The following is a 288,358-nucleotide window of genomic DNA, read 5'->3' as shown; positions in this document are numbered from 1 at the left end:
TTTCCAAATACCTCCCTATCATATTACTTATGTGGTTTCACCCCACATCCCTCCAACTCATTCCAGTTTATCAAGACATCTCACCTTTTAAGTTTCCACTCTCCCCAGAGTACCATTGTATTGTTTCTTGGATTTGACCAGAGTGCCTTAGTTTGTCCCATCAACCCTTTTTTTCTGGGAGGCAGTCAGCACGTTTTAGTGGACTTTACAGCATTAAAGAAAAAAAGGGGGGAAGAAAGCTCTTCCTGATATCTGCTCTGAATTTGTTTCTGTTTTATTCTGTATGTATCCCTCCTTTGTTCTGTCCTCTGCATCAGACGGAAAGCAATCATCCTGCCTGAAATGTATCTATAGCCAAGGCTCCATGTAAATTACAGAGAGAGATGACAGATTTCATGGCCTGGTTATGGTAAAAATGTGAAATTTCACAGTTTGTCATGGATTAATAGAAAGGGAAAACAAACACAAATGAAGTCATCCCAATTGTTAGAAATAATTCCAGAGTGACTATTTGATGAATTTAAACAATGGAATGGAATGCAGGCCGTTCAACACGTAATCTATGATTTTAAATTTAATAAAGGACCTTATAGTTTTATACTCAAACATCCTCATGCTGAAGGTTGAATTCAAACAGCCTGAACCCATAATGAGCAATCCCTAAATTCCAAAAACCTGAGTTTACCCTTCTTCACAAAAAATAATAAAGCATCCATGAAATGTTTTCACGATGAACCACAGATTGTAGATTTTCAGGGTCATTGGTGACATCATGATAGATGAGGAGAATTATCTACAAGTTTGGAAATGTTACACAGCTCAGTCGATCCACCTGGAAAATATCTTTAAAAGATTAAGGGACTGAGCCCATCTTCATAGTTCATTCTCTTTCATTCTAGTTTCATCTTTATTCCCTCTTTTTGCTCATTCTCTGTAACTACCACAGCCTTGTGAAAAACGTGTTGACCAGGGCTTCAGTCACCATGGGATTCTGAAAAGGGTCTTAGAGAAGAATTGGGTAATCCATCATCATCTCTTTAAACTCAGATTCTGTAGCCTGGGCTTAAGGCTTGGCATTCCTGCGGCTTTGGTAACTGTTTCTCCACATTGTCCAAAATCCCTCAAAAGAATTCCTCATTGTTTCAGAACCTGAGCGGTGTTTTTGCACTGTACCTCATTTCTATGTTTGTATTTCACTTCTGATCCATAGATTCCTTGTGCTTCTCTATAGCATTCATGTCAGGTTTGAAAAGCAAATTCCAAGATTATAGAAGAATTATGTACAGGCAAAATTATTCAGCCAAAATTACATTCATTGGGCTAATATTTTCAGGTTGCCTGATATTTGTCAATCCAGTCAAATTGGCCATAAAAATTTAGTCTTAATAAACCTCTTGAGCACTTTGGATTCTTCCACAAAAATGAAGGCCTCTACTGAGAATGTATTAATAAATGCTAGCATATATGAAGGTGAATAAAGGTAGGAAGATAAAATAAGTCATGACAATTGATGCCTCAAGCACTCAAGGTTTAGGGACTGTCCAAAACTCATAAATGGAATAAGCACAAAATGGAATTTATATTATAAAAAGTACTAATACAGAAGGCAGAGTTCATTTTTCACCTCTGCATATGCAATCATAGTTTATTGTTAGCTTTGAAAATCATACCTAAGTCATCTGGAAATTGAAAATAAACAAACAGTAGTCAGATACTGATGCCTCTTTTCTTACTTTATCACAAGATTTTTAATTTCTATGGAAGAAAAAACAAGCAGAATGATCCTGGCTTCACTTCAGTGCCTTCATTGCTTACATAAACATTTTGTCCCATATTATCACCATGTTCACATATGTCACCTTGTAATGTTTCTGTGTGTATGTCTTCCCTACACAACTAGACTGTAAGTTCATTTTGGAGATGGTCTTTATCTCCTTTTAGTGCACTCTGGCAGCATAGAGAATAATTCAAGACCATAAGTTTTTGCTGACTTGAGAGACACTCCTCAGGACCACATCAAGGCCATCAGCTGCACAGCTTGCCAATTTCACTATAGTCATTTGCAACAGGTCTTCCTAAATCACTGCTAAGGAGTCAAGTCTCCAGAGCTCCATGGAATATCACCACTTAATATTCCCAGCACTGACACAGAAAACAGTTTCATATGCAAATATAGCCACTCAGCTTTCTGATCAGAGAAGCTTCACATTAAGAAAAGGCTGCTGGAACATCTGGTGTCCCATCAAGTTCCAAATATCACCATCAGTACAGAGTGAGCTTCACTTGGAGAGTGAGGATAAAGGCACTAGCCTCTGGCTGAGCCTCCATTCCACATTGCTGATGGAATAGGAGTCATTTGCTCCAAGTCTGTGACAAATAATATGGGGTTCTGGCAGATAAGGAAGAACTTAAATTTTAACCTTTTTAAGGCCACTGGGTCTTATGTTTAGTAGTGTTTTACTGTCTTAACTCTCAGTCCATGACAAAAGAAGACTGTGATTTTCTGGGGAGTGAAGAAGGGATTGGTGGGCAATACTACTGAGCCACTAGAGAGGAAGGAATTTCCTTCCAAAAATCAGAGGTTGAGCAAACATTTGGGTGTAAATCTGAAAATCTAAATAATTCAAAGCGGTCCTTGAAGCAGAGGATAAAACCAAGGGCCCAGAAGCAGGAATGGAAAGTAGAAATCCAGAGTGAGAAGCTGAAACTCTGGTCAAAAGTGACCAATCTAATACCAAAGAACTACAATCTGAAAAATAACCATTTTGTTTGCTTGCTCTCATATATCAATTTAAACCAGTATATAGAAAAAGCCATAAAGAAAAAAGGGAAAAAAAAGTATATTGCCTCCTCTTGATATTTCTCTCAACTCATAGGAAAAATGAGAGAGCTTTCTAAACTTATCCAATGGAAAACTCAGACCCAATTCGAGTATTCTTGAAGTAGGAGGCTGGATTGACCTCTTGACCTCTCTTCTCAACCTTATCCAGTGCATCAAGTTTAGGAACTAGCCATGACCTTCTTCAACTACATCCTTGAGTTCCCCATTTTGGGTTTTGTGGCTGCATGAAAGGTAGGGCTTGGTCTTATCAGGTTGGGTGCAGGTAGAAGTGGTCAGATGTAGTATGTGGTCTATACTCTTCAGTAGAGATTATTAAAGATGCAGGATGCTGCACTCCAGGCTAAATGAACAGCCAGAGGTCCCACACAGCTTCCTCTTTTTCTGTCTGATGCCTGTTAAGTATATACTGTCTCTTATTGCTCTTCAATCTACCAGAAGACAACTGGTAGACCTTTCTAGCTGACCTAAAACACCTTCAGGTATCCTGCTGCCAGAGCTATAGCAGCCATCAGGTTACAGGTTAACAATTAGCTGTGAGGTTAAGTTAACTTAAATCTGTTAATGCACATGGATCTCCCACTTATTTAAGTCCTTGAGCAAACTACTTAATTTCTTTAAGATTAAGGTTTAAATTTGTCAAATGGTTATTCTTCAAGATACATGTATTCATTAGACAGGCATATAAGACTGTTGATGATGATGGTGATAATGGTGATTATGATGGTGGTGGTGGTGGTGATGATAATGATGATGACATCTGTCAGCTAGTTAATCCAACAATAATTAATATTCTCCAGGTATAGATCAGCCAGCTCTGTTCCAAGCAAGACGCAGGGATTCAGTTTATAACTTGTAAGTGGTTCTGACTGGAACTCCATTAAATCCTCTGCATCTGTCCAAGAAAAGAGGAAAGCAAGAAAGCCGAGAATCTCATGGAGTTTTGAGGGCCACAGAATATTGGCCAAAATCAGTCCCACAGCTTTACCTACATTCAGTGGAATGTCCCAGGAAGAAGAGAGGAAACACAGACATTGGTGAGGACTGTTAGGATCTCCCTAACCAATGTGGAGGCAGTTCATCTAGCTATTGGCAGTGGTTTGTGTAACTAGGTATGGAGCATCTTGAACACTCAAAACCGGGTTATGAACCTAAAAACCAAATGCTGTAGTAGGAATTAGGAGGAAACCTCTTTGTAGATGGGGAGCTGACAGGAGATAAATATAGTCATTTTAATGGGCCTGCTCATCATCACCCAGTGCTTTCCTGGATAAATGAGAGTGGTAACCCCTCCTTAGTCCAACACTAACTAATATGATGTGAAGTCGGATGTCTTTGTAAGCCTACGTTGCCCAACCTGCAGAGATCACTATAAATTGATGGTCAGAAAAGCCTTCAAAGAAAGTTAAGAACTTGATCTATGTTTTCAAATAGGCAAGGAACTAGATAATTGATACAACAGTAAAAAGTTCATATGCTGTTAACTCTCTTGTCCCCAAATTACCAAGGAAGATAATGAAAATTAAAGAAGGGAGGATCACTAAAATTTTTGTCATAGAGTGAAAATGATCACAGGATGAAAATACATCCTTCTATTTAAAAAAATTTTTAATTTTATAGGCAAGTTATTTTTTAAAAGATATCTTATTCAGCAATAAGTTCTGAACTGATGGTACAGGCTTCATGTTTACATATAACGGGAGAGCTGGGATGCAGAAAATTGCCAAAGAGCATCCGTAATCTGCTTATGAAACTAAGAGTCTCACGATACAGGTGCTTTCTGCTTTAACTGAACGAAAAAAGGGAGGAGGAAAGTAAGTAGCGTGAAAAGGAATGAACCTAAGGGAAAAGAAATACTCAGAAAGTGATTAATAATTCTTCCATATTTTCTCCTAGGGTATAAGGGAAAAGTCAATGGTTTTACCACAAAGTTTGGGTAAAGTCTAGTAGTTTGAGAACTTTTCATGCCAAAGCATCAATGTTCCAATCCCTAGGGATACTATATGTGTGTTATAAAAAGAAAATGAAACAAAATTACAATTCAAGCACTTATAGATCTTCCGTATTTGAGCGACTTTTCAATTATTAGAGACCTGTAGATGAATGAAAATGTAATTCCGTTATGTAGCACTGATAACAGAGGCAATATGGGGAAGCTTATATATACTTATTATCCAGTTATTGTATTTATTGTATTTTACTTCAATTAGCTTTCCTTTTCTAATGCTAAAACATGATCACAGGTAGTGGAATTTAATTAACTTTTCCATCTGTTCCAACAAATAATATAACCTATTTTTAATACATTCCTAAGAGCAGAAGCATTTACCATTATCTGTGATAAAAGTTATCTATAACAAAACAACTTATTTTCGCTCTAACCATTTCTTCCTCATGAAGCTCCTAATTCTTGTAATTTTTTTTTTCGCATCTGATTATCTTTCGTTTCTCAGTCCCACAGCTTTCCCTTCTAAGCTCTGCTCTGTAATGCTGGGGCTGGAAGCCTACAAACTACATTTCCCAGACAGCCTAGCCAATTGGCTTCTTCCTGTTCTGCCAGGGAGAGGAAATGTTTGAAAATTAGAAAGTTGGAGAAAAACAGAAGCAGTGTTTTTCACTTTTTGTTTTCTTCTGTGTCTGATTTTAAGAGCACAGCCTTTGATAAGAGTTTCTGGTGGTATGGGGCAGTGGGTACAGAGGAACTATACATCTTCTAGAGCTCCAGATTGAGCAGCCTTTCATGCATGGTTCTGGTTACACTGAGGCAGCACCCACTGGCACTTTCAGCAACAGTAGGTCTGGGTTCTTGAACCCAGTCCAAGAGCACCAGAAGTTTCCTCCTTTTCCATTAGTTCTGGTGTAAAAACCTTGAGATCACACATGACCATTCTCCCTCTGTTACATCTATCAGTTGAGTTCAGTTGCTCAGCCATGTCCTACTCTGCAACCCCATGGACTGTAGCATGCCAGGCCTCCCTGTCCATCACCAACTCCCGGAGATTGCTCAGACTCATGTCCATTGAATTGGTGATCCCATCCAACCATCTCATCCTCTGTTGTCCCCTTTTCCTCCTGCCTCCTATCTTTCCCAGCATCAGGCTCTCTTCCAAGGAGTCAGTTCTTCCCAGCAGGTGGCCAAAGTAGTGGAGCTTCAGCTTCAGCATGAGTCCTTCCAATGAATATTCAGGATTGATTTCCTTTAGGATGGACTGGTTGGATCTCCTTGCAGTCCAAGGGTCTCTCAAGAGTCTCCTCCAACACCACAGTTCAAAAGCATCAATTCTTCGGTGTATCTTATATAGTATTCTTATAGTATATCTTCTATAGTATTCTTTCTATCTTATTAAATGTGTACATCGATAGCCTCTTTGGTCATCTTAACCCAAATGATTGGATGTTTATCCCCCATAGAAACTTGTATAAAAGCTAACAGGAAAACAGGTTTTATCTTACAGTTAGTTCTGCTGGAACATATAAATTTTTTTATAGACAAGCTCTCACTGGCATTAAAGAACCCTTACATTTCCTCATGTATTAATTTGTTCATACTTGAATATATCCTTTGCTTTTTGTGTAGGCATAGTCTTAGCTGACACTTAATAAAACTTACTTAAACTTGAATCTTTAATATTTTTGACATTAGAAGAACAATAAAGATAGGTGGGAAAGCCAATTTTCAGGAAGGAGGAGATGCCCCGGGATGTCAGGAGCAGCCCAATTAGAGAGTTATGGGGGATAATCCTAAAGACAGATCCCATGCAAGCCTAGAGTTAGAACACAGATCCAGTGAATTTTGTTTCAAAATGCAGTATAATTTTTCAGATAGTTTAGCTATGTTCTCTACTGAACTACTGGATTTATTCATTTCAATAAGAATGCTTTATACCCAGAAGTCAAAAATTAGCAACTAGCAATTCAAGTGAAACTTCTTGGTATCTTCTGTTATCAGTTCTTAAAATTTCTGGAGCATCACCTCGTATTCAAAAGATTCTATTTGTTTTTAAAGCAACCTGTCTCTCTTTTTCTATCATCAAAGGATAATTAGAATTAGCTACTCAGAAGTCTCATGGTATAACAAAAAGAGGAGTGAATGGGGGTCAGGAAGCCTGGGGTCAAGTAGGTGACTCTGATGCTAAACATCTTTGTGAACTTTCTGAGCCTTCATTCTCTCCTTTGTACAATGAGACCCGCAGTTCTATCCTGTGCATAAATTGTATGATTCTAATTAAGAATGATTTTCCATTCTGATTCATAGCAATGAACTGAAGCACACCCAAAATGTGAATTTGGCTGCATTCCAAAACTCTGCCTCTGGGAACTCTAATCTTAACAATTTCACAGAACATTCAGTTGACCAAATACTCTGAGCAGCCACTCTGTGTGCAATTGCTTAATGTTCTGGAGGATGTAGGACCCAGTACCAATCCCCAGGGAGCTTATTGTCAAATTGGTGAAGCAACATCAAAAAGAAGATGCAATTACAAGGTGAAATGGAAGTGAATCATTTTTTTTTAAGTGCCAAGCAGACATTGTCAGGGACAATCACTGACAAAGAAGAAGGCATGGACCATTTGAGGGAGAGTTTAAAGGCAAGTCTGACTAAATTGGAATGTGTGCAGAGAGTAAGAAGATGAGCATAAAATAGTTCGGACAGATAGTGAAAACTCTTAAATGCCCATACAAGGAAATGTGACTTCATTCCCACACAGTAGGGAATCATAATTAGGTTTTAAACAAGAAAACGATAACTTCTAAAGAAACATGAAGGCTGTCAAAATTATGTTATTTGTCAGGACATTCAGATATTTCATACATCTGGATGAACTGCTAAGCCTTCAGAATTTGGTCTTTATCTCATTGAAATTGGATGAGTTAGATGGGTTCTCATAAGTCATAAGAGGTTATCTCAAACATACACTTACAGATATTCCTTTAAGTGTCTTTTGCTTCAATTTAGATACCTTCAACTTAAAGTGAATAAAGATCAAAACTGGTAGCTAGTGATAAAGTAAAAGCATCAAAGAATTATCAAAGAATTCCAGCCTCTAGAACTTTATCTTTCTTATTTATTTTTTCAACTAGATATTATTTCACAAGGCCCTTTTAAACCTTTACACTATTCTCACACCTTATACACATGTTGTTTAGTCATTTCTGCAGTTTTATAGTGAAGTTAAAACTCTGTCTTCATCCCAAGAATGCAATTGATTACATTTTAGGGGATGACCATGCCAATCACTTGTGCAGCTGGTGGGTATTTCCTTGTTTTGTCATTTTTAAAATAACCAAACCGAAAACTTCCAGGATTCACCACCAAAGGCTGGAGAGAGAAGAAATTTCTATCTATTAGCATGAAACTTTGCTGTTTTCTCTACTGAATTAACTCCAATCATTTTCAAGAAAGAACATTTCAATACATTTTTCTGACAGGTAGGAAATTAACTACATACCAGAAGCTATTGAATTCAACTTTAACTGTATCAATAAACATTTCTGATTAAATTATGAAATTGATTTTATAATTTTGACCATTATGTTTTTACATCAATATCATCATATGACAGTAAATGTAGTTACCGCTTCCTTATTGATCTCAGACATGGCACTCTAAAGTACTCATTTGACTATATTACAAAATCAAACTTGATTTCCTGTAGTACTGCAGTAACTTCAGGTCATAATCTAGTCTGAAGAATCAAAATAGATGAATTATTCAGTTATTAAAAGACATATTTTTCCTTGGAGGAAGAGGAACACTTTGGCCAGATCATCGCTAATGGTTGTGTTATAGGATATTTCTCCATGTGGGATTACTCTGTGTGGGTCTCACATAAATATACCATCACCTCCCACTTGTGTTATCAATCATGTTTCTGGTGAATAACATAAACACTACTTGAAGAGAAAGAAATGTTTATTCTTCCTACACAGAAATTCAACAAAAATGCAGTGTTTTCATGACTTTAAAACCCAATGTCTTGGTCTCCCCCACTCATCTCATCAAAATAATACTAATAACATTGAGACAATGCATTTCCCAAGAGAACTACATATCTTATGTGTCTTTCGCTGGATACATTTTTTGAGACAACCAAAAATGATGCACTGAGCATCAGACAGAATTAATACAAAACTATGCATGATCATGCTAGAAGTCCATCCCTGGGTAAGCCCACATAAAGACATTTCATGCTTGTCAAAGCTTTTCCCCAAAAGAATTTATTTTCAAATTGTAGAATGTAGGGATCTGAGAGACCAATTTTCCCCGTCAGCTCCTCCATTAGGTAGATGAGGAGAGAAAGGTGTAGAGTTATGAAGGAAGTCATTTAGGGAGAATAGCTGTTTCATGATCGACTAGGACTAGAGCTTAAGTATCTTGTCTCCCAGCTTAGATCCCTTTTTTTGTATCAGGTGCACCTGACTATAACTTTTGAAGTAGCCCATGAGGTAAGTCAAAATATCAAACCAAAGTAAATTAGATCTACCCTGGAACCAAACAAATCAGTCCATACTAGAGAAGTTCTATGAACTCTTGGAGTGATATTTATTTAATCTACTTCCTACTTCTATGGAAATAGGAATCCTGTGAAAGGTCTACTAGAAATAAAGAAGAATATCTTTCATGCATTTCACAAAGAACCAAAGTATAAATTCATAGTGGCTCAATCTACCAAAAAAGATATATGAGCTTTTCTATAAGAATCTGCCAGTTTTGCATTTGGAAGACCAGATCACAACCACTCCCGCTTTGCTTCTCTTCATCCTTGAATTAGCATTTATAAATACATTCTCCTTGAAAGGGTTTCTGTTATATGGCCAACATTTAAAATCAATGGGCATTTGTATTTATCAAATGAATAAATATAATAATTTATACATCAAATAATAGATTTTCAATAAATAGAACTCCAAAATATTCAAGTCGGAAGTAATTGTAAAGTTCAGTTCATCCAGTCTTCACTAAACCCAACTGATTTTTCTCAACAGCACTGAAGTCAGAGGACCTGCTGTTTTTCAGATAGGTCATTCCATTCATGAATAGCAGTGACCATTAGACGTTTTTTTCTTATAAAACACTAAAATTTATTTACTGACTGATTGATTTAATGCTTGGCAGAAGGAGGCATTATTAAAGCTGTCACTTTAATAAAAGTGAGTCTAGCCCTAGATATTAGTCTCCTCTGTTAAGAATATTTTCCTGGTTTAATTTGTGGAGGATAAGCAAATCTCTGAAAAGAAAGATATTTCCAGAAAGCTTGGAGGAGATAAAACAACAGAAATCTAATTATTTTATTTTACTGACCCAGATGTTGGATTTCTACAGAGCAGGAGACTTGAAAAGCACATGACCTGTTGCTCTAAACTCGTTAAAATGAGCACCGCTCTCACTTGAATGATACCTATTCATTTTTTTTTAATTGGAGTATAATTGCTTTACAGTGTTGTGTTAGTGTCTACTGTACAATAAGGTTAATCAGCCATATGCATACATATATACCCTCCCTCTTGGACATCCCTCCCATCCCACCCTCTCAGCCTCTCTCTAGGTCATCAGAGAGCATCTTGCTGAACTTTCTGTGCTTCACAGAAGCTTCCCACTAGCTATCTATTGTACATATGATAGTGTATATATGTCGATCCCAATCTCCCAGTTCGTCCCACCCTCCCCTCCTCCTTGTGCCCACATGTCCATTCTCTATGCCTGTGCATCTCTATGTATCAATGCATATATGTGGAAATTAGGAAAATGGTACAGATAAACCTATTCATTGTTTTAACAATGAATGGGTAGGATCTGAGACAGAATGACTGATTCAATAATTTGTTAGGCAACTTCAAGGAGTGTCTTCTCTGTGTCCAACTCTCTACAAGACTGTTAAGAATAAACTGAGTATAATCTCTCTTTTCACAAGTCAGTGAGAGAAACAAACAGCAACTAAGAATGCAGAGAGAAGATAAGAGCAAAAAGAAGTTCCTGTGATCAGAAGGAGAAAGCCTAGTTCCACCAGGAGTTCCATCCAGGTTTGTTTCTCTTGCTTGAATTACACAACTGGCTGCCTAACAACCAATTCAATTCTGTTCCACTCAAATTCATCGTTTATACTTGTTCATGATGATTTTTCTGAAATACTAACATGACAATGATATTCCTTTGCCTTCAAGTAAAAGTGCATATTCCGTGGCATAATATACGGTCATTTATAAGAAGTCCCTACTGTCCCCTACCCACTTCCTTAGTACCAGCCCCACCTCAAACCTTGTCCTCCAGCTACACTGATCTCTTTGTGGATGTCCAGAGACTCAGGGCTCGCTCACCTCCAAGTCTTCATCCACATGGTTCTCTTCACTGACAGTTCTTCCTTATTTTCTTTGTAAAACAAATTTTGATTGAAGCTTCAGGACTCAACCCAAATGTCTTTTAAGGCAGTCATTCTGAGTCTTCCAATCTGGGTCTGGTATTTTTCTTCTTGGTACAAGAATACCTTGTGTTTACCTTAACTCTGAATTGTAAGTTATTGAAGGCCTGTAGTGGCTATGAACCATACCACGGGGGTTTGTGATCACCATGTCCAAAGAGAGAGAGAAAGAAAGAGGGGGATGAGGGAGAGACGGAGAAAGGGAAGAAATGAGGAAGGAAGGACAGGAATATACTTGTTTCTAGGTCATTATGAAGCTATAAATAACAATTTTGTGTAAATAAAATGATTTTATAACACATCTTCCACAGATTTCTACTATGCTTGAGAATCAATAATTATTTAATTCATAAATATGTAATAAATGGAGCTTCCCTGGTAGCTCAGCTGGTAAAGAATCCTCCTGTAATGCAGGAAACCCTAGTTCAATTCCTGGGTCAGGAAGTTCCCCTGGAGAAGGGATAGACTACCCACTCCAGTACTCTTGGGCTTCCCTCATGGCTCAGATGGTAAAGAATCCACCTGCAATGCAGGTGACCTGGGTTTGATCTCTGGATTGGAAGACCCCTTGGAGGAGAGCATGGCAACCCACTTCAGTCTTCTTGTCTTGAGAATCCACAAGGACAGATGAGCCTGATGGGCTACAGTCTATAGGGTCACAAAGAGTAAAACATGACTGAGTGATTAAGCACAGCACATGTAATAGATGAATGAGGTGGCAAGATGCCGTTAGTGGCATTGAGTGGCTCAAAGGAGTATTTACAATGTTCACAGATTATATTCCAAGTCCTGTCTACTTAGTCACTCTTTAAGTAACTTAGACCATGAAAACTCCAGTTTGACTACAGGTAAAGGACATTCAGCACAGGTTTCTTTGGAACAAAAGTAGCTGTAGTGCTGATAGAGGGAAGATCCGACTCTTCAGATTTGGGTGGCACAAACTCTTTCTTTACTGGCTTCTAAACCAAAATTCATCCAAGGGTACCCAACAGTAGACAGACTTGCATGGAGCCAGATTCTAAATCAGCAACATGGACAGGCAACCTGAAGATGTTTGTCCTTAACGTTGTTCAAAAGAGAAGGTCAGTTCATTCCTATAAAAAAAAATCATCAGTACTATCCCTAAGCCACAAAGCTTGAGTTCAACTGAGAAAGCAACAGGGCTTTTTCTTTTCCTTCTTTCTTTGTTGTTTTTAAACTTTTGATGCTTTTTAATTTTTAAATATATTTCTCAATTGAACTTCACAGCAATTTTTCTCTAATAGTGGAACTTTGGTCTAACTTTGCAGATTAAAATAACATTATTTATTACCCATGGAAAGAGGCTAATGATACATGTAATGTATCACATGACTTTGGTGACATTGGAAAGTTGTTCTGGAAAATAAGCAAACATTACTCAACATAAAACTTCCTTCAGTTCAGTTCATTTCAGTTGCTCATTCGTGTCTGACTCTTTGCAACCCCATGAATCACAGCACGCCAGGCCTCCCTGTCCATCACCAACTCCCGGAGTTCACTCAGACTCACGTCCATCAAGTCAGTGATGCCATCCAGCCATCTCGTCCTCTGTCATCCCCTTCTCCTCCTGCCCCCAATCCCTCCCAGCATCAGAGTCTGCAAACTTATAATATCTAAAATGGAAAATTAGGTACTCATACTGTATAGATTCATCATGACTCTTGGAAGGCGAAATATGTAGAGTATGACCTAAACCAGACATTGGCAAACTTTTCTGTAAAGAGTCAGATAGTCAATATTTTAGGCTTTTCAGGCCGAGTGATCCCCAATTCAGCTACTCAGCTCTGCCACTGTAGGCAGAGAGCAGCTACAGGCAAAGTGTAAACAAATGAATACACTGTGCTTTGATGAAACTCCATTTTTGGGCACTGAAATTTCAATATCATGTAAATTTTCCATATCACAAAATATTCTTCGTTTAATTTTTTTTTCCTCAATCAGTAAAAAACATTCTAAGTTCCCAAGCCATACAAAAACAAGCAACCGGCTGGACTGTTGGGCTTTGTTTTTCCATCCCTATTCTAGAATATGTAACAAAGCACCTCTGGGCTATTAGGTAGAAGCCAAGCTATGCTGCTTCCCTCATGGCTCAACAGGTAAAGAATCTGCCTGCAATGCAGAAGACACAAGAGATACAAGTTCGATCCCTGGGTCAGGAAGATCCCCTGGAGGAGGAAAATGGCAACCCACTCCAGTATTCTTGCCTGGTTATGAATAGAGTTGGATATATTGACACTGGCATTCAAGGCCTTTCATCCTATCCTTCCATGATACTCATGATGTGTATCATTACTGTTCAGCTGCTCTCCAACTCTTCTCTTCCATAAACTCTTTTGACTCCTGAAGATGCCCTGCCTCTGTGATTTTGCTGAGGCCAGAAATGTCTGGCAGCCCAAGCCCAGTTCAAATGCCACAGTACCAAGAACTTTGCCTGGATATGAACCTGAAAGCTACCCTCTTATCATGTGGCTGTCTTGTACCTCCCAGCTCCACTCAATATCATTAATGTTTAGATCTTATCCATTTGTTGATTATCAGCTCCTTGAGGGCACAGTACAACATGACTTTTCAAATCTTTATATGTATTGCATAGGTGGAGAGCTCATACATTTGTTAAACGAGTTAACAAAAATTTTTATCACGCCACCCCCAAAATAAAGCTACTATCATCCTCAGTAAAATAAAACATAGATCCTTTAAGATGGACAATGGATGGATGCCCTCCAACAGGGTTAAGTGATTTGGACACTCGATTTGTCCCTTATATTGGAAATTCAGCTTTCCCTTGGCTATGAGCTCAATGAATCAACTCTGCGGGGAGAGAAGGAGCATCTGCCTCTTTCACATTCTGTCCCGAATATGGACACGTCACCTTTTCCTGAATTCCCCATAGCACAGCCAAAATGAGGCAGAAACATTTAAACAAGAATTTATTAGAGGCTTTAGGATAACAAAAGGGAAATATACTTTAAAAGGAACTCGAAAATGGGATATTTGAGTTACTTCTAGTCCACAGCTCTGCAGCTGAATTCAGCCACAAGAATGCCTTTGTGTGGCTGATGCCATCTCACTTCTTCACTCCTGGGAGAGCTTGCAAGTGTCCCTGGATTCTCTGAAATTGAGACTCAGGAAGCATGACCCCAAAGAGACAAGAGTTTGCTTTGACTCTGGATACACCCTGCCATCAAATACTTTCATGTCTTTTGTTAGAGAAGCTACTCTATCAGAAAAATAAATTCCAGTGTGTCCACCTCCCTTGGTTCATAAATCATCTTGATCTGATACATAACCTCAAATTTGGGGAGAGGCTACATCAAGAAATCAGAATCTGATACTGGATACAGAAAAAGAAGAACTGTGTGCTGACTCTGTCGAGAGCAGGATAAGGTGAAAGTGGTTCAGACTGCAGAGGAAAGGACTTGGATAGTTGTAACAGAGACTTCTTACTCAAAAGATAGTTGGACCAGAGAAAGGCTGTACAAAGTCTGGATATAGAAAATGTTCCAAAGGAACTTAGGGCAATCACTCTCAGAGCGTCTCAGTTTATGACAGTTTGGAAGTGAGGACCAAGAGGTCAGGGTGCGGACTAGGGAACATTTAAATTTCTTTTCAGCATTGGGTGTCTGTAAACCATGGATTGTGGAATATGGTACCCGAAATGAAAATTCAACATTTAATATAAAATCATGGGCAACTGATATGATTACATTTTCTTTTTTAAATATTAAAAATTTCTATTGAGGTATAGTTGATTTGCAATGTGTTAGCTTCAGGTGTACAGCACAGTGATTCATACACACACACACACACACACACACACGTTCTTTTTCAGATTCTTTTCCTTTGTAAGTTATTACAAGATACTGAGTGTATTTTCCTGTGCTATACAGTAGGTCCTTGTTGGTTATCCATGTTCCATATAGTAGTGTGTTAGTCACTCAGTCGTGTCTGACTCTTTGTGACTGCATGGAGTACCAGACCAGGCTCTTCTGTCCATGGAATTCTCTAGGCAAGAATAGAGGAGTGGGTAGCCATTTCCTTCTCCAAGGGATCCTCCCAACCCAGGGATTGCACCCAGGTATCCTGCATTGCAGGCAGATTCTTTACCATCTGTTAATCCCAATCATAACAACTATAAGAAAATACACTGAGTGGTGTTAAGTAGAAACACTAAAAAGATGCTTAAATTTTAGTAACGTGTTTATAATAGTTGAGAGAAAGATAAAGAGGGAAGGAGAAAGAAAAAGAACAAGAAAAACTGGTTGACTGGCCATGAGCAAGTCAATTTCTTCTGGGTTTCCTCATCCACAAAATGGGAAATGTTTCCAGGGCTAAGTAAGGATCAAATGAGAGAATAGATGTGAAAGAGCTTTGAAAAGTAGAAGGCACTCTCCCAAATGGAAGGGATTATGATTGCCTAAATGCATTACAGACCCAGCAGCATCAGGAAGGCTCAACCTCTGGCAAACAGCAGTCCAACAGGTGATTTGAGTAAGGCTGAGGTTACATTTTGATTAACCCGCATGAAGCCCTGACATCATCTAATGCAATGTGATACACCTACACGGGGCACCTCCAAGCCAAACGGGGCCTCTAGCTTCATGTTGTTGTGATTGTGTTTCTCATTAATTTCAGTGACCCCTGCAGCTCCTCATCTAAAGAGGAGGGAGTGGGGGTGGTCTGTAAGGAAGCCTGGGACCGAAGATAGAAATTTGGATGTTAAAGCAAAGAGACATTAACTTTCGCAAAAGAGTAAATTTCAAAAACATAAAAATCATTAGGTCAGTTAAACAAGCAGGTCATTGAGACTTGCCAAAGCATTTAATGAAATAGATAAGAACGAGTATGGGGGTGGTTTTGTTGTTTGCTTTGTCCCCCAAGGGAATACCTGGCAGGCTCCTGCTTCCTTATTCATTAATCCCATGGTTGATATCTTTACTTGGTTTTATATATAAATAAAATAAGGGACCAAATCGAATTCACTTCTCCATATAAAATAAAACCCTTACTAGAAAAGCAAGAGCGGTAGGAAAGTATTCTATGAATGCTGTTCCTATAAGTCTATCATTACAGATTTTTAAAAAGGGGGAGGGAGAATTTGCAGAGAAAACACTCACCCAAGACCAAAGCAAGGGAAGATCCCTGGTTTGGCCTGTTTGGTTTGAAAAGTGGCATTCAGTTCAGCATGACTAGCAAGATAACCAGACAAATGATTCATCAGGCTCGTAACTCAGCAGGTGTATTGCTGCATGCCCGCCAAAGAACCATTCACGGCTTGTTTCAAGCTGTGACTTTCTCTGTGTGGCAAGAACAAAAGGAAGATCAAGCACTCAGGTTTCCTCCTATGGGTGCATCGCACATCATTCTAGTCCATTATACTCAGAAAATATTTATCAAACACTCCTTCTGTACTCTGAAATGACACTGGTGGTGATGGGAATGGGAATGGAGGTGAGGAAGCTGAAAAATTGCTTTTATGAAGGGAAACCAGACTATGCACTGCAAGGAAAGCACAAAACTGTATAAATAAGAAAACAAGTCGCCTATCATCCATAAACAGAGATAACCAGTATCAACATTTGGGGATGTGATTTTATAATTATTCTGAGATGGTTGGATGGCATCACTGACTCAATGGACATGAGTTTGAGTAAGCTCCAGGAGTTGGTGATGGACAGGGAGGCTTGGCGTGCTGCAGTCCATGATGTTGCAGAGTTGGACACGACTGAGCGACTGAACTGAACTAACTAGTGTGTATGTGACCCTTAAACACACACACACACACACACACACACACACACACACATATGTATAATCGTTAAATCAAATTTTTGTTCTGACTGTATACTTGGTTTTATGTCTCTTTTCATTTAATAATATATCCCATGTCCTGGTTTTGGGGTTTGTACTATTATAGCTTGCCTTGTAGTTGAATAATTGCTTTCATGAGGGGAAACTAGACTTTTCTAATCTGTTCATACATTTCTGAGTACAGGGGTAGTTCCTGTTTTTCTTCTTCTCCTTTCCTCAACCTCATTTCTATTCCCACCACTACCAGTGTCACTTAGGAGTACAGAAAAAGTACTATTGAAAACTATTTTCTGAGTAGAATGAACTAGAACTACAAGGCAGGGAAAACTAAGAATACACTCAAAACAAAAATTTGAGTTAACAATTATAGATATGTGTATGTATGTAAGAGTCACATATGCATTAACAGATAAAATAACATACCCAAATGTTAATACTGGTTATCTCTGCTTATAGGATTATAGGTGATCTTATTTATACAGTTTTGTACTTTAACTTTCCTAGCAGTGAATAGAGTGCACTTTCAAACTCAGGGAAAGAAATTACTAAAAAACACACACATACGCAAACTTCACAGTGGTTAGAGCTACAGAACAGAAACAAGACTATCAGAACACTGTATGATTTTGTTTGTTATTTTTGTATGTGATTCCCTACAATAATCAGAAAGGAAAACCTTATGAGGAGAGAGGGCTTATTTTCAAGGGCTGTCTTATAGCAGGCTGTATTACACCTGCTATAACTGAATACCATAGATCGAGTGGCTTATAAACAACAGAAATGTATTTCTTCTGGAGTCTGGGAAGTGCAAGGTCAAGACACCAGCAGATTGTGTGTTCAGAGAGGGCAGCTTCTTAGACAGTCATCTGTTTTCTGTGTCCACACATGGCAGACAGGACACGGGAGCTCTCTGGGGTGTCTCTTTTCTGCAATGTTTCAGGTGTACAGAACAGTGATTCAGCTATATATATACACATATATACATATAATTCTTGTTCAGATTCTTCTCAATTATAGGTTATTACAAGATATTAAATATAGTTCCCTTTGCTATATGGTAAGTCCTTATTGTTGCTCTATTTTATGTATAGTAGTGTGTATATTGGAGAAGGCGATGGCACCCCACTCCAGTACTCTTGCCTGGAAAATCCCATGAATGGAGGAGCCCTGTAGGCTGCAGTCCATGGGGTCGCTCAGAGTCGGACATGACTGAACGACTTCACTTTCACTTTTCACCTTCATGCATTGGAGAAGGAAATGGCAACCCACTCCAGTGTTCTTGCCTGGAGAATCCCAGGGACGGGGGAGCCTGGTGGGCTGTCGTCTATGGGGTCGCACAGAGTCAGACATGACTGAAGCGACTTAGCAGCAGCAGTAGCAGCAGTGTGTATATATTAATCCAAAACCTAGTTAAGCCCTCCCCCTATTCCCATTTGGTAAACGTAAATCTGTTTTCTGGGTCTGCGAGTCTATTTCTGTTTTGTAAACAAATTCATCTGCATCATTTTTCAGATCCTGCATGTAAGTGATCTGATATTTGTCTTTGTCTGACTTACTTCTCTTAGTATAATAATCTCTAGGCCCATCCATGTTGCTGCAAATGGCATCATTTCATTTTTTTTAATGGCTGAGCAATAGTCATATATATATATATACATGCTAAGTCACTTTAGTTGTGCCTGACTCTTTGTGAACCTATGGACTGTAGCCCACCAGGCTCCTCTGGCCATGGATTCTCCATGTAAGAACACTAGAGTGGGTTACCATGACCTCCTCCAGGGGATCTTCCTGACCCAGGGATTGAACCCAGATCTACTGTGGCTCTTGCATTGCAGGTGGACTCTTTACCACTGAGCCACTGGGAAAGCCCCATATATATGTGTGTGTGTGCGTGTGCGTGTGTGTGTGTGTGTGTGTGAGTGTGTATTTTAAAGGGGAATAACCTCGTTCATGAGGGCTCTGCTCTCATGAACTAATCACCTCCCCAGATCTGCACCTCCAAACACCATGACATTAGGGATTAGGTTTCAACATATGAATTCTAAGGGGATTCAAACATTCAGTCTATAGCAAGAGTGAAATGAAAGAGAGGAGGAGCTGGAGCAGTGTATCTTAATCCAATGTGCATGGAGAAGAACCTCAAGGGGCAGAAAAGGTGGTAACAGATAAAAAGAGGAAACTAAATTTATCTAAAGAAGAAAAGCAAAGGGCCTGGACAGGCTGTTCTGGCTTAAGGAGAAGTCTATGTGGTTTCTTAAAAGAACATCATTCACTCAGTCAATATAAAACACCTCCCATGTGCACAGTACCCAGACAGGCTCAGGATAACAAAGCAACAGGATATGAATTCTGTCCTGGAGGAGATAGTCTGAGAAGAAGCAAGAAGAAGAGACTGTTGTGAGAGAAAGGGAAGAAAAAGTATTTGTAGCTGGTGAGGAGTAAAGCTCTACAGAGAAGAAAATCAATGTCATCCTGCTCCTTGACCAGGAAAAGGAGATCTGAACTCCCTGGAATTGCCCACTTTTGCATCAACATATATTTGTTGAGCCACTGAACATGTGAGAGGCAGGAAGGAAAAGTCAGTTTTTGCTTAAGGATAGCTTTTTAGTTCCAGAGTAGGACAAGACCTTCTAGCCATCTCATATGAGATGAGTTTGGATGGGTTGTTTCTACCCATGTACTCACAGGGACTCAAACATCTATGGTGGCAAGACACCATTATTTTCTCCAAGAAAGATATGCTAACTGGCGAAATAGATGTTTGTTATGCATGTTGTTAAGGATCCAGATAGTTAGAAATGTCCAGTTGACTAGTTTTTCACTTTTCAGCTTACTTTTGGCATGCCTTAGAAACAGCTAAGATGAGATGATTTCTATACAAGTCAAAACAAATGTATTATCAGCCAAGGGACTCCCTAAGAAATTGCTGTTCCCTATTTAAATAACAGAATCACCCTTAAGAACACTTCAAAGATAGACATGGCCTTGTCTGAGCCATTTTGGTTCAGTGCAGTTGGCCAGACTCATGGAAAAACCTTTCTGTTTGTGATGACTGACTATGGCAAGAGAGGGGTTCTTCTTAGTTTGTGTTCCTTCTATTAGGCCACTTTTCCTAAACTGTGTGGTCAAATTTTGTGCTGCCCTTTGTAGACGCTGCTGCTGTGGAAAATTCTGAAGCATCAAAGAATCCTAGAGTTTCTACAACCAAGGAATAAGTCTCAGGAGCCTTTTAACGTGTTCCCACTTAATATTTGTTTCATTTCAATGTTGCAGAGTTTAGTGCGATTAGAGAGGAGCAGAATGAACAACTCTGCATTGGACTGACCTGCTGGGTCATGGCTGAGGTCCCTTGCCTCCTGACACAAGCAGAGATGCCCAGGCAGGATCTAACGCAACACTGTAATGTTGCTGTAAATTTCATGTCTTATTTCCTTCTCAAATCCAGTCACCACAAAGACCTAAGGTAACCTTGTGTTGCCTTACTTTCTATGCCCAATCAGCACAGGGTTGACGACCATCTATGGAACAGAGAAGTTAAGCCGTCGCGATTTCCAGGAGGCTCAGCACTTCGGATTTTAGGGATGTGGGCTTTAACCATGTCCACCTGATAGTATTGACCTTCACATTCAGTTTTTCTTTTCCTCTGCTTCCCAGTGAGTCCAAATCTCTCAGAGAGAAGAAATGACTTTCAGATCACCCAGGGTGTCAGTGGTGGATAGATGGCAAATTCACATCCATCATCACACTCCAAGACTCAAGGGCTCTTGGGCCAGAGTCACTTTTGCTCTCAGACTGTGAACTCTTAAATTTTTATTGAAACGTAGCTGATTTACAATATTGTGTTAGTTTCAGGTGTATAGCACACTGATTCAGTAGTAGATAGATAGATACTCCTTTTCAGATTCTTTTCCCTTATAGGTTATCACAAAATATTGAGTATAGTTCTCTGTGCTATAAAGTAGGTTCTTATTGGTTACCTGTTTTATACATAGTAATGTATATATGTTAATTCCAAACTCCTAATTTATCCCTATACCCCCTCCCCCTTAGTAACCATAAATTTGTTTCCTATGTCTGTGAGTCTCTCTCTATTTTTAAATAAGTTCACTTGTATCTATTTTTTTAGATTCCACATATAAGCCATGTTATATGGTATTTGCTTTGGTCCGACTTACTTGACTTAATACGGTAATCTTTAGGTCCATTCACACTGTTGCAAGTGGCATTATTTCATTCCTTTTTATGGCTGAATAATATTCCATTGTAAATATATATCCCATCTTGTTTATCCATTTATCTATCAGACTATGAAATCTTATTCCAGTATTTCTCATGCCCCTCTTTGAAAGAAACACTGTGGAATTCAATTTTTATATATTTTGGGTCTCGAGTGGAGATGCATATAATATCAGCCCCCTTCTGTGTCATGGATGTCCAGATGTGTTCACAGGAAGCCACATTCATTCAGGTATTTTTATGTTTCTTCCATCCTCCATCCAGTGTCTCTCCCTCTCCATTTGTAAGAGCTCCCTCCACACTTGATTCACCTATTATTCTCCATTTCCTTGACTCTTCAGCAAAACCCTGATACTGAGCCTCCTCAACTCTCTAATGGTTTTTGTCTTCCTTCTCAGTAATTCTTCTGATTAACCTCTATTCTTTCTTTTTTTCCTCTAAAGCCTGCTGTCTGACTGGCAAGGTAATCTCTGTTTTCCCTTCAAGACTAGGTATCTAGTGATTCTTTGATTTTCAACTTGGAATCCTGGGGTCATTTGACTTTAATAATGGGAGTAACATGGCATGCCCTTTCTCTGCTACTGTCGGCAAGGCAAACTCTGTCTGATCTCACTTGTCCTCTCAAATTTCCCCTCCGGAAATGCTAACCTAGCACCTCAAGGAGAAGGCAATGGCACCCCCACTCCAGTACTCTTGCCTGAAGAGTCCCATGGACAGAGGAGCCTGGTGGGCTGCAGTCTATGGGATCGCTAAGAGTCGGACACGACTGAGCGACTTCACTTTCACTTTTCCCTTTCATGCATTGGAGAAGGAAATGGCAACCCACTCCAGTGTTCTTGCCTGGAGAATCCCAGGGACAGGGGGAGCCTGGTGGGCTGCCGTCTATGGGGTCGCACAGAGTCGGACATGACTGAAGTGACTTAGCAGCAGCAGCACCTCACAGAAATAAAAATTCCTCAAGAAACTAACTCCCCAATCCATCTCCACCTTAAACAGTCACTATCTCCCTTTTTAATGTATAACTTTTGTTTATAAAGTTACTAAACCTTGAGAAGAAACCACTTAGTCTATTCTGCTCATTTTATAGTTGAGGGAATTCTGGTCCAGATGGCATAGTGACGACCAAAGTCACACAGCCAAGACTACTTACTGGCATTCGCATCAAAAACCTGCTCTCCATTCTCTTTCTGTGTGGTCATCTCACTCTATTGTCCCCTCCATCAGTCTTGTCAGTTTCTCTTCAATAAAATCTTGCATCTGTAATATTGACATCCCAGTTTTATGCCTTCTAGGACCTTAACACAAAATCAACCAAATTGAGTGATCGAATTTTTGATTCAGTAATTAGCAGAATAAACCTGACTTCTAGATCTTTTCCTGACCTCTGAACAATTCCCACCCTTCCCCTCTTTGCCTGACTCACCTTCATTTTAGGTAGTAAATGATGGTGAGCCCCCAAGTCTGTTCTCATGAGATGCTTTAGGCAAGAAGGGCCTTGTGTCAAACATGTTTGCAAATGCTCATAGCGCATCTGATCTGCCTTGGCAATTCAGGATGCGTGTCAAAGGCTCTGGGAGTGCTATAATCAGAAAATTTTCAGGACGCTGTTTAATTTAATATTTATCAAGTCTCTTTGGTTATGGAGTTCTTTTCCTGACAATAACATCTATTGAAATCTTGCAGCATACATTTTAGGGAAAAGTAGTTCTAGACTCTGCATCTCTATTTTTGTCTGGATCCCTGACTTTCTCAAATTCTTGGCATACTTACACTGCCCTACAAAAACATTCCCATTCTATGGACAATCTTTTAAAGTTCCTACCATGTTAAAGTATTAATAGGGGCTCACTATGCCTAGGAAATCACTGAGCTTGGAATCTAAAATGGGTTGAATCTCAGTTGAACTGGCTGCATGACTTTGAATGAATACCTTTACTTTCTGTGAGCATTGTTTCTTTACCTGTAACCCCAGCATCATAATTTCTGCCTTGCTTATATCAATATTGCTTTAAGGGTTGGCAGAAATAATGGACAGGAAAGCAAGTCATTCATGCTAAAAAGTGGTATAAATGTTAAAAATTGCTATGATGGTAATGACAATTATGCTGAACTTCTTTCCTTAAATTACAGATTTATGTTAGTGTCAAAAGTTCCCAAAGAAGTTTAAAAACTAGTCATATTGGGTTTAATCTATCAACTGGGTTTAGAGAAATACAGCTGAAGAATCAAAAGCAGAAATTTGCAGACTTCCCTGGTGGTCCAGTGGTTAAGAATCCTCCTGCCGATGTAGGGGACATGGGTTTGATCCCTGGTCTGGGAAGATTCCACATGCACAGGGTGACTAAGCCCATGTGATCCAGAACTTATGCTTTGCAATAAGAGAAGCCACCACAATGAGAAGCCCGGCAACCACAGCTAGAGAGTAGCTACCTCTTGCTTCAACTAGAGAATGCCCAGTTCAGGGTACCAATTCAGGGCAGCAACAATGACCCAGTGCAGTCAAAAATAAAATGATAAATAAATAAGAATTTTTTTAAAAAAGCAGAAATCTGCCAGCCACAAAAGAGAAGAAGGAAGGTGTAAAGCTAGTGGGGAGAAAAGTTAAGGAGGATTTAAAATCATTTTCCAAGGAGGAGGGGGGCTCTTATATAATTTCAATAAGAGATTTCTCCTGACCTAGGGGCAGGGGTAGTCAGCCAGGAGCTAGGTTCCTGGTGGAAACATAGATGAAAACCTGTTGAAGAAATGAAAGGCTTTGGCTTAAGCAATCAGATCAGATCAGTTGCTCAGTCATGTCCGACTCTGCAACCCCATGAATCGCAGCACACCGGGCCTCCCTGTCCATCACCAACTCCCAGAGTTCACCCAGACTCACGTCCATCGAGTCAGTGATGCCATCCAGCCATCTCATCCTCTGTCGTCCCCTTCTCCTCTTGCCCCCAATCCCTCCCAGCATCAGAGTCCTTTCTAATGAGTCAACTCTTCCCATGAGGTGGCCAAAGTACTGGAGTTTCAGCTTTAGCATCATTCCTTCCAAAGAAATCCCAGGGCTGATCTCCTTCAGATCAATAGAGGCTTAAGCAATAGAGACCCCCTTCTCAGTGACCCGAAGTAAGCCAGAAACCCTTGGAGAACATGCAAGAAGGTCTTTTCTCAGACATCCCAGAGATTTTATCCTTTCTGCCCTAAAGGAAAAAGGGCAAAGAGGGCCAGACATCAGTAACTGGAGTTCAACAATTCAGAGCTGAACCAGAAAAATACTAGTTTCTCATAGATGGGTTTATTTGAGTGCATCCTTCATGTCTGCCAGGCCGGTGGCCAGAAAAACATCTGTTACACATTTTAATAGGGTCTTCGGAACACATCACATGACACTATAATCCAAAGGAATGATGTAAATGATAGGGAAATTTAGAGATCACAGCTGGGCACAAAAGAAATGTGACATTGGCCCTTTAAGGCTTTGTCCTTCTGACCACTCCAGGTTTCTAATCTTCCTGCCAAGTGGGCTGGAGACCAAAATATTTCTTAACTTTGCATTTATTTCAGGGTGTTAATCTCATAGGCAACCAACTCCTATTTAATAAACTTAAACTCCCCAGGCCCTCCCCCTCAGGGATGCCTATGTCTGCTCTCCCGAAGGCTCAGCATACATGTGCCTGCCCCTGTCTTTTCCTGCTTGCCTAGGGTGTTGACACAGCAGTGTCAGGGCATCGTGCAGCTGTCATCAGCCCCATGCCACAGATGGTACCTCAATTATGCATCCCCTTCCCAGGGCGCCTGCCTCAGCCACATGAGCAGTCTACCTGCCTCTGAGTCTCACTTCAGCTCCAGATGCTAGGAGGTGAGGCAGAGTAGCTGAACTTGAGACCAACTTCGGAGTTTTGAGCTCTAATACCGATCACAGAAGGAGTGGGCTTCCCTTGGCCTGTCCTCAGCCCTATTTTTAATCACTAACCAAGAAAGGTAATGAGAAAGTACTTGAATTTCAAAGATTCCCATTTATTACTCTGGCTGACCCTCCACAAAGCATCTCTTTTCCCCTTTGGCAAGAACAGATCACTATTGACACTTTTAGAAGGCCCTGGGCCCCTCTCAATTATTGGCCTAATCTCTGCCTGCTCTGAAAGCAGAATTCTTTCCTAACTAGATTTTTTTTTTAGAAAGTTAAGAGGCTCTTTGCTTTATTCATCGGAATGACTTGGTGAGCTAATATGTTCTCCTGTCAGTACATTTCATGGGTTCAGCAACATCTGCAGGATGTGGAAAGAGCAGGAACAAACCAGATGTTTCCAAAAGGTAGCTCCACTAAGCCTCCTTAACATAATTATTGCAATAGCACGTCTGCATTTTATGGTATCTCTTCTATCTTTATACGCTGTGAAGTTTTCCTGTAGAAATCTAAACTCGTGGACCCAAGTTCCTTCTAAACAGATTTGCAATCTTTAAAAAAAAAAAAAATATTGACATATATCCTCCATTAAATCCAAATTTCCTTTATCAAATTTTAGAGGGGAAAAATAGATTAAGGAAATGTAGATATTTATCTCAGCCTTCAACATTTACACTTATTTGGTTAATTACCACTTAATTACACTGTCAAAGGGGAAAATTTTACCCTGGACTGATCAGTGCCCACCCTTCAGGGCCTCACTTCTTCGGAGAGGTAGACCTCTGCTCAGAGCCAATTCCTTCCTCCAAGAAACATTTGTAATGATTACTTGACAAGAAGTGCAGATACAAAATTGCGCAATGGAAAGCCATCACTCACCAGAGTCCTGCTCTCAGCTCTCAAGCTAGAGCAACAGTGCCCCCCAAAGCAAGCAGCAGAAATATCCTGTAAGCCGACACTGGTCTGCCCAAACTTCTATTTTCTGCTTCATAAGCTGAGGAGCTATTTTAAGAGTTGCTGGCCGAAAAGCAGGCTCTATTACAACCAGACGAGCATTCCAACCAAGCTGGGGAGCCTCGGCTGGAAACAGAAAATGTTTCCACCTATTTTAACTCAGACGCCAGGAATTCTCTACGGAGGAGATGGGGGTGGGGAGCAGGAGAGACACAGTAGAAAATCGGAAAACTTCTGAAGTTTGCCAAACTCGAGGGAACAAAGTATAACTAGATTAATGCATAAATCTTATTAACCAAAAGACAGCTGAATAGAGTCATTTGTCATCAGAGTTTCTCCATCTTTTAACAAATGGCAATATTTTTGAGTCTCACAGTTCTCTGCCAAGTGGAAGACCTCATTAAAGCCGTTGGAAAATAATAGTATTCGAATTAGTTTAATTATGATATGATGAATTATCAACCCAATTTTTAAAAACAATACTCAATTAGTCTTTTTTTTTTTTAAGCCAGATACTGCTTTCCAAAACAGGAAATGAAGCATAACACCCTTAATTTCATCATTAGGGTAAAATCCTAGACACTCTGATGCAGTGGTTACAATGACATGTAATGAAACCAACAGTCCCCACCCCAGCAATTCCCTTTGTGCATAGACTAGAAGGCCTTTTGGCTCCAAGAATGGAAACTGCATTAAGCCAGAGCCTGACCCAAATTTTCTCTTTCAAGTTCTAAGCCCTGTTTTCTATTTTCCCTTCTAGCTTGGAATAAGGTCACTCTATAAAAAATGAAATTTCACATTCCTAAAAGACAATGAACTGATGATGTCATATCAGCCTGTTTGGTTTTTATACTACTCTTGGGGGTATTGCAAGGGGAAAAAAAAGAAAACAGTAATAATGTAGTGTTGGGAAAAGAGAATGAAAGCCAGGAAGCCTGAAAACCAAACTTTGAAACCAAACTGTATAATTAACAACATAATCATAAGAACCTATAAGGAACAACCCCTTCCACTCCTTTGCAAAAAGCTACAATGAGACCCCTCACCCATAATATTCCAACCCAAACAGCTAAAATTAAAAGGACTGATTATACCAAGTGTTTGTAAGAATGGGAAAAATTAGAATTCTCATGCATTTTAAGTAGGAGCATAAATTGGTACAACCACTTTGGAAAACTCTTTGATAGTACATACTAAATATATAAATCCTAAGACCCAGCAATTCTACTCTTGGGTATATATCCAACCTAAACGAGGATGTATGTTTACCATGAGGCTTGTACAAGGGTCTTCATAGCAGTTTTATTCAGAATAACACCATCCCAAAGGTCCATCATTTGTAAGATAAACTGTGGGATATTCAGTCCATAAACTTTTACATAGTGATACTTTGCAGACACAAAAGAGTCCATACTATGTGATTTCATTGATGTTTTGTTCAAAAACAGATAGAACTAATCTGTGATGAGAGAAGTTCTCATTTTAGTGATGGAGGTAATGACTGGACAGGGCATGAGCAAGCCCTTGGGATGTGTTGGGATTGCCTATATCTTACCATGAGTGTATTTCCATGGTTATATAGGTATGCTAAAATTCATGCAGCTGAACAGTTATGATGTATGTTCATAACTGTATGTATGTATACCACTTATATATGGTATAACACTCAAAAAGGTAAAGCAAGAGAAAAAGAAAGACAAAGGGGAAAAAAAGAAAGAATTAAACCTCCCCCTGAGTCATCAGTTTCAAGCACATCTCACATAATGTCACTTCCTACATCAAGCTCTCCTGCACTTTCTCCTTCCAATGACAATGATTGCAAGCTCTTCACTTGGTTTACCAGGGTCATGCATGTTTGGGGCCCAACCTACCTCGACATCTCTCACCACTTCTGTTCCACTTCCTCCTTCTGACTCCCCTCCAGCCACACTGATGTTTTTCTCCTCGAAAATATCAAGTGCATTCTGACCTAGGTCCTTGTCATTTGCTCTTCACTCTGAGTGGAATACTGTTCTGCCAGAACCCTTCCCCAAGAAGGCCCCCAACCCATCATTCCAATCTCAGGGCAAATACCAACTCTTCTGCTTGACCACGCTAGCTAAAGTAACATCCTCCTCTCACCATCCCTCTGTAGCCTACCACCCCACTTAGCTTCTTCAATTTTATATATAAAGAACTTTTTCTCTAAAAACTGTTCTGTTTATTTACTTTATCCTTCACAAAAATACATGTTCTTTGAAAGAGTGGTCAAGGTCACTCTCTTAAGGTGGCCACTATGTCTCCAGTGTCTAGGATGGAGCCTTACACCCAATAGACGCTAAATGACTGTTTACTTAATGATGCATAAATGGTTCAGTAAGTTTAAATCATTGCCCTCAGAAGTTAATATGTTCATGCTCAGTTGCTTCAGTCATATCCAACTTTTTGCAACCCCATGGACTGTAGCTTGCCATGGGATTTTTCAGGCAAGAATACTGGAGTGGGTTGCCATTTCCTACTCCAGAAGATATTGAGGAATTGAAACTGCATCTCCTGAATTTACCACTGAGCCACCAGGGAAGCCCCAGAAGTTAATGGGAATGGTCATGTTAATCAGGGATAATATGACAGTCAAAAGAGCACTGGATCAGAAGTTTGCAAATTAAGAAATCTGCAATAAGTGATCACCTTCTCTGACATCTTTCATATTCTTCTATCTATGGTTAGTTGGGAGGTTGAACCGATAGACATGAGAAGGGCATAAACAATTCAAACCAACAAAGAGCCCAAAATAGAGACTTCAAAGAGAAAGACATCAGGTCAGGTTGGTGTGGTCAGGGGTCCTTGCAAAGGCTGTGGGGTTTTCACTGGTCCTGGAAGGCTGGGTAGAAGCAGTGGAAATAGACTGGGGGGAATAGAAGGTCCTCAGTATTGAACTTGGGTCAGCAAATATGCAGAGGTTAAAAAAGCCAAGGCATCATCAAGGACCAGAACAGATGAATATCACTCAGGATTAGTATTGAAGATTGGGCCCCCACCAGTGTCCAAACTTCTTCTTCGTTTTTGAACACACCCAGCTCTTAGAAGGGGGATTAGCAATTACCAGTGAACCAACCTTCTCCCAAAGAGAAGCAGCTTGTATTACATATATATATACATAATATACATAAATATATACATAATGTAAACATATATACAGTATGTTCATAAGTACATATATATATATATATATACACATAATTTATTAGATGAACATTGGCCTTCCTTGAAACTGTGGCTTGAAAGCTGATATGAATCAAATGTTAGAAATGTATCTTATTATCTTTGGCAAGATAGAAATTTAAATGTATTCCCTGTGTGGAGGTGAGAGGTTTGTAAACAGAACACCGATCTGTAGAAATGCATTCTTTTATTCCTTTGCCCTAGTATTTTGGCTGTATAGAGCTAATATTATTGCTTGTATTTGAGTGTTAAAATGCTATCTCATTACTTTCCACTACTATCATCAAGCCAGTCATAAATTCTTTAAAACTATAATTAATTTTCAAGCTATAAACTTTCCAAATAAATTATTTGATGGTGTAGGAATCATTTGATTAAATTGAGCATGTGGTCTAGCAATTATAAAGTGTGTGTGTGTGTGTATACAAAGCCAGAGTGTGATGAGTAACACACTTGCCCAGTAACTTATAGGTTAAAAAAAGTTTTTAGAACCTAAATAAGTTCAAACTACTGGAAGTGGGATGCAAGAAGAGATGAAGAGAAAGTTCACTGAAACCAACTATTCCTTGTTTGAAACAGTTTGGAGTTTGATCTGAAAAAAAGAAAGAAAGAAGATGATTCTGTTATTTTTTCTTATTGCACAGCTGGAAACACCTGGAAAGAGGAAAGGTTTTCACTACAGAAGACTCAAGTGGAAGTAACTTGAGCTAGTAAATTGTGAATTTCAGACCTCCAGTGCTCGAGTTGGGGCTCAAGTTTAGCAACGGCCACCTTTTGGTTACAGAACCAAACCAAAGAATTCTAGTGTCAGTTGAGGATTCTCTCCTTGACTCTGTAAGATTGGCAAAGTTGAGGCTGCTTTCCACTGGCCCAATCAATTGGGCTAATCTTGTTGTTTTAGAGTCTGGTGCAGATTTCAGAAAACTCTCAATGGGTAGGCCTACTGCCATTTACAACATCTGTGCATCCTGATATTGCTCACAGATCACAGGTGACTACCACAGTCAAAGAAACCACCAGTACATTCTTATTTCAAGAAGAAGGTCAAGGGAAGAGAAGGGGAAAAGAAGGTGCCTTTCATTTATATGCTGCTGCTGCTGCTAAGTCACTTCAGTCGTGTCCGACTCTGTGCGACCCCATAGACGGCAGCCCACCAGGCTCCCCCGTCCCTGGGATCCTCCAGGCGAGAACACTGGAGTGGGTTGCCATTGCCACATGATAGAAAAGCCTCAAACAAGGAGAAAAATTTCAAATTTCTGCTTTCAGCATTTGTCTCAGGCTGCAGGTACATGCTTGGCAATGAAAGACTGCTATTCCTAACTTTTACTTAAAATGACTGCTGTGTGTATGTAATATATAACATCAATTTTCCAATCTTAATCAATAGCTCTGCAATGATGATAAATTGGTCTATCTGAAGGTTGCCATTTAAAGATTTTGCAGTACCGTTCAATCATTCTAAGCTGTCCAATTCCACCAACTGCCTATTAAAAAGCAGTTCTCTTCAGGGTTTTGTTTTATTGTTTTGCTATTAAGCCATCATAGTTTAGCTATTGTTCTCTGAAAAGTCTGTGTGAATCCCCAACTGCAGGTCCTTGCTCCGGCCACTCATTCTGCATATAGTGCTCTCTCTTTCCCTGTGAAAGTACATTCTTCTGAGTCTGCATTCTTTGACCCATCCATCCTCTTCCTCTTCCATTGGACCTATTGGTATAATTTAGTTCCTAGTATGTTTCTTTTATTGTCATTTATTTTTGTCCTTAATGGCAAAGACTATGGATCTTTGCTTTTAGATATTTTTGTGACTGGCGAGATATGCCATTCATAAGGAGTGTTTGACATATTAACGGCAGCACTGAAAACAAAAAATTTTTTAAATTGGACTCAGACAGATCTGGGTCAAATCCCAGATCCACTACTTACTAGATTCTCCCTTTCCCTGGCCTCCATATTAAATCGCCAAGCCCTTTTCTTCCAAAACGTGTGTTTAATACAGTTACTTCCCTTCTTACTGCCATTGTCTCTATTCATACCACCAACACCTCTTCCCTCAACCACTGAAATAGACTTGTGACCAGCTTCCTTATTTCCACTCTTGATCCTTGCCTTCCATGCTCCATACTACAACAAAATCATCTTTTTGTTTAAGGTAAACCATACGTCGCAGTCCCTTGCTCAAACTCTTCAATGTTTTTCTACTGTGCTTAGAATCGAGTCCAAATCCTTGACCATGGCTTCAAGGCCCTTGTGATCCGACCTCTGCCCCAGCAGCATCTCTATCCCTCTCTCACTACAATTTAACCACAGGAGCCCTTGGGTGGTTTCTAGAAATGGTTGAGTTCTTACCTACCTTCAGGGCCTTTGCTTGGAAGTTATCCCAACCTCGAATCCTCTCACTTGATTCTCAACTGGGCTGGCTTCTTCTCATCTCCTGTGTCTCAGGACAAATGGCCTTATCATTTCATAATCCTCTTGAGCACTCTAAGTTATTCCTGTCTATCTTGTTATCCTTTATTATAGCATCCTGTTTATTTCCTCTGTGACACTTACAACAGTCTATAATTATCCTGTTGATTTGTATACACTTGTCTGTTTACTGCCGACTCAATGAAATGTACCATTCATGAAATCAGGCGTCTTATCTGTTCTGTTCTCCATAATATCTGTAGACACTGGAATAGTATCTATTACATAATAGATGCTAAGTAAACAATTTTTGCATCCTTACTGAACAAATGTTAACTTATAAATGGATTCACAATGCATATATCAATACTTCCGTTACTCCCTTCCTGGCCTTTGTGTTATTGTTATCATATGTTTTACGGGTACACATGTTATACCATATACTGTGTATCAGCATTTTTAAAACAGTCGATTGTCTTTTAAAGAGATTTAGCTAATAAGAAAAAAGAACCTTACATATTTATCTACATAGCTAATGTTCCTAATGTTCTTCATTCTATTGTATAGATCTATATTACCATGTGGTATCATCTCTCTGCTTTAACATTTCTTATAATACAGGTCTCCTGATGATACATTTTTCCAGTTTTCATTTGTCTGAAAAACTTTTTATTTTGTTTTCATTTTGAAAGCTACGTTCACTGGGTATACAATTTTAGCTTTTGTTAGTTTACACTTTTAAAGACATTGTTCTACTGTCTTCTTGCTTGCATGCAGGCTAAGTCACTTAAGCTGTGTCCAACTCTTTGCAGCCCTATGGTTTGTGCCCACCAGGCTCCTCTGTCCAAGATATTCTCCAGGCAAGAATACTGGAGTGGGTTTCCATGCCCTCCTCCAGGGGATCTTCCTGACCCACGGATCAAACCCAAGTCTCTTGCGTCTCCTGCATTGGCAGGTGGGCTCTTTACCACCAGCACCACCTGGGAAGCCCACCTTCTTGCCAACATCAGGTCTAATGAGAAATATGCCATCATTTGGCCTTTGTTCCTCTGTATACAATCTGGTTTTGTTTTTTTCTTTTTTCTGTTTTTAAGATCTAATATAGTGCTAGTTTTGAACAATTTGATTACAGTTTGTGGGATGGTTTTCTTTGCTTCTTGAGACTGGAATTCATTAGCTTCTTGGATCTGTGGATTCACAGTATTCATCAAATTTGGAAGCATTTTAGAAATTATTTCTTCAAGTATTTTTATGTTTCATTCCTCTTCCCTCTCAAGTAACATGCGTGCTAGACTGATTTCAGTTGTTTGTTCACTGATGCTCTCTATTTTACCTTGAGTTTTATTTCTCTGTGTGTTTCCCTTGGGACAATTTCTATTGCTATGCCTTCAAGTTCACTAATGTTTTCTTCTGCAATATCTAATTTGCTGTTAACCCCATCACATGTGTTTTTCATGTCAATTGTTTTCATCTTTAAAAGTTTGGTTTAGATCTTTTTTTTATATCTTCCATGTCTCTAGTTAACTTGTTCAATCTTTTTTCAAGTTTCTCGAACATATGAAATATAAGAACTATCTTTAATGTCCTGTCTGCTAATTCTAATTTTATTGTTAGTTCTAGGTTGATTTTGATTAATTGATTTTCACCTCAGATGGTTTATATATTCCTATTTCTTTGCATGTCTGATAAATTTTAATTGGATGCCAAGTATTGTGAATTTTATTTTATTGGGTGCTAGGTATTCTTGAATTCCTGTAAATATTTTTTAACTAGACTCTGAGATATTAAGTTATTTGGAAATTTTGGTCCATGCCTAGCTTGCTTTTCAGATTTGCTAGGTAGCCTTAGCTACAGAGCTATTTGTTCTTCATTATCAAAGCAAAAAATCTCCTAAAATTCTACAAAATGTCCAAAGAATAGTGGTGTTTCCCAATATGACTGGGGTAAACAAGCTCTATTCTTTGCCTTGCATGAACGTCAGGTCCGGTTCCATGTAACACTCACAAGTAATTCTTTCATCTTCCAGGGTAATTTTTTCATTCACATCTGCTAATTAGTGCTCAGCTGAATATTCAAAGAGAACCCTCTACAGATATCCAAAGTTTTCTTTCTATTTAGTTTTTCCTTCTCTGGCATTCTGTCCTGTGACCTCTAGCTGCTTTGGTCTCTCCAGATTCTAAGCTTCATCTCTTTATTCAGGGAGTCCTCTCTCCATGAGCCACAGCCTATAATTATTCTCAAGGCTAGAAACTGTAGCAATTGTAGGGCTCAATTCAATTGTCTCATCTCTCAAGCATCTCTGTCCTTTGATGCTTGATGTCCAATGGGTTGACTTTTATTTATATCAGAGGAGACCATATCTGTCCTGTGTTACTCCATCTTGACTGGAAGCAGAAGTCCCAAAAATGCATGTGAGCATTGCTTAATCCTCTTTCTTATAGAGCTACTATCTGGGAAACAGGTCTAATGTATATTAAAATGGTAACAACTAGGAAAACATGAAAAAAAATAAGAGAAGGAAGAATGTGCAGTGAAATGCCACATCCTAGTTATGCTGGAGCTGAAACATATCAAAAAGAGAAGGGAATCACCTTTACTGATTACTACATTATTGGGGTATATGAAACAGGCCTTGCTACATGAAATTCTCATCTATTTGGTGAGGAGGAAAAAATCAAGGTAAAGTTATTAAGGAAAAATAAAGCCATTTTTCCAACTCATCCCTCTTCCTTGTGTATACATGTAGCCTCTTATCTCATTAAGTGATGTGACCCTCCTCACAAAGGAGGGTCATCAGCAGATACAAGGGCCTGTGAACACATCATGGGATGTGCTCATTATACCACAAAGACAGAGTAGGGACCAAGCAATCACAGGGCAACACAGAAAATTGTTTTATAAGCTGACTTTTACAAATTGATTTCAAAACTGGGGAGCAATTACCATTAAGCAAAATAATTTGCTGCCCCGAAGAGGGTAGGGCAAGGCAGTAGGTCCAAAGATAACCTAAGCCATCATTAGAGAAATCCAGTTATTTAGTCAATTTTACTTATTTACAGGACTAAAGATTAATGAGTTCAGATACTCACTCAGACAGTAATTAGGTTTCAAAAACATACTATAACACAATCAATCATGGCTCTTGAACATAATGGCATTAGGGCAGAGCCCTCTTTCAGCTCCAGTTATTAGCAAGTGATTGGTGAACACCGGCTAAGCTGAGAGGCTACCCTAGGGCCTTGCAATAAAATGAAAGAAGACCCTTAAATAAGAAGAAAGAATATCTTTGATCCTTTGTCCTTCACTTGGATATTCTGAAATACTATGCTAAGGATGTGAGATTTATATAACAGAACTTTAATGATTGGTGGCATTTAAAAATATAGTTGGTCTTTCACTTGAAACACATCCTTACTTGATAATCTAGCTACTTACAATCTTCTGAATCTAATCTTTGGGAGATAATATCACTTTCTTTTAGATTTTTTGAAAATTTACTTTCTCATGATTTTACAAGTAAAGATAATTCAAGAGCTTTATAAATATATTGAGACCTCATGGCACCAAAGAGAAACCCAAAAATATAAAAAAGCCAAAGAGCTTTAAATGAGGAAGTATTTTTAATCTGCTTCTACTTAGCAAAGAATGGTTTCTCCTGTCATGAAACAGATGAATTAAGTAAAGGTAAAAGTCCTATACTTATGGAAATTAGGATGGAGAAGAGACATGAGAAAAAAGAAAGAACAGTAAACATTTGTGGTAATTTTAGATTTACAGAGAAGTTGCAAAGATAATAGAGAGTTCCTACATATACTTTACCCAGCTTCCTTCAATACTGACATCTTACATGACCATGATATACTTGCCAAAACTAAGAAATCATTATTGGTATGGGGAGGCCTTACAAATAGCCGTGAAAAGAAGAGAAGTGAAAAGCAAAGGAGAAAAGGAAAGATATAAGCATCTAAATGCAGAGTTCCAAAGAATAGCAAGGAGAGATAAGAAAGCCTTCCTTAGCGATCAATGCAAAGAAATAGAAGAAAACAACAGAATGGGAAAGACTAGAGATCTCTTCAAGAAAATTAGAGATACCAAGGGAATATTTCATGCAAAGATGGGTTCAATAAAGGACAGAAATGGTATGGACCTAACAGAAGCAGAAGATATTAAGAAGAGGTGGCAAGAATACACGGAAGACCTACACAAAAACAATCATCACGACCAAGATAATCACGATGGTGTGATCACTGACCTAGAGCCAGACATCCTGGAATATGAAGTCAAGTCGGCCTTAGAAAGCATCACTACAAACAAAGCTAGTGGAGGTGATGGAATTCCAGTTGAGCTATTTCAAATCCTGAAAGATGATGCTGTGAAAGTGCTGCACTCAATATGCCAGCAAATTTGGAAAACTCAGCAATGGCCACAGGACTGGAAAAGGTCAGTTTTTATTCCAATCCCAAAGAAAGGCAATGCCAAAGAATGCTCAAACTACCACACAATTTCAGTCATCTCACATGCTAGTAAAGTAATGCTCAAAATTCTCCAAGCCAGGCTTCAGCAATACGTGAACCGTGAACTTCCAGTTGTTCAAGCTGGTTTTAGAAAAGGCAGAGGAACCAGAGACCAAATTGCCAACATCCGCTGGATCATCAAAAAAGCAAGAGAGTTCCAGAAAAAAACATTTATTTCTGCTTTATTGACTATGCCAAAGCCTTTGACTGTGTGGATCACAATAAACTGTGGAAAATTCTGAAAGAGATGGGAATACCAGACCATCTGACCTGCCTCTTGAGAAACCTATATGCAGGTCAGGAAGCAACAGTTAGAACTGGACATGGAACAACAGACTGGTTCCAAATAGGAAAAGGAATACATCAAGGCTGTATATTGTCACCCTGCTTATTTAACTTATATGCAGAGTATATCATGAGAAACGCTGGGCTGGAAGAAGCACAAGCTGGAATCAAGATTGCCAGGAGAAATATCAATCACCTCAGATATGCAGAAGACACCAGCCTTATGGCAGAAAGTGAAGAGGAACTCAAAAGCCTCTTGATGAAGGTAAAAGAGGAGAGTGAAAAAGTTGGCTTAAAGCTCAACATTCAGAAAACAAAGATGATGGCATCTGGTCCCATCACTTTATGGAAAATAGATGGGGAAACAGTGGAAACAGTGTCAGACGTTATTTTTCTGGACTCCAAAATCACTGCAGATGGTGACTGCAGCCATGAAATTAAAAGACGCTTACTCCTTGGAAGAAAAGTTATGACCAACCTAGATAGCATACTGAAAAGCAGAGACATTACTTTGCCAACAAAGTCCATCTAATCAAGGGTATGGTTTTTCCAGTGGTCATGTATGGATGTGAGAGTTGGACTGTGAAGAAGGCTGAGCGCCGAAGAATTGATGCTTTTGAACTGTGGTGTTGGAGAAGACTCTTGAGAGTCCCTTGGACTGCAAGAAAATCCAACCAGTCCATTCTGAAGGAGATCAGCCACCTCATGTGAAGACTTGAGTCATTGGAAAAGACTCTGATGCTGGCACGGGTTGGGGGCAAGAGGAGAAGGGGACGACAGAGGATGAGATGGCTGGATGGCATCACTGACTTGATGGATGTGAGTCTCAGTGAACTCTGGGAGTTGGTGATGGACAGAGAGGCCTGGCATGCTGCGATACATGGGGTCACAATGAGTCAGAAACGACTGAGCGACTGAACTGAACTATTAAGTAAACTTCACACTTCATTTGGACTTCACCAGTTTTTCCAGTAGTATCCTTTTCTCCATTCCAGGATTCAAATCAGGATGCCATTTTTGCATTTAATTATGCCTCCATAGTCTCTTCTGGTGACACCCACTTAGCCTTTCCTTGTTTCCCATGACCTTGGCCATTTTGAGAAATACAGTCATGTACTTTTTAAATTAATTTTTTTGGAGTATAGTTGATTCACAATGTTGTGCTAATTTCAGGTCTACAGCAAAGTTAGTCAGTATGTATGTGTGTGTATATATATATCAAGTTCAGTTCCCTGTGGTATACAGTACGCTCTTATTAGTTATTTATTTTATATACAGTAGTATGTATTGTCAATCCCAATCTCCCAATTTATCTCCCCCTCCTTCCTCCTTGGTAACCATAATTTTGCTTTCTACATCTGTGACTCTGTTTCTGTTTTGTAAATAGGTTCATTTGTACAGATTGTTTTTTTTTAAGATTCTACATATTAGCAGTATCATATAATATTTGCCTTTCTCTGTTGGCTTACTTCACCAAGTCTGACAATCTCTAGTTCCATTCATGACACTGCAAATGGCATTATTTCCTTTTTTTCTGCTGAGTAATATTCCATTGTGTGTGTGTATGTATGCATGTATATCACATGTATATGTATGTATATACATATGTACATTACATCTACTTCATCCATTCATTTGTCAGTGGATATTTAGGTTGCCTCCATATGTTGGCTATTGTAAATAGTGCTAATATGAAGACTAGGGTGCATGTATCTTTTTGAATTAGAGTCTTCTCTGGATATATGCCCAGGAGTGGGATGGATGGACCATATGATAACTCTATTTTTAGCTTTTTAGATGACCTCTATACTATTTTCCATAGTGATTACACCAAACATATTCCCACCAACAGTGTAGGAATGTTCCCTTTCCTCCACACCCTCTTCAACATTTATTATTTGTACTGGTCATGTATTTTGTAGAATATTCCTCAGTTTAACAGATGTTCTGTCATGATCAGGCTGGTATTTTGGATTTTGGGAAAGAATAGCACAGATGTCAAGTACCCTTCTCATTGCATCATAGAAGAAGGTCTATGGACATCAACATGATTTATTAGTGTTTATAATTCACCTTGCTCACTCAGTGAAGGTGAGACCTGCCAGGTTTCTCCACTGTAAATTTCCTATTTTCTCCTTCTCATACTCTCTTCTTTGGAAGCAAGTCATTACATCCAACACCCACTCAAGAGGGAGGAAGAGAGTTAAGCTTTATCTCCTGGAGAAGGAGAATCTACTTACTGCATTTAGAGTTCTTCTTCCAGGAAGATTTGCATCTTCTCTCACATGTATTTATTTATTCAATCTTTTCCCTCACTTATTTTAAATAAACGTGTTCTCTTAGCTGCTTCTCTCTCTATTGGGTTTCATGTCAAAGTATAACAAGCTCATTAACTCAAGCTGTGTAGCAAAGACACACCAGACCTCTTCAGAAGACACATGCTCGTCCTTCAAGAAGCACTGTGCAGCTTATTAAATTTGTAATTATACTTTTCAAATGCTTTTCTTGCTCTTTCGAATGTAAAGTTTATTTTCCTGCAGTTGTTTGTGTGCACTCCAGACATTTCTTTTTCTGTAATATTAGGTCTATCTCTGATGCAGTTAATTTTTTTCCTACAGATTATGCAGGTTATAGAATTAGTCTAAGACATGTAAACTCAGACAATGTCTCCACAAGTTTTTAAGAACAGCTGAGAAAGAAAAGTGTAACATTCGGATCATTCAATTCAGCAGTTGTTTGGTTCCCATAACAGCAAACAAAGGATTTGACTGACTTTCTCTAAACTAATTGTGTTTCAATTTGGACCTACAATCCCTTTTACCATGTGAAAGTCCATGTGAAAAAAAAAAAAAAAAAAGAACTTACTCACCCCCACCTCCCTACATAGTCTCCTTTCCACCTAACCCTTCCCCAAGGGGAAAAAAAATTCCTTTAAACTTCTAAGTTTCATCCTGAAATAGCCTCTGAAGAGCATAGGGGTTTGTATTTTAAATTTGGTTTATCTGAGTCTTAATCAACTGGCTTCCTGAATGAGCCACACCAAATTCCTTGTGTCCTATGCCAGGCTCCTGTGAGTCACAAGTCCAGTCCTGTTTTCTTACCAGCTTTTCCAGGGAAGAGCAACATGAGACCCATGGGACCTGCATTCCAGCTCCAAAAAAGGGTTCTGCCAACAAGGCATCGATTTCAAATATAGGTAAAGGCATCCCCTTGGTGTGTCATATTAAAGGAATATTACCAATGCTAATATGTGTTGTAAGTCAGCCATTCCCTCATTCTGTTGATAATAAGAGCTTAAAGGAGGAACAAGGAGGCATATTCCTGGAAGATGCCCATCCGGTTCTTGGTACCCATCTGGACCTGCTGAGGATACAGAGGATGTAGATCCCTTTATTCCCCTCCCTACCCACTGATGTTCTTTCTGCCAAGAACCCTTTTTTCTTCTCTTCTCAATCTCCTTCATCTTTCAAGGCCAAAAAACACTGGATCTTCTTGCAAAGTTTTCCATAGCTCATGGATTTCTATTCTTTAGAAGTTCCAAGTGTCTAAACATATACCCTTTTTATTATATACTATCATGTTGCTCTTTCACATGTATTTTTTTCATTTCAATCCAGCAATTTGAAATTTAAAATAAAAAAGTCTTCCATATTTTATCAATTCTTTCTACTAGAATGTAAACAACATGAAGAGTCTTAAGATGTCTTTACTGCTGTGCTGGTTGCAATTCCCAGAGGACCTAGAAAATAACATGAGCTCAATAAAAATTTTTGCAAGAGAAAAAAAATGAAAGAATCCTCACAGTGCCTAGCGTATCTCCTGCACCCTGTAGTCTACTGACTAATTAACTCAGACCTATTCTCAAGAGGCTTAAGACCTACAGTAACCATAAGAGGTCCATCTCGAATGTCTTTCCAGTAACAGGTAACTGAAAATGTTTTAAGTTTACAGAGCCATTGAAATCTCCCTCTCCCAAAATGCTTTCTTATCTTATTCTTTGAGCAATTCCATGTTATAGGTTTAGTGACATCTTTTTAGCATTCTACCCTGGGAAAATATAATTGAACAACCCTCAGTATTTTTGATCCATTAGCACCAACAACATCAAGCATTAACCTTGAAAAGACTGGCTGAATAGTGAAGTTAATTTCTATATCTTTTCTTCTGTAATCTCAAAATGTGAAATCATGACAACAACAAAATCAGAAATCTTTCTCAAGTACATTTTTAGTTTCCTGAAATTAAAACACAAGCATTTTTCTCTACAAAAATTTTGTTTATCCTACTACACAAATCTCGACTTGTTACCTGTTGGCGACTTTTTGTTGAGCTTACTTCGTTTGCTGGGTTTTTTTGTTGGAGCCTTGTTCAAGCCTTCCTATCTCCAGATGATACAAGCATGGTCATTTGGTGGTGGTGTTTAGTCACTAAGTCGTGTCCGACTCTCTGCAACAACATGGACTGCAGCATGGCAGGCTTCCCTGTCCATCACCACCTCCTGGAATTTGTTCAAACTCATGTCCACCGAGTCAGTGATTCATATCTCCAGATGATCGAAGCACGGTCATTTGGTAAACATTCAAAATTTTTCATTTATTTAAGTATACTTATATATTTATACTTTTAACCTGGCAAATGATGCTAAAGTGTAACAAAACTTCAAAGATATGTATCATATATTGCTACAGATACACAGTGATCTTCCCAAAATCTGTTTTCCCGGTTAAAAAATGATGGTGACAATTTCCCGTTCAATCCTTCTGCAGCTAAAGAAAACCAAAAAAAAAAAAAGAGAGAGAGAGAATGTTTAATAGTTTATATAAAATTTGATCTGGTCAAAAGTTACCTTCAAGTTTGTATTCTCAAAGGTAATTTGGTGACAGTTGATCATGGCATCTGGTCCTTTCACTTCATGGGAAATAGATGGGGAAACAGCGGAAACAGTGTCAGACTTTATTTTTTGGGGCTCCAAAATCACTGCAGATGGTGATTGCACCCATGAAATTAAAAGACGCTTACTCCTTGGACAGAAAGTTATGACCAACCTAGATAGCATATTCAAAAGTAGAGACATTACTTTGTCAACAAAGGTCTGTCTAGTCAAGGCTATGGTTTTTCCTGTGGTCATGTATGGATGTAAGAGTTGGACTGTGAAGAAGGCTGAGTGCCAAAGAATTGATGCTTTTGAACTGTGATGTTGGAGAAGACTCTTGAGAGTCCCTTGGACTGCAAGGAGATCCAACCAGTCCATTCTGAAGGAGATCAGCCCTAGGATTTCTTTGGAAGGAATGATGCTAAAGCTGAAACTCCAGTACTTTGGCCACCTCATGCGAAGAGTTGAGTCATTGGAAAAGACCCTGATGCTGGGAGGGATTGGGGGCAGGAGGAGAAGGGGACGACAGAGGATGAGATGGCTGGATGGCATCACTGACTCGATGGACGTGAGTCTGAGTGAACTCCGGGAGTTGGTGATGGACAGGGAGGCCTGGCGTGCTGCGATTCATGGGGTCACGAAGAGTTGGACACGACTGAGCGACTGAACTGAACTGAACTGAATCAATCTGCTAAGGTTTTGGCTGTGTGTTTGTACATATGTATTTATAAAAATACATACCCATAAATGCTTTATTGCATTTCCTTATTTGAGATTGTAGTTTATCGCTTGAATTTCTCATCTGTCCTTTCTCATTTCTTTTTAGCCTTCCCTTTTATCCTCTTTACCGATCTTATTCCCTTGTCCCCCTACCTTTCTCCACTCCTAGATTCCAAGGATCTGGGACTTGTACCTTTACTGATTTGCCTAAACCCCCATTTTAAATACATGTGTATGACATGAGGAGGATCTCCCAGCCCTGTCCTATCACCACAAATTCATCAGAAGAGCCTGCTGAACCTGAGGAGATCAGAGTCAGAGTATGAACATTTCAATGGATAATAGTGGTCAAGCCACTAGGATCTACCTCTTTCAGAACCAGTTAAAGGACCAGGCAGCAGGCAAGACAGGGCAGAGGCAAGATCCCTGAAGGGAGGCAGAAACCTAACTACGAACCTTCCATGCTGTCATGGGTCTATCTGGGTTCCCCCGATTCAAAATTTCTCCCTATTACCCTATCCATGGACAATAAATTCAGATTCCAGTGCTAAATACATTTCTCTTTGTGAAAAAAAATTAACCTCTCCCCCACCCCAGTGAATACAAATTAGTTGGGTGAGCATTCCGGAGTTTGAATTTCTCTCTGCTGAGACCAGAAAGCCTTTTCAGACTCAGCACTGACCCTTAGGATGAAGCTTATGGTCAGTCCTTCATATTCAGAGTTTCTCACATGCTGTCCCCTCCTCTCTGCCAATCTATTTGGTGACAACTAACCCTGGGTGCAGAGGAGGGGTGCGGGGGCGGGGGCAGGAAGGTAAGGAGTGTGAGGGAGCCAAGGCAGGACTTTCATTTTCAAAGCATAAAAGATGAACTTCAGGCTGCCAAATCCCACAACCTAATTGAAGCTCTGTCCTGGTTTGAGCTATTACTCAATGTTCTATGCTTTCATATTTTAAGAAAAGTTTATTATGACAAGTCAATGACAGCACTTTTAGTAGGTCAATAAATCATGGACGTATCATATCACAGAGATGACAGCTATGTAAAGCATCACAGGGAACTTGATATTATTTCAACAAAATAGCAACTAGAGCCTCTTGGCACTTACCGTAATTTTAAGTCAAGGTTTAAAAATATATTATTATTAATATTACTGAATGGGAAATTTTCTTGGATGTGGTACTGAGAAACAAAATAACTCATCACAAAGTTTTGTGTGAGAAGGAATAACATATTAAGTGGGGGAGATTTCCAAAATGTTTCTTCTTGCATAGATGTGCTGGTTGCTGCTAAGTTGCTTCAGTCGTGTCCGACTCTGTGCGACCCCATAGATGGCAGCCCACCAGGCTCCACCGTCCCTGGGATTCTCCAGGTAAGAACACTGGAGTGGGTTGTCATTTCCTTCTCCAATGCATGAAACTGAAAAGTGAAAGTGAAGTCACGCAGTTGTGTCCGACTCTTCGCGACCCCATGGACTGCTGCCTACCAGGCTCCTCCGTCCATGGGATTTTCTAGGCAAGAGTACTGGAGTGGGATGCCATTGCCTTCTCCTGATGCGCTGGTTATATTCTATAATTTGCTAATATCAGGGTCGGGGAGGGGAGAAACTCAAACCAGATGAAAAACAGGTTAAGAAGATTGTCAAGAGCTTTCCTTCATGGTCTCTTTCTAAGCATATGGTAAAAGAAGAGATGATAATTTTTTAATAAGCTTTAGATCATAGCAGAGTAGAGACGGGAGGTTGACCCAACCCTCTTTTCTTACTTTCAGACTGGAAACTTCGAAGAAGCTGTCAGAGCTTGGGTGACAGCTGTTAGCATGAAGGGTGCAAAGTCAACAACTTACTCCTCCTTCCAAACTGTGAACATCATCCTGTGCCAACATGTTCTCTGTTCTTTAAGGGGAGAGGGCAGTGGAATGGCAGGATTAAGAAAGTTTAATAAACCCTGTTATTTGGGTAGGACTTTACCATTTTCAAAATGCTTTCACATATTTGATTTGATTCTTAAATCAACTTTATATAGGAAGCAATTTGGGCTCAGCTGTAATTCTTTTCACAAAAGGTAGAGCAAAGTAAGTGACTTTCCCCAAACTACCTCACTGCCCATGAGAAGGGGACAATGCCCAGTCTCCCCAGCGTCAGTTCACTGCTTTTCCCACTGTATATGTTTATCCTGTTTTCCATCTGGTTTGGGTTTCTCTCCCTTCCCCACTCTGATATTACTAAGCAATGAACCAGAACCAGAGCATCAATATGAGAAGCTGCATTTGCAATGCCTTCCCCACTTAATGTTACATTCCCTCTTACATCCAACTTTGCGACAAGTTGTTTGTTTCAGCATCCCATCCAAGACTATGCTAGTCTCAGGTCACTAATTCTTTTAACCACTATTAACCTGGTAACACTGAGATTCAGTGATTACAGCGGCCAGCGTTCCATTAATGCCTAGAGGGAGAAGTAGACCCTCACATTCCTCCTCCCCAATCCTGGCCTCAGAGCTGGATCTTTTGCTCCAGCTTTTAACCCAGTGGAAGGTGTCCCACATGACAGAGGGCAGGGTGTCCAGAATAACATCTTGGCTGGGGCAAAGAAAGGCCTGCCTTCCCTTGGCTCTGGAAGTTACTAAGAAAGTATTCAAGGAGAGCTTTGTCATTCAAGTTACTCTGTTGCTGTTCAGTCACTCAGTCATGTCTGACTCTTTGTGACTCCATTGACCCCAACACACCTGACTTTCCTGTCCTTCACCATCTCCCAGAGCTTGCTCAAAGTCATGTCCATTGAGTTGATTATGCCATCCAACCATCTCATCATCTGCCATCCCCTTCTCCTGCCTTCAATCTTTCCCAGCATCAGGGTCTTTTCAAATGAGTCAGTTCTTTGCATCAGGTGGCCAAAGTATTGGAGTTTCAGCTTCAACATCAGTCTTTCCAATGAATATTCAGGACTGATTTCCTTTAGGATGGACTGGTTTGATCTCCTTGCTGTCCAAGGGACTCTCAAGAGTCTTCTCCAACACCAGAGTTCAAAAGCATCAGTTCTTTGACATTCAGCTTTCTTTATAATTCAACTCTCACACCCATACATGACTACTGGAAAAACCATGGCTTTGACTAGATAGGCCTTTTTGTTGGCAAAGTAATGTCTCTGCTTTGTAATATTCTGTTTAGGTTTGTCATAACTTTTCTTCCAAGGAGCAAATATCTTTTAATTTCATGGCTGCCGTCACTGTCTGCAGTGATTTTTGAGCCCAGGTTACTCAAAATTTGGTTAACAGTCACCAAATTCAGGCAGATCACTGGTTTCTACAACTTTGAAGCAGAGATGCAAAAGGAGGTGCAACAGAATGAAATTTAGGCTGTCAATACACTCTGAGACAAAAACCTCCAATAATCAAAGTCAAGTAAGTCAAGCTGCTGTTCCCTCAAGTTTTTCATTCCCTCAAATTGCTTTCTGTGGCTTCTTTTCCCTTCCAAAACTGCTCTAGAAAAAATCATTTCATATAAATATATAAATCGATTGTAAACACACATCAGCCTTGAGCTGTCATCATCCGCACCCCTGGAGGCACTGGCACTTAAGCCCAGCATTCTCCATTCTCTAGAATGTGCCTCCTAAAAACAGCCAGAGAATCCTTTGCTTGATTTCCTTGTGTGGGCCAGGCTTGGGGAACGACCTGAAATGAATTCAGCATATAACTTTCAATAGCCCTGCTGGTCAAATCCGTGTCTGAACAGAAATAAACCCAAATTGGCAGAGAGGTAGGGAGTGTAGCAAAGCAATTTCATCATAGCACCATTCTCCCAAGAGATCTGTAAAGAGGCAGCTCTAGGTGAGAAGTGAAGAACCCAGAGAGAAAGAGGCAGCAGGAAGAAGGGACAGGGCACCAACAGGCACTAGTGGTTTAAAAATAACCATGTCCCAGCAGGCAGTCTGAGTCCAGCACTGAGGCCACCATGGGACTGTCTGGGATACGACAGCTCTGGTGTGGGCACCACCCCTTGTGCACCGTGTCAGCTGCACTATACATTTTCCTTGTCTATTTCTCTGCATGATCCATTTTTCTGTTGGCTTCTCTTTTTGCAAATCTGTGAAATGAAAATGATAACATTGATGTCATAGCCTGTTGATTTCACATGAAGGGTGGGCAGGACACAGCACAGCAAAGAGGAGAAAATGCTTTGAATCCACTCAATATGTTTTTGCTTCTAGTTCTTAATAACTTTGTTACTTTCATTATGTCACATAAGCTCTTTCAGGCTTAGACTTCTCAAAAGGGGACAAAAATACCATCTTCATGGGAACAGCATGTGTGTGTGTGTGTGTGTGTGTGTGCTAAGTAACTTCAGTCGTGTCTGACTCTTTGTGACCCCATGAACTGTAGCTTGCCAGGCTTCTCTGTCCATGGGGTTCATCAGGCAAGAATACTGCAGTGGGTTGCTATTCCCTCCTCCAGGGGATCTTCCCAACCCAGAGTTCAAACCTGCATCTCTTGTATCTCCTGCATTGGCATGTGGGTTCTTTACCATTAGCACCATGAGAACAGGGAGAAGATAAATAAGATAATGGACATAAAAGTCCTCAGCATAATGCCTAGCTTCTAGTCAGTGCTCAATAAATGCTTAAAAACACAGGCACACTCACATATATTCTATATTTGGTCTGAGACTCCAAATAAAATTGAATATGAAGCAACTTGGAATAAAATAAAATATTCTATTATTTTATAATTTACCATAAGAATAAACATATGCTATTCTTATTAATATTTACACTTTAAAAGTCCAATCATCTTTTAAATGCCTGAGCTTTTAAGCATGTCCAATAGTTTTAATGTTGTCTAACTGAAGCCTATATTATACTTAATTATTGGCCCCAACCTCCTACAGTTTGTGTTAAATATTCACACCCCCAACATGCCCTTCTGGTCAAAAAAATTCTCTTTCTCTTTCCTTGACTTTGGGTTTGGTCATATCATTTGCCTTGGCTTATCGGGGTTTGCTAGAACAACTGGAAATTGGCTTGCTCAGCAAGGTTGCCTTCTCACGTGTATACTAAGTCGCTTCAGTCGTGTCCAACTCTGTGTGACCCTATGGACTGTAGCCCGTCAGACTGTCCATGGGATTCTCCAAGCAAAAATAGAGGAGTGGGTTGCCATGCCCTCCTCCAGGGGATCTTCCCAACCAAAGGATCGAGTCCCATTCTCTTATGTCTCCTGCATTGACAGGCAGGTTCTTTACCACTAGCACCACTTGGAAAGCTCCAAAACAACCTTGGGAATTTATTTCCTTATAATCTCCCACTTAAAGGCCAGTGTATCACTGGATGTAACCTCCCAGGTTTCTCTGTCCATAGAATTCTCCAGGCAAGAATACTGGAGTGGGTAAGCCATTTCCTACTCTAAGGAATCTTCCCAATCAGGGATTGATGCCAAGTCTCCTGTATTGCAGGTAGATTCTCTTAAGTGTGGCCATAAAAATAGCTTCCTGGAGCTGCAGATCCCAGAATGACAAAAGACACATGAAGCAGACCTGAACCCAGATATAGACTAAGCCACACCCAGCTGAGCCTGGATCAGCCAACCAACACATCTATAAGCAAGAAATGAGCATTTATTTCTACATGCCGCTAGGTTTTGTGGTAGTTTTCTGTGAATCATACTGAGGCAATAGCTGATGGGCGAAAACAAAATGGCTCATCATTAGGGGTAGGAAGGGAGAATGCTGGCCTTCCAGATGTGTCTCCCCCACCTGAAACTTCTGCACTGAGTGGCAGGAACAGAAGCCACTGGAGAAACAGGGTCCTCTGACGCCCTCCAGGCTAAGGGGAGTGGGGAAAGCTGATTTATCTTCTGGTGATTTTCCCACAGCCCTGGACCCATCTCCACCAGTCTGTTCTGTGGCTCTTGTCTCCACCTTAGTCATAAAGCATAGTATCATGGACTCTGAAGAATCAAGAGACATACAAAACAAATTAAGGCTTTGTGAAAGTAGCTGAGATCCTGTATAATCCTTAAAAGTTATGAGTCACTATGCTGTACACTCGAAAGGTATATCATACCATAAATCAACTAAATCTCAATTTTTAAAAATATAATGGTAGCTGGGATCAAGGGATAAGAGGGACTGAGAAAATGCAAAGACAAAATTGTAAGGGTGACAGAATCTATTTTCAGTTTCACGCCTACCATTCAGGAGCCCAGGATGTCTCTCCATCATACAGCCAAATCTGCCCAGGAAAGAGTCCAGTATCACTTGTTTAAACCTTGGTTAAATGTAAATCTATATCACTCCTCCTAGGGCTATTTTGTTACCAAGGCTATATTTAGTGGAATAAAATGTTTTTCTGATAAAAAAAAAAATCAGGAACTACAATAAGGATGGGGAAATTATTTACTGATTTTCTTAGAGGAGGAAAGGGAAAATCACCCTAAATTCTGACAGTATGCCACATATAGCCACCTTTGAGAAGATGATCCAAAAATTGAAGGTAATAACACAGCGTTGCATATATCCAAGGTATACTTTAAAGTGTAATAAGTACTTCAGCAATGTATTTCAAAGATGATCATTTTGAAGATGTGTCATTGAAACACAGAAAAAAAAATGGAAGTGATGGCTATCAAACAACTGTAAAAGTCCTTGTACTCTAGAACACCCTGTAAGAGGCTAGGACAGGTAAAAGCTATCATCTTCTGTATCATCTTTAATTCTAGAAGACTTCAGAGAATAGAGCTTTCAGAAGACTGGTGACTGGAAATCTACCAGGCAAGCCTGTTAAATCTAACACCATAAATGCAAATCTATTTAACTAGTGGTATTAACCAGCATCTGGCTCTTCCTTTCTATTGATTTCTAGGGCCATGTCATATCACACTCAAGGCATTACTGTGATCCAGAGAGAATGAAAAACATTTCTCTTAAGATATATACACTGAAAAAGAGACATCAACAGTTAATTCCTTTATCCCACGGTGATCCAGGAGTGAGGCCCAGAGAACAGCCCATGCCTGCTGATTCCTTTCCACAAGCAGTGGATGTACTAATGACTACGTAAGACCTCACGACTCAAGAAACCTCTCAGTCAACAGTAATCAGTCAAGATCTAATAAACAGGTATGGACGACAGCTATGGAAAAATGAGTTATACCAAACTGTGTGAAAATGGGCGGGGTCAAAGTAATGATATGGCCAGCTTTGTCCCTGTCCTGAACAGTCTTTGGAATGAAGAATGAATCAATGAATGAATCAATTTGCACATGAGTGGCTGACTTTGAGGCAAAGCCAAGCATTGCCATTGTGAACAGTGTAGAAAGTAGCCCTGAACCCACTCACACAAGACCCCAGAAACAGAATCCATTTAAATGAAACATGCCTTTTGGTTTTAATGTAATCTTTTATTCATAAGCTACAGAGAAAGAAAGCTTAAGGCTTATATTTATACTAGGATTAATCCTCTGGCTCATGAATTGAAGAAAACAAAATAGGTCAACAACTCAAAATTGCCTTCCTTAAAAAAGAAGCACATGCAGAGGTGGGCGTTGGGCTAGAAAAGTTGTGGTGCTCTATAATGTTGTTGAAAGTCACATCTCTGTGAGTGGAAGAAACATTCTAGATGTAGAAAGTGAATTTTCATGAAAATATGCACTCCCTGGGGATTTTAACATCTTGGACTTCCCACGCTGTGCTGGGGAAGTGAAAACTTGTGAGGAGCAAAACATCAGGGAATTTTTATTTGCAGCCATAAGTTATCCCATATGGCTGGAGAGTGATTTCTTATACGATGGATAGGAACTTGAATTAACTTGGCTGTTTATTGTAAGAAGAAAGCAGAGATGGGTGGGCTGGCCTTCTGTGTCGTAATAAGGCCTGCTGTAGAGGCAGCAGCAAATCATCTCAAACCACAACAGTCTTTGGTGGCTGAGAAATTATGGCAAGAGTGACAGGAGGATAAAGCAATAGGATGGCAGGGAGAAGGAAAAAATGGAAAAGCAATGTAAGTGATTGCCAGCCAATAGGCAATGCATGGTAATAAATACCAAGACAAGGGAGAAGAAGGAAATGAGGGGAGAGAAAGTAGGTCTTGGGAAGATCATTCAAAGGCAAAGAAGGAGCATTTAGGCAAGATGTAAAATACAGGTGGAGGAGATCCTTGACTATTACAGAGGAAAATCAAGGCAGTGTGAAAAATAAGAAAAAAATAAGCAAAGGTGCAGAATGAACACAAGATAAATTATATAAGACATTGAAACAAATAAGACATTTTTAAGTACATAAAGAACAAGGGGTCAAAGAAATGGCAAAGGAAATTTACTGCCAGAAGAAGCAAAAAAAAAAAAAAAAATTAAATGAATACTCTGCCTGAGTGTTCACAGAGAACAAGACAGATCCCAGAAACAAGCATAAATTTCCAGAAGAAGCCAAGAAGAAATATTTAAGGATCTCAAGATCAATAGTGGAACCAGTCATCAAGAAATTTCCATGTTCCCAAACCTTAGAAAACTCCAGAGTCAGAAATGACCTCCAGCCCAGGGCCTGAAGGTAAATGGTAGAACTGGTCTCTGGCACCTTCTTGCAGGGCTTTTGCAAAACTAGAAAGGGAAGGGCAAGTGCAGCCTGAGGGAGGCAGTTTGATAGCAACTGGGGCTGATCCATGAGCCGTCCTTGGGTGACCATGTGATGAGGCCTAAATGCAGATGGAGGTTGACACCCAACTCCCTCATGACTGGCATTTTCCCTTTGAAAAGCAGTTGTCAGTACAGGCTGGTGTCAGTAGTAAAATGGCTGGTATTTGGACACTCTCCCAAGGCCAGTTGTTGTCACCCCAGCCTTTAGCAATGGCACCAACAAACTGTTGACTAAGTGATCACAGTGCCTTTTGACCCTGAGCTACGAGAAGTTATCTCTGACCTGCTTCCAGGGAGAAAGATCAACAAGACGAGCAAGAGAAAAAAGCAAGGAGTCTCTGGGGAATCCAACTCATGGCTGAGGTTGTGTACTAAACTCACTCTTCACTCATGTCACATTCTCTATCCCAACTCTCTTCATGTCTCACTCTTAAATTTCTTTCATTTTTTTAATTAACTTTTTTATTGGACTATAGTTGTTTACAATGTTGTATTAGTTTCTGCTGTGCAGCAGAGTGAATCAATTATATGTATACACATGTCCATTCTTTTAAAGATTCTTTTCCCATATAGGCCGTTACAGAGCATTGAGTAGAGTTCCCTGGGCTATACAGTAGGTTCTTATTAGTATCTGTTTTATATATAGCACTGTGTATATCCCAGTATTCCAATTTATCCCTCCACACTCTTTCCTCCTTGGTAGCCATAAATTTATTTTCTACGCCTGTGACTCAACTTCTCTTTTGCATATAGGTTTATTTGTGCCATTTTTTTTTAAGATTCCACATATAAGCAATATCATATGATGTTTGTCTTTCTCTGTCTGACTTACTTCACTCTGTATGACGATCCCTAGGTCCATCCATGACGCTGCAAATGGCATTAATTCATTCTTTTTTATTGCTGAGTAATATTCCCTTGTGTATATATACTGTATCTTTATCCATTCTTCTGTCGATGGACATTTAGGTTGTTTATGTCCTGGCTATTATGAATAATGCTACTGGAGTGCATGTATCTTTTTGAATTATGATTTTCTCTGGATGTATGTCCAGGAGTAGGATTTCTGGATCATATGGTAGCTATATTTTCAGTTTTCTAAGGAATCTCCATACTGTTCTCCATAGTCATTGTGCCAATTTACATTTCCACTATTAGCATAAGAAGGTTCCATTTTCTCTTCGTCCTCTCCATATTTATTATTTGCAGACTTTTTGATGCTGGCCATTCTGACAGTGTGAGGTGATACCTCATTGTAGTTTTGATTTGTGTTTCCCTCTTCCCTGATAGCTCAGTCAGTAAAGAATCTGCCTGCAATGCAGGAGACCCTGGTTTGATTCCTGGGTTGAGAAGATCTGCTGCAGAAGGGATAGGCTACCCACTCCAGTATTCTTGGGCTTCCCTTATGGCTCAGCTGGTAAAAATCTGCCTGCAATGCAGGAGACCTGGGTTCAATCCCTGGATTGGGAAGATCCCCCGGAGGAGGGAAAGGTTACCCACTCCAGTATTCTGGCGTGGAAAATCCCATAGACTATACAGTCCATGGGGGTCGCAAAGAGTCAGACACAACTGAATGACTTTCACTTTCAATAATTAGTGACGCTGAGCATCTTGTCATGTGCCTCTTGGCCATTTGTATGTCTTTGGAGAAATGTCTATTTAGATCTTCCACCCATTTTTTATTAGGTTGGTTTTTTTTTAATATATTGAGCTGCAGGAACTGTTTGTTTCACTCTGCTATAAATATCTTTGCTAGCTGCCTTAAATGTTGTTTGAATATAACTGAAGAAGTAAGAAGGCTTGAAAAAAGAAGAGAAAAGAAGAAAGAGGCAAATAGGGAGGAGAGCGATGAGGAAGAAACTGTGAGTTCATTTCTCAGGAGAGATGATGCAGCAAAGAAAAAAAGCATTGTCTAAGTGGGGAAGAAAAATGGGTTGAGAAAAGAAAAAGATCAAAGAATTCAGGAAATGATGTAACAAGGTGGTGAAAAATGGAAGATAAACTAACCTGTAAGAAATGAAGAAAGGATTTGAAATAGAAGTCAATTATTAGCAGACTTACTTTTGGCTTTGAAGAGAGTCCTAGGAGACAAGTCACTAAGCTAGTGAGAGAGGAAAGGAGCTAGGCATGAAACCAAAGCATCAAGCAAGGAGAAAGACAGAAATTTAGGGGTAATCACAAGAACTTAGCATCTCATAAGGTGGTGTCTTATAAGTAAAATTTCACAACACCACTGAGTCTGTAAACACCAAAAGCTACTCTCTGGGAAAGCACACACACACACACAGGCACACACCTTACCATAAACACATGCACATGAACACCCAATATAATACACACACACACACACACACGCACACACACATTATCATCAAAATAAACTGATTTTGGCTCCCTTTCTGAAATAAAGATGAGTGGTCTAAGAAAGTTGCTAGTGGGAGACACAGATTTTTCTAATATTCTAGTTATTTGACTCCATAAAATTTAACATCCACAATTATAAATTGAACACAAGAGTGATTATAATTCTACATACAGATAAATGATAATGGCTTTAAAAGATACCTTATTTACTAATTTGATAAAAAATTCTTAGCTTAAACTTAGAGCTCACCAACAAAGAAAATAGTTCATAAGTCCTAAGTCAGTTATTAAATTTCATAAAATTTCAGAATTGAAAGTGAAGATTGATAGGGTCACGTAGGTCATTTCCCCATTCAAATATGCTTCAGTTCCTTAGTATATGTCAGAATATGCATAGTTTTCATGTTGATTAAGTCAAATAATAGCCTGGATGTTATGTTTTTCCTCTTCTCCATGTGACTCTGTTCCTAGCACACTGCTCAGTCAGAATCATCTATGTCTACTCCTTTATTTTCTGATCTTCAATGTGAAGTAAAGATTAGGAAATTTTCACTCTGATTTTGTAATTAGGCAAATGGAGTCCATGAGGAAAGAACCATGTGAAATTCGTGTCAACTAAATTAGAACAAGAAAAGGGTTGCCCCATCACCTAATGAAAAAGAAATCTGTTTATTGTAGGTGATGAAATGTAAATTGAGTCTGGAAACAAGGTCTCCAAGATGCCTCCCTTCCCGTCTACGCTTCCCCATGCACCAGCCCACACCAGAACATAGGCTACTTGCTGAAGGTGGGTAATCCTCGCTAATAAGCAGCCATAGGTACTTATTTGCATTTCAGAGAGTGGAATTTTATAATTTTTTATAAAGTATAAAAAACATTTTAATGTATAGTCTTTTATTCCTTAGCTAACATTCCAAATCTCTCTGTGAAGATGATCTATGTTTTGTGAAAATAAAATGGTGCTGACAACACTGTTCCCTCTGGTCAAGTGCAAAAGGCTGGTCACTTGAAACTGGACATGGCTCTCCGATTCATCCCAGTCCTTTTTGGTTGTCTACTTGGCCCTTTGTAGTTCCTTGAGTTTTTGACATCTGTGCTGAAGAAAGCATTGTTGTTGGTGCTGTTTACTTGCTAAGTCGTGTCTGACTCTTTTGCAGCCCCATGGACTGTAGCCTAACAGGCTCCTCTGTCCATGGGATTTCCCAGGCAAGAATTTTGGAGTGGTTTGCCATTTCCTTTTCCAAGGGATCTTCCTGATCCAGGGATCAGATCTGCGTCTCTCGCATTGTAAGAGGAATCTTTACCACTGAGCCACTAGGGAAGCCCATGAAGAAAGCATAAAAATCCCTAAATACATCACTCAGTCTTTCAAAACAATGGTCAGTATTCTGATCTGCTTCTCTGAGAAGGTAGAGAGCAGAGGACAAGTTGAAATCACCCAGCCAAGCCTGGTGCTTCATATATATCTATGAACAACAGTAGAGCTACAGAACCTGATGACAGGGCTTAATTAGCCCCTGCCTCTCTCTAAATTACAGAATAAAATAGACTTCTGGTTTTTGACATTCTTTGACAAATGAGATTAAGAATTACATTATTCTCCTTTTTTTAACTTAACTACTTATGTTCTTCCCTTATTTTATTGTTGTTTTCCTCATTATAGTATCTTAAACTTGATGTTGATAATCTTACTAATAATTATAATTGTATTATGGAACATTTACTTTCTAATGTCTTCTTTCAAATACTCAATATATATTTTACTATGACTTTACCAAAGATTATATGGATAAACTAATTTGTTATGATGTTGGCATTTTTCAGCATTTACCTTGAAAAATAACACTGGGTCTTTTGAATGTAATGACCTGAAATTTCTAGAAGTAATTTGATGATTTATTTTAATTATTATCAAGTAGAAGGATGATAAACAAAACTGAAACTCCTTACTTCATTAGGATGTCTCATTCTGTACCCACGGGGAAAACAACAGATGAAGTATCTGGGCCCTGACCCATGGTAACATGACTGCCAGCAAGGCAAGCACTGGTTAGAAAAGGTCATACGTTGGAGTGTCGGGATCTATAAGCCAAAAATAGCACAAGGCACTGAAAAAAGATGAGTTTTTTTAACTTACAAAGGTGAGATACTGAATTCAGCGTAACCACATGCTTCTCATATAGTACAGATTCTTTTATTCAAAATTAAATGTGTATTCTTATGATAGAACAAGTTTTATTATAAAAAAGCTGCAAACCAAAATGGGTCATAACTCTTTTACAGACATAACTTTTCTACCCTGCCTTCACTACAAACACACGTATCCCAAAGTGGGCTGTAGACAAGACAGGCAACATGATTTGCAGGGCCTGGTGCAAAAGGAAAATGCCAGACTCCAGGTTCAAAAACGATTAAGAATTCAAGATGGTGACTGTGGAGCATTAACTCAAGGGAGGAGCCCTTCTGAGCTCGGTAACTTATACAATTACCTGGGTCACCTGCCCATGAAACCAGCTCTGGGTGCAAGGAAGACATTTTGAAAGCTTTGGAAAAAAAGTAATCCCTCCTTTCAAAGATATAAAAGCCATTTAGCCTTTCTTTCTAGATCCTTGTATCCAGTCTTAGGGAAGACAACATCCATACTTGAGAACAGAGCCTGGGGCTACAAAAGAGAACCAGCCGACAACTGATGAACCCACACGGACCCATCACTACTGCCCCAAGTCTGTTGTTCACACTAGGGTTCACTCTTGGTGTGGTGCATGCTATTGATTTGGACAAATATACCCACCGTTATAATATGCTTCAGAGTAGTTTCATTGCCCTAAAAACACCTCTGTGCTCTACCTATACACTCCTCCTTCCCTCCAACACTTGCCAATCACTGATTTTTTTTTTTACCGTCTTTTTTTAAACAATGGCATAGTGTTGCCATTTCCAGAATGTCATATAGCTGGAATCTTACAGTATGTGGCCTTTATATTTTATTTATTAAAGTTTATTTTAATCTGGACCATTTTTAAGATCTTCATTGAATTTGTTACTATATTGCTTATTTTATGTTTTGGTTTTTTGACCCCAAGGTATGTGAGATCTTAGGTCCCTGACGAGGGATGAAACCTGTACCACCTACATGGGAAAGCGAAGTCTCAAGCCAGAGAAATCCCTATGTGACTTTTTAAAATTGAGTTCTTTATTTACTAACACACATTTTAGATTTCTCTATGACTTGATAGCAAGTTTCTTTTTTTGTTTTTAGTGCTGAATAAATTTGTGAGTTTGGATACGCCACAGGTTAATTATCCATTCACCCACTCAGGGATATCTTGCTTCCAAATTTTGGCAATTCTGAATGGAGCTTCTATAAACATCAAAAGAAAAAAGAGAGAGAGCACATAACCATTCTTCCAGGTAACTTTCCACCCCTGCATCCTGAGGGGCACTTTTACTTCCTCCCCAGAGGAGGGAAGACTTGCTCAGGCAAGAACCCTTTGGGCCCCCATAGTGGGCACATGAATAAGTAACTAAGGCTGAATTTCAATAGGACTGCCTGCACCTTTTTAACCTCAGGGCAGATTTACGTTCCTTTAGTTCAGTTCAGTTCAGTTGCTCAGTTGTGTCCGACTCTTTGTGACCCCATGGACTGCAGCACGCCAGGCTTCCCTGTCCATCACTGACTCCCAGGGCCTGCTCAGACTCATGTCCCTCAAGTCGGTGATGTCATCCAACCATCTCATCCTCTGTTGGCCCCTTCTCCTCCTGCCTTCAGTCTTTTCCAGCATCAGGGCCTTTTCTAACGATTCAGTTCTTTGCATCAGGTGGCCAAAATATTGGAGCTTCAGTTGAAGTTCCTTAGGGGAGTTTAAATTAAAAATGTCAAATCCCTTTCTTTGAGAAGTGGAACCCACTAAAAGGAGGAAAACAAGGGCAGTGAATTCCTCTTTAGAAAAGTGTAGAATAGCTCTCCTAGAAGGGCTCTTAGCACAGCAAAGCAAAAGAACCCAGATCCAATGGGTCAACAAGGCAGGGAGGATGGGTTAGCTTAGACCCTGAAGGACACTGCCTTGGTAACAACTGAAACTGGTGGAGAAATTCTAATAGACCCTCAGGCATTTTGTGGACAAGGTTTTTGAAAATCAGGCTTTGTGGAAACTGTCACATCAGCTCTTGGCAGGGACGTGCAAGGTCTTGTGCCATTTCCCAACTGAACCTAATTGTATAGGTCCATAGAACATTCTAGTTATTCCTTGGACTTGGCCTACCTGGTCACTTCTTAGCTCTGAGAAATTTATACAACAGGATTTCAGGTGCAGGCTGGTGTCCTGGTGTTGCGTTTGGGGGTTTCAGGCTGGCATTGGCCATGGAAGCAAGATAACTGGGTTCTGACACCAATGGGCTTATGTGACCTTGAGGCAATGCCCTGCACCTTCAAACATAACTTCTCAGCTTCATCAGCCAAGAACCTGGGAGAACTTGATTAAATCAGGAAGTTGGCTCCTCTTAAAAGCCCTGGGATAAGAGGGTAACTGGTGAAGGATCAGGTCTGGGCTGTACCCCACCCTAGTTCCAACAAGTGCAGCTCCCTGATTTTCTTTCATTTTATTCCCCCACTAGGGCACAGAGGTGACACAGAGGACAGCCCCACCATGTTCCATTTGGGTTCCACTAGCTCTGGCACCAGGTTCCAGGGTCTCATCCCAGCCCCACCTCTTCCTAACTGTGTAACCTCACATGTATTTTTGAACATCTGTGCCTCAGTTCCTTTGTTTGGAAAATAAAAATGATCATACTATCTACATCGTGAGTTTTTGTGCAGCCTGAGGGTCAAACGTGTAAAATATTTAGCTCACTCCCCGGTTTCTAGGACAAGCTCAACAAATGTTAACTATAATAATCCTGTTGGATAAAGAATTCCATGGCAAAAGAAAGGCTGAAAAAACACTGGACCTAATATCTTTAAAGGTCTCTCTAGGACTAAGGCTTCCAGGTGGTACAGTGGTAAAGAATCTACCTACCAATGCAGGAGATGCAACAGACACATGTTTGATCCCTGGATCGGGAAGATCACCTGGAGGAGGAAATGACAGCCCACTCCAGTATTCTTGCCTGGAAAATTCCATGGACAGAGGAACCAGGCGGGCAACAGTCCATGGGGTCACAAAGAGCTGGACACAACTGAGCGACTAAGCACAGCATAGGACTGAATTTCCATGGTTTTTCTACCTTTCGCCCCTTGTTGTCTTTATCCTTTCACTCCCACCCTACAAAAGCCTTGGAGCTGAACCAAAGTCAAACAGGAATCTTTGCTTGGATATGGGTGGTGGTGACGGCAGAGGGAGAGCAGTGGGCGTGTCCAGTAATTTCAAGTGTTCCTGGAAATGCTGTCAGAAAGCTCAGGATCATGGGATTTCTCCTGGCCTGTTTTCATGGGTGTAACTGAACCCTTCCTCCTGGGAGAGAACTGTGATGGCCTCTTGTCTCTGTAAGAGCAAGGCCTAAATCTCTAATTACCTCTGCAGACAACAATGCTAAAGCCAGTGGCAAGCACCATCACAAAGAAAAAAACCTAGGCCGAGGCCAGAGCAATAGCTAAGGCCTTGCAGAATCCATATAATTTATGTCCACTCCACGGCGCCAATTCACAAACGACCTCTCAGCTGGCAGTTCCCTTCCCCGGCTTTTGCCTTCCACCTGCTTAGTGAGAAAACAGCCGCCGATGACAGGAGTCCAGGATAAATCTGTCAGCGAGACTTACAGGACAAAATCTCCCGAGAAAGGCTTGAGGAATCCAGAAAATAAATCTCTGTGTCCCAAACAGTAGCAAGGTTACTCAAGTTTATTATGTCTCCTTTAACCCCTCGGGTATGGGCTTTATTGACTATAATTATCACCAACCTCAGATGACACCAAGTAGCATCCTGTCTCTTGCTACCACAAGGACCGCCCCACACAGACCTGCTTCCTGGGGAACAGACTCAAACACAGCAGGTTTTGGACAAGGGGTCATGGTTATCTTCTATCTGACAGGTGAGTTGGACGCTTCATACTTTGGATATTTCGGGAAGGGGCTGGACATTGACAATTAAGTCAGGCATTTAGCATAAGCTGGAAAAGGATTTCAAGTGACTTAGAAGACAAGAGGGTAGAAGGGTCACAGGCTACAAGATAAGAGAAGTTCCAGAGCTGTCATCCAAGCCTGCAGACTTGACCACAAATCCACAGTGATTCCAAAAGAGGTCTGAGGACACCCTGAAAAGTTCGACCCTGTCTTTTAGAAACCCCTTCAGTTTCCTCAAGTGGAAGTGGATATCAAGGGCACTTCCAGCAATATCCAAGCTGCGGGAACTGTAAAAGCTAGCAAAAGATAATAGCTCCTCCAAAGCCTACACCGGTTAGACACGCGAGGAAAGGGTGGAAGAGTGGAGGGGGTTTCAGATTCCCTGCTGCCCAGGAGACAAAATCCTGACTCATACACTTGAAGCTCAAGGGTCTACCCAACAAAGCCAGCTTTCTCTGGCCAACTTCGCCATCAGGACCACCCAGATGCAGCTCCAAAGTTGCAGTTGCAGGCACCAAGGGGACCTCAAGGTCGGCACAAGGGACCACAGTTTCCAATGCACTAAGGTTGGCTTACATATATATCTTACGTATATACAAATACAACTGCCAGTGTTTGTGTGAAGCCCGTAGGATAACAGTTCCTTTAGAAATGTTACTGAACTTTTGCTTGCTTTTAGTACTGATGAGCAATTACTTTCCTGTAGAAGTTTTGTGGGTTTTTTAATATAAAAAAATCCCCCTTGAGAAGTGGGGGTCCTACAGTCTACACACACCCATTTCTTCAGTTAGGTAATCTCTTGCCTGACATCTTTCTCTTTCCCAGGGTCCAATAGAAATTTAATGCAAGCCACAAATGAAATTTTAAACTTTCTAATAACCACTTTTTAAGAAAATAAAAAGGAAACAGGAAAATTGATTTTCATAATATAATTGAATATATCCAAGCTAATAACATTGCAACATGTAATCAATACTTTAAAAATTATTAATGAGATGTTCCACCTTTTTCATATTTTCAATTGAGGTACAATTATGTTACTGAGGTACAACCTCAATATTGTTGTTGAGGTTGTACCTCAATAACATATTGAAGTACAATAACCTCAATATGTTATTGAGGTATAATATGTTAGTTTCAAGAGGACAACTAAGTGATTAAATTTTATTATATATGCTTAGTTTCTCAGTTGTGTCCGACTCTTTGGACCCCATGGATTATAGCCCACCAGGCTCTTCTCTCCATGAGAATTCTTCAGGAAAGGGTAGAATACTGGAGTGGGTTACCATGCCCTCCTCCAGGGGATATTCCCAAGGATCAAACCCAGGTCTCCCGCATTGCAGGCGGATTCTTCCCAGCTGAACCACCAGCAGGGAGCCCAAGAATTCTGGAGTGGGGAGGCTATCCCTTCTGCAGGGGAACTTCCCAACCCAGGAATTGAACTGGGATCTCCTGCATTGCAGGCGGATTCTTTAGCAGCTGAGCTAGAGGGGCAGTTACACTTCAAGGTCTTAGTTCTTGGTGCTCCCCAGGCCTTCCTCCCTTCCACACCCTTCCTCCCACCCCCTTCTGCTCTCTCCCGTCCACACCTCTCTGCCTGCCTGCACCGCAGGCAAGGATACTAGAGTGGATTGCTGTGCTCTCCTCCAAGGGATCTTCCCAACCCAGGGATCAAACCCATGTCTCATGTGTCTACCTGCATTGCAGGCAGGTTCTTTACCACTAGCACCACCTGGGAAGCCCCAAGTGTGGGTCGTGTATCCCCAAAAAGTTTGAAGCCTGTTCATGGCTAGTAAACATGCCTGTCATCTTTTTGCTCCTCCACAGTGCTAAGCAGAATGTGGGACACACAGTAGGCTCCATGGGTTCTGGCTCACCTGACTCAATTTCATTTTCCTAGATACTCCGCTCAATGTTCATAGAGAAGGAAGACTTTTATTTGCCAATGAAGAACACATGACAACAAAAGAACAAAGAGATGTGATGTTTTTCTCCAGGGGCCAATTCTCTCACTTTTGGATAGATGCACTTTGTCATCAAGAATATCTTGAGACTTCCCCTGACCTTATTTTACACCACCTCAGGCTTCTCATCAGCACTCTCAGACTCCAAATATGTTTCACAAATCTATTCAAAATACTTTCCAAAGTACATTTCCATATGCCTCAAGCTTCTCCATTTCAACCTCTTTGAAATAGAGAAGACATGGACCACTTTGAGGAAAATGACCAAATGGCAAGAAAAAACTCTCTCTTTCCTCTTGGAGGTCTGAAGAAGAAAGGCCACAGGGATGGAGCAGCAGGCAGTTACGTGTGCCTGTGTCATAGAATTTGAATGCAGAGCCATGGAGCCCTTGCAGGAGGTAAGGTCTATGGTGTATGATTTGATCCAGGAACCCTTTGGAAGACTTGAAGTGAACTATGGAAGCAGAGACAATCAGGAAACCTGGACCATGAGCTATGACACATATCACAAATTCATCAGTTGCAGAAATGCCTGGAGAAAGTAGTCAGCTAAACCTGATCTCAGCAAACATCATTCAGCACCCACCCAAGAGGAATCATGGGGCGACCCTTCTTTCTGAAAGGATGAAGATCTTTCTCCTTTACTCTGACACCATTTTAAAAGAGAATGGGGGACTTTCCAGATGATCCAGTGGTTAAGACTCTGCATTCCCAGTGCAAGGGGCCCAGGTTCCATCCCTGGTCAGGGAACTAGATTCCACATGCCACAGCTAAGAGCCCATATGCCACAATTAAAAGATCCTGCTTGCCACAATGAGGACCTGGTGCAGACAAAATTTAAAAAAATAAATAAAGAGGATGAGGTGTAGGGAGGAATCTGAATAATAACTCAGAGATCATCCACATCTACCCATGGACTAAGTTAGAACCAGGCTACAAATTTGGAAACTACAGTTTTTCTGTACATCTCAGTGTAGGATAATAACTCTGTGACCCTGATACAGATGGATGAAGTCATAGAGTAGATGAACCTAAAACAACAATTTATGAGGTGCAGATGATATGCTTATAGGCAGAGAATGACTTTCAGACGATGTTCACATTCTCTAGAGAATCTGTAGTCACAAAATGTACTTTAATGAAACAGCACTGGCGTTGAGTAAAGTACATTTTAGACATCACATTCAAAATGGCATTCACTGAGCACTTGTGCCAGCCACCGTAGATGCTCTATTAAATAAAACCCACTTCCAAGGCACTTACAGAAGTCTGCTCTCAAGAAGGTTCTGGTGTTTGTCATGTAAATACCTTAGTGTAAACTAAATTAATGATGTACCTCTCCAACACTTGTGGTTCGTTTGTTCATGGTAGTGGTGATTGTTTACATTTTTAAGTCATTCTTAACTATAAAAGCAAAACTTTGATCTCTGCTAGAGTGACTTGCAAGTAGTAAACACCTAGGGAGCTGTCTAGTTTTTCCTACCAGGAGGTCTTCCTCCCCGAAATTCATTCAACAAATACTGATGGTGCTAATTCTGTTCTACATCCAGAATTAAAAGCTAGAAAGATATAGATGCTGCTCTGCCATCTCCACTCAGAAGCCCCACCAGCATCTCAGATTGAATACACCATAAGAAGAGCGCATGATTCCACTCATACAAACCTGTCTATCCCCGGTTTTCCTTATCATGGAAGATAGCAGAGCTGTGTAAGCAATGTGTTCAAATTGGAAACCCTGACATAATCCAGTTCCTCCCTTTAACCAACACCTCCCTATGCACACTAATGCACACACACTGACACATATCCACATGTGCATTGTGAAATTAACTTAACAAGGAAGCTATTAGACCCATGTGGCTAATAATAGTAATGTAGGTGCCACCTATGCAGAATCTAAGCCTGTAAGGATTTCAAGCTTATGAAATCAGAACCCAAGGGCAACAGATCACAAACAGCCAAGTAGGCTTTACACTAGAGTCAATCAACAATTTTCTTGTTTTGCCTCTGCTTTTTCTCTATAAAACTCTCTCCCCAATTCCTGTCAGTGGAGTGCTGCTGCTCACCTCTGGTTTGGTACTACCTGATTCAAATCAGTTCTTGCTCAAATAAACTCCTAAAAAATGTAATTGCTTCAGTTTATCTTTTAACAGCACACACACACACACACACACACGTCCAAGGAGTTGTTCCCTTTTTGCCTGGAAAATGCCCTGGACAGAGGAGTATAGTAGGCTACAGCTCATGGGGTCGCAAAGAGTCGGAAACGACCGAGTGACTTCACTTTCACTTTCAGTTTATCTTTTAAGAGCACACACACACACACACACACACACACGTGTCCAAGGAGTCACTCCTTTTAGTCCAGTCTCCAAATCAGATCTTGAATCTGTAGGAGAATAAAAATAATTTTCCCTCCACCTTTCTGAGTTCTTGGCTGAGATGCCCTGTAATAAAAGATTAACAAGATGTAAAGCAACAGAATTTTGTTAACGTATATACTTCATGGATACATGGAAGATATCCAGAAACAATGAATAAACTCGCCAAAGTGGTCCAAGTCACCACCTTGAGCTCAAGACAAAAGAAAGATATTGGGGAGAAAGAGGAGGTCAGTTACTTGAGAGGTGACCAGAAAAAGCACAGGAAGCAATGGTATGGTTGTTATGCAGACTGAAGCGGGTGCCTTCATCACTAGTAAGTGTTTCTAGTGATTTAAAGTCATTCGCTTCTTGGGATAGGGAGGGAGGCAGCCTTATAAGTTGAGATTTCCTTCCTAAGTGGAATTTTTCCTTACAAAAGGATAACTTCTATTGTTTTCACTACTATTGTTTTCTCCTGTGACTGCTGGCTCTCAAGAACAACCAGCTCAAAATAAATCTCGTGTCAAACAAAATTATTTGGGGTGGCGTATTCTCCTCTTCGAATCTGTGCTCCGCTGTCTGTGCCCATTAGCACTGCCATCTCTCCAGCAGAGTCAGATAGACTCTGGACAGCTTCTTAGCCAGCTTCTGCTGCTTCTACACTGGCTTCCTCCAGTGCACACAGATCTCAGCTCTCTAATCAGCAGTCAGATTGCCTCACTCTCCTGCTTAAACCCTCACTGGCTTCCCAGGTCAAATGGAATACTATCCCAGCTCCATCCCCTCCCTCATTTACCCTGCTTATCTCCCCATGAGATCTACTCTTTCCACCTCCCCAACCTCATCTCTAACATCTTTCTTCACCACCTACATGCTTCAGTTATGATGGCTCCAGGTGATTCTGAGAAGAGACCACATCCTTTCTACTTCCAGCCCCTTCCCTTGTTATTTATGCTGCTTTGAAGGTGCTCCCCCAGTTCCATGACTGGGTCCTGCACCTCCATCAGGTTAAATATCACCTCCTCACCAACTTCCCCGGAGGTCCAATGGTTAAGACTCTGAGCTTTTACTGCAGGGGACACAGATTTGATCCCTGGTTGGAGAACTAAGATCCCACATGCCACATGAGAAGGCCAAAAAAAAAAAAAAAGTCATCTCCTCACAAACCTTTTCCCTGACCACCCTAGCGAAGTTTTTAACTATCACTAGCATTGTGTTTATTAAAAGCAAAATCACAGGTTGGAAACAGGGGATTGAGTTTTTGCTGGTGTAACATCACAGTTAAGAGCTTGGACTCTGAGGCCATACTCTCTGGATTCAAATTCTGGCTCTGTCACTTCCAAGCTGTGTGGCCTTGGAAAAGTTACTTAACTTATCTGTGCCTCCATTCTATTAGTTCTAAAATGTAAAAAACAAAAAAAAAAAGATAGTACCTGTTCCACAGAGTTGTTAGAGGATCAATGAGTCAATATACATGAAGTACTGCAGAAAATGACAGTCTGTAAGACACATGTCATTTGTTACAGAAATTCAAAGCATAAAATATGATGCAGGCAGGAATCCTGTCTTTCTTTCTTTAAGCCCTGTCTTCCCAGGGCTTAGCCTCATGCCTAGCACAGAGTAGACATTCAATGAATGCTCATTAAATACATAGATATATAAAAGAATGATGAAATGACATGACTTCTGTTCCCAGAGAATCTGTAGGAGAGCCCAACAGGTTGCAAACTTAAACGTGCAAATAAATCACCTGAGGATCATGTTAAGACCTGAGGATCATGTTAAGACCTGAGAATCTTGTTAAGATGTCAACTGTGATGCAGCAGGTCTGGGGGAAGCCTGAGAATCTGCATCTCTAAAGCACCAAGTGATGCTGAACCACAGTCCACACTTTGAGTATCAAGGTCCTGGCTGACTGTCAATTGACATAGGTCTAGAAATGAACTTCTGAAAACTGGCTGCCAGAAACAGGTTTCCTATTGCTATCTGTGTATACCTTAGACTCTCTGCCTCCTAAGGCCATCCCAGAGTTAGCACCTTCTGCAAGCAATGATGGAATCTCAACGGACAGTGCTCATGATCCCACTCAGATGTGGGGTCAGTGATCACCCCACCTTTACTTCTGACCACCTGGGAAGGTCTGTGAAAGGTCTCCTTATATCTTTCCCCTTTATCATCACTGGGCCATGGATATATTTCATCTGAAAAGACTCTTTACTCTTCAGGGCTCTCTTTGGGGTCTTACAAGGTGTCGTAAATGTGTTCCCTTTACACCAGCATTTTCAGTAATTTATTCCAGATACTAGTCTTGTGTTATTTAACTCTTAAATGCTTTCAGATTTCAAATATGCTTTATATCAGCACATACAAACTATGTGTGTTGGCACTGGTATTTAAGAATAAGAAGGTTAAAATTTCAAAAGCGATGCCCTGATTTCTAAAACATGATAAAGGTGTGATTTTTTTTTCCCCCGGGTCAGGGGTGAGTGTGGCTGGAATTTCTCAGAACTTCTCACTGGTTCCCTCTCAGATTTTAAATACTGCCATTGCTTCTACCGTAGTGTATGCTCCAGAAAGGCAGTCTTCCCCTTTTTCCAAACTCGCAACTGAAATAATCCCGGAAGCACTTTTGAAAGTAAGCGTGGTCTTCACGTGAGAGGACATTTCACAGAGCCACAGATCAAGACTGCAACCTCACTGTATATCTTCTTTAAACAGTCATAGCCTGCAATGCCTAATTATCTGCTTCCAAAAGCATTTGGTTAGGCACACAACACATCTCAGTAATGGAAATGGACTCGGGTCTCCTAGAGCCAGTTCATAAAAGCAATGGAGTCGTTTTAATACTGTCAGTTCCCTCTCGGCAGTACAGTCGAGTAATGTAGCAGAACTGTCTGATGGCCAAGGTAATAATCGGAAGAGATAGACACATCTACTGGCTGATATGGTAGAATTAGCTCATTCATTCAGCTGAAAGAGTTTGGCTTGAGGGCCCCCTGGTACTTGTTTCACATTCCACTATCCCTCCATGGCAACACTGCAGTGGGGCTCTGTAGGTTCAAAGTCCAAATCCTCACCTGATCCCTGGAACCATAACTCCATCTATCACTCCAGCGAAATCTCACTGTCTCTCCCATATGTACTCACAGCCTTTATCCCTGGGCACCAATTATTTTGGGCTTCCCTGGTGGCTCAGAGGTAAAGAATCTGCCTGCCATGCAGGAGATACTGGTGTGATCCCTGGGTGGGGAAGGATCCCCTGGAAGAGAGCATGGCAACCCACTCCAGTATTCTTGCCTGAAGAATTCCATGGACAGAGGAGCCTGGGGGAGTCACATAAAGTTGAACACGACTGAAGTGACTTAGCATGCATACATGCACACAACAATTATTTTAGTATTTGAGGATGCTAACTCTAGCCAAAAAAAAAAAAAGAAGCTGTTAGAATTTCCTACCTTAGAGATTCTTCATAACTAACAATCAAGTGTCCAGCTAAATTGAGCAAGATGCTGCTTTTCCATTGTTGAGTCCTACACTTCTGAAAGTTAGAAAATTCTGTGATATGCTGAAGTATCTCTCACTGATGTCCCATGGTCCTTGTTTTATCCCAATTGAACTTCCCTCCAAAACACGATGATTCATCATTGTTCTTTCTGATATTGGTTAATATCCATGTTAATTATTCATAATTCCCTGATAGCTCAGCTGGTAAAGAATCCACCTGCAATGCAGGAGACCCTGGTTCAATTCCCAGGTTGGGAAGATTCCCTGGAGGATGGCATGGCAACCCATTCCAGTATTCTTGGGCTTCCCTGGTGACTCAGATAGTAAAGAATCTGCCTGCAATGCAGGAAACCTGGGTTCAATCCCTGGGTTAGGAAGATCCCCTGGAAAAGGGCATGGCAACCCACTCCAGTATTCTTGCCTGGAGAATTCCCACGGCCACGAGGAGCCTGGTGGGATACAGTACATGGGGTCACAAAGAGTCAGACACGAGTGAGTGACCAAACACACTTCCTGTCAATAATCATGCCTCCAAGGAATCACTTCTTCTTTCTTCTATTTATCTCCCCTAATCTAGAATTCAAGCTACAATATGAGGACTATACTGAAGTTTGATATTCATCCCTGCACCAGATTCTTAGGCATAAAAGGATAAACAGTGGTAACCTCCTCCTCTGCTCCTGAGTCTTGGGCATGGTTTAACAATCACACAGGAAGAATCACAGTGTCCACACTTCTCTAAAGCAAGCTATCAGACTGATCTCCAAGAGGAGAGTTAGGTGATTTTTTTTTTTTTTTTTGCTTAACAAATATATTTTAAAATGGAGGTCACTGATTCTACAAGGAAAATGAAAATACAGCACACTCAACAGACAGTTCTAATTCCACCAAGAGCTCATCATTTGCAAAGTATACTAAATATTGGTTGACAAAGATCCCAAACTTAAAACCTGTACTTTTGCAAAAGAATGGGTAAATAGTCAGAGTCAGTATTTGCTATCACATGGCATCTGGTCCCATCACTTCATGGGAAATAGATGGGGAAACAGTGGCAGACTTTACTTTTTTGGGGCTCCAAAATCACCACAGATGGTGATTGCAGCCATGAAATTAAAAGACGCTTACTCCTTGGAAGGAAAGTTATGACCAACCTAGATAGCATATTAAGAAGCAGAGACATTATTTTGCCAACAAAGGTCCGTGTAGTCAAGGCTATGGTTTTTCCAGTGGTCATGTATGGATGTGAGAGTTGGACTGTGAAGAAAGCTGAGCACCGAAGAATTGATGCTTTTGAACTGTGGTGTTGGAGAAGACTCTTGAGAGTCCCTTGGACTGCAAGGAGATCCAACCAGTCCATCCTAAAAAGGACTCATGCTGAAGCTGAAGCTCCAATACTTTGGCCACCTCATGTGAAGAGCTGAGTCATTTGAAAAGACTCTGATGCTGGGAGGGGTTGGGGGCAGGAGGAGAAGGGGGAGACAGAGGATGATATGGCTGGATGGCATCATTGACTCAATGGCCATGAGTTTGAGTGAACTCCGGGAGTTGGTGATGGATAGGGAGGCCTGGCGTGCCATGATTCATGGGGTCACAAAGAGTCGGACAGGACTGAGTGACTGAACTGAACTGACCTTGCTTGGATGCAAGACGAAGACATCCTTGTTCAGAAGGAACAGGGCTCAGAGAAAGTTCTAGACAGGATGTAAAGTATTTCATTAAGAAACAGAATCAGGGACTTACTTGGTGGTACAGTGGCTAAGACTTCGAGCTCCCATTGCAGGGGGCCTGGGTTCGATCCCTGGTTGGGGAACTAGATCCCACATGCCACAACAAAGACTGAAGATCCATGTGCCACATCTAAGACCCAGGGGAGCCAAATAAATTAATAAACAATATATATTTAAAAAGAAGCAGCATCATTTTCTTGCTTTCATGTACAAGGATGGGTCTCAGACTGCAGGGTTCTCACTATGAGATATGTACTCATTCATCACCAATGAACTCTTTTGGTCTTCATAAAGATCCTTCCAGTGTTGAGTACATCATCCCTGGGGATCTGTCTGACTCTTACATAGTGATAAGCAGCCCCACTCATAATTATCCCTTCTACTCTCCAGATCCTGGGGTGCTGCCCAGCACATGTGGGGTGTGACACACACATGACCACAGCAGATCTCCCTCCTCCCCAGGGCTGACCAGGCAACCTTGGTCTAAAGCATAGGATGCTTCTGGTAAATATAAAGGGCTTTCAAAATGTTAGTGGTGATTGTCATTGGTATTAAGTCTATGGCTTGGAGCTGTAACTATACAACTGGCAACTTCCTCCAAGTCCAATTACGACCACTACCAAGTAAGAGCCCGAAACCAACTTTTTCTCCTAGGAATCCCTTTATCCAAGAACAGTGATTCTCAAAGAGGCATGATTTTGGCCCCAGAGAATGTTTAACAAGGTCTGGAGACACTTTTGGTTGTCATGGCTGGAGATGGCAGGGGTGCTCTCAGCACCTAGAGGGTAGAAGCGTGGGATGAACAGTCCTCCAAACAAAGAATTATCCCACCCAAAATTGTCAGCAGGGCTGATGTTGAGGATTCCTATCCTGTGAGATCATGAGAAGGAAAGAAAAGGATATTCTGAGCCCAATCTCTATCTGGGACCTCATTATCAGCTTTCTAGGTCCAAGTGGGACTGGGTATAGTAACAGAGCCCTGGCCTTGGAATTGGAAGATGAAGACTTACCCCAGATGCTTTGCAATTGTGTGATCTCCAACAAGTCAAACTCCCCAAGTGCTAATTTCAGTATTCTGTCTCTGTGGTCAAGTATACCCTAGGCTGGGATTCACAAACACATTTACCATAACTCAAGTGACATCATAGTGCCTCTTCCATGTTTTTGTGAGTGAAAGAGATGCTATTAATACTCATTCTGGGTCAACGGGCATAAGTCTAGACCATCCTGGGCAAACCAGGACCTGTGGCCATCCCACCAATAAGAAGAGAGCAGCAGAAACTAGCAAAGGGAAACAGCCTTCTCGTGTTCATCTGGTATTCTGTCCATTTCAAGAGACTGCACATTCACTGGCTTGCCTGCTTCTTACATCCACTGTTTTTTACAGAGGACAAGAATCATTATTACTCTAATTGAAGAGCAAGCAAACTGAAAAATAAACTAGGAAGCAGGGGCCCATGTGTCCCTGGTCTCCTGATTTCTAGCGCAGTGTCCCACCTTCCACAGAAGTGTCTGCCCTCCCCCAGCAGCATGGCGGTCTAAAGCAAGGAGTCAGGATGGCATGGTGGCAGATTTGTGGGTCCATGCCTATTTCCTTAATGGTTTAGCAAGCCTGTTATGTGCATTAAGTGCTGGCTGCATGAGAGGGCCTGCAACACCATCTTAATACTAACCAGGAGAGAAGCTGGTTAACATTAAGCACTGAGAAGGTCCTGAGCCAGGACAGATAGTCATATTTTCTTCATTAATGCTCAACTTCCTAAAGCATTGCTGGATAGCAAATCACATCCATCTTTATGGGCCGTTTAGGGAGAATAAAGGAAGAAAGACATGCATGGGTAATAGAGAACATCCGAACATCCTCAGAGAGAAAACTGTGAAATCTGGTCACCTGATTTTATATCTGCTTTTTTTTTTTTTCTCTGTATTTTGTTTTATTGTATGCCATGAGACAATAGATTTTTATTTTATTTATTTTTAATCTGTCTTTTTTTTTTTTTTTTTCTTATCTCATTTTCTACTTGTTGCAAAGCCTGGTCTCTTAGACCCTGATCTAGAAACTTGGATTAGATTTTGCTCCTGCAGTTCAATGTAACCTGAACGGATTATTCTCTTGATATGACCTCCTCACATGGAAGACCCAGTGCTGGACCGTATTCTCACTGTAGCAGTCACATAAAATGGCCTTACTCCTTTGTTCTAATACAGTTTCCAGTTTAAATACAGGATACACAGTTACATTAGAATTTCAGGTACTAAAATACTATATTATTTCAGATAACAATATCTTAGTATAAGTATGTTCCAAATATTACAGCAGGCAACTTTGCAAAGTATAATAATTCTATCCTAATATAAGGATTTCCCTGGTGACTCAGTTGTAAAGAATCCACCTGCCACTGCAGGAGATGTGGGTTTGATCTCTGGGTCAGGAAGATCCCCTGGAGAAGGAGATGGCAACCCACTCCAGTATTCTTGCCTGGAGAAACCCATGGATGGAGGAGCCTGATGGGCTACAGTCCATGGGGTCACAAAAGAGTCAGCCACAACTTAGCAACTAAACAGCAGTCCTAATATAAAGGTGCTCTGACTTCTCCACAAAACTACTGTCTTCTGGCCTGGAATCATTTGAAATGCAGTGTAATACAGATGGACACAGATCTACTTAAAACTAGAGATGCTAAATTATCCAGAGCCATTAAAAAGAGGGTTGCTGTTTTGGTCTTTTTTTCCAAAATATAGAGACCGAAGCTGGTGGTTATTGTGTGAAATGGGGAATTTCTATATTTCACTTGAAGATTTTAACCAAGTACTCACTAGTACTTTCAGGCTGACCTGAGACTCAGGATTTTACCTAAGAGAAAAAATGAGCTGAATGAAGAGACGCCATTTGCTGATTTGAAGTTAATGACCAATGGCAACTCCCAGGGCTGGCCGGAGAGGTTGAAAAAAAAAATCTAGAAATAAAAACAAAAGTCTTGATTCTGGCTTGGGTTTAAAAAAAAAAAATCTGTGAACAAAGAAAGCATTAGTGATATATCCAGGTGGGGAATTAATGTTGTTTGTGCTAAAAGGCAAGTTTCAGGGGAGCTCCCCATCGCCACTTGTAGCTGGAGGATGCAGGGAACTATGAGAGAGGTACTCGGGGATGCTTTAAAAATTCTGGGTTATAACATTTGCAGGCAAACCAAAGTCTTTTGAAGTTTCCCCTCCTATACCTTATATCTCCATCTCTCTAAGGAGAAATATGTATTTGTATAAGCTCATCTGGCTTTTCATACATTTAAGAACACAATGTTTTAAATATTTTAGTAGGCAAAATTCAAAATATTGAATAAAAAGCAGATGGAGCCTTTTTTTTAAAAAAATAGAGGGGGTTGGGGGACACTGAGTTTAAAAACTAGATAACATGGAGTAGTCACTACACCCCTGGAGTGGAGGAATAGCCTAATTTCCAAACAGGGGAAAGGCATAGCTGACACATGAGGCAAAATTTCATCCTCCTTGTAATCGTATAACCCGCAGCTCACTTAAACAAAGGACTCTCGAGACATGGTTCCATTGCAGAACAACATGGATCCTGTGCTTCACCAATTTTCAAGGACCCGCCTCACCTGGAAGCCCCGGCTTCCTCTAGTGTGGCTATGCTATGCTATGCTAAGTCACTTCAGTCGTGTCCGACTCTGTGTGACCCCATAGACGGCAGCCCACCAGGCTCCCCCGTCCCTGGGATTCTCCAGGCAAGAACACTGGAGTGGGTTGCCGTTTCCTCCTCCAATGCATGAAAGTGAAAAGTGAAAGTGAAGTCGCTCAGTCGTGTCCGACCCTTAGCGACCCCATGGACTGTAGCCTACCAGGCTCCTCCGTCCATGGGATTTTCTAGGCAAGAGTACTGGAGTGGGGTGCCATTGCCTTCTCCGCCTCTACTGTGGAGGGGTAGCCAATTGCCAGCCCTGGGCCCACACCACACTATGTTCCCAGAGGTCTCCCATCCTGCCAGGCTGGGACCAGCTGAGGCAGTAGGACATGGTGTTTCGGGTCCAGGGATGTGCTCCTTGCTCGCCTGGGTACTCTGGAAACCATCTCTGGCAGGTCTCTGCCACTGAAATCAACTCAGAACTTCCTTAGCCACTTACCTGATCCTGTTTGGAATCAAACTAGCTCCTCCTCTATCAAATACAAGCTGAATTAAAATCAACACTACATGAAACGGGACATTTAAACAGAAAAGAACCACTGCACACACTCTCCTCCCTTTTAAATTCAGCTTCTTCAACAGTGGATGGCTGTTCTGAAGCAGCACTTGGCTACCATTGTTTTATGATTTCAGCCCCTTCCATCATTCTGCCAGGGAAGACTTAACTGTCTGCTGCGTGACAGATACTGAACAATAGCAAGACCCTCATCATCACCTGTGATTAAAGCTGAAAATGCTCAATGCTACATCTTTTACTGATGCTCTCAGAATTTCAGTGTCTGATCTTGGTTGTAAGACATGTCGAAAGCGTTTTAATCTGCCCTGGGTTAAGGGCTCACACATCTGTGCTGGTGCCTTTTCAAACAAACAGTTGGTGATTTTTCACTCCCTGCTCCAAATATTCATTCTTCTTTCTATTTGCCTCATAACATAGATATGAAAGAAGCAAAGAGAGTGTGTCCTCTGGAATCAATTGTAACTACTGCTATTACACAGGTCATTTGGCCCAAACTGAGGCACCCTGCCTAGTTTTTCTATAACTTGACTTTAAGGCAACAGAAAATAGAAAGAGGGGCTCATAAGAAAACAAAGTGCCATCACCGGTATACTCTGGCTCTTTCAGGGCCAATCTCAACCTGTTATCAGGACCAGATCCAGAAACCTCCAATGCCTCTTGCTTATTCAAAATGCCCTCCTATTTTTTAGTGTGGAGATGCTTCTCACAGCAGGAGTTGGCGACTAGCAGGTTAAGTGGGAGTTCTTGTGGCATACCTGCCTGTGTTTTTAAATGAAGTGCATTCAATTGCAGGACTGCTGGTCAGCACATATCCCATCCTTTTATTTAAGAGAGTGAGGCAGTATCACCGAGTTTTCATTTCATCTGACTCCCACAAGCCATGTAACTACAGGCAGACTACTAAAATCTTCTGACCCTCAATTTCCCCATTGATCCAATGAGGAACTTAAACTCCCATGATTGTTAAACTTCAAGTTCTGATTCACTGGGGCTCCTGACTCACAGTATTGCCTAAGGATAAAGAGTGTGTCTCAAGAGTATGTCTCAAGCTTGTCCTTTTTTCTCAAAGACAGGGATAATGATATTTTTATCAGGGCAAGTGGCCTAATGTAATACATTTTTCAAACTATTGACCCTAGGCTATTTGTACTTCAATTAGGTGTTATGGATATATTGAGGCAGGATGTTCCCCACCCCTGCTCCGCCCCAGGATAAAGCAATTGGAGATTCATTCCCTGTGGACAGAAACTCCAAGAAGAGAAAAGCAGGACAATTAAGGGAGAAGGCTGGGTCCTTCCCAGACTGCATATTTCTCATTCCTGAAGTCAGGAGAGCTCGATAACCACATGTGCACAGAAAGGCTCGTAGGAAGTCAAACGGTGATATTATGTTAAGGAATGTTCTACCCATATGCCTTTGCAGTAGAATCCATCTTGGCTAAGAGATGTGCACGCACACATGGAAGGATCCTGAGACAGACCAAATATGGACTGTGAACCAGGCAAATCAAAATGATTAGCTAAAGGATAACCAGAAAAAATACCCTATATAAGTGATTTAAACGGGAAGCCATGAGGGTGCAACTCAGGGACTCGCCCTCTAAGTCTGCCCCTTATCCACATGTACTGTACCTTTTTTCCTCTAATACACACTTTACTTGGTTCACTACTTTCCATCTTTGTGGGAATTCTTTTCTGCAAAGCCAAAAGGCCAGGGCTCTTGTCACTGACCACTGGTCTAGTGACTAGGATCTCATGCTGTCACTCCCCCAATCCAGCCCTAGTCTCTGGCTGGGAACCTAAGACTGGCTCCAAGCCACTGCAGGCCGAGCCTACCCCAGATCAGTATCATAGTACAGAAATTACTCCAACGAGGAAGAGTGAAATCACTAAGCTAAAGATAGTGACTCAACCAATTAGACTTGACACCTGAGCTCCATAAAGAGAAACTTCTGTTGATATCATGTGTATATTCCCCAAGTTCATCTAATAATTCAGATAGAAGGGGGCAAGTGTGATAATCTGAAATGATATCACTAAGAGTCTGAATTTTGAGTTGTACTTTTGAGGAGCAGTTATAGCAGACATAGGGGGAACACAAGTAAGAATTTGGATGTATTGATAAGCACTGCTGGAATCTAGTTTTAGAGAATGGACATAGGCACCTCAAATGACATTAATTCACTTAAAACCCTTTACCTTCTCTAGATATACAATGCCCAGTTCAGTTCAGTTCAGTCACTCAGTCGTGTCCGACTCTTTGTGACCCCATGAATCGCAGCAGGCCAGGCCTCCCTGTCCATCACCAACTCCCAGAGTTTACCCAAACTCATGTCCATCAAGTCGGTGATGCCATTCAGCCATTTCATCCTCTGTCATCCCCTTCTCCTCCTGCCTCCAATCCCTTCCAACATCAAGGTCTTTTCCAATGAGTCAACTCTTCACATGAGGTGGCCAAAGTATTGGAGTTTCAGCTTCAGCACGAGTCCTTCCAATGAACACCCAGGACTGATCTCCTTTAGGATGGACTGGTTGGATCTCCTCACAGTCCAGGGGACTCTCAAGAGTCTTCTCCAACACCACAGTTCAAAAGCATCAATTCAAAAACAAAAAAAAAAGCATCAATTCTTCGGTGCTCAGCTTTCTTCACAGTCCAACTCTCACATCCATACATGACCACTGGAAAAACTATAGCCTTGACTAGACGGACCTTTGTTGGCAAAGTAATGTCTCTGCTTTTCAATATGCTCTCTAGGTTGGTCATAACTTTCCTTCCAAGGAGTAAGCGTCTTTTAATTTCATGGCTGCAATCACCATCTGTGGTGATTTTGGAGCCCCAAAAAATAAAGTCTGACACTGTTTCCACTGTTTCCCCATCTATTTCCCATGAAGTGATGGGAACAGATGCCATGATCTTCATTTTCTGAATGTTGAGCTTTAAGCCAACTTTTTCACTCTCCTCTTTCACTTTCATCAAGAAGCTTTTTAGCTCCTCTTCACTTTCTGCCTTAAGGGTGGTGTCATCTGCACATCTGAGGTTATTGATATTTCTCCCGGCAATCTTGATTCCAGCTTGTGCTTCTTCCAGCCCAGCATTTCTCATGATGTACTCCGCACAGAAGTTAAATAAGCAAGGTGATGTACTCCTTTTCCTATTTGGAACCAGTCTGTTGTTCCATGTCCAGTTCTAACTGTTGCTTCCTGATCTGCATATAGGTTTCTCAAGAGGCAGGTCAGGTGGTCTGATATTTCCATCTCTTTCAGAAAAGCATCACTACAATGCCCAACATGGACCTAAATACTCTGAGAAAACCCAAAGCACTATTTTTACTTTTGCTCTTTTTGAAGGTTTTTGTTTTATTTTATGTGTGTGTGTGTGTGTGGTTTTCTTAGGATTTATTTTATTTTATTATTATTATTTTGGCCACTCTGCACAGCATGTGGGATCTTAGTTCCCCAACCAGGGATTGAACCTGTGCCTCTGCATTAGAAGCTCAGAGTCTTAAGCACTAGATCACCAGGGAAGTCCCTATTTAAAGTTCTTTTCCACAAGTACCACTGAATCTTAAATTGCATAGACTCTTGATTCAAAAAGTGACTTCTACAGTCTGGAAATTAGCAGACCTTTTAAAATAAACTGGATTTCCAGATAAGACATAAAGCAACCATTGTAGTTGAATTCAGAAATTATTTGTATGGATAAGAGTTTAGTCTCTGAAATTACAATAAAGGTAATTATGCCTAAAATTTGGGCAAGAATATATTACTTAATGACTAAAGATCTTAAGATAATGTCATCAAATTTAAGTGTACACGATGTACTGAATGTTGATGTTCCCCCAGAATTCATATGTTGAAACTCTAGTCTCAATGTGAGAGTATTTGGAGATGGGGCCTTTAGGAAATATTTAGATCCTGAGGGTGGAGTCTTCATGAATGGGATTAGTGCCCTTATAGGAAGAGGCCAGATGACTTGCTGGCTCGCTTTCCACAACGTGAGGATGCAAAAAATACAACAAGAAGTAGGCAGTCTGTAACCTGGAAGAGACCCTCCCCAGAACGCACCCATACTGGCCCCCTGATCTCAGACTTTCAGCCTCCCAATCTGAGAAATAAATCTCTGCTGTCTATAAACTACCTAATTTGTGGTATTCTGTGATAGCAGCCTGAACTAAGATGGGATGTATTTGAGTCTCCTGCAGATAATGTTAAAATGCAGGTTCTGATTCATCAGGCCAGGGACAAGTCAGAGACTCTGCCTTTTTAACAAGCTCCCAGATGAGGCTGATGTCCCTGCTTGTACCGAGACCACACTTTGAGTGGCCCTAAGTGATCGATTTTTGAAGAACTTGACTGTACCCATTTATACTCAGAATATTCTAAGGACAACTTGATATTGAGAATTCGAAAGGTACTGCTATTCCCTACCAGGCTCCAATTTCATCAATAATTATTAAAAAAAAAAAAGTCCTGCTAATGTTTCAGCATTCTTGTTCTTTGGAATCCAGTCCTTAAAGTCTGTAGCTGATAAAGATAAGAAAAAGGCAAGGAACAAATTGAACAGGAGTTTCTATTTCTCCTATGCTTCTTCAATCTCTCCAGCTTAACTGTACATGTAAGTTATGACTTCAGGAATATGGCAACATTGGATGGGAAGCAGCAATGAAAACTCAGGCTAGTATCCTAAGAAATGTGTCTTAGGACCCCTCCCCATTAGTCCTTGTGAGGAAAGAACTGAGATAATCATATCTCAGTGAGGACAGCAGGCAAGTTGCATCTTGTGTGTGTGTGTGTGTGTGTCTGTGCATGCTCAGTCATGTCTGACTCCTTGTGAACCCATGGACTGTAGCCCGCCAGGTGCTTCTGTCCATGGAATCTTCCAGGCAAGAATACTGGAGTCAGTGCCATTTCCTTCTCCAGGGGATCTTTCCAACCCAGGGATTAAACCCATCTCCTGCACTGGCAGGCAGATTCTTTACCACCATCCTACCTAGAAAGCCCTCTAATCTGACTCAACTTTCAAAGTCATTGTCCAGTTGAAGAAAGAAAGGGTTCGTGGTCTGTAGTTGACCTAAAGATAAATGAGAAAATGTAACTGTGATATTTAAAGACCATTTAAGACCACCTTGGTTAGTTTCACATGCACAGCACAGTGATTCAGTTTTATATGTAGTGGAGGACGGGGAAACCTGACATGCCGCTGTCCATGTGTTCACAAAGAGTCAGACGCAACTTAGCAACTGAATGACAATATGTATGCATATGTGTATACACACACACAGACACACACACACACACACACACACACATATAGGGCTTCCCAGGCGGCACTAGTGGTAATGAACCTGCTTGCCAATGCAGAAGGCATAAGAGACACGGGGTCTATTATTCCTGGGTCGGGAAGGTCCCCTGGAGGAGGGCATGGCAACCCACTCCAGTATTCTTGTCTGGAGAATCCCATGGACAGAGGATCCTGGCTGGCTATAGTCCCATGGGGTCATAAAGAGTTGGACATGACTTAGCAACTAAATAGCAGTATATATGTATGTATATGTGTGTGTGTGTGCTTCCAGCTTCTTTTTCATTATACTTTATTATAAGATATTGAATATAGTTCCCTGTGCTATACAGCAGGTCCTTGCTGCTTATTTTATATGTAGTAAAATGTATCTGTTAATCTCAAACTCCTAATTTATCCCTCCTCCATCCCCTTCCCCTTTGGTAACCACAAGCTAGTTTTATCTGTGAGTCTGTTTCTATTTTGTAAGTTCATCTTATCATTTTTTTTTAGATTCCACGTGTAAGTGCTATCATATGATATTTGTCTTTCTCTGCCTGACCAACTTCACTTAGTATGAAAATCTCTAGGTCCACTTGTGTTTCAGCAAACATTTTTGAGTACTTGTGATGTTCCAGATGCTTTTCTGGGAGCTGGGAACATAGCAGGAATCAAACAAGACAGAAAATTTTGGCCTTATATTCTAATGAAAGATATCAAACCAAAAAGAAGTACTTAATTTAGAATAAAATTTTAAAATGCTATGGAGATGTTATTCACAATAGTCAAAGGGTGGAAGCAATCCAAGTATTCACTGATAAATGAAAGGATAAAATGTGGTATTTGTGTGAAGTGGAATATTATTCAGCCTTACAGTTCATGGGGTAGCAAAGAGTTGGACACGACTGAGTGACTGAACTGACACAGGGAAGACATTCTGGCACATGGTAAGCACAGCATGGATGAACCTTGAGGTCATTACATGAAGTGAAATAAACCAGTTGCAAAAAGACAAATATTGCATGATTCTGCACATATGAGGTACATAGAGTAGTCAAATTCATAGATACAGAAAGGATAAGGGTGGTTGCCATAGGCTGGGGGAAAGGGGAGAGGGGAGTTATTGTTTTGTGGGCATAGAATTTCAGTTGTGCAAAATGAAAACGTTGTGGCATTGTGGAGTTGGGTTGCACAAGGATGTGAATATCCTTAACACTACTAAACTGTACACTTAGAAGTCCACAAGTAAATGATTAGGTGATACACTTTTTTGTTATGTGTGTTTTATGTTATATCTATTTTTTAATGCTATGGAAAGCAATTAAACAGAGAAGTGGGTTAGTTAGGCCTGCATGCCTGCTCAGTCACTTCAATTGTGTCCAACTCTTTGTGACCACGTAGACTGTAGCCCACCAGGCTCCTCTGTCTGTGGAATTTTCCAGGCAAGAATACTGGAGTCAGTTGCCATTTCCTCCTCCAAGGGATCTTCCCAACCCAGGGATCAAAACTATGTCTCTTGAAGCTCATGCATTGCAGGCAGATTCTTTACCACTGAGCCACCAGGGAAGCCCCTAGTTAGGCCTAGGATGGTTTTAAATAGATTGGTTGTCTTGTTAATAAGGTGACTTTAGTGCAAAGACCAATAGAGGTAAAAGACTGGACTACATGAGACAAGAGTCCTCTGGAGAGAGATGGAGAGATGGCAGGAATGACATGGAGCCCAGGGCTCCCACCCTTTTGTCCCATCACCCTTTCCAACTAGACAGTTGACCTAGAGCCGTGATCTGCTCTCATCTCTGTCTCAGGGCCACTGATCGGTTCTGTTTGGAGAATTACCAACAGACCTAACAGGAGCAAGCAAGGACACTACGTGGAACAGCTACACTTTACTATTGCCCAGGCAGCTCGTCAGTCCTTTTCAGGTTGCTCAATATTTAAGAGCTGAATTTTAAAATGGATAGCTATCAAGAACTCACAGTGTAGCACATGGACCTCTTCTCAATGTTATGTGGCAGCCTGGATGGGAAAGGAATTTAGGGGAGAAGGAATACATGTGTATGTATGGCTGAAACTACATACATTTCACTGTTCACCTGAAACTATCACAGAATTGTTAACCAGCAATACCCCAATACAAACGAAAAAGCTTTAAAAAAATATTTAAGAGCTGAAAAGAGAGGGCCCGAAAGTGGTGTGTGCTCCATGAACCTAAGTCAGACCTGGATGAACGATGGCTCACAGACAGGAAGAGGACAGTGGAAGGGCCTAAGACCTGCACTTAGCTCAGACCCTGAACAGAGTGAAGGCTCTAGTAAAAAGCTGTTAGTGTAAGACGTAGGGAGTACCTAGGAGACTGGAGCATCTCAGGGAGAAGGACTATCCCACTCTGGATGGGTCACAGCCTGGCTCCAGCACAGTGCAGTGTACAGAGTACAAGGTCACAGGCCTGGGTCTGGAGCTTCCCGAAGGTCTCAGGAAGGAAAGGCGTTCATATATACAGCAAGAGTCAGGCACACAGCTCAGACATCTAAAGGGAAACAAAGCATAAGAAAGCCACTGGTCTCCACTCTGCTTAGCAAATAAGATCAGCTATATAATTTTTCTAGATTCTATATATATGCATTAATATACATTATTTTTATCTTTCTGATTCATTTTACTCCATATGACAATCTCACATCTCTAAAAGTGATCCAACATAGAGAACAAACATATGGATACCAAGGGGGAAAAGGGGTGGGAGGATGAATTGGGAGATTGGGGTTGACATATATATACCCCTATGAACAAAATAGATAAACAATGAGAACCTACTATATAGCACAGGAAACTTTACTTGATGCTCTGTGGTGACCTAAATGGGAAGGAAATCTGTATAGCTGATTCATTTTACTGTACAGCAGAAACTAACACAACTGTACTTCCATAAAAATTAATAAAAAGAAATAAAGCAAGAAAATCATGGATGAATACATCTGAGACACACCAAGGGATTCTTAGAAAGAATACAGGGAGGGCTAAAATCCAATAAAATGTGGGTGTTACTTATGCTGTGACCTCTTTTACTGGTAAAGGCTGGGGAATTTGGTTTATTGAAAGAATTGATTTCAAGGTTTTTTGTATGTGTGCTCAAAGACTAAGATTCCATGATCTATCTTCAAGTTCTTTCTTCAAATATGGATCAGCTTTACTTTCAGTCAATTTCCTTATCTTGTGTGTTCTTCAATTTCTTCATAAGTAAAACGGGGGCAATGATATCTGCCCTCTTTGGAGAGCTGCTGCTGCTGCTGCTAAGTCACTTCAGTCGTGTCCAACTCTGTGCGACCCCATAGACGGCAGCTCACCAGGCTCCCCCGTCCCTGGGATTCTCCAGGCAAGAACACTGGAGTGGGTTGCCATTTCCTTCTTCAATGCATGAAAGTGAAAAGTGAAAGTGAAGTCGCTCAGTCGTGTCCAACTCTAGCGACCCCATGGACTGCAGCCCACCAGGCTCCTCCATCCATGGGGTTTTCCAGGCAAGAGTGCTGGAGTGGGTGCTATTAGTGTCAAATAAAATAACAGAGAGAAAACCCACTTTGGGTAACTAACCATTCTAGGGCCTCACAGGTGGTGTGGTGGTAAAGAATCTGCCTGCCAATGCAGGGGACACAAGAGACTCAGGTTCAATTCCTACGTTGGGAAGATCTCCTGGAGTAGGAGAGGGTAACCCATTCTAGTATTCTCACCTGGAAAAATCTATGAAAAGAGGAGCCTGACAGGCTACAGCCCATGGGGTCGCAAAAGAGTCACACCCAGGCCCATACAACAAACCATGAGAGCTCAATAAACAATCATGATTGTTGTTATATTCTTTCCACTGTCATTTTGTAACAGAATTCTTCTTTCTTCTCTCCAGCCTGGGGAAAAAAAAAAAAAAAGTCTGCAAAGAGTCTGAGCAAAGGGAGGCTGTAAAGTGAGGTGTTCAGTTTATTTGTCAGAGTCCCTCATGAGGAATTTAAACCCTTTTGAAACATCTGTTGCATTTCAACACAGCAAGTGCAAATAACAGAGAAATAGTAGCATCTGGGTGAGACATGAAAAATATCTGCTCCTATTTTAAAAGAGAGAGAGAGGAAGTAAGATGGCTGTATTTTTTAAGCTACAGACTGAGCACAGGATTGCTGGGAATTTCGTTCATCTGCTGCTCAGGTAGCTGTGTGATGAATGTGCCCCTCACATCGCCATCTGCTTCGGAGTCAGCTGGGTCCCAGGGCCCCTTGCTGGCTGGGTCAGCACTTTCCTCTGTGGCGGGTGCTGAGAAGTTGACTTGCTCCGTTTCCCACTCCCTCCTTTGTGCCAGTCTTTGCTTCTAGGAAAGAAGGAAGAAATGGTCCATGAAGTTTCATTTGCCTTGGGAAAACAAGAAACCTCTTGGCGATATTGCAGGCTGTGATGCTGGCAGAGGGGAGCAAAGAAGGGAACTGTAGCCAGCACAGCCTGCTGACTGGAAGAAGCAGAGGAGGCGGATGGGAACACAGCACAGCTGGACCATTTTAGGGGAAGAAAAAGCCTTAAAAAAAAATCTAAGCATAGGTTTGTTTATCCCCCTTTCAGAATGAGTTCCCTGGAGCTGTTAGGGGTCTGGCCTGCAGCAGGTGGGCATAAGGGCAGGGAAAGATGGACCAACTCCCCCCTCCCACCTGACCCAGATGTCAGCCCCAGAAACCGGACATCAGAACAGGCAGCTGCTGGAGGAGATGAGCCTGTGGCAGTACAGCCAGAGATGGATGCTGGGGTTCTTCGGGGAGCTCAAGGAGCATGCATCTCAGGCGGGGTATCGGGGTGCTTTCCTGGTCAGTCACAAGCTCAGCTCACCCCTGAGTCCTTTTGCCAGACTCTGGGGACCCATGACACATCCCTTCCCAACAGGCACCAGGACACTTACACACACTCCTCAAGGCTCTTAACTTATATAGCAAGGACCGGTAGGACCACCCAGAGCTCATATTATTCTTACTCTAGTCATGATTTTTGCTTCACAAATTCTATTTTGAAACCATACACTGTGCTGAAATTTTATGGTGGCTCTTGAGGTAGTTTATGGTTTTATCACAGATTGATCCTTTATTTTCTAAATAAATTTAGAAATTTCCTTCCGTTTCCTCAAACTATAGACAAATGTGTATAAACATAAAACTAGGTAAGTGATGGCGTCATGTTAACAACATGGCTTTTTCGAACTTTTAAAGGATGGTAGTTATCCGTTGGTCTTAGGAACCAAAAAATCGGTGCAACTCCAAATAAAAGTAATAAATCTATTCTCTTCCTTCACCTTAGCTACCCTGTTCCTATTAACAATAACTATTATAATAACAAGCACTGACAGCCCTTGAGTATTTTTTTCTTCAAAGTAGATGAATTTAGTCCTTTCCCTTCCCATTCTCTTATTTCTGAAAAAGGGAAAGAAAGAGAGAAGGGGAAAGGAAAGAAGGAAGGAAGGAAGAGGGGGTGGAAAAAGTGAACGGGCAGTGATAAAAGCTCTTTTATAAGTCAGAAGAACTAAATTCTCCCAATATTTAATAATCCTTTTTCCTCTTTGTAGGGACTGAAGGCTGAATTATGCCAAGGTGTGACAATTAGAAAAATTCTGAGTCAGGGAAAGTTTACCTTAGCCTGATTTTATGCCTTTAATACATGCTTATATTCTAAGATCTGCATTTAGAAAGGGGTTGTGAGATATTAAAGAAGTTAGGAAAGCCACAAGATACATTTTTCTCTAAATCATATAAAAGGCACTTCTTTAACTCACACAGATGTGCAGGTGAAATCCAGGGAGGACTTGACTACGTACTGCAGCAGGGCGGCCACCGTGGTAGGTTTCACGGACTGGTAGAAAGAAGGATCTACCTGAAAGACTGCATTCCCCCAACCATCTCTACCCACTCCTCCTCACCTTCGTCCCTCCCCTGGACCGGGGCAGGAATTTTCCCCAATTACTGGTGTCTCTGTTTCCTCTCTTGCTTCCCTACAGTCCACTCCCCTTCAAAAGGTCAATGACCTTTGAAGCTACCATCAGAGCACATAACTCTCTTGCTCAAAACTCTTCGATGCTGCTGCTCAGTCTGGAAATAAAACCTGCACCCCTGGCCCAGGACCTGGCCAGTCTCCCACTTTAATTTCCACCTTAGCTGCTCCCAGGCTGTCTCCCCTCTTCCCAGGAAGCAAGGGCACCATGGTGCCTTTGGTTTCCTGTTCCTACAGCAAACCTGCCTTGTTCTATCTTAGAACAGTATCCTTCAAATACCTTGGAGATTCTTCTTGTAACTAAAACTGGAAAAATTGTGCTGCTAGCCCAAGATTTTGGCCCCAGGACAGGGATGAAGAGTGCAAGAATCAGGTTTCAAGGAACGACTATAAAAAAAAAAAAAAGAACAGAAACTCGATGAAGCCATATTCTACTCACCCCCTTTGGAGTTCAGCTTATTGAAACCACCGGTCGTGCATTTATTGTTTGTGTTTCCCATTTGCCAGAATGAAAGCCGCAGGGAGCAGCAACCTCACCTGTCTCATATTCTCCCCCACTAGAACCACACTGGGGACTTGGTGGACACAACATAGTTGAGTGAGAAAATGAGAGGGAAAAATGGACACTCATACATTACAATTTTACATATTGACTCACAGCTATTTCATGACAAAGTAGGAGAATGAAGGATACAAATTCTAAGTTGAAAAGAAGTTTACTCTTTTCCTTTCATTTAAAAGATACAAAAACAAAAAATGGTGACTTTTTGTCATCAAAAAGCCCTCATGAATCTACCAAGATAAGCCCAGATTTTTGCAAATCTTTTGCAAGATTTGAGGTCTTTGGCACACCCTAACTGACACAAATTTGAGGCCTTTAGTGCAAATCCTTTGCAAAGACTGAGGCCTTTGGCATACCCTAACTGACCATTCAAACAACTCCTCACACTTCAGAAGGAATTGCTTGACCCACGGTGGTGATTTAGCTTTCAGAGAGATTTGCCGGAAGGCCATGTGATGGAGTGGAAGAGTTTTGCAGCAGTATCTGCAATGTTGGCAATTCCTGGATGACTCAGAAAAAAGCCTGTGAGTCACAGGTTCCGCATCTGCAAAAAAAAGCATAAGGTCTGCCTCAACTTTCCTCTTTAGCATCTTTGGATGTGTTAGATGCCTATCAAATCCTGTGAACTTCCCTGTGGAGGGTGGGGGGGTGGGGAAATGTAGCATAGGTATGAAGTACATCTACCTTTTTCATGGTCTTACCTGTGTGATGGGTGTCTCTAATTTTCTTGAAGAGATCTCCAGTCTTTCCATTCTGTTGTTTTCCTCTATTTCTTTGCATTGATCGCTGAGGAAGGCTTTCTTATCTCTCCTTGCTATTCTTTGGAACTCTGCATTCAAATGGGTATATCTTTCCTTTTCTCCTTTGCTTTTCACTTCCCTTCTTTTCACAGCTATTTGTAAGGTCTCCTCAGACAGCCATTTTGCTTTTTTGCATTTCTTTTCCATGGGGATGGTCTTGATCCCTGTCTCCTGTACAATGTCACGAACCTCATTCCAGAGTTCATCAGGCACTCTGTCTATCAGATCTAGTCCCTTGAATCTATTTCTCACTTCCACTGTATAATCATAAGGGATATGATTTAGGTCATACCTGAATGGTCTAGTGGTTTTCCCTACTTTCTTCAATTTAGGTCTGAATTTGGCAATAAGGAGTTCATGATCTGAGCCATAGTCAGCTCCTGGTCTTGTTTTTGCTGACTGTATAGAGCTTCTCCATCTTTGGCTGCAAAGAATATAATCAATTTGATTTCAGTGTTGACCATCTGGTGATATCCATGTGTAGAGTCTTCTCTTGTGTTGTTGGAAGAGAGTGTTTGTTATGACCAGTGTGTTCTCTTGGCAAAACCCTATTAGCCTTTGCCCTGCTTCATTCCGTACTCCAAGGCCAAATTCGCCTGTCACTCCAGGTGTTTCTTGACTTCCTACTTTTGCCTTCCAGTCACCTATAATGAAAAGGACAACTTTTTGGGTGTTAGTTCTAAAAGGTCTTGTAGGTCTTCATAGAACCATTAAACTTCAGCTTTTTCAGCGTTACTGGTTGGGGCATAGGCTTGGATTACCATGATATTGAATGGTTTGCCTTGGAAACAAACAGAGATCATTCTGTTGTTTTTGAGTTGCATCCAAGTACTGCATTTCAGACTCTCTTGTTGACCATGATGGCTACTCCATTTCTTCTAAGGGAGTCCTGCCCACAGTAGTAGATATAATGGTCATCTGAGTTAAATTCACCCATTCCAGTCCATTTTAGTTCACTGATTCCTAAAATGTCAACATTCACTCTTGCCATCTCCTGTTTGACCACTTCCAATTTGCCTTGATTCATGGACCTGACATTCCAGGTTCCTATGCAATATTGCTCTTTACAGCATTGGACCTTGCTTCACCAGTCACATCCACATCTGGGTGTTGTTTTTGCTTTGGCTCCATGCCTTCATTCTTTCTGGAGTTATTTCTCCACTGATCTCCAGTAGCATATTGGGCACCTACTGACCTGGGGAGTTCTCCTTTCAGTATCCTATCATTTTGCCTTTCCATACTGTTCATGGGGTTCTCAAGGCAAGAATACTGAAGTGGTTTGCCATTCCCTTCTCCAGTGGACCACATTCTGTCAGACCTCTCCACCATGAACCTCCTTTCTTGGGTGGCCCCACACAGCATGGCTTAATTTCATTGAGTTAGACAAGGCTGTGGTCTGTGTGATCAGATTGGCTAGTTTTCTGTGATTATGGTTTCAGTGTGTCTGCCCTCTAATGCCCTCTTGCAACACCTACCATCTTATTTGGGTTTCTCTTACCTTGGAAGAGGGGTATCTCCTCATGGCTGCCCCTCCTGACCTTGGACACAGAGTAGCTCCTCTCGGCCCTGCTGTGCCCGCACCGGACAGATAAAGGACAGAAAATGATATGGACCTAACAGAAGCAGTAGATATTAAGAAGAGATGGCAAGAATACACAGAAGAACTGTACAAAAAAAGCTTCGCAACCCAGATAATCACGATGGTGTGATCACTCACCTAGAGCCAGACATCCTGGAATGTGAAGTTAAGTGGGCCTTAGAAAGCATCACTATGAACAAAGCTAGTGGAGGTGATGGAATTCCAGTGGAGCTATTTCAAATCCTGAAAGATGATGCTGTGAAAGTGCTGCACTCAATATGCCAGCAAATTTGGAAAACTCAGCAGTGGCCACAGGACTGGAAAAGGTCAGTCTTCATTCCAATCCCAAAGAAAGGCAATGCCCAAGAATGCTCAAACTACCACACAATTGCACTCATCTCACACGCTAGTAAAGTGATGCTCAAAATTCTCCAAGCCAGGCTTTAGCAATACGTGAACCGTGAACTTTCAGGTGTTCAAGCTGGTTTTAGAAAAGGCAGAGGAACCAGAGATCAAATCACCAACATCTGCTGGATCATTAAAAAAGCAAGAGAGTTCCAGAAAAACATCTATTTCTGCTTTATTGACTATGCCAAAGCCTTTGACTGTGTGGATCACAATAAACTGTGGAAAATTCTTCAAGAGATAGGAATACCAGAGCACCTGACCTGCCTCTTGAGAAACCTATATGCAGGTCAGGAAGCAACAGTTAGAACTGGACATGCAACAATAGACTGGTTCCAAATAGGAAAAGGAGTACACCAAGGCTGTATATTGTCACCCTGCTTATTTAACTTCTATGCAGAGTACATCATGAGAAACACTGGGCTGGAGGAAGCACAAGCTGGAATCAAGACTGCCAGGAGAAATATCAATAACCTCAGATATGCAGATGACACCACCCTTATGGCAGAAAGTGAAGAAGAACTCAAAAGCCTCTTGATGAAAGTGAAAGAGGAGAGTGAAAAAGTTGGCTTAAAGCTCAATATTCAGAAAACGAAGATCATGGCATCTGGTCCCATTACTTCATGGGAAATAGATGGGGAAACAGTGGAAACAGTAGCAGACTTTATTTTTTTGGGCTCCAGAATCACTGCAGATGGTGACTGCAGCCATGAAATTAAAAGACGCTTACTCCTTGGAAGGAAAGTTATGACCAACCTAGAGAGCATATTAAGAAGCAGAGACGTTACTTTGCCAAAAAAGGTCCATCTAGTCAAGGCTATGGTTTTTCCAGTGGTCATGTATGGATGTAAAAGTTGGACTGTGAAGAAAGCTGAGCACCGAAGAATTGATGCTTTTGAACTGTGATGTTGGAAAAGACTCTTGAGAGTCCCTTGGACTGCAAGGAGATCCAACCAGTCCATCCTAAAGGAGATCAGTCCTGGGTGTTCACTGGAAGGACTGATGCTGAAGCTGAAACTCCAATACTTTGGCCACCTCATGTGAAGAGTTGACTCATTGAAAAGACCCTGATGCTGGGAGGGATTGGGGGCAGGAGGAGAAGGGGACTACAGAGGATGAGATGGCTGGATGGCATCACCGACTCTATGGACATGTTTGAGTGAACTCCAGGAGTTGGTGATGGACAGGGAGGCCTGGCGTGCTGTGATTCATGGGGTCGCAAAGAGTTGGACAAGACTGAGCAACTGAACTGAACTGAACCTATGTGATTAAGTTAAAATGTGACATACTCTTATTTCTGCAAGATACTGTCTTCCTCAAGGAGCACAATATGATTATTTTTCCCAGCCCACAGAAACCTGAGGTCTAAAAGTCAATAAATCTGGGAACAAGACAAAGAGGAACTTAGTTGAGACTCTGGCCTTGTAGAAATCTAGGAGATAATTCCAGCTAAGAACCAGGTTGAAAATGTGATTCAATTTTCTGAGTCAGCGCTCCATTGTATATTCTTGTAATTTTTCTTGATTTGATACAAATTCCCAAAACATCCAATTCATTCCTATTAAAAAGACTATATAAAGACAGACTACAAAAAAACAAAAAAAAAGATTACAGCAGTGTTCAGGTGGCCCCCATTGCTGGCATCACTTAGACCACCTCTTCCTTGTGACTATGTGAGCTAGTACATTGTCCAAAACTTATTCTCCTTTCACAATAAAGCTTAAGTAGACAGTGGTGGCATTCCTTGCTCATTGTCTAACTCACATGCATTCTTCTTTGTTTACAGAACTCTCGATTGTTTTCAAGCAGCAATACACCAGCTCCAAGCAATATCTCACTTGTCCAGCTTCTTAGAAGCTCAAAATACTAACATGATACAGTTCTGGCTAGTGGGATGAAAGTCAAAGTCTATTGGGAGCCTCCGGGAGAGGTTTGCTTCTGTGTAAAGGGGTAGATGCTAATGGCTCCATCCCTCCCTTGCTATCTTTATAGGCGGCAATAGACGCAGTGGCCACCTGGTAACCACAGGAAGCCACTCTTGTCTTGACAAGAGCCCTGGAACGGAGGGCATAGCACAATGGTGAAAGAGTTTGAGTCAGAGATGACATCCTTGAGCAGCCAAATCCACACCAGAAAGTGCCAGCATCTAGTCTTCTTCATCTCTGAGAACAAGGAACATCTATTTGTTTATCACTGAAATTAATTCATGCAATAATTATAGTCAAAATTATTACTAAGTGACAAAATGACCCTATTATCTGAGAGTAGAGAAATTGTTCTATAAATAGAAATAGCCTCCTGGATCATTACAAATGAAGGGTCCCTGAAAGATCCCCCACTTCCAGGGGAAAACATCCCTAAATCATCTCCACCATTAGTCTCTATTCTTCCTGGTTTAAAAGCAGAGATCAGAAATATTCCTTACAGCCTGAATCCTTAGCCCCCAGAGCCTCATTGTTTCCCACCAGCCACTTCCCTCAGCTCTTCCACATCTGCCCTTTGTGATTTTCCATCCATCAGTCACTTGCTTTGTCCACATTTACAATTTTCCAAACTCTGCCCATTTCAATTAGATGCCATGGTGGCAGACATAACCCGGCAGCCGCAACCTGCAAGGGGCTAACATCAGAGGCAGCAGGATTCCTGCAGGCTCTGTTCCCATGTATGCCATCTTGAGTCCAGGACTAGATAATTTCACTCATCTAGAAAATTAAGGTGAATAAGAGAATAGAAAAAACTTGAATGGCATATGGTCTAGCTTCCTGAATTTGTGTGATTATCCATTATCAAATAGCAGGCACTGAGTTATTAAGTCTATTGACAGATGCAATGTAATTTTCCTCAAACAGATAACTGATCCTGGAGCTGATAAGGTCTGAGTGTGCAGTGCATACTCCCTCATATTTGGATCATTCCTCACTTTCTTCATTCAGTGCCCCATGTTATCAAATTACTGGTACAAATATATACACAGACACAGAAGTAAAGCTACATAGAAGGCCTTAAATTTATAGTCAGGGTTCTCATTTACTTATTTAAAATTTTCTGACTCTGAGCTGACGTTCTAGTCTTGGGACCAAGATAAATAAAAATAAGTAGGAAAATTACAACATAAAATGTTAAAAAGATATCTGGGTCTAGGAAAGGTTTGAAATAAATTCACAGAAATATGTGAGAATGGGCTCCACGTTTAGACCATTTTAGAGGTTTCAAAGTTTAGAGACAACACTGTTGTGATACTGCTAAATGTGTGAAGGGCTTGCCTTTTCCTTTTATAACCTCTGGCAAGGAGGTTCACATTCCAGCCATAAATCGACACTGAAATGTATCTCAAATTACAAAAGCAAAATAAAGTCGTTGGGACAATACCTAGAACAAACTGACTGAGGAGATATTTTGGAAACATTTGACAAACTCTCCTCTGAGTATACACAGTAGGCACTCAGAGGGCAAGCCTGTTTCCAGATTTTTTTTTTTTTTTCCAGAAAGAATCTTAGCTTGTGAAACCAAAATGCAAGAGTCTTCTTGTCCTACAATGTAGCCTCAGACTCTAAGTCAAAACAGTTCTGTTTTTCTCTGATTTATCTCCCCGGCTAAGATGACTTTGTCAATGCTCTGGGTTCCAAAGAGTTAATGATAACTAAAAAAGAGTATCTAGGTGTTTACTTACCAGACACACACTATTGTATATAAAGTAGATAAACAACAAGGACCTATGGTATAGCACTGGGAACTATACTCAGTATCTTGTAATAACTTAAAATGGAAGAGAGTCTGAAAAAGACTTCCTGGTGGCTCAGCAGTAAAGAATTCACCTGCCAGTGCAGGAGATGTGGGTTTGATCGCTGGGTCCAGAAAATACCTCGGAGAAGGAAATGGCAGCCCACTCCAGTATTCTTGCCTGGGAAATCCCATGGACAGAGGAGCTAGGCGGGCTACAGTCCATGGGGTCACAAACAGTTGGACACAACTTAGGAGCTAAACAACAACAAATACATACATACATACATACATATATATATACACACACACACATATTCTCTATATCTATATTTTCTATACTTATATTCTGTCTATACCTATATATACACACACATATACATATACATGTATAACTGAGTCACTTTGCTGTACACCTGAAGCTGACACTACACTGTAAATCAATTGTACTTCCGTTTTTTAAAAAAATGGGTAAAGTATGCGCATGTGTTACTCACTCAGTTGTGTCTGACTCTTTGTGACCCCATAGACTATAGCCCACAATGCTCCTCTGTCCATGGAATTCTCCAGGCAAGAATACTGGAGTGAATTGCCATTCCCTTCTCCAGGGGATCTTCTGACCCAGGGATTGAACCCTGGTCTCCTAAATTGCAGGAAGATCTTTACCATCTGAGCTACCAGAGCACATTATGATTAAGAATTCGGGAGATTACATCAGGACCCCTTTGGGAGGAAATACATGCATTGGTGTGAGGGCGGCAATCTAGCTATTTTATGAAGATGTAGGTGATACCCTGGGCCTTCACTGTGGACACTATAGATTAGGGTTGAATTCTTACTGGAAACCAAAATATTTTAGCAGTTCAAATATGTTACCATTTGCTTGACAATAATTCACTGTGTATTGAACTCCAAAATAAAGCATCAATTATATCTGACTATAAGAATATACTCAAATATAAGATCAGATAAGAATATTGTTTGATAAACATAGTGGTCATGACCTTGGGATTTCAGATATTCAGATATCATCACACCTTTAAGACACAGTCCCCAGGTAGCCTCTTTGTTTTCCTAGCTACAAGCCTTTGATATTTGTTTGAGGATTTAGTTAAGATTTTTCCCCTTTTTAAACCTACTAGGAAACCATTCTATTTCTTCTTGGCTGGTCATTTTCAAAGATGAAAGCATTCAGACTATTCATTTTCTCCCATGAGTTGAGTCTTTGTTTTGCAGAACTGAAGTTCCATAGAACATTTAAGTTCTCAGAGTTCTATGTGAAATGTTGTTAGTGTAACAGATTTAGGAATGATTTTGTTTCAGAATTCCTCTTCCCTACTTGAAGGACCACATTCAGACATAAGTTCAAGATGGAAGAAGAAAATGAAAATATTAATTACCCAGAGCTGCCTGGATCCTGACAGCTGCACTGAATGTGTGGGACACTGGTGGAGGCTTCCAAGGGACATCAATATTTATTATGAAGATATGCGTATTGATTGAGCTGTAAAATGATTCAAGTAATATATGCCATCCCAATAATTGAGTTCCATTCAAAAGAACACCAATGTAGCCACAATGAAAATTGAAAAAGACGATTTTGATTTATTAAATTACTCTATGCAGCCACAAGATATTGAACAAAGAGAGGAAAAGTTAATATAAGTCTAGGGTCTTGCTGCCTTAAAAAGAAGGACCAGAGATGTATTGTGCAGCATAAGTAAGAGGACTAAAACCAAGCAGGATCCTATGGGGCTCTGGGGCATGGAAGCCTTTCTGTCCGCCTCCAGCCTCCATGAACTCCTCTGAGTTCCAAAGAGCAGATTAGGACAGTCCATAATCCAGGGAATGGAGGGGATGCAGAGACGAGGGAGGAACTGCCAGGAGACTATACTGCAGCCTTGGGGCATGGTCCTGATTCCACAAAACAATATCTTTAAACCCTTTGTAGAATAAAACCAAACAATGGCATTCTTCATACCAGAGAAGACCATTTGAGGCCAGAGTAAAGGAACGAGAGAAGCTCTAAGATTACCTGTTACACCTCCTAATATTATCAGCAATCCCACCCTTGAACCATTGCCATAAAACTCCTCACCAAACTCCCCTGGGTTGGGACACAGAGTTTTTGTGGGCAGGAGCCTGCTGTGTCCTCCTTCGCCTGGCAAAGCAATTAAGCTATTTTTTTCTATCCAAAGCTCTATCTCCAGGATTCAGCCTGGTACTGGTACACAGAGACCAAGCTTTCAGCATCAGGATCTGGCCCCACATTAGTTGGAGGATAGATGTTCTTTTGAATGAGCATTTGGTGGCTGTAAGGCCAACCATGAGGCAATATCTTCTTCCTTGAACAGCCTATCCCCTTTCATGTCCCTTCTCCCATAAGACCTTCCCTGATCACTCCAAGTTTTCTTTTTTCTCTTTGCTCTGAACTCCTACATCTGTGGGTGGATATGGTGATAAAGGTAGGTAACAGGTTGAAATTCACATTTAAAAAAACTACATAAAAATCCTCAACTAGCCAGAATTCCTCCACATACTGTGTATAAATACAGGACAAATCTCATGTATATCATGTACATTCATGGAGGATATGAGGTCAGTTGGCATGTTTTAAAGGACTTTAAGAGTCTGTGTCATGGTCAATAAATTCGTCTCAGCTTTTTCCATTCTATCTTTAGTTACTAGTACAAATTCATATTCAGATGGGGAAAGCTGCCTGTGATATTATAGAGATGTCTATTATTAAAGAAACATATAATTAACTTCATAATACCATCATTACTAGATATAAAAGTAAACAGAAACAGGTTTAAAGGTAGATCAAAACAAAGAGATTTTATGAAACCATCAACCAAAAATGTTAACTTCCCCCAACTAACCTATCTTATTATTTTTGTTAATAGGGGTATATTGGGTTGAATGGTGGCCTCCAAAATGTAAATCCACCAAGAATCTTTAATATAACCTTATTTGGAAAAGGGGATAGTTGCAGATGTAAGTTAAAGATCTTGAGATGAAATCATCCATCTCGAGATTGTTTTCCAAGTGAACTCAAAAATCTAATGACAAGGGTCCTGATGAGATCTAATGAAAGACACACAGAGAGAGGAGAAGGCCATATGAAGACAGAAACAGAGCTTAGAAGTATGAGGCCACAAGTTAAGGAGCCCTGGAGCCACCAAACCTGGAAGAAGCAAGTAAGTATCTGCCCCTAATGCCTTCAGAGAGAGCTTGGTCTTGCTGACACTTTGATTTCAGACTTCAGTCCCCCAGAAATCTGAGAGAATAAAGCCACCACATTTGTAATAATCTGCTGTAGCAGCCCTAAGAAACTAATACTTCACGTTTTATTTTATTAAATGTCACTCAATAAATGCAAATAAAGTATAATTAAAGATGAAGATTCTTCAACAAGGCATTAACAAACACATAGTAAGTGTTACCATGTGTCAGGCACTGTGTATGACTCTGAAGATACAGTAAACATTTTTAAAGATATTCTCCTCTGAGACCCTCACGGACCTTACAGTGAAATCTGAAAAGATGTTTTTTTCTTCCCCAGTCCCTGTAAAACAATGGAAAGAAATATCAGAGATTTTAAAGCGGAGAATATTACCTGGGGTGGGTGGATGGAGTTCTTTTGATATAAAAGTTCTTTTTTATCAGAACTAAGAGAAGGCAATTTTAATGTGCAGAAAAGATATTGTCACTAAAGAACTCCACAAAGGCTTAGAGACATTCAGTTCAAACCCAGATCTTATCAGTCCCCAAAGATGCAATTGTTTTCCATGTGCCCTGTTAATTACAAAGGAAAGAAGAACAAACCCGGACAAGAAAGACCTGAACGCTTTCCCAAGGAACTATCCTAATGAAAGAGATCTTTTCCACTAACACATTCAAAGAATTAGAAAGTAAAAGTGGCTTGGAGTCTTCGGTTGTTTTTCTACATTTTCCAGATGATATTTTGCATTATGATGTGTCATCCCATGTTGTATCAATCACATTACAATATGTCACTTAATGTAACATAAAGCAAAATGATTGACACAATCTACTAGGGCTTGTCACAACATTGCATGTCAACCAGGACATTTTTATGGGTTTGGTAAAGAAAAAAAAAGTTAACATATTTCACAGAACATCGCATCCAAGGTGCAGCGGGGAGGAGGAAAAAAGGCTCCTTTGAAGATTTTTGCAACATTCCCGTGGAGGAAACTGATAAACATCTGCTAAGTAAATGGAGTCAAATGTCATCCTTGTACACATATCAAATGGGCACAATAAACTATTGCCATTCTGTCTCAGGTTCATGGTCAGCTCTTACTGCTCCCTGTTCTTGCTTGTCACAATTAATCCAAGATGCCTTATAAGATAAGGAGGGAACAGAACTGTCAAACCAAAGGCTCACGTCTGAACCAAAGGAGACAGTACAGGTGGGCAGGACTTGGGAATCTTCTAGAAGCCATTATTAGTGCATATGTGGCTGCAGGAAACTACACAGAATGACTTATGAGAAAGGGGGAAGTTATTATGAGGATGTGGGGAGTTCTCAAGAAACAGAGGATAGGATAGAACTAGACCTTGAAAGGACTAGAAGCAATAAATACAAATTCATCAGTATTCCCTCCTCACTCCTGTTTCTGCTTCTCTGTCCCCACCTATTTCTTTTGGTCATTCTACTGCTGCTCACCCATTTGGTAGAATTCACCCTCCATGAGGATGAGCTTTACAAGATAGCGTCCCAACCACAAGGGAGATTTTAGTGCATATTTCTTGATTTCCTCTGTGGGATGTAGTTACCCCTCTGAACACTATTCCAGTTTCCCAGCCCCCAGTGCTTGAGAGATGGACCTTACCTTTATTCTAACTGCTGCTGCTAAGTCGCTTCAGTCGTGTCCAACTCTGTGCGGGAAACTCAGTTGGCTTCAGTCAACCAGTGGATTCCATGTCCCTGGCCAGTGATTGGTTCACGGAAAGACATAGGCCTAAATAGCTACAATTAGACTGAGTCTAGGAAAGACTTGTCTAGACAGCTAGGACGTGGTCGCACTCTTCTCCTCCAGGTCTATCTGAGTGAGATGTGAGTTTGGAGCTGCTGTCACCTGCTACCACAAGGGGAGTAACCTAGAAGTCTGAGCCAACTCAAAGGAAAGGAAGCCAAGACTTGGGTGACATCATTTTTTGAGTCCTCCATCAAATCACTCCAGCAGCCCAAGTTTCTTTGTGAGCAGTTTGGGTACATGAGTCAACAAAATACCTTTATGCTTAAGACAGTATATTAAGTTTTCTATTCCTTGACACCAAAAGAATACCAGCCTATGTCAAGGACCAACTTACTATCTTCAGAAACAAATCTCTAGCCAACCTAGCTTGAGCCAGCCAGTCTAATTAATTAGCATGTCAAGAGTACAACCATACTTGCTAGGTGCCAAAGTTCATGGACCAGGTGGGAGGAGAATTCTCAGAAAAGGGGGAAGGGTGGCATCTTGAATAAAATCTATTACCAGTGAAGATACCCATTTACTGAGTAAGTCTGGATACATAGGCCTCTCTGCTTGGGTTTTTTTGTTCTGTTTTGTTTTGTTTTTCATTTTTAAGCTGGTTTGTCATATCTCCGCACTTTAAATTCTTCCTGGTATGCCAATGAGGGATGAATTGACTACTCATTCTAAATAGGTTTTCATACCTCACAGACAGGTTTTCATAAGAACGATACATCCAGATGACTTTTGACATTTTTCACAACTCTTCCCTTCTCTCCCTCTGCTGCTACTGTTTGTGCATGGAGGAAAACAAGGGAAAAAAATTAGACTCTTCAATTTTATGATTGCACATTCCCTGCTTACCCCACACTCCAAGCTTCTATGGAAATACTCCTCTAAGAACATCCTCTTTCAAGGCTGGTCATGTGGTTCATCCCCTATTGCTGGAGGTGCAAAGACTCAGTCTTTTTGGCCCTTCCGGATGAAACTTTGACATGATGTAGCAAGAGGTTTAAAACTGCTCATACCTTTTACGAAAAGAATTTCTCTTGGAATTTTACAAGAAGCAAAAATCAGAATCATGCATACAGAATTGTGAGCTCTGTTTATTCAACTGTTTTGTTCTTCCACATTATTTTTATTGAAATATAATTGATATATAATATTATATAACTTACAGGTATATAATATAATGATGCACAATTTTTAAATGTTGTACTAAATTCATAATTATTATAAAATATTGGCAATATTCCCTGAGTGTTTTGCTTGTTTCAAATAATTTTTAAAACCTGGCTCTGTTGCAAATGGATAGTGCATTGAACTTCTAAAATAATGATTAGAAACTGGGAACAACTGAATGCTAAAAAACATTGACCTTGTTAAATAAAGTATGATTTATCCTTTTGACAGGATTCTATCAATATTAAACAATTAAACTCTTATTTGGGAGAAACACTTAAGGAAATGGAAAAATGCATGTGAGGCACAAGTGAAAGAGGCAGTTACCACAATATATACATAACATGATGATCAGTTCCACATACATTCACACAAACTCAGACTGGAAAGAAACTGGTATTGATTGTGGTTACCTCAAGATTCTCAAGAGGAGAATTATGAATGGACTTTTTCTTTTTGACAGATTTTTCTACATTTTTCAAATGAATGCACAGTGAATAAATACCACTTTTAAAATCTGCAGGGGTATTAAGAGTTCATCCTATTTTTGTGGATGTGAAATATAGTTCATTCTCTAAATTTTGGTTTTAGAGACAGTAAAAGCATGTCAACATAACATAGGTCTGAGACAATATCAATGCTCCACACTTCAGTCATACTGAAGACAATCTAAGAATAGCTAAAAACAACAAAAACAAACATTACCCACGTAAGTAAGGAAAGGGTTTTGTTGTTGTATTTCCTAGCTGAAGAATTTTATTTTTAGCAGAACAGTGTTCACTTTCATTTCTACCTTTGAAACGCCTCCAAATCAAAGGTCAGAACAACTTCCTTTTTGTATCACTGTATTATGGCAGCTGTATGATTTATAACTCTGATTATATTTTTGTCTCCTCCAATATGCTAAAGCGAGTGAGGTCAGAGATTCTGCTTTCACTCCGTTTCCTTGTTTTGGTGGCTTGAAGTCAAATTATTCATATTACTTTAATGCAGTTTTGTTTAGCTTAATTATATACTGAAAGTCTGGTACACATAATTAATCAATGCATTGCTAGTGACTGTTGAACAACCCGTATCTGTTGGAAATTTTATTACAAAATACCGGATGTGAGGGGAAGGCTGACAGGAACAGATGAGAGAGAAAAACCATGCCATCTCTTCCTCAGACCAGCGTTATCAAAGCGGTGGTGTGTGTTGAGAGAAATCAATTTAGTTTTACAGATTTGTCCTCACTTCTGGAAAACCCAAAATATATCTTCTATTTTTCTTTCTCCTACCAGGCAAACACACCCAAAAGACCTGCCTCAAATATTTTTACTTCACTTTACACAGGTAAAAAGATGTATTGTTGTGCAGATCACACAAAAATCCTAGGCACTATTGCTGTGATTATATAACCCAGCACTTTCTCAAAACCTTCATCTTCTCCCCAGTATTCAATCATTAGTCTTGATGCCTTCTCCTTTCTTTCATAGGAGAAAGTGGGGGAGAGAAATGGCACTGCAAATTTTTTTTCCCAATAAAGGTCTTTTGTTGTTTGTTTGCTTCCTTAGACTTCATGGACTTTGAAGGAACTCTATTTTAAGAATGTGTTTAAATTTATTTTTAAATTTTAAAGTTTGCTTCATCATACATTGCCATGAGGAGGTGATAGACATTAGCATCTAGTGCTTTCTTTAAATTAGTTTTTATTGGCGTATAGTTGCTTTATAATGTTGTATTAGTTTCTCCTGTACAGCAAAATGAATCCACCGTCCATTTACATACATTCCCTCCCTTTTAGACTTCCTTCCCAATCAGGTCACACAGAGTGTTAAGTAGAGTTCTCTGTGCTGTACAGCAGGTTCTCATTAGTTATCTATTTTATACACAGTATATTTTGAGCAACTCTTTTAATGATAAAGTTCCATTTGCCCATCATTTAACTATCTTTACCCACTGCCTCCTGGGAACCAGGCACCAGGTTCGGCTGTTTCATTTGATACAAAATGAGGATGCTTGTTTCTACCCTGAAAGAGCTTACAGGAGAGTGATGGAATAACCAAATAAACCCAGGGCTACGTGTAGTGAGACAAGTGTTGTTACCAAGGAGGGCAGGGGTCCATCCAGCACCCCAGTGATCCAGGAAGGCTTCCCCAAAGAGGTGACACTTGACAGCATTTCAAAAGATAGTCAGGCAGCTGGGATGTAAAACGCAGCCCTTTAATTTCCTGGTTCCTCAGTGATTTTTATGGCATTATTAACTCCATTCCAGAAATGAGAATCCTGAGTTGCAGAGAGGTTAAAAGATGAACAGTGTTACATGCCCAGAGAGTAAAATGGCTGCAAACAAGCAGCCTATATGCCAACCTTTGCCCTTCCCACCGAGTCGAAACAAAGAACCCATCGTTTTGCTAGGGTGTGCAATGCCACACAAAGGCACTTCCCAGAAAGTGCATTATTTGTAAATAAAGATCTTTATTACCTCTTAGAGATACCAAGTGAACTTAAAAAACTGCTTCCTCCAAGCACTTTCCTCAGCCAAAACCAACGCAGCACACATTAAACACCGGCCCGAGACGATGATAACAAGGAAACTGGGAATCCCAACACACATGTTCTTTTCATTCCCCTGAAACGCTGATCATTGTGTGATGGGCTCCTGGGCACTGACCTGGTTATTTCTCCATTTTGCATAACCCCAGTCTTGCACCTGCAATCAAGTCCCTTTTCTCTTCTGCTTCATTGTTATGGTCATTGCCACAATTCAGCGAAAAAGAAAATATGTCTGTACTGACGTGTCACTTTATTTTGTTGTACTTAATAAAAAGGAGAGGGAGAAAGAGACAGGGCAGAACTGAAACTAGAAGAAATTAATTCTGTTTGACAAAAGGCAACAAAATTACAAAAGCAGTCAAATTCCACAGAAGTCAACCAAATATGAAAAGGCTGGAATCCAAATATGCTTCTAATAGAACCATTGGCTTTAAGAGCTGTCTGTGGCCAGAATGATTCACCATCCCAGGTCCCAGACACATTTCAGCTACTTCATGAAACAGAGACCGGAGCCTTAAGTAGGACATCTGGATTTGGTCACCATTGGGATGGTGACTCCCTGTCACTACTGAGCTGGTTTTCCAAAGTGAAGACCCCATCAAAAATGGAGGGCCCGCTTCAGAATGGGAAAACCTGACACTCTCAGAAACACGTAAAGGATGTGTGGAGTCCATTCCTGGGCTCCCCATAGGTCAGAAATGCGCCTGTCGAAACTTCATCTTGTCACACCTTATACACTACTGATTCTGTGTATAAACTAGATAACTAATGATTGCCTACTGTAGAGCGCAGGAAACTCTACTCAGTGCTCTGTGGTGATCTAAACAGGAAGGAAATCCAAAGAAACAGGGGATATAGGTATACATATAGCTGATTCACTTTGCTGTACAGCTGAACCTAACACAACATTGTAAAGCAGCTACATTCCAATACTTTTTTAAGCAACTATAGGAAAAAAGCAGCAGAATATTGTCAAAAAAATTTAATAAAATAAAGTGTGAGAATGGGAGGGAAAAGAAAATGTTTCCAGAGACCAATAATAACATTTATATTAAGGTTTCCATTCTCTCCTCAGTACAAATGTCATCTCATAGCTGTTGTTTGTGGTCTTATTTGTTTTAACTTTACTGTTAAAAAAAATTTTACGCAAGTGTAATTGAGTCAAACTGCAATTTGAACGCAATCAGTTAGAAATGAGTATGAATACAATCTCTCAATCATTTGTCTTATTCGAAAATTTGTGTTTAAAAAAAACAGGAAAGAATTATTTAGCAGCAAGGTATTCCCTGTGTGTTGGAGAATCATGACTCTGCTATTCGAGACTGTTAAACGTGAATACGCCGCCATGTAACCTGAACTCTTTGTGGTGTCATTCATGGTTCTTGCTCTCTACCAAGACACTGTCTACTTCCAATGGGCCAAAGAACCCCACCTAATGACCCTTTTATCCTTAACCTATCAAGCATCATTTATAATACGTTGGTGTTCTGTATCCCTCTCCTAAGAGGGCTTGCCAGGTGGTGACAATGATAAAGAATCTACCTGCCAGTGCAGGAAATGCAGGCTCAATCCCTGGGTTGGGAAGATCCCCTGGAATAGGAAAAGGCAATCCATTCCAGTATTCTTGCCTAGGAAATCCCATGGACAGAGGAGCTTGGCAGGCTACAAAAGGTGTCAGGCAGGGTTGCAAAGAATCAGACACCACTGAGCACATGCACGGATCCTAAGAGTTGAAATGCAATTGAAGATTAGGAAAAAAAAAATGGAATATTATTTATTAGCTCTATTCATTCCAGAATAAACCCACATCTGAATAAAGAAGGGAATGATATTACTTACAAAACAAAAATAGATTCAGACATAGAAGACAAACTTATGGTTACCAAAGGGGAAAGGGGGTGCAGGAGAGATAAATTAGGGGTATGTGATTAGCATACCCATTACTATATATAAAATAGATAATCTAAACAGCAAGGTCTTCCTGTATAGCACAGGGAACTATATTCAACATCCTGTGGTAAACTATAATGGAAAATATTTTTAAAGTGTGTATGTTTATATGTCTATAACTGAATCACTTTGCTGTACAGCAGCAATTAATGCAACATTATAAATCAACTATACTTCAATAAAATAAAATTTTAAAAAATAGATAACCAACAGGGACCTACTGTATAACACAGAGAACTGTACTCAATATTTTGAAAAAACCCATAATGGAAAAGAATCAGAAAAAGAACATATATATCCATATAAATATACATGTGTACATATAACTGATTCACTCTGCTGTACACATGAAACTAACACACCATATATTAATTTTACAAATATAGTAAATCAACTGTATTTGAATTAAGGAAAGAATGAAAGGAGAATAAGAGTAGAAAGATATTTGGGGGCATGATGGGAGTTGGGGTGGGGTGTGCACACGCATATACACGTGTTCACACACTCCCTCCCTCCTGCATATGCTAATCCCGACCCCTGGTCCTGAGGAAAGACAAAACATGATCCTCACTCATTTACAGTTAATCTCAAAGGTTAATTTTGTTGCCTCTACGCTGTAAACAAAGAAGAGATTTCTTCCCCGGCACAGGGCCTTTTGCCATCCGCGAAACAGAGAAGAAAGTCAGTGCGTCCTGAGGATTAAGGAGAGGTCGGAAGATCCGAAGGACCTGGTGTTGACAGATACGCTTATTAAAAAGCGAGCTCTGGTGGCCAGGCTGCCGCTGACGGCCTGACACGGCCAGACTTCAGAGGACCAGCGCACAATCAGCGGCCTGTGTTGCTCCGGGGACAGCGGGCACGAGGGAGCCTTTTCTAATTTGTCAAAGTTGTATCTAATTCCACAGAACAAAGTTCGCAAAGAGAGATGAGCAGAATCCACAAATTATTGTTCATTCACCAAGCCCGAGATGGAGAGATAGAAGCCCCGCACAGCTAGGGTTTTGTCAGGTAACTTGACCCCTGCCAGGAGGCTTTGGGTAATTCGGCCTTGTGGGCATAAGAGTTTCCCTTGTTTTTTGTTTAATAGGATTATTTCTCAGAATATTAAAAAGATAGCATCAACATCTTTCAGTGGCCCCATAAACTATCTCTGGAAATATAAAAAGAATGGTTCAGGTGGCTTCCTTACTCCTGATAGGAGGGACTTTTGTTCTCTCACGAAGCCAAAGGTTAAAAAATGTGGTTTGGTGAGGGGCGTACCTGGAGCAAACAAAGCAAAATGTAAAGTGTTCTGGAAAAGATAACGTTCTTCAAACTTACCTTGCCCATCGAAACTGTTGCTTGGAAAATGAGACTGACTTAGAAGTTCAAGCTCTGCAAATTAAGGGGTTGTTTCCCGAAGGGAAAGCAGAGACACTGATAGTTTATCTGTGTCTGAAATGGCCACAGAAGAAAACACATCTCCAAAAGAAAATATATTGAACAATCTGGAAGTCTCCAAGAAAATATAGCCTTTGTGTTGGTAAGGATCAGTGCATCTGAGTAGAAGCAGATACACATCTTCCAGGAGCTCTGTTGATCCAAGTCTGCCCAGGAACCAGGGTGGTGAAGCCAAGCCACCCATGCTGGTGGCTTTTCCATAGCAATACCTGAAGGGTTCTTGTAACTCAGTGCTTTAAAATGATTTAAGGAAAAAAAAAAAGAGGATGGGGAAGAACTGGACTCACGCAGTGGAATGCACCGCATACCACCACTGAACAGTTCACGCACATGTAAAATACAAATCACCGTGCATAGAATCAGAGTCGGAGTCAGGCCTAGATACCCATCCCTCCTCAAAAGTTCAGTGAGGCTCTTCCCTGACGGTCCAGTAGCTAAGACTCTGCACTCCCAGTGCAGGGGACCTCGATTCAACCCCTGGTCAGGGAACTAGATCCCACATGCTACAATTAAAGAGTTTGCATGTCGCAACTAAAGAGCTCATATGCTGCAATGAAGACCAAGTGGCCAAATAAGTAAATAAATAAAAATATATATTTTTTAAAGTTGTTTGATGGTACTCTGTCTAGAGGTTGTCTTGATCTCCAGGAAGCCCCACCTTCATTTGTTGATTAAGTCTTCATCTTACACCCAGTCTCACTCAAACTGGTCATATCTTTTTCACCCCAAAACCAAGATTCTCAGGTCAGATACTTACAATTCATAGAAATTCACTACTTGCCTTATACTGAATTCACCATTGGGGAATTAGGGCTCTAGATAGGGTCTCACTGCAAAGACCATGAAAGTGTAGCCATGACATTTTCAAGTCATGGAAGAGAGCAAACGTGACTCTCTTCCAACGCCGTGGGCTCAGCTAATTGCTATTGCAGAATTTGTTCTGCCAAACCCCTTCCCCAACTATGAGGAGACTGGCATTCAGGATCATCCTACTTTTAGGCAAGAAAAAGAAAAACCTACAGGTGAAACATACCTGAAAGACAGTTCTTAATTAGAAACATTTACCTTTCTCCTGCTCTTCTCCATCAAGCAATCCTTTGGATGCAAGATCAGAGGTTAAAGGAGAATCTTGTTTATTGCACTCACAAAGTTAGGCCTTGGGGAAGCATCCTGGAATAGTGGATAGGACCTGGGATTTTTAAGATCTATTTTAAATCCTGGCTAGGTAATTCCTTGCTATGAGACCTGGGGCATGAGTCCAATCATATCTGAGACTTTCTTTTCTCATACTAAGTGGAGCTGAAAATAATGCTTCTTCATTTGGAAGGTTGATGTGAAAAATGAACTAGGTATGTGAGGATACCTTGTAAAATATTCTATAAATATTACCTGCTGTGTTTGCATGGTCATTGGTTTTTTGTATGACTATTATTAACTGTTTGGCCTCATTAGCAAGTTATGTCCCCACAAGGTCAGTCGATATCACAGCCTTAACCCTTATAAGACATTTTTCCCTTCGCATTTAAATAACATGTGAGGGTGGGATTTTCACACCCCAATCTTTGAAAATATAAAATAAATGTTTATATGGAAAGCAACTTTGCCATTTTGATGATTTTTGGTCAAATAAAAAAAAAATGTTTCAAACCAGGTGTGTAGAACTGGGCAGAGGACTTGTTTATAAGAAAACCCACCTGCGTGATAATGTTTTATGGTATTTATTTACCTTTCTCTCCTCCATCTTATAAAAGGGTTTTGAGAGAGTTTAAAATATAAGGCACAAAGATCAAAAAACTGAAAAATCATTGGTGTGGCATGCATGCTCAGTTATTTCCAACTCTTTTCAACACCATAGACTAGCCCACCAGGTTCCTCTGTCCATGGGATTATTCAGGCAAGAACACTGGAGTGGGTTGTCATTTCCTCCTCCAGGGGATCTTCCTGACCCAGGGAGTGAGCCTGCGTCTCTTGCATCTCCTGTATTGGTAGGCAAATTCTTTACTACTACACCATGGCCTGGTAAGCCTGAAAATCATTAAAATGAGTAAAAAGAGACAGAAAAATAAGTCAGTCTATGTTAAAGCAAATTTCTGCAGCTAAGCACAGAAGTTAGCTATGAGGCTACTGACAGTCAAAATAGGCAGGATTGTGAGTGATGTGGCTTTCCTTTTCATTTGAAAACCTCAGCAGGAGAAAGGCATTTCCTGACTAATTCTGGAAGAGATTTTTCACAGGAGTCTTCCCATGACTGATTTCAAACATAAAAGATCTTCATAAAAGGTCTTCCAAACATGGCCACTTTTTACTGGTTATCTGCCCTATTGAGAGGGACTGTGAGTTTGGAAACCCAGTTTGAAAAATATGTTTGCTACTTTGCAATAAACACTATTAACTCTTGACTCATTATATATCTTACTGTAATTTATATTTTCAGTAATGATGAACTTATATAATACAAGTTTTACAACAAATTTGTTTTGTTTGTTTTAATTAGCTGAAATACATTGAGTTCTCACTATGAGCGAGGCAAACACTAAGCCCTTTATCTACATTGACTCAGTTAATGCTCCCCCAAATCTTATGATACATGGACTATTATTTCACTCATTTTACACATGAGAAAATTGAAGTGTACAGAGGTAAAGAATTTTTCCCAAGGTTATACAATGTGCAAGTCATCATGGAATTTGAACTTGAAGCCAGTCCAAGGTTATCTGCCAGACCCCTTAGCACTGTGCAAACTCATCTTACACACTTTCAGATAGTTTTTATAAGGACTTCAACTAACCATCAAATGAATGCAAAAGTGTATTACAGTTGATCAGAAAAGCAAGTTGCCAGTCAATGCGTATTCTATATCGTACACTGAGAATTTATAAGAGGTTAATGTTATGGAGGGCTTCCCTGATGGCTCAGTGGTAAAGAATCTACCTGCCAATGCAAGAGATGCAAGTTCTATTGCTGGGTCAGGAAGGTCCCCTGGAGAAGGAAATAGCAACCCACTCTAGTATTCTTGCCTGGGAAATCCCATGGACAGAGGAGTTTGGCAGGCTGCAGTCCATGGGGTCACATGGGGTAAGACATGACTTAGCAACTAAATAACAGTAACAAAGTTCATGGAGGAAGAAAGGGATGTTATTCCTAGTCTGCCTGTTGCTGAGACAGAACAGCCAATCAGGGAACCTTAGGAGAAATGAAAGCACTTCATTTGAAAGTTGGGTTCGAAGTCCCCTGGATGTCTGCTTTGCTTCTCTAGAACGTCAAGTAGACTGTCTCCCTTGTGCTACAAGTTACCCTTCCAGAGTTAGAGCCCTGTGTTAAGTAAGATGTGTGACCTTCGCTTCTGGTCCTTGCCCACAGTGAGGTCACATCAGCAAGCTGGCGAGCATCACTGTGTACATTGATCACCTCCAGCAACACACATGTTATGATTTTAACTGACTTTCAGTCATCTAAAAAAATTTTTTTTAAGTTATTATGAAGGAGAACTAGATCATGGTGCTTTAAAATTCTACAGTTGTATGATTCTATGACCAAGTCTTCTTCCCCTGGCAAATTTAACAAGGTTGTAAAAATTCCCTTTTCTCAAATCTAAACAAAATATTATTTTATACAAGAACACCCAAAGGTGGAATACCTCTTTTCTTTTGCCTTCTTCTCAAGTCAAGTCAAGTGAAAGTCACTCAGTCATGTCTAACTTTTTGCAACCCAGTGGACTACACAGTCCATGGAATTCTCTAGGCCAGAATACTAGAATGGGTAGCCTTTCCCTTCTCCAGGGGATCTTTCCAACCCAGGCATTGAACCCATGTCTCCTGCATTGCAGGTGGATTCTTTACCAGCTGAGCCACAGGGAAGCCCAGGAATACTGGAGTGGGTAGCCTATCCCTTCTCCAGTGGATCTTCCCAACCCAGGAATCAAACCAAGGTCTCCTGCATTGCAAGTGGATTCTTTACCAACTGAGCTATCAGAGAAACCCTTTATCAGGGAATACCTTTGGGGTAGCCTTTAGTTTTTATACTCATTTTTGAGGACACTAGAGGGCTTCTCAGATGGCACTTGTGGTAAAGAACCCAACTGCCAATGCAGAAGACATAAGAGTAAGGGTTCAATCCCTAGGATGGCAAGATCCCCTGGAAGAGGGCATAGCAACCGACTCCATGGGGTCACAAAGAGTTGGACATGACTGAAGTGACTTAGCACAGCACAGCACACATGAGGACATTAGATAAATTAATCCTCCAAAGTGTGAAGAAAGCTAAAGTATGTTGTCTAAAGTAAGACGGAAAGAATTATGAAGTTTATAAAATTATAAATTTTACCTGAACAAGGAACAAAATGTGTATCTTTTACTCCATCATTCAAAGGTACTGTCTTTGAAATGCCAAAGTCATCTTGACGTCTCTAACCATCTAATTCCCTGAATCTAATCATGCTAAGTCCTATACAATTCTTCCTTCCTAAATCTCTCTCTGAGATGCACTCAGAGAGTCCTCTGACTCTCCCATAGCATCTCTCGCAATCTGTTTCATATTAAAGTTATTTACATCTATCTTCCATACTAGATCTTTTGGACTGGGGTGCCCTGGAGCCTGATTTGTCTTTGTATCTGAAGCAGCATGTAGCACACAAAGTCTGTACTTCAAGTACCCTGTACTTCTCCGCCCCCCGCCAACCCCACACACACAGTGAACACACACACAGAGTTGTTTCTCTCTTCTAAGCCTTTCTTTTTTATTCCTGTTCCTTTCAACCCAGTGTCCTCACCTCCTACCTTCTCTCCATCATGAAACCCTTCTTATCCTTTCAGCTCAACTTTTGTTCCCTATTCCCACCCACACTTCCTGCAGGGTTCCATTCTCTGCATGAGAGCACATCGAGTCACACTGCCAGACTTTTTCCAGATCCTTCTTACCTTTCTACCTGATTGTAAAGTTCTTGAGGGATAGAACCACATCATCTTCATCCTTCTAGTCTGCACAGCACCTGCTACAGTGATATGGACACTCAAAACGACTTGTGAAATGGAACTAACTTGAATCATAAGGACCAAACTCAAGAGTAATGTTCCTGAGGTAAGAGATAGATGGGCCTCTGGGCTGGACAGCTGGAGTTTGTCAGATGGAGTAAAATTCAAGCTTTGTTATCACCCAGACACCCCAAGGGCAAAGCTAGTGGCAGAAGCTGAGCTTTGCTAAAATAAAGAGATAAGGTGCCCACCCCTGAGGTCAAGGAAGACTTCCCTGTCTGCACACGCACAGGGAGGCTTCTTGGGGGTCAGAAAAGAAATAGGCCCTACCCCATAATAAGTGTGGACATCCACACACAGGACTCTGCAGTAGGATCCACCTTAGGAAAGTTGTGAACACACCTTAGGAAGGGTCCAAGGCCCAGGCAGTTGTGAAGAAAGAAACAAAATAATTGGCCAAATATAAATAAAGACCTAGAAGAACTGTCCTATATTAGTGATTTAAATCTCCTTCCTACTGCACCCTTCCTCACTAAGGAGGCCCATATTCCTCCTCAGGCGTGTATTTCTGCCTTGTTCTGACTTATCCTATTCCTCCTCCATCAGGACACCCCACATTCCTCCATGGGTGTGCATTTCTGCCTTGCTTCTGTCTTAAATAAACTGTTTCTCTGTGTACTCTCCCATACAGAGCATTGGAGCTTCAGCTTCAGCATTCAGGGTTGATTTCCTTTAGGACTGACTAGTTTGATCTCCTTGCTGTCCAAGAGGCACTCAAGAATCTTCTCCAGCACCACAGTTTGAAAACATCAGTTCTTCCATGCTCAACCTTCTTTATGGTCCAACTCTTACATCCATACATGACTACTGGAAACACCATAGCTTTGACTGTATGGACCTTTGTCAGCAAAATGGTATCTCTGCTTTTTAATACATTATCTAAGTTTGTCATTATCTAGGAACTGACTCATTGGGAAAGACCCTGATGCTGGGAAAGATTGAAGGCAGGAGGAGAAGGGGACAACAGAGGATGAGACAGTTGGATGGCATTGCTGACTCGATGGACATGAATTTGAGCAAGCTCCAGGAGTTGGTGATGGACAGGAAAGCCTGGCATGCTGTAGTTCATGGGGCTGCAAAGAGTCAGACACGACTGAGCAACTGAACTGAACTGAACTGAAGTCTGTCATAGCTTGTCTTCCAAGGAGTAAGCATCCTTTAATTTCATGGTTGCAGTCACCATCTGCAGTGATTTTGGAGCCCAATAAAGGAAAATCTGTCACTGTTTCCATGTTTTCCTCCTCTGTTTGCCATGAAGTGATGGGACCTGATGCCATGGCCTTAGTTTTTTGAATGTTGAGTTTTAAGACAGCTTTTTCACTCTCCTCTTTCACCTTCATCAAGAGGCTCTTTAGTTCCTTTTCGTTGTCTGCCATTAGAATGGTATCATCTGAATGTCTGAGGCTGTTGATATTTCTCCAGGCAATCTTGATTCCAGCTTTTGCTTCATCCAGCCAGGCATTTCACATGATGTACTCTGCATAAAAGTTAAATAAGTGGGTGACAATATACAGCCTTGTCATACTCTTTTCCCAATTTTGAACCAGTCCATTGTTCCATGTCTGGTTCTAACTCTTGCTTTTTGACCTTCATACAGGTTTCTCAGGAGACAGATAAGGTGGTCTGGTATTCCCGTTTCCCACAGTTTGTTGTTATCCACACAGTTGAAGGCTTTAGCATAGTCAATGAAGCAGAAGTAGATGTTTTACTGGAATTTCCTTGCTTTCTCTATGACCCAATGGATGTTGGCAATTTGATCTCTGGTTCCTCTGCCTTTTCTAAATCCAGCTTGTACATCTGAAAGTTCTTGGTTCACATACAGCTGAAATTTAACTTGAAGAATTTTGAGCATAAACTTGCTAGTATATGAAATGAGAACAATTGTACAGTCGTTTGAACATTCTTTGGCATTGCCTTTCTTTGGTATTGGAATGAAAACTATCCTTTCCAGTCCTGGGGCTACTGCTGAGTTTTCCAAATTTGCTGACAATATTGAGTGCAGCACTTTAATAGCATCATCTTTAAGGATTTGAAATAGCTCAGCTGGAATTCCATCACCTCCACTGGCTTTGTTTGTGGTGATATTTTCTAAGGCCCACTTGACTTCACACTCTAGGATGTCCAGCTCCAGGTAAGTGACCACACCACTGTGGTTATCTGGGTCATTAAGACCTTTTTTGTATAGTTCTTCTATCAACTCTTGCCACCTCTTCTTAACCTCTTCTGCTACTGTTAGGTCCTTGTCGTTTCTGTCCTTTATTGTGCCCATTTTTGCATGAAATTTTCCCTTCAGTTCAGTTCAGTTGCTCAGTCGTGTCCAACTCTTTGCAACTCCATGGACTGCAGCACACCAGGCCTCCCTGTCCATCACCAACTCCCAGAGTTCACCCAAACTCATGTCCATTGAGTCAGTGATGCCATCCAGCCATCTCATCCTCTGTCATCCCCTTCTCCTCCTGCCCTCAATCTTTCCCAGCATCAGGGTCTTTTCCAATGAGTCAGCTCTTCGCATCAGGTGGCCAAAGTACTGGAGTTTTCAGCTTCAACATCAGTCCTTCCAATGAACACCCAGACTGATCTCCTTTAGTATCTCCCTTGGTGTCTTCAATTTTCTTGAAGGGATCTCTGCTGCTGCTGCTAAGTCACTTCAGTTGTGTCCGACTCTGTGTGACCCCATAGACGGAAGCCCACCAGGCTTCCCCGTCCCTGGGACTCTCCAGGCAAGAACACTGGAGTGGGTTGCCATTTCCTTCTCCAATGCATGAAAGTGAAAAGTGAAAGGGAAGTCACCCAGTCGTGTCCGAGTCTTAGTGGCCCCATGGACTACAGCCTACCAGGCTCCTCCATCCATGGGATTTTCCAGGCAAGAGTACTGGAGTGGGGTGCCATTGCCTTCTCCGGAAGGGATCACTAGTCTTTCCCAATTTATTGTTTTCCTCTGCTTCTTTGCATTGTTCACTTAAGAAGGCTTTCTTATCTCTCCTTGCTATGATCTGGAACTCTGCATTCAGTTGGGTACACCTTTCTTTTTCTCCTATGTCCTTAGCTTCTCTTCTATTCTCAGCTATTTGTAAGGTCTCCTCAGACAACCACTTTGCCTTCTTGCATTTCATTTCTTTGGGATGGGTTTGGTCACTGCCTCTTATACAATTTTATGAACCTCCATCCATATTTCTTCAGGCACTCTGTCTAGCATATCTAATCCCTTGAATCTATTTATCACCTCCACTGTGATAAATAAGGGATTTGATTTAGGTCAAACCTGAATGGCCTAGTGGTTTTTCCTACTTTCTGCAATTTAAGCCTAACTTTTGCAATAAGGAGCTCATGATCAATTCCTGGACAGGAAACTAAGATCTCTCTTCAGTATCGCTCATTGCTCTCCCTCCACGATCATTATCCTGAATTTTTCAGACCAGTTGCCAGAAGAGCAGTTAGGACCATTCACCTATTGTTATATGTCACCCAATGCCTTGGATACATGAAGGCTGAGTTAAGGACAAATGTGAACAAGGCTTCTCTAGTGGTTCAAATGGTAAAGAATCCGCCTACAATGCAGGAGACCCTGGTTCGATCCCTGGGTCAGAAAGACCCCCCGGAGAAGGGAAAGGCTACCCACTCCAGTATTCTGGCCTGGAGAATTCCATGGACTGTATAGTCCATGGGGTCGCAAAGAGTTGGACATGACTGAACGACTTTCATATAAGCATGAATCAACAGGAAACCCATTTCAAGAAATCTGACTGCACTATGGGTTACACAGCCCAGTGGCAACATGAGAGAAGAAGGGAAAAGACCAAGTCTAATGCTCATAGAAATTCATAGGCAGAAACTGAAGAAATACCACAAAATGAGCCACACGTTGTTTTCCAGTAAATCATCAGCAACTCTGTTGGGAGGAGCCCAAGATGCTGCTCCATGGCAGGACATCAAAGGAACTCAGTTGCCCTTAAGAATATGTCTTATGTTCTCTTTAATAACATGGAAACTCCTGGAACACTGGCCTCTCTGCCCCTCAAGTAGCTTCAACCCTTACTTCTGAAAAGTCTTCAGAAGAAGGACATAACTCATCCACAAGCACCGAAGCTATTCCTCTGGTCTCCAAAGCATGATATTAATCTTCCATTTTTCTGTGCACTACAATTTAAAAAATCTTCCCCAGAGATATTTGATAGCTGGACAGATGATTCTGTAATTCTTTACTCAGATGAAAAGAAAAGGTTGTGTGAAATCTTCCGATGGAATTTCCACCCCTTCCCTTTTTATTTGATCAGATTAAAATGGTTTCAGTGTTTTTAGAGAGACTTCCTCTTAAGAAGATGCAAATTTATACCATCTTTCTGCATTCTTAGGATCACATGCTCTGCTAAAAATCCACACTCTGCTTCAGTTACACACGCGTAATTCTTCTTGACCTAGATGAAGCGGAATACTCACAGAAAATTGAGAATTCAGATCAGCTTGAAAGCCAAGGAAAGAAAGTTAATGGCTTGCATGTCATTCCCATGTACAGGATTCTTGGGGACTTTTTTTTTTTTTAATTGTGCCTTCTCTTACAAGAAAAATAAGCTCCTTTTCATTTCTTATTATAGTCTAGGAAAGATCCACACTTAAAGGGAGAGATGGCAATTTTGAGAGACACATGTGGAAATCACTTTCATGATGGCAATTTCCTGAACTGTTTTCAAAAGCCCTTTTTTGGCTTAAAGAGTCTGTGGAGCCCTTTTAAGATTTTATACAAAGAAACTGATCAGTTCCATCATGTTGTGATAAAATTAGAGCCCATACTGCTTAGCTGGACAGACCTTACACACAGAAGCCCTCTTCTCTTAGAGATGGGGTATAATTGTCTTGGGGGGAAATCACTTCAAGGAGGATTTAAAATGAGGCAAGAAGGGCATGGAGTGAAGACAGAGACTTGAACCTACTTTGCAGAAATTCAAAGATTCAAAGAGAATATTCTGACTCCCTTATTGTGAGCCCTGTTTTGATTCTCATATTTAGAGAAGTCATTTCAGTGAGGAAACGACTGGTTTTCTCCCCTCTTCTTTGCGTGAGTGCTCAGTTGCCTAGCTGTGTCGGACTATTTGCAACTCTATAGACTGTAGCCCACCAGGCTCCTCTGTCCGTGGAATTTTCCAGGCAAGAATACTAGAATGGGTTGACATTTTCTTCTCCAGGGGATCTTCCGGACCCAGGGATCAAACCCTTGTCTCTTGTATTGGCAGGCGGATTCTTTACCACTGAGCCACCGGGGATTCCCTGAGGCTGAAGGGCTGAGGATTCAATGCATGGTGAGTCCTGGATTACCAATGAAATTCTCCATTTGACAAACTCCTCAGGCTTTACCCAATACCATGATTTTTTTGACCTGATGGCAAATAAATTCCAGATCACGTCTCATGTCCCAGGATAACTAGGGCAAATGGAAGTCGCTAAGAGACTTTTCCGCATTCAGAGGCTGGGTCTTCTTACCCATACCTGCCTCCCTGATATGAAGACATCTTATTTTCATGACTGTCACCTGTTCCTCTTGCTCAAAAAGTCACCAACTTTAAGTGGTTCTGCTTTTCTTTGGGGGAGTTTCCTTCCTGGTTCATGAAAGAAGAGAGGAACTTTTGCTTAAAATAGTGATATGTGCATTAGCTTCTGAAATTTTCAAGGCCATGGTGATGAGGTCATGGCCAAATATAAACTTTATGGGTCATACAGGCAATTTTGCCTTCATAGCTCCTTCTTCCATGGACAAAAATATAAAAATCAGTGGACTTCCCTGGTGGCCCAGTGGCTCAGACTCCAGGCTCCCAATGCAGGGGGCCTGGGTTCAATCCCTGGTTGGGGAACTAGATCCCCCATGTCACAACTAAGAGCTCTCATGCCATAACAAATACCCAATGCAGCCAAATAAATAAATATTTTTTTAAATAAAAATCATATTTTGCTATAAAAATGTGTATATTGCTATTAAACATTAAAATATTTTTCTATTGTAAAGTTTACTTTTTTCTTCTAATTTAATAAAAGAAACATATTTAATGTGCCTTTAAAACCATCATGAATCCCAGGACCTATACCTACTGGGTAAGTCAGCTTTGATAGCAAATACTTTTCACTACTTGGATGGTTGTGTGCATGCGTGCTAAATGGCTTTAGTTGTATCCAACACCTTGCAATCCCATGGACTGTAGCCCACCAGGCTCTTCTGTCCATGAGATTTTCCAGGCAAGAATACTAGAGTGAGTAGCCATTTCCTCCACCAGGGGATCTTCCCAATCCAGGGATCAAACTCGCATCTATTTTGTCTCCTATACTGCAGGTGGATTCTTTACCACTGAGCCACTGGAGAAGCTGTAACTTGGATGGATATGATTCTCAAATTCAATCCCTGGAGTTGGCTGAGTGGGGCCTCAACTTCTTCCAGTGGAAGATGACAGGATTTGAACTTTCTAACAGAAGCAAAAGATATTAAGAAGAGATGGCAAGAATACACAGAAGAACTATACAAAAAAGATCTTCACAACCCAGATAATCATGATGGTGTGAACACTCACCTAGAGCTAGACATCCTGGAATGTGAAGTCAAGTGGGCCTTAGGAAGCATCACTACAAACAAAGCTAGTGGAGATGATGGAATTCCACTTGAGCTATTTCAAATCTGAAAAGATGATGCTGTGAAAGTGCTGCACTCAATAGGGCAACAAGTGTGGAAAACTCAGCAGTAGCCATGGAGAAGGCAATGGCAACCCACTCCAGTACTCTTGCCTGGAAAATCCCATGGACGGAGGAGCCTGGTAGGCTGCAGTCCATGGGGTCACTAAGGGTCAGACACGACTGAGCGACTTCACTTTCACTTTTCACATTCATGCATTGGAGAAGGACATGGCAACCCACTCCAGTGTTCTTCCCTGGAGAATCCCAGGGACGGGGGAGCCTGGCGGGCTGCCATCTATGGGGTTGCATAGAGTTGGACACGATGGAAGCAACTTAGCAGCAGCAGCAGCAGCCACAGGACTGGAAAAGGTCAGTTTCCATTCCAATCCCAAAGAAAGGCAATGCCAAAGAATGCTCAAACTACCACACAGTTGCACTCATCCCACACACTAGTAAAGTGATTCTCAAAATTCTCCAAGCCAGGCTTCAACAGTACATGAACTGTGAACTTCCAGATGTTCAAGCTGGTTTTAGAAAAGGCAGAGGAACCAGAGATCAAATTGCCAACATCCGTTGGATCATCAAAAAAGCAAGAGAGTTCCAGAAAAACATTTATTTCTGCTTTATTGACTACACCAAAGCCTTTGACTGTGTCGATCACAACAAACTGTGGAAAATTCTTAAATAAATGGGAATACCAGACCATTTGACCTGCCTCCTAAGAATCTGTATGCAGGTCAAGAAGCAATAGTCAGAACTGGACATGGAACAACAGACTGGTTCCAAATAGGAAAAGGAGTACGTCAAGGCTATATACTGTCACCCTGGTTATTTAACTTCTAAGCAGAGTACATCATGGACTGGACTGGATGAAGCACAAGCTGGAATCAAGATTGCTGGGAGAAATATCAATAACCTCAGATATGCAGATGACCACACTTATGGCAGACAATAAAAGGAACTAAAGAGCCTCTTCGGAGAAGGCAATGGCAACCCACTCCAGCACTCTTGCCTAGAAAATGGACGGAGGAAATGAAAATGTTTCTCCTGCCATGGATGGAGGTGCCTGGTAGGCTGCAGTCCATGGGGTCACTAAGAGTCAAACACAACTGAGCGACTTCACTTTCACTTTACACTTTCATGCATTGGAGGAGGAAATGGCAACCCACTCCAGCGTTCTTGCCTGGAGAATTCCAGGGACAGTGGGGCCTGGTGGGCTGCCGTCTATGGGGTCGCACAGAGTTGGACATGACTGAAGCGACTTAGCAGCAGCAGCAAAGAGCCTCTTGATGAAAGTGAAAGAAAAGACTGAAAAAGCTGTCTTAAAACTCAACATTCAGAAAACTAAGATCATGGCATCCAGTCCCATCATTTCATGGCAAATAGATGGGGAAACAATGGAAACAGTGAGAGACTTCATTTTGGGGGGCTCCAAAATCACTGCAGATGGTGACTGCAGTCATGAAATTAAAAGACACTTGCTCTTTGGAAGAAAAGTTATGACCAACCTAGACAGCATATTAAAAAGCAGAGACATTACTTTGCCAACAAAGGTCCATCTCATCAAAGCTATGGTTTTTCCAGTAGTCATGTATGGATGTGAGAGTTGGACTATAAAGAAATCTGAGCCCTGAAGAACTGTTGCATTTGAACTGTGGTATTGGAGAAGACTCTTCAGAGTCCCTTGAACTGCAAGGAGATCCAACCAGTCCATCCTAAAGGAAATCAGTCCTGAATATTCACTGGAAGGACTTTTGCTAAGCTGAAACTCCAATACTTTGGCCACCTGATGCAAAGAACTGACTCATTTGAAAAGACCCTGAAGCTGGGAAAGGTTGAAGGCAAGAGGAGAAGGGGACGACAGAGGATGAGCTGGTTGGATGGCATCACCAACTTGATGGACATGAGTTTGAATAAGCTCCAGGAGTTGGTAATAGACAGGGAGGCCTGGCGTGCTGCAGTCCCCGGGGTCTCAAAGAGTCAGACATGACTCAGTGACTGAACTGAGCCTACATTATCTCCTTGACTGTCCCCCTAACCCATGGAGTTAGCATTATTATTCTTATTTTCACAGGCTCAGAAATTTTTAAGTTATTTTCCTAAATTGCCTCATTTGGTCATTGACAGTATTCCTTGGGAAAGCTAAAAAAATGAGCACCAACAATTACTATGTTACCCTGTATTGAGTGTTTCACACACAGTCTGCCATTTGATTCCCAACAGCTGGGAGGTGATACCTGAAATGTCCATTCAAGCTAGCCATCCGAAGAAGAACCTGGTCTGGGGTGAGGGCATAAGTGTCACTAGGAAAAGTTGGGAAAACCTAACACTAAGTCCAAAAGATAGAAACAGGGCTCCAAGCAAGAATCAAGGGCCAATGGTACTGATGAATTTATTTGTAAGGCAGCAATGGAGAAACAGACATGGAGAACGTGGGGAGAGGGGAGGAGAGGGTGAGATATATGGAGAGAGTAACATGGAAACTTATACTATCATATGTAAAATAGATAGCCAATGGGAATTTGCCGTATGTCTCAGGGAATTCAAACAGGGGTTTTGTATCAACCTAGAGGAGTGGGATGGGGAGGGAGATGAGAGGGAGGTTCAAGAGGGAGGGAACATATGTATACCTATGGCTGATTCATGTTGATGTTTGACAGGAAACTACAAAATTCTGTAAAGAAATTATCCTTCAATTAAAAAATAAATAAATTTTTTAAAAAAAGTCAAGGGCCTCAAGACATATAGGAGCCTGGGGAAAATGGGAAGACTAATGACCTGTAGCTGGAGCTAGGCCAGCATGCCCAAGGACCCTCCTGTTAGAAAAAAGACAAAAGAGAAACTAGATCATTGCCTTCCCCTTTTGCAGCTGTTGAAACTGAGACATGAGAAGCCTTCAATAGTTTCAGGTCACACACCTAAGTGGCAAAACTGCATTTGGCTTGTAATGCCACATCCATTCACAGTGCAGACATCTATAGTAACACTAAATCTCCATTCTGAGCATGGCCTGTGGCCTCCAAAGAAGATATCCCACCCAGCAATCCCATTACTGGGCATATACCCAGATAAGACAAAAACTTTAATTTGAAGAGATACATGTACCCCAGTGTTCACTGCAGCACTATCCACAGTAGCCAAGACAGGGGAGCAACCTAAATGTCCATTAGCAGAGGAACGAATAAGGAAGATGTGGTATGTATACACAACGGCATATTATTCAATTATAAGAATGAAATAAGGCCATTTGGAGCAGCATGGATGGGCCTGGAGATTATTATACTAAGTGAAGTAAGTCAGAGAGAGAAAAACAAATATGAGATCACTTACATATGGAATTTTTAGAAGCGATACAAATGAACTTATTTAAAAGACAGACTCACAGACATAGAAAACAATTTAGGATTATCAAAGGGGAAGGGAGGAGGAATAAATTAGGAGTTTGGGACTAACAGATATACACTACTATATAGAAAATAAACAACAGAGATCTATTGTACAGCACAGGGAAATATTTTCAGCATCTTGTAAGAACCTATAATGGAAAAGAATCTGAAATATATATATATGAATCACTTCGCTGTAAACCTGAAACTAACACAACATTACAAATCAACTAGACTCCAATTTAAAAAAAAAAAAAAAGATATCCCATTCTTTTGAGCAAGCTATTGCACGAAAACATGCCAAATTGGTCTCTGCTAAGTTGAATGTGCATGTATCCCCAATACAATACTTATGGCTTAAACTCACAAGGAAATTCATAGCCCTAGCCAGCATTCTATGTTCAATGGACACACAGAAGCACTGGAGAAAGGTACAATTTCCCTTTATATCTTGTCAAAGAAAAACTTGGGAGAAAATGGAGAGAAAGAGGCAGAGAAACCTGACCATTCAGTCTGCAGTAAAAAGACAAAAAGGGGCCTCAGGCATTTTAAGTCATCTATGTATTTTGTGTTTGACATTTCCCAATCAATGGAAGCCCTCAGGATCCCCATTTCTGTGGAAGGAGCTGTCTCTAATACTGGCTGGAGGGAAATTGTCTGAATGAGAGTCCATTTCCGCTGCCTGCCTCCAGCCACTTTTCTGAATCTGAGTGGCCAACCGCCTGCTTATAGCGCAGAAGACAAAGCGCTACAAGAGTGGTGATTAGAATGGACTGGCCAGACAAGACGGCCACGCAGAGCCATAGCTCAAAAATTAACCGTGTAAGGTCTCTTCCGCTCCTGCCAATGACCGATTTTAGAAATGAAATCCGGCTCACTAGGTTTGTTTCCTAAAAATCTCAATTTCTGTAATAGAATTTTATGCATTTCCACAAATGCTTTGCGTGTGTATCTATTCTTTTTATGCAGTTTTCCTAACAATCACTCACAGACCTAGGGAAACTTTCAACTTCGTTTCATAACCATCTAGATATGTCACCTGATTAATTCAGTCATTTAATTGCAAACCCAAGCAGGGAGAGTCCTTTTTTTCCCTCTCTTTTTTAAAAATATTTATTGGAGTATAGTTGATTTACATTATTGTGTTAGTTTCAGGTGTACAATAAAATTAATCAGTTATAATATATACATATATCCATTCTTTTTTAGATTCTTTTCCCATATAGGTGATTACAGAGTACAAAGTAGAGTTCCCTGTGCTATACAGTAAGTCCTTATTAGTTATCTATTTTATATATATTGTAGTATCTATATGTCTATATGTCACGGAGAAGGCAATGGCACCCCACTCCAGTACTCTTGCCTGGAAAATCCCATGGACGGAGGAGCCTGGTGGGCTGCAGTCCATGGGGTCGCTAGGAGTCGGACACGACTGAGCTTTTGACTTCACTTTCACTTTTCACTTTCATGAACTGGAGAAGGAAATGGCAACCTACTCCAGTGTTCTTGCCTGGAGAATCCCAGGGATAGGGGAGCCTGGTGGGCTGCCCTCTATGGGGTCACACAGAGTCGGACACAACTGAAGCAACTTAACAGCATCTATATGTCAATCTCCCAATTTGTCCCTCCCCCATGCTTACCCTCAGTAATCAAAAGTTTGCTTTATATATCTGAGACTCTATTTTACCAGACCACCTGACCTGCCTCTTGAGAAATCCATATGCAGATCAAGAAGCAACAGTTAGAACTGGACATGGAACAACAGACTGGTTCTAAATTGGAAAAGGAGTACATCAAGGCTATATACTGTCATCCTGCTTATTTAACTTATATCCAGAGTACATCATGTGAAATGCCAGGCTGGATGAAGCACAAGCTGGAATCAAGATTGCTGGGAGAAATATCAATAACCTCAGATATGCAGATGACACCACCCTTATGGCAGAAAAGAACTTAAGAGCCTCTGATGAAAGTGAAGGAGGAGAGTGAAAAAGTTGGCTTAAAACTCAACATTCAGAAAACAAAGATCATGGCATCTGGTCCCATCACTTCATGGCAAATAGATGGGGAAACAATGGAAACAGTGAGAGACTTTATTTTCCTGGGCTCCAAAATCACTGCAGATGGTGACTGCAGCCATGAAATTAAAAGACACTTGCTCCTTGGATGGAGAAGGCAATGGCACCCCACTCCAGTACTCTTGCCTGGAAAATCCCATGGATGGAAGAGCCTGGTAAGCTGCAGTCCATGGGGTTGCTAGGAGTCAGACACGACTGCGACTTCACTTTCACTTTTCACTTTCATGCATTGGAGAAGGAAATGGCAACCCACTTCAGTGTTCTTGCGTGGAGAATCCCAGGGACGGGGAAGCCTGGTGGGCTGCTGTCTATGGGGTCACACAGAGTCGGACACGACTGAAGCGACCTAGCAGCAGCTCCTTGGAAGAAAAGTTATGACCAACCCAGACAGCACATTAAAAAGCAGAGACATTACTTTGCCAGCAAAGGTCCATTTAGTCAAAGCTATGGTTTTTCCGGTAGTCATGTATGGATGTGAAAATTGGACTATAAAGAAAGCTGAGCACTAAAGAATCAATGCTTTTAAACTGTGGTGTTGGAGAAGACTCTTCAGAGTCCCTTGGACAGCAAGGAGATCCAACTAATCCATCCTAAAGGAAATCAGTCCTAAATATTCATTGGAAGGACTCTTGCTAAGCTGAAACTCCAATACTTTGGCTACTTGATGCAAAGAACTGACTCATTGGAAAAGACCCTGATACTGGAAAAGATTGAAGGCAGGTGGAGAAGGGAATGACAGAGGATGAGATGGTTGGATGGCATCACTGACTAGATGGACATGAATTTGAGTAAGCTCCAGGAATTGGTGATAGACAGGGAAGCCTGGCGTGCTGCAGTCCATGGGGTCGCAAAGAGTCAGACACAACTGATCGACTGAACTGAACTGACTCTATTTCTGTTTTGTAAATAAAGTTCATTTGTACTCTTTTTGTAGATCCCACATATAAGGGAGAGGACTTTTATTAAAGTCTACCCACTCTAACACTGCTAACATACTAAGTGATGTAGTTTAATCACTCAAGAGCTATGTCACATCTGGAAATGCACAAATGAATTTTTCACAAGTCAGACAAATCCCTGGAGCCTGGTAAGAAGTTTTAAGAGCCAAGAGGAGACACAAAGCCCCATTCTCAACAGCTTTCAGGAGGAGAGGTGGATCCTAGCCTGTGTGTCAGAGTGCTTTTCCTTGTGTGATCTCTGGTTGAATACAGTTCCAGTAGGAAGCCAGGAGGAGGACAGGGCAGAGCCATTGCATTTATAACTATGGGAGTTTGAAAACTCCCTCCTGGAAGACCCCACAAGCTTTGCAAAGTTGATCCTGGCCCAGTCCCTGTCTCCATACAAAACAGAACCTGAGTGGTTCCACAAACCAGACTCTTCAGCTCCCCTGAAACCTGATGTTCATTTACTGAAGCATTTATTTTACATCTGCTAGCATATGTAAATCTCAGCTTTGGCACTGGATCACGACTACAGGCTGGGAACACTTAATGCACTAACATCCACATAAAATAGGAAAGCATCCACCACCACCAAGACGATCTACAGTCTTCTCAAGGCAGTTGGCCCACAGATGCTCAGCCTGCCCTGACACTGTTTACTTGACGTTCAAGTTGGGATCCGAATTCTAACAGGCCATCCAATGACACATTAACATTTCGTAACGACTCTGTGTGTGTGTGTATATCTGCACTCGTGAATTTTTGGAGAAGAGGAGGAACTGAAGTCATAGCTGACAACATCTGAAACCTCAGGCTGTGTCCCAGCTGCTCCAGCTGGCACTCAACCCCTCAGCAAGGAATTCGAGAACATCACATTTTCAAGGAGTCCATTTCAGCGTGCACTCTGGCGTCTTAGCATGCTCTCTTGGAAAGCAAAGTCAATCTTAGGTCACCATTTCAATGTAGCTTCCTTTGTACTAAATCCTACTTTCAAGAAAATTCTTGCCATGGTTCACTGGTGTTTAACCTATCATATAATATCCAGGTTTACTGTGTTAGAAGAAGCAGAACAGTATTAAGCTTTTTCCCACAAGCCTGTGATTGCATTTGACCTAGTAACCTGTATTAGATTAACATTTATTCTACAACTGCACAGCAAGCCCTGCACCTTGGTGAGCTACAGTTTATAGAGGACACTAACCATTTTTACAAGTGGAGCAGGAAAAGGGAATTGAATCTGAGGGAGTAATTCCAGGCAAGTATGTTGCTGCAGCAGTTAAATTGTTTATACGAGGAGTAGGGGAATTACTTCTGACTGACCTCTCTTTTTATCTGCTTAAAAGACAAAATGCAGGTCTCCATCACTGGGGCAAACTCTGGGGAATGCAGCTTTAAAATGTATAGGAGTCATAGGGCCCCACCAATCCACCAATGAGGAGCAGCTTCAAAGGCAAAGCTGAGCAGGAATGTAAACAAAATAGAGTCTCCGGGATTAGGACGTTTTAACAGTAGCCAGGGTTCAAATGCTCTCCCATCCCCCATCTTGCAGGCCCTCCAGGTCAGGTGGGACCCAAGTGAAACACAAGTTCAGGATGGGAACAGGCTTTCCTATCACGGATATTTTGATGGAATGGCCTCTTGGTCTGCCTTGGCCCCAGCTCAGTGTGTGGCAGATTCATTAAGGAACAAGTCAGGCTTTGAGGGAAGCTGCAAATGGCAGTGAGGGATTGGTGCAGGCATCTGTTTGGGACCAAAAAAAAAAAAAAAAAAAATCCATGAGGAAACAATTATCAGGAAATCAGAATCAGAACTGTCTAAGCATCCACCCAAAATAACAATGAGAGGAGGTCACCCCACATTATACAGTATTATGTAATGCGATCCAATTTACTATTTCAGTGAACACCGGATTCACCCACACATCTGGGATAATGGGGGATGTTGCTCCTAACGGAGGCTGAGAGAAGCTGTTTCAATGTGTTGGACTCCTCCAAGAATGTCCAGTGGTGCCTTGACGTGAAGCAAGCGACACAGCAATACAGAAAAAGCAACAACTTACACTTGAAAATGACACGAAGAGAGTGCTAACGCATCCCTCATCCGGTGTCCCTCCCATGGAAAAAGATGCGCCAGGAGTATTTCACAATTCCAGCACTTCTTTGTCTACTTGGTAACTTTGTCTCAATTTGCAATGGAACACTCCAGAAGTTTCTGCGTATTCGTGCATGCTCATTAGAAGCGCCTAAAAAGAGTGTTCTAAACATTACCCAGCCTCCTCCGCAGATGTTGAATCAGAGTCAGCTAGAATGAGGCACCATCTTGTCTACCTTGAACCACTCCCACGAAGGACTCATGAATGCTCTCAGCTGAGGACCAATGCTCTAGAACCCAGGGAATATGAAAAATCTATCAAATGGGGGTCTGTTGAAGAGGTGTCAATCAGAGCTCAGTCACAGCTATTGAGGCCAGCAGCACTGCCAAAGCTGACCGTGTTCTATTTAGGAATCAGTTCAATTAAAGGTTGATGAAACACTGGTTTCTACACCGTGGGCAATAGGTGCAGTTCTGCAGCTGTCAGTGTTGTGTGGGAACTTGGAGCCGGAGCTGCCTGCCCTCTAAGATTTCCCTTCCCATCATCTGGGAAGGGAGGGGGGTCTCATGTATCAAGCTGTCACCGCTTGTGCCCCATCACCAGCACCCTGATTTGGGACTAAGCAGGCCTTTTTAAGCTGCTTCATTCAGAGCAACAGGAAGGTATTTCTTAAATTCTCCACCAGAAGCCTGGATGGCTTCTCTAATCAGATGCCCCAGAAGGGGTTGCTTTTTGTTTTGTTTACTTTGTGAGGGGCTAGGAAAGAATACGGACAGGTAAAAGAGGGGCAGTTCAAGGCAGGTGAGAAGGGAGAAATAAACAAGGTGCACCTGGGAATTTTAAAAAGCAGCAATGAACGAGCTCTGAGCCTGGGATAAGAATGGAATCTGCCCTGGAGATGCCACCTACAAACAGGCCTGAACACAGAGCAAAAACAGTTCAGCTGGAGCAATGCCTGCCAATAAGATGAGCACTGGGGTGAAAGATCCGCATGTGCAAATGCCCTACTTTTAAGCCCGCTTACTCCAGTGGGTGATCAGAGAAGATTCCAGACAGCCAATGGAGGTGGCTAAATGTACAGGATGGATGCAATTCCCATTATGTCCCTCACCAGCTAGTACCAGAGCCTTGGCCTGATTCTCCCACCTGGAGTGTTCAGAGCAAGAGAATGACACCAAAGAATGTGTTTTAGGGACAGATAATCCTGCAGTCAATGGGCTAAGGGGGCTTTCACTTAAATTCACCTTAATCCCAGGCATTTTAATTCTATAGGTTACCTCACTCCTACTAGTTTACCCTTTGGGGGAAAAGTAGGAGAAGGATTGAAAAACCTGAACATTACTAATAGAAACAGAAACAGCTCTGGGCAGACGTCTGCAAGGTTGTGTCATTTCAAAGTCACCATGCAGAGTGCCTCCTAACTGCACATATGTGCCACAAATAGGCAAAGGTAAGTGAATGTTCACCCTCGTCTGTATTTATACATGCAAACGCCTACCCAGATATACCCATTTTTTACACAATTACACAATTACAATCTCTTCCCTGGTGGCTCAGATGGTAAAGCGTCTGCCTACAATGCGGGAGACCCGGGTTTAATCCCTGGGCTGGGAAGATCCCCCGGAGAAGGAAATGGCAACCCACTCCAGTATTCTTGCCTGGAGAATCCCGTGGACGGAGGAGTCTGGTAGGCTACAGTCAGTCCGTGGGGTTGCAAAGAGTCGGACATGACTGAGCAACTTCACTTCACTTTCACACAATTACAAAGTAGATAAATGATCATGGTAGTGGGGCAATGAAGTCCAGAGAGTCTCAGAATTCAAACCAGAAAAGACATATCCAATTCAGAAAAAATGATCCAATTCAATTCCCTCATTTTACAGACAGGGAAATTAAGCCTAAGAGAAGTAGCAAGTAACTTGTCCAAGGTCACACATCACCTCCTAGGAACTGAATCCAAACTGGAACCCCCTCCCCTTTCTCCCTGTCTGGTATTCCTCCTGCAGTACCAAACTGACTCCACGAGAAAAAAAGGTGGAAAATGTGACTTCAGACGTCACCCTGTTAGTATCAAGATGGATCATAAAGCATCCAGAGCAGCCTCTTTAGATGGTGTGCAGAATGTCAAGTTGTCGGCTGTGTGTAAGGCATCCATTTTGCTGGAGTCTCTAGTGTTAATTACCTCTGCAAGATACAATATGGCTTCATGCAGCTTTGGAATCTGTATCCTTCATTAACCATTTCCCCATTAACCTTGACTGGAGTCACATTCCCCCTCTAACCGGTAAGATGTGTTTTATTTGTAAGCATTCCCATTTTCTCTTTGAAATCATTCTCATATTCTTATTTCATTGTAAATGGCCCTGCTTGCAATAAAGTGCCATTGAATGTATTTACTATTTGCTGCTTAATTTTGTCCTCTTGGAAGGAGACTGATGTCCGCTCCAACAATAGTTAATATACCTTTGAGCACACACTGTGACCTTTCTCCTGCTCATGCCTGACTTCATTCTCAGATCTCATTAAACAGAAGAAATTATCTTTGGAAAGAGCAAAACCAGAAATTGTGCAGGTTTTGCGCTCAGCTATAGAGAAGAATTTGATTTAAATAGCCCCATGATGGCACGCATGTAGAAAATAGAAGAGGATGAAATTTCCAGCTAAAATGGCCTGTTTTGTCTACCTACTGGACAGTAAGTATTACATGCAACGTAATGTGGAGAGGATTTGAGTGATTTTGTGTACCTGTCCTACTTAGTATATTACAATATGCGAAGCCTTTCATTGATATACAAGCTTGTTGCTTATGAAGCTTGGCTGACCACACCCCAAACCAGGTTTGCATCACTCAGGATCTTATCAAGGAACTGATGAAACAAAGGAATGAACCTTTAGGATTTATCAGCCTCTAAAAGAACCCTGAGAAAGAGGCAGAGGAAAGGAATTTTTTTGAGGAGTAAAAGAAGAAAGTTAGTTTGGAGAAGATCAAGGATGGAGTCAGTTCTTAAGAAAACAGATCTGGGTAAGAAGCAGAGGCTCTGAGTTACTTTATTCCCCAATTCCAGCAATGGGGAAGTGAAGTGAAGTGAAAGCTGCTCAGTCACGTCCAACTCTTTGCGACCCCATGTACTGTAGCCTGCCAGGCTCCTCTGTTCATGGGGTTCTCCAGGCCTGAATCCTGGAGTGGGTAGCTGTTCCCTTCTCCAGGGGATCTTCCCAATCCAGGGATCAAAACCCAGATCTCCTGCATTGCAGGCAGACTCCTTACCATCTAAGCCATCAGGGAAGCACCACCAGCAGTGGGGAAAGGGAACCCAAAAACAAATAATGAAAACCAAAGATGGTGATGGGTTGGGAGAGGAGAGTAAACCAAAGAGAAGTTAACAGAGAGACAATCTTGCTGCTGGACAGTGACCCTGTGCTAAGGGGAGAGGACAGCGCCAGAGATTTGGTCCAGAGGAAGTCAAATACCCAAGCTCTTCTAAGCTCTATCAATTTTCCAGTTTTAGGCTCTGACTCACTCAGCTCTCCCACCACAGACTTTGCTACCATTCTTAGTGGCTTTGATTTAGGTGATTCTTCTAAGACTGGCCTCTCAGTTCCTTGACTTTTGGTTGCTAATGACAACGTTCCTCTTTCCACCCCAGCCAACCACTCCCGTGCTTATACCTTGGACTAGTGATCCTCAACGCTGGCCACACATCTGAATTATTTGAGACAATTTTTCAAAGTTATAATTCCCAGGTCCCACAGTTGTATTCAGAATCTCTGGAGGGGAAGCCAGTCATCAGTATTTTTCACAAGTTCCCCTGGCAATTTTGATATACAACCAGGGCTGAGAACCAATGACACAGATACTGTTATTATCAATAACTGCATCAATCACAACTTGTCTATTTTAAGCCCCTTTCTCTGAGGCTAGTCCCCAATTTCCATTTGTTTATTCTTAAACTTCAATACCAAAATCCTTCGGCCCCACTGGGACTTCCCAACAATAGACTCCACCACTTTTGCAGTTTATCCACCCTGCTCATGCCCATATCTCTCTCTCTACTTAGCTTAGAGTCCTGTTGCCATCATCATGTCTTTCTTGCTTAGCAAATGCCCTTTCTCCTCTGTGAAGCTTGCCTGACCACACCACAAACCAGGTTTGCATTAGTCAGGGACTTACCAAGACAGTGATGAAACCAAGAGGGATCATATGGAGAAGAGTTTTGTAAAGAGACTGTTTCTAAACATATAGGCAGATAAAAGGAAAACAATGAGGAGGAAGGAAAGAAGCCAAAGTTAATATCAGTGTAAAGCAGATACCAGCCTTACATTTGAAAGAACAAGAAAAGTGAGTGAATTCTGGGGCCTAAAAAAGCCAGAGCTATGAGAGGGCTGCCCTATAGGAGCTGGGGGAAACTCTCATAGAGGGATGTAGCCATGCCTACCAGGGGCAACTGGGGAGGAAGCGGAGAAATGATACAAGCATCTCGCTGCCCTTGAGCCTCTGAGATGATGGGAAAGTAAAGACATAATTAGTACGTTCAGCACAGTCATGGGATTACAAGGTGATCAGTAACGCTGGGGGTATAATCTCCTCTGGACATGCCATTGGCCTAACCCCATTCAGAGGCCAAGGAATCCATAAGTGGCATTCTCCTAGAGCACTGAGCTGGGAGGATGAAGAACGGGTCCAAACAGCCAAATGGAGAGTGCCCAGCACATGTTAAATTCCCTTTCTGCTTGCAACTCCCTGCCATCCAAGCATAACTGGAAAATTACACAGCTAGGTTGGTTGATTAGTCTCACATAAGACTAAGATGGCAGATGTCAAGTGAGCCCAAAACACTTTCCAGAAGCCCTTCTATGTTATCTGTAAATTTGAGTTCTCACCACCCTGGAGGACTAGGAGTCTCCTCCCCTTATTAGTCCCATCTCACTATCTTCACCTGACATTTACTAATAAGATTTAAGCATCTGAATGCAGAGTTCCAAAGAATAGCAAGGAGAGATAAGAAAGCCTTCCTCAGCAATCAATGCAAAGAAATAGAGGAAAACAACAGAATGGGAAAGACTAGAGATCTCTTCAAGAAAATTAGAGATACCAAGGGAACATTTCATGCAAAGATGGGCTTGATAAAGGACAGAAATGGTAGGGACCTAACAGAAGCAGAAGATATTAAGAAGAGGTGGCAAGAATACACAGAAGAACTGTACAAGAAAGTTCTTCACGACCCAGATAATCACAATGGTATGATCACTCACCTAGAGCCAGACATCCTGGAATGTGAAGTCAAGTGAGCCTTAGAAAGCATCACTACGAACAAAGCTAGTGGAGGTGATGGAATTCCAGTTGAGCTATTTCAAATCCTGAAAGATGATGCTGTGAAAGTGCTGCATTCAATATGCCAATATGCTAGCACATTGGAAAACTCAGCAGTGGCCACAGGACTGGAAAAGGTCAGTTTTCATTCCAATCCCCCAAAAAAAAGGCAACGCCCAAGAATGCTCAAACTACTGCACAATTGCACTCATCTCACATGCTAGTAAAGTAATGCTCAAAATTCTCCAAGCCAGGTTTCAGCAATACGTGAACCGTGAACTTCGAAATGTTCAAGCTGGTTTTAGAAAAGGCAGAGGAACCAGAGATCAAATTGCCAACATCTGCTGGATCATCGAAAAAGCAAGAGAGTTTCAGAAAAACATCTATTTCTGCTTTATTGACTATGCCAAAGCCTTTGACTGCGTGGAGCACAATAAACTGGAAAATTCTGAAAGAGGTGGGAATACCAGACCATCTGACCTGCCTCTTGAGAAACCTATATGCAGATCAGGAAGCAACAGTTAGAACTGGACATGGAACAACAGACTGGTTCCAAATAGGAAAAGGAGTACATCAAGGCTGTATATTGTCACCCTGCTTATTTAACTTCTATGCAGAGTACATCATGAGAAACGCTGGACTGGAAGAAGCACAAGCTGGAATCAAGATTGCTGGGAGAAATATCAATAACCTCAGATAAGCAGATGACACCACCTTTATGGCAGAAAGTGAAGAGGAACTAAAAAGCCTCTTGATGAAGGTGAAAGAGGAAAGTGAAAAAGTTGGCTTAAAGCTCAACATTCAGAAAACGAAGATCATGGCATCTGGTCCCATCACTTCATGGGAAATAGATGGGGAAACAGTGGAAACAGTGTCAGACTTTATTTTTCTGGGCCCCAAAATCACTGCAGATGGTGACTGCAGCCATGAAATTAAAAGACGCTTACTCCTTGGAAGGAAAGTTATGATCAACCTAGATAATATATTGAAAAGCAGAGACATTACTTTACCAACAAAGGTTCATCTAGTCAAGGCTATGGTTTTTCCTGTGGTCATGTATGGATGTGAGAATTGGTCTGTGAAGAAGGCTGAGCGCCGAAGAATTGATGCTTTTGAACTGTGGTGTTGAAGAAGACTCTTGAGAGTCCCTTGGACTGCAAGGAGATCCAGCCAGTCCATTCTGAAGGAGGTCAGCCCTGGGATTTCTTTGGAAGGAATGATGCTAAAGCTGAAACTCCAGTACTTTGGCCACCTCATGCGAAGAGTTGACTCATTGGAAAAGACCCTGATGCTGGGAGGGATTGGGGGCAGGAGGAGAAGGGGACGACAGAGGATGAGATGGCTGGATGGCATCACCGACTGACTCAATGGACATGAGTTTGAGTGAACTCTGGGAGTTGGTGATGGACAGAGAGGCCTGGTGTGCTGTGATTCATGGGGTCGTAAAGAGTCGGACATGACTGAGCAACTGAACTGAACTGAACTGAACCAGAAAAAAAAAAAAAAAGAAAATAATTCATTTTCCCACTAAATCTATCTTCCATATCTGTTTATATCTTCTCTACCTTCCCTTCTGTCCCTGAGATGACCTGTCCCCTTTCCTGGCCAAAACCAACCTCCCTACTTACAGAATCCATCCTCTCAACTACTCAAAAATTTTGCTTCTGAAAATTAGCTACCTTCTCTCTCTCTCCTACATCATAAAACAAAACAAAGTAATCCTTGGAAAAAAGCTTTGCTTACACCCCCACTGACCACCTTGTAATCCCATGACTGTGCTGAGCATACTAATTATGTTTTTACTCTCCTGTCACCTCTGGGAGGAGAAGGCAATGGCACCCCACTCCAGTACTCTTGCCTGGAAAATCCCATGGATGGAGGAGTCTGGTAGGCTGTAGTCCATGGGGTTGCTAAGAGTTGGACACGACTGAGCGACTTCACTTTCACTTTTCACTTTCATGCATTGGAGAAGGAAATGGCAACCCACTCCAGTGCTCTTGCCTGGAGAATTCCAAGGACAGGGGAGCCTAGCGGGCTGCCGTCTATGGGGTCACACAGAGTCGGACACGACTGAAGTGATTTAGCAGCAGCAGCATCTCCGGGAGCCCTTTCTCAAGATACTTGCATGATTCACTCCTTCCCTTCATTCAGGTCTCTACTCACAGGTAACTCATCCTCTCCAACCACCCCACAAAAATAGACTCTCTGCTTCCTCCTCTGTCCTTCTCATACTGTTAGCCTGATATACTTTTCATCATAGCCATTATCATTATGTGAATAGTAGGTATATTTAATTATGTCTTCATTTTTCATAGTTCTTAACTAGAATCTATTTTTAGTGTGTTTTTTTAAATTGAAGTATTTTGTTAATTTACAATGTTGTGTTAGTTTCAAGTAAATAGCAAAGTGGTTCAGATACAGATATAAATAATATTTTTCAGATTATTTTCTATTTTAGGTTATTATAAGATATTTAATACAGTTCCCTGTACTATACAGTAAGTCCTTGTTGTTTATCTATTATATATATATATGCATATCTGTTTGTCCCAAACTTCTAGTTTATCCCTCCCTTACCTATTCCCCTTTGATAAGTTTGTTTTCTATTTCTGTGAGTCTATTTCTGCTTTCTAAATAAGTTCATCTGTATCATTTTTATAGATTCCACATGTAAGTGACATCATATGATATTTGACTTTGTCTGACTTACTTCACTTAGTATGATAGTCTCTGAGTTCATCCATGTTGCTGCAAATGGCGCCATTTCATTCTTTTTTATGGCTAAGTACTATTCTATTGTGTATATATACCACATCTTCTTTAACCATTCATATCTCTTGACATTTAGGTTGCTTCCATGTCTTGGTTCTTGTAAATAGTACTGCTGTGAACACTAGGGTGCATGCATCTTTTCAAATTAGAGTTTTCATCTTTTCCAGATATATGCACAGGAGTAGGGTTGCTGGATCATATGATAACTCTAATTTTAGCTTTTTAAGAAACCTCTATACTGTTCTCCAGAGTGGTTGTACCAATTTACATTCCCATCAACAGTGTATGAGGGTTCCTTTTTCTCCACACCTTCTCCAGAATTTATTATTTGTAGACTTTTTGATGATGGCTACTCTGATTGGTATGAGGTGATACCTCATTGTAGTTCTGATTTGTTTTACTCTAGTAATTAGGATGTTGAGCATCTTTTCATGTGCCTGTTGACCATCTGTATGTCTTCTTTGAAAAAATGTCTGTTTAGGTCTTTGCCCATTTTCTGATTGGGTTGTTTCTTATTTTGATATTGAGTTGTACGAGCTATTTGTGTATTTTAGAAATTAATCCCTTGTCAATCTATAAATAAGTTCCATGAAGATCTTGTAGGTCGTGGTTACTACTATATATCTAGTACCTGAGATAGTATCTGATATATGATAGACTTTGGATGGGAGCTTAGGGGGAAGAAGGAAAGGAGGGAGGACTCAAGTGCAGAGGTGAGTTGGTGAGACTATTTGCTTGCCCCTCCTGCAGGGACCAGGCTTCCAAGGTGAAATGGCTCAGGTACCAGTAGCTTAGAGATGGGTCTTTATATGCTAACAATTGTGTGTGTGTGTGTGCGTACTCAATCATGTCCAACTCTGCGAAATCATAGACTATAGTCCGCCAGGCTCCTCTGTCCATGAATCTTCCAGGCAAGAAAACTGGAGTGGGTTGCCATTTCCTACTCCAGGGGATCTTCCCAACCCAGGCATCGAAACCAAGTCTCTTGCATCTCCTGCGTTGGCAGTACAGCTGCGCCACCAGGGAAGATCCACCTTAGTGATGGGTGTAAACAAATATAGGGAAATGGGTGTGCATAGTGAAGATTGTGTATGGTTAGTCGCTCAGTCGTGTCCAACACTTTGTGACCCCATGGACTGTAACCTGCCAGGCTCCTCTGTCCATGGAATTCTCCAGGCAAGGATACTGGAGTGGGTTGCCATTTCCTTCTCCAAGTGAAGATTACAAAGTCCTATGTTTGATCCTGTTTATAGCACTTCTTTTTTTCTATTTTTTAATTTATATGTATTTTTATTGGAATATAGTTGTTTTACAATATCATGTTAGTTTCAAGTGTATAGCACAGTGACTCAGTTATATATATATATGTGTGTGTGTGTGTGTGTGTGTGTGTGTGTGTATAGTATATATACCTATATATACATATAGTTATATATTTCTTTTCAGATTCTTTTTCCTTATAGGTTATTACAAAATATTGAGTATAGTTCCCTGTATTGTACAGTAGGTCCTCATTGGTTATCTATTTTATATATGGTACCTGTTTCTAATACTTCTTAACTGTGCTACTTTGGCAAGTTCACTTTGCCTTTCTGTGCTTCTAATTCTTTATCTATAGATGAAGAAGGTTCAAGAAAGTGAATAGATGCTGCAATGTTTCTGTGAATTTTAAAGCATTATGTAGTTGCTTCTTCTAAACTATAGGATCCCACTGATGGTTTAAATTTTTCAGCTCTGGCATTTTTCTCTTATTTTCAAACTCAATTGTTTCCTTGCAAAATTATGACCAGGGCCATCACTTATCATACAGGGAAATCACCCACTATAGTCTTAGTATTCAACATGTTATTTAATCTCTTCTTTCTGAATTATGAGCATTTTTATTCTGATGGTCTAGCAGAAGTGTAAAAAAACAATAATTTTTTAGCCCCAAGTCTTATATAGATAAACAAAGAAATATGAATACACAGAGTAAGGCACTATGGCAGGACTGCCAAGTGGGGCATGGAGTTTACGTTAAAGAATCTTTGTTTTCTTTTTTCTCACCAGCTTCCAGAACTCTAAGGAATCCTGAGGATCTTGGCTTTGAAGTTCTCTGGTCTACACATTATCCATTGAGGTACTTTGAACTCTAGATCAGCCCTTCTCAACCTGGTAATTTCAAGTTGCAGAGATCAGTGGAAATTGGAATTCCCCATCTCTCAGAAAAATATGCTAATACAGACAGTATCAAAGTGCCAACCAACAGACCAGGGGCTGCCAGGCCTTCCCCTCTGGACACTATGCTGCTCACACTCAGCCGTTTACTACCATTATGGAAATGTGTTTGCAAGAGCCCTGACTAGTAGTATAGTGATTCATACATCATTAAACACTCTGTCAGAATCAGTTTCCCAAAATAATAGAACCCATTATTTTTACCTAGGTACATGACATAGAAGAGAGACTGTATATCCAGCCTCTCTTGAAGCTATGCATGGCCAAATAACCAAATTCTGGGCAAGAGAATGTGAGTGGAAGTGACGTATTTAACGTCCAAGCTGTGTTCTTAAATGATGAGCACCCTCTTTCCTACGGGTGCTTACCTGGATCATGGACTTAGAGAGCCATTTAGGATCATTTATATATAGACAGCATCCTAAAGATAGAAGAGAACAAAATAGAAGAGTTAGGTCTTTGGACAACCTTGTAGAACAGAGCTCCTTGACAGCCCTGGACCTCCTGCTTCCAGATCTTTACATAAAAGAAAAATAAACTGTCTTATGTAAGTCCTAGCTAATACAATAACCAAGGTCAGAATCAGGAGAGCATCACTTCAACCCAACTAGTCCTCCAGCCAAAAAGAAATTCAGTCCTAAGATCAGTCATCCCAGTGGATAAATGTAGTCCCAAGATCACCTTTGGGAGCTACGACCCTCTAGCATTCAAAATCTAACTCCTACTTCTCACCTTAAGGGGAGGAGGCATTGGAAAACGCAGGTGCAGACAAATGTGAAACCACAGTTCCTCTCTGTTCTATCTCTGCATGTTCTGCAAGGCCTGTCTGTCCACTTCCAGAGCCAGTAGTCACAGCCAGGCCACAGTGCTCCACACTTGGGGAGCACCTCTGAATATGTTCAGCTAGGTAAGGGGACTCCTAATGGTAGCAGCTGAAACAAACCAGGGCCCCTGTTTCTAACTATACATAGCTGCCATGCAAGCTGCAGGAGAGCTATACCACTCCCCCTTGCTGAGCATACCCACTCATCCCTAGCCAAAGCCCCAGGCCTCAGTCCTCTGCCACATCCTATTAGAGACTGCCTCTTGTTTCAGACAGGAGGTAACTATTGAAATGCAATACATTTTCATGAAACTTTAGTAAGTTTCAAAATAATTATGCCCTGTAAAAAGGATATTTTTTAAAATCTTCGTAGCATTCTTTGATAACATCTTATATTCCATGTGGTTTTCCCAGGATTGTCCATTTGTACATTTTGAAATCCCAACCAGATGCAATGCCCAAGAAGGTGTATAATGTGGAATGAAGCTCTCAAGCTGAGCAGGGTGACCAGCCACCTTTCCCTACCCTGACTCACCCCTCCCTGAACCCTGTTCACCCCATTCCTATACCCTATCCACCTTGGAAGATTACAGGGTGTTAGAACTGCAGGGAATCTTGGAGGTAATCTTATCTGGTGGCTTTCCTTGCAGCAAAATTGCCTTTGATAAAAATTAAATCTTATATGGAACCCTAAAGGTTTAAGACAAATAAAAGCAGAAATTCACTAGGATATATTTATTTCATGAGTTCAAATATGCCATACATATTGTATATACATTATCAGAGATCAGATCAGTCGCTCAGTTGTGTCCGACTCTTTGAAACCCCATGAATTGTAGCACGCCAGGCCTCCCTGTCCATCACCAACTCCCAGAGTTCACTCAGACTTATGTCCATTGAGTCAGTGATGCCATCCAGCCATCTCATCCTCTGTCGTCCCCTTCTCCTCCTGCCCCCAATCCCTCCCAGCATCAGAGTCTTTTCCAATGAGTCAACTCTTCACATGAGGTGGCCAAAGTATTGGAGTTTCAGCTTCAGCATCATTCCCTCCAAAGAAATTCCAGGGCTGATCTCCTTCAGAATGGACTGGCTGGATCTCCTTGCAGTCCAAGGGACTCTCAAGAGTCTTCTCCAACACCACAGTTCAAAATCATCAACTCTCAGGCACTCAGCCTTCTTCACAGTCCAACTCTCACATCCATACATGACCACAGGAAAAACCATAGCCTTGACTAGACAAACCTTTGTTGGCAAAGTAATGTCTCTGCTTTTGAATATGCTATCTAGGTTGGTCATAAAGCCTATCTCTGACAACCCTGGAACTAATTTGGTGAATGTAAAAATTGGGAACACCCACAGTCATATTATTCTTAGCATCTGATCTATTATCTTATTTTGGTTTAGTTGCACATTATCTAGAGAATACTGATTCATCTAAGTATTTGCAAATTGTAACAGATTTTGTATTGTTTTGTTTTATTTAAATCAGCTTGCCTTACAGTTTGGGCTTCTGCGCAACCAAATTCATCCAGAAGCTTATAAGAAAAGTAGTAGGAAGTATCTGTTTCAAAGTTGAATTGATAGTAACACCTAATAAATTCTTGCATTTCTACCTCTAAAGTCAGAAAGGAAGAATTCATTCTAGCTCTAATGTGATGTTTTCACGATATGAGAGAGTTAGTGGTAGATACACAGACAAAGCTTAAGCCAAGAGAGGAGCCAATGCAAATAAGCTTGAGCTGGCACGAAACTGAGCAGGTGCAAATGTACTGTGGTCAAGAATGCACTTGTGCAATTTTATGCAGCAGTCATGTCAGAATTTAAGAAAGACAACAGTCAGATCAGTGCAGAATATCAATATCCCTCACAAAATATGTACACCCATAGGCAAGCTTTTATTCTGATGTTCATTCCAAATAAGTTAACTGAGCAGCACCTTTTAATATGCTAATGTTCTTAGATAAATTTAAATGTGAAATAAAACACATCTGAATGTATGCTATTTTATTACAGTGTTTTAAAATCGTTAAAATGTATTCTACAAGGGAAGTTCAAATGGAAAGTTGTAGAACTACTAAAACCCTTCCATGGAGGCCTGATCTGAAAACCACTCCTGAGATTCACGTAAGTATCCTAAATCCAAACAGGTAAATTTAGTTCCCTGAGTCATTGCACCAGGATCAAGCCTTAAGGTCTCAGTCTCCAACTCCCATTCTAGTGCTCTTCCAACCAGACAATCTATGCCTCTCACATCTCCCATTCAAGGCCATGTTCCAGACATGAGATCTAAACCTGGTGGCTCAATGTTAGAAACCCACTTAGATGGGTGTGTGCCCAGAAATGTTAAGGCTTTTTTACATTCCCTAAAAATAAGGAAGTTATAAACCCAAAATTTATGGCTTGGAATTGGGCGCTCTCCTCATTGATAAGTTGCTGGATACAAGATGAGTAGGGTGTGATGTGATAACTCAGGGCAGACGCTTTTTAATCCATGGTTTCCTATGAGAAGGGCTTCCCCCGTAGCTCAGTTGATAAAGAATCTGGCTGCAATGTAGGAGACCCCAGTTCAATTCCTGAATCAGGAAGATCCACTGGAAAAGGGAAAGGCTACCCACTCTGGTATTCTTGGGTTTCCCTGGTGGCTCAGCTGGTAAAGAATCTGCCTGCAATGTGGGAGACCTAGGTTCAATCCCTGGATTGGGAAGATCCCCTGGAGATGGGAAAGGCTACCCACTCCAGTATTCTGGCCTGGAGAATTCCATGAACTGTACAGTCCATGGGGTTGCAAAGAGTTGGACACGACTGAGCAAACTTCACTTTCACTTCCACTTCCTATGATAAAATCTGATTTCCAAACTAGTTGGTAAAGGTTATGATAATTTCCACAAGGCATTATATTGGCTTCCTAGGGCTGCCATAACAAAATACCACAGACTGAGTGACTTAAACCTAAGAAATTTATTTTCTCACAGTTCTGGAGGCTGGAAATCCCAGATCAGGGTGTGAGCAGGGTTGGTTTCTGCTAAGGCCTCTCTCCTTGGCTTGCAGACAGTTGCCTTCTCCTTCTGTCCTCACCTGATCTTTCCTCTTTGCATTTCTGTGTCCTAATCTCTTCCTGTGTGTGCATATATGCTAAGTTGCTTTAGTTGTGACAGACTCTGTGCGACCCTATGGACTGTAGCCCACCAGGCTCCTCTGTCCATGAGATTCTCCAGGCAAGAATATTGGAGTGGGTTGCCATGCCCTCCTCCAGTGCCTTTCTTTAGGAGGTTTCAAAGCCTTAGGCAGGCACTATTGACTGTGTAATTTGCTGATTCCAAGAGTTGGACTGGACTGAGTGGCTTTCACTTTCCCTTTTTGCCCTTCCATGAAGCAGGCCCTGAAAAGGCTGGTCCAACCTGCCATAGCCTCGGATCTAGGACTTATAAGAAGCAGAAGGGGACAAGATTGTTAAGTGTCACTGAGTTCAATCTATTTCAGCCACCCAGATGTGTAGAAATGTAATTTACATTTCCACATACATCTTCTCTCCAGTGCTAAGAAAATTCCAACCCTGCCTTCCTTCCCCAAAGCTAGACCTTTAATACCCCAAATATGACAGTTTATAAAGTAATCATGGGGTCGCAAAGAGTCAGACACGACTGAGCGACTGAACTGAACTGATAAAGTAATCAACGTGTTTTCTTTTTTCATTCTGTTTTGCTCTTAAATTTAGGTTCTATGACTTTAAAAATATCAGTTCTGTCTTCCTCTCTTTTTAGCTGATCTTGATCTTTTTTCCTGCCTTAACTGTTAAAAATCATATTTTCAAGGTCACTGAAAGGCTCAGTAATATACTTCAACCACATAATTCACAGAAATATCTGCCAGGCAGCTAAATTTTCAACAACTCACACTAACCCAAATTTACATTTTAGGAGAACATTAAACTACTAGAGAAAATGTTCTTTCTACACTGAGTTTTTCAGATATTTTCTAAGGCCATGCATCAAGGTGAAACGAAAATCTAGAATAGTCCCTTCTTTCACTGGAGATCTTCTCAATAGCAAACACTATTAATAATGCTTCTCACTGGGATAAATAAGAACATGTTTCCCACTATGACACAAATCACTGAAACTAGAAATATTCAAACCTCAATAACAACAAAAGATTTCCCAAATGCACACTTCCTTTTTTGTATTCTTATTCCTGATGGCAAAACAAAACCAACAAGCAAAAAACACTGGGATCATTTGACTACATCTGTTTTCTTCCTGAAAGCATTCTTCCAGGGACTTGTGTGTTCCCGCTATCACTGCCTTTTTTCCTGACTGCAGCCTGTTGTCAAAATGTGTTTAGTCGCTCAGTCATGTCTGTCTCTTTGCAACCCCATGGACTGTAACCCACCAGGCTCCTCTGTCCACTGTCCAAGCAACAACACTGGAGTGGGTTGCCATTTCCTTCATGGGATATTCCCAACCCAGGGGTTGAACCCGAGTCTCCCGCATTGCAGGCAGATTCTTTACCATCTGAGCCACCAGAGAAGCCCAGTGTCTGGATAAATAATGACAAAAAAGATCTAGAGAAAGTGCAGAGTATGTGCTCAACATGGTCGAAGCTCTCAGCAGCTGTTGTTTGATTGACCTTGAATGGAGTATGGGATTCAACACCTATCTCCTTTCAGATTTTAGTAAAATTCTTTGGATAAGAATAAAAAATTGTCAAACAGCAGGTTGGAGATTGGCTGGGGCAGGAATGGAGCATTCCCATACTAGAGCATATGTATGCTCTAGGGAGAAAAGAGAGTCAAGAGAACATAAATTCAGAAATCCATGAGCCCTGGGAATAAATCTCACCATCATCTGCCTCTTCGCTGTCTTTGAATAAATAGTAGCTGCAACCTGCAGGGTTTCCTTTAAAGCTGCACCTAACCCAGCTTTCCTGAGGTTTGGGGCTCATAGGTTACTCTTGGAGGAATCAAAGACCTTTAGACAGCTAAGGTGAAATAGATGATCACTGCCCTCCAGCTCTGTGGGATAGCTGAGCACCCTGCTCCGAAATTTATTAGAGCATTCATCACATCGTTGTAATTAATGTTTACATCTCTCTCTCCCACTGGACTGTGAGCTCCCCAAGGGCGGGAGTCATTTCTCATTCATCTCTCTATTCACAGTACTTAGTTCTGTTCTGGGCACATAGAAGACTTCCTATAAGTGTTTGCTGGAAAATGGGTGGATGGATGGATGGATGGAAGGATAGATGGATAGCTGAAGGAAGTGGTCCTGGAGGTTGAAAAAACAAACAAACAAACAAAAAAAAAAACCTGACACAAACACACAAGAATAAAAAACACCATCTCCCTATGCTGCTGCTAAGTTGCTTCGGTCGTGTCTGACTCTGTGCAACCCCATAGATGGCAGCCCACCAGGCTCCCCCGTCCCTGGGATTCTCCAGGCAAGAACACTGGAGTGGGTTGCCATTTCCTTCTCCAATACATGAAAGTGAAAAGTGAAAATGAAGTTGCTCAGTCATGTCCGACTCTTAGCAACCCCATGGACTGCAGCCCACCAGGCTCCTCCGTCCATGGGATTTTCCAGGCAAGAGTACTGGAGTGGGGTGCCATTGCCTTTTCCACCATCTCTCTATATTTGCCTGTAAAAAGACATCCTTGCACTATAATAAAATCTGTATTGAAGGACATTCTCTTTGGTATTTTTTTCCCAATACTATTCAAGTAATCTCATTCTAAATCTTTCTGCTTTCTCTATGAAGGAAAATTACTTTAATTGTCCAACATGTCTCAAACATTAGTTTGGAACAATATACCATAAGATGTTACAGAAAAACCAGAAAGAACTTTCCAGCCAATATATCCAATAAGATTTTGGGTGATCATGTGTTATTGGAAAGGCAGAAACTTTTCTACTCCAGTGTCAGGATGACCAACAGCCCAGCAAATGTGATCCCAGAACAGGAAGAAGGAGGCAGCAAAGGGGATGGGGGACAGGACAACCTTCGGGGTTTAATTGATTAGTCTCTGTGCCAGTTACCATGGTACCACCCATGACCCCTTGACTCAAAGAAGTTCTCACATGGAAGGAGAGTTCCCCAGGCTCTATCAACTGTGACACCCTCCCATCCCATCCCAATAATTTATATAACCAACTCTTTACCCCATGAGAATAAAGCTGTAGGGAAGTCCAGAACCTTTTAAAATCACATGGAAAATTATAGGAATCTTGCTCTAAGCCAAGGATAATGATTTAACCTAAGGTAGAGGCAGAAGTTATTGCTCGTAGTTTACTACTAGTTTAATCCCTCAGGGACACTTATTCCCATATGCTCTTTTCTTTCTTAAGCATTTACCTCTTCCCTTCCCCTCAGCTCATCTACTCATGACCTATACTTCATCCTCGTCATTGGAGCCTACAGTCCCCATAGACCTTATTTAACCCCACTAATGGCCCTGAGAACTAAAAAGAGTTCTGACCTTTGGTCTAGGCACATAAATATTCATTGCTATTTATTTCCACTGCACTTTTCTAAAGGGTTTCTCACATTTCACTGTGGCCAGATATATTCCATGAATCCCAAGAAACCCAAGAGACCTGAACCCAGATGGGCCAAAATATCAACACAACTCCCCAAAGCCTTCCAAAGCTGACGTTCATCACCTCCCAAACCTTGCACAGGGACCCTCAGGTACCATAATTTAGAGGGGAAACGTGGTTCCTATTAAAGAGAACTGTTGTCTCATATTTTGGAAAGTTGCTTTTCCTTCTTCTTTTTCCCAACTTCAAATTAAATCTGCACTTTTGTGGAAAAATAAATAAATAAAGTCCTTACCATGTGAAGAAAGGAGAAGTACAAGATGGCTTTATTAACCTGAGTGTGAGCTCACACATCATCCGAACAGCCTCGTGGCTAACAGGGGAGAAGGGGACAGGGGAGATGGGAGGTCTCACTGTGCTTTATTGGAAACACATCTGTTGCAGATGGGAAGCTGGGAACACATCTTCTATCTCTTCCACTGGGAACATGGAAAAGGAACTCCCCATGCTCTCATTTAAATTTCATGTATACCTTAGAAGATTGTTGGTATTTTGGTAATTAGAGCATAGGAAATAGAATTCAAAGAGACAGCCTAGACTTATAAGGAACTTACTTTTATAATTGCTGTGTTATCTATTCAAATTTTCAATAAAGTTTCCTTTGGAGGATCAAGAATGACAGTCTCTCACCAACTTCTATCTTGGTCCATTTTGTGTTTTCTCTCTGGGAGTCTGATTTGTAATCAAACAACCAATGATACAGGTAGATAGAAGGGGAAAATTTTGAGGTGGGGGAAGCAATATTTTGTTGCTGAAATAAAATTCCAAGTTTTCCAGGAAACCTTGTCAACCACTCCATGAAATCAAACTTCTGCACTAAAGCCAGTCCAACACCATTTAGCATTCAATTGTTCTCCAAATGCTTGTCATCTGGTTGCCTTATCTCCCCAATCACAAGGAAGGCTCACTCAAGTGGAGACCATGTTTACCTTTCCAGCAGAGAGCTTGTGCAACCCAGTACAAGGTCAAGGCATGTCTGTTGATTGATGGCAAAGTACGCCTCTTTTGACTTCACTTAGTAAAACAAGATTGGTCAGAAATGATCAAAGCAAAGTATCTTATATTCAAGATAAAATTCTAATGCCCATATTAAATAAGTAGTTTAATGAGAAAGTATACACTACAAAACCACAAGGGAATATGACCACCAGGAAACTAGGCTTTTGAATAGATCATATATAGTCCCTTGGAGCTCTTATATTTTTGTATGTAGAGCCTATATACAAGAATTTAATATCACTCAGAGTTGTGTTATTTCAATCATATTTCTCCAGATTTTATCTGGATCCCTAACTTTGAAGGAACACATTGGAATAAATGCATTTGGGGGTAATTTTGAAACAGGACGAAGAGTGCTGGAATTATATGCAAATAAATCTGAAAAATCACTGGCCTTTCCTTCTGATTCAGCTTTGAATGTTAGTGAGAACTTTGTGGGGGATCTAAAGCACAGGAGCCCATAGGAGACAACACAGAGGATAAAAAGGATAGCCCAGTAGCTAGTAAAGCTGCCCATTTATAGCACCTTTACCACCCCACACCACACATAGCAGAGTGGAGAGCGATGAGCCAGGTAGGAAGCAGAGTCTAAGTTTTACAACACAAAGACACATTTCTTTAGGGAGATTGAGAAGAAATCAAGTTGAAATTTACAGATCAGTGAATGCTAGTAGATACAGCAAGCCAAGGGTCTGAAACCAAGAGAGCAGAAAGACACTGTGTTAGCTTGCTAGAGCTGCTGTAACAAAGCACCACAAACGTTGTCTCACAGTTCTGGAGGCTGAAGAGCAAGGTGAAGTCTGAGACTAAGGTTGGTTCCTTCTGAGAGCTGTGAGAAAGAAACTGGTGCATGCTTCTTTCCTGGCTTCTGGTACCTTGCTGGCTATCTTTGGAGTTCCTCAGTTTGTAAAAGCACCATTCCAATCTCTGCCTTCATCTTCACATGGCGTCTTCCTAGGCATGTGTTATTCTTGTGTCCAGATTTTCCTCCTTTTATAAGGATATCAGTCAGAATGGATTATGGCTCACCCTTTTGATGACTTCATTTTAAATTTGATTACGTCAGTAAAGATTCCATCCCCCAAAAATGTCACATTCTGAGGTTCAGGGGTTAGGGCTGCAATGTATCTTTTTGGGGAGCGGGGTGGAGAAGGTCACAATCCAACTCATGATCAATAGGAATTAAAAGCAAGGATCAGTGGTCAGAAAGACGTTGTTCTGGAGCCCAAGGCCTCTGGTGGAAAAAAGCAGAACCAATAATAATTGAGATCACAGTTCGGAATTTTGCAAGAGTTCCTTATTCTTCCTGTCTTCAGTCTCTCTTCGCTTTCACCTACCATCAGTAATGCTCCCAGGTTTCTTACTGCACATAGAAATGACTGCAGCCATGTGTATACTCAGACCCATCCATAGCTACCCACCATTTCTGTTAAAGTAGAAAACATAGCTCAATTTGATGGACCAACTCCTCATTTGGCACCTTAGAAAGTTCAAGCCCAGAGAGAACCGAAGACTTGACCAGTCTTTCATTTGCCAAACCAGGGGTCACTCAAGTCTCAACTCCTCCCTTTAGTCTGCCCTGCTCCTTGAGTCCTAATTAAAAGGAAACTCTCATTCAGATTGGTCAGACTCATCCAGCAAAATTAGGTAATCACAGAGCAGACTAAGCCTTCCCTTTAGTCCAAAAGTATTCTCGAGATGGAACTAGTCAATGTGGAACAAAAGAAGCTGCAATACCCAGAAACTATCTCCCTGGCCTCACAAAGAACTGTGCCTCAAGCAGGGGGATCTTGACCAAATGCTGCCTGGTTTTCTTCTTTGGCCCCCTCACTTCTCCTCTCACACCTTTTCCCTCTGCCTTTGCCTCCAGCCACCCTATTCCTTGAACCTAAAATCAGGACATTCAGTCCAGTCAGCATGATTTCTGATGAGTTGGTTCATTCCCACCAATTTCATTTAAGTAGAGATTTTCATCACACTTAATTAGCACAATTAGTGGTTGGCCTCAATGACCAGAAAACAGAAAAACAATCAAAACCTAAGTAAAAGTCTGGCTTTAAGGATGGATGCTATTTGTTTGGATGTACAAGGAAGTCTCCCAAACCGAAAATACAGCCTTAATGTAGACAACACATCAGCCATAGTAAACTCAAGGACAGCTGCCAGTGCCTACCCTGCTTTAGGGTGAAATCCAGCCAAGGGTCAATAAATGCATCTGTTTTCAATTCACCTGCACCGTGAAGGCGAAGGCATCACGGAAGGCAAAGGCAACTCCGCCCGCTGGCTGCACTCTGACGCGGTCCCCATTCAGAGGCCGATAATTAGACTAGCTAAATCTTTTAATCTCACAATTGGAAAGCATGACTTCACGTGGCTCTGTAAATGTTAATGACCAATAAAACCAGCTGTAGCACCACATTTGGTTCAGTTTATTAATGTGCTATTTTAGATGAGCTGAAGTAAAAAGAGACTCCATTATCCAACTTGAGACCCCTCCCTTGTGTGCCACCACTTAGACAACGCTTTTACTCTACAAGAAACCCAGATTCTCAATCTATCCTTTTCTCTGAAGGGCTTAGTTTTTTTTTGTTGTTGTTGTTGTTGTTATTTGGTTTGGTTGGTTGGTTGTGGGGTGTGTGTGTGTGTGTGTGTGTGTGTGTAGCAGCATTTTGGCTAAAAAGCAATTAAGTAAAGATGAACAGTCCTTAGGGGCCAAGATAACTGCAACTCCTCTCATCCTCCACAATCATTGCTTCCCAGAACTCAGACACCTGCCTCTACTTTTTGCTCAAAGGTCTACATCTTTCAATCATGAAGTTCAGTGGGCTTGACCACTGTAGTAGTGGGCTTGGCCCACAGCAAAAAAGAATAAGTGTCCTACATTGAGGGACTGTACACATAAAAATCCAATCAACGGTTGCCTCAGCAAACACTGATGAAGCACTTACCCTGTCAGACATGGGGTGCATGGCAATTCAATGAACGAGAACAATTTATTTATTCTTTCAATCAGCAACTATCTAGAGACCTAGGACATGCCAAGCTTAACTCCAGATGCTAGAGACATGGAGCAGGACAAGTCAGACCACCCTTTGCCCCCAAGGAGCTCACTTTGAGTTAGTGAGACAGATCACAAACGAGCACATAAATACTTGATGTTGTGTTGTTGTTGTTTGGTCACCTAGTCGTGTCTGACTCTCTGCAACCCCATGGACTGCAGCATGCCAGGCCTCCCTGTCCTTCACTGTCTCCTGAAGTTTGCTCAAGTTCATGTCCATCGCATTGGTATTGCCATCCAACCATCTCATCCTCTGATGCCCTCTCTTCCTTCTGCCCTCAATATTTCTCAGATTTACAGTCTTTTCCAATGAGTTGGCTCTTCACATCAAGTGGCCAAAGTACTGGAGCTTCATTTTCAGCATCAGTCCTTCCAACGAGTATTCAGGGTTGATTTCCCTTAAGATTAACTGGTTTGATCTTGCTGTCCAAGTCTTCTCCAGCACCACAGTTCAAAGGCATTGCTTATTTGGCTCTCTGCCTTCTTTACCGTCAGGCTTTCACAACCATAAGTGACCACTGGGAAGACCATAGCCTTGACTATACAGACCTTTGTCCACAGAGTAATGTCTCTGCTTTTCAGCACACTGTCTAGGTTTGTCGTAGCTTTCCTGCCAAGAAGCAACCTCCTTTGATTTGATGGCTGCAGTCACCACCCATAGTGATTTTAGAGCCCAAGAAGAGGAAATCTGTCACTACTTTCACCTTTTCCCTTTCTATTTGTCTTGAAGTAATGGAGCCAGATGCCATGATCTCAGTTTTTTAGTGTTTAGTTTTAAGCCAGCTCTTTCACTCTGCTCCTTCACCCTCATCAAGAGGCTCTTTAGTGCCTCTTTGCTCTTTGCCAGTAGAGTGGTAATATCCACATATCTGAAATTGTTGATGTTTCTCCCACATATCTTAATTCCAACTTGTAATTCATCCAGCCTGGCATTTCTCAAGATTTGCTCAGCGTATAGATTAAACAAAGAGGGTGACAGCAGATAGCCCTGTCATACTCCTTTCTCAATCTTGAACCAATCAGTTGTTCCATACAGGGTTGTAACTGTTGCTTCTTGACCCACACACAGATTTCTCAGGAGACAAGTATGATGGTCTGGTATTCCCTTCTCTTTAAGAGCTTTCCACAGTTTGCTATGAGCCACATAGTCAAAGGCTTTTACTCTACAAGAAACCCAGATTCTCAATCTATCCTTTTCTCTGAAGGGCTTAGTTTTTTTGTTGTTGTTGTTATTTGGTTTGGTTGGTTGGTTGTGGGGGGTGTGTGTGTGTGTGTGTGTGTGTGTGTGTGTGTGTAGCAGCATTTTGGCTAAAAAGCAATTAAGTAAAGATGAACAGTCCTTAGGGGCCAAGATAACTGCAACTCCTCTCATCCTCCACAATCATTGCTTCCCAGAACTCAGACACCTGCCTCTACTTTTTGCTCAAAGGTCTACATCTTTCAATCATGAAGTTCAGTGGGCTTGACCAACGAAACAGAGATAGATTTTTTTCTGGAATTCCCTTGCTTTCCCTATGATCCAGCAAATGCTGGCAATTTGATCTCTGGTTTCCCTGCCTTTTCTAAACCCAGCTTGGACATCTGGAAGATCTTGGTTTTCATAATGCTGAAGCCTAGCATGCAAGATTTTAAGCATGATCTTAAATACTACATAAATACTTTATAGAATGTTATTAAGTAGCTGTTGTTCAGTCATTAAGTCATGTTCAACTCTTTTCAGCTCCATGAACTGCAGTGCTCCAGGCTTCCCCATCCTTCACTATCTCCCGGAGTTTGCTCAGACTCATGCCCATTGAGTCAATGATATCATCCAACCATCTCATCCTCTGTTGTCCCCTTTCTCCTCCTGCCCTCAATCTTTCCCAGTATCAGAGTATTTTCCAGTGAGTCAGCTCTTCACATCAAGTGGCCAAAGTACTGGAGCTTCAGCTTCAACATCAGTCCTTCCAATGAATATTCAGGGTTGATTTCCTTTAGGATTGACTGGTTTGATCTCCTTGCAGTCCAAGGGACTCTCAAGAGTCTTCTCCAGCACCACAGTTTGAAAACATCAGTTCTTTGGCATTCAGTCTTCTTTATGGTCCAACTCTCACATCTGTATGTGACTACTGGAAAAACCATAGCTTTGACTATATGGACCTTTGTCAGCAAAGTGATGTCTCTGCTGCCATGAAAAACATAATAAAGCCAGATAAGAAGGTAGGCAGCAATTGGATTGCTTTAGTAGATGAGAAAGTTGATAAAGAGATTGGATACAATTATCCAATGTTCTTGCACACAGAAAAAGTACAAGAGGCAAGGTGGTGAGGGTTGTCAATAAAGACAGCAGGGCCATATTGATTAGACCCTTGTAGGCCACTGAAGAGTTTGGGACAGGAAAGTTTTATCATTTGATTTTTACTATAGAAGAATCTTCTGGCTGCTGGGTAGGAAAAGGACCACTGGAATTCAAGTGGGGGTCGGGGAAGGAACAGGAATAGAGGTAGGCAGACCAATTAAGAAGCTACTGGGATCATCTCTAGAAAGAGATAGGATGGTGGCTTAGCTGAAGTTGGAAGTGGAGGAAGGATCATAAATGATTGGATGAAGGATACCTTCCTATCAACAGGATCTACTGGTGGATGTGAAATAGGAATTTAAAAGAGACAGGATGATTTAAGGTTTAGTAATAAGGGGCCTTTTAGTTCATAAGACACTTTCACATATATTACCTGGTTTAAGATTCACAAGGCCTTTGCTTCTCAAAATGCGATGAGAAGATAGGTATCATCAATATCACCTGGGAGCCTATTAGAACTCTCAGGCTCACTTCAGAGCCAAAGTAAGTCACACACACATTAAAGTTTGAAAAGCACTGATCTGAGTGGCAGAAATGATGATGATGATGGAGGTGTTGATGAGGAGCAGGTTGATAAAACAGGCTCCTGGAGGTTAAACGATTTGCTACAGACAGTCAGGATTCTAGGATTCTGACTGCAAACCCTGTGCTCTTCCCATTATGCTATGTTTTTGAGACATAATAGGTTTACAGCCTATTGGGGAATAGAACCCCCACTAGGTAACAATTATTGTGTGAAACAGGTTCGTTGGAGGTCACGATTTAGGGATCACAGGACGGGCTTCAGGGAGGAGACCAAATCATGCTGGATGTAAGGGTGAGTGGAATTTAAATAAGGAAGAGAGCAGAGGTTGTGTGTGAGTGTGTATGTGTGTGTGCGTAAGTGTGGAGGCGGAAGTCATGGTGAAGAGGAAAGCCACATGAACAAAGCCCAGAGCTCCCCCTGACACTGATAAATCACCCTCCCCATCACATTCTGCCTACCAGACATATTGATCCCGAACTAATCAAGTAGAAAGAGTCATTGGGGAAAAAATAACAGGCTTAAAAAAATAAATCCCCCTCACACAATTACTGCTCCAGAAAGAGTGACCTCTGCCCAGCTGATGGCAAATTTGCCAAAGGGCATGGTGGTGGGAGGGAGGGGCAAGAATGTGGGAGGGCAAGCTCCCACCAGATAGAAGCGGGTGCCTGCTTCTGTTTGATTTTAACCTGTATCCACTGAGCATCTCCAGTGTAACATCTGGGCTCAGCGCAGACCTGATTTAATGTGTTGGGAGTTGGCATTTGCTGCAGTCCCGCAGCAGCAGTAAATAGTGGCAGGGAAGATGTGTACCAGACCTACGCTGCCCCTTTTTCTACTTAGAAAGACACATTAATATTTAATAGAAGAAAAATAATTCATGCAGATTTGAAAGCAAAATCCATGAAAAGGCACATTGAAAAAGCTAGAGGGAAATGGGTCTGTTTCAGGAAAGCTGAATTCTCCCCCTAAACGAACAAAAGCTGGTGATTTATATCCACAGAGGCGACCTAGGCAAATTTCGCCCACCTGCTTCCTCCCATATTTTGGTTCTATGGCTATAAACATCCCTTAACTTCCCACCCAGGCCTTGTGTTTCTGCCTCCTTAGTCTAGTCCTGAAAATTCACCAGCAAAGGCAGGACCTGATGATCAGAATATCAGATGGGGAGTTGGGGAGGAGCTGAGCCTTCCAGTATCATAATCATCTCTTAGGACAATTCTGGGGCCTCGGCTTAATGGCTCTATTTCTGTTAACTACAGAACAGGTGTAAGAAAGCAATTTGCATGGGGTCCCTTAAGAAAGGGCAATGGTATTGATCTAGGTAGGAAACAACATTCTCCATCCAAGGCAGCTGGGAGAGAGAGAGAGAAGACATGTCTCAGACCATTCTCATCCTCCTTTGGGCAGATTTCTTCATGAGGATTCCAGGTGGCCAGAGCCCTCTTGCTGGGCCTTCAACCTGGCCTTGACATTGTGCAGCCCATAGAACGAAGATCCCATCTTCCTGCTCTCATCAAAACTTACTGGTCCTATGTCCTCTCACTGCAGGAGGCTGCTCTTGACATCCCAGACTGACAGTTGCCAACTGGTCCATTCTACATGTCCACCAGCTCATTGGTGTCACATGCAAGGAAGGACATTGGTATTTTACAAAGAGTTCTTTAGAGGTCAGGCCTTACTTCTAAAGATTGACCCTATGTATATCTGGACAAACTGTAATTCAAAACGATCCATGCACCCCTATGTTTATAACAACACTATTCAAAATAGCTAAGCATGGGAGCAACTTAAATGTCCATTGACAGATGAATGGATGAAGATGTGGTACATATATACAATGGAATATTAGCCATAAAAAGGAATGAAATAAGACCATTTGTAGCAACATGAATGAAACTAACAATGGACCTTATTTCATATTAGTGAAGTAAGCCAGAAAGAAACAAAAACAGACTCCAAGACATGGAGAACAGACATGTGGTTGCCAAGGGGAAGAAAGGATTGGAAGTCTGAAATTAGTAAACTATTGTATATAGAGAATGGATAAACAACAAGGCCCCACTTTAGAGCACAGGGAACTATATTCAATATCTGTGCTAAACCATAATGGAAAAGCATATCAAAAAGAATGACCTATAAATATATATGAACTTACCCGATGGCTCAGAGGGTAAAGAACTGCCTGCAATGCAGAAGACACAGGAGACACACATTTGATCCCTGGGTCAGGAAGATCCCCTGGAGGAGGGCATGGCAACCCACTCTAGTATTCTTGCCTGGAGAATCCCATGAACTGAGGAGCCTGCTGGGCTACAGTCTAAAGGGTCGCAAAGAGTTGGTTGCAAACAGTTGGACACAACTGAAGTGACTTAGCATGCTCATATATAATATATCTGAATCACTTTGCTATACAGAAGAAATTAACACAACATTGCAAATCAACTATACTTCAATTAAAAATTTTTTTTTGCAAAAGTCTGGCCCTAAAAGGGTAACTTGCAGGTGCAATAGCATGTTGGCAGGGGCACATGTCAGAGCTTTTGTGTCCCTCAAATTACCTGATATAGAGGGGCTTGGCCCTACTTTCTTGAAGCATATCCTATAATACAATTCAGTGAATTTCAATCAAAGATACCCACCCCTCCAACTCAGTCACCTCTTATGTCACATTAGCCAGCAGGGTGGGCTCTGGTTCCTCTGCCACACCAGGGTCATTTCTTTCTCTCTGCATCCTACAAATTGCCTTCCAAAAGAAGCTTCACTTCTACATCTCAGACCTTAACTCCCCTCAGCTCATGGGATGAGCCAACTTGCTTTAATGATGAGAGGACAAGGAGTTGTGGAAGCCGACAGGTAGGCACAGCCTGCCTCTTTGAGACAGAGAGCAAACCCCGCAGCAGAGGGCAAAAACAGTCCCATGAGCACAGGAGATGGTTGTGGTTATCCCTTTCCCAAGCCCGTAGGGGTAATTCCCAAGCCACATCAGCAGGTTTTCATTTAGCCCAATTTTACCTCATTTCCTCTAAAATCATTACTGCCATGATTTAATGTTCAGTCTGAGAACAACACATCTTATCCTTTCTCCCTTTCGTACCATGAGCTGCCCTCCCCTGAGGATATAACGGAGACCAGCATGGCGGGCCAGCACCATTTAATAAACGCAAAGCAACATGATTTCACAGGGCAAACGTGTGACAACATTTTTTCCATGTTAAAATAAGTTTTGTGACAAAGGGACCTTGGACTTTTTTTTTCTATGAATAGGCCCATTATAAGCTGCACCTGACCAAGAATCATTTTAGAATTGTTCTTTCCCGAGCTTTCTACTTAGCAAATATTTCCTGATGCTAAATCACCCTAGGCTACATTTTATGTCACTGAAAATTTGCTCAAAATAACTTCTATCCACTTCCTTGGATTCTACTTGGCAATGTCTCTCAGTGAAGATTTGACTGTTGAAGAGATTGTTGTTGTTGTTGTTTTAAATCTAGGAAGTTGTTAAGCAGAATGATTTGGGGAGGTGGGGTAGGATTTAGAGCGGGGAAAAAAAGTCAGAATCCCTAGGAGTTTTTCCACTAAAGCAAAGCTTATTTAGAATTTGCTTATTTTCTTAAAACCAACAGGAAAGAAAGAACAGTGCTCACAGAGTGGGCTGTTCTCCAGCTAAGAGCCCAGTGGAACAATTTGCAGAGAGACTAGGTCAGCTCAGCCTGTCTCTGCCTCCAAGAAAAATACTCAGGAGAAAGCTCCAGCTTCTCTGGGGGGCCATATCAGCAGGTAACCACGGATGGAAACGGAGTATTAATTATCCCTTCCTGTGTTTTATATTTTCCGATTTAACAGCCATTGGAAAGCCAGACATTGATAAAAATGACAGGAAATATTCTTAGTCAATTAAATCGCCACAATGTCAGGCCTAACATCTGTTCTCTGAACCCTGCAGAAATGTGTGGCATTAATATTTAATAAAAAAAATAGCCCTGATTTGGACTCAACAGCCATTTCACACTGTTCTCCCAGGACATTCACTTCAGGTCTTATAACCCCACAGAATTTAAATACATATGGCTCTCCCCCGTGGCCCTTCTCCTTGGTGTTCAGAGGGGCGCTCAGAGGAAGCTTGGCTTTTCCCCTTACTGGACCACACACCTTCCAATCCTACTGCGTTCCCCAGTGGTTTCTGCTCAGTGAAGGCAGCTGTCACGGGAATGACCTTGGCCCACACTCACCTATAAATGAAGAGACATCACGTGAGACGACAGCAAAGCTCTGTACTCCAGAGCCCAGCCCCACCAGCGGCCCCTCGTCCCTGTGGGCCCCAGTGTGCAGTTGTCTCCCTCTGCGAAAGGCTGAGTTCACCAGGGTATCTTCCCAGCTGCTGTTTTCTTCTCTATCTCAGCCAACAAGGAGTGACCCCAAATGGCCCCAGCGTCCCTGGACGCCTGTCACCTGTGCGCCTTCCCTGCTGTTGGGAATCTCCACTGCCATCTCCCTTTAGTATCCACAGTGCCTTACGTGGGACCCTAAGAAAAACCCATTGGTTAGAATTTTACCCCTCTCCTTCAACAGTACCATCACCTTTTCCCTGTTTCTTTCTCACCTGGAATTTATGTACAATGGGTGACCATAGTGCAGCCCCAGGATTTTCAGATGAAAAACCCCACTTGCCAGAATGAGGACAAGTACCCTCCCTTTTTTTCCAGCAGGCCTATGGAAAAGTCACTTCTCCAGAAACTTTCTTTCATTTTCTCTATTTCCAGTTAATCCTATTTCCCAGGAGCTCCACCATACACTCAACTCAAGTTTAGGAGAGTGGGATGGGAATTGCCAAGGCCGTCTGTTTGGAACAAAAACAAAGCTCCTTTTACACAAAGCTTGCCTGGGCAGAGAGAAGGAAGGGCAAAGTCCACAGCTGGCTGGAGGCTGGCGCAGCTGAGGAGATGGAAACGATGTTACCTCAGCTTTAGATCTCGTGAGAGGAGGTGGCATCATGGCTTAAGTCTCACTCCTCTTCCCTCCTGAGTTCTGAGCAAGTGAGCCAATCTACTCAAGGGTCGTGAGGGAAAGGGGTGCCAAGGCATTTGTTTTGTTAACGTCCAAATAAATGCTCAATCAGCCACAAAGACTAGATTCTCTGTTCAAGCTGGTGGGGAGGGCACAGGCTGAACTTAGGGGCAGAGTGGAGGTTTCCTTCTCCAAGTTCATATCTAGTCCTTGGGACCTGTAGAGAACCTATCCTAACACATGGCCCAGTAGTCAGGAGAGATGCCAGAACACAAACTGAGAGAGAGAGGGACTTGTTCAGTCTGATGACCACGTGCAGACAGGAAGTACATGTGCCCATCTGTTCTGGACACAGGCAGAGGCACCAGGCCACACTGAGCAATGGCCTTTCACATAGCCCTGTGGATGGCAGCCTCTCGGACACCCAATTACCTACCTCAGCCCTCGGGAGTGGGGGAAATCCAAAGTGTTCACTCCCAAACCCCCTACTTTAGGGAACAGGAAAGAAATCTCTTTATGAGAAATGTGAGGAGGTCTGGGTGGGGGGGTGCTTGGCTAGAAAGAGAGAAGCTATCCAGGTGTTGGTAAGAACAGTCTCAAGGAGAAGGAACCAATCTCAGTACACTCTAAGAAAGTTCTGGAGCCATAATCCACCTTACCTGAAAAAGAAATAAAAAGGGACCCTGAGAGAAGCCACACCCTAGAATGGATACCACCACCCACCCCACCCTTCACCCCCACCACTTCCTTCTGCAGTCCCACTGCTAGTGAAGAAGCAGCTAGCAAAGGAGAGGATCAAGGAATCCTTTGTCTTCATTCCCAGAGTGGTAATCCCACCGTGGAAGTACAATGAAAGCCTGATTCCAGCCACAGTTCAGGAAGATTCTATTGATGGAGTCAGCACCCCAGAAAATAAAGTTTTTCGTTTCACACAAAAATCAAATAACAAGCTCTGGGATAAAAAGATAAGATGTATTCTGAGCTTCTGTGGTGCATGTGATTACAAGTGACTTTATTATACTGTACAGATAAAGGAAAATGAGCCAAACAAATGTCAAGTGCAGAAAAGTGTTTGCTTCAAGTTACTTGAATTTTAACAAATAACTTTTTCAGAGTCATCATTTATAAGTGGCATCTTTCTGCAAGAGATAGCATGGGATTATGTTAAAAATAAAGTTATCAGTGGAAAATAAGATCATTTGAAAGTTCTAAATCCTTGACAGTCTACTCCCTGGGATACTCCATCTGATGTTGACATCTCATCCATTCTTTTGTCTTAACCCATAAAACAGGGAGTATTTAGATTTAATAGGATTTTCCTCTCTCCCTGATATTTCAACACAGCAATAGAAAATCCATCCCAAAATCTCCCAGAGAGTCAAGCACATACATAGCTGCCAACACAAGGGCTTGGCATCTTATTGTAGGTCTGGCCTCATCTTGGAGCAGATGAGTGTCTAAAGTTAGCATCAAAATCAGCTTTGTCAAGTTCTGTTTTCCCATTGTCATCAAGTATTTAATGCTTTATCTCGTTTCAGGTTGCTTTCTATTTTGCATAGGGACCTAAATCTTTAGCCTGGAGTTCCCCAGCCTCAGCCTCTCCAAACAGAAAGGATCCCTAGATACTCATAACAGCTAACATTATTGATTGCTCACTCTGAGTCTTTTTACCTCATTCATTTAATACTCTGCCTGATGAAGGCACTGGTATTTTCCCCATTTTGCAGAGGAGGAAAGGCAAGTAGAGGAAAAGATGCCTGCCTCATATCTCACAGCAAGCAATAATAGAGGCAGGAACAGAACTCATAAATCCCCCTCCATCACAAGACCTGATCTCTAGCCTAAAGCAGCGCATGGTCCTGTGTTCATTGCTACCTACAGAGGAGTCAGACTGCTGTGCCCCAGGTAATCCTCAGCTCAGTCTACAGAGGCTTTCAATGCTCAACAATCAGGTTTGATTTTCTCAGAAACTACACCCAGGTGCTCAGCAGGACCTGGAAGAAACTTGAAAAGGACTCAAAATTTATCCCTTTTCCAAAAGGGGAAAAAAATCAAAGGGAAAAATGTTAGCAAAGACTCAGTTCTTTTTTTTTTTTTTTTTTTTTTCACTCCTTGAAGAGAAACCACACCAAAAAATGACTGTCCATTAAAAGGTTCCACCTCACAGGTGAGGATGGGATTGAACAGGAAGAAAGAAGTTTCTCCTGCAGTCACGCCAATGCAATATGCACTTCCCAGAATTCCTTGCTAGTGGCAAGAGAGAAAGAGCTAGTCTCCCTGGGCTCCAAGTCTACCACCAGAGCCAATGTGGTAAGTCCTCACATTTACATAGCATTTTGCCTTTCTAAAGCTGCTTCATGCGCCATCTCTACAGCCTTCCTGTTAAATGTAGGGCAGGAACTTTCAACCCATTTTACAGATGAGAGAATGCAAAGTCAAGATTTTGATGTGCTCGAGGTTCCCTCTCAGGAAAGATTAAGACAGGATGTAAGAAGTCTCCAAAGAAAAGCTAAAAGAATTTTCTCTTTCCTAACTTTTCCCATGCCTCCTTTCCTGGTAGCAGGGACAACTTTAGGCAAATGTCACAAGAGACTTTATTGATGATAAAAAGTTTCTCTCTGAAATCTTCTACTTCTTTATACCTTTATTAGTGTCCCTCTCCTCTAAGGCCTCTGGCCTCAAGGTGACCTCAGCCCCCACACAGGAATCTGCCCAGGTCAGTTCAACTCCCATACTAGTCCACAATCTGAAGTTCTCTGTCTTCCTTCCCATCAATCAAAATTATCCATTCTTCATAGACAAGTAAGCCAAACTAGGTGTTCAGAGGAAAGGAACCTAAAAGAATTAGTTCACGGTAAAGCATAGATGTTTGTTAGCCTCCAACATTTTCAAAAGTTGTGGCATTATTTTTAGAAGATAAAATTGGTTGGCCTTCATGAATCTCCACTTCTCAATTAACTGAAATTCTCTTCAATAAAATGAAGAGACTCGGGACACTCCTGGACAAATGACTACATTATACGAGCTAACCTTCCTGGGAGTCTAAGCTAGGAACTGATCATAGGATATGTTGAGCCTCTCGTGATTTCTTCCCTTTCCTCCCCATTTCTGGACTGAGATATGTTACAAGCTCGAAATTACAACTCCCATGGGGGTAGCACCATGACATTGGTGGAGGCTAGGAAAAGGAAGAGGTATGTACATCAGGTTCAGAGTATATAAACTAGACTCTACTCTTTAGAACTCCTTGGGACAGAGGAAAACTAATGACAAAACAGGAAAATGTGAAGTATAGATTACCACAGTGATAGCTAAATGCCCCCTCCAAAAAAAGAGTCTACCAAAGACTAATGCAGCTAGCCAGGAGATTAAACAAAACAAAAACTGGATCATTTTTAAGGTTAATACTCTGTCGATGGATGTCTTTTTTTTTTTCTCAGAAACCACCTTGGTATGTTAGAATAAGAAAACAAAATGGAAAACAGACTGACCCAGCCAGATAGACTCAGGAGGAAGGTAACTCAACTAAGGGAGTAGCAATTATGGTTTCCATTTAGTGAATGACACCATGTGCCATTGCTGAACATGTAACTCTCAGCGAGTCATCCCAATATTCCATAACAGGCATTATGTCCACTTTCCAACAAATACACAGGGACTCAGGCAGGGTAAGTCATTTGCCCAAGGTTCCACTGACGACCTCAAGATTAGAGTCCAGACGACCTCAATATTAGAATCCAGGTTTGTCTGATTCCAAAAGCCCGAATTCAACTATTATACTAATTAGAAGTCCATAAACTCTTAGTTCTCTGGACATGTTCTCAAGCGTTCAAAATAATGATCCATGAAAATTTAGGAATTTTGTTCCCTTTTTGTAGAAAGATGATAGGCCTTTGGGCACACCTAACTCAGAAGAGCCTTGCTCTGGCACTCTGGACCAAACCACTGCAAGCAGCAAATTCACTGGGTGGATCCTGAATTCCTGAGAAGCACTTAGAAACGCTGATTAGCAAGAAACATAGTAGCAAACGCACAACAAATACTTACTCTGTCTTAATTCAAACAATAATTGGATTAGCTATCCACTTAATGCAGGTTTAACTAACAATGCAGTACTAACCTTTTCTGCTAATGAAGGAGACAGCTAATAGAGTGAGTAGGAGGTGCCTCTTAAAATGGGCATTTGAGGATTGCCTCAAGGCAAAGTATGGGATAAGAGAGAGGTCCAATTATCCTGAACTACCAAACAAGAGCCTGAAGTTTTTAAAGCAATTTTCTACAGCATTCTTATGCAACCAGGCTTTCTCTGCAATAGGACAGTCACTTTAGTCAACACAGAGAAACAGATAATATGTAAAATTGAACTTGACATTATATGTCGCAACTACGAAGGATAATGTACACTCTTTCATTTCAACAAAGTGTTACCAATTATAAAATAAATTGATTTAGCCTTTCTATATGATTTTTAATTGGGGAGGGGTGTTACATAAAAGCTATAAGCAAAAGAATTTTTCCTTAATTTCATGCATGTACTTATCTAAAACAATTATTAAATAAAAAGTTCCAAGAAGCTTTTTCTTTATTCCTGTGAGAAGTGTTCTGTACATTCTCAAGTTTGGGAAATGCAGGTGTTAGTCATACTCTCCTCAACTGTGTTAATAAAGAGAAAGGGAGGTATTTTTTACTCATTGCTGGGGAGGAAGAATTTTCCTCTCCTCTTCTAGGTTCTTCTAGCTGGCATAAGAATTAAGTTGACACATTACTCATAATAACAGACACATAATTAACAGATTACTCAAACAGAAGTTTAGTAACATGTATCCATGGAAGAGACTAGGAAAACTGATTAACGCACCAAAATGGCTGAAGCCATCACCTAAATCTTTAGTTAAAGACAAAAAAGGATGTTGAGGGTAGTGATTTGGGACTTCAAAGGGGGAAAAGGCAGTTGACAAGGAGATGGAAAAGCAAATGTTTGGTAAATAAATGTTTTCTGGGCCATGCAGGGACACTGAGACACAGAGAAGAATTTTAACAAACAGAATTTGCTGGATTCCTCCCTGTCTACACACGTAGTTCAAACTATAGTTTTCTATTGTGATGGCTCCCTTCCTAGATGGCTCCCTTCCTCTATCTACATTCTTTCAGGTAGTTAGGGGGAAAGTCAAAGTTCCTTCCTTAGTCTTTTGGGTCTTGATTGTTTACAGCTCAAAATCCATATGCCAAAGAGATATTTGGGGATGGAAAATTTTGCTCCCAATATCAGGATAGACTAGGTTCTACCATGCGTGCTAAGTCATTTCAGTCATGTTTGACTCTTTGTGACCCCATGGACTATAGCCCACCAGGTTCCTCTGTCCATGGGATTCTCCAGGCAAGTATACTGGAGTGGGTTGCCATGCCCTCCTCCAGGGGACCTTCCCAACCCAGGGATCAAACTTGCATTTCCTGCAACTCCTGTATTACAGGTGGATTCTTTACTGCTGAACCACCGGGGAAGCCCAGGTTCTATCATAATGCCAAATAAATCCTGAAACCTCCACGGTTAATACATCAGTTATTTACTTCTCACTCTTGTTGCTATTTGAGGCAAAGGAAGCAGTTCTTCGTATTTCTCTTCCAATAGTGACTCAGAGAACCACGCTGTTTCCTGGGCCCACTCAGCCCCCTCCTCTGCTGCCACCCCACCCCTTCCTCCACATGGGGAGAGAGGACATGAGGAATTCACACCAGCTCAAAATTGTCTCAGACAAGAAGTAACACCAGTCGCTTGTGCTCATATCCCACTAGACTCAATGGAACCATTCATATTGTTTCATATCAAAGAAGGGACACACGGGGAATATTGGGGAAGAACAATAAGGAATCAGAGATGATGAGAAAAGAAGGTTTAATCTGCAATATGGATTCTTTGTTAAATCATATTTCATTTACAAAGTTTGATTTATTCACCTTTCCAGAACGTATCTGATGTATAAAAAGTACTTCACTGAATGTTAATTGAGTGTCTATTATGTCCCTGGTACTGAAGATGTAGAGATACATCAGACAGAAATGAACTGAAAGGACACTCATAGTAGCTAGTAACTCAGATGAAGACAAAACAGTGCTATCGTTAATTTTCAAATGCTTTGCTCCCCTGCCTTGTGCCAAGCTTCTGTTCACTTGGAAAGGATTTCTCTAAGATAAAGAAGAATCAAGAAAAAAATAAACTCGAATGGATTAGATTTATGTAAAGTCTACACCTTGATTGACCAAAAGCTGTATAAAATGGCCTAATTATTCAAAGTTTAGTGGAAATGCAGAAGAAACAGGAAGTTGTTAACAAAGGACTGCTCAGGTAAGGAGCCTTGGGGTCTGGACCCCTATAACCACCATCACACACCAAGCCAGGTGGGTGATCCCAATCCCACTGGGCATCAGTCATCTTTGTGAAATGAAGATAATGCCACTTTGCCTTCCCTGCCTTCAGGTGACCAGTGGGCTGCAGTGTTGCAGGGAGATTCCACAGGAGCTGACGGTACGTTTTCAGCTGAGACAGATTATCCTTTACCTGGCTGCTAGCGTGCTTCCTCCCTTCCCGATGTCTCATGTGGTCAGATTGGGGGCAAAATTAGAAAGGAGATGGCACCACCTCATCCTCCCCAGCATCCCTTTTCTGGGTCCTTTCTTCTAGTGGACCCTCCAGCCTCTCTCCTGAAGACACACAACATTGCCACTACTCTCCAAATTTCCTTTTAGCAAATTCTGCTTCCAATAGGGAGTTGATAAATACACGCTCTTACTAACCAGTGTGTGACAGATGTGAGTATTTACTAATGATCTACTAGAGTTTCCCAGGTGGCACTAACAGTAAAGAGCCTGCCTGCCAATGCAGAAGACTTTAGAGATGCAGGTTCAACCCTGGGTTGGGAGGATCCCCTGGAGGAGGGTGCAGAAACCCCCTCCAGTGTTCTTGCCTGGAGAATCCTGTGGACAGAGGAGCCTGGCGGGCTACGGCTCACCACTGAAACAACTTAGCACAGCACAGTCATCTACTATGTGTCAGATAATATGCTGTTACAATAATGAGTAAGACGGATCCATGCACGTAAAGGGTTCACAGTGTTATGAGAGAGTCAACAAACAGTGCTGCTTTTTACAAAATCATGCATGTCAGCCACAACCTACTCTTCAGAGAGGCCAGGGGTGATTACACCCACCCGTTCACTGAAATAATTAATGTTTGTCTTGAGTTTTGTTTGTTTTGTTTTTTTAGATATTGACTCCTGAGTTCCATTCTAGTTGATTTTACTCATCTAGTATTGGGCCTCTGTACTCTTCAAAACTCCCCATCGAGTGATTTTAATGTGAGACATCTATGTTCTCAATTCATTAAGAAAGTCTCTGCTTTCAGAATCAACTCTCATCTCTGTAGTAATTTTATCATTTGCATGAACCACTTAATAGAGGGATAGCATCTATCTTCAACATGCAACTATGTGAATCCAAGTCTGAGACAATAAAAATCAGCTAAAATCTACTCAATGAAAAAACAATTATTAAATTCACAGGTTGTGGATTTTTTATTAGCTTGTCTTTACAGGCTTATTAATTTCAGCAGAAACTATAGCTGATATTTACTTTTTAAAGGATGTCTGCCAAAACATAACCCATAAACATATACATTTGTTTCCATACCTTCCCTAAAACCAAGCTAAAATTATAATAAATGAGTAATTCACAAGGACAAAGGAAGAAGACAGTTAGTGGGTAAAAGAGGCAAAAAAAAATTTTTTTAATGTTAACAGAATGGGAAATTAACTTAGAAATTAGTGTACCAAATGTCCATGGATGGGTGAAAAAAAGAAGCATCACGTCGTAACTCAGAGACATTTGCTTATGTGGTCTGCCTTACATACAAAAGAGAGATTATGTCAAATAATAAAGTCAAAAACAGAATTTATAAGAGACAGAAAAGAGAAAAATATACTACAGACTGTCTAAGAAGAGTGAATCTTGTTTGCCCATTTTGGGGGTAAACTGATAGCCAGCAACTAGTAAAGATGTAAACCTTGATCAGCCTTCCTGAATTACTAAATTTAGTCATTTAAATTTTGTGTCTTAGAGTGTTAAAGAAAACAACTATAGTTGGTAGGGGCTCTTAAGAAATTCTTGAGCTTTAGCTGTGTGACTGACTGTCTCTGACAGATATCTCGAACATAGCTCTACCACCTTAGTTAGACTAGATCTGCCCCATTTTCCTCCCTATAATTTCTCTGAAGTCAGTTGAATCTGCAGAACTAAGGAAAGAAAGAGTCTCAACTTTGAACAAAACAGATACCAAGCCTACAGGTGCAATTACACAGATCCTCCTCATTGTCCTCTGAATCCAGGCAACTATCCCTTCTCATCCTCTGAAAACATTTCCCAAAGAGACTCTAGACTCCATGACATAAGTTCCTTCCACCACTTTATGGTAAGAATGCGGGCAATCAGTCCCACATCACCACCTCCTCTGGAAGAGGACTGATGGATTCTTTCTAGAGACTCTTACCCATATGTAAAATCAATATATACTGACAATTAGTATTCCTCTCACAAAATGGCCAGATGTACCTGATCATTCTACAGTGAAAACCGCTAGCTGACAGAAAAGAAATACACCAAATATCCAGTCAACTTGGTACTAACTCACTTAAACATAACCAGACACTGAAAAACCAAGTTGACCTGAAACAAATAGACTGCCAGATATTTCTCCAGCAAAGATAGGTTTATTTGGGATTGGTAGAGAATTGGTATTCAGGGTCTGCAATCTGGCAAGTCACGCACAAGTTCACCACAGCAAGGGAAAGAGGCCGCTTTTATAGAGAGGAAAAGGAAGTGGGGAGGGCTCCAGAAAACAAAGAGCCTACGGCTTTTCATTGGCTGAGTTTTTGCCACTGAAGAAAAGTCTTTCTTCTTCCTGCTGGGGCTCTGCTATTATTGCAGAGTGTGACAGCTCCCCCTTCTGGTCTCTCAACTCTATTTAATTGAGGCTTTTGTTTATTAATTTATTACATTAACATGATTAAGAAAAGCCTCTAAAATGAAAAACAGTAAAAATGAACAAAGAATAACAAGAACAAAATCAGGAGCAGGAGAAAACTGAAAACAAAAACTATCATTGATATCCTCAGAGAAATGAGATACGTTGTATCCCATATATAAAATAAGAGGCCATAAAAAAGAACAATCAGAGAATAAACACAAGCACTGGGGAAAAAAAAAAAGGCAGAAAACTGTAAAATCCTGTAGAACTGGTAGAAGATACACTTGAGAATCTCATAAAGTACAGAAAAGGTGAAAAATAAAAAAGGAAAGCCAAGAAAATTAAAGAATTGGGTCAAGACTCCTAACAGTAGAATAAGAGAAGCAACAGAGAGAACAGAGAAAATGAAAGGAAGAAATGATTAAGTAAGTAACAAAAGAGAAAATGACCACACCAGAAGACTGTGAATTTCTGTTTTGAGAGAACCCACTGAATGTTTAAAACAATAGGTGAAAATTGACCACATTAAATCATAGCATCATAAATTGTCAAACATTGACAAGAAATGATGTTAAAATATTTCATGGGCAATGGCAGCAGAGGGTGAATTAAAACTTAGCATGACAGTAGACTTTCCAGCCACAATACCAGAAAGAGAGACAATAAAGCATTTCTGAGGGAAAATGATTGCAAAGAGTTGCAAGCAGACAAAATGTACCAGTTGTCAATTTTTTGCCTCTCAGCTCCAAACTCACCCTTCTTTGCCCTACTCTGTGATAATAGAGATTACTCCTGAAACATATTTTCTTCAACACCCAGATGAGCAGGCTTCATCAGTAAAGGGTTCTAGAGCGACACTGGGCTTCCCGTTGGCTCAGACAGTAAAGAATCTGCCTGCAGTGCAGGAGACTCAGGTTCAATCCCTGAGTTGGAAAGATCCGCTAGAGAAGGAAATGGCAACCCACTCCAGTATTCTTGCCTGAGCAAGCCCATGGACAGAGGAGCCTGGCAGACTACAGTCCATGGGGTCACAAAGAGTCAGACATGACTTAGAGAGACACGGCAAGGTAACAAATAAAGGGGCTTCTCTTCTTCCCAGTTTGTATTGTCTTCAATTGATGGCAAAGCTTCCAGGAGCATGCAGAAAGCCCACTATCACCTGCTCTTCAGCAAACTTTCTCAGCATCCCAATGGACACCAACTGCAGCCCAAGGCATCCAGTAAACTTCTCTGCCACCAGCAGCCAAACCATAGTCTCTCCAATATGTTCTAAATCTCAGCCTTGGGGAAGGGAGTACCCCTCATATAGCTTCAGTCTCCTGACTAGACCCAGCCTGACACATCAGATCAGATCAGATCAGTCGCTCAGTCGTGTCCGACTCTTTGCAACCCCATGAACTGCAGCATGCCAGGCCTCCCTGTCCATCACCAACTCCCGGAGTTCACTCAGACTCATGTCCATCGAGTCAGTGATGCCATCTAGCCATCTCATCCTCTGTTGTCCCCTTCTCCTCCTGCCCCCAATCCCTCCCAGCATCAGAGTCTTTTCCAGTGAGTCAACTCTTTGAATGAGGTGGCCAAAGTACTGGAGTTTCAGCTTTAGCATCATTCCTTCCAAAGAAATCCCAGAGTTGATCTCCTTCAGAATGGACTGGTTGGATCTCCTAGCAGTCCAAGGGACTCTCAAGAGTCTTCTCCAACACCACAGTTCAAAAGCATCAATTCTTCGGCACTCAGCCTTCTTCACAGTCCAACTCTCACATCCATACATGACCACAGGAAAAACCATAGCCTTGACTAGACGAACCTTTGTTGGCAAAGTAATGTCTGCTTTTGAATGAGTTATCTAGGTTGGTCATAACTTTCTGTCCAAGAAGTAAGCGTCTTTTAATTTCATGGCTGCAGTCACCATCTGCAGTGATTTTGGAGCCCAGAAAAATAAAGTCTGACACTGTTTCCACTGTTTCCCCATCTATTTCCCATGAAGTGATGGGACTGGATGCCATCCATGATCTTCGTTTTCTGAATGTTGAGCTTTAAGCCAACTTCTTCACTCTCCACTTTCACTTTCATCAAGAGGCTTTTTAGTTCCTCTTCACTTTCTGCCATAAGGGTGGTATCATCTGCATATCTGAGGTTATTGATATTTCTCCCGGCAATCTTGATTCCAGCTTGTGTTTCTTCCAGTCCAGCGTTTCTCATGATGTACTCTGCATAGAAGTTAAATAAACAGGGTGACAATATACAGCCTTGACGAACTTCTTTTCCTATTTGGAACCAGTCTGTTGTTCCATGTCCAGTTCTAACTGTTGCTTCCTGACCTGCATACAGATTTCTCAAGAGGCAGATCAGGTGGTCTGGTATTCCCATCTCTTTCAGAATTTTCCACAGTTGATTGTGATCCATACAGTCAAAGGCTTTGGCATAGTCAATAAAGCAGAAATAGATATTTTTCTGGAATTCTCTTGCTTTTTTGATGATCCAGCGGATGTTGGCAATTTGATCTCTGGTTCCTCTGCCTTTTCTAAAACCAGATTGAACATCAGGAAGTTCACGGTTCACATGTTGCTGAAGCCTGGCTTAGAGAATTTTGAGCATTACTTTACTAGCGTGTGAGATGAGTGCAATTGTGCGGTAGTTTGAGCACTCTTTGGCATTGCCTTTCTTTGAGATTGGAATGAAAACTGACCTTATCAACTATTTCCCTCCATGCATCCTTTCTCAGGAAGGTTTTAGAAATTACAGTCCACAAACACCAGACAAAACATCATAAAAGAGAAAGGTAGCATATTAAGGAAGCAGATGATCCAACAAAGGAGAAAAGTCAAGAGAATTTCCAGGACAAGGCCTAAGGAGCCAACAGCTCCCTAGTGTGTAGCTACACTCCCAGAGTGCAGCAGAAAGACAGAACACCTGGGAATTTATGTCTCCAGGGAGGGAAAAATGAAGCTGATACGTCACCTGATGTGTTTGAAATAAGCATTAATTCCAGGAAACCATACACTTTTTGGTTTAGTGGTCAAAATAATGCAAATATTACTGTGACATATAATGCTGATTTATAAGAAAGTTTTATTTATTTTAAATATAAATTAAATTAATTAAAAATATATAAGTAAAATTAAATAAATAAAATTGATTTAAATTCTGTATAAATTTGTGTTTGTGATATTGTGATTTTTACTAAGAAATACTTATTTGGTCTTCATTCTCATTTCTGGCACAGAGCTCCTAAAATGCAAAGAATCAAGATTGCCGGAGAAATATCAGTACACTCAGATATGCAGATGCTGCTGCTGCTGCTAAGTCGCTTCAGTCGTGTCCTATTCTTCGCAACCCCATGGACTGCAGCCTACCAGGTTCCTCCATCATGGGATTTTCCAGGCAAGAGTACTGGAGTAGGTTGCCATTGCCTTCTCCAAAGATATGCAGATGACACGACCCTAATGGCAGAAAATGAAGAGGAACTAAAGAGCCTCTTGATGAAGGTAAAAGAGGAGAGTGAAAAAGCTGGCTTAAAACTCAACATTCAAAAAACTAAGATCATGGAAGCCAGTCACATCACTTTGACAAATAGATTTGGAAAAAGTGGAAACAGTGACAGATTTTATTTTCTTGGGCTCCAAAATCTCTCCAGATGGTGACTGCAGCCATGAAATTAGAAAACACTTGCTTCTTGGAAGGAAGGCTATGACAAACCTGGACAGTGTATTAAAAAGGAAAGACATCACTTTGCCAAGGAAGGTCTGTAAAGTCAAATCTATGGTCTTTCCTATAGTCATGTACAGATGTGAGAGTTGGACCATAAAGGAGGCTGAGCACTGAAAGATTGATGCTTTCAAGTTGTGCTGGAGACGATTCTTAAGAGTCCCTCAGACAGCAAGGAAATCAAACCAGTCCATCCTAAAGGAAATCAGTCCCGAATATTCATTGGAAGTACTGATGCTGAAGCTGAAGCTCCAATATTTTGGCCACCTGATGTGAAGATCTGACTCATTGGAAAAGAAACCTGATGCTGGGAAAGACTGAGGGCAGGAGGAGAAGGAGGCAACAGAGGATGAGACAGTTGGATGGTATCACTGAGTCAATGGACACGAGTTTGAGCAAACTCTGACAGATAATGAAAGACAGGGAAACCTAGCGTGCTGCAGTCCATGGGGTCGCAAAGAGTAAGAACAAACAAAAAATAAGCTTATGATAACCTCTGTGTGTGTGTGTGTGTGTGTGTGTGTGTGTGTGTTAGTCACTCAGTCCTGTCAGATTCTTTGCGAGAATCTGGGCAAGAATTGGGCAAGAATCCTGAAGCAGATTGCCATTCCCATCTCCAGAGGGTCTTCTGAACCGAGGGATCAAACCAGGGTCTCCTGCATTGCAAGCAGATTCCTTACCATTTGAGCCACCATCAGCAAGCTAAATGATACACCCACAGGCTCCTTGACAGTTCCAAGATTGACCATAAAGATCGAGAAGTGGCAGTGGTCCAATTTCTGGAAATCTCTACTCCTTTCTCAGGATAGCTGGAATACTCCTCCCATTCATTAGCCTATGAAATTACTCAGCCTGTAAAAATCAACCATGCCATATTTTGAGGCACTCTCAGCTTCTTAAATGGCCCACACTCTGTCCGTGGAGTGTGTTTGTCTCTAAAAAAAAAATCCTTTCTTACCTATCACTTTGTCTTTCACTGGATTCTTTCTTTGATGAGACATCAAGAACCTGAGCTTCAGTAAGTCCTGAGATCAAGTGTGTCATCTCAGTTACAACACCGTGGGTTCAAGTCCCAATCAGAATTACATGGTTTTAGGGGGAACCTCTGATTTATAGGCAGTTGGTCACAAGTACAAGTAACAACCTGGACTTGCTATTAGCTTCTAAAGTGTAGGGAATGGGAGAAGGGGAGGGGAGAAGGGACGGAATCTTCTAGGACTAAGACCTTACTTAACCTATGGAATCTGACAGCATCTCCAGACCAACAGTCAGAACTGAGTTGAATTGTAGGACATCCAGCTGGTGGTGAAGAATTGTTTGGTAGTATGGGAAACCCTCATACACACATTGGAATTGAAGTCAGAATTTTTGTATCTATGTATGAATTTTTATTTGATTTATAATCAAATTTTGGTTTATAATCAGAGATACTGGTGGGAGAGGAAGTGGGAGTATGTGTGAGTGTGTGTGAAAGGGCAGAGGGGCTATGAGAGACCTAAATCTTCACCTTAGAAAGAAGTCAACAGGTAACGTCTACATTTGGTAAATCAAAAATAGCACATAGAATGTCATTTACGGATATGGTAATAAATACCAGCAGTGACAGCTAAAACAGTGGAAAGTAGTTTCCTCTGGGAATCTGGACTTGATGATAGGCCTAGAGTGGGGTTCTCCTGTTTTTTATCATAAGTCATATATGACTATTTGGTTTTTAAAATTATATATATGCTTTGCTTAAATTAAAAAGCAAGAGGTTAAAGCATATCTCAAGATCGTGACAGTGGCTACTTTGAGGTGAAGTTTTTTCCCATGGGCATTTTTTCTTAAGAGCATTCTGTATTTTCCAAGTATGTATTATTTTCATAATTGGTGGGGCACAGATTTTAAAGAGTCTGCCTGTGATGCAGAAGACACAGGTTTGATACCTAGGTCAGGAAGACCCCCTGGAGAAGGAAATGGCAACCCACTCCAGTATTCTTGCCTGGGAAATCTCATGGACAGAGGAGCCTGGCAGGGTACAGTCCATGAAGTCACAAAGAGTCAGACACAACTGAGAGATTAACATGCACACACAAGAAAATAATCAATATATGCTCATAATTTTAATATTTTAAGCAAATGAAGATAAAATATGATGACACATGCCAGGTACACAGAAGTACATGTGTGTACATACATATGCACGCATGCACAAGTATATGTACTATCCCTTCTCCAGCGGATCTCCCCAACCCAGGAATTGAAACAGGGTCTCCTGCCTCATAGGCAGATTCTTTACCTGCTGAGCTACCAGGGAAGCCCCAAGTATATGTACACATATGTTTATTTGTCATATACAAATACTTTAGATATTTCCTTTCTCATGTGTCCAAATGTATGTTAAAACAAATTTTAATCTTGTGGATATTTGCCCAAAGAAGTCCATTTTCTTTGTATGTTTCTCCTGGTGTTCCAAGATGTGTGCGAAGAGGGCGGTGTCAGAAAAAGTTCCTCTCTGGAGGGGATGTTTTGTCCTTCACTCTGGTGCAACGCATAGCTGCACTAGCCACAGCCAACTGTGAATTCTTTCCTGTCTCCTCCTTACCTTACTAAGATAGGCACTTCAAAGACTCCTTGAGGCCTAAACAGGTGGGTCAGGAGGGGCCAACTGGAAAACAAAATCTTTGAAATGAGACTATTAAGCATCCTGGCAAAGGCTAACATACCTTTGCCAAGAGGATGCACTGGTCATAGCAAACACCCTCTTCCAACAACACAAGAGAAGACTCTACACATGGACATCACCAGATGGTCAACACCGAAATCAGATTGATTATATTCTTTGCAGTCAAAGATGGAGAAACTCTACACAGTCAGCAAAAACAAGACCAGGAGCTTACTGTGGCTCAGATCATGAACTCCTTATTGCCAAATTCAGACTTAAATTGAAGAAAGCAAGGAAAACCAGTAGACCATTTACGTATAACCTAAATCAAAGCCCTTACAGTGGAAGTGGCAAATAGATTCAAGTGATTAAATCTGATAGACAGAGTGCCTGAAGAACTTTGGGTGGAGGTCTATAACATTGTACAAGAAGTGGTGATCAAAACCATCCCCAAGAAGAAGAAATGTAAAAAGGCAAAATGGTTGTCTGAGGAGGCCTTACAAATAGCTGAGAAAAGAAGATAAGGAAAAGGCAAAGGAGAAAAGGAAGATATATCCATCTGAATGCAGAGTTCCAAAGAATAGCAAGGCGAGATAAGAAAGCCTTCCTCAGCGATCAAATGCAAAGAAATAGAGGAAAACAATAGAATGGGAAAGACTAGAGATCTCCTCACGGAGAAGGCAATGGCACCCCACTCCAGTACTCTTGCCTGGAAAATCCCATGGATGGAGGAGCCTGGTAGGCTGCAGTCCATGAAGTCGCTAAGAGTTGGACACGACTGAGGGACTTCACTTTCACTTTTCACTTTTCACTTTCGTGCATTGGAGAAGGAAATGGCAACCCACTCCAGTATTCTTGCCTGGAGAATCCAAGGGACAGGGGAGCCTGGTGGGCTGCCATCTATGGGGTCACACAGAATCAGACACGACTCTAGCAACTTAGCAGCAGCAGCAGCAGAGATCTCTTCAAGAAAATTAGAGATACCAAGGGAACATTTCATGCAAAGATGGGCTCAATAAAGAACAGAAATGGTATGGACCTAACAGAAGCAGAAGATACTAAGAAGTGGTGGCAAGAATACACAGAACTATACAAAAAAAAATCTTCATGACCCAGATAATCACAATGGTGTGATCACTCACCTAGAGCCAGACATCCTGGAGTGTGAAGCCAAGTGGGCCTTAGGAAGCATCACTACGAACAAAGCTAGTGGAGATGATGGAATTCCAGTTGAGCTATTTCAAATCCTAAAAGATGATGCTGTGAAAGTGCTACATTCAATATGCCAGCAAATTTGGAAAACTCAGCAGTGGCCACAGGACTGGAAAAGGTCAGTTTTCATTCCAATCCCAAAGAAAGGCAATGACAAAGGATGTTCAAACTACTGCACAACTGCACTCATCTCACATGCTAGCAAAGTAATGCTCAAAATGCTCCAAGCCAGGCTTTAACAGTATGTGAACAGAGAGCTTCCAGATGTTCAAGCTGGACTAGAAAAGGCAGAGGAACCAGAGATCAAATTGCCAACATCCGTTGGATCACAGAAAAAGCAAGAGAGCTCCAGAAAAATATATACTTCCGTTTTATTGACTATGCTAAAGCTTTTGACTGTGTGGATCACAACAAGCTATGGAAAATTCTTAAAGAGATGGGAATACCAGACCTCCTTACCTCCCTCCTGAGAAACCTGTATGTAGGTCAAGAAGCAACAGTTAGAACTGGACATGGAACAAAGGACTGGGTTCCAAATTGGGAAAGGGAGATGTTGAGGCTGTGTATTGTCACCCTACTTATTTAATTTACATGCAGAGTACATTATACAAAATGCCAGGCTGAATGAAGCATAAGCTGGAATCAAGATTGCTGGGAGTAATATCAATAACTTCAGATATGCAGATGATATCACCCTTATGGCAGAAAACGAAGAACTAAAGAGCCGCTTGATGAAGGTGAAAGAGGGGAGTGAAAAAGCTGGCTTACCACTCAACATTCAGAAAACTAAGATCATGGCATCTGGTCCCATCAGATGCTTTGATAACTTATGGTGAACAGTGTCGGATTCATGACAATAAGATAAATTTAACTGTGGGACCAGGGACCAGGCTTGATCACTGAAGAGCTTTTGTGTAGCAGAGTTTTATTAAAGTAAGAAAAGGGACAGAGAACGCTTCTGACATAGACATCAGAAGGGGGGCAGAGAGTGCCCCCCTAGCTAGTCTAAGCAAGGGAGTTATACACTTTTTTAATTAGTTATTACAATAAATCAAAAGAATGTCTCAATGTTGTAAAGATATTACTAGACCCACTCCCATAATTTACATTTTAAAATAACAGGATTAACCAAGAGGATTTCAGGAAAGAGAATCTGTCCTCAAGCAGGATACACTGATGTTATATAATCCTTAGTACAGAGTTTAAACTGAGTTGTTTGCTGTGTAATCATCAGTTCTAGGCTTAAAAAAAAAAAAATTTTTAGGAGACTAAGACTACGGAATGTAGAGAAAAACAAGGCATTTGTCCTTTCCTCCCTCTTGAGAATTCCAGATACCTATCTCCTCCTTGAGAGCCCCAGACCCCTTTCTTCTCCTCCTCCTCCTCCTCCTCCTCCTCCTCCCCCTCCCCCTCCTCCCCCTCCCCCTCCCCCTCCCCCTCCCCCTCCCCCTCCTCCTCCTCCTCCTCCTCCTCCTCCTCGGGACGCGGGACTTCTTATCAACCTGCCTTGGAATTTACTCTCTCAACTTTATGGCAAATAGATAGGGAAACAAACGGCTAGGTAGATAGATACAGAGATATGCCCCCCTTTCCTTGAGAATTGATCCCAAGTGTGTTTTCCACAGGTCCTGGAGAACAAAAAAGTCGTGATTTGGCCTCTCTTTCTCAAGTGTGTCTGGCTTTACGGGAGAGGTACTGAATATTTTACTGAGATCATGAGTGGCCTTCCTGGAGAGCAGTTTGGAACTGGTTTCAGCAATCATCATTTGCCAAATCAGTCACCCCGACCCCACTCCTTGACAAGCAGGAGAAAAGTGCCATGCTCATGACCCGCTGTGGAACAGGTGGTTTGGACTGGCCTTGACCCGGGAGGTGGTTGCTGGCAGTGCGGGGCCACGGAAAGCTCAGCGTAAGCCCCTGTAGTGTGCCATTCAGGTCCGTGCTCAGGGCTGCCCTCGGAGAATCCTAGCACCTGCCTTTATCAGCTGAACAATCTCGGGAGCTCTAAGTCCAGTTTCCCCATTTGTCAAACTTGCCAACGGAACTGTGTCAGGACTGACAAGTCAAAAATACGCCCACAAGTGTTTGCTATTGTTTGTGACTATCTTCTCTATAACTGTATTTAGCTGTCAGAGCTGTCACAGCAACTGCAGTCACTCTGTGTTTGGGGCGCGAGGGGTTGGCAACAGAGGCATCATCACCACCTCCATTGTACAGAGCAAGAGACCAAGGCTCATGCAAGTGAGTGAGCTGCTTAGTCTTGCACATGGTGAAGCCAGAACTTATCCCCAGATCTTCTAAATCCACTGCTACACCTTTTCCTGAGCCTGAAGAAGCACCTGCACTCCAACTCAATACATGATATTGCTGTCGAAATCTTGTACTGGTCTGTAGTGAAATTGAAACCACCAAGGATCTTTCCATTAACCAGGATCTGAACTGCTGACAGCCTGAGAGCTGGGATTATGGCCCAGAGGCAGACAAACTATAGTTGGGTCCAGCTCTGACAGTGTACGCAGTCTTGGAAAAGTGACTTTCCCTCACTGGGCTTTGGACTCCTAATCTGTAAATCAAGGGAGTTCGACTATAAATCCGGAGAGATCGCTAGGAGTTTTATCAGCTCTGAAATATATGATTCTTTGCACTATTTTTCCTCCTTTAAACAGCTTAAGTCTTTGAAAGACAGAGATGCCCAAAAAAAGATACCTCATCAAACCCAGACATCTCTTGCACCCTTTAATAGGCAGCTTGCTGGGAGTAATGAGATAGTAACTAGATAGGATCAGTGCTTATCCCAGGAGAGCACCGTGGATGTGAATTCAGAAAGCTAAACCTCAACAGTAAGAGCATCTGTCTAAACCTGAAGAGTTCTCCCATTCACTCTTAGGGAATCTGAAAGTGACTAAGGATCCATCTGATGCTCTCATTTAACAGATCAGAGAACTGAAACAATGGGAATTTCAATGCCTCACCCAAGATGACACAGTTAATTAGCAACAGAGAAGCAACTCTGTTGCCCAGGGCTCCAGGCTCCTTGCCCACGTTCATTGCACTGTGCCGCACTTTATACTCCAGGTTTAGAAAATCCACATTAATGGTTCAGATGTCTCCCCGCCAGGAGACAAGCCGTGTAGGGATCAAAGCACATCTGTGAAACTAATGACAGTCTAATTCACTATTGGCAGAAACGTGAGAGATTTGGGGAGAAAATTGCAACAGACTGTTACAGACCGTTCTGCAGCACATTGTTGAAAACGGAAAAACACCTCTTAGATCACAAAGTATCATTGAAGGGGGAGCCAACATTCTCTGCTCACTTCACATTCAGTTCCTTTGGATGGTTGGTGGATCCCCCAGATCAGCATGTTCCGACTGCACATCTGCTTCCAGGCTGGAGAAATGATAGCCAGGGCTCCACTGCTCTCATCATAAATTTATTTTTTCAAAAGCAAAGTTAAGAGCTTAACTGGATAAACTACAAAAATCAAGTGAGCATGATGCAATCAATCCCTTCATGTTCCAAAACACAGCCATGGTCCCTGACATCTAGATAGCTATCTTTCCAGACTTTTCCCAGCCTTGCCAGCTGTCATCTGAGTTTAAACTCACTTCCTGCAAAGGAAGAACACAGAAGGATTCTTACTTCATTGACTGAACAAGTTTTTACTGACCACTTTCCAGATGCCAGAGATGATGCTCAATCATATTGGGGGCTAATTCTATTGCAATTCTAGTTTCTGGACTAATTTACCAAGGCCACCCTACAGACCTACTGTCCAACTTGAAGCAGAATTCAGGTTCAACAGCCCCAAGCCCCAACCCAAAGCCCTTTCCCCTTCCTGCTAACAAAACTTTATTCTTAAGGGTCCTTAAAGACCACATGATACATATTTTTTATTAAAAAAACACCATCTGTAAAGGTTATTAACAATTATCCACACATACATATATGCATATATGATGATTAAAATCTCAATTTCAGGTACTTTCCTTATTTAACTTTTATTATAAAAATTTCAAACACACACAAAAGTAGACAAAATAGTATAATGAAATATCAAATACCTGTCACCCAGATTCAACAATTATCCACATTTTCCCCTTGTTATTGCTTCTATTTCCACTTACTATATAAACATATATAAATAAATACAATGTATATTTACATATATATATAGTATTTATATATATAGATAGTCATAGATTATATTTCTTTGTATCAACTAATATCTATTAATAAATTCCAGATACCCTTTCATTTTCAAATGTGACCTGATTTGGATAAATTCTGGGGTCACCTTACCTATAGGCAACATTACTGGTTTGAAACACTTAAGAAAAATGTCTGTACCTCATACTATTCATTATCACTCAGTATTATCTGGTTCTTCCATGCTCTTCCCTGTACTTCAAGGGTAGAAAGCTTGGGAACTACAGTTCAAAGATTTCCTTGCTAAATCTACCACTAAGAGAACTTGGCAAGAGATTTGAAAGGCAAAAGAGAAAGAAAAGTCTTACTTTCCAGCTGCAGCAGGCAAATAGGAATTGGAGGAGATGGCAGAAGTGGATTTTGCCTCTGGGGTCAAGGCCACAGGCAGCTCAGATAATAGATGGCAACGCCCCAAAATCCCTGAATTTCTGATTTCTTGACAGTGGCCTGACCTTTGTTCCCAGGGTCCAAACATTATAGTGGCCACCCCTTCCCCACATGAAGTCTCTTCCATCTTGAAATACCTCTAGTTTCCTGATTAATTGCTGGCTGAAACTGTGAACGAGGGAATCCTTGTTTGGATTCTGAGTATCACTTCCAAGAAGCTCAGCACCATACAAGGTGCTGATGACCATCCACCCCTCCGCCCCAATTTCAGCCCCTCCAACCACATCAACAGCTGATACCTGGCCGGGAACCAATGCTGTTTTATGGGTTGGCCAAAAGTTCTTTTGGGTTTTTCTATACCGTCTTACAGAAACACCCAAACGAGCTTTTTGGCCAACCCAATATTTCCATATCTTTCTCAGGTTCATCTGTTAATTTCTTTTTCACCTTAGCCCAATGCCCTTGGCTAATTTCCACTACTCATGCAAGAAGCCAAGTATTTCCTTCTCAAGAAAGTTCTTGCTTCTGTGTTCCCACAGCAATCCAAAGTCTCTATCCGCAGATTCAATATTATGAATTTACATTTGAGATGTCTGCTTACATATGTTCACAAATGTATGCTTATAAGTGTATGTTGTTCTTGAGGTATAAAAACCTGGTTCTGTAACCCCATTGCCTAAGAGAATTTGATCTACAGTAGACTTCCCTGGTGATGCAGATAAAAACGAATCTGCCTGCAATGCAGGAGACCCAGGTTCAATTCTTATGTCAAGAAGATTCCCTGGTGAAGGAAATGGCAACCCACTCCAGTATTTTGCCTGGAGAATTCCACAGACAGAGGAGCTTGGTGAGCTACAGTCCATGGGATCCCAAAGAGTTGGACTAAATAAATGAATGAGTAGTTTCTTACCACCTTCAGCAGCTTGAGGATAAAGAATTCTGTGTCTAGAGACGACAAAGTCCTCTCAGCACTGAATCCATGCCCAGGTCTCTTACACCGCAAAATAAGTATGTGGTGGCCACTATTCCCTCAGGCTAATAAATTTTAATTAATTGCTTTAAATAAAATTTAAAAGTCAGCTTCTCAATCACATCGGCCACATTCCAAGAGCTCAATGGTCATCCATGGTTAATGGCTACCATATTGGATGGCATGATAGAGGACACTTCCATCACTACAGAAAGTTCAGTTGTACTGGGCTGGTCTCTAGTCCTAGTAGAACAAAAGAAGCATCCTAAGAGGCAAAGCTAGTAAAAGTTTTCTCATCTGGATACACTTGGAGATGACACATTTTTACAGGCTGACTCAGGGACAAAATGACCAGCCAGAATGCTTGGCAACAAACTAACAGTAAGGATATGGGCTCTGTGAGAGAATGAGAATCCCAAAGCTGGCAGCTGTTGGGCAGTTGGTATTATAGAAGCCACTTTGATAAGTAGTTGACACAAAACTTTTTTAAGAAAAATAATTGTATGAGTAAGTGTAAATTCACCATCTTGTATGTGCAATTTCAAAAGCCCTGAAAACTATCTTGTTTTGTCACAAGTTTTCCACAAACTCTCTTGGCAATAAAATCTGACCTGCGTTTTAACTGCTGCAAGTCTATTCCTAATCCTTATTTAATGTCAGTAGTCACTCATAGTATCCCAGAAATGTCAGTAGGTTACAGGATACCACCCAGACTTCACCGTTGCTGGGGATTTAATGTAAACTAGGGAATGTGGACTAATTTACTTTCCTAAGATATGAAAGAATCTGAATTCTAAAATACATCTAGCTAGCCCCAAAGGTTTCAGATAAGCAACTGTGGACTTGTGTTCTTATTTTCCTATTTTACACACGAGAATATAAAACCCAGAGAGGTTAAAATCATAGACAGGGACTTTCCCGGTGGTCCAGTGGTTAAGAATCTGCCTTGCAATGCAAGGGACATCAGTTTGATCCCTAGTCTAGGAAGATCTCACATGCCTCACAGCAAATATGCCCGTGCAAAACAGCTCCTGAGCCTGCGCTCTGGAGCCCTTGAGCTACAACTATGGAAGCCCATGGACCCTAGAGCCTGTGCCGCAACAAGAGAAGTCACCTCAACGATAAGCCCATGTACCACAACTACAGAGTAGCCACCGCTCGCCACAGCTACAGAAAGCCCACACACAGCAACGAAGACCCAATACAGCCATAAATAAATAAATAAAATTTAGAATCATAGAGACAGTGAGTAGGAAGCAGGGATTTACTTAACCCACACAATCTATGCCCAAAGGCCAGTCTCTAAACACTAGTTAATACTGCCTCCCTCAGCTGTTGTTGAAATAGAAGCAAAACAGTTAGCCTCTGCTACAAACACATGGCTGAAACCAAGCCACAGAACCTGCAATTAGAGTTTAAAAAAATACATGTTGCAGAGACTTCCTGAGGACCCTAACCGACCCCATAGACACAACCATGACTGACGGTATTAGGTTCACCATTGCCTAAAGCATGTGCATTTCAAAGGAAATTAACTCTTGCAGTGGAGTTCTCCAGTAAATTACAGTAATTACTATCTTCAGGACCCAGCTATTTAATTCAAAATACCTCAGTGCAGGGGTCCTCAACAAGAGAGAAATAATGGAAAAATGCACTGTCTCAAGAAGCACGGATTCCTTAATCACAGCAGAGAGCAAAAATGCTCTCCTCCTAAGAGAGACCAATGCACTTTCCTTTTTCACAATCCTGCTGAGAAAGCAAATGCCTGGAAAACCATCAAAGTCCCAGAGGCTTCGCAGTCAGCTTCTAGAGGGCAGCCTCTGTGGGCACACTAGATCCCCAGTAGGGACTCAGCGGCGGCACCAGTGACAGGGCTCCCAGGCAGAGCACTGGAAGAAACATCTAGACATCTTCTGGTCCGGTTAAGAATGCGTTCCAGAGTGGAGACGAGCGCCAGTTACCTCAGAAATATTTTGCAGCGTGGATAACTCCATCTGGAATTGTTTAATTAGCTAATGAGGTTGGGGAGCAGTTCTTCTGAGGGATCAGTCGTTAAGGTTTAAACACATGAGACTGCAGTAAATTCTCATTTGTAAGAGTCAGCAGATTTTCCTTCTCTTTGATACCCAGTCAGAAGCTGTCACACTATCTGAAACCCTTAAAGTTGAGTTGATGACACTCTATCTGAAACCCTTAAAGCCATGGTAAGGGGGTTTAAGGCATGGAATTGCAGAGGGGCCAGTCAGGTCTAATCCAGCTAGGGCTTAAACTCCTTTCTCACTCTTTATTTTGGGTGTTTGATGATGAGTAGAGAGTAGCCTGGTGCCCCCGACAGCTATCACAGTAAAAACAGCAGAGTTTGTTCATCCACACCTGTTTAAGCTCTTGTGGCTTGAATAAGGAGAAAACTGCCTGATCCCCACCCTACCAGGGATTGGCAGCCTAAGTCCAGGTAAAGCACTCCTGCTTCATTCCATCTGGAAAGTTCTTTACCCCTCAAACCACAGTGAAAACACATCACTCATGCACATGCCCTTGAGGCCTTTGTGGAGGGAAATGACTTCAAAAGATTGTATCAGTTGATACTTCAGGAAGCCATTAGTTCCAGATAAACACAAATTCTCTCTTCCATGCAGCAAGTTCAGACACAGGCATGCAGATAATTAACTCCAGGGAAAGATGCTACATCCCTCACCTGTAGGGACTGTCCTTGAAGTGTCCACAGAACTTAGTCCTGCATCATTCTGTGGGAAGGGTCGTTCAGAGAGCTGCCACTGTGGGCAGTTCTACCTGGGATCAGCTAGAGTGAGAGCCTGAGGACAGAAACCCGAACTGCCCATGATGAACTCATGCCTGACCAGGATGTCTTATTCCAGTTGAGGCAGAAATAGCAAAAACAATCCAAACCAAAGGAGACACACATCCATGCAATAACCAGCCTTTCTTTTGTATAAAGCTGTTGCGTTTCCTGTTCCATACTGCTATCAGAAAGCAAAACAGAGAAAATACATAGAAGATGCATCTGATCTAAAGAGCTTGGATGTTTCCCTTTCCTACTTAGCATTCTTCCTGGCCACACCACAGGCCAAGACTATGAGTCTCCTCTAAGCTAAAACCAAAGATTTAGAAACATAAATCTCATGGTGTTCACTGATGATTTTCAAATGATGGCGTGTAAAGTGTGCTAGTGTAGGAATAGGAATCCACTGAGTGATCTTGGCAAATCTTTGAAGGTCTCTAGGTCTCATCATATGTAGGTTATGTTTGATTCAGAGTATCAACTCTGAACCACACATCTCAGCTGCATTTCTCAGGTTCAAATCTTGATATATTACTACTTATTTTGTGACCTTGGACTTAGGACAGCACCTGGTTTATTGTTCCTGCTATATACATGTTGATATTATTGTTACAGGTAACATGGAAATGAAACATTGGTCTTTCCTATACCATAGAGAAGTAATAAGGGACAAAAGAGATGAGACTTTTGAAAAACATTCAAAAGAGTAGGAAAACTACTACACTAAGCAAGCTCCCTACTACAGTTTTTTATAACACATTCTACTAATGTGGTATTCCATTGATTCTAAGACACATTTTTTTTAACATTTTAACATCTCTGAAGTTAGATGCATCTTACAATTGACATAATTAATTTGACAATCTTTTATTTCTAATGATACACAAAATAATGATGTCTTATCATTAAAGCTATCTTTCAGTCAATGAAATATGATAGTATGTTTTAAATAAACACAGCTCAATTGGTTATTTCTGAATTCAGCCCTCCAATCCTGCTGATGTTAAGGATTTTATTTACTCAGATGCCTTCTTTTTTTTTTTTAATTTCAAGCTAATTTGGTCTAAGAGTACTGAACTCTGAAATAGAAGTGGGGTTCAATCTCAACAATCAAAACAAACACAGGGGTGGGGAGTACAGGGATTTGATAAAATCTTATCTGAAGAAAAACATATGAAAGAAGGAAATTTACAAAAATTAGTTCTAAAATAAATTTGGATATGCATGATGGGATAAAAAAAATAGCATTTCAAATCCATGGGGAAAGAAGAAACTTACTGATCAATAAATTAGCTGAAGACATAAAGGCAGTTGCTGAAAGGGGGAGAGAGGAAGTACAATTGACACCTACCTTACTCCCTACAGCAAAACAAACTCCAGCTGTATTTAAATGTGAAAATAAGCCATATATTTTTTTCAGCATCAAATACTTCCTACATACCTCCTATAAACAAAGTACTGTAGAGGATAAGAAGTTCTTCCTCTTATCACACTTACATTTCAATGCATGGAGAATAATAAGTGCTGTGAAAACAAAGAAAGACAGAGGAGACAATTTAACTAATTCTAATTTATTCACAAGCCCTTCCTACGACACATAAATGTGCTAGAGAAAATATTTTTCAAAATAAACTTGGAGTACCACTGCTGTTGTTGCTGCTAAGTCACTTCAGTCATGTCTGACTCTGTGCAACCCCATAGACGGCAGCCCACCAGGCTCCGCCGTCCCTGGGATTCTCCAGGCAAGAACACTGGATTGGGTTGCCATTTCCTTCTCCAATGCATGAAAGTGAAAAGTGAAAGTGTAGTCACTCAGTCGTGTCCGACCCTCAGCGACCCCATGGACTGCAGCCCACCAGGCTTCTCCGTCCATGGGATTTTCCAGGCAAGAGTATTGGAGTGGGGTGCCATTGGAGTGCCACAAACATTCCTAAATATGAATATGACAGAAATGCATAGACACCATAAAGAAATGCACTAATAAATTTTATGTATATTTTTAACATTTTAAATTTATGAATTGGGAAAAAAATTATGGACAAATGGCAAATGGGGAGGAGTGGGTGAGGAACTGCTACGTTAAGGGAAAAGGGTACATTTTCTTATAAGTACATATTAGTTTTATAACTTTTAAAATCCAGTTTAAAAAGCTGAAAAAGGATTCCAGCTCTGCCTCCAACTAATTTTGTGACTCTGGGTAAATAGCAAACCCCCACTCCCCCACCTCAGTCTAAACCCCTACCCCAAAACCAAGCTGCTCTTCTGGACTACCTGGTATTAATACATGGGTTCTTTCAATTTTAACAGACTCTTGGCAACCCCATGGACTGAAGCCTGCCAGGCTCCTCTGTCCATGGACTTCTCCAGACAAAAATACTGGAGTATTAGCCATTCCTTTCTCCAGGGGAATCGTCCAAACCCAGGGGTCCAACCCCTGTCTCCTGCATTGCAGGCAAATTCTTTACCATCTGAGCCACCAGGGAAGCCCCCTAACATTGTGCAACTGTCTGCAAATGTCCAGGTTCGAAAAAAGAGAAAAGGAAAAATGCACACACAAAGAAACCGAAATTTCACAGACGATACAACATCAATTACAACACTGGTTTTATTGTTTGAATTCCTAAACAATTATTTTGCAGAAGTACAAAATGAGACGACTCATTTGTAACTTAAAATTCTTAGAGAAGCATTGGGGTGAAAAGTAACACAGAGTCACATTATGAGCCAGTTCACAACCCGCAAAATGTAAACTGTATCCCTCCCTTTAGCGGGGTAGAAATAAAGGGTCATTCAGGGGCTACCTTCCCAAGAGTGAAAATTAAATTCCAGTAAATCTGGAAGGAGGGCCCGGCATGTCCACTGAGTGAACCCAACACCTACAAAAACCACAGAGGAAGTGAACGCGGAGGGTGGTTTCCGTCTAAAGCGGTGGGGAGGTGAGGTCCCTGTAGGGTCGCGGTCCACAGCCCGCCCCGCATCTTCCCACGGAGCCTGACTCGCAGCTAAGCCACTCTGGGTCCCGAGTGAGGAAGGGGCTGGCCCCGGCTGGCTCCTCGTATTTCTAATCTCTGATGCTCTGCTTAACCCCGACTAGGTCACTTCTCACTCCCAGTCTTATCTGCAGACCCCAGACTATAGCAGCATCTCTCCTCCAACTGCCCTCGGCCTGTCTAACCCTTGACGTCATGCCCACAGCCCTCGGAGGCTCCCTGAAGCTGCTCCCTTACCCCAGCCGCCTGTGCTTCCAGAACAGTGGCGCATCGACAAAACACAGCCGTCCTGTGATTCAGCTTTCATTAAGCTTTTGAGGAAATCTTTTGCCCTAGACAGTTAGGAAAGGAAACAGAACAAGGAAATAAAAGAGCAGCTCATGAAACCTGCAGCAGAATCTGGGGCTGAGCGTTACTCACTGGGAAAGGCCTGTTTAGGGGCCTGGGGAAATCTGCAGGCTCTGTAGAAAGGAACGCTCTGTTGTGAGCATGAAATATCTTCAGCGGCCTTTACATGACGGGTAGGGGGTTGCATCCCAGCACTGGGATATGAAATTGGGACAGAACCAAGTTGTTCTAAGGTCATAAGTCCCTTCCCTGACAACCTCCGAATCCCAGGGCCCACCTGACCCACCTGAGGCTGCTGGACCGTCCCAAGACTCTTACTCAGGTGGTCTTTCTCTTTCTCCAAGAGAGTCTTCCTTGAAAGGAGACACGCTTTGGGGAAACAGCTTTTTACACAGATACGTATTAAGGGTCTACTCCTCACCAGGTGTCATGTTCCATGGTCTAGTGTACATTGCTCTGTTCCATGGAGATGCAGTTGCGGTCAGATGCAGGGAGTCTGCTCAGACCTTCTAAGAGCCTGTAGAGAAGCCTCTGAGATGAGGTTCCAGTTTTACAAATCAGGGCTTGGAGCAAACGGAGGCACCCCGCTCAGGTGCCTTCAATGGGGGAGCTTATTAAAATGCAGACCCTAGTTCTGCAGATCTGTGCTGGGGTTTAGAGATGCTTTGTTTCTGACTAACTCTAATCTCTCTTCCAGGAGCCAGGCCCCAAACCCTGGAAGAGAAGATGCCAACTTCATAGTCACCACAGCCCTGGCTTTGGTGGGAAAGGGATCTAGCTGCCAAAGGTGATCAGAGCTGTCAAAGGATCCCCAGACTGATAACACTCAGCCCCCAGTTTTTCCCAGTTCAACCCCCTAAAAAGAGGTTTGTTTGTTTTTTGGTTTTTTTTTAATAAACCCAGTGGTTACAACCGGCTTGTTAGATAAAAGCCTGAGGGACACAGAGGGAGGCTTATGCTCTCCTACTCACTTCATTAACTGGAGTAACAACCAATTTTAAGGTGATTATTGCTATTATAAGCTCTGATCAATTTTTTAAATATGTTTCCAGGTTTTGAACCAAAAGCGGGAATATTAGAGCAAGGAGAGCAGCTGTGTTGAGAATTAGTCATATCCCCAGATTAATAACTGATCTTTCCATCAAAGGAACACAGGACACATTTAGTTAGGGTTCTAATTGTACCTCCAATAAACCTCCACCACAGTGAAATATGAGCACCCATAATTTTTAGTTCCAACTTCCTATACATAATCCATCTGACTGGATGGTCTCGAGCAAAGGCAGTTAAAGCAATTTGTTTCACTTATATAAAGGAATAAATCAGTGCTTAATTATGTGAGGTTTATTATTAACAGTGCTGGCAATCTGACCATATGCCATGACTTCATCTTTTTACATCAAGAAAAAATATGAGAATATACTGATTGCCTTTATGATGCCTTTCCCCTCTCCACAGGGGTGCACAGGGAGGAGGGTGGCATGTGATATGACCAGATGAGGAAAAGAAGGGGCCAGGAGCTCCCTGCTCTGAGTGCCCAGTGTGGGGTCTGGGATGGTTGTGGAATGGTGAGAGAACAGTTGCCATGGAGCAGGAGCAGGGAAACTTCGCACCATCCTAGGTATTACATCCCATCATGAGAACAAGACCCTCAAATCTTTTTCTATAGAACTTCAATGTCTTTCCTAAACCAACATCCAATTGCTGGCATGCAACAGAGGACAGGAACACAGATCAGTTGTCAGAGATGTGAATCCAAATCTCTACTCTAGCTCTTACTGAGTGACTTGAGTAAGTGATCTAACCCCCTCTGACTTCCTGTTTCCCCAGCTGAAAAATTGGGATATCAGTGCCTCCCGTCCAAGGTCATTGGAGGATTAGACATAATAGATGGATAACACCTGGCTCATATTAAGTGCACAAAATAAGGTGGCTATTACTATGGGAATTCCTCTGCTGGGGATAAACTGGAGACTGAGACTTAATCATGTCCACATCCTGTTGTCCTTGGTGAACTGGTGACACCAGTGACAATATTTCAAATTGTGCTTTTACACTTTTGCCTTTGATGTCACCTTCTAGCATCAGAGAGTTGGACTGTGAAGAAGGCTGAGCATGAAGAATTGATGCTTTTGAACTGTGGTGTTGGAGAAGACTCTTGAGAGTCCCTTGGACTGCAAGGAGATCCAACCAGTCCATTCTGAAGGAGATCAGCCCTGGGATTTCTTTGGAAGGAATGATGCTAAAGCTGAAACTCCAGTACTTTGGCCACTTCATATGAAGAGTTGACTCATTGGAAAAGACTCTGATGCTGGGAGGGATTGGGGACAAGAGGAGAAGGGGACGACAGAGGATGAGATGGCTGGATGGCATCACTGACTCGATGGACGTGAGTCTCAGTGTACTCCGGGAGTTGGTGATGGACAGGGAGGCCTGGCGTGCTGCGATTCATGGGGTCGCAAAGAGTCGGACACGACTGAGCGACTGATCTGATGTGATCTGATCTAGCATCCAAGGCCAATTTCCCCACCTTTTCAGATTGCTGTGTATCCCATAGCAAATTGATGAACCTCTCTGAGACCCATCTGTAATTCAGATAAACCAGTTCATTTCCTTGTCTACAAACTCTGAATGCTGGGAGGCTCTGAATGTATGAAGAAAGGGTATTAATACCTTTGGGATCAGCTGGGAGTATGCAGACTTGCACAGAAAGTGCCTCGCACAGGCTTGCTCAGGAACTCCTACTGTGGCCCACAGACAGTTGCCCAGTTGGTATAGTTAGTGTACTTTTCTTCCTTCCTTCTCAGTAAATGAATCCAGTTGCAGATCTTAGGCTAAAATATGCCCTTGTAAGTGGGAGTGGCCAATAATATGCAATGGACACTGTTTTCCAGAAAACCTCCTTGAGGGAAGGACACACAACTGGCATCTCCTCCTTCTGCTATTCACTCCCTACCTGGGCCATGGAAGTAATGATGATGGAAATCCAGCAGCCATACTGGACCATGAGGCAGCCCTGCAGATGAAAGCCATATGCTAAGGATGGAGGAACAGGAAGATGCAAAGAACCCGGGACCCAGAGGACACCATGGACTCTCCGCCTAGACTGCTTGTCTCTTCATTTATCACACAAGAGAGAAAAATACCCATAACTTACATAAGCTACTGTTATTTCTGATCTATGTTCCTAATAGCCAAACAACTCATTTTTGCATTTTTGTGCATATCCAAAATAGACATATACCCAACTCATGAAGAACTCTGGAAGAACAGTGTTCCAGATCTGTACTGGAAATGCAAAGAGCTGAGCACTTTCCAACACAAAGTTCTTAATAAACCAGTATGTTTCTCATGTTATTGTTTAGTTGCTAAATTGTGTCTGACCCTTTTGTGACCTCATGGGCTGTAGACCACCAGGCTTCTCTGTCCATGGGATTTCCCAGGCAAGAATACTTGAATGAGTTGCCATTTCCTCCCCGAAGGGATCTTCCCAACTCAGGAATCGAACCTGCATCTCCTGCATAGGCAGGTGGATTCTTTACCACTGAGCCACCAGGGAAGCCCTGCGTTTCTCATAGATGGCTGCAAATGTGCATGTGCCTTCCAAACAGAAGGATTTATTTAGTTTAACAATTCTCTAGACTTGTCATAAATACGCCAAAGGCACACTTTCCTCAAGATCTCATAGCTTAATTGGCTCCACGTTCTGAAGCTTATGAAGTCTCCAGTCACCAGATCTGCTTTTCATCCTTCACCAAGCCTGCATGAAGCTCTCTACTAGACACTGCAGCAAGATAAAACATTCTTGAAAACATTAAGGGCTGATGAACTGGTTTGGATTTTCTCCAATCTTCTAGGCTTTCTCTCCTCCTGATAGATCTAAAGCAAAGGCCAGTCACTTTGAAATGAAGGCATTTGATTGGAGGCCACCACACACTGACTTATCTAGCAGAAGGGGCTTGCATTTTTCAAGCCAGAGAAAAGAGCTTCCATACCACTCTACGTCCTCTTGGTGTGGGGCACTGGATCTTGGCAGCCAAATGGAAAACACCGCCCCATTTCTCGCTCCCATGGAGAGGCAACAGAGATGGCCTGACTTGAAAAAATAACTATTCAGCTCTGGACAAATATATAAATCCAAAGAAATCCAAATCCTAGTTCGTTTTCTTCACTATATCACACTTTAGGTAACTAGAGAGAGGGATAAAAAAGACAGAATCCATCTGAACTTTAATGAGACATTCAGTATAAGTCCATGAACATTTCCATGTTGTATTAAATTTGCTTTATCTTATATTCCTAGTATATCAGCAGTATAATCCACGGATATAACATGGATTGACTGACACTCAACAGGTGGAAATTGATTGTGCAACAAGCTTCAGGAAGGCAAACAAACTGGTCCCCTACATCTGTCCTGGTGTTATTTAAAATCTTTATAAAATGACAAAAGAATAACTTTTTAATGTGGGCAAATGCAATAGCTGAGTTCCTATCTAGAAAAGTAGACATAAAATTTAAGATACCTTTATTTGGTTAGAGAATATGGTTCATCTGAACACAGACTGGTAGGTAACAGAGAAAAGTGCAAAGGCAAACAAACACCAAAAAAAAAGACACCGTCAGAAAAACACCTGGTTGGAGAAGGAGGCAAAGGAGACATGAGCTGTTCTGAATTTTCCCACAATAATACAAGACTACTAAATGAACTCCCTCAGCTAGCTACTAATTCTTTCCCCAACCAAGGTCACAAGTAAACATTCTGCTTGACATCTAGAGCACACCCTGAAAGCTCTAAGTTCAGAATCTAGGGGTCAGTGATCCAGAATTCTACTTCCTAGCTCTAGAAGACCGAAGACAATTAGTGGTTAACAGTCTACCACTAGCAAGAATATCCCAGTCCTGTCTTCTACACTCTCCAGCCAGGATTCAGCATAGTGTGAATTTGCACAGCAAAGTAGGTTTCTTCATTAAGTAGTTAATTAAACTCCTTTGAAAATGTGATCAACAGAGTTGATATATTCAATCCAAATTAGAGCCTTAACTAATAAAAACAATAGCCTTCAGCTCAAAAGTTCCAAACAAAAAGTTTGCAATGCCCACCTCACGTACATTTACACACACACACAAGTATTAATTACCCAACAGCAATGGCACCCCACTCCAGTACTCTTGCCTGGAAAATCCCATGGGCAGAGGAGCCTGGTAGGCTGCAGTCCATGGGATCGCTGAGGGTTGGACACGACTGAACGACTTCACTTTCACTTCTCACTTTTCATGCATTGGAGAAAGAAATGTCAACCCACTCCAGTGTTCTTGCCTGGAGAATCCCAGGGACGGGGGAGCCTGGTGGGCTGCTGTCTATGGGGTCACACAGAGTTGGACACGACTGAAGCGACTTAGCAGCAGCAGCAGCAGTCCTAAATTTCCTCAATGAGTTTAAATGTGGTGGAGGGTTACTTAGAACCTGAAAATGTGAATATAAGAGAAGCCAGATCTCAGTCTAATACATACTGGAAGGCATGGAGAGAGCCTGGGCCACCTCTGCTTCCAGGACTGGATTCACTTCCAGGTCGAGTTAATATCTTGTCCAGTTTTTTATATTCCTATGCTCAGAAAATTAGTAGCTCCCTGCCTTTTTCTGGAAACCTCAAAATAGAATTTCCTCTGTATGCATCTTTGTGCTCCTCAGAACATATTAGATTTCGCAAAACTAAAATAATATACTCAGAAATGGCAGAAATATTTCAGAAGATGAATTTTGTAATACTTGATTTTCAGCCCTCCCCACACACAAACATACCATGTCTTAGTACATTGTATTGAAAATAGGCTTTTTAATACCATTTTGTTCTAGATTACCAAAAAAACATATAAAATACTTGAGAATTATTTATAAAAACCACCAAAGACTACATATATATGCATATATATATATATATATAGGCACACACATATATATCCATAAAGATTATGCATATGTTTTTCCAACTTATTTGTCTGTTAACTTTTCTCACAGTTTTTGTCTATAGAAGTGTTGCAAGGCTTTTACACCCAAATCTATCCTTTTATCTTTTTTAAAAATTATTTTTATAAAGTTTTTCTCTGCCTCATATCATCATTTATTATATTCACCATCTTTCTCTCACATTACATTTATTGGTGTGCCTTGAGCCTACACATTTAATCCACCTGAAATTTATTTTGCCATAATGAGAGGAAAGGCCCTTCTGATTCATTCTAAATGGTTATTCATGAACCCACCTGACCCCACTGATAGACATGCATTCACTATTCATATAGGACTATATTGGGGGCTTTAATTTTAGCATAATGATTAAGGGCTTGGGTTTTGGAGTCAGACACACCTGATTTGAATTCACCCTAAGACCTCAGGCCAATTCTCCAACCTTTTTAAGCTCCAGTTTTCTCAATTGCAAAGCACCTTGCACATATTAAGTGCTCAATTAATATTAGGCAGTAACACCATTTCAACAAGATCTCAGAATGACCACCCAAATTCTATATCTGCATCTGATTTGTTGTCATCACAACATTGAAGAATAGTTTAGACAATTTTCCTAATAGCCTGAAGCAGCCTTCCTCGCTTCAACCACACCATGGAGAGCCCAGTGACAGTTCAAGGGAAGCCAGAGTCACTGCTTTTGTCCGCAAAGCTCCTGGTCCTGCCTATCAGAATAAGCCACCGTAGGCCAACAGCAGGGCAAGAGGGATCTGCAACCATAGGGCAACACTACTGTCTTCCCCACCTGCAAAACACAGGCTCAGCTCCAGCTCCTCTTCTTCCTACCTTGGAGCAGACCACTCATTTCATTCCATGGCTTAAAGGATTTATTTTTCCTTAAGGAACAACTCATGTCATTACACTTGGAAAGCTAGATAGTTTAGAACCCAAGAGAAAAGGTAAGTGGGGGAGAGAACACCAGGGTAGGACAGGGAGTTTTCAATGGTTATGCAATTAATTCAGCCAACTGTCCTAATCTCAAATGATTTCTGAAGACTAAAAAACCTACCTGGCTATACAGATCCAAGCAGTTAAATATAAAGCATAAATCAGCTCTTGGTTATGACGTTCCCCACCTCTCTTTTACATCATTACATTCACTCTGGTATTTCCTTAGCATGGAAGTGGGAAACAGCTTGATGTACAGTAGAAAGAACTCAGTATTTGGAGTTAGACATAACTGAGTTTGAAGAATCCCAATTTCAACACTCACCTGCTGAGTGATGTTGGGCAACAGAATGAGTTTGCCCATCTATAAAAGCTGGAGATAAAGCTCTAACCTCACAGAGTTTTGGGGAGAATTAAATCCCCTGACATAAAGATGCTCATGAATGGTGGGAATTGTTAGAGCTAACCATCGGCATTTCTGTACATATTCTCTGAGTTAAGGTCCTAGGGAGCTAAAAAGGAGATTGGTCCAATCATCTGCTCTTCATTCCACAAATGAGGAATTGGGACCTACCAAAGCGGTCAAAATATATTTCTAAGCCATACAATAGCTATCAAACCCCATCGCCTGTCTTCTAGTCTAGTTCAGTTCAGCATGATTTTAGTACCTACTACATGCCATATGTGGAGGATAAAATGAAGAATAAGACAGCTTCTGTCCTAGTGCGACTCAACTTCCAGTTTCCCCGGGGTACACACTCTCCCCCATTAGATCGTAAACTCCTCAGCTAGGAAGAGTATGTCTGCCACCACCTTCTAGAACCCCCCAGGAGCCAAAGTCTTATATGGTGCCGACAAGAGGGTCCCAACACATTTTGGAAAGAAGAACTGAGATACATCTTTATTGTATCACGTCAGGTCTGCTCCAGATAGAGAACATCATTTTCCCAAGTAACCCAGGGTTCACAGTATGTGACTTACCTGTCTCTAGAGTCCCATCGCCTCCTTAGTCCCAGTCCAGCCACACAGGAGTAACAGCAAAAGAATCAGACTCTGTGGCTCCCAGGCCTCTCATCACACCATCTCTTCTAACCTTAGAAAAATACAGCAGAGAGTGTAGAACAGCAGTCTGCTCTCTGAGTAACAGGCAAGAGCCTCCTGAATGCATCCCTGCTCTGGGTACCAGTGGCATGAAGGCATCATAATGAAGTGCTTGACTTCATTATCCTTTCTTTCTGAGCCTTCCCTGCTTCATCACTTTTATTCATCAACCTTAGATTGCATTGATAGGCCTTGGCTTTCAGTGTTTCCTATGTCTACCAACTCTCAATTAACGCTGCAAAGAATTCCCTAGAAGCCAGGTCTTCCTGGCCAAGTACCCTGGGGTCCAAGTGGCTCCTTCATTTTGGCAGATGGTGCCCATACTTCCTGAGTCCTCCAGTCAGCATCAAGGAGACTACAAACCACTTCCAAATTGCTTACTCCCTCTGTGCATATTCCCATCTTCTTCCTCTGGCTCAAGTTGAGAGAGCCGGGGAGTGAGGTCTCTCTGCCTCTGAAGAAGGTCTATCTCTGCCCATAGCCATAATTTGATGCCTCTCTCTGGGATACATAGAGGGAGTTTTTGAGCCAAGAGTTTATTATCAAGCTTAGCATGAATATACAGTGAGGAGAGCTGAGTGCAAAACCAAATGTTCCAAGTGCTCCTAATTCCATGTGTTTTGAAGTGCCTGGAGCAGGAATTTTATGGAAAAGGGAGAAAGACTCTTCCCTGGTGGTAAATTAAGGATACATCTCTTTAGCTTTGGATCACAATCAGGCCCTTACAGTCAACTAATCCCATTCTCTCTTTATTTTCTCATTGTATTCTTACAAACAAGGCTGAGCCTCATTTTCATTGCCTAGGAAGACTTGCTACAAAGCTTCTCTGTTCTGAGGCTCCCTCTCAAACATGTCTTCACTTCCAAGGGTAATGAACTCCTTGATAATAAACGCCTCGCTTTAATGCACGCTCTCTTTGGTTTCCAGGAACTGCCTTATAATTACACAGCTCTGGATTGCATGTCAGAGGTTTGCTTCTCCTTTAATATTTTATGAAGAAATTCAGATTTTGACAGTAAAAATATTTAACCCAGAGGACCTGAAACCCAGACGATTATTTTGTAAAGTAGCCATCTAGCTGCACACTTGTGCACGGCGGGCTCTCCCCAATGCGTACTCACTCTCTTTGATACTCTCTGAACAGACCCAACCACATGCTGTCCAGATGGAAACCTGGCTGTATCATTACATTATATTGAAATAACCCAATACCACCTGTTTCTGTTGGGGATCCTGCCAACATTTTCCCATAAAACATTTATTTTGCTAATATTTTAGTTGGTCACCACAGAAGGACACTTGAAGTTAAAGATTTACCATGTGTTGCAGCCACTCGGAGCCAGAAGAGGAAAAAAAAATAAAAAGCCCTTTGAAACCAGGCAGCAGGGTTCAAGAAGAACAAATGTCTATGTATTGTTTCCAAAGGTGGATGCCTCACCTGGCATGATGTCATCACGGGCATGGGGATTGCTGAACAAGGTTTTCTTGGCAATCTTCACAGAATGAATTATTCTAGTGTCTCTGGTGCTCATCCTTGGATCGTAAAAATATTTTCAGCTCTGTTAGGAGGCTTTCCTCCTTCTTGGCAAATTTTCCTTCTCCAAAAACGTTGCATTTGTAATAAGTTCACAGAGATAGGAAATTGATTCACTTGACTTATAGGAATAAAAGGGCTTCCCTGATAGCTCAGCTGTTAAAGAATCTGCCTGCAATGCAGGAGACCCTGGTTTGATTCCTGGGCCCGGAAGATCTGCTGGAGAAGGGATAGGCTACCCACTCCAGTATTCTTGGGCTTCCCTGGTGGCTCAGCTGGTAAAGAATACACCTGCAGTGTGGGAGACCTGGGTTGAGAAGATCCCATGGAGAAGGGAAAGGCTACCCACTCCAGTATTATGGCCGGGAGAAATCCATAGACTATATAGTCTATGGTGTCACAAAGAGTCGGACATGACTGAGAAATTTTCACTTTTACTTTTTCCTAGGAACAAAGGTATTTATTATTTTTATTTCGTCAACAAGAACAGGATGCAAAGTGGTGTTACCTATTAAGATCTGGCAGTGAACCTGAGGTTAAAGTCATTAGATGCCCTTGGGAGCAGAGGCAATGAACTTGGGAACGGAGCACCTGGTTGGAATCCTTTGGTCAGGAGACACAAAGTAACCTCAACAAAGTTTTCATTGTTTTGCTTCTCTTTTTCTGTCCCCCACAGCTGCATATTTACTTGTCAAAAATTGAAGAATTAACACTTAACTAGCTCAAAGATTGGGAGGCCATTGGAATGATTTGCCAACATTGTCATTTGGAAATGCTTACACCCAGTTGCACCTTCAGAGGAAATTAATTATCTACCTCCTGTGTTGCTGCAGCTGAACCCAGCTTCCCTGGTGGTTTTAGCATTACTGTCTTCATTTTCTCCTATATGCTGAACCCCTTCTCCAAAATGAACCTGAGGGAACTAAGGAAACACATACAGAGATGCATGGAGTTTGGCTGCCTATGCTTGACTTCTCCAATTTTTTGACTGTCATGGTGCCTGGAATCTCCATGAGACTTCCCAGAATTCTAACTCACTGCTAAGTGGTTCTCCTTTCCATTGTTGTAATTGGCGATCTAATTACAAAGGTTAACTGCATGGCCTTTACATCCCTTTCCCTTGGTTAATTAACAGGCAAGGTCATCTCCCATCTTCCTTCTAGACTGACTGATCACTTAAAAGCAGAGGAGGGAAAAAGGAATGATGTTAGCCTGGAGTCCCACTCATACAACGTGTCCATTTTTCAGCACAAGGAAATTTTTTACACCTAAATGCCCATTTTGCAGTGCAAAAGTAATTTATATGTTAGATATTTGTTTTAAAAGTCAACTTGTAACCTGTAATGACTATAGATATAGATTAAGAATCACAAGTAAAGCAGTGTATGTCTCTTGACAGCTCCCGTTCATGTTCACATAGCCTCCCTGAAGACAGATACTCATATAATTAAGCAATCCATTTTTCAGCATATGTATGCTGTACAAAAGAGTGTTACAATGAATCCTGGTGTGTGCTTTGGTTCAAAGTAGGAAATACTGAATAATCACCTTTTTTATGAAAGCACTTGACCTTTAAATTGATATTTCCTCCCAACAGATTAAAATTATTGTTCAAAGAGGTGTTGAATGCAGCACAGATAACCCAAAGGTGGCCCATCGGTTACTGACTGTTACAGTTTATGTCCAACTGACAGTAGCAGCTGACTGCCTTAGAAAAGGTAGAAAGAGCCACTTTGGCTTTCTGTCGATATCAGATTTGATTTGATTTTTTTCCCTTTTCTAAGACTATGAATTTAAATTCTTAAGACTGATACGAATTCACAAATAACACTTGTGAATTTGCATCTTTCTGCTTAAAGAGAACTTCAACACTCTGGATGGCATGAAGCAGGATGAGTAGTAACTCAGTAACATTGAGCCCACTCCCCAAAAATAAAAGTTTGCCTTGAGTAGAGTTGCCAGATTTACAACAAAAATACAGATGTTCATCTAAATTTTAATTTCAGAAGTAGGTATGTCCCATACCACAAATTATTCTTTGTCAACCTGAAATGCAAATGTACCTGAGCATCCTGTATTTTATCTGGCAGTTCTACACCTGAACACGCAGTCTCAGATTCTGATTTGCCCTAGTTTTCTCTTTTTTACCTTTTCTACAGAGAAAAACATCAAATACGGGCAGCTACAGCAACCAACATCCACAGGTTGCTGATGGCTGAAAACTAAGAGTGCCCTGAAGTCAATATCCATCATCCATTCCATTGTTTTTTAGTTACTGATTGGACTGTTTCCCTTCGTGTGATTAAATAGCTCTCTTAATCACTGCCTCGATTCCTGGAATCCTTTATCAAGCGCAAGGACAACTCTGTTCTGTCTGAACAAGGAAAAATGTGAAACTGATGCTAATATTTAAAAGCTTTTTGTTTCCCTTCTAGCATCCATCATGGCGTGCACATTGAGTGGATTTATTATACGAAAAGCTCAAGGAGATGTGGTGGTTTCAGACACAGTCAAATATGCTCTTTTTCAGCCCTGGAAATGTGCCCTTCCCTTCCCAGAAGTGTCCCCTCTCCTGGCATGCTAAGCTCAGATATAAACCAGGGAAAAGGAGCTGCCATGGAGGGCAGAGAGCCTTGAGGCTGGAGGCTGCACAGGGAAGATATCCCACAGTGGGGCTACCAGGGCAGAACAGCACCCTGATTCTGAAACAGCAAAAACTCCTCCACCACTGGTCACCTTGCCTTTTCAAAACTAGGGAAGAAAGTCTTTCTGGATCTCCCCTTCCTTTGCTCCATAGAGAGCCACCATTGACTTAATCTGAAATGACAGCTTATCAGAGGAAACAAAGGAATCCCCATTAAGCCAGGAAACCAATAGGAAGGGCTGAAGACACGACTCTTTTCTTTATTGAACTATTACATTGATAAGAATCTATCATAATCTGAAACATTTCCATGACACATTTCCAATGTTTTGTGTTCTTCTGTATGTTCAGATTTAGAAAAGCACTTTCACTTCCTTCATGTGCTGTCTCAGTGATTTATGACTCCAAAATAAACTAAGATCACTTGGCATGTACTTGGCAAGTCACTTGAATCATGTCTGCCTCTTTGCGACCCTACGGACTGTAGCCCACCCGGGTCCTCTGTCCATGGGATTCTCCAGGCAAGAGTACTACAGTGGGTTGACTTTTCTCCTTCAGGGGATCTTGCAGACCCAGGGATCAAACCCACATCTCTTATGTCTAACCTGCATTGGCAGATGGGTTCTTTACCACTAGAACTTTCAGTTACTTTTGTAAAATTCATGTTTTGATTTCAGAAACTCCAGACCAGCAATGGTGGCTTGAAGCCAGAAAGACTAGGCACTAACATATTTTGAATATGATGTCACAGATAGCTTCCAGGGAACGATTATCACTGGACAGATAAAAGGAAAACATCTTAAAAGAGGATATAAACTTCTTAACATACTCTAGAGGCATCATGGTGAAAAGTTCTGTGCATCAAAGAAAACTCAGTAATGTGTATAAGGAGTGGCTTGCATGTGTGTGAGGTTAGAGAAAAAGCCACACCTGGAAATGTATTGGTTCCATCTATGAGTGCTAGTCTACTAATCCTGAAATAGAACAAGTATCATTTTTGTATCTTCAGTGTGATACTATCAATTAACACACATTTAGACATTGCTAGATGTCAAGCACTTCACATATGTTAATCTTATTTAATCCCCTCTGTCACCCTGTGAAGCCAAGGAGACACAGAAACTTAAGCAAAGAATGGTTAAATCACTACGCTGGAACCCAAAGGCGGTGTGGGCAAGACCGAGATGAAATCAGACAGCCTGACCCCAGAGGTCCCATTCTGAACACCATCCTGGATCTGGCAATGGTTGTCTCTCCCCAAAACTGACGTAGTTCAAAATCTGAATTCTCCATCAGATTGTTTTCCAACCAGACCCATGAACTGTAATTGGATTACGCAGTTGGAATCTGAGAAACAGGAAAGTGCAAATGGTCGAAATAATGAGCACTCATTAAACTCCTCAGAAAGAACAACATAGTCTTTCAAGGCAATTCCTATAAGCAAGTTTTGTTTGAAGACAAGAACTAAAAGGTAAGGCAGAGCATCAGGAACATGATCTATGCCTTTAGAGTTTAGTTGTTTTCCCCCAGCCCCTGCTCCTTCACTTGTTCTCCCACAGAAAATATGGAGGTGCTCACTTATTAAAAATCAACTTGCACCCCAGTCCACCCCAGAGTAAAATCAAATGGCTCCCATGGGAGTGAGAGGAAAATGGAGTCATTTCCGTGAAAAATTCCCAAGAGTGCTTTTTTGCTTTTAAGAGCAATGAAATCTCTTTATGCTGGTAATTTATTATTTCCACCGGTTATTCAAATATTTGTCTACATGTTGAAAAATTAGTCCTTATTCAAACAAGTTTCTGCTTTTAGAGCAAAAGCATGCTAAATATTCAATGAAACTGGAACTCTAACAAAAGGATCCACAGAGAGCAAAATTAAAGACACATGCTTTCTTTCACCTTAGATATGCAAACTAAAAAAAAATGCAATAATAAAAAATAAAAATGTGCCTCTCTCCAACAGACATTGGGCTTTGCAGCCTGGACTAGAAGCCTAACTTCAAGGAAGGAGGTTGATTTCATCCAATCACTTGCTGTACCATCGCCCTGAGCTTCTGCACTAAGTGGGTCCAGTCGTTTCTAAAAATGGTGGTCCAGGCTGGTCTTTGTTTTGTCCCTAGTATTCTCAGCCTTAGACAATAACTGTATGAAGATATAAACTTTATTAAATGTAGATTGTGGCTAGTGTTATCCAAAAGGAGAAAAGTTACTGTTCATCAGTTGTCATGTTACAGATATTTTCTATCACTACAGTTACAGCTGTCATGTTTATGTGGATAATTTCCTCCTTTCCATCCAAGTCATAGGTGTGCCATTAGATGGGATGAGAAGGGATACAGAGGGGACAGTAGGGTCCATAGGAGAAGGAAAGGACTACTTACTGGATGCTTCCTGACTTACCGTAGGGAACCAAGTGAAGGCAGGAGACTCAGGTATTACACCCAGTAGTGTAACATTTTCCCTTCTATTAATAGAACTTCTGTGCTCTTGGTAAAAGCAGATAGAGCTACGGCTGAGTAGCTTTTCGTCCTGGAAAACAAAGTTAGTGATGTTAAAAAAAAAATTACCTCTTGCTAAATTAATATTTCTATACTGTACCCAGCAAGCAGTCCTTCTGTATGGAAAATTGCATAGAAAGAAGAAGAGCTATATGACTTCTTAAAAAATGAAGGAAGATGAGAGAAAATGGGAAAATACTCAAAGAACTAAACTGTGTAAATAAATACAACAATTCATCCTAACAGCCTCTGAACCCTCACTTATACCATAGCTGATGTCTAGAAGCCAAAGTTCCCACTCAGTCAGCATTAGCCTCAAACACATCATCATCTAGGGGATTATTTTTCCTTGTTGTCTGTTTATCCTCAATTGCCCTCAGTATTCAGCACACAGGAAGTGCCCAATAATTACTTTTTGAATAAACAGAAAATGACCTCATAGAGCACGTAGCATAGACATGGGATTCTTTTTAGTAATTATCAGATTTTTGGATTTGCTGAAGTTATAAAAAAAAAAAATCTTGTTTGGGTCAGCAAGTTCAGTAAATCGGCCCCATAAAAGAAATTTGAGGAGAGCCTTTTCCATTGACCTTTTCTTCACATTAAAAATGTCTCTGAATCTGACGGTAGGTATCAAGAGATTTGGAAAAGGTCATGCCTCCTGCCCGAGTAGCTCAACTTCCAGTTATCTACCCCAAGGAAGTAATAAGAGGTATGAATAAAGATTTATGTGTGGAAATGTTCATCAGCTCTATTTAGAATATCTATGGACATACCCGTCCAGCCACAGGGTCAAGTTTCAGTTAATCTAGGATCAGGGTACAGTTATGAAGTGGCATGTCCGTGACCATTAAATGTAACGTTTTGTAAAGATTTGCAAATGACATGGAAGCAGGACACAATGCAACTGATACAATATGATTCCAAATCTACTGGAAAGAGAGAACTCCAGGCTAAAGAGAAAATCAGAAGTCAGTGTTTCATTATATGAAAAGGGGTTACTCCTTACTTAAGAGGTTATTTTTTTTCTTTCATCGTTTTTGTATTTCCTAGTTATTATATATACCTGAATTGTTTTTAAGTTAGAAAAAAAATCGGAGTTTTTTAAATCTTAGAATTGCTAACTGTTTAAACTATGTTAGAAAAATCTAATTATAGGGAAAACAATATATTCTAAATTCCAGTAGTTTCATTTATAACAATTAAAACTAAGGTTCCAGCACACCAGCTATCACAGGATCTCTACAGTTTTGCTATGTTTCCTTCAAAACATTTATACATTCACCCGAATATCCAAACAATTATGATCTATATGTAAACAGAACTTAGTAATTACATGGACTTGCTCGGGAAGGGAAGGTGGCAAGGGGAAGTCAGGAGAATCCAATCCCAGTCATAGCTTCCCATTGATTTACGGGGCAAGTCCCTCCACCCTTTCAGGCTTCCTTTGGGTCGTTTGAGAGTATTAAACTAGGTGACTTCCAAGCTCCACTCTCTCTGAGGTCCATGAAATAATTAGCTCTTTCACTGCCCTGTCTATGCTGTTCTAGGTGGTCACCACTGAATGAATTGCATTTAAAACATGGCAGACTCAACCAATCCTGAGTGTAAAGATGACTGTCCAGTAACCCAAAAAGACAAAAGCGGCCAACCACACACACTTTGGCTGTTCAACAGTCTTCCTCCTACCTCATCCCTGCCTCTGAACCTAAATAACACAATCCGCTTAGAGTTCTGTTCTTCCCACAGGTGTGATTTGTAATGGACTGTATTACAAATAAAAAGTATTTTTATTTATAATAAAAGTATTCACTTTTCCTTATAAAAATATTAATACTTTTACTTATAAAAGTATTCACTTTTATCATAAGGGAAACCCAATATGTCCTCAATAACAAAGACTCTCAGGCTTTTCTGGGACACGGTTGCCTTTGAGAAGCTATGAAAAACACTGACCTTTCCTCAGAAAAGTATTCTTTCATGTCAAATTTTTGCTGATCACTTTATGGAGTTAGATAACCTAAAGTTCTTAGTGGTCCTTGTAAACAAGATTAAAAATCTCTGGTGAAGAAAATATTGACCTATTCAATAGAGGCCCAGACAATTTTAAAATACACTTGTTTTTCATTAAGGTCATAGAAAATAGACTGATGGTTGTCAAGAGGAAGGGGTGTGGGAGAGGGTTGGATTGGGAGTTTGGGAGTAGCAAAGTGGCATATATAGAATGGATAAAAACAAGGCCCTACTATATGGCACAGGGAACTATATTCATATCATATAATAAATCATAAGGGAAAAGAATATGAAAAGGCATGTGTATGTATAACTGAGTCACTTTGCTGTGTAGCAGTAATAGCAGAGCAATGTAATTCAACTATAATTCAATAAAAGTAAATTAAATATGCTTCTTTTCTAAGAATAGGATAATCTTGATGACTAGAAATTGTCCCCATGTAACTGAAGAGACTCTACCAGACCTTGTGACTTCGGAGGGAGGTAAGGCACAGGGATGGCCTCATAAGAAATTCTAGGAGTGAACAAGACTCAAAACTGCAGTAAGGCGGGCAGGATCTCAGAAATTCCCCTTGGTGCCAGAGCCCATCTACAAGTCACAATGCCACAATCGCCACCATGGCAGCCTTATCCTTAAGAAGAAATGTAACTACCATGCATTGAGTGTTCACCGTGTCTCTTGCCCTTACCTCATTTGATCCTTGCTACAATACTTGGTGTAGTGTACTTTCATGGTACTCCGTATATCTCCATTTACAAATGAGGCAATTGAGTATCAGGGAGGTTAAGAAGCATCTCCAAGTCCACAGACCCAGGAAATATCAGGAACAAATTTCACACAAGCTCTGCCTGGCTCTATTCCACTTGCCTAAGGCTATCCATTGCCAAGCAAATCTCCTGGCTCAGCTCAGTGACTGGATTGAATTAGTTTCTTAGGAAACATTGTTATAAATTGAACACAAGTGACACAGAGCAGACTTGTAGAAAATCAGCAACAAGTGGCTGCTGAAGGATAGTAAAGCCTGGATGCCCATTGCTTCCCAAAGGTCTGTTTGAAGGAGGAAATGAAGGGAGAGATTGGCTGGGAGTTTCTGAAAAAAATGGCACCTTTGTTTTTTCCATTTGCAGAGTGATTGTTTCATTGTTCAAGGTTGTGAGTGAACAGGTACAGCCAAGCTCTATAGCCCCAGACCATCACCAAGGCTTCACTGAAATTCCCTGGGCCAGCGAGCCACACGCCAGCACACTGAGCTGAGTTCCTGTTCTCTTAACAAAATACGCCCTTTGTCCCCTACTGACCTCACTCAAAATCGTAGGACTCCGTCAATGCAAAGAATCTCAAATGTGAACTTGGTTTAACTCCTTTCCCTTTTTCATCAAACCTACCCTTCCTCTACCTTGTACTTGACTTTACCAAGGAAGCAATTCCAGAGAGGAGAAAACCAGAGAAAAGAAACAACTTTCTTGAGATTATATAGTTAATTATCACAGAGTAGAAGCTGAATTCAAGTCTACTATGGGCCAAGAAATATACTGATATTTTATAAATAAAATTCCATTTAAATTTAGTCACTGAAGCAGGCAAAATTACATCCATTTTATAGATTGAAAAACACTGTCCAAGGATATAAATAACTCACCAAGGTCAAAAAACAAACAATACGTTATTTGAACATGATCAGCCTAAGCCATAAAGTGAAGGCCTTTTTCAAAAACTTCTATTGGCCATTAGCGTTGAGCAAGAAGTTACCCTAGTCATAATACTGTGTGATATAAATTGATATATTTTTAGTTTCCTCACACTCTACTTACCGCTGGTGCTCGGTCTCTCAGTTCAGAGAATGCACACAGACATGACGATAGAAACGAAAATGAGACCTCCTCTATGGGTGCAGAGGGACACAGAGCCAACACCAAAATTTGAGACAGAACCATCTTGGGTTGGATGTATGCCAGAGTAGGTGGAAGACATGCTCAAGGGTCAGAGGAGACGAGTGACATTTCAAAGATGCCAGAATAGCAACAGACAGATGGAGATAAAAAGCAAACACACTTTCTCTACCAACACTAAAGTGTCAGGCACTCCCATAAAATGTAGCACCAATACTTGGGGAATGAAGGGGATAAAGGAGAGAAAATCCTAAATTTGACAAGGATCTAAAATGAGAAGAGTAAGTTTTCTGCATTAGCCAAAAGAGAAGCTCAGAGTAAAGTGAGTTATAGAAAAATAGAGATGGCATTTTTTACACTCTTAGGTGACTATGAACATTCATATGTGCTACTTCTCTGGATACTTTTGTGGCTTTAACACAAAACAGTCATATAGTGGTATTGTAGCCGTAGTTGGGTTAAACTGTTTCTTTTATCATGCTACCGATTTAGAAATATTCTACAGAAATTCTGGAAACTCTTTAAGACAAGCTTGAAGTAGATTTTAGTTGAAGGAAAAGGGAATCACCTAAAATGGTGTGTCCAATTCCCATTAGAAGCCTTTCCCTACCACCCTCCTCCCACTACTTATTATTTCAGATTTGAAGGGAAAGTGGGAGAGAAAAAGGAAGAGTAATTTGTTTCGGAGTAATTTGTTTTTGCCTAAATGGAAGGAAGAAGCAGTGGAAATAAAGCTATCAGAAGAAAAGACAGATTGCACCTCCCCACATTCCTCAAGAACTGATTTCATCCAGAAATGAAGGTTTTCAGAAACTTTGACCAGGTATTTGTCTAATTTATTTCTTTAGGAAGCCTGTGACATGAGCCTAATGAAATTTGAAGTTCCCCAAAGAGGAAATTCTAGAGTTACCCTCACACCCTCATAATAGCCTACAGAACCCTCTATTAGGTCTTTATAAAACTAAGCATTTTAAATCTGTGTGATTTCATTCAGCAGTCTCCCCATTGAATAATAAGTCCCATGAAGAAGCTTCCCTGGTGGCTCAGACAGTAAAGCATCTGCCTGCAATGTGGGAGACCCAGGTTCGATCCCTGGATGGGGAAGATGCCCTGGAGCAGAAAATGGCAACCCACTCCAGTACTTTTGCCTGGAAAATCCCATGGACAGTAGGTTATGTAACCCTGGTAGGTTATGGTCCATGGGGTCGCAAAGGGTTGGACATGACTGAGCGACTTCACTCACTCTGAAGGCAGTCTGTGGCAGTGTTATTCACCAAAGTGTCCTCAGAAACTAGCTCATTATGTCACATAGAACTTGCTGCACAGTAATTTTCTGAATTAATTAATTAATGCTACAGTCCAGAAATTGGAAATGTTGTTAATAAAGTCTTGCACTACACATAAGTGTAGTGTTATACACTTATGTAGTGGGATAGTGTCATTTGAAAGTGAACTTAGCTTAGCTTAAAATTGATATTGAAAACTATATTCATCAGTGATATTGGCCTGTAGTTTTCTTTTTTTGTGGCATCTTTGTCAGGTTTTGGTATTAGGGTGATGGTGGCCTCATAGAATGAGTTTGGAAGTTTACCTTCCTCTGCAATTTTCTGGAAGAGTTTGAGTAGGATAAATGTTAGCTCTTCTCTAAATTTTTGGTAGAATTCAGCCATGAAGCCGTCTGGACCTGGGCTTTTGTTTGCTGGAAGATTTCCGATTACAGTTTCAATTTCTGTGCTTGTGATGAGTCTGTTAAGATCTTCTATTTCTTCCTGGTTCAGTTTTGGAAAGTTGTACTTTTCTAAGAATTTGTCCATTTCTTGAAAACTCTAGAGCAATCTTTTAAAGAAGTATGCTTGCTAAGCAAAAAGAGGAAATCATATAAAATACTCAGTTGAAAACAGAAAAAAACAGGGCAAAAAAAGAAACAAGAAAAAGAAACAGTGTAATGAAGAAGAAAAGTTATGAATATTGTAGATATTAATCCAAATATTAATATATCAATAATCACTGTAAATGTGAATGGCCTAAATGTATCATTTAAAAGACAGAGATTATCAGAGAGGATTAAAAAAAAAAACAAGATTCAACTATATGTTGTCTACAATAAACCCACTTTAAATATAAAAATAGATTGGATACTACACCCCAGTCTTCCTTCTCTCCTACACACACATGTGCATACATGTATACACACACATACACAAAAACACATACCACTAGGAGAACTAAGAATGAATTACTTCCTATTCTCAGTGCACTAGATCCTGTGCAATTACTAATCAAGATTTTCTCAGAAAGGGATTGAGACTTCGAATGATTTCATACCTTCTGTAAGCAGTTCTCCAAATCTAGAGTAAAAATGAAAGAAGTACTTAAGAAACTTGTTGAAGTCTTGCTCTTACATACACAGTTAGGATTTAACAAGCAGTTGAAAATTAGTTACAGTTTCTTAGGAAAATGATGAAAGAAAACATGCAAATATAACCCATATGTTAACTTTTATATTTGTCCCCCAAGGTTCTGTCATGTTACCATTTCACACTTAGCAAATGACAACCTCTCCTACTATGTTGATTAAAGAAAATTGAGGTTTTGCTTACTTAAAGGAAAATTAGTTTATTCCCACCTATTGATGCCCAAAATTGGGCATATTATCCCCCTCAAACCTATTACTCTTAATAATTTGCAAGGAATTTTTTCTGAAAAAGAAACTAAGATTCAACTTTCTGAAACAAATCAGCTACTAACTGATATAAATGTAAACAATTTATATAGAAAAAGTCAAGAAGACTATATAAGTATTTTTAATTCAAATAACAAATACCATATGATTAATAATTTGTCAGCCAATTTCCTGCTAAATTGGTTAATCCTTGATCTTTGGAGTTGTATTCTAACCATATGAAGCAATTACAAAAGCTCTCCATAAGAATAGTAACTCTGTTTACAACAAAATGTGCAAACACACAATTGACATGCCACATTTGTCCACCTAGGTTTTCTTGCCTCTATAGTTCTTTTTTAAAAAATGAATTTGCTGTCAGCATATTCTAAATGAGAAATTTCACATGTATACTCTAATTTCAGACCTCTCTTGAAAAATAGATGTTACAGCAGGGCTTATAATTCAACATGGCAGCAATCAGCTGAGCTAATAGTAACTGCTTCCTTTAGTCAAGGAAGCATGAACAATCCAGTTTACCACAGTCACCACCATACTGCTTCTCTGACAATGAGGCCAGTACAGTTACCACTCATCATCAAGCTTCTGCTGTTGTTCTTCTTGTAGTTAAAAAAAAAAAAAAAAAAAACAATTTCTCTGTATTTAAATGGCAACCCGCTCCAGTATTCTTGCCTGGAAAATTCCATGGACAGAGAAGCCTGGCGTGCTACAGTTCATGGAGTCGCAAAGAGTAGGACATGATCAAGCACACACACACACACACACGCACGTGCTTCTATCAAAACTGGGATGATAGGGAATTCCCTGATAGTCCAGCGGGTAAGAATCTGCCTTGCAATGCAGGGGACGTAGGTCCAGTCGCTGGTCAGGGAACTAAGGTCCCACGTGCTGTGGAGCAACTAAGTCCATGCCACAAATACTGAGCCCATAGACTCTGGATCCGTACAGTGCTGCAACAAAGGACTGACACAGTCAAATAAATAAATAATATTTTTTTAAAAAAACTGGGAAAATATACCAAGAGGATATCAAGTATTTTGTCTATCTGCATGCTTCAATCATGCATATTCACTGACCATGCCATGTAAACATTTGAACTTGCAACCTATGTCCTAAAACAGCAATGGGATAGTTCTAAGCTCTGTAAGTCAAGAGGTACAGGCTAGCAATAAACCAAGGTCATAGGCCTTCTCTCATATAACAAGAGTAATCAAGAAGATGGCACTCCACAGAGGGAGAACGAATAGAGATTTGAGGTCAATCAACATTTTTTGAAAAATAAAGACCGTCCAGAACACTCCCTGTATTAGCTTCCTAAGGGTGACATAACAAAGTACCACAGATTTGGTGGTTTAAACAGCAGAAATTTATGTTCTCACAGAAGGTAGGAGCCTAAATTAAATGGCTAGCCAGGTTGTTTTCTCCTGCTGCCTGTCTCTTTCGGCCTCTCCCTGCCATTTCAGATAGTGTCCCTCTTTGCATGCACGCATGTCTTTGTATGCCCTAATCTCCTCTTCCGATAACTTCAACAGTCAAATTGGCTTAGGTCTACTCTAACAGTCTCATCAGACCCTGATGCTGGGAGGGATTGGGGGCAGGAGGAGAAGGGGACGACAGAGGATGAGATGGCTGGATGGCATCACCGACTCGATGGACATGAATTTGAGTGAACTCCAGGAGTTGATGATGGACAGGGAGGCCTGGCGTGCTGTGATTCATGGGGTCGCAAAGAGTCGGACACGACTGAGCGACTGAACTGAACTGAACAGTCTCATTTTAACTTAAATACCTCTGTAAAGGCCTTATCTCAAATACAATCACATTCTAAAGTACCGGAAGTTGAGGTTTCAGTATGTGAATTGGGGAGGGCTCAGGGATGGGGACATAGTTTAGTCCATAATAGTCCCTAACTCAGTTTTGGAAACTAGCATAATCTTTATCTCTTCAGATATTTCCCCTTCTCCTCCTCCTCCTCCTCTCCCCTTCTCTTTCCTCTTCTTCTTCTTCCCCTTCCCCTCCTCCTCCTTCTTCTCTCTTTCTCCCTAACTCTCTCTTCCCTCTCCCCTAGGATTCAAATTATGCATATGTTATAATGTTTGATATAGTCCCAGAATTCTTGGATACTCTGTTCTGTTTTACTTTCCCTTTTTCTCTGTGTTTCAGTCTGGGTACTTTCTATAGACCTAGCTTTAAGTTCACTAATTCTTTCCTCAGCTGTGTCAAATCTACTGATGAGCCTGACAAATGCATTTTTCACCTCTGTTACTGGGTACTACATTTCTAGTGTTTCCATTTGACTTTTTTATAGTTTCCATCTCCCTGATGAAATTGTCCATTTGATCTTGCATGCTGTCTGCCTTTTAAACCTCTGTTGAGTAATTCTAACATCTGTGTCAAATTTGAGTCTGGATCTGATGATTGCTTTGTCTTTTAGAGGTGTGTTCTTTTTTGTTGCCTTTTCATATACTTTAAAATATTTTCTACATCCATGAACAGAAACCAGAAGTCTAACATAACTTTGATATCAAAATCTGAAGAGACCATTAAGGAAAGGGCATTATGGACATCATTAAACAAAATATTGGAAAACAAAATTTTTAATGCATAAAAAGATAATCGTGACTTCATTAGGTTTACTCTCTCCAAAATAAGTGATTTAGCATCAGAAAAATGAATTAATATAACTCACAACATTAAGATTAAAGGAGAAAAATAATTTAATTATCTCAATAATTGCAAAAGTAGCATTTGATATATTCCACAATAACTGTGGAAAATTCTGAAAGAGATGGGAATACCAGACCACCTGACCTGCCTCTTGAGAAACCCATATGCAGGTCAGGAAGCAACAGTTAGAACTGGACATGGAACAACAGACTGGTTCCAAATAAGAAAAGGAGTACATCAAGCCTGTATATTGTCACCCTGCTTATTTAACTTATATGCAGAGTACATCATGAGAAATGCTGGGCTGGAAGAAGCACAAGCTGGAATCAAGATTGCCGGGAGAAATATCAATAACTTCAGATATGCAGATGACACCACCCTTATGGCAGAAAGTAAAGAGGAACTAAAAAACCTCTTGATGAAAGTGAAAGAGTAGAGTGAAAAACTTGGCTTAAAGCTCAACATTCAGAAAACAAAGATCATGGCATCTGGTCCCATCACTTCATGGGAAATAGATGGGGAAACAGTGAAAACAGTGTCAGACTTTATTTTTGGGGGCTCCAAAATCACTGCAGATGGTGACTGCACCCATGAAATCAAAAGACGCTTACTCCTTGGAAGAAAAGTTATGACCAACCTAGATAGCATATTCAAAAGCAGAGACATTACTTTGCCAACAAAGGTCCATCTAGTCAAGGCTATGGTTTTTCCAATGGTCATGTATGGATGTGAGATTTGGGCTGTGAAGAAAGCTGAGCACTGAAGAATTGATGCTTTTAAACTGTGGTGTTGGAGAAGACTCTTGAGAGTCCCTTGGACTGCAAGGAGATCCAACCAGTCCATTCTGAAGGAGATCAGACCTGGGATTTCTTTGGAAGGAATGATTCTAAAGCTGAAACTCCAGTACTTTGGCCACCTCATGTGAAGAGTTGACTCATTGGAAAAGACTCTGATGCTGGGAGGGATTGGGGGCAGGAGGAGAAGGGGACGACAGAGGATGAGATGGCTGGATGGCATCACTGACTCAATGGACGTGAGTTTGAGTTTACTCTGGGAGTTGGTGATGGACAAGGAGGCCTGGCGTGCTGCAATTCACGGGGTTGCAAAGAGTCGGACACGACTGAGTGACTGAACTGAACTGAAAGCCCTTTAATGATATAAAATTAAAACTCTTAATAAAGTACAAAGAAAGGCAATAATGGAAAAGTGTATAAAAATATTACACATATATGTTAAACAACTGAATCACTTTGCTGCACAGCAAAAACTAACATAACATCATAAATCACCTGTATGAAAATAAAATAAATTTTAAAAAAATAAAATGAGAGAAATTTTTAAAATAATAATTTGAAAAAAAACACACATATAAAATACCACACTTAAGAGTGAAATGCTGAATTTATTCCCTTTGTGATTAAAAATAAGATAAAAATATTCACCATTACCAATTTTATTCAGTAATGTACTGGAGGCCCTAGACAGTACAGTATAAAGACTAGAAGAAAAGAAATAAAACTGTCATTCAGGTACATAATTAGAAGTCAGTTTATCAAGGTGGTTTGAAGCAAAATTAATATAACTTTGCATTTTCATATACCAGCAACAGTTACACAGAAAATTAAAATTTTTAAATACCATTTATAAAAGGTCTAGGAATAACATTAACAAAAGAACAAAAGATCTCTCTGAAGAAAATAAAATTATTTTAAAAGAGATTTTAATATGAATATGGGAAGATAGAGTAGATGCAAAGACTAGGAAGCTCAGTGTCATAAAGAAGTTTGTTCTTCCCATATTGATCTATAGATTCAGGAGAATAAATCCCAAAGGTTTTGAATTTATCCTACTTAATAAATAAGGGGCCAAAATGCAACAATTTATGTAAAACTATGAGATGGGGGAAGGAGGGAGGGGAAAAGAATGAAGTAGGATGGGGGAGTTGAGACTGTGTATGCATATGTGTATTTGAATGTGTTTTGAAACTTGAAAGTTGATTTGACATTCACATGGAAGTATCAAGACATTCATGAAAAAGAAAACTGGAGAATCTTGTCCTACTATGATATGATATGATATGATAAAGCTCATCATATGATACAATGATTAAAAAGCATTCTATAGGCCCAGAGATGAAAAGACAGATTAATCAAACAAAATAGAGAACTCAGAAATTGAACAATACGCATGTGGACAACTGATATATAATTGAGCTAGCATTGCAGATCAATGGTAACAGGATGAGATTTCAAAAACTTGTACTGAAAGAACTGGGTATTCATTTGGAAAATAAAATAATATTTACCTTCACCTATATTTATATAAGAGGAGGGCATGCCAACCCATTCCAGTGTTCTTGCCTGCAGAATCCCCACGGACAAAGGAAACCGGTGGCCTACAGCCCATGGAGTCACAAAGAGTCAGACACAACTGAGTGATTAAGCATAGCATATAATTATATAAAAATCAATTCCAGATGTTTAATCCTAAACATTTATTTGTGAAAGCAAAGGAATAAGATTTTAGAAGGTAATATTTGCTTGGTGTAAAGAAAGTTTTTTTTTAATTAGACACAAAAAGCAAACCCCCTAATGAAAAAGATGGAAAATTTTGATGATACTAAAATTTAAAATTTCTATCATCAAAAACCTGGAGAAGGAAATGGCAACCCACTTTGGTATTTCTGCCTGGAAAACCCCATGGGAGAGGATCCTGGTGGTCTACAGTCCATGTGCATATGTGCTAAGTCACTTCAGTTGTGTCCAACTCTGATCCTGTGGACTCATATCTTATTGAGTATGAGTTTGAACTCATACCATTTGAACTCATATGGGTATACATATCCAAGATGTACACTAAGTAAAACTAACAAGTTGTAAAAATTCCATTTATGCAAATATTCCATTTATGCAAAAATTCTAAATCCCATAAAAACATATATCCCCTTATACAAAACAGGAATTTATAAATTTATGAGTTCAGAAAACACACACACACACACGCACACCTGATAATAGTAGTTATTGCTACCAAAAGGACTGACATAGTATAGAGGTGGTGTGGGGTGAAGAGAAGTTGAAGAACTCCAGAGGGAATTTTATCTAACCAGTATTACTTGTCTCTTTTATAAGGGATGTACTAACCCTGCAGCAATTGGTTTTCTTGTCAAAAGTCTAGGACTTCATCTTTCTCCAGTGAAGGATAAAATGCCATGGGAATGTCTCTCCTCTATAAATAATTGAAAATCAGAGAAAATACATAAAACAATGGTATTCAGACATTGGATATCTGAGAGGATAGGACTGTGGTCTGTGAGAGAAAGGGAACAAAGGAAGTGAGCCCTAAAACTATCAAAGATTAACAGCATAAAAGGAAAAAAAAGATTGGACTTCATCAAATCAAAAACTTTGATCTTTAAAATAGACTTCTAAGAAAAAGAGAGGGAAACCACAAAGTGGGAGAATATATTTGTAGACTATGTATCTGATGAAGAACTCACATCCAGAACTTATCCTTGTGTGTGTGTGTGTGTGTGTGTGTGTATGTGTGTATACTGCTTTATATTTTTTTAAATTAATTTTTTTTAATTAGAGGCTAATTACAATATTGTATTGGTTTTGCCATACATCAACATGAATCCGCCACAGGTGTACATGTGTTCCCAATCCTGAACCCCCCTCCCACCTCCCTCCCCATACCATCCCTCTGGGTCATCCCAGTACACCAGCCCCAAGCATCCTGTATCCTGCATCAAACCTGGACTGGTGGTTCATTTCTTACATGATATTATACATGTTTCAATGCCATTCTCCCAAATCATACCCTCCCCCACGGAGTCCAAAAGACTGTTCTATACATCTGTGTCTCTTTTGCTATCTCACATACAGGGTTATCATTACCATCTTTCTAAATTCCATATATATGCATTAGTATACTGTACTGGTGTTTTTCTTTCTGGCTTACTTCACTCTGTAAAATCGGCTCCAGTTTCAACCACCTCATTAGAAGTGATTCAAATGTATTCTTTTTAATGGCTGAGTAATACTCCATTGTGTATATGTACCACAGCTTTCTTATCCATTCATCTGCTGATGGACATCTAGGTTGCTTCCATGTCCTGGCTAATATAAACAGTGTTGCGATGAACATTGGGGTACATGTGTCTCTTTCAATTCGGTTTCCTCAGTGTGTATGCCCAGCAGTGGGATTGCTGGGTCGTAAGGCAGTTCTATTTCCAGTTTTTAAAGGAATCTCCACACTGTTCTCCATAGTGGCTGTACTGGTTTGCATTCCCACCAACAGCATTTATTGTTTGTAGACTTTTGGATCACAGCCGTTCTGACTGGTGTGAAATGGTACCTCATTGTGGTTTTGATTTGCATTTCTCTGATTATGAGTGATGTTGAGCATCTTTTCAGGTGTTTGTTAGCCATCTGTATGTCTTCTTTGGAGAAATGTCTATTTAGTTATTTGGCCCATTTTTTGATTGGGTCGTTTATTTTTCTGGAATTGGGCTGCAGGAATTGCTTGTATATTTTTGAGATTAGTTGTTTGTCAGTTGCTTCATTTGCTATTATTTTCTCCCATTCTGAAGGCTGTCTTTTCACCTTGCTTATAGTTTCTTTTGTTGTGCAGAAGCTTTTAATTTTAATTATATCCCATTTCTTTATTTTTGCTTTTATTTCTAGTATTCTGGGAGGTGGGTCATAGAGGATCCTGCTGTGATTTATGTCGGAGAGTGTTTTGCCTATGTTCTCCTCTAACAGTTTTATAGTTTCTGGCCTTATGTTTAGATCTTTAATCCGTTTTGAGTTTATTTTTGTGTATGGTGTTAGAAAGTGTTCTAGTTTCATTCTTTTACAAGTGGTTGACCAGTTTTCCCAGCACCACTTGTTAAAGAGATTGTCTTTTCTCCATTGTATATTCTTGCCTCCTTTGTCAAAGATAAGGTGTCCATAGGTGCGTGAGTTTATCTCTGGGCTTTCTATTTTGTTCCATTGATCTGTATTTCTGTCTTTGTGCCAGTACCATACTGTCTTGATGACTGTGGCTTTGTAGTAGAGCCTGAAGTTAGGCAGGTTGATTCCTCCAGTTCCATTCTTCTTTCTCAAGATTGCTTTGGCTATTTGAGGTTTTTTGTATTTCCATGCAAACTGTGAAATTATTTGTTCTAGCTCTGTGAAAAATACTGTTGGTAGCTTGATAGGGATTGCATTGAATCTATAGATTGCTTTGGGTAGTATACTCATTTTCACTATATTGATTCTTCCAATCCATGAACATGGTATATTTCTCCAACTATTAGTGTCCTCTTTGATTTCTTTCACCAGTGTTTTATAGTTTTCTATATATAGGTCTTTAGTTTATTTAGGTAGATATATTTCTAAGTATTTTATTCTTTTCATTGTAATGGTGAATGGAATTGTTTCCTTAATTTCTCTATGTTCTCATTATTAGTGTGTAGAAATGCAAGGAATCTCTCTGTGTTGATTTTATATCCTGAAACTTTACTATATTCATTGGTTAGCCCTAGTAATTTTCTGGTGGAGTCTTTAGGGTTTTCTATGTAGAGGATCATGTCATCTGCAAACAGTGAGAGTTTTACTTCTTTTCCAATTTGGATTCCTTTTATTTCTTTTTCTGCTCTGATTGCTGTGGCCAAAACTTCCAAAACTATGTTGAATAGTAGCGGTGAAAGTGGGCACCCTTGTCTTGTTCCTGACTTTAAGGGAAATGCTTTCAATTTTTCACCATTGAGGATAATGTTTGCTGTGGTTTTGTCATATATAGCTTTTATTATGTTAAGGTATGTTCCCTCTATTCCTGCTTTCTGGAGAGTTTTTATCATAAATGGGTGTTGAATTTTATCAAAGGCTTTCTCTGCATCTATTGAGATAATCATATGGCTTTTATTTTTCAATTTGTTGATGTGGTGTATTACATTTATTGATTTGCAGATATTGAAGAATCCTTGCATCCCTGGGATAAAGCCCACTTGGTCATGGTGTATGATCTTTTTAACGTGTTGTTGGATTCTGATTGCTAGAATTTTGTTAAGGATTTTTGCATCTATGTTCATCAGTGATATTGGCCTATAGTTTTCTTTTTTTGTGGCATCTTTGTCAGGTTTTGGTATTAGGGTGATGGTGGCCTCATAGAATGAGTTTGGAAGTTTACCTTCCTCTGCAATTTTCTGGAAGAGTTTGAGTAGGATAGGTATTAGCTCTTCTCTAAATTTTTGGTAGAATTCAGCTGTGAAGCCATCTGGACCTGGGTGTTTGTTTGCTGGAAGATTTCTGATTACAGTTTCAATTTCCGTGCTTGTGATGGGTCTGTTAAGATTTTCTATTTCTTCCTGGTCCAGTTTTGGAAAGTTGTACTTTTCTAAGAATTTCTTCCACATTGTCCATTTTATTGGCATATAATTGCTGACAGTAGTCTCTTATGATCTTTTGTATTTCTGTGTTGTCTGTTGTGATCTCTCCATTTTCATTTCTAATTTTATTGATTTGATTTTTCTCCCTTTGTTTCTTGATGAGTCTGGCTAATGGTTTGTCATTTTTATTTATCCTTTCAAAGAACCAGCTTTTGGCTTTGTTGATTTTTGCTATGGTCTCCTTTGTTTCTTTTGCATTTATTTCTGCCCTAATTTTTAAGATTTTTTTCCTTCTACTAACCCTGGGGTTCTTCATTTCTTCCTTTTCTAGTTGCTTTAGGTATAGAGTTAGGTTATTTATTTGACTTTTTTTCTTGTTTCTTGAGGTATGCCTGTATTGCTATGAACTTTCCCCTTAGCACTGCTTTTACAGTGTCCCATAGGTTTTGGGTTGTTGTGTTTTCATTTTCATTTGTTTCTATGCACATTTTGATTTCTTTTTTGATTTCTTCTGTGATTTGTTAGTTATTCAGCAGCGTGTTGTTCAGCCTCCATATGTTGGAATTTTTAATAGTTTTTCTCCTGTAATTGAGATCTAATCTTACTACATTGTGGTCAGAAAAGATGCTTGGAATGATTTCAATTTTTCTGAATTTACCAAGGCTAGATTTATGGCCTGGAATGTGATCTATCCTGGAGAAGGTTCTGTGTGCGCTTGAGAAAAAGGTGAAATTCATTGTTTTGGGGTGAAATGTCCTATAGATATCAATTAGGTCTAACTGGTCTATTGTATCATTTAAAGTTTGTGTTTCTTTGTTAATTTTCTGTTTAGTTGATCTATCCATAGGTGTGAGTGGGGTATTAAAGTCTTCCACTATTATTGTGTTATTGTTAATTTCCCCTTTCATACTTGTTAGCATTTGTCTTACATATTGCGGTGCTCCTATGTTGGGTGCATATATATCAGAACTTATCTTTTTAAACTTAATAATAAGAAGACAAACAACTTGATTTTTCAAATGAGTAAAACATGCAAACAAATATTTCACCAAAGAAAATACATGGATGCCAAACAAGCACATAAACAAATTCTCAATATCTTTAGTCATTAAAGGAATGCAACTTGAAACCACATTGAGATGCTACTTTACTTTCCTTGGAATGACCAAAATTTAAAAGACTGACAATATCTAGGGTTGGTGAGAATGTGGAATAACTGGGATTCTCATACATTGTGGGTGAGAATGCAAAATGGTACAGCCATTCTGGAAAATGTTTGGCATACACACCATCTAGCAATTCTACTCATAAGCAATTACCCAGAGAAATGAAAACACACTTCCACACAATTTTTGTATGCAAATGTTCATAGCCACTCTATTATGCTCAATGACTGGGGGGAAAAATCCAAATGTCCATGGACCTGTGAATGGATTAAGAATATTATAGGACATCCACACAATGGAATATTATTCAGCAAACAAATGAAAAAGATAATGCTACCTGCAATAACATGCATGAATCTCAAAAGCAGTTCAGAAACAAACTACATAACTGCTGCCAGGCAGAGAAGGAATGAATTCTGCCTTCCTCCATCTTTTTTTCTATTGGGACCCTCAACAGATTTGATGACCCTGGGCATCAGGCATAGTTCCACTGGTAAAGAGTCTGCCTGCAATGCAGGAGACCCTGGTTCAATTGCTGGGTCAGGAATATCTGCTGGAGAAGGGATAGGCTACCCACTCCAATATTCTTGGGCTTCCCTGGTGGCTCAGCTGGTAAAGAATCTGCCTGCAATGCAGGAGACCTGGGTCTGATCCCTGGGTTGGGAAAATCCCCTGGAGAAGGGAAAGGCTACCCATTCCAGTATTGTGGCCTGGAGAATTCCATGGACTGCATAGTCCACGGGGTCGCAAAGAGTCCGACATGACTGAGTGACTTCACTTACTCACTTACTTATCCTCATTGAGGAAGGCCATCTGCTTGACTGAGTCTGCCAATTCAAACACTAACCTCATTTATATACACCGTTACTGACACACCCAGAAATAATGGTTAGCCAAATATCTAGGCACCCCATGGCCCAGTCAAGTTAACACATAAACTATCACACTTTCCTTAAAACTTTTAACCCTAATCTGGGTTAGAAACCTTCTTTGGGCCTCCCACTACACCCCGAGAATACCACTATCATTACAAAATTGAGTCAAGCCAGGATAAATTACCCAAATTTAATGACATTCTTCCTCCCAGTTTCTGAGCTCTGGAAGTTCCTTATGCTTTCACATCTGAGTTCCAGTTCTCTTCCTACAGCATCAGCAAATCTCAGGTCTCCCCTGCCCTTGTAAAAGCTTCAGGGTGTGCTCCATGTTATGGTCTCAGCTATTCCCTCCCTCCCTCTACTGCTAGAAGAAACTGTGGGGACCTTTGGGTCCCAGGAGTTGAGGGAGCAAGGAAGGTGGTCTACCACTCAGGCTCAGCTCTTGATTTCTTTTGTTCTTCTCAAGAACCTAAAAACAACTTCAGTTGCATCTTCTACTCTCATGGAGGCCAGTCTCCTGCCATACCTGTTCAGTAAGTCTGAGCAAGACATTCATATTCAGCCCCATCCTTGGCTTGTGTCAGACATAATTGTACTCTAAAATCCTAAAATAATTTTGCACTGTCCCAGCTGGAAGTTACAAAATGCTCTCTCCTAATTTGACATTGCAGCAAGCCCAGTTATCCTCTCCCAGTTCCTGGAATCCCCATCTAAGCAGCGGTTCACCTTTGGCTGTGGGCCTCAGATGAGCACAGAGATACTCCCAGAAGCCACCAGCCAGCGTGGCCACAGAGCCCTTCCTATCAACCACCTTCAGAACACAATCAGACCCAAAACCAGGAGAACCCATCCCTGGAATGCCTTCCCCTCCAGTCTACTTCCTTCTCAAAGTCTCCAGTTCTCAATGCAGTGGCTTCCCACAGATCTTCTCTCGGTGGGGAAAAGAAAATTCTGCCATATACCTAACACTTACCAGCATGACTTTCTGCTTATTTTAATGTCAGTCCCACAAGCATCTTGAAGGTAAGTACCAAGCCTTGCTCATTGTCATCCTCCCAGTGTCCAGAACAGTATTTGCCACATACCAAATTTAAAAAAAAAAAAGAAGAAGAAAAGAATGCCCCATAGTTCTCTTGAATTGGAAGAATAATACAAGATTATGATTTATTCCCCACTCCAGTAGTCTTGTCTGGAGAATTCCATGGACAGAGGAACCTGGTGAGCTACAGTCCATGGGGTCCGACAGTCATGTTGGACCCAACGGAGCATCTACACACACACACACACACACACACACACACAATTTATTCCAAGCACAAATCTTTAAGCAAGTCCATGAAAAGGTGGCTGTAGAAAGGCTTTAGGCATTCACCATCCCATCCCCATCAGATATTATTTGAGGTGTAAGAATGCCCAGAAGTTTTGGTGCAATGCTGAATCTGTACTGAGGGAAAGGCTTCTATTTTCATGGTAGGACTTAACTTGTGGGTCAAAACCAAGAAGGTAAACTGGGCAGGAATGAGAAATGTTAGCTGAAAGATGGGGGAAGAGAAGAGAGCAGGGTAGAGAGACACTGGATTGTGAAAAAAAACTGATAATTTGCACTCTACACATGCGCCCCGACTGTCACCTCTATCTAGACTTTAAGTTCATTTAAGAAGCAGGCTGGTTCCCACTCTTCCTACTCACAGGCTTAGTCTCCATGGCCCCTGTTTTCCAAGGGCTTCAGTCCTCTGGCAGACAGATCAACAGAGCTCTACTGCAGCTCCATTTCTGTCCTCCCCTGCAATGAATACCCTCCAGCCTTCTTTCACACCATGTGAATTAAAAGCACTTCAGTGAGAAAATTACTGGAAGGAATACAGTTTCAAGGCCATTTGGCAGCCATGTGGTGTCAGTGGTACCAGCAGCAGTTCACCTTTGGCTGTGGGCCTCAGATGAGCACAGAGATGCTCCCAGGAGCCACCAGCCAGTGGCCACAGAGCCCTTCCTAGCAACCATCTTCAGAACACAATCAGACCCAAAACCAGGGGAACCCATCCCTGGGATGCCATCCCCTCCAGCCTACTTCCTTCTCAAAATCTCCAGCTCTCAGTGCAGTGGCTTCCCACAGACCTTCTCTCAGGGAAGATGAGAGGATCGCACCACCCCTCCCCCTTCTCCATTTTTGAAATGGCTCCAGGAGTACCAGATGTACAGACTCTTCCAGAAGGGTGTTGGAGGAGAGTGCAGTGCACTGAGAGCACCGAGGCGCCCTGATTATGCAAGGAATATGAGAGCCCCTCTATTCATCACCTCGAGGTAGACTATTAAACCTCTGGAAGCCTTCCACACGGTTTAGGAACGGAGATCCATTATGCCTTCCCTCAGGTTCCATTGAACACCAGCGAAGAAACATATGGTGAGTCAGTTCTAATGGAATTCCACACCACATGCGGGCTCTGCGCACAGCGCCGGGTAGGGTAGGGAAAGCTGGCCCCAAGCAGCCTTTGATGGCAGCTTCTCTGAGCGCTTTCTGCAACAGGATTTTCTTGCTTTCACCATGTAGCGATGGGAGGCTGGGGGAATTTGTCATCTTCTAACAAAGAATTTGTTAAGTGTAGCCATCGCTCTCTGTCCTCATCTCTTAGATGAGTTCATTAGCTGACCTTGGGCCAGTCACTTCGCCCCCAACCCCCACCCTCACCCCCACCCCCGGCCAAACCTCAGTCTTCTCCTTAAAATAGCCACAGACAATACACCACTCCGATTTCACAAGTTTTTTAATAAGGAAACACCTCAGCAGAAAGAACAGTCTTTTGGAAAGCATTTCAGATTTGTGTCATTTACCATCACCATCCACCTCCCAGATTTCCTATCTCCAACTCATCTCTCTAAGATATAGGAGTCAACCACTCTCTCCTAAGGAAGGTTGAAACTAAAACAATAAAACTAGAGGATTAATAATAGTGATACCAAGAAAAAAAATTCTCCAAGACTACTCAAGATGAGCTCTAGAGTCAATTCCTCTTCAGCAGGTATTAATAGAATTTTAAGAACAAAAACCTACCTTCCCCTTTGTCTTCCCTCTCCCTGACTCAAAAATAAATGAATAAATAAAAGTGATTATGGAGTGAGAGCCATACTGATGATTTTGACTGATCAACTGGAGAAATTTAGATAAATTTGGCTCTTCATTAACTGCAGCTGTTGTTTCTTTCAGTGCCTTAATGCAATTTATCATTTGAACGTGCTGGCTGAGGAGCGTTCCTCGAGTTTTCTTTTGCCTTCAATCGTTAATCCTAACAGTATGAATCCAATTTCTATAGTTAGCCTTGAAAAAAGTCCCTTTCCTCTCCTCTAAGGTTGTTCTTATTGAAAAGTTATGCTTTTAGAACAGTTTCTCTCTCTCTCTCTCTGTCTCAAACACACAGACATGCACGCATGCATGCATACATGAACGTACACAGCACTATCAACAAATTCCTATTCAAACCCAAATTCAGCTCCTGTGCCCTAAAAGGGCAAGTGTAAGAAACTCTCTGGAGGCAGCTCTCCGATTCCCACGCCCCCTCCCTGCCACCACCCCAGCTTATCACAGTCCCCACGTACTTCCTTATTTAGAACATGCTGAATTTGGCCTCCAAATTCAAGCAAACAGAAGTAAGGTCTCCCTGGGCTTCTTTAAGTGGTAAAGAATCTGCCTGCCACTGCAGGAGACATGGGTTTGATCCCGGTCCAGGAAGATCCCATATGCCATGGAGCAACGAAGCTCATGTGCCATAACTATTGAGCCTATGCTCTAGAGCCCAGAAGCCCCTGTTACTGAATCCATGTGCCACAACTACTGAAGCTGGAGCGCCCTAGAGTCCATGCTCTGCAACAAGAGAAGCTACCAAATGAGAAGCCTGCGCACGGAAACTAGAGAGCAGCCCCTACTCCTCACCACTAGAGAAAACCCGCACACAGCAGCGAAGACCCTGTAGAGTCAATGAATAAAATCTTTTTTAAAACATAGGGGGGAAAAAAAGGGCATCTGGCCTCCAAACCTCAATGAGATTTCCAGCTCCAGTGCACAAAAAGAAAGTTTTGTGGTTCCACATGACTTGTCTGTGAATGAGGGCTGTGAGGTGATAAATGACCTCCAAACAATATTGGCTTATTTAAACTAAACTATTATTCATTTATACAGGAGGATGAATCATGATGATCTGGATTTTAAAAAATGAAGGGGAGACAGCCTCAGAACTTGTTTCTTGCGGATATTCCAGGAGTAGCATGATGCTGGGCTTTATGTGGTTTCTCTTTATTCTTAGAACTTTAGTTACTGTCTTAATTATTACATTGTTTCTCTTGGAAGGGGGAGGAGAAACAGACAGACTGTATTCTCTCTTTTCATGCCATAATGGATTCAATGTCAAGAATAATTAAATGCCACAGGGTGGTAGCCACCAATGGATGCTGACATCTTTCAGGAAAACCCACCCAGGAAAGAAGAAAATAGAAATGTCTCAGCATCTGTGTGTCTTTCCTGACTTCATTATGTAGGCGGAGATCCCAACATCTTAAACTAAAATGGAAAAAAAGAGCAGCACGTCCTCTGTAAGCTATTAATTATCCTGTGTTTGGAATGAGAGTGTTCAGAAGAACAAACGTGGATGTTGTAACATTTTCCAAAGTAGAAGAAGCAGGGTGTTTACTCTTATGCATGCTGAGGAAAGGAAGCCCCCAAAATAGAGGTTACTCCAGAGAACTGAGAACCAAGATGGGGCATCTTCAAAGGTCCCCATTCTGAGTTTTCGAGGGAGCAAAGGTGGGCAAGGAAGTAAGGGAGATGTTACTGGCTAGTTTATCAACAACTGATTAAAAGGTTCTACTTCTAGCTCTAAGAACTAACTGCAAACAAAATCACTGATGAATATCTGAGGTAGATGGGACTGAGTTAAGCACTGGAAAAGCACTAAAATCTTTTAGGAACATCAGGAAACCAAGGTCAGCCATGGTATGGACTCTGAAGTTCAAGTTCACCTTGAAATGCTAAAGCCAGGGCAGTGCTAAAGCTAATGCACTTTCAGGGCATTTTACTCACTCTGGCAAAAAAAAAAAAAAGTCATCACAGCACACATCAGTGATTTTAGTTCAGCAGAAAAGTTGGCCCCTCTGGGAGTAGCAAAATCTGTTAGACAAATGATAGCCTAGAAAATGTACTATCCTCTATAAGTTCCCAACACTCAGTGAAGAGCCTATTAATTTCCATGTGTTGAGCACAAGCCTCAGTTCTCCATACAGCTTGAATGATAACTAATATCTCCACAATGTTACAATCACACACGTCCCATCTCTTCTTTTTTTCATTTTGTGGGGGACTCTCCTCTCTCCCTGCCTGTCCCCCCAGTCTTCTTTACTATTAAGAACTTGTTCTTGATCCTGTATTTCCTTGTTTCAATATCCCATGCTTTGAGGAGCCAGTCGCTCACTCCTGGTTCACAGATGAAGTACACAGATAAAGCAAAAGCCTTACCAAGCCAACAAGCAGGGCCAGGCCAGATGCTGTCAGCTCTTCTGTGGGAAGCTGGGATGCAATCCCCTGAGCTATGAGGGAACCTGATGGGAACAGAGAGTGCAACTCTGTCATCCCAGCTGCAAAATAAATGTCAGATTTTAAACACCAGCCCCAAGTCCTCCTTCCCTTTTTCTCTGAAGAGCCACCAACTAAACACTTGACTATAAGACGTGCCAGGAGAAGGCAATGGCACCCCACTCCAGTACTCTTGCCTGGAAGATCCCATGGATGGAGGAGCCTGGTAGGCTGCAGTCCATGGGGTCGCTAGGAGTCGGACATGACTGAGCGACTTCACTTTCACTTTTCACTTTCATGCATTGGAGAAGGAAATGGCAACCCACTCCAGTGTTCTTGCCTGGAGAATCACAGGGACGGGGTAGCCTGGTGGGCTGCCATCTATGGGGTCGCACAGAGTCGGACACGACTGAAGTGACTTAGCAGCAGCAGCAGCAGCAGCAGCAGCAGCAGCATAAGACGTGCCATGAAAACTCGGAGCTCTGCAGGAACCCCAAGACCCAGTACTTCTGCAGGATGCATCTCAGGTCAGAGATCTTTCCAAATGGCTCAGAATGGAAGGCCAAGGGCCTTCTTGGTTCTCCTTGAGGTGTTAGAATTCCTCCTCCTCACTCCCAAATGAGTACACACCACACCAGAAATTCCAGCCCACAAAACTAAATGCAACAGTGTTACACCCCAGGGTTCTTGACCTTCCCACATCAAAAGCAATAGCCTAAGGGCCTATTCAGACAAGAAATTCAGGCAAGGCTTTATTGGGGTCCCTGCTGCAGCAGTGGGGAGAAGGAACAAACAGCACATTCCCTTGCTTGCTTACTTCTTGTTGGGGTCAAGTTTGTACCTTCTGTGGGGTGAGGAGCTTCCCTGATAGCTCAGTTGGTAAAGAATCTGTCTCCAATGCAGGAAACCTGCGTTCGATTCCTGGGTTGGGAAGATCTGCTGGCGAAGGGATAGGCTACCCATTTCAGTATTCTGGCCTAGAGAATTCCATGGACTATAGAGTCCAAGATGTCGCAAAGAGTTGGGCACAACTGAGCAACTTTCATTTTACATGGGGTGAGGGTAGGGGTATGTCCAGGGGTCAGGCCAGAGGGGAAGCTTGGGTGGTTTGCCCACCCCTTAGATGGAGTTGTGTGCAGAGGGCATACACGGTACCCTGCTTTTGTTCCTGACACTCTGTTTTTATTCCAGGCCCTTCAGAACTGTGGCAGTTGGGTTTCTTGATCTCTTTGTATCTCTTGGGACCAGAAATTTGCCCCGACTGTGCATGTACCAGTTATTTGTAGTCCCATACAGTTTCTTTGTAGTTTGTTTCTTGAGGAGAGGTGTGTCCAGGTGCAAGCATTACAGCTCTGCAGTGAAGGGTCCCAGGTCCCAGGCCTCTGTCAGCAACACAGCAGCAGGATTCCAAGAAAGATTTATTCCACATCCCTCCAACCCAATCACTCCCTTTCAACCCTTTGCTCTGTGCTCTTCCCATCTCTGAATAGGGTAAGGCGTCAGAACAGAGCACACAGGACCCCAACATCAGCTCTCACTATCTTATACCAAAAGCCTATTGAAAGAACATTGCCAGCACTCCACACCCACATAAAAAACAAAGCACAACAAATGTCATTTGTTTGTGTATCTCTTACCACCCAAGAAGATACTGTCATCATGGCTACCACCCCAGTTCCTGGTTGGAAAACACCTACTCAATATTACTGCGCATAAGTCTGTAGCAAATGAATCAATAGTTATTTGAATACCTACTGTCATAGATACAAAATGCTTTATAGCCCAAGTTCAGTTTGAGTGCCATAGTTCAAATTCCTGACCTAGAAACAAAATTTGCAAACAACTGACTCTCCTGACCGCCAGAGAACTTTCCTTGGACACTCTGGCCACCTTGGAGAAGCAAGCCTGTCCCCTACCAACTGGGCAATCAAGAACTTTCCACACTCCTGTCTGCCTCCTCAATGAGAAGTATGACTTTAAGAACTAGAGGGGAGATAAAGAGATGATGTACTCAGTAAATATGTATCGAGCCCCCAGTATGTTCCAGGCAGTGTTCAGGGACCAAAGACATAATGATAAACTGGGTGACCAGGCAGCCTACTATCAATTGTTTCATCCAGTCCTCACAATCATGTCTATAACCACATGACTTAACCAACAAAGAAAGGTAAAGAAACTCATGCAAGCCCCTCCAAATAGAATGGATGGGATTGGGATTGAAATCCAGGTCTGCAAATTCCAAACCACTGTTCTTCCCAGGAGATCTCACTGCCCCCTGAGTTTGTAAGGGATGAATGCAAGATCAAGACCTGTCCTATTGTTCTCTTGCCTGTTACTAGAAAACTGGTAAGGAGATAATCTTGGGTGCCAATCAGACCCACTCCTTGTTCAGTCCAGGGCTGGACCATTGTCAGTGGGAAAGGGGACCTCCTGTTGGTCCCCGCCACTGATAGCACATGATCACATGCTGATGCCAAATGATCCAACAGGCCCATTTGTCCTCTGGGCATAAGCTTAAGTCACCAGCAATGCCAAGGACTCCAAAATAAAGCGTGAGGAAAAACAATTTTTAAGAAGAGTTGATACTTTAAAAAATGAAAACACACCAACATAGTAAGATAAGAATTCTGTTAGATTTCTTTATGTGTTTTGTAGAGCTTTGTGTTATTTTCACTCTGAATGACATAGAGAAAGAGGGATTCTAAAATCCTACAGTGCTTGAGGCCTCTAAAACTCTTAATCTTACCTATGAGGGGCGCTTAGAAGATTCTACTCTTAGGCCTATCTTTTGTCCAGAAGAGAAGGTACACATTCGACCTCTGGTCTTTAGAAAGAGAAGGTATTATTATTCCCATTTTTACATAAGTAACTGCAATACTAACCTCAGATATGCAGATGACACCACCCTTATGGCAGAAAGTGAAGAGGAACTAAAAAGCCTCTTGATGAAAGTGAAAGTGGAGAGTGAAAAAGTTGGCTTAAAGCTCAATATTCAGAAAACGAAGATCATGGCATCCGGTCCCATCACTTCATGGCAAATAGATGGGGAAACAGTGGAAACAGGGTCAGAATTTATTTTGGGGGGCTCCAAAATCACTGTAGATGGTGACTGCAGCCATGAAATTAAAAGACGCTTACTCCTTGGAAGGAAAGTTATGACCAACCTAGATAACATATTCAAAAGCAGAGACATTACTTTGCCAACAGAGGTCCGTCTAGTCAAGGCTATGGTTTTTCCTGTGGTCATGTATGGATGTGAGAGTTGGACTGTGAAGAAAGCTGAGTGCCGAAGAATTGATGCTTTTGAACTGTGGTGTTGGAGAAGACTCTTGAGACTCCCTTGGACTGCAAGGAGATCCAACCACTCCATTCTGAAGGAGATCAGCCCTGGGATTTCCTTGGAGGGAATGATGCTGAAGCTGAAACTCTAGTACTTTGGCCACCTCATGCGAAGAGTTGACTCATTGGAAAAGACTCTGATGCTGGGAGGGATTGGGGGCAGGAGGAGAAGGGGACGACAGAGGATGAGATGGCTAGATGGCATCACTGACTCAATGGATGTGGGTCTGGGTGGACTCCGGGAGTTGGTGATGGACAGGGAGGCCTGGCGTGCTGTGATTCATGGGGTTGCAAAGAGTCAGACATGACTGAGCAACTGAACTGAACTGCAATACACAATATAGTAAAATGACTTAGCCAAGGTCATACAGGAAAAGCTAATAGTAGACCAGAAGCTGAGTTTTTCTGCCCTCTCCAGCACTGCTCTCTACCACTCTCCCTAAGAGTTGGGAGGATAAGTGCTATCAAAAGTACAAAAACTGGGGGTGCCAAGACACCAAGACAGTGAAGTGAGAGACTCAAGTCCCTGATCCCCAACAAAAATCAACAATTAGACAGCTATCCACAAACAAAAAGGCTCTAGGAGAGCTCAAGAGTCCATTTAAGAAAATTCAGCAACCCAGCAGAACAAAACACCTAAGAATAACCACACCAACAAGGCTGGACGAACAGCTCCATTATGCCTGCAGCATCCCATCCCCCAGGCTAGCAGTGCTCAGCTCCAGGAGAGAATTTCCAGATACAAAAGTTCCTCTCACCAGAAAGGGAGAGGAGGGTGAGTGACCAGTGTCCCAGCCTTTTGGGGCACTCCACAAAGACCCACTTCAGTTTCATCCCACCCAGAGACCAGTAAAGCTGAAAGGTATAGAAACAGCAAGAACAAGGAAGAAGAGCAAGGGCCACCACTATTAGTCACACTGTGGGGGTGACCAGGACTCCCAGCGACCTGTTTTGCACAGGACTGCAGCAGGTTTTGCCACTGAGAAATCAACAGCCAGCACAGCAGCTGTTGATGCCCTGCAGATTTCACCACCTTTTACCTCTCAGCTATTTCCATTTGTAGACTCCAGCCACCTAAGTCCCTCCATGCTCTCTTCCACCACTGCCCCAGCAGAGCCTGGGACACACACCTGCTCAGGCTTTTGTGGTTGCACAAAAGGGGACATGAGCCTAGATGCCTGCAGCTGCTTCCTACCCCCTTGTGCATACTTGGAGCTGCATTTCCAGCCCTAGACTTGCACACCACCAGCCTGATTCTCATTACCAGCTTCTACTGCCACGAGCACAAACGTGGCAAGATCCCGTAGCCGCAAAAGTGCACATAAACAGCCAGGGCACCCAGAACTGCTTGTGGGCCTGGATCCAGCCCTGTTTCTTGTTACTGGTCCATACCACTGGGCTTACCTGCAGCGAGTTACTCCAGCAGTGCACCTGCACACCCCCAGCCTGATTTTCTTCATCAGCCTCCACTGCCAGGTGTTCGTGTATGGGAAGAACCTACAATCACAAGAGTACATATGAACAGCCAGCACTCCTGCAGCTGAAAGTATGCCTGCAGATGCCCCAAGTCCTTGATTCTAGTCCTAGCCCCCACCACTTTGTGAGTATCTACAACCAGCCCTGACTGCTACATAGGCATCTGCAGCCAAAACTCACAGCTAAGTGTGTGTGCTCAGCTGGTTTTCAGTGCTGCCTGCCACGGACCCTACCTACTGAACCTGGAGGTGCTGCCGAGGACACCACTGACGACCCGCTCCCTGCTCTGTAGCACTAGCCAAGCACCACACAGTTGTCGTTGCTGTGGACCCTGGTGGCCTGAGCCAGAGACATTATGTCCTTCTGGAAACAGAGTTGCCACACTCTCCTGCACTTGGCACTCCACATCAATATACCCAAGGTCACAGAATGATCTAGAGTGCTCCCACCTGCATGTGCAAGTCTTTCTAGAAATACCAAAGCCAGCAAATATAAAACCACCTACACAAGCAACTATAAAGCCACCTACACAAGAAATCACAAAATATTGGGAAAACATTACACCACCAAAGAATCACAGTGAACTTCCAGTACATGATAACAAAGCAATGGAGACATATGAATTGCCCAACAAAGAACTCAAAATAATTGGTCTCAGAGAGCTACTAGAGAACAGAGATAAGTAATATAACTAAATCAAGACATGAGTATAAGAACAAAATGAGAAATTCAACATAAATATGGGAGACATAGAAAAGAACCAAGCAGAAATTTTTTTAGCTGACGAATACAATGACTGAACTAAAAAAGTCAATAGAGAGCTTCAGCTTAGTTACCTCAAAAGCAGATCATTCAAAATTATCCAATCAGGAGATCAAAAATAGAAAAATGAAAATGATAAAGAAAATCTACTTGAATAAGGAGAAGAAAGAAAGAAAAAAAGAGGCAAGAACCTTACTTACATAAATAATGATTGAGAAATTCTCAAACCTGGTGAGAGATTTGGATATCCACATTCATGAAGCTAATAGATTCCCCTATTATTTCAATCCAAAATTTCTTCTCCAAGACACATTATAACAAAACTGTCTAAAATCAAATATAAAGATAATTTTCCAAGAAGCAAGAGAAAAAACAATTCTCTCATACAAGGGAACCCCTATAAGTCAATCAGCAGATTTCTCAGAGACCTTGAAGGCCAGGGGAGATTGGGACAATACATTCAAAGTGCTACAGAAAAAAAACTTTCAACAAACAATATTTTACCCAGCAACATTGTCCTTCACATATAAAGGAAAGATAAAGAGTTTCCCAAACAAACAAAAGCTGAGAGTTCATCACCACTAGACCTGACTTGCAAGACATGCTGAATGAGCTTTGAAGTCGAAATGAAGAGATGCTAATTATTAACATAAAAATATAATACACTGGTAATGATAAGTATATAGTCAGATTTAGAATATTTTAATGCTGTAATATATTAGCATTTCTAACCATTTCTCTCCAGTTTAAAGGTTAAAGACAAAAGTATTTAAAAGGCTATAAACACAAAAATTGTTAATGGATACACAATATAAAAAGATGTAAATTGTAAACCAAAAACATAAAATGTGGAGGATGAGTGAAAGTGTAGAGTATGCAGTTGAAGCTGTGATTGGCTTGAAATAGACTATTTATATCAATAAGATGTTTCAAGTAAGCCTAAGAGGTAAACACAAACCAAAAACCTATAGCAGATACACACAAGATAATGAGAAGAAAATTAAAGTATACCACTAGGAAAATCATCAATTCACAAAGGAAGACGGCAAGAGAGGAACAAAGAAACTACAAAACAGCCAGAAAACAATAAGAGGCAAGAGTAGGTCTTCACCTATCAAGAACTGTGAACTTCCTGATGTTCAAGCTGGTTTTAGAAAAGGCAGAGGAACCAGAAATCAAATTGCCAACATCCACTGGATCATGGAAAAAGCAAAAGAGTTCCAGAAAAACATCTATTTCTGCTTTATTGACTATGCCAAAGCCTTTGACTCTGTGGATCACAATCAACTGTGGAAAATTCTTCAAGAGATGGGAATACCAGACCACCTGATCTGCCTCTTGAGAAATTTGTATGCAGGTCAGGAAGCAACAGTTAGAACTGGACATGGAACAACAGACTGGTTCCAAATAGGAAAAGGAGGTCGTCAAGGCTGTATATTGTCACCCTGTTTATTTAACTTATATGCAGAGTACATCATGAGAAATGCTGGACTGGAAGAAACACAAACTGGAATCAAGATTGCCAGGAGAAATATCAATAACCTCAGATATGCAGATGACACCACCCTTATGGCAGAAAGTGAAGAGGAACTAAAAAGCCTCTTGATGAAAGTGAAAGTGAAGAGTGAAAAAGTTGGCTTAAAGCTCAACATTCAGAAAACGAAGATCATGGCATCCGGTCCCATCACTTCATGGCAAATAGATGGGGAAACAGTGGAAACAGTGTCAGACTTTATTTTTGGGGGCTCCAAAATCACTGCAGATGGTGACTGCAGCCATGAAATTAAAAGACCCTTGCTCCTTGAAAGTAAAGTTATGACCAACCTAGATAGCATATTCAAGAGCAGAGACATTACTTTGCCCACAAAGGTTCGTCTAGTCAAGGCTATGGTTTTTCCTGTGGTCATGTATGGATGTGAGAGTTGGACTGTGAAGAAGGCTGAGCGCTGAAGAATTGATGCTTTTGATCTGTGGTGTTGGAGAAGACTCTTGAGAGTCCCTTGGACTGCAAGGAGATCCAACCAGTCCATTCTGAAGGAGATCAGCCCTGGAATTTCTTCGGAAGGAATGATGCTAAAGCTGAAACTCCAGTACTTTGGCCACCTCATGCGAAGAGTTGACTCATTGGAAAAGACTCTGATGCTGGGAGGGATTGGGGGCAGGAGGAGAAGGGGACGCCAGAGGATGAGATGGCTGGATGGCATCACTGACTTGATGGATGTGGATCTGAGTGAACTCTGGGAGTTGGTGATGGACAGGGAGGCCTGGCGTGCTGTGATTCATGGGGTCGCAAAGAGTCGGACACGACTGAGCGACTGATCTGATCTGATCTGATCAATAACTATTAAATGTAAATGGATTAAAGGCACCAAACAAAAAGTATAAAGTGATTGAATGGATAAAAAAAAAAAAAACAACTCAACACTATGCTACTATAAGAGACTTACTTTAGCTTCAAGGACACACATAGGCTAAAAGTAAAAGGTGGAAAAAGATATTCTGTGCATGTGGAAAACAAAAGAGAACAAGAATAACTATACTTTTATCTGAAAAGGTTGACTATAAGTCAAAATTTACACAGTTCATGGGGTTTCCACAGCAAGTATACTGGGGTGGTTTGCCATTGCCTCCTCCAGTGGATCACATCTTGTCAGAACTCTCCACTCTGACCTGTCTGTCTTGGGTGGCCCTGACTGGCATGGCTCATAGATTCATTGAGTTACACAAACCCCTTTGCCATAAGAGTCGGACTCAGCAACTGAACAAACAAACACAGTCAAAAATTGCAAGAGATTAAAAAAAAAACAAACAGTTATGTGATGATAAAGAGGTCAATTCAAGATGATATAATAATTGCAAATATATATATATGCACCCAACATTGGAATACCTAAATATATTAAGCAAATACTTACAGATCTGGAGGGATTAATAGACAATACAATAATAGTAAGTACTTCAATATCCTACTTTCAGCAATGGTTAGATCATCCACACAGAAAATCAATAAGGAAACACTGGACTTAAACTATACTTTAAGTCAAATGGACCTAACAGACATGTGCAAGACATTCAATTAAACAATAGCAGGATACATATTCTTCTTGAGAGTACATGAACTATTCTTCAGGATAGAAATACAACATACCAAAACTTATGGGATGTAGCAAAAGCAGTTCTAAGAGGGAATTTTATAGAATAAATGCTTACCCAGGTGTACATCCCCACCCAAACTTCATCTCAGGGTGTTCAGTATTCAATAGGAATTTTAATCATGTGGTATGCTCCTCAGTAACCTTGGAAAAATATCTCAACAGACAGGCCTGATGGGATGAAGAGGAAGTAGAGTCCAGCATGCCTTATAGAGACAGAAACCAGAGAAGTCAGTCAGTGTTCAAGATCCAAACTGACAGCTTATGCCCTTGGAAGACTGTCTTCAGACAATCCTTCTCTCATATTGCCATTAAAAGGAGTCAGGCCTTCTCTCTGTGTCCTGAAGCCTCTGTCCATCTCTCCTGTTTAAATTTGTGATTGGTTCATCATGCCCTTTTGAGCAGAGGTCAGCTCACAGATTGGCTGGCTTGAAGTCAAGTGCTCAACTTCTGTAGTCCAGTTATCTCTGTGCAGAAGACTAGGTCATGTGCTATACAGTCTTGTTACTCCAGGTGTGTGCTCTGGGGACCAGCAGCATCCATGTCACCAGGGAGCTTATTAGAAATGCAGATTCTTTCAGGTCCCACAGAGACCTACCGAATCGAAATATGCATTTAACAAGATCCTCCTGGGTAATTCATAGGCTCATTAAAGTTTGAGAAGAGATGGTATAGAATATAGCCCTTCAAGTTGGGAACTGCTCTGAGCTTCGTCACAAGCAAGCCACTGTGGACAGCAGTGATTACTCAGTCCCCTCTCAAGCCACGAATCACAGTGATATCTATCTCAATAGATAACAGAATATTATATATTCCTCCTTTTAGAGACACTTACATCTTTTTATAATAGATCCTAGAATCACAAAATCTGCAAAAAAGGAAAAGAGGGATCTCTTGGTGACATTTCAGGTACCATAATAGGCAATTGGAGAAGAGATAATTATTTATTGTGGGAGAGATTTTTATTGAAAAAGTGTGTTATGTTTGCTTTGTCTTGTATTAGAGTCCTACATCATCTATTAAGCTTGCCTCCAGAGAGACTACTTATTCTGTTGACTCTTCTGTCTCCATATAAAAACAACCCTGCCAAAGAAACTGTCTCTACTCTCTGCTGTAATGAAGTGCTCACCTTGAACCATCACTGCTAACTCCCTACAGAAAGGGGATCCTAAGGTTTTCTATCCAACCTCTTGACTTTATGGCTTCCCTGGATAGCTCAGCTGGTAAAGAATCTGCCTGCAATGCAGGAGATCTGGGTTCAATCCCTGGGTTGGGAAGATCCCCTGCAGAAGGGAAAGGCTACCCACTCCAGTATTCTGGTCTGGAGAATTCCATGGACTACAGTCCATGGGGTCGCCAAGAGTCAGACACGACTGAGTGACTTTCACTTTCCTTACTTTATAGCTGTGGGAACTAAGGCCAAAGAGAGATGAGATTGAGACAAGTTCACAGGGCTGAGTAAAGCTTTATCTGAGGCCAGAACCTGGGATCCTGACTTCTCTGTGAGGGTTCTCTTCACTAAACAGAGCTGCCACCAGACAAATTCTCTCGCCTGTAGATTGTTGGGATGGGATGTTGGGAGGACACAGCAAGGGTGCTTCTGGGAGAGCACGTTGCTAGAGAAACTTTGGATAAGGGCCTGGAATCTAAGGGCCTGGGCCAGACTCAGTTCCTCAGAGTATGGATGCCACAGGACCTTCCAGAACCTTCTGGAAGAGCTTTTATGAAAACACCAAGTACAAAACATGAAAACAACTGCCCCAGCTGCTCCTGGGGTCGCTGTATTCTGACTGCAGCTGTGGGAATTGTTGTTGAATTCCATTCTCGATGTTGCTTTAAAAGCATTTCAAAGAGGTTCAGAGAAAGCCGGGTGCACTTTGGTAAATTGGAAACTATTTGTGACTAACCATCCATCACCATCTCTCAACATTCACCATCAGAAAGAGGTGGGGGCCAAGGGGGCAGAAGGTCAGACCCAAGTCGGGGGGGCTACTCACAGTCCCAGTTGCCCCTGTCTTTCTGGGAGACCCTAGAATAATGTATGTCCCTTCTTGTCCTTGCCAAGGAGATTTTTAGAAGAAGGAAAAGGAAAGATGAAGAAGCAGCAGACACTTCTGTTTGCCATATACCTGCTTCTCAAGAATTGTAAGTATCTGTGAAGTTAAAATAGAAAGTCCTTTCCCATGAACATTCTTCCGTAAATACTAATTATGGTGACACTGCGTTTTCTTTAATACCTGCTCACTGTAATTGTCTCCAAGCTAGAGACATTTGTTAAGAATCATTATTATTCAACTACTTTTTCTCACTATTCAGTCTTAAAATGTAGAAATGTTACTGCAATCCTTCCTAAGATTTACAGAATATGTTTCTTTTGTGTTTGGGCTGCTGCTGCCAAGTTGCTTCAGTCATGTCCGACTCTGTGAGGGGGAGGCAAAAAGGATGATGAAGACATTTAGCAAAAGAAGAAAAGGATTTATTATTCCATTAATGTAAATTTCAAAACCAGATAAATCCGAACTATAGTTGTTAGGGATTTCTGCTAAGGTGAAAAGCCAGGAGGTGATTACCATAAAGCTGGGATAGTGGTTAACTTGAGGGTAGTGATGGGTAGAAGCATAGGGGATGGGAGGGAACTCAGAAGTACAGGTCAGGTTCTACCTCTTGACTTGAGTGGGGGTTACATGAGGACTCACTTTCTGATCCATTTTGAACAATGCAATTTAATTTTTTGTTGCATCTTTTTATTTGTGTCTATTTCACAATTTAAAAAAAAATTAAGGAAAAAAGGTCAAGATTAAGAAATGTATGTCAGCCATCAAGCCCTTCACTTGTATGAAATCATATTTGATTGTGTTCCCCCTGAGTGACAAGAGAACAGACATCTCCAAGAAGGGCAAGCTGTAGACAAGACGAGAAGTAGGCAAGCCTTCCCTGATCCATTCCTATCTTCTAGGTTATTAGAGGATAACCAACTGGGCTCATTCTGGTGCTCATTTGTACAAGTTTATAGTCTCAGGAAGTGCTCCCCAAATACTTTTTTCAAGCAAGACCCTTTAAAGGGACACTTACAAGGAGGTAATCATATATAAAATACACAAGTTTTGCTGCATGGGTATAACTGAATTATCCCCATCCTGATTCCTCATTGAGTTCTACAAGTGACCCCAAAGGCACTTTCTGGAGGGCCTCCTAGGCCCTTGAGAACACAGTTAAAAAATCCTAATAAATAGCCATCGGTTAGCCACTGATAACCTTGAAGCCAGGACAGTGGTCAGGGGAACTGGAGTGTAGAATAGATAAGTCTTAATGTGAGAATGAAGGTGAAGCAGAGTTAAAGTGTCAGCTGGTTAGGGACTCATGGAGGGACTCAGGGCAGGTGGAGAGCAGTAGATGCCGGCCACTGGGCAACATGCTGAACAGGGACCCAATCATGGGACTAAAGTTGTGCAAATGAGCGTGAGAACACATCCACTTAGTTAACATGAACAGAGCTCCCAAAGATCCCCAAGGAGTCTTGCTAATGGTGGGAGTGGCAGAGACTCCAGAAGGCCCAGAGAGAAACACTTCGGGTCACGCAGACCTTTTCTCACATAATGAGTAAGCAATGCCTGCCCCATGTTCCAGTGAAATTAAAGAAATAAAATAGCTGTGATTTTTTTTTAGTAGGGCATATCACTGGGAAGATGATCTGCTGCCACAAAACAAGGCTCTCCTTCTCCCCACCCTACCACCCTTGCACTGAAATGAAACAGAGAGACAAGGAAATTTACTGGGCAATCCTCTACTTTTTTCCAAGCAGAAGAGAGGAGGAGAGTTTCATGTGGCCTTTGAACTACAAGGGTTTTCCAACCAGATATCCTCATGTTAAAAATCATTGCTTCAAGCTGGGCTTAATCTTGCTTTGTTTTTTAATCAAGTTAAGTCTTAGTAAGACCAAGCAGAAAAAAGTAAGCACCTCTACACGGCTCCAGGTCACAGCCAAGTACTTTCCCATTCTGTTCACCCACACGCCACCCAGCTAGATTCTAATCAGCTGTGAGGGCAGCTGACTCTTCCCCAGCCCCCTAGTGACCGCTGGTGTCTTGTGTGGAGTGGGCGCATGTATAGGATTTGACAAATGCAGTGTTCTCAACAAATGTGAAGTCAGAGTAGTAATAGTACTAGTAGTAGTAATAGCAGTAGTATTTGTGTGAGTTGCTCAGTCATGTTTGACTTTGGCGACACCAAGGCCACTAAACTTCCCAGTTTGCACCTATTTAACACTAAACATGTGGGTAGGAATGGCTGAGGTCCCCACAGAACACAGTGTGGAGAGTCAAAGATTTACTAAATCTGTGACTAAATCACTGGGTATTTGAGGATCTATAAAGGATCACAGCTGAGACTACAGTGTGATAGCTGATACTATGTACTACAGTGACTCTACAGGGGCCTGTGTTTGATGCAAAGCCAGTTGAAAGGCAGAGCTCCCCCGCTGAAGACAGGATGTGCTGGTTACCCCCAGAGTCACCACCAGCACCGTTACCAAGAGTCCCCTGCCAAGCGCCTGATGGTGCATCCTAAGAAAACAGACTCACCACAGTGAGTGCTGAATATGGGAACTCCTAGGTTACTCTCCACTGGGCCAGGTACCGGGCATCTCTGGAAAAAGTCCCTTAGATTCCCTGGAGCCCAGTTTCTCCTTCTAAGAGCTTAGTTGAGGTTTGTCTTCAGAGCCCTGTCACCCCCTTTATAGTACTGCTCCAAGTCCCTCCCCCAACCCCCCACTGGCACCCCCACCCCTGCACATCCAGCAAAGGTGTTTATATCCTTCCCCCACCTCCTCCCATGGCCAACCAATGGCCCCTGTGCAAATAGTAAAATTAGGGTAATCTAGAGGCTCCCCCTAGTCCCAGTGCCATTTTATAGTCCTAGCAACAACTGACATATCCAAAAACTTCTATTTCCATGGGTTATATACATCACATTTATCATGTTAGAAGCCCAGGTGGCTCAATGGTAAAGAGTCCACCTGCCCATGCAGGAGACGTGCACAGGTTCAATCCTTGGGTCAGGAAAATCCCCTGGAGAAGCAAAGGACAACCCACTCCAGCATTGTTGCCTGGGAAATCTCATAGACGGAGAAGCCTGACAGGCTACAGTCCACGTGGTTGTGAAAGAGTCAGACACAACTTAGCAACTAAACAACAGCAACAAATGGTTGCTTTACAATAGTTTCAGCTATATAGCAAAGTGAATCAGACACACATATACATATATTCCCTCTTCCTCGGATTTCCTTCCCAGGAAATTTAGGTCACCACAGAGCACTGAGTCCAGTTCCCTGTGCCATAGAGTTAGTTCTCATTAGTTATCTATGGTAACGTAGTAGGGCATATATGCCGATCACAGTCTCTCAGCCCATTCCACTCCCCTTCCCCCTTTGGTATCCATATGTTTGTTTTCTATGTCTGTGTCTCCATTCCTGCTTTGTACATGAGTTCATCTATACCATTTCTCTAGATTCCACATTTGTGGTTTTCTCTTTCTGACTTCACGCTATATGATAGTCTCTAGGTCCAGCCGTATCTCTGCAAATGGCACAATTTCATATCTTTTTATGGCTGAGCAATACTCCATTATATACGTACCACACCTATGCCAAAGCAAAGGAGAAAAGGAAAGATATAAGCATCTGAATGCAGAGTTCCAAAGAATAGCAAGGAGAAATAAGAAAGCTTTCCTCAGTGATCAATGCAAAGAAATAGAGGAAAACAACAGAATGGGAAAGACTAGAGATCTCTTCAAGAAAATTGGAGATACCAAGGGAACATTTCATGCAAAGATGGGCTCAATAAGGGAAAGAAATGGTATGGACCTAACAGAAGCGGACAATATTAAGAAGAGGTGGCAAGAATACAGAGAAGAATTGTACAAAAAACATCTTCACGACCCAGATAATCACAATGGTGTGATCACTCACGTAGAGCCAGACAGCCTGGAATGTGAAGTCAAGTGGGCCTTAGAAAGCATCACTACGAACAAAGCTAGTGGAGGTGATGGAATTCCAGTGGAGCTATTTCAAATCCTGAAAGATGATGTTGTGAAAGTACTGCAGTCAATATGCCAGCAAATTTGGAAAACTCAGCAGTGGCCACAGGACTGGAAAAGGTCAGTTTTCATTACAATCCCAAAGAAAGGCAATGCCAAAGAATGCTCAAACTACCACACAATTGCACTCATCTCACATGCTAGTAAAGTAATGCTCAAAATTCTCCAAGCCAGGCTTCAGCAATATGTGAACCGTGAACTTCCTGATGTTCAAGCTGGTTTTAGAAAAGGCAGAGGAACCAGAGATCAAATTGCCAACATCCAATGGATCATCGAAAAAGCAAGAGAGTTCCAGAAAAACATCTATTTCTGCTTTATTGACTATGCCAAAGCCTTTGACTGTGTGGATCACAATAAACTGTGGAAAATTCTGAAAGAGATGGGAATACCAGACCACCTGACCTGCCTCTTGAGAAACCCATATGCAGGTCAGGAAGCAACAGTTAGAACTGGACATGGAACAACAGACTGGTTCCAAATAGGAAAAGGAGTACGTCAAGGCTGTATATTGTCACCCTGCTTATTTAACTTCTATGCAGAGTACATCATGAGAAACGCTGGGGTGGAAGAAACACAAGCTGGAATCAAGATTGCCAGGAGAAATATCAATAACCTCAGATATGCAGATGACACCACCCTTATGGCAGAAAGTGAAGAGGAATTCAAAAGCCTCTTGATGAAAGTGAAAGTGGAGAGTGAAAAAGTTGGCTTAAAGCTCAACATTAAGAAAACGAAGATCATGGCATCTGGTCCCATTACTTCATGGCAAATAGATGGGGAAACAGTGGAAACAGTGTCAGACTTTATTTTGGGGGGCTCCAAAATCACTGCAGATGGTGACTGCAGCCATGAAATTAAAAGACGCTTACTCCTTGGAAGAAAAGTTATGACCAACCTAGATAACATATTCAAAAGCAGAGACATTACTTTGCCAACAAAGGTCCATCTAGTCAAGGCTATGATTTTTCCAGTGGTCATGTATGGATATGAGAGTTGGACTGTGAAGAAGGCTGAGTGCCGAAGAATTGATGCTTTTGAACTGTGGGGTTGAAGAAGACTCTTGAGAGTCCCTTGGACTGCAAGGAGATCCAACCAGTCCATTCTAAAGGAAATCAGTCCTGGGTGTTCATTGGAAAGACTGATGCTAAAGCTGAAACTCCGATACTTTGGCCACCTCATGCAAAGAGTTGACTCATTGGAAAAGACCGTGATGCTGGGAGGGATTGGGGGCAGGAGGAGAAGGGGACAGCAGAGGATGAGATGGCTGCATGGCATCACCAACTCGATGGACATGAGTTTAAGTAAACTCCAGGAGTTGGTGATGGACAGGGAGGCCTGGCATGCTGTGATTCATGGGGTTGCAAAGATTTGGACACAACTGAGTGACTGAACTGAACTGAACTGAATGGTAGTTCTATTTTTGGTTTTCTAAGGAACCTCCATACTGCTGCTCTCTGTAATGACTATATAAATTTATATTCCCATCACATTTATTGTTTGTAGATTTTTTTGATGATGGCCCTTCTGATTGGTATGAGGTGATACCTCACTGTTGTTTTTGATTTGCCTTTCTCTAGTAATTAGTGATGTTTGAGCATCTTTTCATGTGTTCATTGGCCATCTGTAAGTCTTCTTTGGAGAAATGTCTGTTTAGGTCTTCTGCTCATTTTTTGATTGGGTTGTTTGTTTGTTTATTTCATATTGAGCTGCGTGAGTTGTTTATATATTTTGGAGATTAATCCTTTGTCAGTTACTTCATTTGCAGTTATTTTCTCTCATTCTGAGGTTTGTCTTTTCATCTTGTTTATGGTTTCTTTTGCTGTGCAAAAGCTTTTAAATTTAACTAGGTCCCATTTGTTTATTTTTGTCTTTATTTTCATTACTCCAGGAAGTGGACCAAAAAAGATCTTACTGTGATTTGTGTCAAGGAATGTTCTGCCTATGTTTTCCTCCAAGAATTATATTGTGTCTGGCTTTATCAAATTCACTGATTAGCTCTAATAGTTTTCTGGTGGCGTCTTTAGAATTTTCTCTGTATAGTATCATATCATCTGCAAAAAAGTGACAGTTTTACTTTTTCTTTTACAATTTGAATTCCTTTCGTTTCTTTTTCTTCTCTGCTTGCCATGATTAGGACTTCCAAAACTATCTTGAATAATAGTAGAGAGAGTGGACATCCTTGTCGTGTTTGTGATCTTAGAGGAAAAGCTTTCAGTTTTTCACCATTGAAAATGATGTTTGCTGTGAATTTGTCAGATATGGCCTTTATTATGTTGAAGTAGTTTCCCTCTATGCCCACTCTCTGAAGACATTTTCTCATAAATTGGGGTTAAATCTTGTCAAAAGCTTTTTCTGCATCTATTGAGACAATCATATGGTTTTTATTCTTCAATTTGTTAATATGGTATTTCTCATGGATTTACTTGCATATATTGAAGAATCCATACATCCTTGGTATACAACCCACTTGATCATGGTGTATGATTTTTTAATATGTTGTTGGATTCTATTTGCTAGAATTTTGTTGAGAATTTTTCTATGATAAATATCAGTGATATTGGCCTGTAATGTTCTTTCTTTTTTGTGTGTGTGTGATATCTTTGTCTGATTTTGGTGTCAGGGTGATGATGTCCTCATAGAATGAGCTTGGGAGTGTTTCTCCTGTGAACTTTTGAAAGAGTTTGAGAAGGATAGGTGTCAGTTCTTCTCTTAATGTTTGATAGAATTAGCCTGTGAAGACTTCTGGTCCTGGACTTCTGTCTGCTAGAAGATTTTAATCACAGTTTCAATTCCATTCCTTGTGATCGATCTGTTCATATTTTCTTTCTTCCTGGTTTAGTCATGGAAGGTTGTACTTTTCTAAGAATTTGTTCATTTCTTCCAGGTTGTCCTAGAATATATTAGTGGCATATAGTTGCTTGCAATAGTCTCTTACGATCCTTTGTATTTGTGTCAGTTTTAACTTCTCCTTCTTCGTATCTAAGTTTATTGATTTGAGGCCTCTCCCTTTTTTTTTCTCAATGAGTCTGGCTAAAGGTTTACCTATTTTGTTTATCTTCTCAAAGAACCAGCTTTTAGTTTCATTGATGTTTGCTATTGCTTTTTTTGTTTCTATTTCATTTATTTCTATTATGATCCTTACGATTTCTTTCCTTTTAACTTTGGGTTTTGTTTGTTCCTCCTTCTCTAGTCGCTTTAGGTGTAAGTTTCAATTGTTCATTTGAGATTTTTCTTGTTACTTGAGGTAGGACTGTATTACTATAAACTTCCCTCTTAGAATTTCTTTTGCTGCATGCCATAGGTTTTGGGTCATCATGTTTCATTGTTATTTGTTTCTAGGTATTTTTTTTTTAATTTCCTCTTTGATTTCTTCAGTGATGTCTTGATTATGTAGTAGCATATTGTTTAGCCTCCCTGTGTTTGTGATTTTATAGTATTTTTTTCCTTACAATTGATCTCTAATCTCATAGTATTGTAGTCAGAAAACATGCTTGATACAATTTCAATTTTCTTAAATTTACTGAGGCTTGATTTATGACCCAAGATGTGATCTATCTTGGAGAATGTTCCATGTGCACTTGAGAAGAAAGTGTATTCTGCTGCTTTCAGATAGAATATTCTATAAATATCAATTAAGTCTATCTGGTCTGATGTACCATTTAAGCCTTGTGTTTCCTTATTAATTTTCTGTCTGGATGACCTATCCATTGGTGTAAGTGGGATGTTAAAGTCCTTCACTATTATTGTATTACTATCCCCTTTTATGGCTATGAGCATTTGCCTTATGCATTAAGGTGCTCCTATGTTGGGTGCATAAATGTTTACAACTGTTCAATCTTCTTCTTCTTAGACTGATTCCTTGATGATTATGTACCGCCCTTCCTTGTCTCTTGCAACAGTCTTTATTTTAAAGCCTATTATACAGAGTGAAGTAAGCCAGAAAGAAAAACACCAATACAGTATACTAACACATATATATGGAATTTAGAAAGATGGTAACAATAACCCTGTATACGAGACAGCAAAAGAGACACTGATGTATAGAACAGTCTTTTGGACTCTGTGGGAGAGGTAGAGGGTGGGATGATTTGGGAGAATGGCATTGAAATATGTATAATATCATATATGAAACGAGTCGCCAGTCCAGGTTTGATGCACGATACTGGATGCTTGGGGCTGGTGCACTGGGACGACCCAGAGGGATGGTATGGGGAGGGAGGAGGGAGGAGGGTTCAGGATGGGAACACATGTATATCTGTGGCAGATTGATTTTGATATATGGCAAAACCAATACAATATTGTAAAGTTAAATAAAATAAAATTTAAAAAAAAATAAAGTCTATTTTTTCTGATATGAGTACTGCTACTCCAATTTTCTTTTGATTTCCATTTTCATGGAATATCTTTTTCCATCCCCTCACTTTCAGTCTGTATGTGTCCCTAGGTCTGAAGTGGGTCTCTTGTAGACAACATTTATAGGGGTCTCGTTTTTTGGTCCATTCAGCCAGTCTGTGCCTTTTGGTTGGAACATTTCATTCATTTACACATAAGGTAATTGTCATCAGGTGTGTTCCTATTATTAATACTATTTTCTTAAATGTCTTGGGTTTTTATAGTTCTTTTTATTCTCTTGTGTTTCTCACCTTAAGAATTTCCTTTACCATTTTTTATTAATTTTTATTGGAATATAGTTGCTTTGCAAGCATTTGTTATAAACCTAGCTTGGTACTGCTACTGCTAAGTCACTTCAGTCGTGTCCGACTCTGTGCGACCCCATGGACTGCAGCCCACTAGGCTCCCCTGTCCCTGGGATTCTCCAGGCAAGAACCCTGGGGTGGGTTGCCATTTCCTTCTCCAATGCATGAAAGTGAAAAGTGAAAGTGAAGTCGTTCAGTCGTATCTGACTCTTAGCAACCCCATGGACTGCAGCCTACCTTAATTGTTAATTAATTCTCTTGGCTTTTGCTAGTCTCTGAAGCTTTTGATTTCTCAATCAAATCTGAGTAAGATCATTGCTGGGTAGAGTAATCTTAATTCTCTTGGCTTTTGCTAGTCTCTGAAACTTTTGATTTCTCAATCAAATCTGAGTAAGATCATTGCTGGGTAGAGTAATCTTGGTTATAGGTTTCTCCCTTTCATCACTTTAAATATATCATATCACTCTTTTCTGGCCTGAAGAGATTTTGCTGAAAAATCAACTGAAAACCTTGTGGGGATTCCCTTGTATGTTATTTGCTGCTTTTCCCTTCCTGCTTTTAATGTATTTTTCTTTGTATTTAATTTTTGTTAGTTTGATTAATATGTGTCTTGATGTATTTCTCCTAGGGACTCCCACCCTGGAGGTTCAAATCTAATCATCCAGTCCCTTGAAGGTGAAACAACATCCTGCAAGCTGTGTGGCACAGCAAAAAAAAAAAATTTAAAAGAAGAAACAAAAAGAAAGAAGGAGAGGAATAAAACAGAAAAACCAAACTCAAGACAAATAGCAAAGACAAAAACAAACAGCAACAACAACAATTTTTAAAAGAGGAGAATCAAACAGACAAAACCCAAGACAAATGGCAAAAGCAAAAACAAACAAAAACACAAAGAAAAGAAATAAAACAAAAGAAAGGAAACAAGAGAACAACCACACAGAAGAACCCCAAAATGAAAATAAATAAAAACAAAATTAACCAAAAAAGCAAAACCAAAGCAGAAAGCAAACTAAAAAAAAAAAAAAAGAGAGAGAGAGAGAGCGCAAAAGAAATATAATAAAACAAACAAATAAAAATGATCAAAAAGAAAAAAATTAAAAACAAAGAAAAATAATAATAATAATCCAAATAATGGAAAAGGAAAACAAAAACAGACAAAAAATATATTACAAATCTAAAAAAGAAAAGTAAAATAAATTAAAAAATAATAATAATAAAACAACAGAACAAAATGAAACAGAAAAATGATAGTAATAATAATATTTTCCTGTGGCCTCGGGTTTCTGTGTCCTTGCCCCCACAGTGAACCCCTGCATCCCCAGGAGGCCCTCCAGTACCTCTGGGTAGTTCCCTGTGGGCACTGTAGGGGAGGCTTAGACTCTGACCTGCCTCAACTCCCTTGTGTGCTTGCCCCCAAAGTCCACAGCTGCCAAAGTTAAACTGGGCTCAGTTGTGGGAGCACTCATTTTCCATTCAAATATTCCACAGATGCAGGCTGATTGTGGGGATTTAATCTGCAGCTTGTGCAGCTGTACAGAGATTTCTGTTCCTCTTCCTTAGTGGCACCACACCTGGGGTTCAGCTTTGGTTTTGACCCCATCTCTGTGTGTGGGCCATTCTCAGGCATCTGTTCCCCAACCAGGCGAGAGGGAGCAAAAGCAGCAGCTGATTGAGGCACACTGAACTTGGCTGAGGGCACGGAAGGATAAGGTGGCCACAACTGGGATGTGCATGAAGTGCCTACAGCAGCAGAGATACAAAATGCCTGTGGCAACAGAGACCAGTAGGTGGTTGCAAGGACAGGTGCATCAAGCACTCCCCCAGGGAAGTTGGCCTCAGCTATGGAATCCTGGGCAGTGGCAGGCTGTGCAGGCTCCCTGTGAGGTGTGGGCCATGTGTGGCATTTGCTCATAGGATAACAGCAGCAGCAGTAATATTCCATGCCAGCCTCTGGGATCTGAGATAATAGCTGTCACCCACCTCTGGAGCTCATGTAGGTAGTGTCCTGCCACCTACGAGTGCACAGAGAAAGAAGCTCACGTGGTAGGCCCACCCCTGTGGGCCTCACGCCCCCCCCACCCCCGACAATGGTCTCTTGCCTCTCTGTCAGACCCAGGCTTCTTCCCAGACTCCCTCAGCTGGGGTGCACTACAATCTAGCTCCTTCAGGCTGTCTTCACACAGCCAACACCACTCCTCTCCCTGGGGTCTGACCTCCAAAGCCTGAGCCGCAGCACCCAGCCCCCACCCATCCCAGCAGGCAAGTGGACAACTGTCTCGGGCTGCACAGGGCTGGTTGGCACCAACCCTCTGTGCAGGTCCCTCTCAGCTTTGCCTTCTGGACACCTGCCACTGGTGTGGTCTTTCCTCCAAGACTCCAAAGTTCACCCCCACCACATCCCTGCCAGTGAGAGTACTTTCCAGTGTATGGAAGCCTTTCCTTCTTCACAGCTCCCTCCCAGAGGCACAGGTCCCATCCCAATTCCTTTCTCTCTCTTTTTTTTTCTTTTGCCCTAACCAGTTACATGGAGATTTTCTTGCCCTTTTGGAAGTCTGAGATCTTCTGCCAGCATTAGCAGATATTCTTTGAGAGTTGTTTCACATGTAGATGTATTTTTGATGTATCCACAAGGTGAGTTCCACATCCTATTCCTCCGCCATTTTGATCCCCCTCTAGACATTTAAAATAAATATTTTAAGTACTTACTTATTAACTGGTTTGAAAATAATAATAAACCTACCATATATAAACATAAATAGCATTTTCATAAAATAACTCTATTTACCAAAACAAAATAAATTAATGAGAAGTATCAGTTCAGTTCAGTTCAGTCGCTCAGTCGTGTACGACTCTTTGTGACCCCGTGAATTGCAGCACGCCAGGCCTCCCTGGCCATCACCAACTCCTGGAGTTCACTCAAACTCACATCCATCGAGTCGGTGATGCCATCCAGCCATCTCATCCTCTGTCATCCCCTTCTCCTCCTGCCCCCAATCCCTCCCAGCATCAGAGTCTTTTCCAATGAGTCAACTCTTCGCATGAGGTGGCCAAAGTACTGGAGTTTCATGAGAAGTATAGTTTTGGTCTTTTTAGTCTTTTTGCCTAGCTGTACAGAAGATAGCTGAATTCCCCCATCTCATTCCATATTCAGTCTGATGAGATTTATTGTTTTGCTTGAAGTGTATGAAGAAAATCTGGTCTCACATAGAAAAGCCCGAGGAGAGAGAAAGAAGTACGTATTATAGTATCTTTTCAGAATTACAGATACTCTTCTTTGACAATACATCAAAATTCTAATGCTGATTTAATATTACACTAAAACTCAACAAGTATTAATGAGGAATCAGAATCCACATTAACAAACTTTTCAGATTCTGTTGTATTAAAGTCCATTAATGTATCTTGTACTTCATTTTTGTTTTTTTTTTTAATTTTATTTTTAAACTTTACAATATTGTATTGGTTTTGCCAAATATCGAAATGAATCTGCCACAGGTATATATGTGTTCCCCATCCTGAACCCTCCTCCCTCCTCCCTCCCCATACCATCCCTCTGGGTCGTCCCATTGCACCACAATGGAGTATTACTCAGCCATTAAAAAGAATACATTTGAATCAGTTCTAATGAGGTGGATGAAACTGGAGCCTATTATACAGAGTGAAGTAAGCCAGAAAGAAAAACATCAATACAGTATACTAACGCATATATATGGAATTTAGAAAGATGGTAACAATAACCCTGCATACGAGACAGCAAAAGAGACACTGATGTATAGAACAGTCTTATGGACTCTGTGGGAGAGGGAGAGGGTGGGAAGATTTGGGAGAATGGCATTGAAACATGTATAATATCATGTATGAAACGAGTCGCCAGTCCAGGTTCGATGCACGATATCTTGTACTTTGAATGGAACTTTTCCCCACACATAGTTTTATAATGGGCTTCCCTGGTGGCTCAGCAGTAAAGAATCTCCCTGCAAAGCAAGAGCCACAGGAAATGTGTGTTCAATCTCTGGGTCGGGAAGATCCCCTAGAGGAGGGCATGGCAATCCACTCCAGTAATCTTGCCTGAAGACTTCTGTGGACAGAGGAGCCTCGTGGGCTACAGTCCATAGGCTCATAAAGAGCTGGACATGACTGAAAGAACTTAGCACACACATATCCAATTTTATAACATCACGCCTTGGTCATTGGAAACCATTGGTTTATCGAGCTGTGCAGCGCCTCCAAATGTACAATGAAAGAGGCCACTACACACTCATGAGAAGCTAAGACTGGAAGAGGGAGAGTAAGATCTCAGTATCACTATGAAAGGAACAGAGTTAATCTCGGGGACCCCAAAGATCCCTGTCCCACACTCTGAGAACTGCTGAGTTAACCCACCCCAGAAAGTAGTAGATGGAGATGTGTCATTTCGAGAATGGTCACCTATCCCAGGTGAATGAGTTAACCCATTTAGGCAATGCTACTATTTTTCCTTCCAAACCTGTCAAAACAAGAAGGGATAGCGAGTATAGGTCAGAAGAGAGGCCTGGAGGCAATCAAGCTCTGTATGAACCACTTTTCCCTGGCCCTACCCATATCTTGGAAATTTTCAATACCAGTAATGATGTGTTGGTAAATGTTTAACAGCCAGTTCTCCAGCAAAAAAAGGAAATGCCCTGTTTTTCAGCATTTTCCAATACATGTGGTAGACTGTAGCCCACCAAGTTCCTCTGTCCATGGCATTCTCCTGGCAAGAATACTGGAGTGGGTAGCTGTTCCCTTCTCCAGGGGATCTTTCCAACCCAGGGATTAAACCGGGGTCTCCTGTATTGCAGGCAGATTCTTTACCATCTGAGCCACCAAGGAAGCCCTTCCACTTTGGCTGATTTCAAGTGACCAATAGGACATCCCTGAACAAGCTGCTGGGACAACAGGCAAAAAATTGGTTCTTACAAGCTGGTTTGAGCCAGCTCTAACATACCCCTGAAAAGGAGATAGAGACCCACCCCGCCCCAATGGGAACAGGGCCAAAAAATTTCTAGTCATTTGGTTTTAGCCTCCACATTTCACCTACTGGCCACAGATGATTTATATTCCTGTGATATGCAAGAGCCAGTCTTCTCCCATTACAGACTTGGGGTGAGACCCAGTCAACTAAACCAGGCTGAGGTGTGGTAAGGCTTCTCAAGTATCACTGTTAGGTCCAGTTCTTGTTGCTTGGAATACCTATAAGCTAAGGACACAATTTTCTGCCTTGAACATGCCCAACATACTATATACCCTGCATACAATAGTGAAACCTGACTAGGATGACCAAATGATACTCCTGTTCAAAAATCATGGGAATGCAAGGCACATAGCCATCACTGGTCCACAGCAGTTCTGAAATCAAGCATAGCACAAGTTACCAGTTCCTTAATTATGATTGATAATTTAGTCTAAAAAGATATGTATTAATATCTTGCTGGATCATTTTTCTAATCTCTTTTAACCTAAGAAATAATAAATATTCATAAATTTTAAATTGTCCAAAAATAAGTCTTCTTCTCATTACAATTTCTCAGACCAACCCCAAGGCAGTACTATTAGCACTCTTTTGGTGCATACTACCTAAAATAGTCTGCACAAACACACAGATAAATGATAGATACATGGATAGATTTTTTTTATATAAATGAGGGTATACTATGCATTCTGGTCTGCCCCATTGCTTTTTATCATTAATTATCTATCGCAGATTATTCCATAAGAATACATGTAAATCTACCTATCATTGCTTTTCCCCCTAATTTATTTTGTATTCATTCCCCTCCCCTTTTTTGAAACGTCACTTGCTTTTTTCTGTAACACATTTCCATATCATCTGATCATCTGTTTTTAGAGCTCATCACACTAAACCGATGGTTCTAGATGGCTGACACTTAATACATGCCAGACACCATTTGAATACTTTTTACGTATTAAACTCATTAAATTCTTGCAAGGCCCTATGAGGCCAGTACTAGTAGGGTATGAGACTTTCTAATGTCCATACAGTGAGAAGTAACAGAGCTGGATTCAACCCAGACACTTCGGCACAAAACTCCGTACATTTATCACTTTGCTCCTTTTCTTCCCCCAACACCTCAAGTACTTACCTTGATGTAATAAGGCTCAATGTCTGTCTTTCTCATTAGAATTAAGGGTAAGGATCTTGTCGATGTTGCTCACTGTCAAATCCCCTGGTAGTTGCTCAATAAATATTTGTGAATTGAATGTCAGTAATGATACCATGTTCTGGAAATTCTTTTCTATGGTCACCGTGCTAAGCATTTCACATTAATTTTCTCATAATACAGCAACTCTAGAAAAATTATCCCATGACGATCCCAACTTTACAGTAGAAGAAATTAGAGAGGAAGGTGTGAACCCAAGTCTGTCTGACTCTAAAGCATATACTTAACCTCCAGGTCAGCCACTCTGTCCAACCCACCAGCCTCCTTGCTTCCCAGGAGCCCACCCCAGAGAGCCCTGAGTCCCTCGAATCAGCTATAGAACAAAAGGCTCCTGCAGCAGACTCACTATAGTTCCTACTGCTCCAGAAAAGATTTAGAAGGTGCTTGGGTTATTATGATTATTAAAGAAGTGTCTCTCTACACTCAGGGCTGTTTTAGCACCCAGTGTAGCCAATCTCAATGGGTTGTAAGGCACTAAATATCCTCTCGATCATTATCACGGGATTTACATGAAACACTCACACCCCTGAACAGAAGAGAATACAGGTTTGCCACTCAGCCAGGCATAATGCTTGATGTCTTGAATTGGGGAAGAGGGGAAAATCTTAGAAAGACTTTCTTTGGGGTGAAGCTAACCAGCACACATTTACTGTAAATCCAATAGACCAGTTTCCCCATCTAACATAATTTATCTTGAAACTCTACAGGTGGCCTCTATTAGGAGCTATGCTGGCTGGACTACTTGGCTTCCAGCGCTGTGGTCTCACACTGCCCTCTGCAGCTGGCTCCAGTCATCACAGGGCTCCCCACAACCAGCCCCAAGTGTCACAACTTGGAACCTTCTGTACACACCCCTAGTCCTTCAGGTAGAATCACCATAGACCTTTGGTCTGGAGAGAAAAAGTAAAATATTATGGAACTTGCTGCCTGAGCTGTGGAATTTACAACCATGACGCATCTCTCCAGATCTTGTGGAACTGGTGGGTTTGGAAAACAGACCTTGGTGGGGAGGGGAGGTCCATGCATAACATTTTTTTCGCATAACAGGGATAAATTAGGAATATGACATTTGACCCAGATTGGTGTGATCTGTTCACTCCAACCTCTCCTCAACCCAGCAGATCTCCACTTCACAATACAGCATGCAACTGAAGAGAAGGCAGATGCTATCTAGGTCAAAAACATACTGGGTGAAGAGGAAAACAATCCAAGGGAGAGAAAGAGAGTTCTGCAGACTTGACCTATTACTCAAGAAGAAAAATCCTTAATAGACATATATACCCTGAAAAAGATGAAGAATCTATCCTAAAACCCCAAATAAATGTATTTGTGAAGCTCAAAAAGATGATTTTTTTTTTCTTGGATATATTCTGAATGTGTATATGTATGTGTTCTTCTAGAAAAATCTTCCTAAATTGGTTGGGAAAGAGCTGTCATTATGTTTCAATATCCTGGGCTCCAAGAAAGACAACATAAATTTCCTTGGTAAACTTACTACCAGCCTGCCAGATATTCTTAGAAATCTGCTTCCACCACCGCCTCCCCCACCATCACACACACATACAAACAACCTGCACACACATGCATTCCACAAAACTCTCTCTGTGACAGAGTTTTTCTGGGAAACCAGCTTGAGACCACAGGCAAACACCACTTCCATGCCATGCTATGCCAAGCTCCAGAGCCCTTCCTTAACTGGGCTTTTAATCCAAAGCACCAAGCTTTCTATATTTGGCCCACACATTTAGGGGTCTGAAGGAGATGGAGGGAGATTGTTATCTGAAGAAAGAAGAGAGAAGATAATGTGCAAGTTTAAAACCTCTAAGAGGGACTTCCCTGGGGGTCCAATGGTTAAGACTCTGCGCTTCCAAATGCAGGAGTGAAGATTCAGTTCCTGGCCAGAGAACTAAGATCCCACATGCTGCACAGAATGGCCAAAAATAAATTAATAAATAAAGCCTCTAGGGATAGGGTCCAAAGGGGCCTAAGGAATTCTGTGAATTAGTCAAAAGTTGGCATCAATGCCTTTAGATTCATGTTCAAGTTCCTCAATGTATTCAAGGCTCTTCGATCTCTGTCCAAAGTCAAGCCCTCATGTCCAACCTCCCACAATCTAGTCCAGGTCTCTTCGGTACAGTTACCCTGTATCTCCTCACTCCCCTTCCCTCCCCTCTGGCACCCACTTGCCTGTTCCTCCAGCCCTGCTTATCTTTCTAAACACAGTCAATTCCTTTTTAGTGATGGTCTGGATGTGCCCACTCCTGCCAGACATGTTCTGCCTGTGGCTGGTCCTCTTTCGCCTTCTACCACTGCCACGGTGGTCGTACTGCTTAGGGAGCAAAGGCACAGCTCTCGTCTCACTGAGTAGACTGCACGTTGCTTGAGGCTGGGCACTGTGTACGTGTCGGCTGAGCCACTGGTTCCCTGGCTCCTGCTGGCTGGGCGAGCTGCCTTACGACCACATCGGAGCAAAGGGTCCCTGGAGCAGCAGCAGATCTGCTCTAAGTAGCCGTCATCATGGCCAGCACAGTTCCAGGCATTTTCTGGGCACTCGGCACACTTTAATTAAATGAATGAACTGGCAGGAAAAAAAAATGGAGAGTGACTGCCCGAGGTCACATATGCTAGGAAATATGTCAACCTAGTCAGCAAACAGGAAAATACTGAGAGGCCAATTTTAAATGATTTGATAGCTCTGCCCATTGCTCCTTATTGTACAATCACAGTCATAAAAGGCTAGTCAATTGTTTATAATTTAAACACACACACAAAATCACTCCATTGGCAGGGAAAGATCTGTCTGGAGTTTCTGAAATGTCAGTGCCTCTCCAGGTTACCAGAATTTTCAAAGCTCTAAAGGGAGAGGCATTTCAGATCAGGAGAAAGGATGTTTTTCAGGGTCAATTAGATGCTTTAGTACGCCAGCACCAGCCAACAGGTTGAGATAGGCACAATTTACAATGTATCCCAATTAGTGTGGCTTGTGTCCTTTGTTTCCCAGTATGAAAGGCTTCCTCGGATTGTAAGGAGGATATCTCCCTCTAATCCCCAATGTGTCCCTTTTCAGTCCATGATTTATAGATAGATAGAAGGGAAGGTAGGTAGGTAGACGGGTATATGACAGATAGATAAAAGCAAGGGAGGAAAAACATAAGATCATAATAGCCCGAGATACTCAGACAGGTTTTCTAAACATCTTTTGGAGAGTGTCAATTTTAGACACAAGGTTCTAATTTGATTCTTCAGCATTCATCCTCTGTGTTTAGAGGGGAAAATCTCAAGAAATGGGTAGGAAAAAAGAGGTCTTTGAAGTTTTCTTGGTTCTTTGTTTTAGTTATATCAAAGCAAACAAAATAGCCTTTTTCCCCCTAAATATTTTGCTCTCTGACTCCAGAATTTACCATATTGTTTCTGCTGGGGTTGCAGAAGGAACTCTTATATACATTCTGCCCTTTGTATCAATCTGTGTATATGGTCACCCAAAACCTTGAATCAAGTGCATTGTGTAAGATCATCCAAACTGTACAGCATTTTCAGCAACTGTGATAAGCTAGTTTTTACAGTGTCAATAATTTAAAGGGGAAAACATGTTTCTCTCAAAGATTCCATAGGTTCAGAATCACAAATGGAATTATGTCTCATTTCAACCCCACAGTCACACATAGGTAGGGAAGTAAGCTAAAACTTTTGTCAGTGTCCAGATTCATTTTTGTATTATGAAGATCCATGGATCTGCATATTATCAAGGGATGTCAGTTTCCAATTCTATGTTGTTGAGTGTATCAGTAACCGAATTAGCATATACAAAAATAAAAATTCAAAAAGAGAAGGAGAGAGAGGACAAGGAGAAACTGAAAGGTGGAGGGAGATTTATTATCAGAATTCTTATTTGGGGTATCTTTCCAAATGCAAAGCCAAGAATATGTAGCCAGAAAAAGCTGAAACTAAGAACTGTAAAAACATCAGGAACCCAAGAAATAAATTTTGGCTTTCTACCAACTCTTTATTTCTGTGGGTCTGCTTCCCTCTCTCTCTCCTCTCCATCCCCCACCAATACTCACTTCTCTGTCCCATGGTAGCACATGGCTTAGTCTGGCCCAAGCATACATACGATGGATCCATACCATTCATCTGGTCCCATCAGATAAAAGTCAGCAGGCTGGGGGCAGGTGTCACATGATCCAGCACGGCAATAACTCATAAACTGAGGGGATCTGACTATTGGACTTGGCAGACTTCCCCAAAGATACCTACCCCACTAATACCTTCAAGTTATTGGAGGGTGAAGAAATGTATATAAATGACAAATTAGTCTAAAACTAGGTATATCTTACACATGTCTAGACCACAGCAATCAGGAATTTACGTGTTACAGGTTGAAACATTCTGCTCTGCAATGATAAAAATAAGTTCATTTGATGTAGTCATCTAAAGAGGCCCTAAGGGGCAACATCCCAGAATCAGCCTTATAAGAAGATGGAACATTTATGTGGGAGGATTTAGGGGACCCTCTGATGGTGGAGGGATTGTCCAGGGAAAATAACAGGGACAAGAGGGCTACAAAAGTAAAGAGAATACACTGTTAAAAAAGAGGTAGCTGGAAATTCCCTGGCAGTCCAGTGGTTAGGACTCCATGCTCTCACTGCTGAGGACAAGGGTTCAATCCCTGGTCAGGGAAATAAGATCCCACAAGCCACAGAGCACACTCCTCCAAACAAGAACCAAAATGATCTAAAATTGCAAAAGAAGGTAGCCATTACAGCCTGAAAAATAAATCGCCTTTTTTGAAAATCCTTCTGGGAAACAATATGATATTATATATTAAAAAGCCTTAAGTATTCATAGCCTGGAGACTTATCTCCACTAAATATTGCCCCCAAAAGAAAGAATTTATGGCATGAAGACACTCATTGTAGTATTATTTATAATAGTGAAAAATCATGAGCATTCTAAATTCCCAAAAATGAGGAAAGAAATATGTAAATTGTGATATATCTACTTGGAAGACTGTAGATGTACAGAAAGTGGTGAATATAAAGATTAGGTGGTAACTTGGAAAAATGCATGTGAAAGAATGCTAACCCCCCAAAAGTAAATAATCAACTTATATGAATATTAGGATTAACCCATATTAAAATATATTTCCATGGAACACAGTAAATAAGGAATCCTTATAATTGAAAATACTTACATGAGAAAGTCTCTATTTTAGAGAATTTGTATGATGGCACTATAGTATTTACAAAATACAAGTTTTAAAATTTCTTTTATTAAAGTTGGTGCTAATGGTAAAGAATCCACCTGCCAATGCAGAAGACACAAGAGATGCAGGTTCCATCCCTGGGTCGAGAAGATCCCCTGGAGAAGAGCATGGTAACCCACTCCAGTATTCTCGCCTGGAGAATCCCATGGACCAAGGAGCCTAGCAGACTACAGAATATAGGCCTGCAAAGAGTTGGACACGACTGAAGTGACTTAACACACCTAGCTGATTCACAATATTGTGTTAAGTTCTGCTGTACAGCAAAGTGATTACATATATATAGTACAGTTATACATATATATAATTTTTTCTATTCTTTTTCATCATGATCTCTCACAGAATACTGAATACAGTTCCCTGTGCTATATAGTAGGACCTTGCTGTTTATCCAATCTAGGTATAATAGTTTGCATCTGCTAACCCCAAACTTCCAATCCATCCCTCCCCCAGCTCCCCTTCCCTCTGGCAACCACAAGCCTATTCTCTATGTCTGTGGGTCTCTTTCTATTTCTAGGTAAGCTCATTTGTGTCATATATAAAACATATTTTTTAAATTTACATTCAGTGAGCCCTATTTATTTCCCATCTTCAGCCTCTAGTCCTCACCTAGAACGCTTTTACTCAGAAATGTAATTTCTAGTAATGGGCTGAAATTTCTGCTCCCCTAGGAAATCCACTAACACCCCAACTCTCAGTGAGCATGACCTCCTCTATGGTAGGCGCCTGCCTTTTCTTCTGTTGTGCCTGAAGACGACTTGACGAGTCAGAAACCAAAATGGATTTCTGGAAGCTCCAAACCAACCAAGAAAAAAGCCAGACACCCCCAGCGGCAGATGGTTTAGTTTTACAGTTTTTATTTATTTTCTCTGCACACCAGGAGAGGTTAGCAGATCTACTGGATGTCTCTGCTTTAGAAAATGTCTGGCAGTGTGGCATTCACACGGGGCGAAATGTCACATCTTTTGTCCCAGCGTTCCAGGGGATGCTCTATCAGGAGAATTTTATCAGTGCAATTAACACAAAGGCCCCCTTCTATGTTAAAAACACAGGCCTCAGAAAACTGTAAGATGAACTAGCCATTGTTTCTGTACTGCACAAAAACTCCCCCTGCCCCCAGTCCTCAACCCATTTATGGGGTTTTATTAAGGCTCATGGGTGCCCCCGACTTATTTATTTAGGAAACACTGTTATTGTCTTAATGTAAACAGAACTCAAGATCAGTTGACAGTTGGAATGGAGCAGCAGAAAGGTTTTTCAAAGGCGCCTCCTTGGAAAGGGGTCCCTGCATTCAGGCCCGGTTCCTGTATCATACTGCCAGCACTGTTCACAAAATAAACAAATGTTTGTTTTACAACATGGCAAAGGGGGCTCCCATTCAACGCTGGCCAGATATGAAAACAAACTTTCACATATAAGGGCTTTTGATACACATGACTTACTTGGATGACAAGGGGCTCCGCTGGGGAGTGCTTAAAGCTTATTAATATTGCACAAAAGACTTTTGTTTATCATTTCGCCGGACTGCCTGGGAATCACAAGACTCAAGCCGCCACCCGGCTGGTGTCCTAGCATTTCAGCAGCCATAACGTGTGGAGATTGCGAAAGCACTACTGATTTGGAGCCAAAAACAAACTCTCCGCAGACCCAGGTGAAAGAACTCCGAGCTGCTGGCGTCTGAGAACCAGATTTGGAATTTCAGCGAGTGAAGTGACAAGAGCTCCCCCTACAGGTGAAAAAAATGAACGCCTTGCATCTTCCTGTTTGGAGGGGGTAAAGACTTCCTTCCAGGAAAAGTGAAATCTAGAGCCTGCCTAATTTAGGAATATTTCCCCTTCTGTTCAAAAGGTCTGGTTCTCCAGCAGCCCTGAGGATCTTCTTTTAAGCTGACCAGTTGCATTCCTGGAAAGTCTTAAGAGATGTTAGCTCTCTGAGCAGAAATATAAGTGTATGAGGGTGAAAACTCAGGATCAAAAAACCAATTTTTTTTTAATTGGAGGATAATTGCTTTATACTATTGTGTTGGTTTCTGCCATACATAGACATGAATCAGCCTTAGGTATGCATATGTCCCCTCCCTCTTGAACTTCCCTCCCACGTCCCACTCCATCCCACCCCTCTAGGTTGTCACAGAGCACCAGGTTTGAGATCCCTGTGTCAAACAGCAAATTCCCACTGATTATCTATTTTGCATACGGTAAAAAAAAAAAAAAAGAAAAAAAAATCAGTTCTTTAGGCACTGATCTGTTTAGCTGGGAAGGGAACTGTGTAAATCTGATACAACCACCCTGCTTTAGGCCCGTTCTGCTAAAACAGAGGCCACCAGTCACATGTGGCTACTGTTCACTTAAATATGGCTAGCTTAAACTGAGATAGGCTGTAAAACAATGTCACATATCTTGGCAATTTCTTACACTCATCACATGCTGAAATGATAATATGTGGATTATACTGGGTTAAACAAGATCTATTAATTTCACCTATTTCTTTTCATATTTTATAATGTGGCTACTAAAAAATTTTTAATTAAATACACATCTTATGCATTACACTGTATTTCTATTGTGGCATATTATAGAATTACTTCAGGGTTATAAAATAATAATAAATTTTGACTCTATGACATTAGCAATCTGTGCTGGGTGAGCTGATTTTTTTTTTTTTTCTTGAGTACATTTATTCAACCCAAAGACCCTGAATCTCCTACTACTTTCTGCCCTGCAATTTTAAGTTTGTTATATTTAAGTCTCAACAAAATGAAAGTAAAGTCTTCAGTTTGGGTTAAATTCATATATGGTGAGAACAGTTTTAAAAAGTAAGGATATATTGTCTCTCTACAAACTCCTTCCTTCTCCTGGCCATAATTTATGTGTGTTTAACTATAAATTATTCCAAGAGGAAGAAATTTCTTCTACCGTAACAGTCTTGCAAAACTGTTTTCAAATCATTAGATAGCAAATATTTAATACCACCCCCCATAACTGGCAAACTCACCCACCTAGTCAATCCTTCATGTAAGCAATATTTGGGATATGTGAGGTATATGTGATTATGTGAGTAATATGTGATCCTAAATAAGGTTGGACCAAACTCACCATCACATTTATACGAAACTACTCAAAAGTCACTTACAGTGGGCAACGCTGTTGCCCTAATTTCTGAGTTCGATTTCAATGATACCAGCAGCTGCCTTTGATAAATGCACTCAGATTTGGCCCATGGTTACCAAACCACACATAAAAGGAAAACCAGAAGAGAATATTTAGCCTTACCAGGTCTACTGCCTTAGATTTGTTCTAGGTTATTTTAGTCTCAGGAGTGTGCCAAGATCTCACTGGAAGTTTAACTACCTTGGTGATGAGACAGCAATTTAGGAATTATAGAAATCTTTCTGAAACCGTTCCCTGAAATTTTGCCTTGAAACAAAGTCAAAAGTGGAAAGAGCCCTACAGAGCCCCTAGTAAACAGTCGAGAGGACACTGCTATAGCGAGTGGACCGAGGCAGTATCCCCGAGTCTTCCGATCGCTGCCAGTGCAGTGTCATTCAGCCAAACGTGGGTGAGATTAGCTAAGGGAATTGCAGCTACCATCTTTGCGATCACAGATGAAGTTGCCAAGGAAATGAAATTCAGACAAACAAGGATTTCAGTTACAAGTCAGAACAAATATAGGCTTCTGTGGAATAGCTAGCTACACAGAGAAAAATTTGGAGTGGTACCCAACACCCTCATCATTCTCCCACAGACAGAAATGATGACTCTGGGGAAGAGAGACTGAAGTCCTACCACCTGAACTGGGGGTCTGGGCTATGGTATTTGGAGGGCACTAGAAGGGGACAGGATATTCACTGACGATATTTACCGGCATGATTTTCCATCTGACCTTCCTATTCTGGCACGGCTGCCAGCACTTTATAATCCCAGCATTGTGTTCACAAGCAATTCCTCTGCTCATTAGCAGAAGCTGGGTCCAACTTTGCTCTTGTAGGGGCTTGTGAATCAGCATGGACTGACAGACAGTGTTTCCAGGGGCTAGCAGCAAAGAAACAAGGGCACTACTCATTGAGGGGAAAGCACATGTATCAGTTAGGAATGACATTGGCTGCTAGTAGCAGAGTCTGGAAGTAGTAGTGATTAAATAAATTCACTTCCTACTCATGTGAAAGAAGTCCAGAACAAAACCGTCTAGGATTGCATGGCAGGGCTGTGGTGTAAGGCTCCCTCTGGGTTTAGGTTCCATCATCTTGAGACGTGGGTCCCATCTTCAAGGTTGCCCCATGATCTAAGATGGCTGTTAGAGAGGCTCCAGTGGTCACATTCATATCCAAACACGGAGTGGGAAAAATGGGGGGGGGGAAAAGAAAAAAATGAAGGTGAGATATGTGTCAGCTGTTTTTCCCTTCTCAAGGAGCTTTCCTGAAAGTCTCAAGTAACAACATTTTTTAGGACTTTTTTTTTTTTTTTTTTGATGTGGACCATTTTTAAAGTCTTTATTGAATTTGTTACAATACTGCTTCTGTTTCCTGTTTTGGATTTTTGGCTGTGAGGTATGTGGGATCTTAACTCGCTGACCTGGTGTCAAACCTGCACTCCCTGCACTGGAAGGCGCAGTCCCAACCGCTGGACCTCCCGAGAAGTGGCCAACAACTTCTTAATCTAATTGCTAACTGCAGTGGCACCCCACTCTAGTACTCCTGCCTGGAAAATCCCATGGATGGAGGAGCCTGGTGGGCTGCAGTCCATGAGGTTGCGAAGAGTCAGACACGACTGAGCGACTTCACTTTCACTTTTCGCTTTCATGCATTGGAGAAGGAAATGGCAGCCCACTCCAGTGTTCTTGCCTAGAGAATCCCAGGGACGGGGGAGCCAGGTGGGCTGCCATCTATGGGGTCGCACAGAGTCGGACACGACTGAAGTGACTTAGCAGCAGCAGCAGCAGCAGCTACAAGGGAGGCTGAGTGCTCAAATAAAATCCATTTTCTTCAACCAAAATACAGGAGAGAATAAACTGAATGTCAGATAGGTAACTACCTGATCTCCAAGTTGTTTCAGAAGCAAGCAAAGATAACTCTAAAGGAGAATTAGATGTTGCCTGAAATGTTTATTTCAGCCTTGGTGACCAAACCAACAATAGGCATCATAATCTCTGGGCCATAGTGTACTTTCATGACTTCTGCCTTCTGTTGGATCCTGGAATTAATTTTCTTAAAATTATTTGCAACTTGTGCCAGTTCTCCATAAAATTCTTTGATATGAAGGACATTATTTCTGGGCCCACATCGCTGTCAATGCCTACAGCAGTCAACGTTACATCTGTGGACTTGATAGAGAAAAAAATTAATCCCCATCATTAGGTTAAGATTCTTCTGACTTACTATGCGGAAAATAACATGGATAAAGAGGGAAAAAACTATTGCACAAATTGCCGTGTATCAATACAAATACCCAAAGTAACATGAAAAATGGTTCATCTAACCAGGTGATGTAAACTCTGATTAGTCACCAGTACCTGAACATATTGAATGAAAGAGGCTGTTTGGTTGTAGGGTCCTGGAGAGCAGGAAAATGATAAATGCAAAGACGTGTCTAATGAAAACTCCTGGATGATAATAATGAAGATATTAATGATGATGATAAATAGAATGATTAATTACTTTAACTCTTCATTTTCAGGCACAGTCCCATAGAGTAAAATCTCTTCCATTTCTACTGATGTGTTCAACTTCTACTACACTTCAGAATTTATAAGCAAATCTATGATCTCATTTGTGCCTCAAAATTCAGAAGTAGGAGGGACAGGTATTGTCATCAGTGTTTTTCTCTCCTATCAATAGGAGAGAAGCTCAAAAATACCAAGTGACAACTTAAGTTGTCACAGTGAAGAGGCAAAAGTTCAGTTCAGTCGTTCAGTTGTGTCCAACTCTTTGTGACCCCATGGACTGCAGTACACCAGGTTTCCCTGTCCATCACCAACTCCTGAAGTTTACTCAAACCCATGTCCATTGCATCAGTGATGCCATCCAACCATCTCATCGTCTGTCGTCCCCTTCTCCTCCTGCCTCCCATCTTTCCCAGCATCATGGTCTTTTCCAATGAGTCAGTTCTTCGCATCAGGTGGCCAAAGTACTGGACTTTCAGTTTCCGCATCAGTCCTTCCAATGAATAGTCAGGACTGATTTCCTTTAAGATTGACTGGTTGGATCTCCTTGCAGTCCAAGGAACTCTCAAGCGTCTTATCAAACACCACAGTTCAAAAGCATCAATTCTTCGGTGCTTAGCTTTCTTTATAGTCCAGCTCTCACATCCATACATGACTACTGGAAAAATCATAGCTTTGACTAGATGGACCTTTGTTGGTAAAGTAATGTCTAAAGCAGAAGAGGCAGAAAACCAGCATCAAAACCCCACCCTGGCCCCTGCGTTGGAACTCTCAATTATACTTCTCTAGCAGAATATTTATAAACTTTAGACAGCTTTACTGAAGCCTGAGGTTATTGCTTGAAGATTTTAAGGTCTTTAAAGGCAAGATCTGTGTCTTATTTATCATGAACTTTGTACACACTAGGCTAGACACTCAATTAATGTTTATTAAAGATAATGATGTACTAGCCAGCATGCAATTAGTTCAGCAACATGCATTGCTAGCATAAGAGAGGACTGAAAAACGGGGCAATCTTGATCTTTTCTACCAAGAACACAAGGACAATGGCTTTATTTTTGGTTTGATGAAGGGAAAGGGGAGGATGATGTGTGATCAAAATTTGACCTCACTTTTTTGGAGCTGCTTTGTCTGTAACAGAAGATGATGGAACTCTGTGATATCTCTTGTACCACAACTTCATAATTCTAACTACCACTTGAACATTTCTGAGAAAAGATCCAGGTGAATGCTAGAGAGGTGAGATTTACAGGTCAATCTCTTTTGGATCTTTTTTTAAAGAACTGCAAGTCTCATTTAGATCATCTGACTGCAGCCATGAAATTAAAAGACGCTTACTCCTTGGAAGGAAAGTTATGACCAACCTAAATAGCATATTCAAAAGCAGAGACATTACTTTGCCAACAAAGGTTCGTCTAGTCAAGGCTATGGTTTTTCCTGTGGTCATGTATGGATGTGAGAGTTGGACTGTGAAGAAGGCTGAGCACCGAAGAATAGATGCTTTTGAACTGCTGTGTTGGAGAAGACTCTTGAGAGTCCCTTGGGCTGCAAGGAGATCCAACCAGTCCATTCTGAAGGAGATCAGCCCTGGGATTTCTTTGGAAGGAATGATGCTAAAGCTGAAACTCCAGTACTTTGGCCACCTCATACGAAGAGTTGACTCATTGGAAAAGACTCTGATGCTGGGAGGGATTGGGGGCAGGAGGAGAAGGGGACGCCAGAGGATGAGATGGCTGGATGGCATCACTGACTCGATGGACATGAGTCTCAGTGAACTCCGGGAGTTGGTGATAGACAGGGAGGCCTGGCGTGCTGCGATTCATGGGGTCGCAAAGAGTCGGACACGACTGAGGGACTGATCTGATCTGATCTGATGTGACTCTTCCTCCTCTCAATAAGTTACACCCCAGCCAGTCCCCATTCTCTCAATGTCAACACAATCATTAAAAATAAAGACAGCTATACCCCAGTAAGAAGTACTACAAATATACACACGCTTCAGAGGTTGCCCTCTCAGGTCCCTGCTTCCACCTATACCCTTTATTCCTGAGCCTCTGCCGTCATTAAAACTTCAACAAAAATTTCCAAAGTTAGAATCTTTTAAATCCAGTCCCCTGTAAATCCTTCTCCCAAATCTGAGCAAACTAGTTCTACAAAACCTCAGATTCCTAATCCCAATGCTCAGTCCAGCCCATTGAATCATGCAACATTTACAACATGATAAAATCTTGACTTCAGTTTTCCCTGCCTCAGTAATAGTCAACCCAACCCAATGAAAGCTTCACAAAGCATTCCATTCTCTGAGTCATGTTTTGGCTGGTGGCCTGTGGGAATCTCCTTTTGGAGAAAAAAAAAGAGTGGGAGCAGTCAACCTAATGAGTTCCACCATTCTTCATACTAATGCCAAAATAAATCACCAGTATCCAGAAGTCCCTTTTACTCCCCAATTAAGATAGCTCTGTATTATAGTTGGAGATTATGGTGACGATGGTGATATTGATGATAATGGTGATGACAGCATATTCTGAACATGGTCTGCACTGTCCTGAATGCTTTAAGTGCCTTTTCTCATTTAATCTTGACAACCATCTCCAGTAGTCTTATTAACCACAACAGTTCCTCATTTGACCAGTAAGGAAACTGATATTTAAGTTGTCCATTGCTCCACAGTTGAAAATTAGTTCAAACCCAGGTCTCTAAGATTCTAGATCCTCTGCACATTGATTACCCTGCTTTTTGGAGATTAGAAGGAACCGTGAATCCAAGAGTCATGTCCAGAGTCAGGGATAATGTAGAAGACCCTCAGCCATGAGACTGGCAAAGAAAGGATCAGATCAGAAGTTACCTCCCCCACTCCCCCAAAAAAGACATAAACAGGGTGATGCCATTGAGACCAGATTTTATTCTTAGGCCAGATTAAACCCTGGAAAATCTGTTTAAATTGAAGACATTGCTCTCTAGATTTTTTACAACCGAATTTAAGAATGCCATCATTGAGAGAATTTCCACAGTTTGGGAATACTAAAATAGTAACAATCAATCTCCTTTCTCTTACCACCTGTGGGCCTCATGGGGTAAGGGGCAGATGGTAAATTTGGGGGGAAGCTGATCTATTTTGAATGCTTATTTACAAGGCTACGTTCATGCCATCTACCAAACACCATCTGCTGGGCTATTTCTTCCATGAAAACTAGAGCATTTTGTTCCATAGCAAATAAAAGTGGGACCAGAATTCTATCAGCATGCTGTGTTTGGGAGAGCACCAACACTTTTCAAAACTAGCTTTAATCCTTCTCCAAGTCCAATGCAAAGAAGGCTCCCCCAAGAACAGTAACCCAGTCAACACATTCATTCATTCATTCGCAAACTCATTTTGAAAGAAAGCCGGCCCCATGTGGGCCAGCCAAATGTGGAAAGTTAATTTTACAACATGAACTGTTTTCACCCTGGGCCAAGAGACAAGTATAGGCACCATATGACCTGGGTGTGATTTAGGAGTATCTCGGGACTCCGAAACATGAGGGTATTTCAGCAAGGAGCCCCTACGTTTTCTCCTGGCCCCTCCTCCCCATCCACTAAAGCTCCCAAAGAATGTCTTTCATGTTTGCTGCATTCACTTCACGATGACATGCTCCTGCGGGCCGGTCCTTGAATTCTCGGCTCATTGCACCAGAATCAAGGGAAGTCAAGTTGAATCTTTCAAACTGGGAGCCAGCAGTGAGGAAGAACATCAGCAACGAGGCAGGAAAATCCACTCCATCTACGTGTTTGAAACTCCAAGTCCCGTTTGTTATTCTTAAGAGATGGAAGGTCCTATAGTTTCCAGCGAAGTGCCTGGGGTCAGGAATCAGATCTCAATTTTACTTCCAGCGCCATCACTGACAGCCTGTGTGGATCTGGACAAGTCATGTAATCTCTTAGGACCCCTGATTTGCTCATCTGTTAAATAAGGAGATGGTGCCATAAGAAATACTTCACAGTAGTACTACAGCCTGTATAGTTAGCTGTAAGTGAAGAAGCAAAATCTCCATAGAGTGAGTGAGGATGAAGAGTGGTAGCCCAGGATACCTCCAAAGAAGTTCTACAGCAAATATCATGTGGAACCTACAGGGAAGCACCAGGAAACCATAATGGGATGTAGATCAGCATGCATCAAGTTGCCTGCTTCCTAGTTTTGTGGCTACTCTGACACTGTGGAAAGCAAGTCTATGATAATCATGCAGTGCAATCAATGATCAAGGACACAGACATGTGGACACAGAGGGGGAGGGGAGGGTGGAAGGAATTAAGGAGATAAGGATTGACGTATATACACTACCATGTGTAAAATAGCTAGCTAGTGGGAACTTCGGAGAAGGCAATGGCACCCCACTCCAGTACTCTTGCCTGGAAAATCCCATGGATGGAGGAGCCTGGTAGGCTGCAATCCATGGGGTCGCTAAGAGTCGGACACGACTGAGCGACTTCACTTTCACTTTTCACTTTCATGCATTAGAGAAGGAAATGGCAACCCACTCCAGTGTTCTTGCCTGGAGAATCCCAGGGACAAAGGAGCCTAGTGGGCTGCTGTCTATGGGGTCGCACAGAGTCGGACACGACTGAAGTGACTTAGCAGCAGCAGCAGTGGGAACTTGCTTTAAACCACAGGAAGCTCAGCAAGGTGATGAGCTCATCTGTGATGACTTAGAGGGGTGGGGGTTGAGAGGTCCAAGAGGGAGGGGATGTATGTATACATATAGCTGATTCACTTCATTGTATAGCAGAAATTAATACAACATAGTAAAGCAATTAAACTCCAATTTAAAAAAAAAGAACACAGTGTTTGGAAATCTTCTGGACCTGGATTGTGTTCTTTGCTGTTTCAAGCTTCATCCTCTGTATCTGTAAATTGGGATGATAACTATGTCTGCTGGTACACTTGCAGCAACTCGCAAAAGCCAATTTTTCACTTTTCTGGAATTTCACCAGCCGGCTAAGGTCACACTGGGAGTTTGAAGTAGGCTATAGGAATATTTACAACAGAAATCAGCAAATGCTACAAATCTGGGCAGCCCCCCAAAGCTGGTTGGGGAACACTCATCCACATACTACTATCCACCTGTTGGTGTAGCTGAAAGTACTAAGGGCAGATGATGCCTACAAAGTATTTAGCACCATCTTCTGGTGCGTGGCCAGAAACGAGACTCAGTGTAGTCCTTAGCAACTCGGGACACCGTCTCTCTTGTCTTTTCTCACTCTCCTCTTGCCCCCAGATCTCATGCTTATCTCTGGAAACCCAGAGAGGGAGGCCCTTCAATAAAAGCTTTTCTCCCTCATTCTTTGCAATTGTTTGTGGTCTCTTGTTCAACAGACCTGAATTGAGTTCCTACATTGGGCCCAGTTTGGCACCTGGCACTGCGGATACCAACATGATTGAGCACAATCTGACCTTGGCCTTGAGATGTTCACAGGCCCTTTGGTGGACAGGATGCATCTGAGTCTAGGAGAGGCACCTTTTATGAACAAGATGGAAATCAGAGGAAGGCAAAGTCATTCCCAACACTGTCAACTCTCCTGGCACCTGGGATCCCCAGACCTTTGAAACCTTTGGGGTAACTTCAGCTACAAAATGCAACCACCTTCTCTAAGATGACACAGTTATTAGGACTCCAGGGCACTCAGCTCGCTTTCCTGCTTTCCCTGTCCCAGTGGCAATCACCCTCCGATTGGCAACATCCTTCCTCACTGGCTAAGATGGTTACTTGTATGCGGCCTGGAAACCAGAAATGTGGAACATCGAGCCTGGCCCCTTGCCAAATTTCTACAGGGCATTAGTAACAAACTGGTGAAGCTCATTAAAAAAAGAGAGAGAAACCTATAACCATTAAAAGTCCATTAAGCAGCCTGTCATTTTGTAGAGCTAAATAGCCCACAGTAATCAAAAGCATATGAACCCCAGCTGGGATACCTAGTGAATTGTTTCGATTTAGGGGAGAATTCATCAAGAAAGATTGTTCTTGGGATTGGGTTGATTTTTCTCCTTCAGTTCCTGGCCCCACGTTCCATTATAATTAAAGTGATTGATGCACCTCCCAGACAGAGGTGAGCAGTGACCACCAGAGCCAAAACATCTGCTCCTTCCAAGCAAACAGCTAATATGGAACTTCAGTCAAAAGGCACGTAACCTGAGGTTACCCATCCACTGTCAATTAGGTATGGCACAGTCAACTCTTTGCTGTCCGGCTGGGTTACCTCTCAGTTATCTGTGAAATTTTTCTTTCCAATCATAGAAGGACTTTTACCCACACCCAGATTATGGTCAAGAAAGAACTGACTGTGAGGCCAATCCCCTCACAATCCCCAAAGAAGAAGATGTATAATCCACCCATCAATTAGTGAAATATCTTCCTGTCAATGGATGGACACTTTTTAATTTGGGGGATGTGGGTTTGTTCCTTCACATTTACCACAATACTTCCCTTTTGTGTTGCCATTTCCTCTCCCCTGTGTGGTATGGCCCTGCCATGCCATTGACATTAGCGCCTCCATAGGTCCACATTGCCACGGGCAGAGTGAAAACTCAGAATGACAGTTTATGGTGACAGGGGATGTGTTCTTGTGTCCATCCCCCATCACTGACTCTATATAAAGTCTTCTAAGAGCAACCATATTTTTCTGGCTCTGATATCAGGTGAGAAAGGAGAGAAAATGAATGATTTCAACATGGGTTGAGGAGGTCATTGTAGGAGTTACTTCATGTTTATCTCCTCCACCATGACACTAGGTGAAAGCAAAGTGTTCATAGAAAATGAAAGAATGAAGATGTTCAGATTCAATATAAAGTCTCCTAGGAGCCACAACAATTGAGCTCATGCGCTGCAACTGCTGAGTCCATGTGCCCTAGAGCCTGTGCACCACAGCAAGAGAAGCCACCACAGTGAGAAGTTCGCCTACCGCAACTAGAGAACAGCCCCTGCTCACTGCAGCTAGAGAAAGCCTTCATGCAGCAACAAAGATCCAGGACAGCAAAAAAGATTAAAAAATAAATATGATAATTTTTCAAAGAACAAAAAACTTTCCCCCCAAGTCAAGAGTTTGATATTTAAATGTATATATATATATGTATATGGGATTAATAGATACACATTACTGTACAGAAAATAGGTAAGTAACAAGGACCTACTGTATAGCACAGGGAACTATATGCAATATCTTCTAATAACCTGTACTGAAAAGGGATTTGAAAAAGAACATTATATGTATATATATTTATATATCTGAATCACTTTGCCGTACACCTGAAATTAACACAACGCTGTAAATCAACTATACTTCAATAAAAATAAATAAATAAATATATTTTTAAAAGTCATAGTATATTCCATACTCTTCCCTCATCCCTTCACTGTCAAATACTTGAAGCCCTCTAGTAATTTTGGAGCACTACTTATTTATATTGACTTTTTGAGACCCTTGTACTGTTAAATGTGTTCTTGTGTCCATCCCCCAACATTGACTCTACAGGTCTCAAGGGCAGGGATGTCTTCTTTTCCTCTGTATCTCCCATTGCATCTTCTTATAAGAATCCTTGCAAGTCACAGTCCCTCACTAAATATTGATGGAGTGATCTTTCAGGGTTGCCAGGCTCAGCATTCCAATCTCTCAGAAACTGCCTTCCAATTCACCAAGCACTTAATGAGCCCCCGTGCTACCCACACAAGTTCATTTGCCTTGGGAATAAAAACAGATCAATGCCCCCGTTATGCACTGAATCTGCTTAAATACACATCACAGATTTACGTACATATGGTGTACATGAAGGCAACTGCCCCCAGCCTCCTCTCACCCTCCACATGCCATTCTGTGAAACATTCAGGACCTGGCTGCCCTCCCATTTCCACTAAGACACCATCACAGAACACCCGGTGCAGCCCAGCAATCTCTCCTTCTGAATCCTTTCAGTTTTAGTAACTAAATCTTAACACTGATAGCTCTTGAAACTGCCTTGAGTGGACAGTTAAAGCTATTGTGTAACTCTTTGGGTTACAAAAATGTTCCCCCAGTAAACTCTTTGAGGGCAACGATTGTAGTTTGTCCTTATCTATTCTCACAAACCAAGTAGAGGACCAGACACTCAGTGAGTGGCGTAAAAAAGTGAGCAAGAAAATCAGGGAATGACAGTGGGCAGGGGTGCCCAGATGGGGCCGAGTGGAATGGGGTAAGAATAAGAGGAGGAGGATTGACTCTTGATGAAATGTGCGGCACTCTGTTAGTGCAGGTCAGTAAAACATGGCCTTCTCCCATCACTCTGTTTCAGGGAACCTGGGGAGATGTGGCCTATGGCTGGACAGAGGGAGTCTCTGACCCTTATGTTCTTTCCTCCTTGGATGTCTAATAGTGAAGGAAAAATAAACACATAAAAGACCATAAATCCTCCTGCAAAAATAAAGGCTCTTTCTTAATGCCTGATAGCTAATGACTTAAGTTAAATTCCAGACGTTCACAAAGAATGGTAAGACCTCTTCCACTTCTTGGCTCTCTTGACCTCCACCCTTTCCAGAGTCAGGAAACTCACTAAGCTTCTCTTTGTTGATGGACGTCTGTAAGCGATGCCTATAGCCATATTAGGGGCTTTAAAACAATCACATACTTTAAAATCAACTTTAGAACTGTCCTGGGAACCAGGACACAGGTCCTCCTCCTCAGAGTATTTTCTCCCAAATCCACATTTGGGACTGAAAGATGCTTTTCTCTGGAGCAACTTGTTTGTTGTTGAGAACTGGCATGTTGAGTGTGTCCGTGGCACTTAGGATCACCTGATCTAAGACAGACAAAGAATCTACCTTTTTCTTGGTCTGTTGCTGGCCCAGGACTTCATAGGAGGGAGGATATTCATTAGGATTCCCTCCACCATCCAAAGTCCTCACTCTCCTGTGTCTTTCTCCCTGCAGGCGACCTGGCAGCTTAGGACAGCAACGAAAACCCAAGAGCCATGAGGTAGCTGCTCCTGGTCTTCACTCTGCTCCTAGCTAGCTGAGTGACTCCAACTCTCTGAACCATTTTATAATCTGTGAGATGAAGAAGTCCCACTAGATCGTCTTGACATCCTTCCCAGTCTGACTTCTGCCATCCTCCATATTCAGCTTGCTACTCTTCCCCTGAAGTTGACTCACCCCCATTCCCACCTCTGTGTCAAAAAACACATGATGCTGTCTCCTTTGCAACACCCACAACTTCTACCATCTTCTCCAAGGTAATTTCAACCGCTGCCTCTCATCTCACTCAAGTATTTTCAGTTGTCCCTCTCATTAATTTCTTCCCTTCTGACTATGCATAGGCTCCAATTCTTTCTAGTCTAAAAACCAAACAAGCATCCTTCTGTAATCGAATGAACCTGTAACTCTCTTGAACTTTTCACCATCAAATTTCTCCACTGAATGTTCTATACTAAGATCTCCATCTAGGTCCTTATCCAGTCCCTCCTCAATCCTTTCCAACCTGGCATCCTCTTCTCATCACTCTACCCTCTTGGGACTGACTAGTGGTTGCTCCATCTTCAGGAATGTTCTCCCAAGACCACACGATTATAGATCCCATCCATAGGAGAAGATCATGCAGTGAAGATTAATAGGCAAATGATAAATGAAGATGCTGCTCCAGAGGAGAACAGATAAAGGACTGGAGGAAGCAGGGCAAAGTGAAAAAAGAAGCCAAACAAAGTCTCAGAGGGAAGTTCTAAAGTATAAATTATACCTCAGGGTTGTCCTGACTTATGACAAGGTAGCTGGGCTTTCATACTCCCCAGCTGGCAGTCATGAGCTAAGGACTCAGATGGGAGGTGTTATTGTTTGTGGCGGTGGTGTTGTCCAGTCCCTAAGTCAAACCCGACTCTTTGCAACCCCATGAACTGTAGCACACCAGGGCCCTCTGTCCTGCACTCCCAGAGTCTGCTCAAATTCATGTCCATTGAGTTGGTGAAGCTATCTAACCATCTCATTCTCTGCCACCACCTTCTCCTGTTGCCTTCAATCTTTCCCAGCATCAGAGTCTTTTCCAATAAGTCAGTTCTTCACATCAAGTGACCAAACTACTGGAGCTTCAGCCTTTGCAACAATCCTTCCAATGAACATTCAGGGTTGATTTCCATTAGGACTGACTAGTTTGATCTCCTTGCAGTCCAAGGGACTCTCAAGAGTCTTCAACAGCAACACAATTTGAAAGCATCAACTCTCTGGCAATCAGCCTTCTTTATGAACCAACTCTCACATCCATACATGACTACTGGAAAAACCATAGATTTGACTATGTGGACCTTTGTTGGCAAAGCGATGTTTCTGCCTTTTAATATGCTGTCTAGGTTTGCTTTCCTTAAAAGGAACAAGTGACTTAATTTCATAGCTATCGTCACCATCCACAGTGATTTTGGAGCCCAAGAAAATAAGATCTGTCACTGCTACCACTTTTTCTCCTATTTGCTATGAAGTGATGGGATGGGATGCCATGATATTAGGTTTTTTAATGTTGAATTTCAAGCCAGCTCTTTCACTCTCCTCTTTCACCCTCATCAAGAGGTTTTTTAGTTCTTCTTCACTTTCTGCCATTAAAGTGGTATCATCTACATATCTGAGGTTGTTGATATTTCTCCCGGCAATCTTGATTCCAGTTTGTAATTCATCTGGCCCAGCATTTCGCATGATGTACTCTGTATAGAAGTTAAAATAAGCAGGGTCACAAGATGCAGCCTTCATGTACTCCTTTCCAATTTGGAACCAGTCCGGTTCTAACAGTTTCCTCTTGACCTGTATACAAGTTACTCAGGAGACAGATAAGGCGGTTTGGTACAACCATCTCTTTAAGAATATTCCACAGTTTGTTGTGATCAAAACAGTCAAAAGTTTTAGCATAGTCAATGAAGCAAAAGTAGATGTTTTCTGGAACTCCCTTGCTTTCTCCATAATCCTACAAATGCTGGCAATTTTATCTCTGGTTCCTCTGCCCCTTCGAAACCCACCTTATACATCTGGAAGTTCTTGGTTCATATACTACTGAAGTTATGCCAATCTACCTTGATTTAAGGACCTAACATTCCAGGTTCCTACGTAACATTATTCTTTACAGCATTGGACTCTATTTTCACTACCAGACACATCCACAGCTGAGCATCATTTCTGCTTTGGCCTAGCCACTTCATCTTTCCAAAGCCATGAGTAATTGCCCTTCATTCCTCCCCAGTAGCATACTGGACACCTTCCAACCTAAGGGGCTCATCTTCCAACATCATATTTTTTTGCCTTTTCATACTGTTCATGGGGTCCTCATGGCAAGGGTACTAGGGTGGTTTGCCATTCCCTTCTCCAGTGGACCACGTTTTGTCAGAACTCTTTACTATGACCTATCCACCTTAGGTGGCCCTGCCCGACCTGGCTCATAGTTTCATTGAGTTCCACAAGTCCCTTCACCACAGCAAGGTTGTGATCCATCAAGGGGCAGGTGGGAGGTAGGAGACGGTCATTCCAGGCATTTGCTTCTCTCTTAGCTTGCCAGAAAAGTCACACCAGTATCCTGAAAGTGATCTTCACAAGAAGAGTCACAGGGGCCAGCAGTTGGAGCCAAAAGCACATCAGGACTGAGGAGGGACACCTAGAGACAGTGAAGGAGACCCAAAGGACACACAGGGCACCCACTACTACATGCCTTTCATCCTTCTTCATCCTCTCCCAGTAGAACATGCTCCTTTCAGGAAGTTCTCTCCTTGGTCTTCTGCATGGAGTGCATCTGTGTCTTGCTCTTCTGTTCATTCCTTTTCTTCCTGCCTCAACCCCATTCCCCTCCCAGCTGTCCCATCTCTTTATTTTTGTCACTTAGTGACCTCATTTACCTTTATAGCATTAATTACCACATCTAAAGTCTCTCAATCCTGATTTCCAACTCTGTCAAGAGCACCTACTCAAATGCCCACCCAATCACTCCAAAATCTAGAATCAGAACACAGGGACTTTTTAGTTCAAATTCAACAAAGCCACTGATATAAAGTTGATATTCATATGGTTATTGCTATACCAACCAATATAAGACTTCATAAAATTTATGTTCACTTTTAACTTTAACAACTTTGCTTTTCAATATTTTTTGAACAATATGTAAGTGACCTTTAAAAGAAATGTATTACCCTGTTGAATCCCACTCACAATTTTAAACAGTGCACTTCTATTTCCTATCCTGTGACAAACTGAAAACAACCATCAACAAGAAGGTAAACTGCATCTTGTAGCTTATTAATACAATTAGATGTCATAGCATCTGAGAGGAAAACTTCAGTGTGCCTTTACATGCCATTTTACAAATGCTCTCATCATTCCTACAAGCTTCATTATTAAGCCTTAAAATTCTAACATTTATAAAGTACACAGAACCTTATAAAGGCCCCATTTTATAAACCACTTCCATGTGTGAGAGGACCCAGCACACACACCTCTCCTTGAAAGTGAAAGTGTTAGTCACTTAGGCATGCCCAACTCTTTGCAACCCACTAGACTGTAGCCCACCAGGCTGCACTATCCATGGAATTCTGTAGGCAAGAATACTGGAGTGGGTTACCATTCCCTTCTCCAGGGGATCTTCCCAACTCAGGGATCAAACCCAGGTCTCCCACATCGCAGACAGATTCTTTACCATCTGAGCCACCTGGGAAGCCCACCTCCTTCCCAAACACCAACTCTGCTCTCAGGCTTTGATTTTTCAGGACAAGGGCTCTGGCCACTCTGATCTGAAGAACACCCAGGATGGAAAATGACTTTGATAACTAAGCTACTTCATTTGTGTTAAGCAAGTATAATAGAAGATTGTGCTAAAAACAAGTGTCCCTTGTTCAGAAATTCATCCAGTCATTCATTGCCCACCTTCCCTCCAAAAGACATCCCAAGGAAAGGAGCATGGCAGGGAGGGGCTGGTCCACAGCTTGCTTCCACCAAAGAGGTAAGGTCCAAGCTCAGGAGAACAGCACAGTCCCAGGTGAGGTCCAGGGACTGATACTGATACACACTACCTGTTCCTAGCTTAGTAGAGAAAGCAAGAGAAAGCATTTAGACATGTATATAGCAACTTGACATTGTCAGCACACCCAAGCACATGATCTTATCTTCTACAAATGATCAGTCTGCAACTGACTGAAACAAGAATTTCATAGCCCTTTGCCACAAATCGTTTGAGAAGCACTGCCTGAGAGAGAACAGTATACAATTCAGTGCAACCTTCATACACACAAAATGGTCAAGATGGTACCCACAAGGCAAAACTAGGACTTCTTGTGTTCTGGCTCCCCTTCTGTCTACAGGAAGCTGATGCAGTGAATCGGAGCTAACAAGACCAAAGGTCCAAATCCTCTCTCCAACCCCATTCCTTCACTGGTACATTGAGAGAAGTGTGTCCCTTTTTACTGGTTCATAATCTGGCAAAGACAAGGAAACCAAAGCAAGGAAGAATGAGAAGGGGATTCCTCAGAAGACCCAGCCTCATTATGGACATATACTGGACTAAGGGTGAGTAAGTTACACACTCTTCAAATCGAAAAGTCTGTTCATTTCTAGCACAGAGACAATCATCTCTGTCACAACCCCCTTCAGCGGACATAATGCTGCCTCAAGCTGTAATATTTTAACCTATTTGCATTCCTTCATCAGAGTAGATTTTATGTTTCAAGACTGACTTTTTCTTTTGGACTTGCCACCTAGTTTATTCTGGGACCAAATTCTGACAGGATACCTTCATCCTTCAGGGGTAAAAATGAACTTTAAAAAATCCATTCATCCATGGACTACAGAAGAGGTAGTCCTAGGGAAGAGGCGCCAGGAGCTGAGAGGTACCAAGCTGATTAATAAGAGCTGAAGATCACAGGAAAAATTAAAAACCAGCCAGGAATTTGCATACGCCCCCAACACAAACAGGAGAAAGAGATGAGAATGGGTCTTTTAAGCCAGAAAGCAGAAGTTAGCACCTGTTAATGACCAGTTTGTTGGCTCACAAGCTGTTAACACTCAGACAAACTGGTCGTTAAATGTGGTCATTACTTATTTCAATGCAAAATTTATTAGAGCCCCCATTGGAAGATTTAATGGAAGGGCAGCTCTCGCCCTCCACACTTGCCATACCCCAAAGAGGCTGGGGACCGGCTCCTAGCTGCTATGTCTGGATTTAAAAAAATAAGTAAGCAATAATAATAATAATGGTCATCCTGTCACATCAATTACTGATTTCCTTCAGCAATCAGAATGTTAGATGTGTCCTAATTCACAGCTGGATGCCTAATAAGGACCACTTGAGTCTTCATTACTTTGTAGAACCATTACGGTTAAGCGCACATGAGCTACGTTCTTTACAAGCCCGCTGCATGACTCACTGTCATTAGGTAGACTTTCGATTAAGTTCAGAACATTTTTTTTTTCATCTTTTCAGCCTTTTTTCAGATTACAAAAAATAAAGTAAGGAGAGAGGGCTGAGGATTCACAATGACACAGACTTACAGAATAGAAGCAGGTTGTAGGAGAGATGTCATTAGCATTATTTTGCCTCAGGCTGTCCCCAGGGTGATGACAGGGCACCACCTGGAACCTTGAGGACCAGAAATTCTCAAAGAACTTTTTTTTTCCACCACAGCACCTAAATCTACAGTCATTTGTGGATTATATAAAATAATGTCTGTTGGGGGAGAAATTAAATTTTGGGAGCCTCAGACGACTCCAGTTAACAACTCGTATTTTTTTATAGAGGGCAAAGTTGGCTAGAAGAGCACTCTGTGCATCTCAGAGAGCAGTCAACAGTGCATTAAAAAGCTGGCCTCTTTTCCTCACATTCCTCTCACACTGTGGCACTGGGGTTGCCAGATCTAGTCAATAAAAATCCAGGGTGCCCAGTTAAATTAGTATTTCTCATAAACATTGAATGATTTTTTTAGCATAATTGTGTTCTGTGTAATATTTGAGGCATATTTATGCTGAAATAGCATTCATTGTTTCATTGAAGTGCTAATTTCACCAGGCATTCTGTGTTTTATCTGGCCACCCTATAGAGGACACTGGCTTTTAGAGAAAAGGAAACTCTTTGGAATTAGTGGTTCTTCAAACCAGTGGATCACATAAATCACTTGGGAAATTTGGTGAAGATTGTCCTCTGGGAATGTTTTACTGAAGGCTTTGAAGATGATGAGTTTGATGATTACGATGACAATGGACTAGTTAGGGAAAGCAGTGTTCTACAATATATCTACATGACTCCTAAAATTAAGGAAAGAGTGGAGAGTTAATTGGTGAAGTAAGCATGGACAAAGCTTGGCCTCCTAAGGCCTGACAAAGCCCTACTCATTAATCAAAGTTCCTGAGTTCCCACCAGGACCAGGGAATATGCCCTGGGGGAACTAAAATCCAGTAGAGAAGAGACTAGGATTTGGAAGACAGACATTAACGGAGAGTCATCTACACGCCAGGTACCACACTGGTTCTTCTACAGCCAGGATCCCATTTAATCCTCACAGTAGCCCATTTTTATGTAGGTACCACTATCTTACTTCTCCAGATGAGGACATTGAGGCTCTAACAGCTTAACTTGCCCATGATGAGAACATTAGCAAGTGCCTTGTACTACAAGTGAATGCTATCCAATAAGCACCAAGTGAGTGGAACAAATTAAGTACAAGAGACAAGCATCTTGATACTGAGTTCTCTGGTACAGTTACTCTGGTACTTCCTACCTACCCTTATAACTTTGGGCAAATGACTTAACTTCTCTGTGTTTGCAAAGTTGCTGCTGCTTTGCAATTGCCATCACTGACACTCAGAGATAATAAATGAAGAGAATCTTTAAGCTGGAATATAAGAGGTGAAAACAATGACCTATTATTATTATAAGTGCTCTGCTACCAAACCATGAACTCCTTAAAGGGCAGAAAACTATACTGCTCTTCACTTGGCCAACATTTGCACAGTGTCTTACAAAAAGTAAACTCCAGGTGGCTGAGTGGTTTAGTGTATGAAAGTAAGGAAGGAAGGGAAGACAACATGAGTGGATTAATGAATGGATGGATAGATAAAGGGATGGATGGATTCAAGAATAGATCTTCTGGCAATGATGACTGAGAAAATCTTCATGAAGAAGATGAGAATCAAGCTAAACTATTAAAGGTAAACCATATGACAATTTCATGGCTTTGTGCTTGCACAATACTCTCATTCTCTTATTTTCATAGATTAATTACATGATACCAGCCTTTTCAAAAAATATTCAAAACATATAGCTGATTAACACGATGCTATGCACCTAGTAGTTGCTCAAAAGATAAACTAATTTATTTAAAAATATTAGCAATTTCCTTTTTCTCATTGGGAAAAAAAATATGTGACTTACAGTATGCTTAAATCCATAATATTCTTAAAGATAAAAACATATCAAAGCAAGTGGCCAGGAAGGAAAAGAAGAGTTGGGGCTTTTATTCTGTCCTCAAATTGCCTGGGTTTTGGAGATCAACTTGCTTGTTGCCCTGGCTTCATTTAAAATAGAATCATTGGGCTAGTAAAATTTGAGAGGTGTATTTTAATTTGCTCCAGTCTGTGCAAACTCAAAGAAGAGAGTGTGAGAGATGATACGATACGGATAGAAAAGAAGGACGTGGGAAGGAGAAAGGCCAGATTGTAAATCAAGGGCCAGCAGGCAAAAGACATGAAAAAGAACCTGGCAGAATCAAAATAATCAGGAACTAAGAGGAAAAACCAAAGGTTCAGAAAAAGTGAAGAGAATTCAATTAATAATCATTTCAGAAGGCAGTAGAGGGTAGACAACCCTTGCAAGAGAACGAACAGGAGGGAGTAAAAATAAAGTGAACAGCTGCAGTCTTCTCTCAATCCACAGCAGTCCCCACAGTCCTAAGCTCTTGACTTTTCTATGCGAAGGGCTCCTGAAGACATTGGCACAAGGCTGATTAGCCCTCCGAGGAGGCAGCTGAGCCCAAGGAGCTTTGAAGACACACTGGTCCACCCGGGTCGGAGACATCACCAACATGCTGGGCCCACTTTGTGAGCAGACAAAGTAGGTGGCAGCCTACCCTAGTGAATTTGAGGGTCCAGGCCCTGCACCCTAAAGAAAGAATTCCCTAACCTACTGTCTAACAACTGCAATTCCACAATTACAGGTTTCTGTTTCACCCAATTTCTTCTTCTCAATTACAATGAAGATGCTCCTAACAAATAGAAATGAAAGGTACCAGCCATCCATGTGATCATGCATGCTGAGTTGCTTCAGTCATGTCCCACTCTTTGCAACCATATGGACTGTAGCCCACCAGGCTTCTCTGTCCATGGGATTTTTCAGGCAAGAATACTGGAATGGGTTGCCATGCCTCCTCCAGGGGATCTTCCCAACCCAAGGATCAAACCTGTGTCTCCTAGGTCTCCTGCATTGGCAGAAGGGTTCTTTACCACTAGTGCCACCTGGGAAGCCCATCAGCCATCTGTACTCATTGGGAATGAGTCCAACAAAACGTTTTCTGAAGATGCCTTGTTAATAAAACAGTTAAAGAGATGCTGAGCTCCAAGATGCCTGGACCAGGGTCTAGCAGATCAAGGAGAGGGTTTGAGGCACTCAACCCTTCCAGGATCCTTTATCATTCTGCCTGGCTATCATCTGGTGCAAATGCCTCATCCCTAATGGGACCAAACCCGGTGGGTCTTGCTACTTGCTCCCATGATTGTGTCAATTGTGCTTCCTAAAAAAAGAAAAAATGTCCCCAAATGTCTCTCTGTTGGATATTTGGTGGCTATTTTGATTTTAAAATGCAAATGAGATTGAGAGGTAGACACAAGCTCTTGTTCAGTACAAAAACTAATTAAAATTCTCCTGAACTCATCTTACTAAAATGAGTATGTATCAAGAATGACAAACTATTGATCATTGTTAGTCTTGGGTAATGAGTCATGGGCACCTAGGGGATCATAATATTCTCTCCATTTTTGTATGTTTTTAAATCTCCATAATAAAAAAGGGAATAATAGTCATTTTTTTTAAACCATATTTCCACTGAATTAATTCTGCTGAATTAAAATAATGATTGAAGAGTAAACATTTGCATCTCTTAGATGTTTTACCCATTCCCATCCCAACACAAAGGCTTCCCTCATAGCTCAGTTGGTAAAGAATCTGCCTGCAACACAAGAGACCTAGGTTCAATTCCTCAGTCAGGAAGATCCCCCGGAGAAGGAAATGACAACCCATTCCAGTAGTCTTGCCTGGAGAATCCTATGGTCAGAGAAGCCTGGCAGGCTACAATCCACAGGGCTGTAAGAATTGGGCACACCTTAGGGATTACACCACCACCACCCCAACACAAAATGCCTCAATGATTGGAAATACTCAGTTGCTTCTACTTGTGGGGGAAATTTCGCTTTTCATTCTGACATCTTGATGGCTGGTGGAGGCTGCCTGAGCTTTCATCCCTATTCTATCGGGGCCCTCGCCTTTTCTCCAACTTGTTCATGAACTTTGCCATCACCATCCTCAGATCTTCACTTTTAGCCTCTTATTACTAATGCAGTCCTGCACAACTTCCTCATCTCAACCTCTAGCCTTTGCTTCAGCTATTCTCATAAGATGTCAGGAATCTCTGTCTCAGATTCCCTGTTTCTTAGGTCTTTTATCTCCTGCTAAATATGCTTGTTCTTTTTTTTCTCCCCTCAATGGCTGGCTTACTCATCCTGCGTGATTTATTAATGTTCTCATCTGGCTCAATCTTATCACATGATAGCTGGCATTAATTAACCCTGTGGAGTCTTTGCCTTGTTAGACTCAAAAGGAAAAGGACTGCAGCATTGAGGCCTCGTGTCAGAAACAGAGTTTACGCTATTTTCTAAAAGACAACTCACAAGCAAACCACATCAACAGGATGCCTAAATTAGCACTCATGACTCCTTGGGGCATAAAGGGCAAACAGATACACAAAATTCACACTCAACAACAACAAAACCTTTGATAAGGATATTGTTATTTCTGTATTTCATTTGGAGTCTTCCACAAAGGGTGACTGCTTTGGGCTAAATGTGAAGGTCAAACTACAAAATAAAGACCAAGTATAAAACCTCCACTTGGGATCCAGACCAGTTATCTGTGAACAGGTGCCTGTCATAAAGGCCTCAAAGAACCAGGGTCAGATCTGATCCATTTATTAATAAAATTTCTGTGACATCAACACTTATCTTCACTCTAGTGCTTAGAGAGTAAGAGGGCCTGCAAATTAAATATAATACGTCAATTCAATAGTCTATTAAGGCAAAAAAAAAAAAAAAAAGCAAGCAAAAACAACCCATCTCCATGCAGCAGCTGGAAGGATAAACTTGATATAAATACTCAGGAGAAGAAGAATGGAATCCCAAATGCCTCTTCCAGGGAGAAGATGAAATTAATCTGCTTCAACTTTCAGTATCTCTATGAATTCTTTTTAAAAAAATCTTTCACTCAGCATTTTGTTTGTGAGATTAGTCTATCTTTTTGCAGGTATGGTAGTTCATTTTCTAATTGCTATGTACTATTACAATTATGTGCAATTAAATATGTTATAATTTATTATCTGTTGTGCTGTCAATGTCTGTGTGGCTATTAGGAATAAAAGTGCCCTGAAGAGTCTTGTACATGCACGGGTACATGCCTATACATACCCATTCCTGTGGCGCTGACACCAAGGCCGAGGAGATCCAAAGTCACCTGATTATGCATGCATGCTCAGCTGTGGTAGACACTGCCTTTAATCATCTAACAGCTCAGATTTTCTTAACAATTATCCAGCATAATAATTTTCCTGCATAATCCTGTTCTCCAAGCTTCGAATACCTTCACTTCCCCTTATGCATACCTCTTCCTCCGAAGATTCTCACCTTAATTGCCCCCTTTCCTCTATACCCTGCATCTTTTAGTGACCTCTAACTGATCTTCTATTTCTCTAAGCACATGGTGACTTCACATCAAAGCATCAGTTGTGTTCTTGCATCTTCTAGCTCAACATTCACCCCTGGATGCTCTTCCACTGATTAAAACATGTCCAATCAAACTCTTCCTCCTCCCTCTCTCTCACTCTTACTATTTATCTTTCAGACCTTCCTGGTTTGATTGTCCTTCTCCTGGCCATCTTGGCAGCCCAACTTCTAGGAAGAATTTAAATCATACCCATGACCCTGCTACAACAGACCTCAAAGGTGAAGTTCTCCTACAAAACAGTTCTGTTAGTTTATTTAAAATGGCTACCAAACTGAGAAACAGCAGAAAATGACTTTAATGTTTCCTATCTCTCAAATCACAAGGACACACCACTTATTGACTGGGGACCTAACCAACTGTCCTCACATTGCACTTTGTAAAGGAGCATTTCTCTTTAAGAAGTGATGTCCAGAAAAGAGAAAAGGCAGTTTATATAACATTTAAGAGCGTGGCTTTGGATCAAATAGATCTAGGGTTCAAGTCTGGCTTTTGCTATCCTCTACCTGTGTGACCTTGGGTAACTTATTTCTCTCTCTGAGCCTTGGAATTCTCATCTACAAGACAGTATAACTATTGCTATCTTGACCATTTGCTGTGAAAATTAAATGAGGTCAAGAGACCTGGTACAGCACCCAACACTGCCATACTCAGTAAGCTCTGGTTGGTGCCACTGTGTTGCCAATTCTCTCTACATGGGAACGCTGGATAAATTGCAACTCGTTCTGTGTCCCAGACAGGTTGCCCCTGGACAAGCAGCAATTTCAAAGTTCTAATTTCTTTTACTTTGCTCTCTGAATAGCTCAGAAGGGATGGATAGGAGGTGAAAAATGTTCTCAGGCTGGTCAATTTGAGGTATTTCATTTCACGAATCTGTCTGGAAACTGCCAGCTCATTTCATTGATCAATGGCCATCCCAGTGTTAGAGTTTAAGTTATTACCATCTTAAACTAAAGCTGAATGAGATCCTTAGGAGTCAGAAACTCCAAAAGTCTCGGCAGAGGGACAGCCATGGTCCACAATCAGACTTCCATTCAACAGAGGTGCAATTTGCATGAGTGCTCAACTCTCTTCTCTCCTGATGGAACCCTCTCCTCTGGCTCAGGGATGGTCTTTTACAGCTGCCTCAGATGGTACTTCCACAGGGCTATCAGTGCTTACATCCACAGCCGACTGTCTTGTCTTACCCTCTGAACACCCTGTCTTTTATTTATTTTTTAATTTATTTATTTATTTGGCTGAACCGGATCTTAGTTGCAGCATGTGGGATCTAGTTCCCTGACCAGAGATCAAACCCAGGACCCCTGTTCTGGGAGCTCAGAATCTTAGCCACTGATCCACCAGGGAAGTCCCTACCCTGTCTTTTAAAGTATAAGCCAATCCAAGCAGATACTGTGTCAATCCATCTATCGATCAAACAAACACCAAGTATCTGCTAAGTACAGCACCTGGAATCTCACTGCAGGAAACACAAAGTTTTTCTGATTGCAGAGCTCAGGTAACTAACAGTACAGATGAGCATGTGACCATGGGGCAGACTCAAGTAGTTAGGGATCAAGATATTAATAAGAAAAAGAAGTCATGTCCAGGTTCCTGGAATTCCAGAAACAATGGTAACCAATCCCTATTCCACCCCTCATCCCTCTGACACTGTCAAAAGGGGAACTGTACACAAAGTGGGTGACTTATAAATACCAACAAATAAATGCTAAGACATGTATTCTTAACATGGTTTTTTTCTTGGTTTTTTATTTATTTATTTCATTTTAATTAAAGGATAATTGATTTACAATATTGTTGTAAATTTGTGTTGGTTTCTGCCAAACATCAAATGAATCAGCCGTAGGTGTCTGCTCCCTCTTGAACCTCCCTCCTACCTACCTCCCCATCCCACTCCTCTAGGTTATTACAGAGCCCCAGTTTGAGTTCCCTGAATCACACAGCGAATTCCCATTGGCTATCTATTTTATATATCTTAACAAGTTTTTGAGTTGTTATTCTTTCTTTCAGAAAAATCTATGCTCCTTTTTAGCATAAATTTAGATGCTGAGTCCTCATAAACTAAGGTGATTTCTCATACAACACAGTAGAAATATGTTTATAGCCAGTAGGCAAGTGATAACTGAAAGTCAAATCCCATCTTAAAGGGATGGGAGGGATCATAGGATGGGGTTTGACTCAGTTAATTATCTACCTACTAGCCACAAATCCTGAGCCAGTTACTCAACATTCTGTCTCTCAGTGCCTTTATCTGAATAAAACAAGAGAACATCTCTTTTGCAAGATGGTTGTTGGGTTTAGAGATAGTGTAAGTAAAGCATGCAACGGTACAGAAAAGTGCTAAAAAATTATATCCATCAACATTACTCCATTGAACAAAATTAGTCCAACTCCCTCCCCTCCACTTTCTTTCCATCATGGATGAAGCACTCAGCTAAGCTGTACAGGACTCTGAGCTCGGAAGACACCACAGTAATTAACAAAGCTCAAAATTCTCTTGGCTCTATCTCATCCGGCCTTCCTTAAAGGAAAAAGATAAAACGCAATGACAAGCATTCAGAAACTGGCAGAAACTGAACACACTAAAATCCTCCCAGATACTGCTTGAATCTCTGCTCTCTTAGAAGCTTCCCTGATCAAGATTGTACTCAACCTGGAGTTACACTCACCCACCTCTGGACTAGGCCTCTTTGTAAGTGACTCTATATACAACAGGAATTATCTTTAAGCGCTTGTATTTTTCCATTAATAATTGTTCACAAATCAGTTACCCCAAATCAATGGAACCCATTGAAGGATAGGAAGAATCATGTCTCTTTCGTTTACATCATTATCATCCTCACACCAAGATTTTTCATCTCTGTCTAATTTTTCCAGTTCCAACAGATCTTGAAGGGGTTGAAGTGAAACGATAGGAAAAGTACACATGTTCCAACACAAGTCAGACATTAACAGCAGGGATGGAAATGTGGAGGCACGGGCACACACATAAAATACAAATTTTTTTTTTCCATTTGTGAATTTAACCGGCTCTCTTGAGTTGCTGTTTCAGAGCCAGGCATATTCTAAGTCCAGCGAGAAACAAAGAGTCCCACTTTCTGGAAATGAACTTGGACAAAGTTTTGAAAAGCAAGGCCAACACAGTGTGGCCAAAGGTCTGGTGAGCCATAAAGCAGAGGAAATAGCACTTTCTTCTTTGGATTCATGCAAAAACCATTTCCTCTCGGTCCTTCTAACCATTCATGGTCTGAAAACATGATGCAACTGACCCCATGAGCCACCCCACTCCCATGGCCTCACCCCCAGTCCAGGGCCAAACTGACACAGAAATCAGACCCAAAGTGAACTCAAGGAGGTGGCCTGTATTCTAACCAAAGTGGAAGGGAGGCACCACAAGTGCCCTCTCTGTGTCAGCTCTATAAAAATGTCAGACTGACCCATGAAAGATGGAGACGGAGGCTCAGGCTGCCATGAGGAGCCATGCCTGCCTCGGAGCAATAACTCATTCGCACGGTATTATGAAAATGGTTTTATTGCAGTGGGTTACTTTTCCCCCCTCTGCAAAAATTACTGCTTATCAGCGTCACAGAAATCAAGCTAAAAACTCCCCACCTTTTCTCGCTTCTAATACAATCCCTCCCTCTGGCCAGGGACTTAATAAAATGGAACATTTCATTATTCCGGTTTGCATACCTCTTTTGAAGCTGAAGCTGTCATCTCGAGTGAGCGCTCGGAAGTGGCCAGTGTTGGGCTAATTTGATTGGCCCTTGCGTTTGCTCAGACACCATCTGAAAGCTTGAGGGGACCGTGAGGCCTCCAGGCCTCTTGCTGGACTGGATTTGGGAGTTGCCACGGGAAGGAAGTAATTCAAAAGCAGTACTCTCTGATTCCTTCAAAGTACAGTTTGGATACGGCTCTTTCACGAGTTATTAACTGCCTGTCAGATGCCTTAAGAGGAGAAAACAGAACCAGGTGTATTGAGAATTCATATATTCAGAAACAGCTCAGCCCAGAGAGGCCTCTTTTTCTCTTAAGGCTCAGTTGTCTGGGCAAGAGGAAGAACCAGATTGAAATGATCACCTCCAACCAGTGGTTTCCAGGAAGACCTCACATTGTATTCAGACAACTGAGCCTCACTGGATTAACAGACCCAATTGGAATCCTCAGTCAATACCTTAATGCAGAGTGTGAAATCTTGGGAGGTATGCAGATCTAGGGCTTTCCTGGTGGCTCAGATGGTGAAGAATCTGCCTGCAGTGCAGGAGACCTGGGTTCGATTCTTGGGTTGGGAAGATCCCCTGGAGAAGGAAATGGCAACCTACTCCTGTATTCTTGCCTGGAGAAGCCCATGGATGGAAGAACCTGGCAGGCTACAGTCCATGGGGTCACAAAGATTTGAACATGACTGAGCAACTAACACTTTCACTTTTCACATGCAGAATCTTAGGCTCCACCTCAGATTTACAGAACTGGAATCTGCATTTTTACCAGATCTCTAGGTCACTGGTAAGCATAACAAAGTTTGAGAAGCAATGGCTTATACCACAGAAACAGTGTAGATGGACCCACTCTGACTGCCCACATTATTTACCTAGTTGCTGCTGTTGTTCAGTTGTGTCCAGCTCTTGAGAGCCAATGGAGTGTCACCCACCAGGCTCCTCTGTCCATGGGATTTCCCAGGCAAGAATACTGGAGTGGGTTGCCATTTCCTTTTCCAATTCAGCGAGTATCCGGTTATTAACAGTACTCTGTGGGCAAGTCACCGCATTACACACTACTGCTGTCACAACAACCGGGAAGCCACGGTCCCAGCCTTGGGTGAGTTCAGTGTCTGGGTGGACCACATAAAGGATGGTGAGTGTCTACAAGGCATTAGGCAGCCTAAGAAAGAGACCTGACACACCCACAGACTCAAGTGCTGGGCATCAGACCCACCAGCACGTCTGCCACCCTGTGTAGTGTGTGGTCCCCATGAAGGCAACCAGATGTTCTGCCTGCAGCCTCTGCAGGTCTCCCACAGTCCTGTCTGCCTAAACCCAGCAGTCCAAATAGGCATAGAGTTGCCTCCAATTCATCTGCCTTTGAGAGGGCTTTGACATTGCCCCTCCCAGCAGTTCAGCCCCCTGCAAGTTTCTCTAAAGCACTCCTACCACACAAATTCAGGTAGTTAACAAAATGAGACCCTCTTAACATGGCAGCTCATTTGTCCCAGTTATGCTTTGAGGCAAAGACATTTAACCCTTATTATGAGTTCTCCACATCTCCCAGCATAGATGCAGTCAGGAGGAACACTGTGGCTCATTACGGTCAATGAGTTGCAAGCAGATATGATGCATGTCACTGCTCGAGTGAAGCACTGAAGAGCTGGTATGCCAGGCCCTTCCCATGCTTTCATAATCAAAATGGAAGATGTGTTCCAGATAGCAACAGAGGCAAGCAACCTAGTTCTCTAGGAAAGGAGCTTCCTGAAGAGCTAAGAGCTGAAGCACAAGTAGAATTCTCATGAGGAAGAAATGAGTATATACTAAGCCACTGAGAGCTGGGGATTGTTTGTTATTCCATATGAGCTTCACATGAAGTATTTAACTTGATTGCTGCCTAAAATATGGCAAGATGTGACTGAATATAACAAGGGCTTTTCATCAGGTTTTCTCAAATAAATGCCAAATTTTTCTTAAAATAATGATTAAAAAATAGAATGAGATTTGCCATCTTTAAATGATGTTTTGTTTGATTGTCAGTTTTCCTTTTAATTACTTCCCTGTCCCATCCTCAAATTTGAGAAGGCTGTTGACTTTTATGGTAAAAAATGTGGTCTCTACTAGATTCAATAATTTGATCAGAAATAGCGAATGAAAGCAGTCATTTGAACAGGTCAATAACCACATACTGGGGCACAGTGGTTTTCTAAACCATGTTACAGGCTGCCTGCCCCAGTGGAGAAATGCCCTAGATATTCTTTTTCCCATCCACTGCATAGACATTACACTACAGCAGTAAGCTTCTTTTCCTGGAGATAACAACTCACCCTAGGCTTTCTCTTCTTCCAAATACATTGATCAACTCTTGATAAGAATTGCAAGTTGAAAAGCTATTTAATGTTGTAGGAATATACACAAGCCTATATTGTGACTTTAAATAAATGTAAACAATATTTAAACCATCTGCTCCAGAATCAAGCTATCTACCAGCCAAAATTCTTTTTTTGAAGGAATGAGCTTTTCATTTTCCCCTTTTAACTAACATTTAAAATGAAAAAAGTCCACGCCCAAATGAAATACTCTAATAAAATCACCAGGTATTAGCATTCTGGCTTCAAGTGCCAAAAATCCTGGGTAATTCTGATTTAGGACTGAAATTCTGTCCTGCATTAGCTTGTTGTAAATGGTGATGGGAAAAGCTCATATTGCTTTACCAAGGTCAGAATGCCTACTGTTAGGAAGATCTTTCAGATAATGGATCATTTGAGTTATAATACCTGAGCAGGGTTATATAATCTGGAGAGAGGGAAGTTCTGCATAACCCATTGGTGACTCCATTCAGGAGTCAGGCTTCAAAGAGGTGTTTTGTTGTTTCCTGCTTGAAAATCTATAACCAGATGATTTTAAAAAATGTTAAAGCAAAAAAAAAATTGTTGAAGTAATAGAACTTAAGGGAAAAGGGGAAATATTTAATCGTAGAAAATGTGAGTGAAGACATCTTAAGGAAACAGAAAGAGAAAAAAAGAGAGAGAGAGACAGAAGAAGGAGAAAAACAAGACTAGGAAAAAAGAGGGAAATGTTCAAAGAAAGAAATCTATATAGAGAGAGATTGAGAATAATGTTAAATATACCCCCAAGACATGCTGCCCCGGGAACAGGGATTGTATGTTCTGCTTTGTGCATTTCTCACTCCTCTAAAACACAGAGCAGCACCGAGGACCCAGCTGCCCTGGGCTGACAGACAGCATAAACTGAACTAATGATCTTTGTTCTATGCTTGGTTCATGGGATCATAAACCAGTCTAGTTGAGGTGAGGAAATTTTGGATTGAATCATGAGTTTCACAACCAACACCGAACAAAATCCCACAGAAGAATCATGGAGCTAAATGAAATCCATCAGCCATTTACAAGGGCTTAGCACTTCCCTGGAGTCCTTTACAGCTATAAAGACCTGTATGATATAAAAAGAAGTTCTTCCATGGTCTTCCAGACAGTTAGCTATGAGACTACTGATGGAAGCATACAAACTAAATATAAGCAGAAAACAGGATCATTGCAGAGCTCTGGCTAATAACAGAGTCAAGGTTGGCTTCTGGGCTATTACTCCAGTGCAACCCAGAATGATATCTGGTGATATATTGGACTATAAAATCCACTTACAGTGGGGGAGGGCCAACATTACACATCCCGAGAAAGTCCATATGGGTGCTCAGAGGCTAACTGTCTTTAAGGTCACCCATCCTCAATTAACTTTCTTTTCAGTATACATCAACTCAGGTGCAAGACTTGTCTCCTTTCCCTGGATGGACAGGAAACACATACAGAACACACACAGCCACCCTCACCAGAGAAGTCCACACAAAGCAAGTTTTACTGAAGAGTTCTTGAAGATGGATGGCATTAGAAAAAGTGAGAGCAAGCAACGTAATTATAAATCCAGAATACGTCATCAATCTAGAGTTTAAAATTCTGTCAACCTTTCTATCTGCAGTTTCCCTGCTCCTGTGCTTACTTCCCTCTTGCCCCCAAGAAACAAATTCTCCATCTTCCGAAGAACTCCCATTTTTTTCTGCTCCCTCCTTCCAGGAACTTCCCTGAGATCTTTTTCAATGCCCAGTGACCCACCATATCATCATATGAAACAAAGTCAGTTCTTTGCTGAAGAATTGAAATTTTTAGTGCCAATTGTTAATAATTTTCTTGTGATAATGTATATCATTTAAAAGCACTGGATATACAATTGAATTTATATTTACAAAACATAGATAGACTGAGAAATAGAAAACAAAGGGTTTTATGGTTACCAAAGGGGAAAGGGGAAGTAGGAAGGTTAAATTAGGAGTTTGGGATTAACAGATACAACTACTATATGTAAATAGATAAATAACAAGGATCTAATATATAGCACAGGGAACTATGGTCAATATCTTATAATAACCTATGGTGGAAAAGAATCTGAAAAAGAATAGATATATCCAGTTATAGATATATAATTACTTTGCTATACACTTGGAAATAATATATTATAAATCAACTACACCTCAGTATTTAAAAAAAAGAAAGTAACTAGGGCACCAATCCTTTACTATCAATATTAAAAGAAAAAAAATGAGCATTTAAGCTTTCTTGTAAGAATTACATTGATTATGGACTGCATACTAAATTACCCTATTTTTTCTTTTTGTGTTTTATTTTTATTACTTATACATTTTATTAGATGTAGGTGTGCATGATCATATCTAATAAAATGTAGAGGTAAAGCAACCTAATGTTTTAAATTAGAAAAATACTTCAGTAAAAAAAAATAGGTGAAACAAATGCAGCAAAAACTTGATAATTGTTGAATCTGGGAAATATGTGATTCATTGTTCTAGTCTCTCTACTTCTGTCTTCATTTGAATGATATCCAAATAAAAAATTTTATGAAAGGAAAAAAAAAAACAATACTGGAGATCACTTTGAAAATATCTCCCTCATTCATGGCCTTAGATTCATTCAGCACTGTGTTTCCTAACAAGCTGTTGTTGGCAGTCACATGTTCATTAAGTCTTCTCTAAGTGAGGATGTTTATAGCTCTGTCTTCATCAATATCTGAATCTGTATCTATATCTCTAATTATGCCTATATCATAAACTTGCCTGCCAACAAATTCCAAGCAAGCAGCAAAGCATTGTGTGCCTGGAGGTTCAGGAAAGAGGAAATGAAGAGGGAAGAGGCATAGGGGAGAAGTAGGAGGCGGGGAGGGAGAGAAGAGGAAAAGCCATCACCATCAAAGACATGGGAAAGGACATCAATGAAAATTCGCCTCTTTCACAAACTCCCATGGGCCAGTCCTGAACACAGTCCCCAGTGAATCTGCCAGAAATCCCTTTGCCCAGCAGACTCATCCTTGGCAACTCTTCCAACCTCTCCCTCCTGACAGACCAGGTGGATTCAGCAGCCCTGGGGACGGGAAGCCCCACAGCCCCAGCCCCGCCTACCCCTCCCCCGCAGCCTTCCCTCTGCTTGTCTGGGGACTCGGGCAGACAACCAACTGTTCCAGGAGAGGGAAACAATTAGGGAGAGGGGCCCCCTCCCTCCTGGCCTCTAGCTGCCCAGCCAGCATGATTAGCATAATTACAATATGTTCCTCCAGCACTGGGATGAAAACTTGTGTGAGACGGGGACGTGTTAACACACACAAACCCGCCAAACAACAGTTAGGCTTTGTAATTAGCTAAACAGTTCCTCTTTGAGAGCTTTCCTGGGATATTCCCAGGAAGCCCCAGGCTCCAGGCAGCGCCTTCAGGGCAAAAGGCAGCAATAGAAAGTAGTCCCTGCTTGAAAATAGGGGCTGAGTACCCCCCACCCCACTGCCAAGCCCCTCCAAAGAGGTAGCATTTGCCATTTTGAAATGGAAGGTGACATCTCCAGATCTTTCCAGTAGGCATTAAGGAAACACCTCTTCACTCTTCAACTGTCCTTTCTGAGCTGGCCCTGGGGAGTCTGAACCTTCCAAAGGCTCAATTTCTTCATCATCAAAGAAGGAAAAATAATCCATGCCTATTGTAAGAAATAATTAGGTAACCGCTGTGTGTGCACGTTTAGTCGTTCAGTTCAGTTCAGTTCAGTCACTCAGTCGTGTCCGACTCTTTGCAACCCCATGAATCGCAGCACGCCAGGCCTCCCTGTCCATCACCAACTCCCGGAGTTTAGTCGTTAAGTTGTGTCCAACTCTTTTGTGATCCCATGGACTGTAGCCCACCAGGCTCATTGGTCCGTGAGATTTCGTGGGCAAGAGTACTGGAGTGGGTTGTCATTTCCTCCTCCAGGGAATATTTCAGACCAGGGATCAAACTCATATCTCCCATGTCTCCTGCATTGGCAGGTGGATTCTTTACCACTGAGCCACTTGAGAAGGCCCTAGATAACCACTGGGAAATCTCTAAATAGCAAAAATGCTAAATAAAGACCAGGTGGCAATAATGGTCTAAAAGTATTTGTCCGGATTTGAATTACAGAAGTCTTCCAATATCTGAAGGCATATTTCTGCCCTCTTGTCCCAGAATTAGACTTTCAGCATTTCCCTCTGGGAACACTGACTCATAACCCATCGCCATAGTTAGCACATTAACACAGTAATAATAGAATTATTCAGGTTCTCTGTAGCATGTTTTCCCACCTTTTTCCTGCCATGGCATACATAGAAAATGGTATTTGTAATAGTCCAAAAATGGTGTTCACGGCAGCCCAGGTGCCATCCTGCCACCTCCAAGGCCTGATGGGATCAATAATTCCACATCCACCCAACACATCCATGAGGCCCAAATGTTTCCCTCTATGTTGCTGGGAAGCTCTCCTCCATGTCATTGGTTTTATTCTGATCATTGAATTATTGGCTGGTTGTTTGGTTTTTTAACAGCCTGTGGTGGTCCAAAGCAATTGCCCTCAGCTTTGACTATCATAAGAATCACTAGGAAAATTTTTGTAAACACCAATGCCTGGGCATCACCCCCAAGAAATTCTGGTTTAATTGGTCAGGGTGGGGCCTGGGCATTAGGTGAGCCTGACAAGCAGCCAAGGTTGAGAACCAATGCTCTAAGCTGTGCCTCAAGTTTCAGAGTACAGTCAAAGCATGCAGGTAACTTATTAAAATGCAGATTATGATTCAGCAAGTCTGACAGAGAGGTAGGCCTAAGATACTGCATTTTCAGGAAACTGTTAGGTTACTGATGTTGTGATCCACACAGCATACTTTGGGTACCCTCGTCTAAAAAAATAAATCTCAGATTTCATCAGGCCTCCCAATCACCAGGAAGGCTTTGCTGAAATAGACTGCCAAGCCCACCCGAGAGCTTTTGATCCAGCGGGTCTAGTGCGGGGCCTGATCATTGCATTTTCATCCCAAAATCATGAGCACAGGTTACCTTTAGAGGTGGACCAACCTGAGAGCCTGAAAAGGCCTGGATGCACCCCTCCTGGGGGAGATGGCTTCCTTTCTCCCTGTGTTGGGAAGGCCCAGAGGAACTCTTCAAGCACCCAGTTTCTAGCCATGCTGACTTCTCTAGTGACAGTCCACTGGCTCTCAACAAAGCCAACATTCTTCTCTTGAAAGGTGAAAAGGGCTCAGCCCACCTTTAGGGTACAGAACATCTCATTCCATCTCACCACCCAGGAGTCCTATCCTGGGAATCAGAAATCCATGGGTTCTACCTCCTTTCATATTTCCATGAGTTTCAACATAAAAAAAAAAAAAGAATGGAGCCAAAGCAGGTAAGAGGAGAGACTCAGGAAAAACAATACACCCAAAGTGGCTTGGAAACGGCTCTTGGTACCTCCCAGATTTACCAGCCCTCCTGTAACGGGCTGCTGGTAATTGACCATAAAGACTACCCCCTAGCCAGTTTACATCATTGGATCTGGACAGCTCCCAGATAACAAACTCCAAATAGGAAGCTCAATTGCTATCAAGCCAGAGTGAAAGAGGCCTGCAGCACATGTGTAATCCATGTGAGCGATTTCCCACTCCCGGATGCCCTGGCTGTTAACACTGCAGCCAGAAAGCCAGGTCAGGATGGAGAACTCTCGGGCTTCATCACATGATAATCATTCGATAGGACAACCTGCCCAGCCCTGGGGCAAGCTCATCAGGATCAGTGCTGCCCTGTGTTTGCTGGCAGCCTCCATGGGGCTTCCCTTGTAGGTCAGTTGATAAAGAATCTGCCTACAATGCAAGAGGAAAGTGAAAATGAAGTTGCTCAGTCATGTCTGACTCTTTGCGATCCCATGAACTGTAGCCTACCATGCTCCTATGTCCATGGGATTTTTCCAGGCAAGAGTACTAGAGTAGGCTGCCATTTCCTTCTCCAGGGGATCTTCCTGACCCAGGGATTGAACCCGGGTCTCCTGCATTGGGGGCAGATGCTTTATCGTCTGAGCCACCAGGGAAGCCACAATGCAGGAAACCCAGGTTCTATTCCCGGATCGGGAAGATCCCTGGAAAAAGAAATGGCAACCCACTCCAGTATTCTTGCCTGGAGAATCCCATGGACAGAGGAGCCTGGCAGTCTACAGTCCTTGAGGTCGAAAGAGTCGGACACGACTTAGCAAC

General features: G+C 41.4%; 2 long non-coding RNA genes across 4 annotated transcripts; one reads left to right on the top strand and one right to left on the bottom strand.

Moving 5' to 3' along the window:
* The first annotated feature begins 43,341 nt into the window (after nt 1-43,341).
* Nucleotides 43,342-57,953, top strand: LOC147362994 (uncharacterized). 2 transcript variants are annotated; one of them, XR_015135692.1, is made up of 3 exons: nt 43,342-43,541; nt 53,836-53,944; nt 57,772-57,953. It is a non-coding gene; the product is annotated as an uncharacterized LOC147362994 (long non-coding RNA). The 2 variants fall into 2 exon arrangements; XR_015135693.1 differs by lacking the exons at nt 53,836-53,944; nt 57,772-57,953 and adding an exon at nt 43,940-44,200 and having other exon boundaries at nt 43,364-43,541.
* A 24,259-nt stretch (nt 57,954-82,212) lies between these two features.
* LOC147362993 (uncharacterized) lies at nt 82,213-224,312 on the bottom strand. Of its 2 annotated transcripts, none has more exons than XR_015135690.1 (4): nt 224,189-224,312; nt 196,121-196,249; nt 189,424-189,535; nt 82,213-82,612 (listed from the first exon to the last, which is right to left on the bottom strand). It is a non-coding gene; the product is annotated as an uncharacterized LOC147362993 (long non-coding RNA). The 2 variants fall into 2 exon arrangements; XR_015135691.1 differs by having other exon boundaries at nt 189,424-189,530.
* Nucleotides 224,313-288,358: the final 64,046 nt, after the last annotated feature.

Source organism: Bos grunniens, chromosome 11 (assembly GCF_055505025.1).
Source record: "Bos grunniens cultivar Pamir isolate PY7600 chromosome 11, Bosgru_T2T1.0, whole genome shotgun sequence".
Taxonomy (NCBI): Eukaryota; Metazoa; Chordata; class Mammalia; order Artiodactyla; family Bovidae; genus Bos; species Bos grunniens.
The sequence above is the reverse complement of the archived record's forward strand: the minus strand, read 5'-3'. Positions and strand labels throughout refer to the sequence as shown.